We start from the raw sequence: 288358 nt of genomic DNA, 5'->3' as shown, positions 1-288358 counted from the left end.
AATATGTGTATATGAAAATATATGAAAATTTAAAAACCCTCAAAGGCAGATTCAATGGTCTTTTTCTACCCCCAGTTTTCTATGTTTCTCTTTAAATAGCTCACATATTTTGCTAGATTTCCAATCTTTCCTGAACATTACTGATATTCTGAATTTGAGGAACCCTGAAATATTAGTATTTAACCTTCAGCTGTGGGGCAAGTGTAATTTTGTAATTGAAATAATAATAACCCTCCTACCAAATTGGTTAGACAAGAATTCTTGCCTAGATTGTAGGAAAAATATTAGCTAAATAGCTGATTTTTGAAGCTACAGTATCAAACTCATGTAGTTTTAACAAGAAAATGAATTTCTACTGCTTACTAATTATATAAAAGTAAAAAGTAGAGATTGTAACTTTACTATGTAAAGTTGGAAGCCACTGCTTTTTTCCCCTTTCTCTTCTCCCCTTTCTCCTTCCCCATTTTCATATTGTCTTTATTTTAATTAGTATTTTAAGAAAAACTCCAATAAAATTTAATTTAAAAACTCCAAAAAAAATTGATTTCCTATTTCTGATACATTTTGTCATTTTAATGACTTTACAGAAACTCATTTTTTCTTTTCCCTCTTTCTTTTGTTCCTGTCAAGTAAAGGATAACTTTACGTCTCTGACCAAGATATTCTGATCAGTGCAGCTGCCTTCAAATCTGCAAGAAGGAATCTTAACATATAAAGAAATATATAAAGAAAAAGAAGGTCGGTCTGAAACCCATTTGGCTACAGGAGAAAGACATTTCTTCTACTGTAGATTATTGTTTTCCCTCTCTTTTTTTGCATACGTCCAAGCGTCTCCAACCTTTGGACACATTTACAATTCTGACAGCATATGATACATGCTGTCACAGAATGACATTACACGTTAACCATGCAAATAATTAAAAAAATCCATTTAACCAAAACCCAGTGAGTGTTATTGCCCCCCCCCCAGCCTCTCAGTATGCTAATCTACCATTTCAACTTTCTTTTTCCGTGACAAGAAGGGGGGCATTTCCAAGCAAAGCAATGGTCTGTATTATTGTTATTTTATAAATAATTCTTATGGAATCTATTTTCCAAAGGCATTCCTGGGAAAAAAACCCATGCTTGCGGCTGATGCTTTGCATTTCCATTTATTCATTTCTTTGTAAGACAACAATAATACAAGTAGAGACTAGCAGGTACCAAGGGAAGGTATGCTGGTCACATTGGTGCTCCAGCTGTCTCCTTGGTCCAGGGATTAGATACATACAAATGGGAACTTGCAAGGAATTGTAAAAAAATCATGTGCACACAATTCATGTGTTTGTTTATGTGTGTCACACACAGAGTTCCTATTAATAAATCTAGCATGTTTGTGATGTCACTAAGATTTTTTAAAACAAGCAAATGGTTCTAATAACATGGATCACCAGATAGAGGGGAAAAAAACCCCTTAGACCAATCTTCCTTGTCTGCAGTCCAGCTCTACCCTTCACTTGCTCTGTAGCAACAACGCTTGGGGGTATTTGGCTGTGTAAGTAGGATGATCTGCATGCAAAGAAGCCGAAGTCTTTCCTTAAGTCTTCATCAGAAGCAACAAAAATTTCAAAGAAAACAAGTAACTTTGCATAGTGTGCAGATGAAAACACTTAATTTTTTAAAACAAGGTCGTAATTAATTATAATTAATATTTTGCTCCTGATTTCTTTAATCTCTCCACATATCCACATGCTATTTCCTCAGTCTACTCCACTGTTGATTAGCTAGGCATCCACCTTACAACTGCAGAATGGCCCACTCTATCTTCCACATATCTGACTAAACTAAAACACAGCAACAACTCTGTCCTGTAATGATTTATTCAACAGACACAACTGGTTCAGCCTGTGTTAGTTGCAGTTTCAACCAGTTAGTGCTGACTTTCAACTCTGTTTTGGCTGCTGCCAGAGGTTCCTCTTAAGGGCATAATTCTGTCACCAAGGGTCATAGGGTATATCAATTTTCCTTCTCATCTCTGTAATTGGAAGGAAATTTCAGATTTAAAAAGAGAGAAACTGTACACCTCTGCTTGTTTTTCAAGTTCTCCCCTTCCTGAAATTGAGAAATCACCACCTGTATTGTGAGAAGGGCTGACATTATATAGTCTTCCAACTGCTTGGGAAAACTGCCAAGCCCTAACATTGAGTAGATTTTATTCTCTCACCACACTCGAAATGGAAAAGTGTTTTTTTATTGTTGTTGCCAACATCCACCTACATCCTAAGAAGAACAGCAAACACTGACTGCAGTTCCCTACTTTCTTCATTGGTCTGCAGCTCCTATATTCTAGAATGTTGGGGACAGAGCATGACACTGCTGTCTTTATGTGCAACCTGTGTCTTGACTGTGATAGTTTTATGAAGTGTGCAACTATTGTGTTTTTTTAGTTCTCCACTCATGCTTTACTTCTTTTGCATTAATTTTTGTCTTTTGATGGAGACAATCCATTTAGACATAAAGACTAAGCCAAAGGATAAAAGGTAAAGGTAAAGGTTCCCCCGCACATATCGTTTCCAACTCTAGGGGCCGGTGCTCATCTCCGTTTCAAAGCCGAAGAGCCAGCGCTTGTCTGAGGACGTCTCCGTGGTCATGTGGCTGGCATGACTAGACGCCAAAGGCGCTGTTACCTTCCCACCACAGTGGTCCCTATTTTTCTACTTGCATTTTTATGTGGTTTCGAACTGCTAGGTTGGCAGAAGCTGGGACGAGTAACAGGTGCTCACTCTGTTATGTGGCACTTGGGATTTGACCTGTGAAACTGCCGACCTTCTGATCGACAAGCTCAGCGTCCTAACCCACTGAGCCACCGCGTCCCAAAGGATACGTTTTGCCAAAAATGAACATTGTTGATGGAGAGTTTTGAGAATGTTGACCTTGCCTTCTCATCTGCTGATTCCCTAAATCAGTGTTTCTCTACCTTGGCAACTTTAAGATATGCTAGCTAGCTGGGGAATTCTGGGAGTTGTAGTCCACATGTATCTTAAAGTTGCTAAGATTGAGAAACACTGTTCTAAATGCTCCAGGGCAGATGCAGTGACACGATATCATTCTTGCTTCTTACAGCAGAGGCAGGAAAAAAATGCCAACAGTAAAGAATGCAGATTATATTATGCAAAATTGAAAAAAATATATAAATGTGCCTGATTTAGATAATAAAGAATTTAGCAATTCTTCATGCAGAGTATGGATATACTTAGAAAGAATGTGTTCTTGGTAAGTACAGACTCACATAAAGCAGGTTACAGTCAGTCTTGCTATTTGCAGATTCTGTATTTGTAAATTCACTTATTAGCTAACATTGGTCAGTACTTATGATTCTTTTACACTCAATCATGGATATGCAGAGTGGGAAAAATTTGAGTCACCCAATGTTCCCAGCTGAGGTTTTAGTATTTGCGGCAACTTTTAGAATGTAATTACTAAGTACTGAATGTATATATTAACTGAGTCATTGTATGATTTGTTTTACACATTGCAATAAGCCATAGTTTGTTGTTTTGGCTAGGTTTTTTTTTTAATTTTTTTTAATTCCATTTATATCCCGCCCTTCTCCGAAGACTCAGGGCGGCTTACAAGCTTAGCAGTAGCCTTCATTCTATGTATATGCCTGCTTATTAGGGCTTTCACACACACCCCAAGCGGCATTATTACAAAGTCAGCTTAATTGCCCCCAACAATCTGGGTCCTCATTTTACCTACCTCGGAAGGATGGAAGGCTGAGTCAACCTTGAGCCTGGTGGGATGCGAACCTGCACTAATTGCAGGCAGCTGGTGTTACTTAAGGAGGCATTAGCCCACTGCTCCACCAAGGTTTCTTCTATGAATTCAGTCAATTGCAATTTATTCAACAAATGAGATTTAACAAATTAGCAACAAGTGTGAACTCTGTCATAGAGCGGTATAGGCCAATTTACTTCAATATATTTAATATGTAATAATTAAATCTCACTTATTTCAGTATGCTTAATTATAATAATCTCTTTTGTTTAAGGCAGGGGTAGGCAACCTTGGCTCTTTTACGACTCGTGGACTTCAACTCCCAGAATTCCTGAGCCAGCATGGCTCAGCTTGGAAACTCTCCCTTTCTCCTCAGCGGCTGGCTCAGGAATTCTGGGAGTTGAAGTCCATGAGTCATAAAAGAGCCAAGGTTGCCTACCCCTGGTTTAAGGTCTTAATTTACTTACAGGTGCTGTCTCACTTGAGATCAGTGGTTACACAGTGCCATCTACTGGTAATCCTAGCAAAAGCAATGTTGTTCTGGTCAGAAAAAGTTGGAAGCAACTGAACGAGTGAACCTCAACAACAATGATAAGAAGCAGTTTGAGCAAAATTCCAGCATCACATCTTCACTGTTGTGGTCTGAGCTGAAAAAAAAAATGAAGGTTCATACTGAATTATTCCACTATTCACACGGAAGCAGTGAAAAAGGCAAATTCCATCCTATCATTAGAAAATACATTGAAAATTAAAATGCCAATATAGTAATGCCCTTATACAAAAGTACACTATAGTGTACAGTTTGGGATATAACAGAAAGTGCTCAACAATGTTGGCATAATCATGAAGGCAAACAGTTTTCTTAGAAAAAATAAGTAAAGTGTTTGGGATGCCTTAAACCAGAGTTTTCAGCCTCGTCAACTTTAAGATGTGTGGATGTCAGCTCCTAGAATTGGGAAGTGAAACCCACACATCTTACAGCTGCAGAGGTTAAAACTTTAGACTAACATGGGGACAAGGGGGACATGACCAAGGGGTGTATGACCTAGAGCCAGTAGATGGGATTTTCCCCCCCCCCCTTCTCTTAAAATTCTACGACAAGGGGCTATTCAGTGAAGCTGATTGGTAGGAGATTTAGAAAAGGCAAAATACAGACATAATTTGTGGAATTGATTATCACAACAGAGACCGAGGGACATGAATTTGGATAGTTTTAAAAGAGGGTTGGATAAAAGATAAATGTTTGGAGAACAGTCTGCCAAGAGCCATTCAGAGGGAATCTTCAATTCCCTCTAACATCAGAACATAACTCCAAATATAGAATAGAACATAGAACACAGAATAACAGAGTTGGAAGGGAACTTGGAGGTCTTCCAGTCCAACCCCCTGCTCAAGCAGGAAACCCTATACCATTTCAGACAAAAGGCTTTCCAATCTTTTCTTTAAAACCTCCAGTGAAGGAGCACCCATAACTTCTGGAGGAAAGTTGTTCCACTGATTAATTGTTCTCACTGTCAGGAAATTTCTTCTTAGTTCTAGATTGGTTGTCTCCTTGATCATACTATGCCAGCTGCAGGAACATAGTGTCAGGAAAAGAATAGGTCTACACTGTTTGCTTATGAGTGCTCAGAAACAAAAAGCGGGAAAAGAATGACCTTCCGTCTGAATCAGCAGGACTGTTTTTATATTCTTAATTATTCAACCAATGGAGTTTTTAAAATACAAATCAATCCAAACAAAGATGCATTTTACTTTTCAGTTGTTGTTGTTAGTTGCAAAGTCGTGTCTGACCCATTGTGACCCCATGGACAACATTCCTCTAGGCCTTCCTGTCCTCTACCATCTTCTGGAATCCATTTAGGCTCATGCCTACTGCTTCAGTGACTCCATCCAGCCACCTCATTCTCTGTCGTCCCCTTCTTCTATTGCCCTCAATCTTTCCCAGCATTAGGCTCTTCTCCAGTGAGTCCTAACTTATCATTAGGTGTCCAAAGTATTTGAGTTTCAACTTCAGGATCTGGCCTTCTAAAGAGCAGTCAGGGTTGATCTCCTCTAGGACTGACCAGTTTGATCACCTTGCAGTCCAAGGGACTCGCGGGAGTCTTCTCCAGCACCATAGTTCAAAGGCCTCAATTCTTTGGTGCTCAGCCTTTCTTATGGTCCAGGTTTCACAGCCATACATTGCAACTGGGAAGACCATAGCCTTGACTATACGCACTTTTGTTGGCAGGGTGATGTCTCTGCTTTTTAGTATGCTGTCTAGATTTGCCATGGCTTTCCTCCCGAGGAGCAAGCGTCTTTTAATTTCTTGGCTGCAGTTCCTGTCTGCGGTGATCTTGGAGTCCAGGAAAATAAAATCTGTCACTGCCTACATTTCTTCCCCATTTATTTGCCAGGAATTGAGAGGGCCGTATGCCATGATCTTGGTTTTCTTAATGTTGAGTTTCAAGCCCACTTTTACACTCTCCTTCTTCACCCGCATCAAGAGGTTCTTTAGTTCCTCTTCACTTTCTGCCATTAGAGTGGTATCATCTGCATATCTTAGGTTGTTGATATTTCTCCCGGTAATCTTAATTCCAACTTTAGATTCATCTATCCCTGCCTTTCTCATGATGTGCTCTGCATATAAGTTAAATAGGCAAGGCGACAGTACACAGCCTTGCCGGACTCCTTTCCCAATTTTGAACCAATCAGTGGTTCTGTGTCCAGTTCTCACTGTTGCTTCTTGGCCTGCATATAGGTTTCTCAAAAGACAAATAAGATGGTCTGGTACGCCCATCTCTTTAAGAACTTGCCACAGTTTGTTATGATCCACACAATCAAAGGCTTTAGCATTGTCAATGAAGCAGAAGTAGATGTTTTTCTGGAACTCCCTGGCTTTCTCCATGATCCAGCGTATGTTGGCAATTTGATCTTTAGTTCCTCTGCCTCTTCAAAATCCTCCCTGTACTTCTGGTAGTTCTCGATCCACATACTGTTGGAGTCTAGCTTGTAGGATTTTAAGCATAACTTTACTAGCATGTGAAATGAGTGCAATGGTGCAATAGTTTGAACATTCTTTGGCACCGCCTTTCTTTGGAATTGGAATGTAAACTGATCTTTTCCAATCCTGTGGCCACTGTTGAGTTTTCCTAATTTGCTGGCAAATTGAGTGTAGCACTTTTACTGCATCGTCTTTTAAGATTTTGAATAGCTCAGCTGGAATACTGTCACCTCCACTAGCTTTGTTGTTGCTCAGCTTTTCTAAGGCCCACTTCACTTCACATTCTAGGATGTCTGGCTCGAGGTCAGTGACCACCTCGTTGTGATTATCAGGGACGTTAAGCTCATTCTTGTATAGTAGTTCTGTGTAATTTTTCCACCTCTTCTTAATCTCTTCTGCCTCTCTTAGGTGCCTGCCATTTTGGTCCTTTATCATGCCCATTTTTGCATGAAATGTTCCCTTCATCTCTCCAATTTTCTTGAAGAGATCTCTGGTCCTCCCTATTCTATTGTTTTCTTCTATTTCTTTGCACTGTTCATTTAAGAAGGCATTCTTATCTCTTCTAGCTATTCTCTGGAATTCTGCATTCAGTTGGGTGTATCTTTCTTTTTCTCCCTTGCCTTTCGCTTCCCTCTTTTTCTCAGCTATTTGCAAAGCTTCCTCAGACAGCCATTTTGCTTTCTTGTATTTCTTTTTCTTTGGGATGGTTTTAGTTGCTACCTCTTGTACAATGTTGCAAACCTCCATCCATAATTCTTCAGGCACTCTGTCTATCAGATCTAATTCCTTAAATCATGAGTTTTTCAGGAGTTTTGTTTGTTCCTTTCCAGCCAACAGCAGCACACTGCTCCACTGGTTAATTGTCCTCACTATTAGGAAGTTTCTCCTTAATTCCAGGTTGCTTCTCTCTCTGGTCAGTTTCCAAACATTGTTTCTTGTCCTGCCCTATGGTGCTTTGGAGAATAGTTTGATCCCCTCTTCTTTGTGGTAGCCCCTCAAATACTGGAATACTGCTATCATATCACTCCTATTTCTTCTTTTCTTTAGACTAGCCAAACCCAAGTCCTGCAGCCGTTCTTCATAGGTTTTAGTCTCCAGGTCTTGGATCATCTTAGTTGCTCTTCTCTGAATTTTTTTCAAACTTTCAACATCTTTTTTGTGATATGGTAATCAAAACTGGCTGCAGTATTCTAGGTGTGGTCTTACTAGGGTTTTATAAAGCGGTACTAATACTTCATGTGATCTTGATTCTATATCTCTGTTTATACAACCCAGGATTGTATTAGCTTTTTTGGCTGCTGCTGCACACTGCTGGCTCATAATCAAATGATCGTCCACTGGGATGCCAAAGTCCCTCTCACAGTTGCTGTTTTTGAGCAAGGTCTTACCTAATCTGTACTTAAACCTTTGATTTTTCCTGCATAAATGTAAAACTTAGCTTTTTTCCACATTAAAACTCATTTTGTTGGATAGGGCCCATTGTTCAGGTTTGTCAAGTTCTTTTTGGATACTGAGTTTGTCTTCTGGGGTGTTGGCTATTCCTGCCAGTTTGGTGCCATCTGCAAATTTGATAAGATTCTATTCTATTCTATTCTATTCTATTCTATTCTATTCTATTCTATTCTATTCTATTCTATTCTATTCTATTCTATTCTATTCTATTCTATTCTATTCTATTCTATTCTGTTAGATCAAACTAGAACCTCTAATCTGTTTTTGTTTAATAATGTAACAAAGGTCATTATATAGGCTTTTTATCATATTCTAATTTATCTCATTCCCCCTCCAATTGCCCTACATATCATCTCTTTCTCTCTTCTCCCACCTCAGAACCCTATGAGTCTCTTTATTTCTTCTTGCCTTGCTTTCTCTTGGCAACGTCTGCTCTTTTCTCTCAACATGAAAACAGGATATTCTGCCTCCTCATGGAAGGCATGGTCCTTGCCATCGTGTCAAGCTAACCACTCAACTGATGCTGCTGGCTGTTTTCTTCATGATTAACTCTGAGCCTTGTTTGACAACCATGTGAAGGAAAAGCATTTAGAGAAGCTCCAGGAGCCCTGTACTCCTTAGTCTGTGCAAGCAGGATTGTGGCATTGCTCTCCTGTGTTAAACTTCTTGCAAGAGATAGTTGGAGATTTTAATCTGAGTATATGTACTCGAAGTAAACTGAACCTTCAGAAGACCAAATACATGCCATTTTCTAAGTCCATGTTGCTTTGAATAAAAATTAGGGAATGTGCTGGCTGTGTAAATTTGGTTTAGAATGCAACTCATTTCAGTTCAGATCAGTACTTAGGCTGCCCAACTTGATTTGGGGCCAAATCTGAAATTATACAGTAGCTGTTCATCCCACTCATTATCATGACAAATGTTTGTTAAGGTAATGAGGAAAACAAGGAAGACTTATAGGAAGACTAAACAAATTTGAAGGTCTACAGGTGACCTTGTTTGAAAGAAATCAATGAAGTGTTTATGAACATTTGCTTTTTAAAAATCCCGCTCCAAAGGTTTTTTCCCCATTTTGCAATAGAATTTGTATGAGTACTGTAAGAATTTGCTTGTACTGTGAGGATGAATTGTAAGATTCATTGCAAAAAGAATTTAATTGTAGAAAATCATCTTTAGAAATTGGTGATGACAAAAGTTGATGTGCTAATTTCCAGGGGAATGTTTTTGAACCCTGGAACTACCTAGACCTTCTCAGGTGGGTAAAATCAAGGAGGAAAAAACTATGTGGATTTTAGGAAGGTATCTTTCGTGCTAGTCTGGGTTAAATGCAGAATCCTGAAAATTGTAAGAGGAATTTCCCATCCTCATCTTTCTTCCCAGCTCTCTCACCAACTGGACAGAGTTGTTTCTCATCTGATTTGCCCTCTGCTTTCCCAGCCTCTTACGGCCTATTAAAATACATGGTTTAATGATTGGGTCAAAACTGAATGGGTTCTTCCACAGGAAATTTGTTGGTCTGAAAGCAAACATGGAAAAGCAGGTGTATCAGGCACAGGAAGAGAGAGACTAGGTTCCTTATTGGGTAGTAATTCTAAAGAAACAATACAAAATCTTTTCATAAGCTATTCATATGAACAGGAGAAGAGATTTTGGTATTTGGAAACATAATCAAATGAAGTTGCAGAAAACATGACCATATTGTCATGGTTCCGATAAATGAGACAGTTCAAACAAATTTCAAGCATTGTTTATCTAATAAATGTTAATAATGAAAGGAAGCATCGGCACTCATGGAGGGATGCCAGAATCTGAAATCTCCTCCCCGCCAAACCCTTCGTATCATGCACAATTCCCACCCCTATTCACACGTCATAATCACATTATCCAATTAGTTTTACATCTGAAGTTTCACTTCCCTTTCTTTGCGTGGGCTTTTCTTATCTTCTCCAAACATCCAGTTGACATTTCCCCCACTCCCTTCAGTGATTCAAAGTGAAGCAGTCAAAATAAAAGGCTGTCTCTTATATTGTCAGCGCAAAAACATGTCAATGTTTGCAGCATTGACACATATTTTACATATGGGTGTAATTCTTAAAACAGCTCAAGTTCACATATTCCCATAAATTTGATTGAGAGATTGCCCAGTAAAAATTACAGAATTTGATTCTTGAAAATAAACCAGTTGTGATGAGTTTCTCTCCCTCTTATATAAGTCTCTATGAATAAGCAAAGAATTTCTCAAAGCAGCTGACACTGAAAACCCTTCTAAAGCTTTCTGTTAAACACAAGTAACCAGACCTACGTGTATGAGATTCAAGCTCACTATTGTATTATACTTATTATACACAAATCTCCCTAGAGCATCAGCCTGGAAACAGATAGACAAGGTTCAATAGAGCTTAAGGTGGGGGTGGATGGGTGGGTGGGGGTGTCAGTTCTGGTCCTCTTGCAACTGTGCAAGGACTCAAGACTAATTCTGCGCTTGAGGCCTTCCTCTTGCTAGGTTGGGTGTTTCCCAACACGTTCTCAATGATAGAAATAAATCTTCTGGTCACTTAATTTCATTTCTCAAGTCAAGCTGAAACTAAGTTAATCAATTAAAAATAGCAAACAAGAGAAAATATTTTACTCAAACTTCCTTAATCCTCTACTCCCCCAAATAACTTACTCAGACCTAACCCACATATAAAAGAAGAAGGTCTGTAAACACAAATAGAGTTAATTAAAATGTTCTCCCAAGGCAATTGCATGTTCACAAGAATAAACATCATAGATGACATGTACCTACATATATCCACACCCCTCAAGTGTCACCCTAGAGTCAGCACATACACACTTCCACACCCAGGACAAGCTCCCTAAAAACAACCCTTCTGTACCCCATTTTCTCTGCAGCTTCCCCCATAGGCAACCTCTATGCTTTGGGGAATAAACAATTCTCCTTTTCTCACAGCTGTCTGGCTTTCATTTTTATTCTTATGCAACCCTGGCTTGAGTTGGATCCCCAAATTATTCTGACACGGCACACACCAGCATACTATACATTCAAAGTAACTCAAAAATTTTCAGAATCCTCTCATTCAAAGGCTTTAGCTGGTAAGCATATAGTTCTTAATGAAGATTTTCTGCTCAAATATTATCACACAGTTTCCCCCTGCCTTTGATACATTTTCTGTTTTGTGTGGAAGTCCAAAGCACTTCATCTGAATTATTTATAAAGCAAGCACCATAATGGAGACAATTTCTTTTCAGTCCCGCTGTAAACCTAGCTGCACGGCTGCCTTAAAGTGCTATACATAAAATTGGCTACCATGATTAGGGTTACCAGATGTCAGAATAGACAAAGAAGGACAGACAATTGGAAAGGAGGGCAAATGGGAAGAAAAGGAGGACATGGGTAACTGTTTCTTGACATCTGCAACAAAAATTATACCAAAAACCTGCAAAAAAGTAGTGATTTATCAAATATAGATATGCCCATCTCACTATCCAAGGGACTCTGAGTGGTTTACAGATATAAACCACAATACCATAAAATGAGGTATAACTAAAATAAAGTGAAGAATAAAATAAGTTAAAAAGGCAAGTTAAAGGGCAGAGGGAGTTCCCTCAAGCCATCAACCAATCCCAGGGTTACATGCTACTTTTCAATCTCCCTGCCACTTGGCAAAGCCAGTCTTTACACTCTTCCCGAAGGCTGAACCAAATGTGGGCACCAAACTCACCTCTTCGGGCAAAATATTCCATAGGGGCAACAGCAGAGAATGCTCTATTTCTAGACCCTGCCAGTCGAAATTCTTTAACCAACAGGGCCAATAGCATACCCTCCCTGCCTGGCTAGTGGGATGGGTCAGTGTAAATGGGACCTAGATGGTTCCTGAAGTAATCTGGTCCCATACCATGAAGGACTTTACAGGTGATAATCAAAATTTAGGCCCAAATGTATACAAAATTATCTTTTCCAACTTCAGAAAACTGGTTTTTCATTTGCAATATTTTTCAAAAAAACTTCATTTTCAAGACTATTGGCTAGCCATAATGTAGAACTGATGACAATTTGATTTTCAAATTTTACCACAGAGTACATTAATCATAGATTAGAAGGGCTGGATTGAAGCTGATTGCTTGGATCAGGAAATAAACCAAATAACATAAAACTAGGTTGCTGAGTCTTATCCGCAGAGGAGGAGAAGAAGGAAGTAGATAATTTACAAAATTCATATACATGAAAATTTGAATGACTACTATTATGAAAACAGTCATATTTTTTTTAAAAAAATCCCAAGATACAGAACTCAAAAAGCTGGACAATATTACTTTTATGCCTGCTGGATGGATAACATAAGCCAAAAAAGTACATATCTGCTTTTTTCTAAACTTCTAGTAACCTTTACCTAGATCAGTGAGCTCTCTTTTGCCATATGACATAGTCAGTGACTAAAATCAGCTTTACATTTTAATTCAGGATAAATGAAGGAAAAAAATTGATGGATTCCCTAAGCTCAGGGCTTTTCAACCTTTTCACCCGTTGTACCACTTTTAGGATATGGCAATATCCAAGTACCACCAGTCACCTAACAAGGTGTCAAAAACTTGATGACCCCCCCAAAGGAAAAAAGTGATGTACAGGTAGTCCTCGACTTACAACAGTTTACTTAGTGACTGTTTGAATACAATGGCACTGAAAAAAGTGCCCCCCAAGCCACACCCCAGCAAGACACCTGCCTGCCCACCTGGTGGTGCTCTTCCTCCTGTCCGAGGTTTTCATTGTTGTGAGCATTTCTGTTGAGGGTTGGCAGCGGGGGTTGGGGTTGGGGGTGTGTTTGGTTTTTATTCCCCTCCCTCTGCTGGCTGGTTGCAGCAGGTTTTGGTCACTTTATTTTATTTATTTTATTTATTTAATAATATTTATATACCGCCCTTCTCCCGAAGGACTCAGGGCGGTGAACAGGGCAAGAATAAAAATACAAGGTTACAAAAATTAAAAAAGGATTAAATATGTGCCCACTAAAAACAATCAATACAATATTAAAACCCCAATAAAACAACAATAAAAAACCCCACCAATCCCCCATCAGGCCAGGCCAGCTTGTTCGAATAAGAATGTTTTTAGATCGCGGCGAAAGGAGCGAAGGTCGGGTGCCATCCGGAGCTCAACCGGTAACTGATTCCATAGCTCCGGGGCGCCCACAGAGAAGGATCTCCCCCTGGGGGCCACCAATCGACATTCTCTGATCGGTGGCACCCTGAGGAGGCCCTCTCTGTGGGAGCGCACAGGGCGAAGGGAAGTTGATGCCGGCAGCAGGTGTTCCCTAAGGTACTCCGGACCCCTGCCATGTAGGGCCTTAAACACCATTACTAGTACATTACTAGTACTTCACATGACCCTGCCAGGTGCCAATGTACCACAGGTGGTACCCGTACCACTGGTTGAAAAGCCTTGCCTTAGCTTCATTTCAAGCATTGCCTGGAAGGAAAACAACCACTAATTGCTCTCATGAACAAAGGGTGGAGTGAAGTTGGGCAATTAGAAGTAAATGCTTGTTTAGTCATCTGTCAAATTGCCTGACTTATAGGCCTGCTGGCACAGAGGTGCGTTATGGCTATGTCCTGCCAATTGGATTACTTTTCTCTCTTTTTAAAATCTTTCTCTTTTATTAAAAAAAATTACAATACAGAACTCCAACTAATTAAAGAAAACAAACAAAAAAATACATTGAAAAAAAGATGCATAAAAAAGAAAAATCCACACATATAGACATATTATTCTAGTTGAATATTGATTAATACATTATTACAATATTCCCACCTCTTGCAAAACAGATCCAGAAAAAATTCAAACTACTAAACTATTTGGAAATTATTGACCTGTATCCATTTGCTATATTAATGACTGTCGGAAGACAGTTCCCCAGAGAAGGAAATATTAAAAGGGCAGAAAAAATATATTTCCTAAAAGATATTGAAGAATATCCCAGGTCTCCTTTCCCCAACCAATTCTGTAGATATGTAAATGTAAGCCATGAGGAAGGTTGGAGCTAGAATATTAAGAAGACAAAGACACCTAAAATCTACATACCCCAGCCCCAGGGAAGCAGGACATGACCTTTGGACATAATAGGATTAACCCCTATGGAGTGGGCGCAGTACTAAGCCACCTGGAGGAGGACAGGGAACAGGTGCCCATCGCGTACTACTCCCGAACATTGTCAGGGGTGGAAAGGAATTACGCCCAGATTGACAAAGAAGCCCTGGCGATAGTGGCTGGGGTAAAAAAATTCCATGACTACCTCTATGGCAGGGAGTTCACCATCTTCACGGATCATAAGCCTCTATTGGGGTTGTTTACAACAGACAGCCCCCCAAATTCTATCCCCAAGGATGCTCAGGTGGTCCATATTCCTTTCTGCATACACCTATAAACTGGTTCACAAACCAGGCAAGGAAATGGGCCATACAGATGGGTTAAGTAGGTTACCCCTAGCAAGCTCAGAACCCAATCCGGCACTGGCAGCCCAAATATTGGCCATCCAGGACCTACCTGAATGCCCCTTAAATGCAAAGGACATAGCAGCTGAAACAACATCCAACAGAATCCTGAGCAGGGTTCAGTCATGGGTAGTCACGGGGTGGCAAGAAAAGAGTCCAGGCCCAGAATTCCTGGCATACTTCACTAGGAGGTATGAATTGTCTGCCCACAAAGGATGCCTGTTGTGGGGTAGCAGGGTCATCATCCCAGAGACATTGAGGGACAGGGTCATACAGTTACTACACGAAGGGAACCCAGGCATAGTACGGATGAAGGCATTAGCTAGGAGTTACCTGTGGTGGCCTGGTCTAGACAAGGCAATAGAGGAACAGGTAAACAGTTGCTACGCCTGCCAAAGGTCCAGGTTGGAGATGCTCCACGCACCTGTCCACAAATGGGAGGCAACACACACTCCCTGGTCCACGGTCCACATTGATTACGCTGACCCCTTCCAAGGGCAGTTATTCTTAGTGGTGGTAGACAGCCACTCCAAATGGTTAGAGGTAGTGCCAGTCACTAGTATGACCACATCTAAAACTATCCAAGTGCTCAGGGGGCTCTTTGCCACACACAGCCTCCCTGACGTGTTGGTCTCGGATAACGGGCCTCAATTCACCTCTGCTGATTTCCAGGCATTCATGAAGGCCAACTCGATTAGGCATGTCACAGCCGTGCCCTTCCACCTGTCAACCAATGGACAAGCAGAGCGCATGGTGTGAATGACCAAGGACGTGTTGAGGTGCATCATCAGCGGTGATTGGCATCACAGGTTGGCACAATTCCTGTTAGTGCAACACACCATACCTTGCACAGCCACAGGGAAGAGCCCAGCGGAACTTCATTGGGGTAGGCGCCTCATCACCAAACTGAACAGGCTACACCCCGACCAAGTGGCTGCAGAGACTGAGCAACCCAAAGCCCCTAGGGAGCTACACACCAATGACTTGGTTTGGGCCGGGACATGCATGGATTCCAGGGGTGGTGGTTGACAGAACCGGGCCCTTATCCTACATTGTAGGGGTGGAGGGGGGCCGTCAGATCAGATGACACATTGACCAAATCAGGAAACGGGTTCCTGAAAGGTCACAGAATAACCAACCGGAGGACCACCCCCATCCCCCACCGTCCACAAGTCCTCGTGATCAACCATACCAACAAACTACAGGACCTGAGCCTGAGGAGAACCTCACAGACCCACTAGTGTTGCCAGAGAGCCCTGCATGGCCCAGGCAACAGCCGGCCCAGGGCCATCACGACAACCCGGCCACAGGGTCTGACTCTGGGGTGGGTCAACCTGAAACACCGAGCCAGTAGTCAACAACTGACTCTGCTGTCCAGGACAGGGGGGAACCCCTGAGACGGTCATCCTGGACTCATAGGCCTCCTGCCTATCTCGCTGATTATGTGCGGGCATGAGGGAAGCCATAGGGCATGGTATCACAGTGCGTCATAACAAGTCTGTTGTCACTGTATAGATTGTTTGTTCTTAAAAGGGGGAGGGGTGTTATGTATTGGGTTAAATGTGAACAATTGCAGCAGCTGCGCATCTTATATCACCAGGTGGCGCTGTTCTGAAACTGCTGTGGCAGGGATCAGCTTTCGGCGGGAAATCTGAGGTTTGAAATGATTGGTTGAATGCGTACCTGACCAGGTATATAAGGGGCACAGGTAACCCTGATTTCTCAGTACAGTTTCACCTACAAAAAGAGCTGCTTGCTGTACTCCTCTGCCTGGTGTCTTTCCTGCGTTCCTGAACCCACTACACAATAACGGCATCTTGTCTATTGCAAATCATCCTAAAAGTTAAGAGTAATTTGTCCTGGATCAAATATCCATGTTTTTTCTTAATATCTTATCAATTGTTGTCTAGGTATAATAAATTCAGTCTCCACAGTCAGTCTATCTTCCCAACAAAATCCAGATGAAAATTTTTCTGATGAAATCAGGCAAATCCACTACCCAATGTCCTCCAGTCCTCCCAGGAAAAAACAACTTGTCACTTTTCCCTTCAGGCAAACTTCTGCTATTGTAAAAGAATGCAGGCTTGGACTGCAGTGTGGCATATACCATCTCAGTTGTTTCTATGTTTGTGTAGTCCATATCTCTTTCCTACAGGCCTGCAGCTTTCAGATCACATACCTTTTGTGAATCTAATTTATCCAGACCTACATCCATCTGAATATTTTCCACAAGTATTATCATTTCATTGAACTTTTTTTTTAAAAAAAGCTTTCAACTAAAAATTGCATATTGCCATAAGGTCTTTTTCTGGATATCAGCCAATCTTGGTTGTCTGTAATCTGATACATTTAACTTACCCAGGAAAAACAGCCAAGAATGCTGAAGCAGAAAAAACCAGGAAAGATATTTTCTGGATAATTTGATCCAAGATTAAAAAACAAACAAACCTTCAAGTATTTTGCAAATTTAAAAAATACAAAGCCCCTGTGGACCAATATTGATGTAAATCAGATGAAAGCAGTTTCACCATCCAAAGACATGCTGTTTCCTTATGAGAAAAAGTTATTCAAAACAACAACATAAATCAAAGGGGGAAAAAGAACAGAGTCCAGAAAGGGGTTAAAATAAACCAGCATTCAGCCATCCAGTTAACCTTTGAAGATAAAAAACAAGTGAAATAAAAAATTCAAAAAGTGAAGCTAAAACCCAGGTGTTTAAGAAAATAAACTGCTAAAAAGGAAGATAGATGCCCGTGACTTTCTGACCATTCCCAAAGGAAACTTGAATCTTCAAGACTCCTCTTCCCAGATGGGTCAATGACAATCCAAAGGCCATCTTGGGATACTCCTAAGTGCTCTCACTCAAATCTAGGGAACAGCACTTTGGCAGCAAATAAATTTTTGAATTTACTTAACAGATCATTGGCAAGAGAGAAAAAGCCTCTTACCATTCAGCAGCCATCTTGGGGAGGACTCCCAATTGGACTACTACAAACCTGGGAAAGGGCAGCCACGGAGGCTCTTGACCGAGTTGTACCCTTGCGGCCCCTGACCCGGCGCAGATCCCAGTGGGCTCCATGGTTTTCTGCGGAGCTCCGGTAGATGAAGCGTCGGAGACGGGGCCTAGAGAGCTGTTGGAGATCCAGCCGATCCGAATCCGACCGATTGCGACTAAGAACCTACATTAGGTCTTATCTCGCTGCGATAAGGGTGGCGAGGTCTAATCACTTTGCTACCCTTATCGCGTCCGCAGATAATCGCCTGGCCGCCCTGTTTACGGTGACCCGCTCCCTCCTTAATCAGGAGGTGAGGGAGGAACCCTTGCAGGGTCGTGCCGAGGAGTTTAACCAACATCTGTTGGACAAAATCGCTCGGATTCGGACCGGTCTGGACTCTGACTGGGCAGAGTCTGACAATCAGGACACGGGTGGTCTTGTCGATATTACCTGGGAGGAGTTTGATTCTGTGACTCCGGAGGAAGTGGACAGGATTATGGAGCGGCTGAGCTCCACCACATGTTTATTGGACCCGTGCCCTTCCTGGCTGGTTTATGCGGCCCGGGAGGGGACTGTTGTGATTCAGGGTCAGCCTGTGGGTCCGGCAGCCGGGTCGGATGACTCGGATGACTCAGACGAGGGGGAGGAGGAGGGTGTTGAAGACGAACGTGCTGATGATGGCTTGGAGGCTTCGCAGAGCCCCCAGCCAGGGCCCTCTTCTCAGCTGCGCGAGCCCGACAGTGCGGATGATGATGACCCACAGCTGGCCCTGTTCAAGGACGCCCGACGCAGGAGGCAGTCAAGCAGGAACAAGCAGAGAAAGGCTGTGGGACTCCTCGGAAGGAGGCACAGGGAGGCCACGCCCTGAACTCTAATAAAGGGAGTGTTTGGGGAAGGGCTGGTTGCTGAAAGCAACCGCTCCATTTGAGGATCAAAGTTCCGGTATCTTGTTTCATGTTTTGTTGCTTGTTTGTATAATAAATCTTGGCAGACGTTTTCCAGCCTGAGACGCTCTCCAGCCTCTGCCGTTTGTACAGGGGTTGCCTTTCGGCAAGGCCGGTAGCAGGCTGGTACAGAACAGGGACACGAGGCTGGTTCCAGGCGGTTATATCTGCCTCTTTGAGTGAGGGTAGTTTCCCCGCTGTCTTGAAAGAGGCGGTGGTGAGACCTCTCCTCAAGAAGCCTGCCTTGGACCCAGCTGTGTTGAATAACTTTCATCCGGTCTCCAACCTTCGCTTTCTTGCGAAGGTTGTTGAGAATGTGGTGGCGCATCAGCTCCCTCTGGTCCTGGATGAAGCGGATTATCTAGACCCGTACCAATCGGGTTTCAGGCCCGGGTACAGCATGGAGACGGCATTGGTCGCTCTGGTGAATGATCTTTGGAGGGCTCGGGATAGGGGACACTCCTCTGTCCTAGTCCTATTAGACCTCTCAGCGGCGTTCGATACCATCGACCATGGTATCCTGCTGCGGCGTCTCAGGGGATTGGGAGTGGGAGGCACGGTTCTGCAGTGGTTCTCCTCCTATCTCCTGGGACGTTCGCAGTCGGTGTTGGCAGGGGGCAGAGGTCGACCTCGAGGTCTCTTGTTTGTGGAGTTCCTCAGGGGTCGGTCCTCTTGCCTCTCCTGTTCAACATCTACATGAAACCGCTGGGTGAGGTCATTCGTGGTTTTGGAGTTGGGTATCATCAGTATGCCGATGATACCCAGCTTTTTATTTCGACCCCAAACCACCCCAGTGATGCCCTCGACGTGATGTCCCATTGCCTGGAGGCGGTTCGGGTCGGGATGGGGAGGAACAGACTTCAACTCAACCCCGACAACACTGAGTGGCTGTGCATACCGGCATCCCGGGATATTCAGAACATCCCATCTCTTTCCATGGGGGGTGAACTATTACCCCCTGTAGATAGGACTCGCAACTTGGGAGTCCTTCTAGATTCACGGCTCACTCTGGAAGACCATATAGTAGCTGTGACTAGGGGGGCCTTCGCCCAGGTTCGCCTGGTGCGCCAGTTGCGGCCCTATCTAGACTGGGATGCTTTATGTACGGTCACTCACACGTTTGTGACCTCTCGTCTGGACTACTGCAATGCTCTCTACATGGGGCTGCCCTTGAGGACCACTCGAAGGCTCCAACTGGTACAGAATGCAGCCGCGAGAGTTGTGTTGGGAGTCTCCCGATACTCCCATGTTACACCTCTGCTCCGTGAGCTGCATTGGTTACCAGTTGTCTTCCGGGTGAGATTCAAGGTACTGGTAATGGTGTTTAAGGTCCTACATGGCATGGGTCCGGAGTACCTTAGGGAGCACCTGCTGCCGGCATCAACTTCCCTCCGCCCTGTGCGCTCCCACAGAGAGGGCCTCCTCAGGGTGCCACCGATCAGAGAATGTCGATTGGTGGCCCCCAGGGGGAGGTCCTTCTCTGTGGGTGCCCCGGAGCTATGGAATCGGCTGCCGGTTGAGCTCCGGATGGCACCCGACCTTCGCTCCTTCCGTCGCGATCTGAAGACATTCTTATTTGAACAAGCCGGCCTGGCCTGAAGGGGGATGGGTTGGGTTTTTATGTCACTTTTAATATCTGTATTTACTGTTTTTAGCTGGGCATATGTTTAATTTTCTTTTAACTTTTGTATTTTTGTATTTTTTATATATCTGCCCTGTTCACCGCCCTGAGTCCTTCGGGAGAAGGGTGGTATATAAATAATATTATTATTATTATTATTATTATTATTATTATTATTATTATTATTATTATTATTATTATTATTATTATTATTATTATTATTCTGGATGTAGTCTTCTTCTGAAAGAATATTAAATTATTATTATACACCCAATTAAGAGGTAGTAGAAGTAGAATAATGAGGTGGTGAGGTAGTAGAGAATGATTGATAATGACCGTGGATCATTGTGACTAGGGCTGTCATAAAAGGGCAATACAGAGCAATAAGTTTATTATTGTTCTGTCTCAGCCTATGTGAGTCCTTGTTATGCTCACAAGGAGAAACCCCTCTTCCAAGAAACAGGCAGAAACCGCAAGAAAAAAACAACCCCTTTTATTCTCACAGACCTGAGTCAGTGTCCAAGGCAAACAAACACAGAAACTCGATCCTCAACATGAATGGTTGCCTTTGGCAACCAGCACCTCCCTTTTATAATTCAGCCAAGGCGTGGCTTCCTAATGCCTTCTCCTTTGCCTTTGGAGCCACCCCATTGCATTCCTCTGTCCTACTCGCTTCTCTTTCCTGTGCATTCGTCCATCTGGGATTTGTCCCAACTGTTCTTCATCACTGTCCAACTTAGGCTCCCAGCACAGCTGTGTCTCAGCCTGAGCACGAGTAGAGGGGCCAGGCTCCTCGTCCAACTGTAAGACTTGGAGCTCCTCAGAGCTTTCCTCTGACTCTAATGTCACTCCAGGCCTCTCCTCCTCATCTACTTCCTGAGACTCAGCTGCCGGATCCACTGGCTGGTGAGGAATCACCACAATTATGGCCATGGGTCAAAACCAGAATAAGGCAACATAACCATTAGCAATTACAGTGTAGCTTATAATAGAATGGAGTTTGTTCACAATATAACAAAGCAAATCTTTTTAAATTTTGTTTTAATCTAGTTTTTAACTTTGTTGTTAACTATCATATGATTTTATTATTTTATTTGTATACTCCCCAAAGGCATGCAAGTGTGATGGGCGGTACAGAAACGTGATGGATAAATAAATAAATAAATTGTAATTGTAATTGTAATTGTAATTGTAATTGTAATTGCCAAGCTCTAATCTTTCTAGATTTTGTTGGAATTGTTTGTGGTTCTGAATAAGGAAAATAGTAGAAGTGGTCACCAAGTCAAAATAATGCTTATAATTAGTAATTCATATAACCAGTACTGGGAGCTTTCCTTGATATAGTTATTTTAGAATACAAAACTGGGGGACATGGTGTTAAGGAGTTCATAATGGCATGAGATATTCAGAAAAGACTATTTGTCTTCAGAAAATAGCAGAGTTCTTTAAAGAAGCAACTGCTAATAGTTGCCGTCATGAACTGGTTTTTTTGATGGAGCAACTGCTTATACTTCAATCTTAGTGATTCTGAAAGTAGACTTCCCTTATGCAGTAGAAAATTATAGTGTGGAAAATTAGCTCAGATCTTTTCTGATTTCTTGACAATCATGACTGAACCAGGCTTGAGTCTTACAGATTTATCTTCTGATAATGTGGATAGTTATTGCAGGCTGAAACCAAACAATCAGTTTATGATAGTTCTCAACAGCCTCATTGGTGATACCTCTCACAGTTGCTTTGTGAGTATCTTAGCTGGTATAGATACAATAAATTTGATAATCTTAACCTCAAGATGAGAAAATAATCTAAGGTAACTTCATCTCTTGCTGTTGAAAATGGAGAGATGGTAAAAGAGAGCTATCAAATGTTATTATATATAAAATATTTACAAAATGGTCACTGTCACTGGCAACTGTTTATTTTAAGAACATGAGATACTAGATTCTGCAGCACTATGTATAATCAGTGATGGATTAGGATCAGTCTAGTGAGTATATTTGGCTGCATAATCATTGCCGATGGATCTACAATATTACCAAATTCAATTTGAAAAGAGTAGGACCTTCTAATGTCTCTAATCCTGTCCTTAGATTGGCGCTATAGCAGTAGTGATATTGTTATCTGATTTGAGGTTAGCTAAAATTTGGCAAAAACCTATTAATCCCATTGAATTTCAGTGCAATGAAAACTCCAGCCAGTATGTAGTACTGTAGTGGAAAAATAATTAGGAAGCCTTCCAAGTGATGATATGCTTGTTATTTCATCTGATATTTCATCCATTGTGAACTAGACAGACTTCTTGCATTATTTAGCTTCACTCTGCATGGATTCCTCCTTTCATGACATTTCCTTTTATAGTGTTGGCACCTAGATTCAATTTCTTTGTAATGGGATGGAGCTAAAAAGGACAAATTTATTGAGCATCCAAGATCAAGGCTGGATTCAGAAGTGCTCCCAAACTAGAACAACTGTTTTGTTAACAGTTTTGCATTCTTCTTTCATGGTAAGGCAGCATCCAAGATCATTAGCTAAGGCCCATTTTAGGTATCATGTTGGTGCACATTTCTTATAAAGTAACAAATATGTGTGTAAAAGCAGAGTGTGGAAGAATGGGAAAGGATTCTGTTTCTTTGATTTTCCTCTCTGAGCTTTCTCCTGAACTTCCTCAATGAATTGTGACTTGGAAAACCTGGAAATTCAGCATCTGTTGTTTTTATTCACTAAATGAAAATCAATATATATTTTTCGTCAATGCATGATGCTAAAGGAAAAAATAGATCACATGTTTGTATTTCCATGTGAGGTTGGTGTGAACTCATGAGTGCTATTGAGAGTCATATTCAGCTGAGCTATTTTAGAAATTGCTACTATTATGTGAGGTTTTTGTCACGCAACAGACATGCATGGAAAGAAAGGCCAAAATAAAACCCTGGTAACTCAGAGGGATGTATTTGTCCAGTTGAACAGAAATCTTAAACTGTTCTCAGAAGACAAAATAGTTTTTATGCAAAAGAGCAACAGTTTCAGATCACTCTGCAGTGAGACAATTGTATGATGACCTTTAATCTATACTCTTGCATTTTTAGTAACAATTGTAGCTGCAGATGTGTGTATTTTGAAATCTACAAAACCAGCTCTACAATGAACAACCCGACTCCCCAGTCTCGGATGACAAAACAAGAGGGCAGAGCTGCATCCCCCCTCCACTCATGCCCTGCTATTTTCCTTTGCCCCATGGGAACTCGATTTTCTTGGCTTCTTATTCATTTTCTCTGCTTGCTAAAGCGGTGCTTACAAGTCAAAGGAGTATTGTAATTGATATGGATGTATATCCTGATGGAGGAAGTTCAGTGGCATCAGAGAAGCAGTGAGCAATACTTTTTTCCCTTGTGCAGAACCCTAATGTCCTGCTCAGTCCCTTTATGGCACAACACCACTTTCTGGATCCCAAGTCCACCTGGTCCGCCTCTCTCCCCTGTCTTGATTTACTCGTTTACTCATTCCTTTTCTATTCAAGTGCAATAGGGTCCCACAAATCTTGAATATTATCTGTTGCTGAATAAGCTGTAGTCTAAGATCTCTTTAAAATTTTTAATATCGATGTTAATTCAGCCTCCTGTTGTTTAGATAAAATCAGAAACTGCAAATCTTTATTCCATTCAGTGGTTAATATTGCTATCAGAAAAATCCATCAACAAGTATTTTTATAATACTATTTTTGATTTTTTTTGTAATCTCATAAGATTTGGTGATGAGTATTTTTTTTAATAAACTAGCATCCCGGAAGCTGAAAATGCTGCTGGTCCAGAAGGCAGTAAATGCTGTAGTTGTAACTGCTGCCAGTGGGTGACAAAAGTCAAATGATATTAATTTCTTAATATAGGCAACAAAACACTTCATTATCATTGAGTAATTGCTTTAGAGTAAAAAATCCCAACAATTCTCCAGATCATCCATCTAATAGCTTATTTTCAATTTTAAGATCCAGATTACTTCATCTTGTCAATTTATGAAATAATGTTAGAATTTTTTTTTTCAGGAATAGTGTACTACATGACAGGAATTATATTTACTCTGTTGTATTTAGATGAGGAAATGCTATGAGTGTAATCTTTGATTCCTGGAGAAAAAAAATGATTTATAAATCTAAAAAAATACTATAAATACAGTGTACTTTTTGTGTAACCAAGTCACATAAGAACCTGGTCACAGAGAACTGATCTGATCCAATATATTTGGCAGCTTAATCCAGCTTAATCACATCAAAATGAGAAATCTAATGGAAAGCGAGCTATATTTTTCAGTAGAATGGGTAGATCCTCCTCAGTGCAGTGCTTGTGGCAGGTATGGTAAACAAATTCCAAAATCTTGCTAAGAGCAAGGGTCTCCAACCTGTGGGCTGTGATCCACTGGTGCGCCATGAGGGGATTGCAATTGGGCTACAGAAATGGCTGGCAAGCATGAGCATGTGCACGTGCATCCTCACTTGCATGAACAATGCACAAACATTTGCGTGGGTGGCAGGTATGTGTGCACACCACTTGCACAAATGGAGCTGCGTGCATGTGCATGCACTTGTCTATTACTTTTAGAATGTCAGCATTTGTCAGCCACTGGTGCGGAACCATCCCCTCACATACACCGCTGGTCCACAAAGCCAGAAACTTTGGGGAGCTCTGGCTAAGAGAATTTCAGGGATTAGCCCAGGCCAAGAGCCCAGCCCTGACTTGAAGGTATTGTGTACACACACACACACACACACACAAACAAACAAAAGCAAGGTAAATCCAATGATTTCACATCTAGGATCAACAGCCAATACTTTCTATTTCAAAGTTAATTACAGAATGATTTGATTACATATGCCATCATCATATATCTGGATACAAGGAATAGACTAAAGACACAACAAGAATTGCTTAATGAAGGAAAGAATATGCCATGGTACTGTATCTGCAAATAATTGGAAAAATAAAAAGCAAATTTAAAGAAGAAAGAGGAGCCCTGAGAAAAATGGCAGAATTTGAAATAGTTCTACAGAATCAAGATCATTTATTAGGATGTATTTATAAATTGTTATCTAAATATGAAATAGAAAACAAAGAAATAAAAAAGTATGATAAAATGGATGCAATATTTCAAAGAACTAATTCTAGTAGATTAATGGGAAGACATAAAAAAAATCAACAGAAGTTATACCAAGCTACAATTTGATGGAAAATTGCTTCAAAATTTTCTACAAGTAATAGATGGTATATAACTCCATCCAATAAAAATAAACGTCAGAAATGCCACAACAAGGAAGAAATGTTTTAAGCATCTTTTTTTTAAAAAATGCGTTTCTTACAGTTCTCTTTCTTTCTAATGTCTATTAGACCAATTTTTTAAAATGTATTTTATAATAGCACAGTGGCTGTAGCTCTTGCTTTGTAAACAGGTGTTCTGGTTCAAAATCTGACGAAATAATATATCATTATTGTCTAAGCTTCCTAGTTTTCTCTGTAACTTTTAAAATTGAAACAGTGTGCATTTTACAATTTCCCAGTTACCTGAGGTTGAAAAGTAGAAGAGTTAGGAAAAAAAAGACTTAAAAAAATTCTACTGGATTTGAAATGAACAAACTTTTATTTGCAAGGCAAGAATTGCAATCATTGTACTACTATACCACTCAAAAGCATCTTCAAAACATATTTGAAATTATACTAAGAACTGACTCACTTGAAGAAATATTCTGTCTGCTGCATAGTAGCCTAAAAACTATTAAAGTTAGCCAGCAATAAATTGAAGCCATCTATTCCAGATGAACTGGGATTTATCTAATGCTAACTTTATTTAATTTAGAAACTAATTCTATTTTCTGCCATTATCTGACGTTCAGGTTTCTTTTAAGCGGGCAACTAAATTTCATTTTTGATGTGTGCCGTTGGGCCCACAGTAAAAAAATGACAACAAAGGTTATCCTATCTTATCTTATCTATAAGATTTTAAAACAATAGGTTCGTCTGATTTACCAAAAAGTATTTTAAAGAATCATCTACTTCCAATTAGGTAGAAATTCTTGTTAATTCTTTTAATTTTTGGCTGTTTTTGTTAACCTCTGATTGGTTTCGGTTAGTTTTTTAAGATGTTAAACTATCATATAAATATCTTTACATTTATTCCAATCTAATATGACATTAATTTTTAAAAATCTTTTATAAATTGTTTATAAATTTTTTAAATTTCAAAGTTCATTTGTGTATCATCTTTCCCTTTTCTTTTCTTTTCTTTTCTTTTCTTTTTTCTTTTCTTTTCTTTTCTTTTCTTTTCTCTTTTTGGTTTTCATTCTTTGTATAACCTTAAATATAAATAAAAATAAAGCAAATCTATTGATCATATGAAAAGCATGCCCTCCCAAAACAAACACCCCCCCCAAGAAAAACAAACAAGTAACCTCAAAATCAAATTGACAAAAACATGCAAGTTGACATAACATGGACTTTGTATTGAAAAAGTAAGAGCACTCTGGAAGTGGAGCAGAAAAATGCACCGTCAAGTAATTTTGAGGATGAGCAGGGTATTACAGAAATAGAGGAAACGCCTTTTGTTTCTGTTTTCCAGAAATGATCTACCTGCCTATTTTGGTGACAGAGCAACTGGTTAATGCAAATAAGTGTCTCAAAGTATATTGAAAATATAAATTTCTGAACTCCAATAAGCTCTTAGTCAACAAAAAATTGCAAACAGGATTTTGATTAAAGCAGAGAAGTCATTTTAAAAAGTTCAGTCAAACTCTGATAGAGCTTGCTAGGTAGAAGAGGCAACTTAATAAATTCTGAATCGTGGAGTTTCATTCACCTTCATAAAAAACACACAGAGTTATTGAATATTATACAAAGGTATGCCACAGATATGCAATAGAGATTAAGTAGAAACTCTGCACCTTTCAAAATATGAGTGGAGAGTCAGGAGAAATTGAATAAAACAACTGTGCATAACATTTTTGTAATGTATTGGGCCTTGTTTTACTGAGTATACCACATGGGGTTTGAATGCATGAAGGTTGTTTAATCAGGGAGCTGGCTAAAGGCTTCCAGCTCCTCAGACAACCCATCTCCAGTGCTGCCATTGGCTGCCTCTATGGCACAGGTCTGCAACCCGCGGCTCCGGAGCCACATGCGGCTCTTTCAGCCGTCTCTTGCGGCTCCCAGTCCTCTGCCATGTGCAGTTCAAAAAAAAAGTGGGACTAAAAAAGTTCAACCAATCAATTCAAATACGCTGATGATACCCAACTTTTTCTTTCCACCCCGAACCAACCCAGCGATGCCCTCGCCGTGATGTCCTGTTGCCTGGAGGCGGTCCAAGTCTGGATGGGGAGAAACAGGCTTCATCTCAATCCTGCTAAGACTGAGTGGCTGTGCATATCGGCACCTCGGGTTAACCAGATTATTCCACCTTTAACGATGGGGGGTGAGGTGTTACCCCCCGTTGATAGGGCTCGCAACTTGGGCGTCCTCCTTGACTCCCGGCTCAATTTTGAAGACCATATAGGAGCCGTGACCAGCGGGGCTTTTGCCCAGGTTCACCTGGTGTGCCAGTTGCGACCCTACCTGAACCGAGATGCCCTACGCACAGTCACTCATGTGCTCGTGACCTCCCGTTTAGACTACTGCAATGCTCTCTACATGGGGCTGCCCTTGAGGACCACTCGGAGGCTTCAGCTGGTGCAGAATGCGGCCGCGTGAGTTGTGATGGGGGTTTCCCGATACTCCCATGTAACACCTCTACTCCGCGAGCTGCATTGGCTTCCGGTTGCCCTCCAGGTGAGATTCAAGGTGCTGGTGATGACCTATAAAGCCCTAAATGGCTTGGGTCCGGGATATCTGAGGGAACACCTGCTGCCAGCATCAAGTTCCCTTCGTCCAGTGCGCTCCCACAGGGAGGGTCTTCTCAGGGTGCCGGCGGTAAATGATTGCCGGCGGATAACACCCAGGGGGAAGGCCTTCTCAGTGGGTGTGCCTACCCTCTGGAACCAGCTGCCCGTGGAGCTGAGGACCGCCCCCGACTTCCGTTCATTCCGCCGGGACCTGAAGACCTGGCTTTTCGAGCTCTCTGGCCCAGGCTGAGAATTTTAATTCTAATTTTAATTGGGGTTTTTTACTTTTTCAGGGACTGTTATAATCTTTTTAATTGTTTTTAATTTTTGTATTTCTTGTTTTAATTACCCTGTTAACCGCCCTGAGTCCTTCGGGAAAGGGCGGTATACAAATCCAATTAATTAATTAATTAATTAATTAAATATGCAGGGTAAGTGCATATCTTGCCTTGGCTCCACTCTTCAGTCAAACCCTGTTCTGTGCATGCACTCATGTACGCGCATGTGCACACATTTTTTGCGGCTCCCAGTTTTTCCTTTTGTGAGGGAACCAGTTCCGAGTGGCTCTTTCACTGTTTCAGGTTGCTGACCCCTGCTCTAGGGCGGCAATATGTTGCTTCAAACCTATTGGCCGCCACCTAGAGGCCAGGGTATAAATAGCTGCATTTGCAGCCCTGTTTCCCAGTTCAGTTCCTGCAAGCAAATAAAGAATGTTCCTGACTGAACTCATTAGCCTAGTCTTTTCATTCAAGCAATGAACCCAGTACACAACACTGGCAACGAGGGTGGAATCCTGGTCCTTCCACAGAGCTCAGAATCACTAGGGGTGAGGCTGGAATGCACCTGGTGGTAAAGCAATTCCCCCCCCCCACAGTCAGCCTAGCAAAGCCACGCTAGCAACCACGAGCCCTGTGGACTAGGCCCTGGGCCTATGGAGGAGCAGGATGAGAAGACGACAAGCCCAGCTGCGAAGTCTTCATCGAAATGGCGAAGGTTGGAAAGCTGGAAGAATTTGACCTGACTCACCCAGAAAGATGGTCTTCATATTTATCCAGGGTCGAGAACTATCTTCGCACCAATCAAGTTGCCGAAGATGGCCTGAAGGCTGCAACGCTCCTGTGGGTTTGCGGCCCAGCCACGTTCGACATTGCGGAGAACTTGTTTGCTCTGACACCTCTGGAGTCCGTAACGTTCACAGACTTGAAGAAACGGCTTGGCGACCATTTCCAGCCCAAGCTTTCGGTAATAGCTTGGCAACACGCATTCGAGCAGAGGGTGCAACAGCCAGGTGAAACAGCATCCGAATTCATCGCGGGGTTAAGGCAGGCTGCACACCTGTGCCAGTTCTCCAATGTAGAGGAGAGACTTTGGGTCCAGCTCGTCCGTGGCCTCTGAAATCAAGAGTTGCAACAAAAACTCTGCCAAAGAGGCTCTGTCATTTCCAGACGCGTTGAAGGAGATCATGGCGGATGAAGCTGCTGGCGGGGCCGTAAAAGCCATGCTGAAGACTCCAACAACAACTTAGAAGTCGACAAACTTCAACAGAACGGCGATCAGCAACGTCGCAGCAACAATCAACATGGGACAACTTACAAGGCAAGTCCCTTCCTTAGGTGCCCGGGGTGTGGCGGCCACCACCAACACATAGACTGTAGGTTCTGGACAGCCACGTGACGGGCCTGCGGGAAGACCGGCCACATTGTGTCCATCTGCAGAGGTCACCAGAAGTACTAACAATCGAACCGCCAGTTGGACATTCTGATCAGGAGAGGCAATTTAGCATTGGGTTTTGCTCCAGCCATAGAAGCATTTGCCGCACGGGAGCTCAACGCCCCATTAAGCTGAAATTTTGACTTCAGGTCGAGCTGCAAGGGGTCCCTTGCAAAATGGAATTAGACACATTATGCAGCTGTGTCCATTATATCATTTGAGACATTCAAGTTCGTCTGCAATTGCAGCAAGTGATGGGCCAAGCTTAGGCCATCCGACATCATACTGACCGACTTTCAGAATGCTAGAGTCGCAGTCAAGGGCAAGGCCACATTGGCCGTCAAATTCTAGGGGTTTTCTGGGCACCTGGACATTGTCATAGTAGGGGGTCAGCGAACAAGCCTGATTGGGCTCGATTGGTTTGATGCATTAAGCATCCAAGTCACTGGTATCAATGGGACACAAGTCACGAGTCTAGCGACAATATGCGAGGAGTTTGCAGATGTGTTTGACTCAAGCCTAGGGACTTACAAGGGCCCGCCGATAACATTTAAACCCGATCCTAGTGTAATGTCTGTCAGGATTAAGCCTTGTAGAGTGCCATTTGTTCTTAAACACAAGATAGATACTGAATTGGATAAGCTAGTCGAACAGAGGGTACTACAGCCCATAGATGGGGGTGAATGGGAAACCCCAATTGCCACACCACTAAAAGCCAATGGAGAGGTCAGGATTTGCACTGATTACAAGTGCACAATTAATCATGCACTTAAACAGCATGCGTACCCAGTGCCAGTAATAAGCCACATCCTGGCATCACTGCAAGGGGGTACAATTTTCACAAAGTTAGATTTGGCACAGGCCTACCAACAGCTTCCTGTGGACGAGGCCACAGCCGCAGCACAGACTATCATAACTCACAGGGAGCTTTTAAAGTAAAATGTCTGCAATTTGGGGTTAGTGTAGCCCCTGGCATTTTTCAAGGCATTATGGAGCATACACTCAAGGGCATTCCAGGGGTCTGCCCCTACTTCGACGATGTGCTGATTGCCAGTGAGTCCACTGAGGTGCTTGCAAAGAGGCTCAAAGCTGTCCTTCAACGGCTCCGTGAAGTGGGCCTTAAATTTAAGAAAAACAAGTGCAGTATAGGAGTTCCTTCAACTGAGTTCTTTGGTTTCCATATCGATGCCAATGGCATCCACCCTGCCAAGTCCAAGCTGAAAGCCATTCAGATGGCACCCAGCCCCAAAACAAAAGGAGAGCTTCAGGCATTCCCATGCCTCCTAAATTTTTACCATGTGTTCCTTCCTAACAAGGCCACAGTGGCAGAGCCGTTACACCGGTTCTTGGATAAAAACGCTGCTTGGAAATGGACCAAGGTACATGAAAGTAGTTTTAAGGCATTGAAATCCCTACTGTCCTCCAGTTCAGTGATCACCCACTTTAAAGAGTCTGTGCCAGTGTGCCTTGCATGTGACGTATCCCCATATGGGGTGGGGGCTGCTTTAAGCCATTTGGAGAGCGATGGGACTCAAGTCCCAATTGCTTATTACTCGAGGACATTGTCCTCTGCAGAGCGTAATTATGCACAAATTGATAAAGAGGCATTGGCCATCATAGCTGGGGTTGAAAAATTCCACGACTACTTGTATGGCAGGAACTTCATGGTTTTCACAGACCATAAACCGCTATTGGGGTTATTCACTACTGACAGACAGACACCCCACATCTTATCCCCTAGGATGTTAAGATGGTCCATCTTCTTATTGGCCTACAGCTTCAGGCTGATCCATAAACCCAGCAAAGACATGGGCCATGCAGATGGCCTCAGTCTATTACCATTGCCTCAGATCGAGCCAGCTCTGGCTCCAGCAGCTCGCATTTTGTCTATTCAGGATTTGCCTGAGTTTCCCCTCCACACAGGGGATGTAGCTGCAGAAACTGCTGCAGACAAGGTTTTAAGCAGACTGCTATCCTGGATTCACACAGGGTGGCTGGAAAACAGTCCTGGACCTGAGTTCCAGAGCTACTTCACACGTAGACACGAGCTTTCAGCTCAAAAGGGTTGTACTCTATGGGGGAGCAGGGTCATTGTCCCCACTTCATTGAGAGACAGGGTATTGCAATCACTTCATGAGGGACATCCGGGCATTGTCCGGATGAAGGCATTGGCATGAAGCAACTTATGGTGGCCTGGGTTAGATAAGGCCATAGAAACTCAAGTACACGGGTGTTACACGTGTCAGCAGTCCAGGCCTGAAATGCCACATGCTCCTGTCCATAGATGGGAGAAGACACACACTCCCTGGTCGAGGATTCATACCAACTTCGCTGGGCCCTTTCAGGGACAGCTATTTTTTATAGTGGTTGATAGCCACTCTAAATGGCTGGAAGTTATTCCAGTTGCGAATATGACTACTGCTAGGACCATCCAGGTGCTTAGGAAACTTTTTGTAATGCATGGGCTGCTGGACGTCGTGGTATCTGATAATGGGGCCCAGTTCACAACGGCAGAATTTCAAGCCTTCCTGAGGACTAACCTCATTAGGCACACTACATCGGCTCCATTTCACCCTTCCAGTAATGGGCAAGCCGAACGTATGGTGTGCACTACAAAGGAGTCACTGAAGTGCATAGTGACTGGGGATTGGCACCACAGACTGGCCGATTTTTTGCTCTGCCAACATACTACGTTGTTGTTTTTTTTTTTTAATTCCATTTATATCCCGCCCTTCTCCGAAGACTCAGGGCGGCTTACAAGCTTAGCAGTAGCCTTCATTCTATGTATATGCCTGCTTATTAGGGCATTGTGCACAGCAACTGGCAAGAGCCCAGCAGAGCTTCGCTGGGGTAGGTGACTAATCACAAAACTGGACAGGCTGCACACAGACCGGGTGGCAGCAGACGCCTCTCGCCCAAGGCCTGTGAGGGGGTTACAAGTGAGTGATGGGATCTGGGCCCGGAACTATGGGCATGGGAACTTGTGGGTGCCAGGCAAAATCGCTAAAATCTCAGGCCCTCTCTCATACAAAGTGACTTTAGATGGAGGGCGAATCATTTACCACCATGTTGATCAGCTGCGGAAGCGGTTCCCAGAATGGCCACAAAGCGAGGACCTCGTCCCAGGTCCAATTCAAGAATCTCAAACTGGCAACCAAGCCGAACAATTCACATGCTCTGAGCACCCTAGTAGTCAGAGAAACAGAGAGGTGGTCATAGAGAGGCAAAGCCTGGGAGTGCAACATGGGTCCCCTGATGGGGAAAGTCAGCCCGAACAATACAGCTGCTGTGCTAACTCTGCTCAAACAATGGACTCTGGGGCGGGCTGACCTGGAATGGCCAGCCAGAGGAATCTGAGTCAGCCAGACTCCCATGGACTCAATGATCCTGGTCTACCCAGCCCGGTAGGCAAGCTGGTAGACTGGGAGTTGCCATGATCCCCCAGGTGATCTACGAGGGTTCGTAAACTTCCAGCGTATTTACAGGATTTTGTCCTAAAATAATTGTGCTGTAATGTTGTGTATGTAACTGAAATTGCTGCCTGCTCAGGAAAGTCTCTATATTAGTGAATACAGTTGGAACAATGCTGTAATTGTGCATACTACTATTTTGTACTTTTGTAACCCTTGTAATTGCTGTACTTATTTCTTTTGTTGCTATAATGTGTGTACATTCTAGGGGTGAGGGGTGTAATGTATTGGGCCTTGTTTTACTGAGTATACCACATGGGGTTTGAATGCACGAAGGTTGTTTAAGCAGTGGCGTAGCGTGGGGGGTGCAGGGGGGGCCGGCCGCACCGGGCGCAACATCTGGGGGGGCGCGCTCGCACTGAGCTGCTCAGGGAGCCCCAAGGGCTGCACAGAGTCAGCTTGGCTCCGCTCTCGAGCTGCTCTTTCTTGCAAAGCGAAACGAGTCCGGCAGGTGAGATGGGCGGCCACATAAACTGAATAAAATAAATAGAAGCGCCCAACTCTCCGCCCAGGCTCAGGCCAACCGCAAGCGCCCCGCAGGCGCCCCGGCAGGCTTGGCCGAGCGAAGACGGACCCGCCGGCCGGCTGGCCTAGCTTCGTGCGCATGCGTGGCTTTATTTAGCGGGGCTCACGTGCGAGCTTGAATGCAGCGGCTCTTGCAGGTCGGAGCCCCACCCAGCCGCCCTCGAGAGGGACCCGGAAGCATCCCGCATGCGCGTGACTCTTCTTGGAAAGTCTACGCCGCTGTGGGGTGCGTCTTTTCGGCGGTGCCATGACGTAACCGGGTTAGGGGGCGCAAATTGCCCCAGGTGCTGACAACCCACACTACGCCACTGTGTTTAAGCAGGGAGCTGGCTAATGGCTCCCAGCTCCTCAGACAACCCATCTCCAGCGCTGCCATTGGCTGCCTCTAGGGTGGCAATAGGTTGCTTCAAACCTATTGGCTGCCACCTAGAGTTGTTGTTAGCTGCGAAGTCGTGTCCGACTCATCGCGACCCTATGGACAATGTTCCTCCAGGCCTTCCTGTCCTCTACCATCTTCTGGAGTCCATTTAAGCTCATGCCTACTGCTTCAGTGACTCCATCCAGCCACCTCATTCTCTGTCGTCCCCTTCTTCTATTGCCCTCAATCTTTCCCAGCATTAGGCTCTTCTCCAGTGAGTCCTTCCTTCTCATTAGGTGGCCAAAGTATTTGAGTTTTAGCTTCAGGATCTGGCTTTCTAAAGAGCAGTCAGGGTTGATCTCCTTTAGGACTGACCGGTTTGATCGCCTTGCAGTCCAAGGGACTCACAGGAGTCTTCTCCAGCACCATAGTTCAAAGGCCTCAATTCTTTGGCGCGCAGCCTTTTTTATGGTCCAGCTTTCACTGCCATACATTGCAACTGGGAAGACCATAGCCTTGACTATATGCACTTTTGTTGACAGGGTGATGTCTCTGCTTTTTAGTGTGCTGTCTAGATTTGCCATGGCTTTCCTCCCCAGGAGCAAGCACCTAGAGGCCAGGGTATAAACAGCTGCATTCACAGCCCTGTTTCCCAGTTCAGTTCCTGCAAGCAAATAAAGAATATTCCTGACTGAACCTACTAGCCTTGTCTCTTCATTCAAGCAACGAACCCAGTACAGAACAATTTTATTCCTACACACAAAGCCCATGTTTCCGATTAGTGATTAGAGAGTAAGTGAAAACAGAAAATTTGGTTAGATGTTGAATTTCCCTTCTCCAGAAGTTACATGAGGTATTTTCACACTGGGCTGGTGGTTTCCCTATTAAATTATCCACAGAGTTTCACTCTGATTTTGACTTAAAACATATAATATTTGGGCCTTTCCCCATTAGGGAGTTATGGTACTTTGTTCTTGAACCAGTAGAAAACTATTGTGGCATTTCTTGTCCTCAGTTGCCAATTGCTACCATCTCTCTTTTGCTTCTTTTTTGAGTCACTTCTACCCACCCTTCATCATGGTATCAAAGCTCGAGAGATTCTACACATCCAGAGGGTGCCCTTGAACAGAGTTGGAACAAGGGAGAAAATACTACAGGTAGTCCTTGACTTACAACAGTTCATTTAGTGACCATTCAAAGTTACAACGGCCTGAAAAAATGACTTATAACCATTTTTCACATTTATCACTTTGGCAGCATCCCCATGGGTTACATGATCAAAATTCAGATGATTGGCAACTGACTCATGTTTATGACAGTTGCAGTGTCCCAGGGTCATGTCATCACTTTTTGTGACAAACAAAGTCTGTGGGGAAACCAGATTCACTTAATAACAATGTTACTAACTTAACAACTGCAGAGGTTCACTTAACAACTGTGGCAAGAAAGGTTGTGAAATGGGATGCAATTCACTTAACACTGTTTTGCTTAGCAATGGAAATTTAGGGTTCAGTTGTGGTTGTAAGTCAAGGACTCCATGTACTTTAATGCTAGAGGAGTTAAAGTTTACATCAAAGCTGTCATCCTGTCATGTTTGCATCATGGCTAGCAGGAAGAAGAGATGCAGCTAAGGTTTATTGGAAGACTGTATTATTGAAAGTACCGTAATACTTTTCCTCTTGCTTCAGATGCTGAAGTTGCTTGGTCAAACATAATCAAATATCTAACAAAGAAAGAAGGAATTTCAGGGCTTATTTTTTGCATGTTTTTTTAAAGCAAGGTCAGAAATATTTCCAGCCAATATTTGCAAGTAAAGGAAATAATTAACCCTAAGGCCTGCACTAAAGAGGGCCAGTAATTATCACTGTTGTCTGGTCCTTGGTGCTTGGATTCTCATGACCAAATTAATTCCCTTTGTTTGTGCTCCTCTTGTCCTGACAATCATCTTCTATTTTAATATGTTAATTGGTGCAGAATGGAACCACTTGTCAATCATTCTTTACTTGAGTGGGATATCGGAAAAGCAGTTTTATTATCAGACTTGGCTATATGAAGATTTAGTTCTAATCCCAACTCTAGCATGACTGATCATGGCCCAGACACTTAGCAGGCTCAGATCCTGCTAATAGTGGGGCAAAGATGCCCCACTAACCCGTGTTACCAGTGGTGGGATTCAAATACGTGAACAACCGGTTTTCTGTGTGGATGCCGCTTCTGGAAGTCTATTCTGGGTCTGGGCAACAAAAAAATAGCTACCGAAGTGGTGCAAACTGGCTGAATCCCACCACTGCATGTTGCTCACCCTTGGGAATTTTAAGATATGTGGCCTTCAACTCCCAGAATTCCCCAGGCAGCATGCCACCCAATCAAAAATTAAAGCAGCATAGAAAGCCATATCAAAACTTTAAAACTAAACACATTAAAACATTTAAAACAACCTGGTGCCAAGTCAGACTTTTAATGTAGGATCATTTAATCTTATTGCAGCACTTGGGGGAAAAGCTAGGTGTCAGAACCCACCTCTTCCCACTTCTTAAGAAAGCAGCACTCTTGGAGACAGGGTTTTCCAAGCAGGATCTTTTACTAAGAAATAGGAGATAGCAGGCATAATAGACAGGATCTGAGGAATTCCCTTACGTCTCGATAATTTTAAATTTTGATGTGATTTCATCAGGTCAATAGCTTTCTCTAGGATCTAGTCTGAGTGTGGTGCATAACTCCTGTCCTCTTCGCTAACATGCAGGGATTTCTCCATCTCTTGCTTCCATTCGGGTTGGTGGCTACCTCATCTCAGGCTCACTTTTCTCGATATCTTTTCCCACTCGCTTTTCCTTCCAATGCCCATCAACCACCGTGTTTGTGGTCATGTCTCTCCACCACCTCTTCCCCGGAGGAATATGATGCTTCGGATCCTGATAGCCGGTGGCATCTTGGTCAGGGGGACGGCTCCCTTTCCATAGGGCTTTTCCCCTCCCCTACCTCATTGTTCTACATTGTATTTTTTGCAAAGTCCCCCAGTAAGGTTCTTCCTTCCAAGTTGACTATTAATGCAGATCCTGTCTAATGTCAGAACACACGTCTTTCCACTTCTTAAGAAAGCAGCACTCTTGGAGACAGGGTTTTCCAAGCAGGATCTTTTACTAAGAAATAGGAGATAACAGGCATAATAGACAGGATCTGAGGAATTCCCTTACATCTTGATAATTTTAAAGTGTCCCCAAGCAAACTCCACTCCACAGTTCATTCGGTCAGTTCCAGATCAGCCAATCTCCAGGTGATAAGTCCATCATGGGAAAGGAGAGATAACAGTCCATTTGCCACATGATCATTTTCACCGCTCCTCACACTTTCTTTGGAGAAACAAAGCAGATCCTGGAGGGTTGTATTTTTTCTCCCCACCCCCTTTTCTAGTTGTCTGGTAAGTTCAGAGGGAATGCCTAGCATAGAAAGCAATTGGTTATATTGTAATGGATAGCTGACAGGTAGAATAAACAAAAGGATACATTTATGGAGGAAGTGAAGACAATAAAGCCCACATGCCTGTCCCCTCTCCCCCTTGGGAATGGCAGAATCCAGGGGAAGATGAGATTTGGGTTTTGCACAGAGGAGGTAGTTAGAAATGAAATATAAATGGATTCTGACATCCTGCTCCCCTTAAAAATAGGAGAGATCCATTTGTAGAGGAATCAAAAATATAGATGTTAGCCTGGTTTGTTGGGATGTTCTGTATGAAACCTCTTTAGCAGCTTCGGTGCTCTGATGTGACATTTATGGACCTATTCATTTTCTGAGGAGGGAAGGTGTTTCCAAGCTACTAGGTATTGAATTGCTCCGTGATACTTTCTAGAATCTAGGATTTCTTTTACCTCGAAGTGTTGTTCTCCTTCAACCATGATTGGAGGTGGTGGTGGATTTTTTGGCCATAAGTGTGACTTCCCTTTTCAGCAAACTGAAATGAAAAATTGGGTGTATTTATCTAAGATTTTTGGGTAGTTCTAATTCTATTGGTACTGGGTTTATGATTCTTTTAATTGGAAAGGGTCCTATATATTTTGGTCCAAGATTTTTACAGGGCTGTAGGGATTTTAGGTATTTTGTAAATAAATATACCATTTCTCCTACACTGAATGGTGTGTGTTCGACTCTCTTTTTGTCTGCTTGTGCTTTGTATGCTTGCCTAGCTTTGTCTAAAGCTTTCCTAATGATTGGCCAGCTGTTTTGCAATTGTTCAACCCACTCTTTCAGTGATGGGATTTCCGGTTCGTTTGGGATTAGTTCTGGCATAGGGTTGAAACACTGACCAGTGGCTATTTGAAAAGGAGTGTAGCCTGTGCTGGAGTGGACCACATTATTATAAGCAACTTCTGTGAAAGGAAGTAGGTCCATCCAATTTGTTTGCTGGAAATTAATAAAGCATCTTAAGTATTGCTCAAGTACTGAGTTCAAGCATTCTGATTGACCGTTCCCCTGAGGATGATGACTAGATGACAGTCCCTGAGTGGTTCCTAAGAGGGATAAAAATTCCTTCCAAAATTTTGATGTAAATTGCACTCCCCTATCAGATATGATGCGTTGGGGTGCCCCATGCAGTCTGTAAATGTGCTGCACGAATAGCTTCGCTAAGGTTTTTGTGGTGGGAATCTGTTGGCAAGGGATAAAATGCGCTTGTTTGGAAAACAAATCAGTAACTCCCCAGATGACAGTGTTCCCATTGCTTTCTGGTAATTCTACTATAAAATCCATGGCTATTTCATTCCAGGGGGCTGAGGGGTTCACCATTGGTTGTAACAGTCCGTGCAATTTCCCTTGCAGCCTCTTAGCCATTGCACACATAGAGCAACTGGCCACGTAGCTTTCTATGTCCTTTTTCATGGATGGCCACCAAAATTGCCTTTTAATTAAATTTAAAGTTTTTACAAATCCAAAATGCCCTGCTGATTTTGTATCATGGTACAACTGCATGAAATTGATCCTCTGGGTGGCTGGTATAAATAACTTCTCCCCCACCCAGGGTAGTCCGTCTTTGATTGTACACACATGTCTATTTTTCTGGAACCATTCATCTGTTTCCAAAAACTTTTGGAATTCAATTCCAGTTTGGCTACCCAGCTGCGGCTTTATTTTAGCTTGAGCCCTGGTGGTTACTGGTGCTGCCAGTTGTTCTTCGGGCATAAGTGGTTTGGAGTCAGTGACTTGTGTGCTGTTACATTAGGGCATGCTAGACAGTGCATCTGCCAGGAAATTCTTTTCCCCCAGCAAGTGTTTAAGTGTGAAAGGGAATCGGTGAAAGTGCTGAGACCAGTGGGCTTGCTTAGGAGTTTTCTGGGTATTTTAGGAGTTTTCTGGATATTTTTAGTGCTTCCAAATTTTTGTGGTCTGTCCAGACCTGGAAGGGGATTTTATTTCCTTCAAGGAAATGACGCCACATAAGTAATGACCACCTGACGGCATAAGCCTCCTTTTTCCACACAGCCCAACATTGTTCTGTTTCAGTGAGTTTCCTGGACATATATGCACACGGTTGCAGTGCCTCCTCATCATTTTCCTGTAATAATACAGCTCCCACCGCCACATCGCTTGTGTCTGCCTGTATTGTTGTTGTTAGTTGCGAAGGTGTGTCCAACCCATCACAACCCTATGGACAACGTTCCTCCAGGCATCCTGTCCTCTACCATCTTCTGAAGTCCATTTAAGCTCATGCCTACTGCTTCAGTGACTCCATCCAGCCACCTCATTGTCTGTCGTCTCCTTCTTCTGTTGCCCTCAATCTTTCCCAGCATTAGGCTCTTCTCCAGTGAGTCCTTCCTTCTCATTAGGTGGCCAAAGTATTTGAGTTTTAGCTTCAGGATCTGGCCTTCTAAAGAGCAGTCAGGGTTGATCTCCTCTAGGACTGACCAGTTTGTTCGCCTTGCAGACCAAGGGACTCACAGGAGTCTTCTCCAGTACCATAGTTCAAAGGCCTCAATTCTTTGGCGCTCAGCCTTTTTTATGGTCCAGCTTTCACTGCCATACATTGCAATCACTGCCATACATTGCAACTGCCTGTATTGCGAAAGGTCTATCTGGGTCTGGGTGCCTCAGTACGGGTTTGGTAGAAAAAAGTCTCTTTAGCGTCTCAAATGCCACTTGGCATTCCATTGTCCACTTCAGGGGCTGGCTGGGTTTCACTCCCCCCTCCTCGTTTTTAACAAGTCCATGAGGGGCAGGGCTATTTGGGCGAACGAAGGGATGAATTGGCGGTAGAAGTTTGCGAAACCCAGGAAACTTTGTAATTGCTTCCTTGTGTGGTGTGGTGCCCATTCTAATACTGCCCTGACTTTTTGGGGGTCCATTTCGATGCCCTGCGGGGATATATGATACCCCAGGTAGTCTATTTTTTCCTGGTGGAATTTGCATTTTGATAATTTGGCATATAGGTGGGCAGCCGAGAGTTTTTTTAAAAACCACTCTGACTAGGTTAATATGCTCGTCTTTGGACTCAGTGAAGATAAGGATGTCATCTAAGTAAACCAGGACCCCCTTAAATAGGTGCTCTCTTAGCACTTCATTGATTAATTGCATAAAAACTGTGGGGGGCCCTTGCAGTCCAAACGGCAAAACTTTGAACTGGTAGCAACCCATTGGACAATTGAATGCAGTCTTCCATTTGTGCCCTTCCTTGATCCTAATGCAGTAGTATGATTCTCTTAGATCTAGTTTGGTAAAAATCCTTCCTTTCAATAGGTGGGATAACATGTCCTTCATGAGGGGTAGGGGATACAGATTACTTTCACTAATTTCATTCAGGACATGGTAGTCCATGCACAAATGCAAAGTGCTGTCCTTCTTCTCCCTAAATAGGACCAGGGCGACCACTTTGGATTTGGCAGGTTCAATAAATCCCCTTTCTAAGTTTTTATTTATGAATCTTTCCATCTCCTCCGTCTCTTTAGGGCTCATGGAGTACAGCCAGGGCTTCAAGAGTTTTGCCCGGGTTTGATTTCTATAGCACAGTCCGTGGGTCAGTGAGGAGGGAGCTCATCCGCCCATTCCTCACTGAAAACTTCAGCAAGGTCCCAGTATTCTTCCAGTATTTCTGGCAGGTATTTCTGGAATAACCCCTTCTATTCTTCCACTGATGCTTTCTCTGCTTCTAGGGTTGGTGGGGGCCTTTGGGGTTTTAAGTTCGCACGAATCCCCTCTGGGAAGTTGAGTTCTGTTGTCCTCCAATTTACCCAGGGGTTCCATTTCTTTAACCATTCCAGCCCTAAAATATTTGGGCATTCCATGTCTGGGGTCACTACAAATGTTATATCTTCCTCATGGGTCCCCAGGGACAGGTGAACTGGTAAGGTGGCTAGGATAGCTGGTACTCCCCATGCTATGGACTCATCTAACTGGCCAAAGGAGATTGGTTGCTTTAGTCTCCTCACCGGAATGCCCAATTTCCCCACTAGTGTCGAACTAATGAGGCAGCAGGTGCAGCCAGAGTCTATTAAGGCCTTCACTTTGACAGCTTCGGGCATGGAGGGAGCTAATATAGTCACTGTCTTGAGGATGGGTGGAATGGATCCACTTACCAGGGTTTTGCCATCCGAGCTGTCCTCTGAGGTGTCCACCACCCCTGCAGTGTAGGCCGGAGTTCCCTCCCATTCCTTGGCAGGGGTTGGGAACTCTACAGCTTCTGTCCCCCTCATGGCGGGCTCTTTTGGTTTGGCTGGGGACTTCCCTGATTTCCTGGCCGGTGATGGGTCTGACTTGCGCTGAGGGGCTTTTGAGCAGCATTCTATGGTGCGATGGCCCTCTCTCCCATATTTGAAACAGCCCACTGACTTCTTAGCCGTATAGCTGGTGGTTTTGCTGGCTCACACATCTGCTCAGGAGGCAGGCGGGCCCATGATTTTCCTCAGCAGTGCCTCTTCAGTAGGTCTATCTCTGCCTCTTCTGCCAGGACATACCAGTCACTGAGGAGGTGTGGATCCCCTCGAGGCAGACAAGCATCATACAGGTTGTAGTTTAGCCCATCTTTGAAATGGCTAAGGAGGATGTCTTCTGACCAGTTCAGCTTGTTGGCAATGGCCCAGAATTCTTGTGTATATTCAGCCAGTCTGCCCTACCTCACAGTTTTGATTCTCTCACGGGCCTTGTGATCAGCCAGGGGGTCCTCGAATCACCTTCTCAAAGAGGACATGAAATGGTTGAAGTCGTTGAGCTCTGGGGCGTTGGAGTCATGCAGGTTCACCACCCAGTCTGCAGCTGGTCCATCCAGGGTGGATTGCATGATACGGATGCAGGCTTTGTTGCTGGGGATGTCCCATCCATATTCTTCCATGTAACTGAGGACTTGAGTTAGGAAAAACCCCAAGCGTGGTGGCTCCCTCCTGAATTTCGCTTCCAGCGGTGGGAGATTCTGAATGGATTGGTGTCTTCACTGCTGGCGGTATTGCCTCCCATCCTGATCCCCATCTGCAGGTCGGTGGGGGGGGGACTGCTGAGGTGGTACTTACGGGTTCAGTGAATGTCCCTGGTGTTACAGGTTCTGGATCCCCCCACTGTCTCTCCAGCTGCAGCTCCAGGTGTTGGTGCAGCCGTGGGGCTCAGGTTTCTCCTCCCTTAGAGAGCCGAAGGTTTTTTTCATCAGGTCAATAGCTTTCTCTAGGAACTAGTCTGAGTGTGGTCCATAGGTTCAGAGGGAATGCCTAGCTTAGAAAGCAATTGATTATATTGTAATGGATAGCCAACAGGCAGAATAAACAAAAGAGTACATTTATGGAGGAAGTGAAGACAATAAAGCCCACATGCCTGTCCCCTCTCCCCCTTGGAAATGGCAGAATCCAGGGGAAGATGAGATTTGGGTTTTGCACAGAGGAGATAGTTAGAAATGAAATATAAATGGATTCTGTCATTATGTCTTCAAAGCTTTACGAAAGGCCAGGAGGGTAGAGGACTGCTTAACTTTGGAGTGGGGTGGGGCAGAGTGTTCTATAGGGCAGGGCTGCCATGGAAAAGGCACACTTGCTAACTCTCATCAGATGGCAATATTTAGAGGGAGGGACTAGGACTGTGCCTACTCTATCTGACCTGGTACTGTGGGTAGATGTCCTTAGGCAAGGCAGTCCTGCAGTTAACCTGATCCTGTGCCATAGAGCTGAGGTCCCCAACCTTTTGGGCACCAGGGAGCAGTTCTGTGGAGAAAGGTTTTTTTATGGAGTGGAGAGTGCGTGGTTTTGTGTGCTGCTTGCATTTCACGGATAGGACTTTGCTTGTTTGTGCAGACCGATTGCTAGCATGCAGCGCCCAGTACCAGTCCACGGACCAGGGATTGGGGACCCCTGCCATGGAGGGCTTTAAAGATGATGACCAGCACCTTGAATTGCAGAAAACTGGGAGCCAATGCAACTCACACAGCAAAAGTGTTACATGGGCAAACCTAAAGGGCCCCATTCCTGTGTCCACTGCTTCATTCTGGACCAGATGAAAGTTTCCAGGTAGTCTTCAAGGGCAGCCCCACCTACAGTACATTTGTCAGGCACAAGGAACCAGAACGACTCCGGAAACAGGCTAGAGTAGTTTCTTTAATATTGTTCTCCTATTTATAAGAATCTCTCCAGACTAACTGCATTCTATCGGGAACAGGCAGATAAAGGCTTCAGGAATCTAGTCAGAGATTCCACCATATCATTGCAGTAATCCAAATGGAACGAGAAGAATGACTATTGTATAAAGCATCTGCTTAGAATATGGTCTGTTTTGAGGCACCAGGGAGCAGAGATGAGAATACAGGAAAGGGGGAAATGATCTGGGGCTGGTTTATATTTCTGTGTTCCTGTTTTCAGTTGCTCCTTATGCCCTCATTTGCCATGAGATTTTGCTAAATAACAGTTCCTGTTCCCCCTTCTTTGGAAAAGAAACAGAAGGTGCTTATAGACTGAGATGAAAGGGGAAGCATACAGTAACCTGGGTATTATGGAAAGCTCTGCATTCCATTCTAGGTTGAACCATATCAACAATCAATAGGTAAAGGTAAAGGTTCCCCCGCACATGCGTGCTAGTAGTTTCCGACTCTAGGGGCCGGTGCTCATCTCCGTTTCAAAGCCGAAGAGCCAGCGCTTGTCCGAGGACGTCTCCGTGGTCATGTGGCCGGCATGACTAGACGCCAAAGGCGCACGGAACGCTGTTACCTTCCCACCGTAGTGGTCCCTATTTTTCTACTTGCATTTTTACGTGCTTTCGAACTGCTAGGTTGGCAGAAGCTGGGACGAGTAACAGGCACTCACTCTGTTACGCGGCACTCGGGATTCGACCCGCCAAACTGCCGACCTTCTGATCGACAAGCTCAGTGTCCTAACCCACTGAGCCACCGCGTCCCAACAATCAATACCTGCATCCAAAAGTCAGGTATAATTTTCTTTAATATTTTCAATCATACGGGGCATTATTTTTCCCAGGTACATTCAAGTGGCAATTCTTTTATTCTGGGGAAGTTGCACACAGAAACATAGGGTTCTGATTATGACTAGCAACGTGGTCCATGTCAGACATTTTTTTGCCCTGCAAAAATCCAAGAAAAACAACACTATTTATTTCACTGCTAAACCAAAATTATTTTTTTTGCAGTTCTGGACAAATGAAATGAAAAATGTATGGAAGTTCAGTAAAGTGGTTTTGTTCACACACTAACAATCATCAATGGACAATATTTCAATATTTTATGAATTCATTTTTATATGCCTCCTCAGATGATGCTAGGATAATTTACTAAAAATAATTGTAATAAAATTAGAGAATCTGAAATAATAAATACTTTGATGTAAAGTCAAAATAAAAAAGCAGGTACATCTAATTTAATAAGCCTGTTTTAAATGAAAATGGCCGTAGGCAAATCATAGGTTTTGATCTCCTACAGAAACAGACGCAATGGAAGTTTGTTCCTCAACTTGAGTTCCTTAATAGAAATGCCTTTTTTTCTTGAATCACATAATATTTTCGGTTGATGTAGATTTTAATTCTTCTTATAGTCAGGATTCAACTTAAGTGTATTGGTTCTCATCCACCAATTATTAAATTGTTAATACTTAGTTTAGCACTTACTCAGATGGCATGGAAAAATAACACTGAATGCTGTCAGAATCTTTCTGACACTTCATCCCAAACTTCCCAATTATCTAGCGACAAGATAAAGATCAAAGGTTCTTCCAACAGAGATGTTACAATGGTGAAGGACCTTTCCAAACAATTTTAATGCTTCTGGGCATACCCCCATCCATTGCATGAGACAGGTTGGAAAATCCAAAAATCAGAGGTGACTTGTTGGAAAATCCAAAATGCTCTACTTCTTCACTTGCCTTGATCAATCAGGATTCTTCCCCTGCACTTTTACTGAACACACATTTCTATTGGAGGCTTCCTCTTTTCTGGAGTACAGATTGAGTCACATCTTTTTCATTTGGGAACTAAATCTTCTGCTTTAGTTGGATTTACAGTACAATTTAGGCCCTTAAGGCCACATCTTCTTTAGGTAACCACTTTCATCTTTTAATGGGCTTGAGATCTTCAGTTCTTCAGAGGATAAATCAAACAAAGACTGAATGATAGTGTTACACATCTAATATGCAAAAAGTATCCCTATCATGTACAGAGATTTTTTCCCATCAAAATGACTTTTCCAACCAAAAGTCATAGAAAGTTTTTCAGCCACTAGACTCATTTTCAGAAATCAGACTTTCTTTTCCAAATTGGGCAAATGAGATTGAAGTTTTAAATCATCTGAGAGAGAAAATAAAATGAGAAATATAAGGTGTTTCTTCCTATCATACGAAAAGTTAAGTGTCATGTCCTGGATGTAAAAATATTTTTCACCACTGTGGAAGCAGCCTCTCAAATCAGGCCACACTTAATTACTTAGATGTCAAATATCCTTTCTGTCCTTCACCAAAAAAACAAACAAACAAACACCAAAACAAAAACCCACTTATACCTGGGAGACTTAAAACCTTACCTTCAGTGGTGCTGGAAGGGAAATAGGGCAACAGACATTTCTAACAGACATTATCTGCCCTTGCACAGGGAATGTAGGTGAATCTACATCACTCCTTCGGTTATACAATACCTGACACTGTACTATCTTGCCTTCTTGTTCATCACTTGGGCTGATCTATGCAAGAGAAAGTGCCCTTTTTCTTAATGGATGATTCCTGATAAATTTCTTTAAACATTGCAAAATTTTGTTCAGTTTTGATGGCTATAAGGAGACTCTGCTTTTAAATAGGATGTGATTGATCACTTTCGTTCCAGAAGATCATTAACCATGTACTGTACTTTACATTTTTAACATTATATTTTTATTGAATTCTGTATGGTATGAAATTTTGGCCTATGATAGTAAATATATATATATATATATATATATATATATATATATATATATATATATATATATATATATATATATATATATATATATATTTGTGTAAATTACTAACAAAGAATTAAAGGGAAACTGAGATGCATTTCTGACTCCTTAGTCGTCATCAGTCAGCTATACCCTTCTGAGATTCGAACCTGGGCTGATTGCATATTAGGCAGTGTTATATATATAATTGAAAAGTTTTACAGTACATTTTTGAATACAACCCCCCCTCCCCCTCCCCTCTCCCCAACCCTCCCCAACCCTCCCCTCCCCTCCCCCCTCCCCGACGTCTCAGAGCTAAATACAGGGTATAAAAATACAAACAAACATAATCTAAAATATGCAAACAACAATAAAATATTAAGTTCTATCGCACTTTAACTCTCAGTAAAATAACTACAAGCTACAATATAACTACATCATATATATCCGCTACTTATTCAAATGCTAAGTGAAACTTTTTAGTCCCATATTTATTCTGAATATAATCAATCCATCTCCTCCACTCCACAATGTATCTCTGTTGCGATTGGTCTTTCAAATACGCTGAGATCTTTGCCATTTCTGCCAAGTTAGAAACTTTTAAAGTCCATTCTTCTATAGTCGGCAGTTCTTCCTTCTTCCAATATTGCGCTATTAAAAGTCTCGCTGCCGTAATTAAATTCAACATCAACTTAGTGTCTGCAACGGTGGTATCTGTGGTAATACCCAATAAAAACAGTTGTGGAGAAAACTTTATCCTTTTCTTGAATATTTTTTGCATGTTCCACCAAATTTTAATCCAAAAAGCTTTAACCTTTTTACAAGTCCACCATATATGAAAATACGTTGCATCCTCACAACCACACCTCCAACATTTGGGCTGGCAGTTCGGATACATACTTGCTAATTTTTTAGGATCTAAATGCCACCTATAAAACATTTTATAAAAATTCTCTCTTAAATTTTGGGCCTGTGTAAATTTTATGTTTCTAACCCAGATCTTTTCCCAAGTATCCATTGTAATAACTTCTTGAAAATTCTGAGCCCACTTTATCATACAGTCTTTAACAAGTTCCATTTCTGAATCAATTTCTATCAATGCATTATATATCCTTGTTATATGTGCTTGACCTTGATCTCTAATTTGTTTTACCAAATTTTCATCAGTCATCGAAAAACCAACTTTCTGGTCCTCTTTCCATCTAGCCTGTAATTGCCCATACTGAAACCAGGTTTGTACAATCTTTTCTTCTTTTAAAATGTTGTATGGCTTTAATTGCCATTCATTCCTCTCAAAACTTAAAATTTCATTATATGTAGTCACATCATGTTTAAATCCCACATTTATATTTTCTATTGCGTGTTTAGGTATTGCCCAAATAGGTATCTTATAATTTAACTTATGTCTATACTTTTTCCAGACTCGCAACAGAGCATATCTTAAAATGTGTAACTTAAACACATTATCCACCTTCTTGTCATACAATAAATATGCATGCCATCCAAATAACAAATCATAACCCTCAAGATTTAATAATCTTGCTTGTGTTAAATTAAACCAGTCACTTATCGCTGACAAAGCAGCAGCCTCATAATATAATTTGAAATTAGTCATTTTAAGACCACCTCTTTCACGCCTATCTTGCATTATCTTAAATTTAACTTGTGGCTTTTTCCCTGCCCAGACAAGTTTATTAATACCTTTTTGCCATTCCTCCAAATTTAAATCCTTTTTAAGTATAGGTATCATTTGAAATAAAAACAAAAATTTTGGCAAAACATTCATTTTCACTGCTGCGATTCTCCCCAATAAAATATATTTTTTATTTTCCTAGATTTCTAGATTTTTTTTTACTTTCCTAGATTCATAGGACACAAAGAATCATAGGACTGGAAGGAACCAACTTGCTGCCAAAGGCAGGAGTCCTTATTCCATCCTGGACAAATGGTTGTCTGATCTTTTCTTGAAAACCTCCAGCAATGGAGCATCTGCAACCCCAGGAGGCAAGCTTTCCTAATTGTTTAATTATTTTCACTTTCAGGAAATTTCTCCTTAGTTCCAGGTTGGCCCTCCCTCTGATGAGCTTCTACCCATAACCCCCCCCTTCCCTATGACAGCCCTTCAGGAAATGGAAGACAGTTTTCATGTCACCTCCTAAGCCTTCTTTTCATTAGACTAAACATACCTAGCTTCCTTAGCTGTACAATTTAGCCTCCAGATCCTTTATCATCTTTGTTGCTTTTCTCTGAACTTGCTAGGGTCTCAACATGGCAACCAGAACTGACACAGTATTCCAAACAGGGCTTCACTAATGCAGTATAAAGCAGTATTATCACTTCCTGTGATCTTGATCCTGTCTCTCTTATTGATGCAGTCTAGGACTACTTTAGTTTTTTGGCACTTTCACCACACTGCTGACACATACTTAAATAGTGGTTCACCAGAACACCTAGATCTCTCTCACAATTACTACTATTGAGTCAGGTACCTCCTGTTCTATACCTATGCATTTGGATTTTTCCTACCTAAGTGCAGGACCTTTTCTCACCACTGAACTACTTTTTTTAAAAAAAAAATCCCATTTATATCCCGCCCTTCTCCGAAGACTCAGGGCGGCTTACAATCTAAAGCACAAATCAATGTGCTTAGCAATAGCCTTCATTCTATGTATATGCCTGCTTATTAGCCCCCCCCCCCCAGCGGCATTATTACAAAGTCAGCTTATTGCCCCCAACAATCTGGGTCCTCACTTCTTATTGGATAGGGCCCACTACTCAATCCAGCTAATTCATTTCATCTGAAGTGTTTGAAATAATAATAATAATAAATAATGGAAGGGACATTGGAGGTCATCTAGTCCAACCCCCTGCTCAGGCAGGAAACCCTATACATTTCAGACAAATGGCTGTCCAGTCTCTTCTTAAAAACTTTCAGTGTTGGAGCATTCACCACTTCTGGAGACAGGTTGTTCCACTGGTTAATTGTTCTAACTGTCAGGAAGTTTCCCCTTACATCTAGGTTGTTTCTCTCCTTGATTAATTTCCATCCATTGCTTCTTCTCCTGCCTTCAGGCACTTTGGAGAATAGCTTGACTCCCTCTTCTATGTGGCAGCCCCTGAGATATTGGAAGACTGTTATCATGTCCCTCCTCGTCCTTCTCTTCATTAAACTAGACATACCCAATTCCAGCAACCGTTCCTTATATGTTTTAACCTCCAGTCTCCTGATCTTCTTTGTTCCTCTTCTCTGCACTCTTTCTAGAGTCTCAACATCTTTTTTACATCGTGGTGACTAAAACTGGATGCAGTATTCCAAGTGTGGCCTTACCAAGGCATTGTAAAGTGGTATTAGTACTTCACATGATCTTGATTCTATCCCTCTGTTAATGCAGCCTAGCACTGCGTTGGCTTTTTTGGCAGCTGCAGCACACTGCTGGCTCAAATTTAAGTGATTGTCCACTAGGACTCCGAAATCCCTCTCACAGTTGCTACTATTGAGCAAGGTACCACCTATACTATACCTGTGCATTTGGTTTTTAAATGGTAATTTAAAGTTAAATTACCATTTCCATCTTCAAGCTTTTGTTCCCAGTGGGGATGTTAGTGTAAAGGCAATACATATTCAAATGAGGGTGAAGGTTCATTCTCCAAGCTTGTGGGTTGGTTTCCAAACATTTCATTACCAGGCTAGGTAACATCTTCAGCAGAGTTTAGGGGATGTCAGTGTCAGTGTTATCTTCTGTTTATAAGGGCTTCAGATGTAGGTGTGTCAAATGAGGGTCTTGTGACGGGTCTTGTGATGGGTTACGTGTGAGTCATCAGTGAGAATCTTATGATGGGTCTTGTGATGAGGAGGTTACATCAGGTCAGGGTCATTAAAAGGTGAACTGCTGGTGTGTGGGGATTGCATGGGTTGGTTGAGGCTTGGTGCTGTCTATGGCTGGCTGTTTGGTTAATTTGGATTCTGAGGGGTTTCACCTATAACCACCCTATGAATCCCTCAAAATCCAAATCAACTGGGACTGGGATGATATAGCACTGGATGCTTTTTTTTTTTTTAGAAAACACTGGACGTTTATATCGTTCTATTCTTCTACTGTTTGTCCCATATTCATTATCTACAATGTTAGAGTGTGGTCCAGGATGAGCAGAATTTGTTTTAAATTAATCAAATCAAATCAATTAATTAACATTAATCACTTACACTTATTTTGAAATTTTGCAGGTTTTGAACTATAGTCCTTTTATGTTGCAGGCCTATTTTGTAATAATTGTTCACAAAACAATTATTGTGATGCGTCTGCATATAGATGGGAGGTTGAACAACTGACCCTGTGGCACAGGCGGAACATGCTTAAAAGTATAGACATAAGAATGAATTTTAGGAAGAGCCCTCCTACTCTATCACCTCTCACTATATTTGACAGCACAGTATCAGCAGTAGAGTCCTTCAAGTTTTGGGGTTCTATAATCTCCCAGGATTTGAAATGGACACCTAACATCAAAAAGGTACAATAAAGAATGTTCTTCCTGTGTCAACTTAGGAAATTCAGACTACCCCAGGAGCTGTTGATATAGTTCTACAGAAGATTATTGAGTCTGTCATCTGTACTTCTATAACTGTCTGCTTTGGTACAGCAACCAAACAGGACAGGTACTGACTTCAACTGATAGTTAGGACTGAAAAAAAAATTGCAACCAGCCTCCCTTCCATAGATTACCTGTGTATTGTTCGGGTTAGAAGGAGGGCTGAGAAAATATCTACAGACTCCCTCACATCCTGGACATAAACTGTTTCAACTCCTCCCCTCAAGATGCTGCTATAGAGAACTGCATGCCAAGACAACTAGGCCCAGGAACATATTTTTCCTTCATGCCATCGCTCTGCTGAACACCTAATCCTCACAGTAAATATACTTAGATAAGTATTTACCCATGTTGTATGGCATTATTATTATTATTATTATTATTATTATTATTATTATTATTATTATTATCATCATCATCATTATCATTATCATTATCCTTCTCATCTTCTCTATTACCCTCTCTTATTGGTATCATTATTAAGATTATTATTACTCTGTTGCTTTGCATGTATACTGAGAGCTTCTGCACTAGAGACAAATTCCTTGTGTGTCTAATCACACTTAGCCAAATAAAGTATTGTTCTTCTTCTTAAAATATATACCGAGAAAGTACACATATTCCATTTAAAAACAAAACATCCAAATGTATTATGTTTCTGTTGAGGAAAACATCAGAAAAAGAGAGGTGAAAAGTTGAAAGAAGAAAGATAATATAGCAACTGATAATGGGCTGAGTGGAAACAAGGAAATTTTGTTAAGATGAAAGATATGGAGAGGTTTAATGAATGACGTTAGTGTAAACTACTTTTAACTATGTTTCCTTTCTTTTTGTTTCATCTTTTGCATTTGATTTATTATTTCTCACTCTTTTTCTGCACTTTCTATAATGTTGGTTAACCCAAACGGGAAGTGTCATGGGTATGATTGATATGATTTTAATAAATTGTTCACTGATGCATTTCTACATTTAAATCTGTCTTTAGAGCTATTGCTGTATGTTGTTTGCATGCTGTATGTTGCATTGCATGCTGCAGAGTCAGAGATGAAATTTGCATCCTCAAAAGTGTTATAGCTTTGGGTGATATACAAAGACAGATCATTCTAGCTACTCATTTTTCTGGAGATGGAAATGTTTAGTTCTTTAAAAAATAAAGGGCAGAGTGCTTGGATATTGAGAACTAAGGTTGAAAAAAGAAGGGAACATGATTATTTACTGCAGTCTGATTAAACTTTACCAAAAACTGAAAGGAAAAGAAGTAGGGGAAGCCTATTACTTCTATGGAAAATGTAAATCTAATAGTTTTTTGTTTAATCTCTTTCAGTACTACGCTAAAATCTCATTGTTTACTATTCTATATTTCTTGGTACAAGTTTTGTGATTATGTATAAGTCCAGCTTTTACTCAGAATCTCAGGCAATACATTAAATTATAGTTTTGTTCTTTAGAAATTATCATGTTCTGTAAGGTGATTTGGAATTTTATGCCAAGTATCTATTCTACTGCTTGGTAAACTAGAAAAAGGTGGCATAGATGGATTTGTAGCTGGCTGACAAATTGTACTCAGTGAGTAGTCCTCAATGGTACTACATCCACATGGAGAGAAGTAAGCAATGGGGTACCACAAGGCTCTGTCTTAGGCCTAGTACTCTTCAATATCTTCATTAATCACTTAGATGAGGGAATAGAAGGGGAACTCATCACATTTGCAGATGACATTAAACTGGCCAGAAGACAAGCTCAAGATCCAAAAGATCTTGACAAACTTGAACAATGGGCCCTATCTAACAAAATGAAATTTAATGTGGAGAAAAGCAATGTTTTAAACCTGGGCAGGAGAAACCAAAGGTACAAGTACAGATTAGGCAAAACCTGGCTCAAAAACAGTAACTGTGAGAGGGACTTTGGAGTCCTAGTGGATGATCACTTGACTATGAACCAGCAGTGTACAGCAGCAGCCAAAAAAGCTAATACAATCCTGGGTTGTATAAACAGAGGCATAGAATCAAGAACACATGAAGTATTAGTACCACTTTATAAAACCCTAGTGAGACCACACCTGGAATACTGCAACCAATTTTGGTCACCTACTACAAAAAAGATGTTAGTGTTGTGATTCAGTGTCAGCCTGTGCTCCCAGCAGCTGGGTCCGATGAATCTGAGGAGGAGGAGGAGGGGTTTGGAGAGTCTTTGGTGTCAGAGGGAGGCTCTGATGCACTGCAGGACTCTCAGCCTGGTCCCTCCAGTCATGTTCCTCATGAGGATCAGTTGTGTGAGTACAAGGTATCAGACTCAGAGGAGTCACAGCTGAATCTGTTCAGGGACGCTAAAAGCAGAAGGCAATCCAGTAGAGCAGAGCAGAGAAAATCAATGAGGCAACTCAGTGAGAGGAGAAGAAGGCAGTGAGAAGCCACGCCTTGGGATTGATAATAAAAGGGGAAGGTATGGGCGGGGCTGGTTGCTGAAGGCAACCGTTTGGAGACATTCTAAGAGAATCCCGGTCTGTTCTTGATACTTCTGTTTAACTCTTGTTTGTTGACTTTTGTTTGATATTTTGATTCATTTATTGAAGGAAATATTCTATTGCTTTTTTGTTTCAACTGTAAATAAATTTGGGTTGGGTTGTGAGAACTATCTTGAATGTTACTGAATATTTGCAATACCACAAAGGGGAGCAAACAGGTATAACAACAACAACAACAACAGCAACAAAGTTGGAAGGTGCCTTGGAGGTCATCTAGTCCAGCCCCCTGCTCAGGCACGAAACCCTATACTATTTCAGGCAAATGGCTGTCCAGTCTCTTCTTAAAGACTTCTTAAAGACTTTCTGGATGCAAAGAAAGCTTTTGATGATTTAAGATTTTGGAAGATACGGTCTTCAGAGAGAAATGTATTCAACAGATTCAAGTGATATATACATCACAGCAAGCAAATATTATTAATAATAGTCACTTAATCAAGCCTTGTGAAATTCAAAAAGGCATGAGACAAGGAGTCTCCTTTGTTGTATATATTAGTACAGTACTGAAAATTTTGAACAGAGATATTCAAACATGACAAGAAAATAAAGGGCATAAAAATTTAAAAGAAAGTTTATAAACCAAGAGATTTTGCTGATGACTTAGTTATATTTCTGCAAGACCCCAAAGCTGGTATGGGATATTTAGTGAAGAAGTTAAATGACTTTGGAGATTTAACGGGTTTTAAAATAAACAAAAAGAAAACAAAAATGTTTGTTAAGAACATGGCTGTTCAAGATTATGAAACCTTGACAGGAATGTTGGGTTTCAAGGTGGGAAATAAGGTTAAATCTTAGGGTTATACTGACAAATACAAATTGTAAATTGTTTCAAAACAATTTTGTACCTGTTTGAAATGATATAAAAATATTTCTTAAGACAGGGCTGACTTCAAGTATTATTTTGTTAGGCATACCCTCCTAATGGTTCCTCTCTGGGTGTCACCTCAGGAAGCCAAAAGAAATGATGGTGAGACCAAACTGGTGGACTTAGGAGTTAATAGTATTTTTAAACAAGGTGTGTCTAATCTCAAGTCCAAAGAAGAGTACAGAGTCAGAAGGATGTGTCTGTCACTGTTACTACCAAAGTTTATAAACTATTGCTGAAATTAAACTTGTAAAGTGAATAAGTGAAGCATTGTATGATTCAATGCACAAAAAACTAATATAGTGTTTGAACAATGGGAAAAATATGTAGATGGAGAGCTTAAAATTTACATGGAATTATAATTTAAAAGAATTTTTTTGTAAAATGTTGTATTGTTGGTCTTTAACACCTGATAAATTGTTAAAGATGTATAAAGGTATTTCTAACCCCGGTAAAATGATGTCCATCAGATGATAAAGAATCTGAAGCAAGAATGATTGAACAGTGTTCTAGGTCTAGGTCAGAGATAGGCAACCTTGGCTCTTTTATGACTTGTGGACTTCAACTCCCAGAATTCTGGGAGTTGAAGTCCATGAGTCATAAAAGAGCCATGGTTGCCTACCCCTGGTCTAGGTCAAGCCAGGCCCTGGCTGGGCCAACAACGAAGAAGGACCAGGCAGGCGTGTGAAAGGAGGCTCTTTCTTTTGTGGCAGACTTCTTTTGTACACCAGCCAGGATCTTTTGTCTGGAGCCATAAGGTGTATATAGAGAGTTACACATTATAATGAGACATTAGTTTGCTGAAGTGTGGTCCACAAATGGTAATGCCTGAAGAGAGGACCTCTGCCAATTATTTCTTTCTGATCAATTTTTACCACATGTGTACTATTTGATTTTGGGATTAGTATCACATATACCCCCCCCAAAAAAAATTAAGGAACGCGGTGGCTCAGTGGGTTAGGACGCTGAGCTTGTCGATCAGAAGATTGGCAGTTTGGCGGGTCGAATCCCGAGTGCCGCGTAGCAGAGTGAGCGCCTGTTACTTGTCCCAGCTTCTGCTAACCTAGCAGTTCGAAAGCATGTAAAAATGCAAGTAGAAAAATAGGGACCACTACGATGGGAAGGTAACAGCGTTCCATGCGCCTTTGGCGTCTAGTCATGCCGGCCACATGACCACAGAGATGTCCTCGGACAAGCACTGGCTCTTTGGCTTTGAAACGGAGATGAGCACCGGCCCCTAGAGTCGGAAACGACTAGCACGCATGTGCAGGGGAACCTTTACCTTTACCTTTATACAAAAATTGCTGATTTTCATTCATCCCATCTTCAAGCTCTCTGTGTCCTTTCTGAACATTTGAAAGAGCTCACGATTCATTGTTTCCATATGTTTTTAAAGTGGAAAGGGATGACAGTGATTTATATTAATACTGAAGGCTATTAGTTTTATTTCCCACCACTTTTTTTTAAATAAAGGCTAGTCCTGCACAACTTTATTCAGGAGCACTGCTATGCTCAGTACAAGTTATTCCTGCTTTGCAAGTGTAGAGAAGCTTTGAAAGAAAGGGTACGGACTTTCAAAGCAGAACACCTTTCCACACATGCTGCTTTTCCTCTTTCCCTCCTTTGCCTTTTTCCCCCCATTTATACTAAATATATGTCTGCATCAGTATAAAAACAGAAGTGAACTTAAATTGATCTTGATATGATGGATCATCCATGATATTCTGTCAACAAGAGAATGCTATTAAAGTCTTATCTGGACTTTATATTGGAGTTATCACAAACAAGATTTCTACACATATTTATTATTCTCAGCAAGATAGGTGCTACAAATCTCATTAAGGTCCCCTGATACTTCTGTTCAGACCCTTTGGAGATTAATGTAGCCCAATGGCCATTTGGAAATTTAGTGAATTTTTATAATCCTTTAGTAGAAGCCAACATATTTCAGTTATCGCTCTTTTTCAATTTAATATGTCCCAATTCCAGAACTTCATATGTCCTTGAATTATTTATTATTTCATATGTCCTTGTATATTATTTCTTTACTAAATTTACTCCAAATATGCCATATGAGTTTTATCAAGCAAATGTGTAATATCTCTGCAATATTAAATATACAATTAGGTCTCGGGATGACCAAAACAACAAGAAACAGATTAACTTTGGAAAGAGATTGTGCAGCTTTGTAGTCCCTCTTCAAAAGTTTTGTCTGGGATGGCACCAATGGCAGCAGAATCAGACAGGGCACATCAGTTCCAGCTGGGGCCAGGAGATTGGCATTGACAAGTCCTACTGAGATAGGCAGAGCTGTTCAAAGCACTCCAGATGGCTGGGTCTGTCTCAGTCTCTCTTTGTAGGTGTGAACTTCAACTCAGTGGAAGGGCTTTGATAAAATGACTTTTAGCTGATGATGTAGCACGTACTAATGCCTCTAGATACAAAAATCCTTTAGGTCTCATGTCAGTATGCCTTCATGCATATAGAAAACACTGCTTTTGTTTTTGACTATCTGAAACACCCTCCCCCATAATCAGTGCTTTTTTTGTAAAAGAAAAAGGTGCCGGAACTCACACATGTCATACAACCTGCCTTGCCTACCCTACAAGGTTCCATCCAAAAAAGGTGCCGGAACTCCGTTCTGAGCGTTCTATGACAAAAAAAGCCCTGCCCATAATAGTTGTGGGGAATATGAGGGAAACAGCAATATTTGTACTATGAAGAAATGGTACTGAAGATTAAATATGGCTTCCATGGGTTATTTCAGTGTTAGGGATGGAGTACTTCTTCAGCAAAATTAAAATGAAAGTTATGAAATTGATCTATAGAGTGCATGCAATGTCACAAAAGCAGTTCTTCCACAGCTGTTATATTCTTTTATTTATTATTAAATTTATATGCTGCCGACCTCCCTATCCAAAATGACTCTAAGCCTAGTCAGGACCTAGTCAGCAAAGGACTAAAGGCATAGCATGCTCAAAGATTGAATAAAGTGGTATATTAATCAATCTAATGTAATAATGTATTAATAATACATTTATTTAATTATTAATAATAATGTAATAAATCTAAGCTAACGGATAAATCTAAAACCTATTGATAACATATATATCCTGCTTTACTTTTGGAAACAATCCTGATATAGAGTTACTTAAATTAGTTACTTGAGCCTAGGGGTATAATAGATCCATTTCTCTAATGAATAAACCCCACTTACATTGCAGGAGATGATGGTAAAATATTCAGAAAAGTGGAGGGTTCATTTTGGGGGATACTTTTGATTTATAGAAAAAAATAAAATGTCTCTAGATAAAGCTTCACTATGCTGATGAAATAAAGATTTGATGGATTGATACAGACTCTTAAAATAAAAGATTTTTTTCCATGTTACTAGTTCATCTAGAGGAAATAACTCACGCTGTCAGATCAACCACAAAGTGTGAATGGGTACAGTTGCTGAATTGCAAAATTGGCTTTGAACATAATTTTGATGACAAGACAAGTTCAGCAGTTGTTAAAGGAATTAATCATGGATGGTGGTTGTCTATTTGGTTTTACATTACAGCACATTCTCCATCAAGAAGGAACAAAACGTGCCAAAAGGAAAGTTTGAGAAACAACTAGCAAAATGTCTGCGTGAAATGTGTACAGTTCAGAAGAGTCTTGCAGCACTTAGACCTTTCTGGATGTGTTTGGTTAGAGTACAATCCCTTTATCCCCAGTCAAGGTAAGGATGGAAGGCTGAGTCAACCTTGAGCCTGGTGGGATGCGAACCTGAACTAATTGCAGGCAGCTGGTGTTACTTAAGGAGGCATTAGCCCACTGCTCCACCAAGGCTCTTATTGATTGGGAGATATAATAGAATCATATCTGTTGGAAGGGAACTCAGAGGTCTTCTAGTCTGAACCCCTGCTCAAAGCAGGAGCCTTATATCATCTCAGTCAAATGGCTGTCCAGTCTATTTTTGAAAACCTCCAGTGATGGAGCACCTACAACCCCAGGAGGCAAGCTATACCATTGATTAATTGCTCTCACAAGTGCTCCTTACTTCTATGCTGGATCTCTCTTTGGTAAGCTGCCACTGATTACTTCTTATTCTGCCCTCTGGTGCCCTAGAAAATAAGTCAAATCTCTCTTCTCTGTGACAGCCCCTCAAGTACTGGAAGCAGCTATCGTGTCCTCCCCAATCCTTCTCTTCAATAGGCTAGAGATAGCCAGATCCCTCAACTATTTGTCATACAATTTAGCCTCCAGACCCTTTAACATCTTTGTTGTTCTTCTTTGCACACTTTCCATGATCACATCTTTTTGTATTGTGGTGACCACAACACTATTCCATGTGTGGTCTCACCAGCATGGTGTAAAGCAGTTCCATCACTTCTTGATGTCTTGATGCTATCCCTTTGTTGATGCAAGCTAGGATTGCATTGTCTTTTTTGGCAGATGCAGCATGCTGCTGGCTCATACTTAAGTGGTGGTCCACTAGGACATCTAGAACCCTCTCATACTTATTACTGTGGAGCCAGGTACTACCTAGTAGTCTATACCTATGTGACATTTTTTCCTGCCTAAATGCAGGACCTTACTTTTCTCACCACTGAACTGGATCATGTTGGATAGGGCCAAGTGCTCAAGTCTGTTGAGATCCTTGTCATAGTTCTGACAGATGAAACTCTTCAAAAGAACTTTGAGGCATTGTTTACATTAAAAAAATCTTTTATTCGAGAAACAAAGTATCAGCACTACATAGTTAAAGCCAAAAACTGAATTCCCCTCCCCTGGGCACAAAGTAGCAAAACACAATTCCCTCCTCCAATTAACAGTCATAAATCACATCCCCCAAATAGCTTGAAGCATGGGATTTCTCCCCAGCTCTCCAGGCCACCAAATCTTTATCAACTCTGGGCACAATAACCTTGATTCCCATGGCTGAGTTATTATTGTTATGACTAACTGGACTCTCATCCACATCCCCCCTCAACTAACTCTAAAAGTGAAAGAGAAAAGATGTCTACATTTCCATCTGTTGTCAAAGCAAGAACATCCGATGTTAGCAGCCTTGACAATCCTTTTGAATTTTGAATCTATCTTCCAAAGTATTAGCAATTCTCCCCCACCCACCCCCACCAGCTTGGTATCATCTGCAAATTGAATGAGTTCAGCTTCTATTCCCTCATCTAGATCATTTATAAAGATGTTGAAGAGCACTGGGCCCAAGATAGAAGCTTGAGGTACCCTACTATACACTTCCCTCCACATAGACGTAATTCTATTGAGGACTACCTGCTGAGTGTGGTTGGTCAGCCAACTGAGAATTCTTCTAATGATAGTACTGTTTACCCTACTATTGTTCTATCTTACCAAGAGGTAGGCTGTGGCCTGTTTTGTCAAGTGCCCTGCTGAAGTCTGAGTGTACTATATCTACAGCATTTCCCTTATCCACTAATTTAGTTACCTTATTAAAAAAGGTGATAAGGTTTGTCTGGCATAATCTGTTTTTGACAAACCCATGCTGGCTTCTGGTAATAATCTTTGTTTCTAGGTACTCACAAATTCTCCACTTAATTATCTTTTCCAGAATTTTACCAGGTATTGAGGTCAAGCTAATTGGCTTACAATTTTCTGGATCCTCCCCTCCCCTTTTGTATATTGGAACTACATTAGCTCATTTTCAGTCTTCTGGTATTTCCCCTGTACTACATGAGGTTTGAAAGTATCACATTCAGTGATTCTGAAATTATATCTGTCACTTCCTTCAAAATCCTGGGATGTAAACCATTTGTCCCAGGTGATTTGTATCATCCAGGGTGGATAGATATTTTCTTACTAATTCCTTGCGTATTTTGACTTGTATATATGTTCTGTCTCCCTTGGTGCTGGATTGATAGGTTGGGCTGTTTCTTCCTTTTGTGTAAAAACAGATGTAAAGAAGGAATTAAGCAGTTCTGCTTTCTCCTTGCTGCCTGTCACCTTATGGAAAGTATCATCAACCTGTCTGGAGAGTAATGACTTAGGGACAGCTACCTCTCATCCGATATCCAATGGTTGGAGCTAAAACGTCCATGGTGTAAAACCAAGTAAGTCCTGCATCATTTGCCTCATAGAATGAATTCTTATCCAGATTTTCTCAGAAATTGAGGCACAGATTTAATTTCTATCTTCCAATGGGATGCCCAGCAACAACAGGTTTCCCTTATCAGTTGCTTGCCCTGCTTCACCAGCTTTTAAGATTAATCATTTGGAGTAGGTTTTATGATATTGTTATGGCTCAGCAAGGCATGTTTTAAGAATAAACTTGCAAAACATCCCTTTGCAAACTTGGTTCAGTGTTGTCTTGGTGGAAATTTTGAAAATGATTAGCATAGTTAGGGCGCTCTGGGCATTTTCTCATTGCTGAATTTACACCATCTTTGAATCATAGCAAACTCCATCAGCACAAAATCTGCTGTCCCATTATCAGACTTTGGTTTCTTTACTGACACTACAGATATGATTTAACGTGTGGAACATATTTTAAGGAAGCTGAAGGATTCATCTGCCTCGGTTGCCCTCCTTCTTCTACACATTTCCACCAGAATGCTTTAACAGGAATGGGGCAAGATTTCTGCAGACCTCTGGCCATCTCATTCAATTCCTTCCTGTGCTTCTTTCCCCACATCTCATTCTTTCATAAGCTTAACAAAAAGTATTTATTTTATTTAGAAGATTTGTATGCTTTCTCATCTTACAACAACCTGGCTGGCTCACAATAGTAAAACTACAAAAAACATAAAAAGCACTGTGCCTCAATAATCCTTGTAGGGTGCCTCCAAACCCATGTGCAGGTTCCCATCACTCTATCCCAGTGCCTGGTAAAGCCAGGTTTCAATGACTTTCCAGAAGGCTAAGTGTGTGTGTGCGGGGGAACCTTTACCTTTTACCTATGTGTGTGTGTGTGTGGGGGGGAGTCTGCTGGAATGCCGGAGAGAAGATGGTGCATAAGTTAGGGACAGCCAGAGAAAAGGCAAAGTCTTCTGAGGTCCCACTAGATAGCAGTATTTGAAGGAAGGGATCTGGAGCTTGCTATCCATCTGATCTAGTGGGGTGGGCAGATAACTCTGAGAGACAGGAGGGTAGGCAGAGAACCTGATCTGGGGCCATAAAGTGTTTTAAAGATATAATCAAGATTCAAGACGTATATTGTAGGTCATCCCTGTCTTCCCACCAACAGAGACTTTCCCAACCAATTGCTCCCTAGATATTCTAGACTTCCACAGCCATAAACCCCTCTGGGGGTGCCAACTGGAGATTATGGAAACGGCGGTCTGACCCATCCGGGGAGCCCCTGCCTGGGGAAGGTCGGTCCAAGGAGTTCTGAGAGATCCGCGTTACAACCCCGAGTTCCATTTGAGAATTCCCGGAGGGCTTTCCTCCCTCCCACGCGATCTCCGATCTTTTCGAAACAGAGGCGAAAAGGAAGGGAAGTTGTGGAGAGCGCTGAGAATTGGGGTTTTCTCCCTCAAAACCTCACTCTTACGCGTTGCCGAGTTCAAAGCAAAAACGGAAATCATTGATGAAGCGACTCCCATTTGAAGGTGCGGTTAGTGAAAAAATTAAAGTTAGAATGGCTTTCAGTGGTCAAAGGAAAGCCAACTGCCGAAGAACTGCCATTGGCTCGGGAACAGAAAGGCGGAGGGGCGGGTCCATCATCCAAATCCCGACGTCGGAGGAAATCACCAGAAAACCCCGTGGGGCGGAGCCTGAACTAGCCCGGAGATCAAGAGCCGGGGTTTCTGCAGCCGAGCAGCAGTCTGATGGAGCGGGTCGACGGCACTCGGTGGTCTTGGCGCTCTGCCTCCGTTTGCGCGGTGTTCTTGGGGAACATCTGCTTCTTCATCGCCTCGCTCGCCGTCCTGGTCCTGAGTCTGACGAAGCAGCAGTCTCCGCCGCACCAGCCAACTACCGCCAGCCAGGTACTTAGGAGGGTGCAAATAACAGGGAGCCGTGCCGTAGTGAGGGCCGAGACAGCTCCAGCCCTCAGCTTGGAGGGTAGAGGGTAGTAGCTCTTAGCTGGCATCCCATAACCCCTCCCTGAGGTGAGTGAAGGAGCACTGTGGTCAACTTTATTCTGCAAGGGCTAAATCAGCTTTCCCCTTCTTTTTCAGGTATCCGCTGCTCATCTGGTCCTTAACCTGAATGGAAACAGTAAGTAGATGTCCTTGATACCTGGTTACTAGCTCTGAAGGCCCCCAAGTTTTATTGTTTCCCCAAATTGGTATTCTTCAGGGGCTCTAGCCCTGTGTCTGGTGGCATAGCGAGGGTTATAGTTCCACCTGCTTTGAGTCATGTATAGACTAGTACTGTAGGTGAATCCAATAAATAGATGAGTAAAATAATAAATAATGGGAGAATGCCTGGTTATGGGAAGGCTATTCCAAGTGGCCCTGGGTATTGATACCAGCTGCAATATTGTGGGAGCTGAGTGGAAATAAGTCTCAGACTTTGTTTTGCAGTTCAAGTCTCACCGGCTCAAGGTCACTAAAATGAGGACCCCGATTGTTGGATTATGCTAACTCTGTAAACTGCTTAGAGAGGGCTGTAAAGCACTGTGAAGCGGTATATAAGTCCAAGTGCTATTGCTAGTTACTTATATTTCTCCCCCCCCACCGCCCCGTTCCTCTTCTTGCACTTTCTATTCTTGTTCTTATTTCTATTGTCCTTAGTTTGTATTAGTTTTTTATCTTTATAATTTTAAACTTTAATAAACATTATTATAAAAAGAAGTAAAGATCACTTACCTCAGTTGGTGGCAGCATCCAACCATCTTGGCTGATCTCAGAAGTCAGTTTTGTTCAATATGGATAGATGCTTGAGGGAATCTTAGGCTGATAGTTGAAAAAGATTCCTAGAAGTGAGTACTACTTCCAGGAATTCAGTGGTCTTTTAAAGACCACTAAGAGAGCCAGTTTGGTCCTGTGATTAAGACACCAGAGTAGAAGCCTGGAGACTGTGAGTTTTGGTCCTACCTTGGCCATGGAAACTGGCTGGGTGACTTTGGATCAGTCACTGTCTCTCAGCCCAACTCACCTTACACAGTTGTTGTGGTGAAAATCAGAGAAGGAAGGTGTATTGTGTATGATCACTGCCTTGATTTATTTATTAAAATAACAAAGATGGAATATTAATAAATAAATTTTAAAAAGCTGTGATGTGCACATATACATGCTTATAGTCAGCATGGCTAGTTTGTTTTGTGTGCTATTTTCAGGTGTCTCAAAGCTTAAAATAAACTTTTTTGCTTCATGGAAGAGTCAGAAAAATAGTCATTTTTAGAAGAGTTAAGTTGAGTTGGTATAAAGGGACTTTGCATTAGTTTGTTGTTGTTTCTTATATAAAGTTCTTAGTTGTCTGTCATCCCAAAAACTGTGTGAAACTATGTGAACTATCTTCTTACTTTCAACACTGAAATAGCATCATATACTACCAGGCTATTCATTAGGAGCATAGATCTGGATGCTAAATTGTAAAGAATATGATCTTTTTCTTTATTTCTGGAGCTTTGTATGATTTGAGTTCTGTCAGACTCAAAAAATTCCAAGGTGACCACTTAGAGTTTATCAGTTTCAGAACATATTAGATAAAACCAAGCTTTTCCGGCAAGCCCTGAATTATATCTACAGTACAGCTAAATATTTTCAAGAGTGTTTCACCAACTCTTTCTTCTGTTTGTAAATGACTTTAACACCAGATCTCTTATATGGACTGACAAGATAGTATAAATGAAAAGTTGTGAGTTCTGGAAAATATTTTAAAATTATGATGATGTAAAAAAGCCTGTCAAATGGATATAATAACATAGAAGATCCTTGAAGGGCGAAGTCTTATTTTATATAAATCATCATTTGTATCTTAGAATTACGTGAAATATATTTATAACAAACCATGGCTTTGTGTGATGGGTTTGTTTTATTACAGTGTATTTATTGATGATAGATTGATTCATTCAATTTATATAACTTCTCTCACTTTCATGTGACTTTATAGACAACTATGTAATATACAATAGTACAGGTAGTCCTCAACCATTTGTTCAGTGACCATTTCATTTCAAGTTACAATGGTGCTGGATGAATGGTGGTTATGACCAGTCCTGGGAGTTCTAGCCAATTTAGCATGCCCTGGTCTGGGCACTTGGCGACTGGCTCCCATTTATGATGGGTTGCAGCACCCTATGGTCATGTAATCTTCCTTTCCACCCCCTCTGGCAGATGTTATCTCATAACCGTTGCACCATATTTTTCAAAAGTCCTGGAGCACTGCGGAAGTACCTGAGGATTGGAAAAGGGCTGATGTTCCCAAATTCAATAAAGGGAAAAAAAACGGACCCAGGGAACTACAGACCAATCAGTTTAACATCAATACCTGGGAGGATCCTAGAAAAGATAATTAAAAAACAGATCTGCAAACAAGTAGAAGCAAACAAAGTTATAACTAGTAGCCAGCATGGGTTTGTTAAAAACAGATCATGTCAAACCAATCTTATTTCATTCTTTGACAAAGTGACTAAACTAACAGGCCAGTGAAATACTGTGGATGTAGTATACTTAGACTTCAGTAAGGCATTTGATAAAGTAGGCCACAGCTTACTCCTTGGTAAGCTAGAAAAAGGTGGAATAGCCAACATCACCAACAGATGGATCAGTAGCTGGCTGGCAAACCGTATTCAATGAATAGTCCTCAATGGCACTACATCCACATGGAGAGAAGTAAGCAGCGGGGTACCACAAGGTTCTGTCTTAGGCCCAGTACTCTTCAATATCTTCATCAATGACATAGTTGAGGGAATTTGCAGACGACACTAATCTGACAGGAATAGCCAACACCTCAGTAGACAAACTCAAGATCCAAACAGATCTTGACAAACTTGAACAATGGGCCCTATCTAATAAAATGAGTTTCAATGTGGAGAGAAGCAAAGGTTTACATTTAGGTAGGAAAAATCAAAAGTGCAAGTACAGATTGGGCAAGACCTGGCTTAAAAACAGTAACTGTGAGAGGGACCTTAGAGTCCTAGTGGACGATCACTTAACTATGAACCAGCAATGTGCAGCAGTAGCCATAAAAGCTAATGCAATCCTAGGTTGTATAAACAGAGGCATAGAATCAAGATCATGTAAGATACTAGAACTGCTTTATAAAACCCTAGTAAGACCACACCTGGAATACTGCAATCAATTTTGGTCACAATATCACAAAAAAGTTGACAGTTTGGAAAAAATTCAGAGAAGAGCAACTAAGATGATCAAAGGCCTGGAGACTAAAACATACAAAGAACGGCTGCAGGACTTGGGTTTGGCTAGTGTCTAAAGAAAAGAAGAAATAGGGGAGACATGATAGCAGTATTCCAGTATTTGAGGGGCTGCCACAAAGAAAAGGGGGTCAAACTATTCTCCAAAGCACCAGAGGGCAGGACAACAAACAATGGTTGGAAACTGTCCAAAGAGAGAAGTAACCTGGAATTAAGAACAAACTTCCTGACAGTGAGGACAATTAATCAGAGGAATAGCTTGCCTCCAGAAATCGTGGGCGCTCCATCACTGGAAATTTTTAATAAGAGGCGCTAGACAGTCACTTGTCTGAGATGGTATAGGTTCTCCTGCTTGAGCAGGGGGCTGGACTAGAAGACCCCTTCCAGTTCTATTCTGTTCCATTCTCACCAACCCTGTTGTGTCCTCACACAACTTCACCATGCTGCCCTTGCTCACTCTCCCTGACTCTTGCAACACTTCCCTTGCATCCCTAATGCCTTGCTGCACCTACCTCACACCTTTGGGCACCCTCACGCATCCTCACTGCGTGCTTCCCTCCCATTCTTGAGCACTTTTGCCACACCTCCCTTCCACCTCCATGCATCTCTTCATACCCTCCTCCACTTGGCAGCAGCCACTCACCTGCCTGCTAGCCAGTTTGCAAACCACCTGAGACTTGCAATGCCTGATTTTCCACTGATTTGGTTGTGATTTGGCAGGACATTGCCACACCTAATGACCCTGGGATCTGTTAACATCAGTGATAGGAACTGCAAGGTTTGTCATTGCTAAATGATGTGATTATGCTTTATGATCACATTTCTGAATGACAGAAATGACAGTCACAATTGCAAATTGCAAATCAATGAATACCTGTATTCTCTAGCAGAGAACTTTGTTTCTTAAGGCCAAATGCAAGTAATGTGTTTACATTTTACATAAAAAAAGAACTTTACAGTACTTTGTAAGTAGGATCCATTTAAAGGTAGCTCTTAGATTGTAATGCAGGAATCTTTCTTCATATTGTACCTGTTAGATTGTAATGCATGAATTCATATTGTCAGAGCCACGCCAAGAATAACCAGAACAGAGGGTTGGACTAGGAGACCTTCAAGGTCTCTTCCAACTCTGTTCTTCTATTATATGCTGGAAAGTTAAACTGCAGTATTGGACACCAGTTGATGCTTCTATCTGATTCTTTCCTCTCTTTGCAGCTAGCCTTAATCGAGGGACATTAGACTGGTTTTACCATGATGTTGAAGGAGCATTCCTTGGACCATCATTTGAATATAGCTTGCGGAAGCTAAAGATTAAAGAGGATGGGCTGTACTGTATTTATGCCCAGATCAATGTTACGCGTCGTGGCTATTATACCGGTAATAACAAGATGATGAAGGCTGACTTCTATATTCATCATAACAATGAGTTCAATCCTGCTCTTCTGACTCTCACTTTGCATTTGTCTGATACTGTAAATGAATCCTATACAAACTCCACATCTCAGATTTACCGATTGTCAAGTAATGACGTACTCTATGGGACATTAAAGGGATCTACTGAGGAAGACTGGGCTCTCCAAAACTCTGGTAATTTCTTTGGTGTCTTTGAGATTAATAAAAAAGAGACTGTTCAAAAGAGACTGTAACAAATAGCAGAACTGGAGGAGCAGCTCAAGAAGGGTTATTTAAAAAAAGCTTCATGTAATGCTGAAGATGCAAGTAATGCTGTGGAAAGGTCCTGCATAGACTACTAAAGCAACCAGACATTCCATTGAAAGTGATTGTGTCTTATTTGGCATCCATGCAAAAGCAGACAGAGGCATTGGTGCACTGCCCTCCTTCTACCCTCATCTTTGGGTGGAATTTTTGAGGATTTTCTCTCTGGAAAAATTCTTCTGTTGTGATTCTCACAGTGCTTATACAAAAACTCTCTATCCCTAGAGAAGAAGCTTGCCCTGAGGATGCTAGGATAAAAAAGAAGAAAGGTGGAGCTACCAGGCCAACAGTTTCAACTAGCTGTTGAAATATTTGGGATGATGACCACGCTGCGCTGTGGCTCAATCTCAATGTTCTATTGAAGCTGGCTTTCAGTATTTTTCCTCAAAGAAGACAGATGTGTTACACAAAAGGCCCGAGGTTCGGCTTATGGTCACTCACTCACTCACTCACTCACTCACTCACAGCCCTGGAAAACAGCTGCACTCAAGTGACTTTCAACTAAACACTGAGGCACAACCTGTTCTTTAGAGACCCACTGAATTTAAAATAACAGCAAAACACAAAGCACCAGCCAAGACTCCAGGGCAGGGGAATAGGGGTGGCAGTTGTCATCCGGGAATCTTTGGTAGCCATCAGAGGCACTGCTCCACAAGTTGGCAGTTGTGAGACCCAGTTCTTGAAGATAGGCTCATGGGAGTAGTTGGGATTGTTACGACTGTACCAGCCTCCCTGCTGTATAGCAACTTCCTTGCATGAGCAGCTAACGGCCATCTCAGAGCTGGCTGTGGAGTTCTTCAAACTTACGGTTCTGGGGGACTTCCAAAGTGATCTGGGAGTTCCTGACTATCCATGATGGCCATGGGCCTCTCTCAGGTCATTCTTAACCTCACATGGGACAGTGGCCAGACTCCAGACACAGTTTTCTTGTCAGGGCAGTAGCAATGTGATCTGAGAGAGGAGGTACACACCCAGCAACTAATGGACCCAATTGGGTTTCAAAGGGAGCTGAGGAAAATGCCTGCTAATCTGCTACATGGCCCTGATAGCTGCTTTCCAGGGTGGAGTGAGTGATGCTGTGGACATTTTTTGTGATCCCTGGAGGCTGTAGGGTCCTGAATGGGGAACATCAGACTTCAGCTGAACTCTGGTAAGACAGAGTTGCTGTGGACGGGCCCCTCTGTATTCAGGAGTTTATCATCTTTGGTCTTGGATGGGGTTGCACTATCCCAGACAGACCTGGTAGTTAATCTGGGGGGTGGTCCTGGACTCACAGCTCCTGCTCTAAAAGCAGGTGGCAGTTGTGGCTAGGAGTACCTTTGCTCAACCTCGTATTGTACATCAGTTATGCCCTTTCCTAGATAGGGAGACTCTCCGTTCGGTCACTCATGCCCTGGTCATCTCCTGTTTGGACTACTGCAAGGTGCTGTATATGGGCTACCCTTGAAAAGTATCCAGAGCCTTCAACTGCTACAATATGCAGCTGCACAGGACATCTAGGGTGCTCAAAGAATTACATATAATTAACTTTTAGCACTGATTTTTAATTTATCCCTTGACTTTTAAAATTTTATATACTGTTTTTATGTTTTAATATTTTATTTGCACACTGTTCAAAGTTTGTACTCTGTGAGGGAGGGGGCGGTTTCAAACTTTAATAAATTTTGATAAGATTTTGAGAATTAAATCTTTCTGTTTCTTTCCTCCTCTTAGTTTGTACAGCTTTCCAAATTCTAAATATCCCTCCCAGAATACACCACTTTTATTTCCCCAATCCTTGCTTGTTTTGCTTTGTTGATTGACAAGATTGGCAGCTACTCTTGCCTTGTTAATTTTTAAATCTGGTAGCTGTTGATGGGTCTTGGGGAGGAGCTTCAGGCCCAGCCTCTTTTGTCTTGTTCATGTGGCATTTTTTCCCTTGGTTTCCTTAACAACTTGGTTCCTTCCTAACTACCTCCCTAAGGGATCTTTTAGACAAGATTCCTGGCATATGTCCACCCTATTACATTCCTCTTTAGTTATGGCAGTTATGGCAGTTTCATCTTTAGTTATGGTAGTTTCAGCATCGTTTCTCAGATGAAGAACTTCAGATGTTTAGAGTTGTTAAATGTATTGTTAGGGAACTGCACTAAAATCAAATGTGTGTATAACATTTCATTCCAACAACAATTCTCGAAGTCTTTGATGGCATATTTCACTGTAGTTGCAAATAATTTTTGATAACCCCTCTTTCTGCTCATTCCATTCTTCTTGTATCTTTTTAGCAATCTTGAGCACTTGGAGGGGGCCTCCCTGTTTCTGGAATTTAATTTAAAAATTTTGGTTTCCTGGATAGGGGACAAAAAAAAAGACCTCTAAAGTCTGTTGGTCCGATTTAGGATATATTTCTTAAATGCATAATTATAGAGATATAATAATATATTTGTTCAGTCTAATGTATAATTATAAAATACAATGTTGTATTAATGTGTGTAATATTTACTTTTTTAATAGCACTTTTCAATTAATGGCAGTTTTTTTACCTTATTTCCCCTTTTATTCAGCGAAAGATCTCTTTAGAAATATTTGTAAACAAAATATAGTATTTACTAGTCTTTTACACAAATTTTTGCTACATGTTCTTAAATATCATCAGGTGCCCAAAAGAAACAGAACAAATGTTGGTTTGATATAATAATTATTTACAAGAATAATTACCGAATATTTATTACATACAGAGAGAGCTGGATTTTAATACCAATAAGGTTGCTGGAACTGGGTATGTCTACTTTAATGAAGAGAAGGACAAGGGGTGACATGATGGCAGTGTTCCAGTATCTCAGGGGCTGCCACAAAGTAGAGGGAGTCAAGCTATTCTCCAAAGCACCTGAAGGCAGGACAAGAAGCAATGGATGGAAACTAGTCAAGGAGAGAAGCAACCTAGAACTAAGGAGAAATTTTCTGACAGAACAATTAATCAGTGGAACAACCTGCCTCCACAAGCTGTGAATGCTCCAACACTGGAAGTTTTTAAGAAGAGACTGGACAGCCATTTGTCTGAAATAGTATAGGGTTTCCTGCCTGAGCAGGGAGTTGGACTAGATGACCTCCAAGGTCCGTTCCAATATTATTATTATTATTATTATTATTATTATTATTATTATTATTATTATTATTATTATTATTGTTGTTGTTGTTGTTGTTGTTGTTGTCGTTGTTGTCGTTGTTGTTGTTGTTATAGTTCTGGGCATAATTCTATTAAGTAGAAAACAAAGACTTAATTCTGGGGTGGGTGGCACTGTACTATGCTAGTTCTCCTCCTCCTTATGGATCCAGTTTCAGTCACTATGGAGAGAGAGAGAGAGAGAGAGAGAGAGAGAGAGAGAGAGAGAGAGAGAGAGAGAGAGAGAGAGAGAGAGAGAGAGAGAGAGAGAGAGAGAGAGAGAGAGAGAGAGAGAGAGAGAGAGAGAGAGAGAGAGAGAGAGAGAGAGATATCTAGCCCATGACCCCTACTTTTGGGGCTGCTTTGGGGCTCTGTTCTCTCTCCCTTTCTATTTAACATATACATGAGGCTGCTGGTTGAGGTGATCTGTTGGTTTAGAGTGAGAAAATATCAGTATGCGGATCACAGCAGCTCTCTATCCCAGGCCCCTTGAGTAATGCCATGGATGCCCTACCCCAGTGTTTGGGGGCTGTTGGGAACTGGAAGGGTTGACACTGATTCCGACTCAACTCTTGTAAGGTGGAGTGGCTTTGGGCATTGCGGACACCCCCCCATAAGACAAGGATCTTCCATTTTTGGTTCTGGATGGGATGGCATTGCCCAAAGTAGACCCAGTATGCAATCTGGGGGTCCTCCTGGATTTGCAGCTCCTTCTTGAAGAGCAGGTGGCAAGCTGTGGCCAGGAGGGCCTTTGCACACCTTTGTCTTGTATGTCAGTTGTGCCCACATCTGGACCAAGAAGCCCTGCTTGCAGTAATTCATGCCCCTTTAATGTCCAGGTTAGGCTACTGTAACACATTCTGCATGGGGCTGCCCTTGAAGACTGCCCTTGAAGACCATTCAGAAACTTCAATTGGTGCAGAATGTAGCCATGCGGATGGTAACTGGTGCCAGATATATGGCACACATAACACCACTACTGCATGAACTGCACTGATTACCAATTGGTTTCTGAATGCAATTCAAGGTCCTGTTAGTCACCTTTAAAGCTCTACATAGCTTGGGACTAGAGTGCCTGAGGGATCACCTTTTTCCAGAGTTTCTATTCAACCAACTAGATCAAATAGGCTTAGCATGCTGCAGCTCCCATCAGCCAAAGAATGCCGGTTAATGGGGACTAGAAGATGAGCTTTTTCTGCAGCAGCCCCTGCTTTGTGGAACATCCTCCCTTCAGAGATCAGAATGGCTCCAATCCTGACCTGTCTATGCCTAGGGTGCTACATGCACCAAGGGCCTCTGCCTCCTGGCTTTATTGTCTTGGTTTGTATGTACTCAAATTAGACATTTTAATGTTTTTAGTCTTTTAATGATGATTATTGTTTATTGTTTTAAAGTGTTTTTGTTGTTGCTAGTTATCAAGTTGTGTCCATCATGACCTCATGGACAAGATTCCTCCAGGAGTTCCTGTCCTCTACCATCTTCTGGAGTCCATTTAAGCTCATGCCTACTGCTTCAATGACTCCACCCACCCACCTCATTCTCTGTCCTCCCCTTCTTCTCTTCCCCTCATCCTTTCCCTTTCTTCACTTTCTGCTATTAGAGTGGTATCATCTGCATATCTTAGGTTGTTGATATTTCTCCCATCAATCTTATTTCCAACTTTTGATTCATCTAGCCCTGCCTTTCTCATGATGTGCTCTGCATATAAGTTAAATAGGCAGGGCGTCAGTATACAGCCAGCCAGACCCCTTTCTCAATTTTGAACCAATCAGTGGTTCCGTGTCCAGTTCTCACTGTTGCTTCTTGACCCTCATATAGGTTTCTCAAGAGACAAATAAGATGGTCTGGTACTCACATCTCTTTAAGAACTTGCCACAATTTGTTGTGATCCACACAATCAAAGGCTTTAGCATAGTCAATGAAGCAGAAGTAGATGCTTTTTCTGGAACTCCTTAGCTTTCTCCATGATCCAGAGTATGTTGGCAATTTGATCTCTAGTTCCTCTGCCTCTTCGAAATCCTGCCTATACTTCTGGTAGTCTAGTTTGTAGGATTTTAAGCATAACTTTACTAGCATGTGAAATGAGAGCAATGGTGCAATAGTTTGAACATTCTTTAGCATTGCCTTTCTTTGGAATTGGAATGTAAACTGACCTTTTCCAATCCTGTGGCCACTGTTGAGTTTTCCAAATTTGCTGGCAAATTGAGTGTAGCACTTTTACTGCATCGTCTTTTAAGATTTTGAATAGCTCATCTGGAATACTGTCACCTCCACTAGCTTTGTTGTTGCTCAGCTTTCCTAAGGCCCATATCACTTCCATTCTAGGATGTCTGGCTCGAGGTCAGTGACCACCCAATCGTGGTTATCTGGGATATTAAGCTCATTCTTGTATAGTTCTTCTGTGTAGTTTTGCCACCTCTTCTTAAACTCTTCTGCCTCCGTTAGGTCCCTGCCATTTTGGTCCTTTATCATACCCATCTTTGCATTAAACATTTCCTTCATATCTCCAATTTTCTTGAAGAGATCTCTGGTCCTCCCTATTCCATTGTTTTTTTCTATTTCCTTCTATTGTTCATTTAAGAAGGCATTCTTATCTCTTCTAGCTATTTTCTGGAATTCTGCATTCAATTGGGTGTATCTTTCTCTTTCTCCCTCGCCTTTAGCTTCCCTTCTTTTCTCAGCTATTTGCAAAGCTTCCTCAGACAGCCATTTTGCTTTCTTGCATTTCTTTTTCTTTGGGATGGTTTTAGTTGCTACCTCTTGTACAATGTTGCAAACCTCCGTCCATAATTCTTCAGGCACTCTGTCTATCAGATCTAATTCCTTAAATCTATTTGTCACCTCTACTGTGTATTCGTCAGGGATATGATTTAATTCATACATGAGTGGCCTAGTGCTTTTCCCTATTTTCTTCAATTTAAGCCTAAATTTTGCAACGAGAAGCTCATGGTCTGAGCCACAGTCAGCTCCTGGTCTTGTTTTTACTGACTGTATAGAGCTTCTCCATCTTTGGCTGTAGAGCACATAGTCAATCTGATTTCTGTGTTGGCCGTCTGGTGATGTCCATGTGTCTCTTTGGTTGTTGGAACAGAGTGTTTGCTATGACCATCGTATTCTCTTGACAAAATTGTATCAGCCTGTGCCCTGCTTCATTTTGTACTCCAAGGCTAAACTTGGCTGTTATTCCGGTTATCTTTTGGCTTCTTACTTTAGCATTCCAATCCCACATGATGATAAGGACATCATTTTTGGTGTTAATTCTATAAGGTGCTGTAGGGCTTCATAGAATCGGTCAATTTCATCCTCTTTAGCAATGTTGGTTGAGGCATAGACTTGGACTACTGTGATATTGAATGGTTACCTTGGATTCAAACTGAGATCATTCTGTCATTTGGGGGGTTGTATCCCAGTATTGCTTTTCCTACTCTTTTATTGACTATGAAGACTACTCCATTTCTTCTGAGGGATTCTTGACCGCAGTAGTATACCTGATGGTCATCTGAATTAAATTCACCCATTCCTGTCCATTTTAGTTCGCTGAGTCCTAAGGTGTCGATGTTCAGTCTTGTCATCTCTTGTTTGACCACGTCCAGCTTGCCTTGATTCATGGATCTTACATTCCAGGTTTCTATGGAGAAAAAATCTTTACAGCATCGGACTTTCCTTTCACCACCAGATACATCCACAACTGAGCGTCCTTTTGGCTTTGGCCCAGTCGCTTCATTCTTTCTGGCACTACTAGTACTAGTCCTCTGCTCTTCCCCAGTAGCATATTGGACGCCTTCCAACCTGAGGGGCTCATCTTCCAGCGTCATATCGTTTTGCCTTTTGGTACTGTCCATAGGGTTTTCATGGCAAAGATACTGGAGTGGGTTGCCATTTCCTTCTCCAGTGGATCACGTTTTGTCAGAACTCTCTACTATGACCTTTTCGTCTTGGGTGGCCCTGCAGGACATAGCTCATAGCTTCATTGAATTATGCAAGCCCCTTTGCCACGAGAAGGCAGTAATCCATAAAGTGTTTTAAAGATTTTAATTGTAATATATCTTTCTGAATTGTGAGTCATACAGAGACATTGGGTGAGATGGGCCATAGAAAAATGCTACTTTACAACTGCAATAGCTACAGGCAATTTTTAACTGCCTCAGCTGTGAGCAGGGGTAGAGAGGAAGGCAATATCATAATGTCATGGTGTTAAAAATTGTTTAATGGGGCATGAAACCCTTGACTTTACTGTTACAAGTTGGTTCCCTCTCAATTTTTTGAAAAAGCGTTTTCAGATCACTCTATCAGTTGTTGATAGATTTCTGATACATGTTTGTCTGCTTTAATGATTTTTGCTTTGTTTCACTGTGTATCATATTAATAGATGTGAACAGTAAACACATGACTAGACTGCAAGTCCTTCAAAACATTGGTTCACTAAATAGTTTTTATTTAGCATAGGAATTAGACAAATATGCATATATTAACCATATTTATAACTTGAACATTGAATAAAGATTACTTTTTTAACAAAATGACCTTTTGTTTTAGTTTTCCAAGTATGTTTCTCAGTATTTTGGGGGAAGCTTTGGTATTATTTTCCAAACAAATCTAATATACAGTAAGCAAGATCTCAATAGATCTGCATTTTTATAGCCTTAACATTTTAAGAAATGGTTAAATATATTTAAAGTTTCAGAATGCAAATTTTTAGAAAAAATCCATTAATTTATGCATACACACCTGTACATAACATGATGTTGGGAACTGATGCTACTTTACTGTTGGTAAACCTGCTTGCTACAAGAAGCAAGTCCATTCATGTCCACTTTCCCTATTACATTCTGATACATTCATTGCTCATTAAAATGTGCAGTGCCTGGTGCTACTTTGGGAGAGATAATTCATTTGCCTCCTTCTTTTTAATTTCATGAAGACTTCAGCAAGAAACAGTCACATAATGAGTAGTGATGAACAGACTCTGATTAGGTAGAATAACACATCATGTCAGAGGTTGGACCTGTATCTTTTGATACTAAGTTAGAAGCAGGTGTTTAGAAAGTTTGGAGATGCAGTTTTAAGTCTCCTTCTGAATTCAGCACAGACCTACTGTAGAAAAATGGAAATGAAGTAGTATCAAGATCACACAGAGTATTACCATTCTATTGATGGGCATATATATCAGAAAGAGCTCCAGGGATTTTCAGGAAAGTACAGAAGTTCCCCAAATCAATAAGTACACACATTGATCACCAAAACAGAACCAGATGTTCTGGAAGTAAATGTCGGAATGAACCTTAGAAAACATTGCCAAAACAAAGCTTCAGTGGCTGAGAAAATCCTAGCAGAACTATTAAAACCTGAAAAGATGCAGTCAAAATGCTACATGTGGTTAGGAGTTATAGAAAACCACAGCAACAAAGAATTGGAAAAACTGTTTCTATTACAGTATCAAAAAGCACCAAATTATGCTAATTAAGGTAAAGCTCAAAATTTTGTATCCTGAGCAATAAAATATAGAATGAGGAGTGAGAGATACAAAATCTGGTATCATAACGAGGAGACTTGAGATCACGTTGCAGACACCTAATGGAGCATGGAAAAGAGAAATGAATTTCAAAAAAGAGTTCAGCAATATATGCTAACATATAATGAAAGCTTATTGGTAGTTTAAATTAGTAACATCATCAATATAAACAAAACTCATATGGTGCTAACCTCACCAGGTGATGCATTTACCTAATCGCATTAAGGTTGGCAATAATATCCACATCATCTCAGATAATGAGATCTCAAGATACAGGTAAGCATGTCTGGGAGAAAATGAGAATTTTGAAAGAGTACAGAGAAGAGCAACAAAGATGATTAGGGGACTGGAGTCTAAAACATATAAGGAACATATACTGGAATTGAGTATGTCTAGTTTAATGAAGAGACGGACGAGGGGTGACATGGTAGCAGTGTTCCAATATCTCATAATTGCCACAAAGAAGAAAGCCAAGCTATTCTCCAAAGCACCTGAAGGCAGGACAAGAAGCAACGGATGGAAAGTAACCAAAGAGAGAAGCAACCTAGAACTAAGGAGAAATTTCCTGAGAATTAAAACAATTAACCAGTGGAGCAACCTGCCTCCAGAAGCTGTGAATGCTCCAACACTGGAAGTTTTTAAGAAGAGACTGGACAGCCATTTGTCTGAAATGGTATGGGGTTTCCTGCCTGAGCAGGGGGTTGGACTAGATGACCTCCAAGGTCCCTTCCAACTTTATTATTGTTATTGTTATTATATTTCTTATAGACTGGATCCATGTGATACAGGATTTCTTTAGCCCATGAACATTGCTTGGAAACTGTCATAGCAAGGGAGTAACATGCTCTGCATCATCAGTCCATTTAATAGTGTAAATACAGAATTCTTGAAGCATACAGCAATAGTATATTCAGTGCATTATAGTAATCCATGTTGAATGTAGTTGAGGGATGTCTCATCATTCATTCCTGAAAGTATCAAAACAGTGTCCCTATGGTCATGTGAACAAAACCTGGGTGGATTCACCATTATGACCGACTGCAGGGACACTGCACTCCCCCCGCCCCTATCTCCCCACCCACCATCCTACCCTGCCTGGCTCCTGCAGGCCTTGGACCTGCTTTCCATTCCCACTCACTTACCTTCTCTACTGTAGATACTATAGTTCCATTGAGGATTACACATTGAGTGTGGTTGGTCTTTATCCCCATCTTCATAGCCTCCACTGCTCTTTTCTCTACAGTAGATTGCTCACCTGTGTTTCCAAAGACAATGAAAAAACAGAGCTAAGCATTGGAGTCCTCTGCATGCAGTCAGGAACATTGGTTATTGCTGCCAGCAACTACATTATATAGAGCCTAAGGTCAGACTTACAGTCAGTTTGGTGTAGTGGTTAAGGCACCAGGATAGACACCAGGAGACTGAGTTTAAAGCTAGCTGGGTGACTTTGGGCCAGACCTTCTCTCTCAGCTCTAGGAAGACAGCAAGGACAAGCCACTTCTGAATTCTTCCAAGAAACGTGAAGGGACCAGTGTAGTTGCGAGGAGTTATAAATGACTCAAAACCCCACACATGAAGATGATGTAAGAGAAATGGTTTCTCTATCCTGATTTAGTAGATTTATGATTAAGACCAGAATCTTGAAATATGGCCAAATAAACAATGATCTAAATTCCTTGGTGAATTAGTCATTTACAGTCCACAGCTATAATCTGGATCAGCTGAAATTTCCTGATGACCCAAATCCTAACCTTATAAAGCCATGTTACAAGTGTCGCTGTTGTGCTACAGGCAAGGCTTTTTAGCTGAATGTGATGATAGTCCCAGGCATTTCCACAACATTAATGGTTTCGATTATGATGTGTGCTTTTTTATGAAGAATGATTTTAAGAACCTCTTTAATTAATTTCCTTGGGATTGAGTTATGTAAGATAAAAAAAATATCAAATCTTATTTGGGCTGGCATGTGGTGGAAGGGTGGTTTTGTTTTTACCTTTGGTTTTTTGATTGATGTGAGTCACTGAATGAGCTGTGCAGCCATAAAAGTTCTATAAAAATAATATCTTTATTACAGTCACAGACCTGTATGGAAATTTAATGTTTTAAAGCAATAAATTATGGTACATATGGCTTTAAAAATATGCATTGGAAATCATCTCACTTTGGGAACAGTTCCAAAGTGAATGATTTCCCCGCCCCCCCCCATTTCTCTTACCAAATGCTTAGAGAAATGTTTCTCAGTGTCAACTGCTTAAAGATGTGTGTGGACCAACCCCTGGAATTCTCCATCCAGAATTATGGGAGTTGAAGTCTACAAATCTTCAAGCGGCCAAGGTTGAGAAACACTAGTTTAGAGCAATACTTTCCTACAACCAGTTCTTTGAGTGGATTCCTGGTTTCATTCATTAGAGCCTTGGTCGAGCAGTGGGCTAATGCCTCCTTAAGTAACCCCAGCTGCCTGCAATTAGTGCAGGTTCGCGTCCCACCAGGCTCAAGGTTGACTCAGCCTTCCATCCTTCCGAGGTGGGTAAAATGAGGACCCAGATTGTTGGGGGCAATTAAGCTGACTTTGTAATAATGCTGCTTGGGGTGTGTGTGAAAGCCCTAATAAGCAGGCATATACATAGAATGAAGGCTACTGCTAAGCTTGTAAGCCGCCCTGAGTCTTCGGAGAAGGGCGGGATATAAATGGAATTAAAATAAAAAAAATAAAATTATCCATAGCACTTCCCTCCCTTGCCCTCCCTTTTCTCTTTAGAGCTGGAAAGCCCTTGGGCATGGCCCTTGAGTACCTCATTCTGAAACTGCCATAGCAGGCAGGGGAGCAATTGGGCCAGGCTAGCTGTTTCTCTTCTTCACTCATAGTTCATACCACGAAAGAGTGAGAATGAAAAGAATTGGCAGTTGAGGTAGCTACTGGTGGAACAGCTGTCATGGGAAGACATTATATTAGGGAAGGAGGGGACCTGTTCAGAGAAAGTAAGTGGAATGATTCAGCCGATTGCCTTTGGTGGAAAGTGATGCTTCAGCTTGCATCATTGCCATCTTCCTGCACACAAACAATAGCAAGGGAAGTCAGTGCAAGCGAGTCAGAGCAAGAAACCACATCCCCATAGTGGAGATTTTTGTGAAAAGCAGCTTGGTTATCATTCAGCAGTTTTCATCATGCTTAAAAGCTGATGATTCTTTCCTCTACGTTGTACCCAGCAACAATGATGAGTTATTCTTGTGATTTAGGCCTTGGGGCTGGAACACAAACTCACCCACTCTGTTTCCTTCAAACACTATTTTCATCACCACATTCTTTTGACTATTTGGAAAGTCAAATCTGTTCTTTTTTCCTTGATAAGCCAACCTATGTAGACATCTTACCCTTAACCAAGGAGCAGACATGAACTAATACAATATTCTGATTCTGACTCCTGGTATTGAAGCAAGTTGCTGTACTGCCTCTCCACCCTGGGCTGATAAAGCAATGCTGTTAAGGTCCTTTCCCAGGGACTGGTGGCTATTGAAGGCCTGGATAAAGTGAACAGGCTTCAGCTCAGCCTGAAGGGCTGAGGGGGTATTATGGTCCCTTGATTCCAGAGATTTTCCATTCTTAACTCTGCATCTCCTCTCTTACACTAACTTGCTCCTAACTCACTCGCCTAAGGGCCTCTCTTGCTCTCCTTGCAGGAGGAAAGAAAACTAAAGGGAGTTCCTCTAGTAAAGAAAGTGGCCAGGAGGGAGGTGTGACAAAAGAACTAAAGAAGCATGGATCTACTTTTTTCCATTCTTTTTCTACATTAACAGCAATGTAGGTGTGTGTGTGTGTGTGTGTGTGTATGTTTAAATCTTTTTTTGTAAGCTGAGTGTTTTTTTAATTTCTATATTTTAAACTATATTGTTAATACTATACTATACTATACTATACTATACTATACTATACTATACTATACTATACTATACTATACTATACTATACTATACTATACTATACTATACTATACTATACTACCACACCTGGAATACTGCAGCCAATTTTGGTCACCATATCACAAAAAAGATGTTGAGACCTTGGAAAAAGTTCAGAGAAGAGCAACTAAAATGATCAAAGGCCTGGAGACTAAAACATATGAAGAACGGCTGCAGGACTTGGGTTTGGTTAGTCTAAAGAAAAGAAGAAACAGGGGAGACATGATAGCAGTGTTCCAGTATTGAGGGGCTGCCACAAAGAAGAGGGGGTCAAACTATTCTCCAAAGCACCAGAGGGCAGGAAAAGGAACCATGGTTGGAAACTGACCAGAGAGAGAAGCAACCTGGAATTAAGGAGAAACTTCCTGACAGGGAGGAAAATTAACTAGGGGAATAGCTTGCCTCCAGAAATCGTGGGTGCTCCATCACTGGAGATTTTTAAGAAGAGACTTGTCTGAAATGGTATAGATTCTCCTGCTCAAGCAGGGAGATGGACTAGAAGACCTCCAAGGTCCCTTCCAGCTCTATTCTGTTCTGTTCTGTTCTTAAATGCTATATTATAAACTGCCTTATAAACTGTTTTGAGATAGTACAAGGCTTTCTATGATATAATTGGTTAAAACAAACAAGCCTTCGCTTCATTGTATTTGAATATTATTTCAGTATCAGCCACAAGAGGGAACTCAGAGTTACTTTCTGTATTCCTTTTTACATTACCTGCAAACATATGGCTGTATTTTTTTTTTGGTGAGCATAGTGATTTTATTTTTCCCTTGATTTTTCTGCTTTTGTCTTTGTGAATTTATAAACAGTTTTTTGAGACCAATTTTTAACAGAAGGTTGCTGAATTAACTCTTTGCCACAAGAGAATAGAATAGAATTCTTTATTGGCCAAGAGACACAAGGAATTTGTCTCTGGTGCATAAGCTTTCAGTGTACATATAAGCAACAAGTGATAAAATGATGATCATAATGAGCATAAAAATGCATTCATAAATCATAAGATACAACACTTAGTGATAGTCATAGGATGCTAGATAAGCAAACAACTTAAATCATACTAGGATACTAAATTAAACAATATAAATCGTAAGATACAAGCAACTAAGTCATAAGAAGATAAGGACAGAGATAATAGAAAAGATGAGGAGAATAACAGTAATACAGCTCTACTAGGTAGTTTGACAATGTTGTGGGAATTAGTTGTTGCGGGGTGATGGCATGGGGGGGAAACTATTGTTTTGGTGTGCAATGCCCTATAGTGTTGTCTTGAGGGGAAAAGTTGAAATAGTTTGTGTCCAGGACGTGAGGGGTCTGTAGATATTTTCACAACCCTCTTTCTTGCTCATGCAGTATACACATCCTCAATGGAAGGCAGGCTGATAGCAATAGTTTTTTTTCTGCAGTTCTAACTACTGTATTTGTTGAAGTCTGCGTCTGTTGCAATGCCAAACAAGAAGGTTGTAGAGGTGCGAATGATGGACTCAATAATTCCTCTGTAGAAAGGAATTAGAAAGATTCTAATATTATTGAAATGATAATTAAAAATAGGCTCTGTTTGCCTTGCATTTACTGGGAGTATTTACACAAAGAATAACAAAGCCATGGAAAAAGAGACTAGCATTGTAGCTACAGTGTATGTGCCATGTTTGCATTTCAGGTCAAGGAGGATGGAAATTATGTTGTTGTTGTTAGTTGCGCAGTTGTATCGGACCCATCGCGACCCCATCGACAATGTTCCTCCAGGCCTTCCTGTCCTCTACCATCTTCTGGAGTCCATTTAAGCTCACGCCTACTGCTTCAGTGACTCCATTCAGCCACCTCATTCTCTGTCGTCCCCTTCTTCTCTTGCCCTCAACCTTTCCCAGCATTAGGCTCTTCTCCAGTGAATCCTTCCTTCTCATTAGGTGGCCAAAGTATTTGAGTTTCAGCTTCAGGATCTGGCCTTCTAAAGAGCAGTCTGGGCTGATCACCTCTAGGACTGACCGGTTTGATCGTCTTGCAGTCCAAGGGACGCGCAGGAGTCTTCTCCAGCACCATAGTTCAAAGGCCTCAATTCTTTGCCGCTCAACCTTTCTTATGGTCCAACTTTCACTGCCATACATTGCAACTGGGAAGACCATAGCCTTGACTATACGCACTTTTGTTGACAGGGTGATGTCTCTGCTTTTTAGTGTGCTGTCTAGATTTGCCATGGCTTTCCTCCCGAGGAGCAAGCGACTTTTAATTTCTTGGCTGCAGTCCCCATCTGCGGTGATCTTGGAGCCCAGGAAAATAAAATCTGTCACTGCCTCCATTTCTTCCCCATCTATTTGGCAGGAATTGAGAGGGCTGGATACCATGATTTTGGTTTTCTTAAAGTTGAGTTTCAAGCCTACTTTTGCAATCTCCTTCTTCACCCGCCTCAAGAGGTTCTTTAGTTCCTCTTCACTTTTTGCCATTAGAGTGGTATCATCTGCATATCTTAGGTTGTTGATATTTCTCCTGGCAATCTTAATTCCAACTTTTGATTCATCTAGCCCTGACTTTCTCATGATGTGCTCTGCATATAAGTTAAATAGGCAGGGTGACAGTATACAGCCTTACTGGACTCCTTTCCAAATTTTGAACCAATCAGTGGTTCCATGTCCAGTTCTCACTGTTGCTTCTTGACCCGCATATAGGTTTCTCAAGAGACAAATAAGATGGTCTGGTACTCCCATCTCTTTAAGAACTTGCCACAATTTGTTGTGATCCACACAATCAAAGTCTTTAGCATAGTCAATGAAGCAGAAGTAGATGTTTTTCTGGAACTCCCTAGCTTTCTCCATGATCCAGCATATGTTGGCAATTTGATCTCTAGTTCCTCTGCCTCTTTGAAATCCTGCCAGTACTTCTGGTAGTTCTCGATCCACATACTGCTGGAGTCTAGCTTGTAGGATTTTAACTTTGCTAGCATGTGAAATGAGTGCAATGGTGCGATAGTTTGAACAATCTTTGGCATTGCCTTTCTTTGGAATTGGAATGTAAACTGATCTTTTCCAATCCTGTGACCACTGTTGAGTTTTCCAAATTTGCTGCCAAATTGTAGCACTTTTACTGCATCATCTTTTAAGATTTTGAATAGCTCATCTGGAATACTGTCACCTCCACCAGCTTTGTTGTTGCTCAGCTTTCCTAAGGCCCACTTCACTTCACATTCTAGGATGTCTGGCTCGAGGTCAGTGACCACCTCATTGTGGTTATCAGGGATGTTAAGCTTGTTCTTGTATAGTTCTTCTGTGTAATTTTGCCACCTCTTCTTAATCTCTTCTGCCTCTGTTAGGTCCCTGCCATTTTGGTCCTTTATCATGCCCATTTTTGCATGAAATGTTCCCTTCATCTCTCCAATTTTCTTGAAGAGATCTCTGGTCCTACCTATTCTATTGTTTTCTTCTATTTCTTTGCACTGTTCATTTAAGAAGGCATTCTTATCTCTTCTAGCTATACTCTGAAATTCTGCATTCAGTTGGGTGTATCTTTCTTTTTCTCCCTTGCTTTTCGCTTCCCTCTTTTTCTCAGCTATTTGCAAAGCTTCCTCAGACAGCCATTTTGCTTTCTTGCATTTCTTTTTCTTTGGGATGGTTTTAGTTGCTACCTCTTGTACAATGTTGCAAACCTCCATCCATAATTCTTCAGGCACTCTGTCTATTGGATCTAATTCCTTAAATCTATTTGTCACATCTACTGTATATTCATCAGGGATATGATTTAGTTCATATCCAAGTGGCCTAGTGATTTTCCCTACTTTCTTCAATTTAAGCATAAATTTTACAATGAGAAGCTAATGATCTGAGCCACAGTCAGCTCCTGGTCTTGTTATTACTGACTGTATAGAGCTTCTCCATCTTTGGCTGTAGAGCACATAGTCAATCTGATTTCTGTGTTGACCATCTGGTGATGTCTATGTGTAGAACCGTCTCTTGGGTTGTTGAAAAAGAGTGTTTGCTATGACCATTGTATTCTCTTGACACAATTCTGTCAGCCTGTGCTCTGCTTCATTTTGTACTCCAAGGCCAAACTTGTCTGTTATTCCAATTATCTTTTGGCTTCCTACTTTAACATTCCAATCCCCCATGATGAAAAGGACATCATTTTTAAATGTTAGTTCTATAATGTGCTGTAGGGCTTCACAGAACTGGTCAATTTCATCCTTTTCAGCACTGGTGGTTGGGACATAGATTTGGACTACTGTGATATTGAATGATTTGCCTTGGATTCGAACTGAGATAATTCTGTCATTTTGGGGGTTGTACCCCAATATTGCTTTTCCTACTCTTTTATTGACTATGAAGACTACTCCATTTTTTCTGAGGGATCCTTGCCCGCAGCAGTATTCCTGTACCAAATGTAAATTGATTGGATTGCTGGAAGAGAAAGTGGGGGTCTTGAGGCACAACTCGCTACTCTGAGACTCATCCATGAAAATAAAGAAGTCCTAATAAGGGCAGTAGTCTGCATCCAAAATGAACACAGCAAGAAAGAACTATCAAGAAAGAGGAAGAGACTATTATGGAAGACCAATGGCAGAATATGACTCAGAGGACAAAGAAACCACCAGAGAAGACTGTCCCTTCTGCTGGAGCTGAATAATTAATTTCATATCACCCTGGAAGAAGGAATATGCAGACCTCCTGAGAAGGGTCTTCATCAGGTGTTCCAGTGAAAGGAAGAAAAGTAGCCCAGATTTCCCCAAAGAAAAAAAGGTGTTTGTGTTGATGATTGATGATTAAAACTGGAAGATTTAGAAGGCCATTCTTTAGGACCAAACCCAAAGCATAAACCTCTACAAACAAATCAGACAATGAGTAATTGAGTAGTGAGAAGGAAGGGACACTCATGTATAAACAGGCAGTGCAGGAAGCAAATGCAGAGTCAAGGGCTCAGATGCTTGTATAATGGTCAAAGGTTGGACAACAAAAGGTAGAACATGAAGTCTTAGTACAGGAAGGCAGGCATGATATTGTTGCTATTACTGACACATGGTAGGATGAAACCTATGATTGGAACATACTTGTTATGTACTGGGCTCATTAGAAATACCACGTGGGTTGCTGGAGCAGCTAACAGCTCTCCAGTAACCCAGACTACAAGTCTCCAGTGCTGCTATTGGCTATCCCTAGGCAGCAATGGTTGCTTCAAACCTATTGGCTGCTGCCTAGGGGCTAGACTATATATTGCGGCTAGTTGTAGCCATTTCCCCAGTTCAGATTCAGCACAAAATAAACCATGAGTTTTCCTGTACTCATTTACCTCGTCTTCATTCCTGCGCCAAAGAACCTGCTACACAACACTGGTGACGAAGGTGGGATCCTGCTTCCCTGAAAAAGAGGGGGAAGGCAGTGCATGCCAGTGAATCAGCTTCAGAATTCATCACGGGCCTGAGGCAGGCCGCTCACCTATGCAAATTCTCAAACTTAGAAGAGAGACTACAAGACTGGCTTGTCTGCGGCCTACGAAACCGAATGCTTCAACAGAGACTCTTTGCCAGACCAAACTTAATGTTTTCAGAAGCACAAGACAAAGTAATGGCCGACGAAGCCACCGGGAGCACAGTTCAAACAGTACAGCCCACCAAAATGACAAAGCATGAAGAAACGGTCCACAATGAGGACACCAAATGCACCAAGGAATCTTCCGAGGAAGAAGAGCCTGAAATCAACAGGCTCCAAAAGCAACCCAATGTGAAACACTGCAACAGCCAGCAGCAAGAGAACACTTACAAGGCAGTTCTCTTTCCTAGATGTAAAGGGTGCGGCGGCAACCATTTTCGCGCCGATTGCAGATTCTGATCAACCACGTGTAGAGCTTGCGGAAGGACAGGCCACATCGCAGCGGTTTGCAGAGCCTGCCAGAGAGACCGGCCACCCAAACACCAGTCAGAAGAACCAACTAGGAGAGGTACTGGGGCCCAGGGTCCAGTTAGTGTGGGGTTTTTCACAAGCTGTAGAAGCGTGTGCTGCACCGGGGCCTGATGCCCCCTCAAACCTAAACTCAGGCTCTTGGTAGAGTTACAAGGAGTTCCATGTAAGATGGAATTGGACTCTGGCTCTGCAGTCTCAATTATTTCTCAAGACACTTTTAACTTTGTGTGTAGGCACAGTAACAATTGGGCCAAACTAAGGCCCTCAGACATAATCCTAACTGACTTTCAAAATGCTCAAGTTAAAGTTAAGGGAGAAGCCACTTTGATGGTAAATTCAAAAGGTTTTATGAGCACCTGGATGTCATAGTAGTAGGGGGACAGAGAACGAGTCTCATTGGACTTGATTGGTTTGATGCCTTAGGTATTCAGATTACTGGTATCAAACAGACACAAACTGTAGACCTTGCGTCAGTATGCGAGGACTATGCAGATGTTTTTGATTCAGCCCTAGGAACATACACAGGCCCACCTATCTCATTTAAGCTAGATCCCAACTTAGATCCAATCAGGGTTAACCTCGTAGGGTCCCTTTGCCTTAAAACATAAAATTGATTAAGAAATTGATAAGCTTGTAGAACAGGGCGTTTTACAGCCTGTTGATGGTGGGGAGTGGGAAACTCCTCTAGTCACTCCACTTAAAGCCAACGGGGAGATTCGCTTTTGTGCAGACTACAAATGCACATTAAATAAAGCCTTAAATCAACATGCATACCCGGTCCCGGTAGTCAGCCATATTCTAGCCTCTTTGCAAGGGGGAACCATTTTTGCTAAACTTGATTTAGTGCAGGCATATCAGCAACTGCCGGTAGACAAGGCCACAGCCGGGGCTCAAACAATAGTAACTCATAGAGGGGCGTTCAAAGTCAAACGTTTGCAGTTTCGAGTCAGCGTTGCACCGGGTATTTTCCAAGGGATTATGGAACGCACACTTAAAGGTATACAGGGTGTCTGTCCTTATTTTGATGATGTTCTCATTGCCGGGGAATCCCCAGAAGTATTGGCCAACAGGCTCAGGGCTGTGTTACATAGGCTCCGTGATGCGGGCCTCAAGTTAAAGAAAAACAAATGTAGTATTGGGGTTTCATCCATGGAATTCTTGGGGTTCCATATCGATGCTAGTGGGATTCACCCCACTGAGTCAAACGTTAAGGCCATCAAAATGGCTTCTAGGCCAAAATCAAAAGCAGAGCTGCAGGCATTTTTGGGCCTCCTGAATTTTTATCACACATTTCTACCTCATAAGGCTGCAATAGCTGAGCCCCTCCACAGGTTACTTGATAAAAAACCCCTTGGAAATGGACTGACTTACATGAAAAAAGTTTCCAGGATCTTAAGGCCCTTCTTTCAGAAAAGGCCACTGTAACTCATTACATTGAGTCTAAACCTGTATGTCTTGCATGTGATGCATCTCCCTATGGGGTGGGGGCAGTCTTAAGCCACATAGAAAAGAATGGGAAACAAGTTCCTATTGCATTCTATTCTAGAACCTTATCTGCTTCTGATATTGCTGCTGAGACTGCCACAGATAAAATTCTGAGCAGAGTACTGTCATGGGTATACATGGGCTGGCTGGAAAAAAGTCCAGGCCCTGATTTCTAAAGTTATTTTGTCAGAAGACATGAATTGTCTGCACATAAGGGCTGCATATTATGGGGCAAAAGAGTCATTATCCCCACATCATTGAGGGACAGAGTCTTATGTTCCTTACATGAAGGCCATCCAGGCATTGTATGGATGAAAGCCTTAGCTAGAAGCTACCTTTGGTGGCCTGGCCTGGATAAGGCTGTGGAGGATCAAGTCCATGGTTGCTATACCTGCCAGAGGTCTAGGCCTGAAATGCCTCAGGCCCCAGTTCATAGGTGGGAGGAAACACATACCCCCTGATCCAGGGTTCATATAGACTACGCTGGCCCTTTTCAAGGACAGCTTTTTATGGTAGTAGTGGATAGCCACTCACATCCAGGTGCTGAGAAATCTCTTTGCAACACATGGGTTGCCTGATGTTTTGGTTTCTGATAATGGGGCTCAATTCACTGCTGCTGAGTTTCAGGCTTTTCTCAGAGCTAATCTCATCAGACATGCTACGTCTGCACCATTTCACTCCTCTTCGAATGGACAAGCCGAACGCATGGTGAGGACAACAAAGGAGGCGCTCAAGCGCATCATCACAGGTGGCTGGCATCATAGCTGGCAGATTTCTTGCTCTGTCAACACTCTACACCCTGCACAGCTACAGGCAAAAGTCCTGCTGAGCTTTGTTGGGGAAGGCACTTAATTACTAAACTGGACAGATTGCATCCAGACAGAGTGGCATCCGAAGCCTCTAAACCAAAACCCCCAAGGGGACTGCAAACAGGTGATTGGGTTTGGGCCAGGAACTATGGGCCTGGAAACTTGTGGGTTCCTGGTCAGGTGATCAAAGAATCCGGACCCCTATCTTATAAATTGGGGTTGGAGGGAGGGCAACTGGTCAGAAGACACATTGACCAACTTAGGAAAAGGTTTCCAGAACAGTCACTAAGTGAGTATTATGACACATGTCCCTCCCAATGTCCTCAAGCTGGCGCCCAAGCCAGCTCACACCAGAACCACCAGGGTTTTCCTTTCTCAGTGGAACTTGATTCAGAGGAGGAACATGGCAGCTCAGAAGTGCAACATGGGACCCCTGACCAGGCAAACCAGCCAAATCTCAGCAACCGCTATGCCTACTCTACTAAACAGTTGGACTCTGGGGTGGGCCAACCTGGAGAGGCCAGCCAGAGCAATTCAACCCCCCTGGACAACGGAGCACAAGGGGACATGGGTCTACCCAGCCCACCGGGTAAGCTGGTAGACCACAAAGTGACTGGAACTCCAAGGCGTTCCTCCAGACAACACAAACCCCCAGCATATCTTACAGACTATGTTGTAAAATAAAGTGATGTGTAATGTTGTGACATTGTACCACTACCTACAGAAATTGGGGGTAAATTGTAACTGCTGGCAAGCATGTTCATTGAGATGTTGTTTTATCTCTTTGTAGTTATACTGCATTGACAAGCTATTTTTTCCATTCTTTAATCTCTTTGTAGTCCATTCTACAAGGCACGTCTGTAAAGGTCGCGTAATGTCATTCTAACTACCTTGGCTTAACAAAGCATTACATTTATTATTGTTTATTATTATTTTAGTATTTTGGTTATTGGGAGTGATTGATAAGCCTTGACTATTGTCAAGGGTATTATAGCCTGATCTTAGGAGGGAGGGGTGTTATGTACTGGGTTTTTGGAATAGCACCACGTGCGTTGCTGGAGAACTAACAGTTCTCCAGCAACCCAGACAGGACGTCTCCGGTCCTGCAATTGGTCAACTTTGGGTAGCAAACATGGGTTCAATCCGATTGGTTGCTACCAGAGGGTCTGGCTACATATTGTGGCAGGGTGACTCCAAATCCTCAGTACAGTTTCAGCTTAAATAAAGAATGAGTTCCTCTGTACTCAACTGTGTGTCTTCATTCCTGCTCATCAGAGCCCATGACATAATAGTAACCATCTGGAATATATCAAAGAATTGATGTATAAAAAGATAACTTAAGGATAATAAATAATTTTAAAAGCAGTGTCCTGGAAAATTATATATTTAAGTTGTTAAGTTTAAGTAACTATATATTTAAGTTGATGCAATTGTAGGTGTAGAAGGGTCTTTTTGGCTGTTTGTTTTTTTACAGAGATCTCTGAACAGCATATATATGGTTAATTGCAAGTAGCACCATCCTGATTTGTTGAGAAGCAGAAATAAAAATAGCCATTCTTTTGCAAGACATTATTCAGGTCACTAGAGTAATATGTTGCATAGATGTCTCTGTTCTGAGATATATATTTCTGTCACATTTGGCATACAAGGGCTTTTTAAATTACAAGAGATTTGAGTAGTTGAGCACAAATAAAAAACACATGTAAGGATAGCCTCCTTTTATCTCTAGCAGTGATCTATGGGAAAGATGGTGGGATAGAGATAATGACACATTGATGGGTGTACAACACTTGCACTGGATCATATCAAGCAGATCAAAAATGCACAACTTTCATTGGCTTGTCAGCCAATTAGTTTCAAAATCCTGTTGTTGTTGTTGTTGTTATTTTATTTGTTAAAGAGATCAACTCCCAAAAGACTGTGTATGGTTTGGGAGATACAGGAATGTTAGCCCTTCCAATTTGTCCAGACAAGAAGTACAAGCAGGAGTAGAGAATCTTGCCAGTTTGAAAAGTATTCCTTCCCTCCTTTCTTTTTACTGTCTGGAAAGTCCCTTCAGAAATACCATGGGTCTTCTGCTTCTGTGGGCTGAAAACTGCATGATGTTTGTTTAGACTGCAGCTCTTCAGTCTGTCTCCCAAAGTCCTGCTTACAAAATGGTTCTTTAAGTCACCATTGATGTTATAGAACAGGGATGTCAAACTGTCAGCCCATGGGCCGGATGCATCATAGTGAAACTGCGCCCACCCCATTGCCGGGAATGGCCAAAAACTCACAATATGTCATGACACGTCACGTGACATTGTGAGTTTGACACCTTGCTACAGAACATTCTATATAGAACACTTACATCATAGAACATTGTTTTCATAATTTTATTAAAGTTTGCAAATACAAACTAAGTATAAAAAGAAGTGAAACGAAGTAGAAAAAATAAAACAGAAAAGTAAAAGAAAATATATAAAAGATGGCTCCCTTTCCTTCCAGATAAATATAAAAAAATTGAATAACTTAAAACTTTCTTTGCACTTCAATTTTTTAAAAAAGTATCTTCCCGTATCTCATCCTTTATCAGTTGGCAAATTGCAAAGAAGTATCATTCAATCCTAATCAGCAAAAAATTATTAAGAGCTATCAGAAATATTAACATAAACAGTTATGTTAATATAGTTTTGGAATGAACTTTTTAAACTGTTGATTTTGTTACCATGATTATTAGGATTCTGGGTTGTTGTTATTCATTTATGTATTTTAGGACTGATTATTGAAAACTGCTCCCCCTACCTGTCTTGGGAGCATTTATGTAATAAACAAACATGTTTTCATTAGAGTGTAAATGGTATCAGTTAGGGTTCTTAACAGCATCTAGTTCCAGCTCTACCACTGAAGAAGTTCCTCAAATGTGCTGTGGTCAACCCTCCCACCAGCAGGGGGAGCTCTAGGGGATGCCTTGCCTCCCTTTCTGGCCATCTAGTATCCCATCTCTAATTGTGACTTTTCCACAGCTTTTCCTTACATCGTTGAGAACAACCACATCCAAGTTCATGAATACTAAGAACTGTTTACTATGCTATTGAATGAATCGTAATCAAGCAACTCTCTGCCCTGCCCTGCCCACCCTGTCCAATTCTCTCCAAAGAGGTTCCCTTTGACTGTCTCTGCCAACAACTCCTGTAGCTGGTCATTTGCTGCAGTGTTCAACCCGCCCAGGCCCTACAACTTTCTCTTTGGCGGTCACATCTCAAATTGCTTTACATCTCCCCCTCCCCCCTTTTTTCTTTTCAATGTTCTCTTTTAATAAACAATACAGGTCAAGGGTTCATATACTGAAAACAAATCTCAATAACAGATATACAGTCCTAGGAACCGGTCAATAAGAAGCAAAACAGGAACTATTTTCTTTTTAATTGCAACTACATAGGGAGACTGCAATATGTAAAATTAAGTAGCATGAAAGACAGTCACGGGATTTTACAATGCATGTTGCAACTATAATTCATGAACCTGGTCAACAATATCATACTTATTTCAACCCCCCTTTTTAAAATTCATTTTTACTTTTATTACTATTACATTCAAATTGAACTCCTAGTACCACGCATTGCATTGTCAATAGACTGACTGACTAATTTATTGGTTATTTATCATGAGTGGTAGCCTTGGTACCCTATTTGAATGTATGCTTTCCAATAATTCAGAGAGAACCCAACAAAATAGTTAATTCCAAAATAAATATCCATTGCACTCAGTTCCATAAATTTCTATTTGATATAAAGAGGACTTACTCCATTGATATTTTTTCTCTCTCTAAAACTTGGGAACTTGTTAGAGTTTGGCTGTGCTGTGTTCTTGATAAGCAAATTACGTAAAAATATTATGTACAATTTCTGAATAATTGTTTCTGCAGAAATAAATCACAAATTTCTAACACACATTAAGTTTTCAGACAACCCATACATGTGTACATAAATGTACTTTCATTCCTGCTCATACAAGATACTTGAAAGGACAAAAGACCACCTGCTGCCATTGTCAACCTCCCATCGCCCGGTTCGCTCCCACAGAGTCAGCCTCCTCAGAGTTCCGTCGGTTAAGCAATGCCGACTGGCGATCCCTAGGGGGAGAGCCTTCTCTGTGGGTGCGCCGACCCTTTGGAATGAGTTGCCTCCGGAGCTGTGGATGGCCCCCGACCTTCGGTCCTTTCACCGTGACCTGAAGAAATGGATGTTTCAACAATCGGGCCTGGACTGACTATGGTTTTAAATTTGGTTTTATGGGGTTAAATTACTATGTATTGAACATATCTACTGTTTAATTCTTTTTTAAATTTTGTATTTTCATGTTCTTTTTAAGTTTTTATTGTTGTGAGCCGCCCTGAGTCCTTAGGGAGAAGGGCGGCATATAAATTGTTTTTCACTATTGTTCAATCTGTATACCTACCTTACTCTGTACACCGCCCTGAGTCCCTCGGGAGAAGGGCGGTTTATAAAAATAAATAAATAAATAAATAAATAAATAAATAAATAAATAAATAAATAAATAAATAAATAAATAAATAAATATAATAAATCAAATCAACTCAATCAGTCTCACTGAATTGATTCACTGCTTGTCACGGATCTGGCATTTTGCACACAGTCCTGTGTTTCTCTTTTTAGCCTCTCGCTCACAAATTGTCTTTGTGGGAGATAGTAGAGGCAGGAGTGAGGGAGGCATCCCAAATAATATTAAATGTTCTCCCCCCCCTTCTCCCATCTCCCCTTTCTTTTTTCCATTTTACTTCACCAAAAGTTCAAGTATTTTAGGTTTTTGCCCCCTCCCGAACTAGCATCCTTTTTCCATTTATTTTCCTGTCTTTGAGGGGAAAGTTCTTTTCTCTAACGTAAACATAGTAAAAAGTACTGAAATCTTTATTACAAGTTGGAGAATGTAAAAGATGATGGGAGGGAAAGACCCAAATCTGTTATTAATGAGCTATTTTCCAAGATCTGATTTTCTACAATTGTCCTGAACTAACAGTTCCCATCTTTTCTAGACTCTGGAAGACAAAATTATAAAGAGACGAAGTCATTCATTTAATGATCTTATATAACCTCCACCCGCCCAGCCTACCTGTCTACCCATGATTCTCTGAAAATAAGCCCGGGTCTTATATTAGTTTTTGCTCCAAAAGACACATTAGAGCTTATTTTCTGGTTAGGTCTTATTTTCAGGGAAATACAGTACTAAATGCATCTGTCTGCTGATGATCTTAACTGGGGCTTATTTTGGGGGTGGGACTTATATTATAAGCATCCTGAAAAATCATGCTAGCTTCTTTTCTGGTTAGGTCATATTTTTTGGGAAACAGGGTATTTGCCATAATATTTACTGTATGTTGATGTAGACAGTGCAACAAAACTAATTTCAAAAATGCTGCAGCTCAAGGGAGGCTTGGAAGTAGAATCTGAACTAGAGACACCTGTCAGTTCCAAAATCCAGTGGCTCCAAGACCTCCTTGTGGCCACTTGCTGAAGCTTGAATTTCTTGCAACCTACCGTGTTTTCCCCAAAATAAGAGCCAATCTTTTTTTTTTGGCCTCCAAAAGAGGCATTAGGTCTTATTTTGGGGGGATGTCTTTTTTTTCTAGGCAACAGTTGGAGCCCTGTGGCATAATAAGTGGGACTCATGGGGCAGGTCCCTCTCTCCCCCCCCATTGCCTCACATCGTGTCTTAGCAAATAAGTAGGGCTTATTTTGGGGGTAGGGCTTATATGAGTCCCACTCCCAAAAATCAAGGTAGGGCTTATTTTTGGGGTAGGTCTTATTTTCAGGGAAACACAGTACATACAGTATCACTACTGCATTCATACAATCTAACCAAAGCAAACTTGGGGTAAATTTCTTCTTGCATGTGGTTTTGCACCAGAAGCGTGGGAAATGGCCCCTTGTCAGTGAACAAGAGTGCTGATTTACCACCAGCTTATCAAATACTTAGGATTCGAGGACTTGAGAGCAAAAGAAACAATAGCTAATTGTCAGTACACACACCAATCAACCAACAGGAAGGCACCACATAAATATGAATCATAGAATAACCCAAAGCACATATTTTGCAACATTATCCTGGAACATGTATTTGCCTTCATTTGTGATATTTTTTTCTTGCTCTGAGGAAAATGTGCCAAAATTCCTTGAAAACCAATCAAGTAGTATATGAATTTAATTCTGGCTAGATTTTCCAGAAGGAGATAGAAAGGAGAACCTAGTCTCTACAATCTAGCCTGTGTAAAGGACCAGATGCTTTGAATAGAAGCTGGACTGGATCAAGCCAAAACATTACATCATGTACCATCCTCTTTCTCATAGTGGCCAGCTGAGGGTTTTCAGGAAGTTTATGAGAAGAACTATATTGTAGTTCCTTTTGGTTTCACTTCATCATAAGTAAGAAAATACAGTATTGGTTTGTCATGATACTCTCCACAGATGTGCCTAATTTCCTTTGACAGGACCTGAGACAGTAGGTATCACAATTCCATTAGCAATCATGCTGTACTGTATATAAAAACATAAAATTCTTCAGTCGTGAATTTATTGTCTCTCAGAAAGGAAGAAAAACCTTTACTCTGTCTACTCTTTTCCAACTTGACAGAATTTTATGAAGTAATATCTTCCCTCACAATCTCAATTTTCTGTAATGTTTTAATCATAGAAGACATCTCTAACACTGTTATAATTTTGCTTGCCCCTTCTTGTATATATTCCAGCTTTACAATATTCTTTTGAGGCAGGTCGGCATCATGAGGCAGTCATGCCTATAAACATCATAGGCCTCATTCCTAATTTCTCCCACTAAACATTTGTAGAAAGAATTTTGTTTTCAGTTCCTTTTCTAAAAAAAAACATAGCTTAGACTTCTGCCTTCTTCACAGTTACCATTTAGCAGTTTGATTTATGATTTTAATATTTGATTGTTTAACCATGGGATGGTGAATAACTTAGTTGTGCTTGGGCAACACAGTAAGGCATCAATCCTTGTATCAGCTAGATTTATATATTCTGGTAAGCTAGAACAAAGTGAATCATTATAGTTTAGTGTGAGGGATAAAGAGTTGTGTTGACTTTCCCACTTGAGTCCAATAGTGCAGCTGAGAATTTAGAAACAATTTACCCCCTTATATCAGTTTACACTTACTACATTGAACTTAATTTGCAGTATTATTCCTATCCAGGTAGTCTACAGAGATTTCTTTTAGTACTCACTGTACTTTAGTTTTTACCATTCAGAATAATTTGCTGCCAATGGCAAATTGGTGCATTCATTGCTGACTCCCAACTAAAGGCATTGGATCTCTCCCAATTGAGGCCATTTTATGTTCTTGGGTTATTTTTCAAATATACTTTGCAAAAAATAAAACAAAGGTTAACGCAGGTGTCCCCAAACCCTACTGGGCCACAGCCTGTTTGGAACTGGGCCAAACAAGTGGTAGGCAAGTGTATGCGCATAGCTCCCTTTGCGCAAACGGTGGCCACTTGCACTCATGTGCAAATTTCCTCTCATGCGAGTGGTGGCTGCTTGCATTTATGCATGAAGCTTCCTTCATGCAAGCAGGGAATTATCCCCTCTCCCCCTCCCGACAAGCCATAAAGATTGGGGACCGCTGGGTTAATGTTTGCATATAGAAATGTTAAAATAGCATAACATTTATATTTAGCCAAACAAGAAAAAGATGTAACAGCCTTGATACTTAACTCATGATCAAAACAATTAAAAAAACATGAAAGGATGTACAGTATCTAGAATAGCGGCTCCCATCCTTTTGGGCACAAGAGACTAGTTCTGTGGAGAAAGCTCTTTCGTCAGACCAGAAAGGGCATGGTTTTGTGTGCTGCCTACATCCTGCAGATGGGGCTTCACTTGTTTGCGCAGCCTGGTTTCTGGCTTGCCGTGGCTTGGTGTTGTTCCATGGCCCAGGGGTTGGGGACCTCTGCTCTAGAATCTTATCCCTCTGTCTTTTTGTTTTTTTTAAAAAAAACCTTATTGTATTAACATCCCATACTTATGGGCAATCCATTACTGCAGATCGAATATAGAGGAGGCATAACAGTGGGGGTGGAGGCATTCCCCTCCGTGAAGAAAACACTGTTCTTCTTGTGTTAAATATTAATTCTTTTGAAAGTCAGATCTTCTAATTTACTCCTACTTTAAGTAAAACTCAATTAATAAATCCATTAATAATCAGAACATAATACAAGAAGACAACAATAATCAAGAGGGAACTCTTCATAATCATGCCTTTGGCCAAGACTCCCTGAAAAGCCATGTTTTCATGGTATTCCTAAAAACTAGCTAGAGGACCATCTGATTTGGAGGGCACACTGGTCCAAAGGAAGAGATTCCAACTAGAAAGTTTCATCCTTTTGGTTCCTTAAGATGACAGTCTTGGAGAGAAGGGACCTAAAGAATGGCCATTTCTCCAGATCTGATTAGAAGGGCAGAAACCACTGAGAGACGGTGGTCCTGAAGATACTCAGTGATTTTGTAGCTTCATCTTTCTTTACAGAACCTTTACAGAACTGTGTGAATTATTTGCAGGAATATTCTGATGACCAAAAGAAGAGGGGAAATCCCATGATCGAAAGTGGCTTAAGTGTGGCTGTGGAACTTCCCAGTTGTTATGTGTGACAAATGCTTTTTTATATAGTGATTCCCGTGACAAAAGAGGAAGGTGGTTTGGGGCATTATGCCTTAGTATTTTTTCTTTTCCTAGGCCTAGTGGGTGTGAAGAGACTCGCTGAAAGTCACTGGCCTTCCCACATCCTCTTGCTTGTTTCTGCGGTAATTAAATATGTCATGTCTGCATAGATAACCAGAAAAGCAAAAATTAAATTTTAATAAATGTAGAAACTTTGGACCATTATTTTATTTGTAGAGACAAATAAAATATCAATCAAAATTGTGACAATAAGTACAAATACAGATAAAGTCAGAATTGAGAAGATAGTAGCAGACAATAAATGCTATCTCTTGAAAGAAGCTAAAGAAACAGTAGCATGGGAAGTCAGCCTCCTCCCTCCACCCGCAAGAAGGAAATATTAAAAAGGGCAGAATATTATATTTCCTAAAACAATCTTAAAAAGGCAGAAAAGCATGCCCAATTTTTTCTTAATAGCCCCAAGTGTCCCTCCCTCATGCAGACACCAGCTCTGTAGAAATGCAAATATCATAATCCTTTCAGAAAGACTAGCACCTGGATGCTTAGAGCTGATAGGATTAGAAAGGCAAAGATCCCTAGAATCAACAATCCCTCACACACACAAAAAATCCAACACAGGACATAGTCATCAGCCACACCCCCAGGGAAGCAGGATATGATCTTTGGGACATAATGGGATTAAGCCACCACCATCAGAATACCAGAAAGACATACTCAGACTCAGGTCAAAGTTCATGGCACAGGAACAACTCCAAAGAAGAGCTCAAGAAGGTATAAAAACCCACCACTCCCTACTACATGTGGTCAGCTTTCCCAGAGCCATGCTTCTGTCTGGCTCTGCTCTTCAATAAACTCCAACCTTCTTTCTAAAGCAGCCTCCATTTTGCTTATTCCAAGCCTGGACTGGACTCTGTTGAAGATTTTTCTTTTGACAGTTGCAATCTTATACTAGCTAGTTGCTGCAAGAAGATCACACAGACTGACTACAAACAATGCATGACAAATAGCAACAATGATGCATTGGAAGATCTGAAAGAAATACCATTTGTCAGCAAGCAAGAACTAGTGGGACTACAAAATAGACAAAATAATAGAAAATGAAGACAATAAGGTGCTCTGGGACTTTAGAATTCAAATAGATAAGCATCTGTCACACTGCACCCCGGAGTTAACAATTGTTAACTCTAACTCTAACTATCCAGAAAACTCTGGATAGTGAACATTGCAAAACTTGGAGACAGCAGAGTAGAAAAGATAGAGCTGGAGAAAATCATAAAACTTAAAGGCCAGCAAATAGAAGTAGAATATGGTAATAATAAGCAAATATAATCCAACAGTAATAGGCATGTTGGATGCAATCCCAAAACATCTACAACGCCATTTGAACACCATCAACACAAAAAAATCCCCACCAGTCAATTGTGAAAGGTAGCTTTTCTTGGAAAAGCTTGCATCCTGCAACAATACTTTTAATATCATTAAACAGCAACATTTGTCTATCCCAAGTCTTTGGGAAGGACTAGATAGGTGGACAAAAATTCCAAATCCAGTCTAAAATTTGGGCTGACTGTGCATTTGACCATAATGATAATATACCACCCGATTCCCAGCAACTCTGGATCATTTACAATTGTTAAAAACATAGAAAAATACAAAAACACAGCCACAGCACAAAACAAAAGAACAACAATGGCAAAGGAAACAAATCTAGAGAGGGCAAAAAGGAAGAAAGAGGCATCAGTCATTCTTGTCAAAGGCCTGAGTGAAGAGTTTCAAAACACTAACAGGTTGGGGGACTATCATGATCTTGGGGGAAACCTCACTTCAATGGGCAGGCACCATCCTGGTAGGTGACATTTTTTTAATCAGTGGAACCCACAGTATGCCTGTCAGGACTCACTTCAATTAATCACCCAAGAAAGCAGAACTCTTGAAACAGGCATTGTCTCAAAAGGAAACTTTTATTAGGCACTAGTGATATGTAAGGCGAGATTTGGAGAAAAGCCCGCATGAATGATATAATTAAAACAAGCAATGTGCCCCCTCCCACTAAAGTCATAACATCCGTTTGAACTCCAGCCAATCCACTGGTGGCTTGATGGCCGGCTGACTGGTACAGTAGGTGTGCATCTCAAGGTCTTCTCCAGCTTTTGTTTCTTTGCAACTATCTCCTAGATAAGGAGACACATTCCATCTCAGAAGGAGGAGGCCAGACAAAGAAAGAGGAAAGCGAAAGTTTCCAACACAATCCCCCCATGCACCCCCTCCCCCAACAGAATGGCAGGCCCCAAAAGAATAGAAGGCAAAAGGGAATAGGCAATGGGTTTTGGGGTCTGACATCCGCCCCCCCCTTAAAAATGAGAAATGCACCTGAAAGACAAAAGAGGGATGGGAACAACAGCAAACAAATCATTTAAGTTTATCAAGATACAGTATAAGGAATGAAAATGTTGCAGCAACCTAGGGGCTCTAACGTGTTTCTTGTACACCCATTCATACTAGGAGGCAGGGAAGTTTTCCCACAAAACTAGATACTGAGTCACCCCATGAGGGGTTCTAGAGTCCAAAATGTCTTTAATTTCAAAATGTTGTTCACCCTCAACCATAATAGGTGTAGGTAATGGTGGAGCAGGGGGCCTGAGTATGGAGGTGACCTCTGGTTTTAGCAAGCTGCAATGGAACACCAGGTGAATTTTCTGTAGATTCTTTGGCAGGTCTAATTCGACTGTTATTGGGTTAATGATGTGTGTAACTGGGAAAGTCCAACATATTTAGGTCCTAGCTTTTGGAAGGGTTGTAATGATTTAGTGGAAAGAAATACACACTCACCAACTTTGAAATGTTTCTGTTCCATCCTCTTTTTATCCACTTGGAGTTTGTATGTGTCTCTGGCCTCATTGAGTGTTTTATGGCCAGGTATTTTGCAATTGCTTAATCCAGTCTTGGAGTGATGAGATTTCAGGTTTTTTAGTTGGGAGTTCTGGAATGGCCACAATTGTTTGGCCATTGGCAACTTGGAAAGTAGTGAACCCAGTACCGGAATGTACTGCATTGTTGTAGGCAACCTCAGCAAAAGGGAGTAAATCCGACTAGTCATCCTGTTGATAATTAATAAAGGACCTAAGATATTGTTCTAGAACAAGTTCAGACATTCCATCCCACCATTTTTCTGGAGATGATGGGAAGATGATAACCCTTGACTAGAACCCAAAAGATCTAGAAAAGCTCTCCAGAATGTTGAAGTGAATTGGACTCCTCAATATGAAAGAATCTGATGTGGGACACCATGGAAACAGTAGATGTGCTGCACAAAAAGCTTGGCTTTGGGGATTTGGGGGCAGGGTATAAAATGCACTTGTCTAGAAAACAGGTCAGTAACTACCCAGATGACCGTATTCCCAGCACTTTCAGGCAGTTAAAATCCATGGAAAACTCTCTCCATGGTGCTGACAGGCTTGCTACCGCTTGTAGTAACCCTGGGGATTTCCCTTGGCGTTGTTTTGCTGCTACACATATGGGACAACTGGCTACATAGCTTGCAATGTCCTTTTTAATGCGGGCCACAAAAATTGCCTTTTAATTAGATGCAAGGTTTTCACAAATCCAAAATGCCCAGCAGTCTTTGAATCATGACCAGCTGTCATCACTTTAAGTCTCAAGCTAGCTGGGACATATATTTTCTCCCCAACCCATGCTAATCCATCTTTGAGCACACATAGATTGTTATGATTATGAAACCATTCATCAGTATTTAAAGCCTGTTTGAATTACAGCAGTAAAGTTTTATTTTATGGTTCTTTTGCTCTAGCTTGAAACCTGGTAGTGACCGGGGCAGCTAGTTGATGAGGCTGCAGGAATGGTTTAGCTATCTCAGGCTTCTTACTGTTGTACTGAGGCAATCTTGATAGGGCATCAGCTAAAAAGTTCTTTCCCCCTGGCAGGTAATGGGTTGTGAAATTAAATCTCTTAAAATGCTGCTACCACCTTGCTTGTTTGGGGGAAAATTTCCTGGGTGTTTTCATAGCCTCTAAGTTTTTATGATCAGTCCATACCTGGAATGGTATTTTATGTCCCTCAAGAAAATGTCTCCAAGTAAGCCAAGCCCATCTTACTTTTTCCCATGCTGCCCATTTCTGCTCAATGTCTGACAGTTTCTTAGAGGTGTATGCACAAGGTTGTAACCTCCCTTCTTTATTCCTTTGTTAGAGAACAAAGGAATAAAGTTCTTATTCTTTAGTTATGGGGAGGGCTTCCTCATCTGCAAATTCAAGTTGCCCCTCCCTCCAATTAACCACAGGATTCCATTTCTTTAGCCACGCTAGCCCCAGGACTAATGGCCACACCATTCCAGGAGCCACAATAAAAGCCAAAGTCTCTATTTGGTTCCCTAGGTCTATGCATAAGAGTCTGGTGGCAAAACCCCTCCTGCAACAGATCCACCCAGCTGGCAAAATGTAATGGGAGTCTTTAATCTCCTGAGGGGTATTCCTATCTTCACCATCAGTTCTGGGCTCACCATGCATCAGGTACACCCTGAGTCCAAAAGGACAGCTAGTTTTACTGTCTTTCCAGTGCCAGGAATGGACAGTTCTAGGGGCACTGTTATGGGGTCAATTTTCCACTCACCAGCAGGTCATCCTCGTCGTCGTCCTCTGTCTGTCCAGCATCAGCAGCTTGTAGGGCCAGGGCTCGACCTACTGGACTGCTGTCCCAAGTAAGCTACCCGGTTTCTGCGGACTTCATGGCAATTTCTCTGTCTTGGTGGGAGGGCTTCCCAGCTGGCAGGCAATCCCCTCTCTTAGCAGGCATCTTGCTTTGGCAATCAGTGGCATGATGTCCCTCCTTTCCATACTTAAAGAGGCTGTGCTACGAAGCAGGGGGAGCTGCTCTCTCAGAGACTCCTGGCTTCTCTGGCTGCGGCTTGAAACTTAGCCTCACTGGGCGGTGTATGTGTTTGCGTTGGTTGATTTCCACCTCCTCAGCTAGCAGGCACCAATTGTAAAGTCACCCCAAGGCTCCCAAAGCCACACAAGCATTATACAGCTCCTCATTAAGCCTGTCCTGGAAACAGCTCACCAGGATCTCCTCTGGCCAACGAAGGCGGATGGCCAGTTCTCTGAATTTTTCAGTGTATTCAGTGATGGGTCTTCTCTCTTGCTTCACGGTCTTTATGTGCTCCCAGGCTTTCTAGTCTGCCAGCCAGTCCTCAAAACGCCTGCAGAGTGCAGCCATAAAACAGTTGAAGTTTCTCAGCTCGGGGGCATTGCAGTTGTAAAGAGTCACCATCCAATTGGCTGCTGCATCTTCCAACCACCAATGCAACCACACATACCTTCTCCACATCTGTGGGTAGGGTTTTCCCATAGATCTGCATGTAGGTGAACACCTGCACCAGGAAATATCCCAGCCTTTTGGGGTCTCCATTGAACTTTGCCCCGATTGGGATCGGCTTCACTTCTGCTGGCTGGGAGCAGGGCTCTGGCTCTGGCTCTGGTGGCTTGTGACGTGCGCCCTCGGGGTTGTGCTGCATCCTGGGCTCCGGCAGCTGCTGCTCCCTCCTCACATTCCTCCTCCTCTGACTCTTCTTTGGATTCGTGGCCCCCTTTCATTAGCATTTTAAAATCATCGAGGGTTTTCTTCACATACTCCATTATAGCTTCCATAGGTCCCAGTTTGGGTTCTTCTCTCTGTGTGTCTTTGTCTTGGGGGGCAGACTCTGGATTCTTCTTCTTTGCTTTTTTCTTACCTCCCCCCCCCCCCCGGGTTAAGGTGACTTTTGGGGCTTTCTCTTCCCAGCCTTCCTTTTTCCCAATTCCGAGTGACCATCTGTCTCAATCTTCTTCACCAGATGGTCCAACCACTTCCAGGTCCCTGGAGAGGCTTCTACTGGCTTCAAGGTTGAGGAGGTCTTCAGCCCATTGCGCTGACTGGAACTCCTCCATCAAGAATTCAGTTGCAACTCCCCAGGTAGAGCAGTTTACTTCTCTGGATTGAGTACTATGCAGATCTCGCCTTCTGTCAGGACCCACTTCAACTAATCACCCAAAAAAAGCAGAACTCTTGAAACAGGCATTTTTCTCAAAAGGAAACTTTTATTAGGGGTTAGTGATAGCAGGGAATGTAAGGCAAGAACTGAAGAAAAGATCTGAAGAAAAGCCCGCATAAATGATATAATTAAAGCAAGCAATATTCCCCCTCCCACCAAAGTCATAGCGTCTGTTTGAACTCCAGCCAATCCACAGGTGGCTCGATGGGTGGCTGACTGGTACAGTAGGCACGCATCTCAAGGTCTTCTCCAGCTTACGTTTCCTTGCAACTGTCTCCTAGATAAGGAGACACATTCCATACTCAAAGGGAGGAGGTCAGACAAAGAAAGAGGAAAGCAAAAATTACCAACATATTCCCCCATGAACCCCCTCCTCCAACAGAATGGTAGGCCCCAAAAGAATGGAAGGCAAAAGGGAATAGGTGAGGGGTTTGGAGGTCTGACAATGTCGATCATACCACATTGAAACACCTGGGCAGTTACTGTGTGAGACAAGAAGGTCTTCAACCAACCAGGATCTATGCCATGTAGGTCTTTATAGGTAATGATTGACACCTTGAATTGCACCTGGAAGCAAACTGGCAACCATTGCATCTTGCAAAGCAGAGATGTTACATGGGCATACTGAGGTAGGCTCATCACTGCCCACACCACTGCATTTTGGATCAGTTGAAGTTTCCAGGTTGTCTTCAAGGGCACCTCCATGTAGTGCATTGCATTGGCCAAGCTGTAAGGAGATCAAGGCATGAATGACTATCTAAACTGCCTCCTAATATAGGAAAGGGCAACAGCTGGTGCACAGATAAATCTGGGTAAAAGTCATTCTGGCCATAGTTGCCATTTGCTCATCTGTGAGTCCAGGAAGATGCCCAAATTATATTCCACCTTTGAATGGACTGGTACAACCCCATCCAAAGTCAAAGTTCCAGTATTTCCAGATCTTGTCAATCTAAATACTCACAATCTCCTAATGGTAGGATTGCATTTCAGGGCTTTTTTTGTCATAGAACGCCAAGAACGGAGTTCTAGCACCTTTTTTGGATGGAACCTTGTAGGTTAGGCAAGGTGGGTGTATGACATGTGTGAGTTCCGGCACTTTTTTTTTTTTTACAAAAAAAGCACTGGAAATGGTCCCCCCCCCGCCAATCTAAACTTACACAGCCTCCAGGTACTGGGAAATAACCTGGCCAGCCTCACTTGGCTAGCCCAGATGTCAGCTTTGCAAGGTAGTCCATCCCAAAGGCATGCCCAGTTAAGCTAATTTTACAAGTAAGCACATGTGCTGCTCCTCCTTGACCTTAGCATTATGGCTGCTGCAGACCCTGAAATCTGACTGATAAATAGTAAGGATAAATTCTAGTTATCTTAAGCAGTTTGGGAGAAGCAGGATATGGAATTTTATACTATGCATAAATTACTCTTCTATCCTAGTTTAGATGCACAACTTCTCCAATAGAAACTCAATAATAATAATAATAATAATAATAATAATAATAATAATAATAATAATAATAATAATAATAATAATAATAATAATAATAAAAAAGTTGGAAGGGACCTTGGAGGTCATCTAGTCCAACCGCCTGCTCAGGCAGGAAACCCTATACCATTTCAGACAAATGGCTGTCCAGTCTCTCCTTAAAAACTTCCAATGTTGGAGCATTCACCACTTCTGGAGGCAGGTTGTTCCACTGGTTAGTTGTTCTAACTGTCAGGAAGTTTCTCCTTAGTTCTAGGTTGCTTCTCTCCTTGACTAGTTTCCATCCATTGCTTCTTGTCCTGCTTTCAGGTGCTTTGGAGAATAGCTTGACTCCCTCTTCTTTGTGGCAGCCCCTGAGATATTGGAACACTGCTATCATGTCACCCCTTGTCCTTCTCTTCATTAAACTACACATATCCAGTTCCAGCAGCCGTTCCCTATATGTTTTAGCCTCCAGTCCCCAAATCATAATGGATATGATTTGATTAAATGTATAGTGCGTACTGGTGTTTGTTTCAAATACATATTAGATTTGTGCTGGTGCCATACACAGAAGAAGAGATACGTATCTTGGGGGAAAATGAACTTCCTAATGGTGATGGTACTTTTCTTGATTGAATTTGTGATAGAAGAAAAGTTAGAATAAAAGACTTGCATTATTTGATATAACGATTGGTACTTTCCTAGCCCTAAGTTCTCAGAAACGGAGCCTTTTAAAGAGAAGGGAAGGGAGTTTTAAGAACTCCCCACTACAAGAAATTTACTGACAAAACTGGATGTAGGTCATGGTTTGCACAAAATTCTATGCACCGAGCCATCAGCGGCAGTGGTGGCAGCCACAAACCATTTGAGCTTTGGGGATATCTGAGTAACAACTGGTTTGAGGGCCTTCCCTGCTTCTGGGTTATTTCCACCCATCCTCATGTTGGCCCCAAATTGCACCAGCATGATATTTGTGGCTCTAATTGCCTTCCCTGCACTGCCTCTGTTGTGTAGTGGGTCTGATGCAAGGAAGAGACGCCAGCCGGTGTGTGAGTTCAGCTCTTTATTAGATGGGGGGTAGCGAACTGGGGGATGAGGGTTACCTGGCCTCCTTAAATACCTAGCCAGGTAAGCGGACAGCCAATGGGGTTGGCCCTAGGTTTCCCGCCGAAACTGGGTTTCCCGCCAAAACCGTTCAGGCCAACACCCCCTGGTGGCTGTTGCTATGCAGGTGCCTGCATACATAACAGCCTCTATGTCCCTCTATTCCACATCACTGCATAACTTCTGAGGATGTAAAAAGAGATGGTGGGGGATTTGGAGACACCCCCCCTCAATCAAATTAACAAAATTTGTTAATGTAGCCTTACAATAGAATAGCTCATCTATTATTGTTTCCTGTCTGGTCTACTTGGAAGGCTGATATCAATTTTGCAGATCTGATAGTACAAATCTCTCACCCTCTCTTTTACAGCTTGAGAAGTTGGGATGGGTGGGTGGGAGGGTTCCCTTCTGAGGTTCTTTCTCCATCCATTATGTAGTTGCAGGCTATGCCTTCTCTCCCTATGATCAGACCTTATCTGATCATTCCCTAGGCAGCATCTTCCTCTCCCCTTCCCTAGTCTCCCAGAGTCATTCCCACATATCCTTACAGGCAGGGGGTACAATCTAAAATGTCCAATAAAACTATTCACACACACACACACACACACCATCTCCTAATTACTGACCTGTCATAAATAAGTGAAACACAACAGCTTTTAAAGCCTCAGTAGATGGTGTCCCATTTAAGGATGGAAATAGAAGTTTTAACCCTGAAACAGATAATACCTGTTTCACTTTGAGATTTTTGTATTGTGGTTAAGTGCAAATGGGGAAAAGCTCTAAGCTAAAGAGAGAGTGATTTTCATATACTTGAAAGCACCCTGTGTATTTTCAGTAATTTTTCAGGTCTCACACATCTTCGTGAACATTCAGTGTAAGGAATACAGGATGCTGCTGGTGGAGGAACCCCTGGGTTCAACCTGAAGTCTCAGGTTAAAGTCCTGGAATTTAATGTGCCTCTCACAAGGGCCAGTATTCAGTAAATGAAGCTCATCGTGGGTGGCTTTCTACCACACTGCTGCTAAAACTGAGTGCATGGTTTTGGTTCAGGTTACAAAAATGTTGCAGTTTTCCATCTACCGCCCTTCTCTTCAACACACTCCAGCCAGCCAAGCATTGCAGGCCACAGGAAATCCTTTCTGTAATGCTGTCGAGCCCCCTGTGATGCGGTTTGACTAAAGGAAGCAAGTGTGAGGCACAGCAGAAACCATGTGAATCTTTAATGTAACATTGCAAACATCTCTTGCCCACACTTTCCTATTTATCTCCAAATGAACCTAATTATTATTTGTTCTTCATCCATAGTTATCCAGAAACCTTTGTCCCCTATACATAGTAAGCAGAGTTATATTATTCTGAGTTTTACTGTAATTCCTTAGATTGAAAAAGTAGCATCTTCCACCGAGGCAGACAGCCTGTGATCTCCAGGGGAGCTGCTGCACCAGGAGATACAATTCATGGTAAAGGATACTAGATGGTGTTTTTCATTACATCTGGAAGCCCACAGCCGGCTCACTGTGGCTAAGACAGTGAAGTGTAACGTATAGCCACACAAGTGACATTCGGATTCAGAAGCTGCACTAGTAAGTAGCTGGTTCCAGGTTTGGTAGACAACTCTAAAGCCCTGTAAGGCTCAGGGACTGGATAGCAATGGAATCATCTTTGTCCAATGGTTTCAATCTGTCAGATAAGGTCTAGCAGGGTTAGTGTGCTCTGGATGCCATCTGTGAAATGCTACCATCTCATGGGATGCCTCATTCCATTGTTCTTCTTTTCTTGAAGGAAGGACTTATACATATCATTGGACAATACAATAGAGATTAAACAGCCACTGAAAAGTCAAGGAATCTAGTTGTCAGAGAGTTTTTCAGAGATGTGAAAATGGTTCTGAGAATTGTCAAATAATTTATGAAATAAGAGAAAACAAGGCCTAACTGGCTTATGCCATCTCAGCATCTTTTGTCATCCCAACTTTTTCATTCAAACTTTGCTCAGCACCGCATGGCCACACCATTTAGATAGCTTTTGCAAAAGCATATTTGTTTATTTCAGAGATATAAAACCAGTCTTTCAATTCCAAAACAAAAAAAAATGAGGCTACTCAGGGCTTTTTTTGTCATAGAACTCTCAGAACAGAGTTCCAGCACCTTTTTTGGATGGAACCTTGTAGGGTATGACATGTGTGAGTTTCGGCACCTTTTTCTTTTACAAAAAAGCACTGTTATTATACAAATGAAAAGCCTATAGTATCAAATCATAGAAATATCTCAATAAAACATAAAAGAATAGGAAGTAACCGAATAACAGTCAATCAACTATAGCAGCAGGATGCCAAGCTTAACTCTCCCAAAAAGCCTGGAAAAAGAAGAGGCTTTGACCAATCTCTCAAGAGTGAAAGCTAGGGAGCTAACTAAATTTTCCAGGGCTTGGTTCTGCAAGTGAGATTATCCCAGAATGTCTGCAGAGAAGGTTAAAAAAAAAGAACATGCTGCAACTGCATGATCAAGATCTTACCCCATTTTTACATACAACACAGATAAAAAAGGACTTCAGTTGGCTGTTCATTTTTTGGATCTTTCCTCTGCTACCTCTCAGACATTTCTGCCAGCTAACCTGTGTCCTGCAAGGCCAAGAGGCAATAAGGAAAGCCTCCATCTAAACTGATGAAAGCTTTAAAGGTAATAAGAGTACAAGAACTGTGTTGGGAAATAATCTGGAAACCAGTGTAACTTAAACTAGATGTAATATCATCCCTGGCTGCCATATTTTATCATAGCTCCAGTTTTCAAGTCCTATTTCAGAGCAGTCCCACAAACAATATATTTGAGTAAAGACACATTAATCTTTGAAATTTTATTTTATCACATACATACAGTAGCTGCTTCATTAAAATTGCTTAGTGCCCTTCTTTGGGACCCTGGTTTATGACAATGTATAATGATCCCATTCAATACAGGATTTGGAATTAATCCATTTCCTTCTTATTTAATAAAGGACTGAATGTTTTCTCTAAGCACTAGAGCAGAGGTTATTTTGGTTAGAGAAGTTTTACTTTTAATCATATCTTCAGTATTAAGGTGGTCATCCACACATATTTCAAAAAGTATCATACTTCCTCTGTTTTCAATAATATTTCTATGGTTCTCTTTTGTTTATATAGTCCTCTTTTCCTTAAGGGATATCATGTAACCAAATCTAACTGGTCAAACGGTTTGGCAAGAGTTGCCCTGTTTAGTACATAATTCCTGACTGGGTAGCATGAGCCAGTGACTAATCCAGGAAATGCTGCCCTCTTTGGGCATTACAGTAGTGACACGATCACATGGTCCAATACTATTCTATGGATATTCCTATGTTAATGCAGCAACTGTGCAGAAGGAAAAGCAGCTAGGCACTCATAGAAGAGAATGGTTAATATAACCCCTTCCAAGATCCTTTGGTAGGAGATGAGGGAGAAGCATCAGAGAATAAATAAGGCCTAAAGGCTCAAAGTGGCAATGTCTATCCAAGTACTAAATGGCTTCCTGAGCTCTGAAGCCAATAACAAAGGAATGACTATTTATTCCTGACTACAGGACCCATGTCATAGTCAGAAAGCTGCCTAGTCATTCAAGCTTAGCTTACATTTGACATTTCACTGCAATGATAAGCAACAGTTGCCAGCACAGGAAGCTCCTTGGCTCACCAATGCTGTGTCAGTGTAACTATAAAATGGCATTCTGGAATGTGCTGGTTAGACCATTCAAGATGAAGTGACTCATGAGTCCACAGTCTTGATGTAGGGCCTCTCTCTACTGAGAGTTGAAGTGCTGCCCATCCATCCAAGCTCCCCCAGGCAGAACTTGTCTCTGCCCAGAGTCCATCTGTGTCCTGCCTCTATTACTTTTGTTTCCACTCAGGGGTAGTTCCCTGACTTCAGTCCAAGGGTGACAAAACCCAACAGAGTTTACACATCTCAAGGCTACCCTCAGGAAGGGTCAAGATAAGAGAGGAAAATATCATTCCAAGGTTTTTCTCAGTGCTGGGCTGCTGGGAACAAGACAAAGACAACCTAATGGGGACAAGGTAGAACCCTAGAGACTGCCAGGGCAGGTTTATACTGTGAGTAGGTGCAAGTGGGGAAAGGCTCCTGTACATACAGCAGCTTTTCAGAGACCATGAGGTGATACATTGTCTTCTCATTTTCTTTGTCCACCATGACTCCTTATAAAACTGCCTTTGCAGGATTTTACAGCTTTTCAAATAATAATGTATAAAAAGCAGAGTTAGCTGCCCCTTCTCCCAAAAGAAGTGCGCCTGTCACCTAAAACAGGCATACATTTGGGATGCCAGTCAAAGAAATGTCAGCTAGCTCTATGTCCTCCCTCCCACCCCCAAATATTTTCTCATCCTTTTTTATTTTGGTCATGGCTATCCAATAGTTTATCAAACAACGTTTTCTCCTGAAAAAGTGGGCAGGCCCCTTGCCCTCCCTTCAGTGTATTTGAAAAATGGCTGAAGCAACATTGAGAGGTGACTCCACTGCAGTGCAAGGAAGAGGCCCTTCTCATTGCTCAACTAAAATCAAGTCTAAGCTCAACCTTCAAGCCTTTAGATCATGAAGGTGCCGAAATGTGATATTGAGTCATCCCTGTAGAACAACAGCTCCCCGTTTGTTACTTTGATGAACACTTCTTCCTCCTCTTCTAGATACACCACCCCAGCAAGGAAGCTATTGCCCTGCCACTGTTCACTGTCCTTAGAGTTGCAATAGGTAATGTAGTTGGTCAGCAGTAATAATTCCTCGGGATACTGAGATGTCCTCTTGTAAATGCTGTGGATGAACAGGGAATCTCCCCGGTGTTTGGTTAGACAGCTTGAATATGCCAAGGTGAGCTTTGAATAGACATAGTAGTAGCCAGACTTGTTGGAAATCAGTGAACCAGCTTTGTAGTCCATGTCATGTAGAAAAGCAAACCCGTTCTGATGTTCCCACTGCAGGACTCCATCTATAATTGCAGTGTCGGGGGGTTCTGGAAAACACAACCAGCCTTGTTTCATAGATGGGCAGAGAGGTAAGCAAACAATTTGCATAGAACCTTCACTAATAGATCAGCAATGAAAACTAATTTTAAAAATCTGGCTTCAAAACACACACATACACATATACATACATGGAGGGGACTGTGAACATTGGAGAATCATTGCCTCAATTTAAGCTGAAACTTCATTTTGGGAAGAGAAAGGGCAGTGAGCTCTGAGCTTTACCTCCCTTAGCCCCAACAGCCAGGTTTATTTCAACGTAATATCCTCATATACAGATGCTGCTTTGCTGTAGGTATGAGACATCCACCCTCAGATATGATGCTCACTGGGTGAGCAGTGAGCATCATAGTAGATAATTGCTAGTAGATAATTGCTCTCTCTTTCTTGGTGTACCTTCCATCACAGGGATAAATTGAAGGAGAGAGTACCACCTTACTCTCCTGGAAGGAAAGTGGTACAGAAATCTAACAGAGGAATAAATGACAACCAGAATGGCTGAGTTAGCTTCACATGTGTCTAAAGCAGTGTTCCTCACCCTCAGCAATTTTAAGATGTGTGGACTTTAACTCCCAAAATCTGCCAGCCAGGTATGAAAAATTCTGTCTTATTCACATGCAGCAAGCTAGTCCTACTTCAGCTTCCATGCATTTAAAAGATGAATAGAAATATGGCTTTATGAGAAGATTTCCTACCTAGTGTCAGATGAGCAGTTGGCCTTTTGAGAGGAAGCTTGGGTGGAGCTGTTAAAAGGAATAAGATGAAACTGATTGTTATCAAAACAGGTACTAGCTTGAGAAGGCTCTGTACTAGCTCTATACAAGCTAATGAAGGCATATCACAAACATTGCAAATGATAGAATGTAATTATATATTGAAAAATAAAATACATTAAGTGTATGCATTGAAAGATTCAAAACTATCAATAGCATAAAACTCCCTTTCATGACCCCATAGTCCCTATTTGGGTAGAGGCCAGGCGACTGGATGGAGCTGAGTGTTTACTGGTTGGATGCCCTTCCTAGTGCCTATGCAGAGTTTGCAGCAGATATTTCTTCTGCGCACCCTAGGAGAGAAACATCTGCAGCTACCTAGGATTGAACTTTCAACCTTGCAAGTGGGAGGTGACTGTCTTCACCACTAGGATCACGTGTTTTGTACAGGGAAATGTTCTGTAATTTGGGAGCAAGAGATGAAGTTCTCTCCATGTATTTGCTAACTAGACTTTGAAGAGTAGGAGCATCTTTCTGAAGTAGGACCTGGTGCCAAGACAGATGCAGAATGGAATATGTAGTCATTCAGATAATCAGATCCTGCTGATTAGGACTTTGTAAATCAATGTCAGGGCCTTAAATTGTGCATGGAAAAGGATGGAAGTCTAGGCACATTCCTCCCAGAATTGATGGGAATTAAAGAAGAGCATCATGTTGCTCTTTCCTATTCAGTTGGGCCAACCAAGGTAACTGTCAACTAATGTTTGAGAAAACTGCATGACCTGACAAGACAAATTGTGTTTATTGATGCTTCACTTGCTCATTCAGCCTTTACTGGCCTGGTTGTGTTCAGAAGTTTTGAGATTACAACTCCCAGAATTCCAATAGTTATGCTCATTGGGAATTTTGAATGTCATATTTCATTGTGTGTGTGTGTGTGGGGGGGAACCTGGTGGGAAAAACAGTTCTCAAAAAATAATTCTTATGGTTTATTTGGTAATACTCTTTCCACTGCTGTTTCTATCAAGATGTATACTGTATATCTTTTTATAGACCCTCCATACTCCTACAGTGTTTCACCCACAGCGTTATTCCATGCTTATAATGGGTTACTATGAATTGTTCCACTAATGTATTATACATTATTCCCTTAAAGTGTGGAAAAATTGACACAGTATGTAACCAGAAGTGTAACTGAGAGGATGGGTAATGGTAATGTAATCAGTTTAAAGACTTGATTTGATTTTTTTTACGCACCCAAGGAAATATAAAGTCTATGGAGATTTTGAATTATCCAGGTCATGATTGTCTCAAAGATGCTTTTTCCAAAAGGCAACTAGACTTACTTGGTTTTATTTTTCCTTTTGAAAGCTTTTTCAGTTCTGATAATAATGAATTGAAGAAGCTTCTTGGATGAGAAGCAAAATGTTTTCTGTATGAATAGTTGCCTGTCTGTTCTGGTGACAGAGCAACTGGGCAGTGCTTAGAAATCCAGATCATTTCCACTTTCCTTCAGCTCAAAGAAATGCTTTGGAATAAAGAGATGAAATGCGGGCATTTTTACTGTATTACAGGAGCAATACCCACCACAATCAATGAATTCTTTAAAAATTAAGAAATGGTGATTTTTAAAAATAGTATTCCTGAATGTCTTTTTTTATTGAAAAGTTTTTCAATACATTTTATCTTTAACAAAACAACCCCTCCCCACCCACCCACCCCCTTCCCAACCCAACCCAACCCTCCCCCCCTCCCCTTCCCCCCTCCCCGACTTCCCAGAGCTAAATACAAGGTATAAAAGTAGAAACAATCATAAGCTACCATATGCTAACAACAATGAACTATTAGGTCTATCGCACTTTAGCTCTTATAAAATGACTACAAGCAATATAAATATCACATCAATACTTATTCAAATGCTAAATGAAACTTTTTAGTCCCATATTTATTCTGGACTGAATGTCTTTTTTTAAAAGGTTGGATGGAGGATCTTTGGCTACTGATACATCTAATACAGAGATGGTAAACCTATGACATGTATGTCAAAGATGACATGGCACAACACATCTGCGTTCACAACATTCAACAACAACTACACTATTCTCCAAAGCATGCCCCATTTTCATGCACTGTTTGGAGGCCGTGAAGAATGATTTTGGTAGTTTTCAGAGGCTGCAGGAGAACATTCTGTGAAGTTTTTTAAGAATAAAAACGTCAGGTGACCCAGAGCAGAGCAGCCTCAGGTAGGCTGCAGAAGATCACCTAACGGTAAGCAGCACGCACCAAATCCCAGGGAACACTGGACTGTGAGAGCAATCATGCCATTCTCCAAGGCTCACATGACTTGAGGAAGGGTACTAGGTGACCTTTTTGAATGGCAGTGGTGGCACTAGGGGTGAAACTGAGGCCCAGGGCCTCTACTTCAGGCTCAGCCTCAGTGCTGCTACCTAGTGTTGTTGTTCAGAGTGGCCTAGGTGGAAGGGAGATAGAGAATTGTTTCTCTTTTGTTTGGGGGAGTGGTTGACACGCCAAGAGGGTCAAATTAGGTTTTTCCCCCTAAATTTTTGACATGCTGAATCCAAATGGTTTGCCATCACCCACCTAGCACTTACTAGGTTCTATTGCAAAATGAATCTGAGAAATGCTAATCTGTTAAGCCTTAACAGTGAAGAGAACTATATATGTGTGTTTCTTTGGTACTGTCAAAGCACACTGATTGATGATTGAATTGCTTTCCTCTTTCTTGTATTTCATTGCAAATTAATACTATTCACTATTGTCTATGGAAATTCTCAGTCATCCAGGTCATGGTTATCTCAAAAGTGATTTTTTTTCCAAAAGGCAACTGGACTTTGTTTTCTCCTTGAAGACATTTCACTTCTCATCCAAGAAGCGAAACATCCAGTTGCTTTTTGGAAAAAAGCACTTTTGGGACTACTTACTATTGGAACAAAAAGGAAAAACAGTAAGGAGATGACAGCAGTAACTGTGAATGTGCATATACACATTTACATACTCTTTTGTGGGGCAGAATGGGCTAAAAGAGCACCATTTAGGAGGCATTCATCAATAAATTTCCAGCCCTGCAAAGAGGGAAGGAGTAGCATGTAAATTGACTGAATCTGCAGCATAGAAATTGTCACTTAGCATTGGATGGACTGGTTGCGTGCCATCAAGTGGTGTTGAATTTTAATGACCACAGATGGACTTGCTCCATGACCCTCTCTCCCTAACCTGGTCCTTTGCTTTATGGAACTGTCATATGGGAATGGAACTTTCTGTAGTACTATATTAAACTATCTGTGAAATCTGTTTTAATTCTACTTCCTGCTAATTGCTGAAAAATAATGACACTGAGGCACTTAGAGGAATCATATGGAAACAATTCTAGGTGAAGACTGAAACAAAAGAGAAGAGAAATTTACCTTGTATAATTTTTTCAGCAGTCGCATTGGCTGTTCCCTAAAAAAAAACAACCCAGTAGACAATTGTTAATAAACCAAATGAAAAAGCACTAGAAATTCACTACCCAACAGCTCTCCTTTTGCTACACATACATGCTTCCTCTCCACAAAACATTCTTATTTATTTAACACATTTCTTTGGAATATTAATTTCCACCAAAAGAAAGAAAATCAGAGTTCAAAAATCTGGATTCCACATGTTGCTCCCCTCTATTTCTCCAACAGGAACATAAGTAACATTTGAAAAAAAAACAATCAACACAATAACAGACAGCTGGGACAACCATAACAGAGGTTAGATTAAGGTGAATTCACCATCTGTGCACTTATCCACAAAGTTTGGTTTTGCATTAACTGTTTATATGCACAGAGTTTGTGCATGGGATGGAGTTGGTCAAGATATCCTCACAGGTTTCTTTAACATTCAGTCATTCCTCACTTTGAAGAGTTGAATTTTCACTGAGGGTATCATGTGTTGAAACTTCTTAAGAAAGGATGGATAGTGCCTGGAAACATTCTGCAAATGCCTCAGCAAGGCAAATTGGCGAGGGTATAAATATGGGTGAAAGTAGCTTATATTTCTTAGAACTGCTTATCCCTGCCCCCAAATCTAATTGCATTTGCAAGAGCAGAAAGTCAGTCTGAACGGAAGCCAGCAAAAACAGAGGAAGAGAGCTCTCCTTTTTGCATGAAAACCTATGCTACTATGGTTCTATTAGAAATGTGATAAGAACAGAAACCTCCTAATGCTGTATATCCTGGTCTCATGCTTAGCCTACATATGCATGGAAATAAATCTTAAATCACAGAAAGTTATGAATAATAATGATAAATAATAATGGTCATCATTAGTTTAGGTACGCATTTATGTTATGTTATTATTATTTTGGCTTTTATTGTATTGTATCAGGACAACCAGGGGTTAGCTGTAAAAAAAGAAAGTCGTGTGTCTCATTGGAAATTACATATAATCCTGTCTATAGAATAATGACAAATTAAATTGTGGGAGATGTAAAAAATGACAAATTTGTAAAACAAATCTAATATAGAATTCAATTCAACACGGAAACCATTCCTAGGTTATGTGGCTTGCAACATGTCTGAAGTTTGAATCTGTCAACAGAAGGTTTTAACCCCAAGCAGAATAGAAGTAAAGCATTTCCCCATATTTTTGCATTTTTATCAGTAATTAATAATCCAGAAGTGAGCAAAATATAAGAGAGAATTCTAGGATAAGAAGCCAACTGCATAGCAGAGCTACAGTGGCTAGAATCACACATCAGGCTAAGTCACAATTAGTCTTGATTTCTGAATGTCAACCCTCAGTGGGTTTGGTTCACACATTTAGTTTAGCTATTAACAATGATTTAGAAAGCATGCAGTGGCTAAATTATAGAACATGCTACCAAAATCCGGCAAGCTATTGATATGGCATAGATGAATATATGAAGCCCAGCTTCTGTTATTTTCTCCTTAAGAAAAAAAGGGAAAATATATAAGGGTTCAAAACAGAAGATATTCTCTGCTGGCTTATCTGTAAAATTCCCTGAAAGAGGCAAGGTAATTGTTTAATTGCCCTTTGTATTTCCATCTCATACAAGGTACATTAAAAGAGACTAGAAATGGCAGTGCCATACACTAAATGTTGGCCTCATGCTTAGATCAGATTAATTGAATAGCTCTTAAAAGCTCCATTGTTTTAAATGACCTTTGAAATCTAAATCCTGCTGTTCAATTGACTTGCTGGAAGTGCCTTTCTCTCTCTGTGTCTCCCACCAATTTTTGCATTTTGAAAGCTACTTTGTTCATTGTCAGTACCACCCTCTGAATTTATCATATCTAAGAAATTATTATTCTCTTTTCTCCAACAGACCACAGATATCCCTGCACACATACAAGAGCACACACTTAATGTGTAGAGCCAACCACACTAACAAATGATAACATAGCTGTCCTGGTTTCAACTGAAGAGAAGCCAAACCCTATTACAACAAGGACACATGGTCCAGCATATTCATTGAGTAGGTTCCTCCTCCAACTCCCTGGCCTCTCCTTCCTGCCCCATTAGAACCTCATTCTCACCACACTTGATCACTCTCTATGACCTGTGCCATTGCTGTATCCAGTTCCTTGCGAAAGGAAATCAGGAGATAGGTTTGGATGGTTAAGCCACTCAGCATCAGCAGCACCAAGAATCCCAAGAACAGCTGACCAGCTTGCCATTTCTTCCGACTCCTCCATCTGGGTGGCACAAAGGGAACATCCCTTAGTGTTGGATCCACAACAAAAACAGAGGGGTACCCTGTGGCTGCTTCCATCATGTATTCTTCAGGAAAAGTGTGGAAGGAACTGCAGAACCCAGAGGCGTGCTGCTTATCTACAGACTGACTCTTGTACATGAGAGAGAGAGAGAGAGAGAGAGAGAGAGAAAGCATGCAACGCCCACAACCCCTGGGGAGGAAACCACAAGGTTACTCAACTGTCCTTTATACATGCACTGGCCATGTTTGACTTGGTGGGCTGGGACTTCCTCGAGGGAAGCTACTTCTCTTGTCTTTTCCTGGGTGGGTACATCAGGTTTTTTTGTTTGAACACTGACATTTTGCACTTTCCACCTGTTGCCATGAAGGGAAAGATGTGTGTAACTAGGAGAAGGGCTGTCCTTCCTCTGTTCAGGATTGCTGTCTCTCCCAACTCATGACCAGTGAAAATTGAACCCAAAGTCCATGAAAAGAGAAGCCCTTGGACTGCAGGTAGGTGAAAAGAAGTGTTGGGGTGAGCATCTCACTATGTAAGAAAAGTGTGGTCAGCTAGACAATAGATAACCCTCTCCTTTTAAAATCCATAAACCAATAGATTGTTGTTTAAAAAATAAATTTCTGATTGAGGTGAATGCTTTGGTGAGAACTCTGAATGAAAATAACAGCAAACGAAAGCACCAGAAGCAAGCTTTGCTTCTTGAAAATGTCTCTCCTTATAATGCTGTATTCATGCAGATGGGTAGGAAATATTTAAATCCAACACATAGAAAATTTATTTTTTATTTTTTTATTTTAATTCCATTTATATTCCGCCCTTCTCCGAAGACTCAGGGCGGCTTACAAGCTTAGCAGTAGCCTTCATTCTATGTATATGCCTGCTTATTAGGGCTTTCACACACCCCCAAGCGGCATTATTACAAAGTCAGCTTAATTGCCCCCAACAACAATTTAGCAGAAAGGACAAGCCTCTGTCCTTGCCAGCCTTTCATCTTTGGCACTCTTCCGAATTATTGGAAATACAACCCCCAGAATTCCCTAGCAAAATGGCTTACACTGTGGGCAGGAATCAACAATATGTCACTTCCCTTCCTTCTTTGTATGTAACTTCTATATATGAGTGACATCTGCAAAGGAATCCATCAGACTATTGCATTCCAGGAAGTGCTGGGTGGTCATATACACTTCCTCTTTTCAGCTAAAACTAAACGGATTCCTCTGACGGAATCATGTCCCTTATTCCCTTTGAATAGGTCAACTTCTATTGGTATGACTGGAAGTTTCACATGACTGTGATCCTCTTTCTCTGATGATCTGTCCCTGGGGACACAGTTGAAGAGTCCCACCTACTGAATAATATCTGCTGACAGCAGTAGTTGGATTCAAATACGTGAACAACAGGTTCTCTGTGTGGATGCCGCTTCCAGAAGTCCATTCTGGGCCTGGGCAACAAAAAATTAGCTACTGGTTCTGCTGAACTGGTGTGAATTGGCTGAATCCCACCACTGGCTGATAGTGTTAAATGTAATCATAAGCAAATCCAAGCATAGTCTGTGTTTGTGGGCTTGACAACACAGAACAATACATCTGGGTTCCACTTTCCTCCTTTCTTCAGTCGGCTTTCCCTCTGACCTTCCTCCGATGAAAAATCATTTTCCACCAATTGCTCTCAGAGGCAAATATTGTTGGTTTGTGTCATGGAAATAGGAAGGCTACAGATCTTATAGATCCTCCTGACGCAATGGCAAATGCTGGATTTTCCAATATTATATCAGTCTTAGTTTCAGTAACCTAGGGAAGAGAAATGGACTTGGGGAAAGCTTTCCCCAAGTCAGTGTTGTCCAGAGGCCTTGGGTTTATGAACCTAAATTTTGACTACATATTTAAATGAGTCTGGGTTGTCGAAGGCTGCTCAGTGAAGGACTTCCAAATGAGATGCATATTGAAAGCAAGGCAGCTTGTATGTCAAATTCATGTTGGGATTGGTCCTGAATAGCTTTGGTCTGCTACCTCATGAGTGCTTGGGGTACAGAGAGGGAGGCAACTGATTGAGGAGATGGCCTAGCTTGGTGCTGAACAAAAGAGGATGTTCACGCAATGATTTGAAATAATCACTCTTCAGAGTCTACTGCTGGACAATTTTGTTTTCTCCATCACCTCCTTGAACCGAACTTTTAAATAGCTTTTCTTGATGGAAATATTAATTTTATTTTGTCTTTCAGAGCTTCTAGCAAGCCAGATGTTTATGCTAAACTGCTGTGCCCTGGCGTAAATTGCAATGTCCCCATTGCCTCCTGTTTCGTCAAATCTTCTGTTGTATCAAATGTCTCCATAAATGAATACATGTTAGGATGATGAAAATATAGCTCTTACCCTCCCCTCCCCCCTGCACACTGATTAATCCATTCCCCAAGACCTGCATTTTATTTTTATGCAGCCCATCCAGTGGTGGGATTCAGCCACTTCACACCAGTTCGGCAGAACTGGTAGCTAATTTTTTGTGGCCCAGGCCCAGGATGGACTTCTGGAAGCAGCATCCACACAGAGAACTGGTTGTTTACATATTTGAATCTCACCACTGAGCCCATCATTGCTTTTCCAGCCCTTTCCACCTCAATATCTGATTATTCTCATAGGCTTTATTTGTATATTATTGACAATGAAATGACCAAGCACCGATAGAAGATGATTTCTCCCACAAAGGATTTTTGTTGGAAGAGGATGGGTGGGGGAGCACGGGCTATTTTTTTCCCCTATCTAGAACATTGTAAATGTTTTAAATATAGCACTTCCTCACATAGTTCTTTTGGTTAATCATCTGTGGTTCTCAGCAAACTATTCAGGCTTGGGCAGTTAAAATCTGATTCATACTTGTAATCATATGTGGGGACTGGAACAATGCGGACATAGCTGGTGGGTGTGGGGAGAAGCAGTCTTGTGTATATTCCAGACCACGTGATCAGAATATTATGCTATATTTAAGGGTAGTGTGGAGGAGGGACACACAGACCACTTTAAGAAAATATCTGCAGGGAAACTTCTATCTAGTTACACCCAGTGGTGGGATTCAGCAGGTTCGCACCAGTTTGGCAGAACCAGTAGCTAATTTTTTGTTGCCCAGGCCCAGAATGGACTTCCGGAAGCAGCATCCACACAAAAAAACGGTTGTTCATAAATTTGAATCCCACCACTGGTTACACCATAAGAACCTAATCTTTCAACGCTTCTGGCACAGAAGAACAGAAATTTGACTGGCCAGCACTTGCCACTTACTTGATCTGTATTAGATAATATTCTGCAGAATTACAGTTTAAGCCAATTGTATTAATCCTACTAAACAAGATCTTTTCTCTGTTCCAAAGTGATGTTCCTGTCTCGTGCATAAGTGTCACAATATTTAGAATAGTAATGTTATTAAAAATTGTAATTACATAAGTAAAAAGTAATACAATTTAAAAAATATAAAACAGAAGGAAAGAGGCAGAAAAGAAAAATAGAAAAGAAAAAAGTAAGAATATAGTAAAGAAAAAGAAAAGAGATAAATAAAGAACTGACTTCCAATCTGCATTGCAACAAGTATAAACAATTTTAGTAACTTAACACCTCCTCTTAAAATACTACAATTGAGCACTTCTTCCACATTCCCTCTCTTATTTATAAACAAAAGCATTGCCATTTCAATCCTGGTATTAGCAAAAGTCTATTAAGGATTACAAAAATAACAACATATCTATGCTAAAGTTGATCCAAAGAAACAATTTTATATTTTCTTCTTTTTACTTCTAACTATTTTAACCTTTAATAATTTTGTAGAATGTAGAAGTTATATTTGTCCCTTCTTTAAAGACTCTTCAAAACATTAACAAGCCTCTATTATAAATCCAATATAGGAAAATTATCCAAGTCATTCTCTTGGTTCATTGTTTGTATGTCTCTTTTAATTATTAAAATATCAGACAGTTTCTTTTGAATGTCCAGTGTAACATCTTTTTCCAGATCATTGTAGCCAATCATTTGCAAATCCACTTTCAATTCAGTCTTGATCTTGTCAGATGAAACTTGTTTCTCTTCCATAACATCTTTTAGACAAATCTCTCCATAGGATCAGATGGTCTCTGTTGATACTATTAATAATAATTTTCAAATCCACTTTTTCAAAAGCATCCTTCAGTATGTCCAATATTAGAATATTTTGCTCCATTCTGTAATTGTAAATTGAGTTTATGTGTTCTTCTTTAATTATAAACTTTAGTTCCCTCAAGTTCCCTCTAATGTCTAATTTTTAAAATTGTATCTTACTATGTTTTAAAAAAAGATTTAAAACAAAAGCATTATCCCATGGGAAGGATTCTTTATAATTAATTCCAAAATCTTATTTTAAATTTATCTGGACCTTTAGTGCATTTGTAGGTTTCTAAAATCAAACTTTTAATCACTCTTTTGCTCTTTTTATTTTTTTAAAAAAACTTGTAGTCAAAACTTTCTTTTGCTATGGATTAAAGAGAAACTCACTTGGTGCTATCAAACCTGTCAATCAAAGATTTATAATAACTGAAAAACAGCTAACAAGCAATTTGCAAGAGTAATTAAAAAAGCAAGTATGTGAATATAGTGTCCTTTAAAGGTGCCTGCCAGCGTCTGAGCTGGATGGCATTTTGCATCATTTCTCCCACAGCTCTAAAACTACTGGCAACTACTGACTTGCAGTCTCCTTGTGAGGAACAGCTGTCTGGAGCATTTGCCAGGGATCTCAAGTCATCTCCTTGTCTGAATAAGTTTTAAGAGCTGGTCCACTTGCCAGGTCTTTGTTCTTTGCAGCAACCATTGGTTCCAATTTTTTTGCAAAGCCATCTTTCATCTGATATTTCCTCCTCCAGTTTCCACTGGACTATTTTTCTTAACTTTGCATTAGACCTTTAGCTGAAACTGCATTAAACTTCATACTCTTAATGCAGTTTCAGTTAATGGTCCAATTCAAACCTGCGCTGGCATTGATGACAAGCCATCATGACATCACATACATCATAACATCATTGTGCAGATGACCATTTGAGCAAAGATGTCATGATGCATATGATTTCTCTTGCCTCCCTGCAAGTGCCCTGAAAATTTGTAATGGCTAGTTACAATGGCCTTTGTAACTCAGCCTTGCCTCTAATTCAGTCCAGTTCATGGGATACCATTGATGCAAAAGGCAGTTTCTTCTGACTTTGCCTTCTTCAAAGTCAAGGGAAGGTTATTTCATTCCAGCCTTGATATGTAACAGCAAACATGAGTTCATGTTTATTATATCTCTGCCATGTTCACATATTGCACCAAGCCATAAACCATGACACATAAACTAGTGGCTGGTTTTGCATAGCACACTAAACCCAAATTTACCACATTTTGAGGCTGTGTGACTGTGAACTCAGCCTCATTCTATCTTTCTTGGAAATGAGATGAAAAAAAGGCAGTTCCTGTGTGTCTCTCGAACAAGGTTTGGAATAACAAGAACAATTACTTGCTGTGCTTTAATTTTGCATACAGGGAAATATAAATAGAAAAATGTTTCATTGAAATGTTTGAATTTCAATAAAATAGATAAAACTAAACAGCTCAAAGGAGGGAACAAAATGAAGTTACATTAAGGATTTGTACCAATTAAAATAACAAGGCCTATTTTTGGCCTTCTTATTTGGAATTGCATTATAGGAACTTTAAGGAAAAAAAGACTAGTCTTTAGTTATAAAACTCCTTAGATGAAGCAAATCCTTTTCAATCAGGATTGAGGCCAGGCTATTTACTGAGACAGCATTGGTTGCATTTGTGGATGACCTCTAGAGGACTTGGGATACCGTGTCATCCTGGCCTTTATCTCTCAGTGGCTTTCAATACCATCAACTATGGTATCTTCCTGGATCATCTCCAAGGATTGGGAATGCGGGGAGGGACACTATTTTCCAGTGCTCCTCCTTTTTCCATGGCAAGCACCAGTTGGTTTGTGGGGAAGGAGAGGTCCAGCCACTGGCCCCTGTAATGTGGTTTGGCTCAGGGCTCTTTCTACTCCTATTTAATGTTTACATGCAGCTGGTGGGAGAGGTCATTGCTGACATGGATTTCATTATCATCAGTATGCTGATGATACCCAATTATACATCTCTACCCCATGCTTGGCAAGTGATGCTATTCAGGTGCTGGATCATGCCCAGAGGCTATTAGGGCCTTGATGGGGAGAAACCAGCTATGATACAACCCTAGCAGGAGTGGTTGATGGTTTAGGTCCCTAGGGGTCAGGAGAGTTAACCTCTCTGATTCTGGATGGGGTAACACTTATAACAGATCTGGTGGGCAGTTTGGGGGTCCTCTGGACTCATGGCTCCTGTTGAAAGAGCAGGTTGAAACTAAAGATAGGGGACCATTAAACAAATCAATCTTATGCACCCATTCCTGACTAAGGGCCCAGATAAAATTGGAATAGTTAAGCCTTTACAATAAAATTTTGGAATTCATTATAAAGAACAAAGAGTTTATTTTGGAAAATGGATTCTGTTTTGTTTTTTATAAGACAAAACAAGGATAAGTAATTTCACGATTTCAAAAACTGGACACTAGAGGGACTAACAATTTCATCCAGAGGAAAAATTTACAAGCCTGTCAAATGTTGCATTATACATTATAACAATAAAAATACTGAAGGAGATTTTTGAAGAATGGTATCAGAAAATAGTAGCCACAATATCAACAGTGTCAGTAATGATGCCTGCTTCTATGGATAGACTATGTCCAAAAGATGTTATTGAAGAAATGACAGATGTAGAACAAATTTTAGCTGGCAAGATAGAAATGTGGATTTACAACTGAGAGTATGATTTAGAAAAGGATGTTTCACCGGCTCTACAAAAAAAAACTGGCTAGGTTTTCAAATTTTAAAAGGGAAATACAAGTGACAAACCAAGAAAATGACCTGATTAATTTTTTCCTATTGGATTTACAAAAGAGGCTTTTTAAATCCTTGAAGAACTTTGTGAAATAGGACAAAGGCAATGAAGAGAAATCAAATCCTACAATATTGAAATGAGTTGAAGACTACTAGCCTGCTAGAAGTAAAAGAAAAGCATTTAAAGTTGGTTCATTTGATCAAGGTTAAAGCAAGATACGATGGTACTTTTGGCAATATTTTATGGACTTTTCTGCTGAAAAGGAGTTTTATGGATTTGTTTATAGATAAGACACAAGATATGGGAAGAAGCAATAAATGTTTGTAACCTTAGAAGGAGTGAAGCATCATTGTTTATGCTTGTAATGAAGTTTGGAAGTAATTTCTTTATACATTTCTTTTTCTTTATTATATACTGCTCAAAAAAATAAAGGGAACACTTAAACAACACACTGTACTGTATTTAATAGGAGGATGTCTTATTTTCTGTTCCCTTTATTTTTTGAGCAGTATATTTTTTCTTTTCTCTTTTTCTTGTTTCTATTCCATTTTCATTCTTGGAATTTAATCTGTATTAGAATTTACTATTTAAAATAAAAATTCTTAATAAAAGCATATATCATGTACTGAGGAATGAAGTTGATCAACAAGGTCCTTGGACTGTTGGGTGATTATGTCCTGCTGAGCTAGCATTGTTTCTATCCTTTTCTTAGGAAATTCTCTAAGTATCAGTTCTACTGTTCAATGAAATGTTTTGTCTAACAGTATTAGCCGGCAGAAATTTCTGGTAAATGGCAATGCCAATAGCTACAGTATATGCATTGCCAAATAATTTTTTGCTACGAAATCCATGCCAGATTTATCACAAGGCATTTTTGATCCAATATCCTCCTCAGATACTAAGATCATCTCTCTTCCAGTGCAACTGGTTCTTCACCCTTCTTATGTGAGATGGGAGTGCCTAGAAACACTAAGATTCAACTTACTCAATGACACATTTTGTCTGTTCCAATATAAGTTGTTTAGAATCATAACAGGCATCTTCTCAGTACTTTTTCATAATCACTTCTTAGTTTTCAGCTTCATTTTTATCTTTTCTCTTATCCTTTTTAAGATACTTATATCTGTTAGCCTTTCCCAACTTAGAACTGAAACTGTCATCTATGGGACCAAAATAAAGTCTATGAGATAAAATTTTGATTTTATATATCATTAGGTCTCATTCACCACTCTCTCTTCCTGTGTGTGCCTTAAAAATAAGCAATAGTTATCTGGTAGTTGTGGAAATTACAGTCCCGGTATGTTTGAAGGGGAAACATACTGGGCAAAAGCATACTGGTAAAAATTAAGGCAAAGCAATTGATCTTTCAGAAGTTCCATTTATTTTAAAAACCATTTTGTGCAGGAAAAGATTTTCCCACTTAATGTCTATTTTTTGTATGCTCCAGCCACAGGAAAATGCAGGCATATGCATCTTCCCCACCCACTGGCATTTCTGATGTTAATACTGTCAATGAAAAAGAAAGATAGGCAAGAAAATGGTAAGTGAGCACCTGTCCAGCCTAGACGAGTTCAAATCACCAGGACCAGATGGATTACACCCCAAGGTTCTCAAGGAACTGGCAGATGTGATCTCAGAACCACAGAACTATATTTTTCAAAGATCCTGGAGCACTGGGGAACTACCAGAGGGCTGGAAAAGAGCTGATGTAGTTCCCATCTTAAAAAGGGGGGAATTCTGGAAAAGATAATCAAACAACAAATCAGCAAGCACCTAGAGGCAAACAAAGTCATTACTAAAAGCCAACATGGGTTTGTCAAAAACAGATCATGCCAGACAAATCTTATTGCATTCTTTGACCAAGTGACAAAATTAGTGGATCAGAGGAATGCTGTGGATATAATTTACTTGGACTTCAGTAAGGCATTTGATAGAGTAGATCACAACGTTCTATTTGATAAGATAGAAAAATGTGAGTTAGACAGCATCACCACCAGATGGATTCGTAGCTGGCTGACCGGCCGTACTCAGCATGTGGTCCTCAATGGAACTGCATCTACATGGAGGGAAGTGTGTAGTGGGGTGCCCCAGGGCTCTGTTCTGGGCCCAGTGCTCTTCAACATCTTCATCAATGATTTGGATGAGGGGATAAATGGAGAACTCATCAAATTTGCAGATGACACCAAGCTGGCAGGAATATCTAACACTCCAGAAGATACAGGAGGATCTGGACAGACTTGAACACTGGGCGCTATCTAACAAAATGAAATTCAATGGTGAAAAAAGTAAGGTTCTACATTTAGGCAAGAAAAACCAAATGTACAGGTATAGTATAGGGGGTACCTTGCTCCATAGTAGTAACTGTGAGAGGGATCTCAGAGTCCTACTGGACAATCACTTAAATATGAGCCAGCAGTGTGCTGCAGCTGCGAAAAAAGCCAACACAGTGCTAGGCTGCATTAACAGAGGAATAGAATCAAGATCGCGTGAAGTATTAATACCACTTTACAATGTCTTGGTAAGGCCACACTTGGAATACTGCATCCAGTTTTGGTCACCACGATGTAAAAAAGATGTTGAGACTCTAGAAAGAGTGCAGAGAAGAACAACAAAGATGATTAGAGGCAGTGCTTTTTTTGTAAAAGAAAAAGGTGCCGGAACTCACACATGTCATACAACCCGCCTTGCCTACCCTACAAGGTTCCATCCAAAAAAGGTGCCGGAACTCCGTTCTGAGCGTTCTATGAGGAAAAAAAGCCCTGATTAGAGGACTGGAGACTAAAACATATAAGGAATGGCTGCTGGAATTGGGTATGTCTAGTTTAATGAAGAGAAGGATGAGGGGGGACATGATAGCAGTATTCCATTATCTCAGAGGCTTCCACAAAGAAGAGGGAGTCAAGCTATTCTCCAAAGCACCTGAAAGCAGGACAAGAAGCAATGGATGGAAACTAATCAAGGAGAGAAGCAACCTAGAACTAAGGAGAAACTTCCTGACAGTTAGAACAATTAACCAATGGAACAGCCTGCCTCCACAAGCTGTGAATGCTCCAACACTGAAAGTTTTTAAGAAGAGACTGGACAGCCAAAATGGTATAGGGTTTCCTGCCTGAGCAGGCAGTCAGACTAGATGACCTCCAAGGTCCTTTCCAATTTTATTATTATTATTGTTATTAAAGTACATCTTCTTTGAGTTTTATAGTTTTACATATCAGTAAAAATCATCTGGCCCTGAACAGTTCTTAAAAGTAGGTAAATACAACCTTAAATGAACAACAATAAATACAAAATACAGAATACACAAGAGAGTTGGAAGGGACCCTAGAGGTCTCCCGGTCCAACTCCTTGCTCAAACAGGAGGTCCTATACCAGTGATGGCAAACCTTTTAGAGACCGAGTGCCCAAACTGTAACCCAAAACCCACTTATGTATCGTCAATCAGGCAAGGAGAATAAGAGATGCATCAGGCTTGTGGTAGCTAAGACAATATTAAATCCAGGAAGACTTTAAGAAATATTAGGTTAAAATGAGAACATCCTTATGTTACTTTGGAAGATTAAACCATCCAAGCAGTATTTTGATCTTCTTCAGGTAAATGAGTATTCACCATAATATTCCCCAAAACACCTAAAACAACAGGTGCACATTCCTAAACATAGTGATAATCTACCAACTCTTTTTCATTTATATGTTTGACTGCATACAGAGGAACAGCTAGACACAACCCTTTCTATTGAACTGTCCGTACTATAAAACAATGGTGAAAATAATTCAGAACAAAGTGAAATGAAAGGATTGGACTAGTAGATCTGGACTGCAAAAAGTTGGGCAACCAGAAGACAGTAGCAAAGAGATACAGACAACTTTCATTCTTTGCTGAGGGAAAGATCTCACATGCGCAGATCCTTGCAGACCAGATCTGGAGGCTCTGGAAAACTTGAGGTTGTGGTAGAAAAGACACCTCCAGGCAAGCACAGTTCCTCAGTATACAACAAAGGATACCGACTGTGTGACTTGAAGCATCTGGGCCAAAGCTTCAGATATTCCCAGAGAGACTTTGCTGGGGAGATGCTGCTACCCATACATGAAGGAATATAAAAATCCCTGTTAAAAGTTATTCCAAAGTCTTCCCCACAAGGTCATATGTAACCTACAGAAGTCTTCTGTGCCATCCAATAAATCTGAGGAAGAATGGCTATTTTGATATTAACAGATTCAGATTTGCTTCCTTTTCTATGGTACTGTAGATATATTGTTATGTGTTCTGTGAATTTGATAGCAGAACAACAAAATCTATATATTTTTTAAAAAAATAAAAATATTAGTGAAATACATACTCATTTTTCTTGTGCCACAGGTCACTGCCGAGACCCCAGATCAGATAATCATTGTTCACCTTCAGATTCAGAGCCTCCTGGCATTTCCTTTGAGTGATATACTGGCAGGGCTTTGCTTGTGGATTTCGGTCAGTGCCTGCAGAAATTAGATAAAATCTGAATAAATATTTCAATAGGGAAATGTTCTTGCTGTACATTGGCAAATAATGTTATGTAACCAGAGAAGAGGGAATAGCTGTATTTAGTGAGTGCATTGGTTCTTTCTTCAACTGCTACTGAACCATATTTATCACCCTGGGGGAAACAAAGCATCTTCTCAGCTCTACCTTCTTCCTCAGAAAAGCCAATTATATGCCACACAGATACCACAGCATCTGACACTGAAAAGACAGTTCCCTATCACAGTACTGGAGCACCATCTTCTCAGCTCAGTGCCTGCAGAAATTAGATAAAATCTGAATACATATTTCAATAGGGGTATGGTGCTACATTGGTTCAATACACATATTGCATGCATTACATAACTAATGGCAAGCAAGTGGAGAAGAGGAAGTAGCTGTATTTAGTGGGTGAATTGGGTCTTTCTTCAACTGCTATTGATCTATATTTATTGTCCAGAGGTAAATAAACCATCTTCTCAGTTCTACCTTTTTCCTCAGAAAGGCCAATTATGTGCAACACAGATACTGCAGCACCTGACACTGAAAAATGTATCTCAGTACTGGAGCTGTGGATGATCCAGAGAAGATTCTTATGAACAAAACTGAAAGGGGAGGACATTTTTGCAGAGGGAAAAGGTGCCATTGGCAACTCCCCTACAACAGATCCTTCCCCCACTCATTTGGAGGATCTCCTGACTCACTGGAGCATATTGATTAGGATACAAAAAATTGGTAGATTGATAAAAATGTCCCTCCCCCTTTTTCTGATGGTACTTGTCCCTAGTTCCTCATTCCCTCAGACAAAATACTGAATATTTATTTAAAACAGAAACATTCTCTTTCGAAAAACTCTGTTGTGAATTTGAATAACAGTGATAATGATATGGAATAAGGTACTTGCTTAAAACATAGAAAAAAGAGTGAAGAGATCAGTTTAAAGCCATCCTCCTCTTAAAAGCAAAAAATGACATTTGTTCATTTTTAAAGTTGTACACTATCCCATAGTCCTTTTGATAATTCATAAAGGTATAAATATGGGAAGTTTGAAGGAATTACTGAAATACATTTGTGAGAATGATGAATCCCCAAGTGTTACAAAACATTTTGGAAATACAAGTAATAGCAATAGAATTTAGACTTATATACCGCTTCATAGTGCTTTACAACCCTCACTAAGCAGTTTAGAGAGTTATCCTATTTTCCCCAACAATCTGGGTCCTTATTTTACTGACTTTGGAAGGATGGAAGCCTGAGTCAGCTTTGGGCTGGTTAGGATCAAACTGCTGGCAGTTGGCAGAATTAGCCTGCAATACTGCATTCTAAGCACTGTGCCACCACGGCTTCACTTACAACCACAACTGAAACCAGAATTTCCACTGCTAAACAAGACAGTTCTTAAGTGAGTTGTGCCCAATTGTATGACCTTTTTTGCCATGTTTGTTAAGTGAATCATGCAGTTGTTAAGTGAATCTGGCTTCTCCCATTGACTTTGCTTGTTGGAAGGTGGCTGGAAAGGTCACAAATGGAGATCTTATGATCTCAGGACACTGTAACTATCATAACTATGTGGCAATTGCCAAGTGCCCAAATGATGATCATGTGACCATGGGGATGCTGCAAAGTTTGTTAATGTGAGGACCATTTATAAGTCATTTTTTCAAGGTCATTGTAACTTTGAATGGTCGCTAAATGAAGGTCTGTAAGTTGAGGACTACCTATATTCAATTATGCACTTTTTTAAGACAATTTCTATCTGATTGCCATCAGCAAATACTTCACTCTTCTCTAGAAATTTGAGCATCTATACAATAAAATATGTCCCAATAGCACTTGAAACGCTGGGTTTTTTTAATGGCTGCCCTCTTTTTCATTTTGAGAGAATCATGACACTATTTCACAAGGAAAATTCTAGCAGACACTGAAGTGCCGATCATACAGATGAAAATTTAGTAGGTAAGTAAAGTTCTCCCATATATCTGGGTGATCCCCACCCAGTTGGCCTTCTAGAAAGCCTTCAAGAGCTGGTTCCAAGCCCTTAGGTTAGAGTGACTGGGGCTCCTGTCAGATACCGTACATTTGGGGGTGTGGATGATATCAACTGGATTCAGCCTCTGTTCCTGCTCTTTATTCTTTTTTCCTATTCCATTAATAATTTCACTATATTGCATTTTCAGTTTTGTTTGATCTTATTGTACATTGCCCAGAGTCACTTTAGATTGGGGGGGCGGGCAATTAAAATGAATACATTAAATCAAATTAAATAAACTAATCTTCAAATGTGGTTCAAATAAACTTTCAGATTTAAAGAAAATGTTTCCATTATCTAATATTTGCCTTGCTTTAGGGAAAAATTCTTACCTCTTTTAATAACTTCTAAAACATCCATGAGATAGATATCATTACCATCTTTTTCTTCTATGCAAAGCAACTTGGCTTTGTAGACTTTTAAGAACAAAGACAGAAATAATACTTGTTAAGACAGCTGATTATTTTTCGTCATGAGTGGTATAATCAGTGAGGCACAGGTGCTGCTAGTTGTCTATAGACATTCTCTTTTTTTTAAAAAAATGCTTTATTAATTTTGTATAGTTACAAATCTTTAGTGCTTAGTAGACATTCTCAATCATCCAGGTCATGGTTATCCCAAACATGCTGTTCCAAAAGGCAACTGGATTTTCTTTCTTACCAAGAAAGTCCAGCTGCTTTTCAGAAAAACAGCTTTGGGACAAGTACTCTTAACATTTCCACCTAGACTATGGGCACTTCCAGGCTGGATCTTTATGGCAGTCTAGAATCTCTCAGGTAAGGCCACTGAGTATCTCATTGTGGGGTACATGGAAGCAAATTGTGTATTTTCTCTTGAGGTGCTGTGTTTTTGTGAGTGTGATAGTGTTATCAGTCATGTGAGGTAGTCCAGACAGGAAGCAGGGCCAGATGGACTAAAATTACTTCATTGTAAGCTTGCATTAACAGAATCTTCCAAGACTGGCAGTACATTACTTCCCTGTCCCTTTTACAGCTCAAGAAACTAGGGAGGGTCTTTTGGGAGACGTTTGCCACACCTGAATTCCTTTTGCAGGCTAAGCTGCCCCCTGTCCAGTCATCTCCCAAGGTCATTCCCAGGTACCATTACAGGTTTGTTGGAATGACCTTGGGAGGCAAGAGGAGGACCTGTAGCCTACCTAGGCAACGGGCTGATGAGAGGCAGCTTAGTCTGTGGGGGTGGGAAAAGCACAGGAAGTCTTTCAGAGGGGACCCTCCCTAGTTTTCCGGAGACTAGAAAGAGAGGATGGGAGAAATACTTCCAGTCTTCAGAAATCCGCTTAATGTAACCTTATGCTAAAGATTCTGCTGATGCACCCGGCAGCTCTTCTTTTCTGGACTACCTCGAAGGGCTAAGAATATGCTTCCAGGCAGTCCTGTTCCCCATTTGTGAAAACTTTCACCTCACTCCACTTCACAGGACTGTAGTGTTTAGCCCCTGGGTTTTGAGGATGGGGCCATGTAGACAATTGCAGTTTGGCTGCATGCTGCTTTTTGAAGGATTGAAATTGAAGTGGAAGTGAGGAGCATGGAAATGTTTTCCGAATCTCAGTGCTTTAGCTTTGCTTACTCCGTGATCCAGATCCATTTCCAGGAGCCATGAACTATTATGCTTCACCAGTGGGTCAATAACACACCAACACACCATGTAAACTAACACACCATGTAAACTAAAAAAATATCACCTAATTAATAAGTTTCTACAATATAAATACCATAATCCACATTTGGCCCACAGGCTTTTTGAATTCGCAAATGAAGATCAATCTTTTTCTGCTGGTTGAGCAAATAACAGGTTTCTTCAGGAGGAGAAAAGAGAAGACAGCATGTTGGATTGATTGTTGAGGATACATATTCCTATTTAAAAGACATTGATACGGAAAGCAGTTGCCAGTACAGAAGCAGATAACATCTCATTTTTAGATTACATTTGATAATCAGAAACAAAGTACAATTCAAAGAGTTTGAGGGATCCCTCGACATAGTGGTAGTCAAGGGCCACCACACAAGCCTCATCGGGTTAGACTGGTTTGATGCCCTGGGCATCCATGTGACTGGTATTAAAAAGAATTCAAGCAGTGGACCTGATGACTGTTTGCCAGGAATATACTGATGTTTTCAGCCCTAGTCTAGGCAAGTACAAGGGAGCTCCAATTGTCCTCCACCTTGATCCAACCATAACCCCAATCAGGATCAAGCCTTGCAGAGTGCCTTTTACCCTTAAGCCTAAGATTGATGCAGAGTTAGAAGTTGGTGCAGCAAGGTGTGCTGCAACCAGTAGATAGCAGTTTGTGGGAAACTCCCATAGTCACACCACTTAAACCCAACGGTGTGGTGCGCATCTGCATGGATTATAAGTGTGCTATAAACAAAGCACTTTAGTAACATGCATATCCGGAACCTGTAGTCAGCCATATCTTGGCATCACTACAGGGAGGTTGCGTATTTGCCAAATTGGACTTGGCACAAGCCTACCAGCAATTGCCCGTGGATGATGACACGGCAGAAGCTCAAACAATAGGGGGATATTCAGGTTTCATCACCTGCAGTTTGGAGTCAGTGTGGCCCCAGGTCTTTTCCAGAGCGTGATGGAGCGCACGCTCAAAAATATTCCAGGTGTTTGCCCTTATTTTGATGATGTCCTCATAGCCGGGGAATCATAAATATTGGCTGAACAGCTCAAAGCCGTCCTTCAGCATTTCCACGAAGTGGGGCTGAAGTTCAAGAGGGACAAATGCCAAATTGGTGTGATCTCTACAGAGTTCCTTGGTTTTCTCATTGATGCCACAGGCATACACCCCACTGACTCTAAGCTCAAAGCTATTCAGCAGGCTCCCAGACCAATGTCAAAAGGGGAGTTACAGGCATTTTTAGGGTTACTCAATTTCTACCATGCATTCCTCCCACATAAGGCGGCATTGGCAGAGCCTTTACACAGGCTCTTGGATAAGAGGGCACCATGGCAGTGGACGAGAGTCCACGAGGAAAGTTTCAAAGCAGTCAAATCACTGCTGTTGTCAAACTCCATGTTAACACATTTTAATGAGAAACTGCCTGTCAGTATTGCTTGCGATGCTTCCCCATATGGGATAGGAGCCGTATTGAGCCATCTAATGGCCGACGGGAGGCAAGCTCCCATAGCTTATTATTCAAGGACACTGTCACCGGCTGAAAGGAATTATGCCCAAATTGATAAAGAGGCATTGGCCATCATGGCTGGCATCAAAAAAATTCATCATTTCCTTTATGGTCACTCATTCACAGTCTTTATGGACCACAAGCCACTTCTTGGTCTGTTCACTACGGACAAACAAACCGCTCAGATCCTCTCTCCATGGATGCTGAGGTGGTCAATCTTTATGGCAGCCTATAGTTACAGGCTAGTCCATAAGCCGGGTAAGGAAATGGGCCATGCTGACGCACTCAGCAGGCTGCCTCTGCCTCACTCAGAACCAGATCCTGCACCTGCTGCACACATCCTGGCAATCCAGGTCTTGCTAGAGTCTCCCCTTCACACAGGGGATGTGGCTACTGAAACAGCCACTGATAAAACACTCAGTTGAGTTTTGAACTGAGGGGGGTGGCTAGAAGCCAGTCTGGGGACAGAATTTCACAGCTTCATCAGAAGGAAGGATGAGCTGTCAGCTTACAAGGGCTGCATTCTTTTGGGAAGTCGGGTCATAGCTCCACACTCTATAAGGACTAGAGTCTTAGAATCTCTGCATGAGGGACATCCTAGGATGAAGGCTACCTGTGGCGAGTCATGAGAAGCTACCTTTGGTGGCCAGGGTTGGATAAGGGTGTTGAGGTCCAAGTAAAAGGATGCCATGTTTGCCAGCAATCCAGACCTGAAAAGCCTCAAGCCCCAGTACATTGCTGGGAAACCACGCAAACCCCATGGTCAACGATTCACATAGACAAGGTGCTGAAGATGTCTCTGCAGAGGAAGACCAAGGTTCATTCGGCAGCTGGTGTGTGTGTGTGTGTGTGTGTGTGTGTGCACCTCTTTTTTTTTTTAAAAAAAAGCACTGTAAATAAGTAACTGCTGTGTTTGTTTAAGCTCTTAAATTGCCTGTCTACGGTTTTCCAAGCTTGTGTTTTGGGCAGGAAACTTGCTTTAATTTCATTGGCTGCTGCCTGTTGGTGGTCCATATAAATAGATGTCAGAACAGTTTTTCGAGCCGCTTCTGTGTTAACTCAATAAACATTCTGTTACTTTCACCTTCGCCTCGTCAATGCCTCAATGATCCCAGTACACAACACATATTATATGGATACATTTTGTTTTTCTCTATTTCTTGGTATTATTTGCTTTGATCATACTGTTAGATTTAAAAAGGGGAATAGATTCCATACTATCTCTTCCTCAAATTGTCCATTTTGGTGCTCAGAGACAACATTTACCTTATTTATCCCAACTTACCTTCTGCACATCGGCAAATGTTACCATGACATATCTTATTGAGAAGGCCTGTTCCTTTATCTGGATGGTAGAACTTGGTACGTTGTTCATCTGAGGGAAGAATTAAAAGATATGACTATACATCACATCAAGAAATCTATGATGACTATATATTTAATTATAAGGTAGTCCTCAATTTAAAACCATTTGTTACAACCTGACTCACTCCACAGGGTTGTTGTAGTAGGAATATTAGGAGGAGGAAGAGCTGTTCAATATGTCTGCCATTACCTAGATTGTAGTAGCTGTACACCTTGACTGATCCTGGCTGAATAAAGCCAACTTCAAAATGCTTGAGAATCTTAAAATGCAGACATTCATTCTCAGAGTGGGAGACCTGGGATGGAGAAAGAAGATAATTTGTGGGTGCCAGTTTACCCACGGGATATTTTTCCCCCTGAAGTTCTATCTGAATAACCTCAAGGAAACTGCTTGTTCCAAGTTCCTCAGGTTTGACCAGTGACTGAAGGACTAAATTCTGGAAATCTGTCCAGGTTTCTCAGAATAAGGGGTAAGCAATGGAATAGGTGAGAGGAGCAGCAGGTTGAAATGGTGCCTCAGAAAATACTGGTCAAAAGTTAGAGAATTGACACACTAGTTCAGAGAAGAGCAACTAAAATGATCAAAGGCCTGGAGACTAAAACGTATGAAGAATGGTTGCAGGACTTGGGTTCGGCTAGTCTAAAGAAAAGAAGACATTAAGGATTTGTGACTATAAAAAAATAATAAAATATGGTTTAAAAAAGAAAAGAAGAAACAGGGGTGACATGATAGCAGTATTCCAGTATTTGAGGGGCTGCCACAAAGAAGAGGGCGTCAAACTATTCTCCAAAGCACCAGAGGGCAGGACAAGAAACAATGGTTGGACACTGACCAAAGAGAGAAGCAACCTGGAATTGAGGAGAAATTTCCTAACAGTGAGGACAATTAACCAGTGGAACAGCTTGCCTTCAGAGGTTGTGGGCACTCCCATCACTGGAGATTTTTAAGAAGAGGCTAGAGACAATCACTTGTCTGAAATGGTATAGGTTCTCCTGCTTGAACAGGGGATTGGACTAGAAGACCTCCAAGGTTCTATTCTATTCTATTCTATTCTATTCTATTCTATTCTATTCTATTCTGTTCTGTTCTGTTCTGTTCTGTTCTGTTCTATTCTATTCTATTCTATTCTATTCTATTCTATTCTATTCTATTCTATTCTATTCTATTCTATTCTATTCTATTCTATTCTATTCTATTCTATTCTATTCTATTCACATTTATTTATTTATTTATATTTCATGTTTCTTTTTTACTATCCAAAAAGCATTAGGTGACCTAGACCTAGACCACAATAATAATTCCACAGTTCTGGTAGTCAACTTCTAGCATGCTTGTTCTCCTTGGCCTCTACCTGACATTTGGAAATGAAGAGATTTGCTTCATTTTGAACTGCCCCATTTGCTCACAGAGGGAGAATCCAGTTTCGCCAAGGTCTCCCTTTGAATAAGTTTATTAGCGGCAGCACCTTGGGTTTCTTGGCTCCATCTGAGTGGAGGGAAGCAGAGGCACAGCAGCAGGATTGCTCTCAATAAGGCTGGCGCACACAAGCAAGCAGCACAACCCAGTCTTATTATTTGAGAACAGTCTTGCTGCTGCGCCTCCACTTCCTTCCACTCAGACAGAGCTGAGAAACCCAATCTCCTGCCTCTGCTTGAGTGAGGAGGACAAGGAGGAAGAGAAGAGCAGTGAGGATTTGTGCCAGCCGGCCAGCCAGGCAAGAACTAGGTCGGGCGGGGTGGGTGGGTGGGTGGGTGGGTGGGGAGGGGCATCAGGGCCGCTCAGGTGGTTGCCGTGAGCTGCTCAGCTGGGCCATGGATGGTATTGGTTCCTGCACCTGGCCATCCAGAGCTAGCTGAGGGAATAAAGAGAGAGTGAGTAGCTTATTGGAGCCTGCCATCTAGAGCCAGTGAATGAAGAGATAGAGATAGAGTAAGAAGGTGGGGTCTTTGTGTTTTCTGCTTTGTTGCAGGCAAGCCAGACAAAGAGGTGGGATAGAGAGTGAGCGTAGCTTGCTGAAGTTTTTATTGTTCTTTTGCTTCGCTGCGGGCAGGCCAGAAGAAGAGAGGGAGAGAGGGTAGGTTTCTTCTCCTTTGTTGGAGCAAGCTGGGCAGAGGGAGAGCCAAGAAAGAGTTTGACCAGGGAAGTAGAGGGGTTTTTGTAGGATCAGCTGGAGGAGGCAAAAAGGGGATAAGGAAGGGAGGGGGGTTATGTATAGTGAGGACAGAGGGAGACAAGGAGAGTGGATAAAGGAGGGCCCCTGTGAGCTCTAGAGAGGGACTGATTACCATTGTCTTAGCAAGTTGCTGTTACCAGAGACTGACTACCATCACTCTAGGCAAGTCGCTGTTACCAGAGACCGACTAGCATTGTCTTAGGCAAGCTGCTGTCACCAGAGACTGACTACCATTGGCTTAGGCAAGTTGCTGTCACCAGACACTGGCTACCATCGTCATAGGCAAGTTGCTACTATCAGAGACTGGCTAACATCATCCTAAACAGGTTGCTTTTACTAGGGACTGACTACTATTTTTGTACGCCAGCTGCTGTTACCAAGACCTGACCACCATCATCTCCTGTAAGTCTCACTGCCTGAGGTCTACTATCATCATCCCATGTGAGTTACCGTTGAAAGAGATTGACCATCACTGCCCCGTGTGCGTGGCTGCCAACTGTGACTGAACATCACCGTGCTATGTGCTCTGTCAGGCAGAGGTGCCCTTGGGTCAGCAGCCAGCCGAAGAGGAGGTCAGGAGGGCCCGGACTTTAGTGCTACATATACAGTATTATTACATCTTTTAAAAAAAAACGTCTCAGAGGAGGGTACCTGTAGACCAGGGCTTTTCAACCTTTTCCCTCATTGTACCACTTTTAGGATATGGCAACATACAAGTACCACCAGTCATCTAGCAAGGTGTCAAAAACTTGATGACACCCCACCCCCCGCAAAAAAGAAAAAAAAGTGATAAAGTACAGGTAATGGAAAAGGTGAGACAGTTTGCTTAGTGACTGTTCGAAGATACAATTGCACTGAAAAAAGTGCCCCCCAAGCCACAGCCAAGCAAGACACCTGCCTGCCCGCCCAGCGGCGCTCTTCCTCCTGTCCAAGGTTTTCATTGTTATGAGCATTTCTGTTAAGGATTGGCAGCAGGGGTGGGGGGTGTTTGGTTTTTATTCCCCCCATCTGCTGGGTAGTTGCAGCAGGTTTTGGTCACTTCACATGACCCTGGGACACTGTGACCATCATAAATATGAATCAGTTGCCAAGCATCTGAATGTAAATCACAAGACCCTGGAGATGCTGCAACATTCCAGCTGATTGGCGCTTCTTCTGGGCTCAGAAGTGCCAGGATCAGTGCTGAGCTCCACCTGGAGCCTGGCGCTGATCCTGGCACTTCCGCTGAGCTCTGACAGCCCTGCATCTCCAGCCACCTCTCACTCAGGCTTGTGTGGTGCTGCCACCAGTTCAGCTCATTCCCCTCCCCTGCTACCACTTTTCTAGGATGATCGCGTACCACCTGCCAGGTGCCAATGTACCACAGGTGGTACCTGTACCACTGGTTGAAAAGCCCTGCTGTAGACAGTCAGTATTCTGACCCTCCTTGATTAATACTTGGTTTTTGCTCTAAAATCAATATTTCTCATTTTTTTATACATTAGCAATAGCACTTAGACTTATATACCACTTCATAGTGCTTTACAGCCCTCTCTAAGCAGTTTACAGAATCAGCATATTGGCCCTCAACAATCTGGGTCCTCATTTTACTGACCTTGGAAGGCTGAGACAACCTGGAGCCCATGAAAATCAAACTACTGGAAGTCAACAGAATTAGCCTACAATGCTGCATTTTAACCACTGTGCCACTACTGCTCATTATATATAACTTTGAAGAACATTAAAGTGGGGATAGCTGCAAATTATATTAAATGTTTTTTGTGACCCATATGTCAATTTGTTATGCAATTTGTAATTGATGGAAAGCTATATGCATTGGACAATTATATATGGGCATGCCTTTGCAATTTGCAGGAAATGAAAAGGCACTTTGGTGGAAACTCAGCAAAATGCAGAGAGCTACCTATTCAAATTACTGGGATAAAATTACAAGGAAGTAAATTTCTATCCTGCATCGTGTTGAGTTGTGCCACTTAATTCTCTCCTCCAACCTCACCAGTCCCAGTTAATATTCACCCACCTACTCATTCATCCATCACTAAAACAGTACTTTATAATTTTCTCAGAAAATTTCAATTATTAGATGGATCAGAAGAAGAAAAATAGTAATCCTGAAACATCATTGCTTATTAATAATCAACAGGATACCAAATAATAAATCAATTATTTATTTTATGTATAAACAAGAAAAATAGCAGAGCAAGATGACAGAAAACTAAAAAATCAAGAGGCAAAGTAACATATATGTATTGGCTCAAAAATCTGTCTTCTGAGAATTTCCTTCCTATCATTGATTCTTCTGTACTTTAAGTAGGGCAGCCAAAAATAGTCAGTGTGTTAGAAAACTGAGCAAAATCTTCACACAAATTCTGGAATTCTTCATCCTGACATTCATCTTCATTTGGCCATCTCTCAATCCAGGTGTTCTTTGTAATGATGTAGGAAATTCTAGAAAGAGGAAAGAGAATAGCTTAAAACTTAGCCCTGTAAAGGAAATTAGTTCAATTGTCTTCTGTTGGAGCAATGTGCTGGGCTGAATCCATTTATACATTTTAATCATTTCATCCTTTTAAATATGGCATTTTAATTTCAATTTTGATTTTGGGATGAGAGAAGAAATTTTTCTTTTTTCTTAAAACCCAAATCCTGAAACGAGTGAATTCTGGAAATTTCAAATGGTTGCCGCCATAAAACATTGCTAAAACAGTGGAAAAATACACCCTTGTGAGTTGTAAGATTTGGCAGTAATACAGATGTGACAAACAAATGAATGAATTCAATGATAAATTAGTTTTGTCTCATAGATTGTTTCTCCCCAGTCTAAGACTTTACGCATTTCAGTTGAGATGTAGAACAGAAAATTGGATATGAATTCTACAGATGTATACTATCAACAGAACATGGTAAGTATATTTGTGGAATTCAAATGGAATGAAAACCCCCTCCAATGGGCCACAGCTGGAATTTCTCAAATTCAGCCAGGCAACGAGAATAGAATGCATCAGGCTTGTGGTAGCTACATTCAGGAAGACTTTAAGAAGTGTTAGATAAAAATGAGAAAATTCTTATGTTCCTTTGGACAGTTAAAACACCGAAATAGTATTTTGATATTTTTGAGGTAAATGAGTATCAATCCTAATGCTTCCAAAAATACCTAAAACAACAGATGTATGTTCGTAAACATACAGCAGACATGTCAAACACAAGGCCCGGGGGCCAGATCCGGCCCGTGTAGTGGTTTCATGTGGCCTGCGAAGCCATCCTGGAAACAGTGAGGGAATGGCCCCCACTGCCTTGGCTCCGGCCCAGGCCATCAGGAGCCAATGTACAATTTTGTGGTGGTCATCTATGCTGAAATACAGCCACACCCACCCAGTAGGCCACACCCACCCTGGCCCCACCCACCCAGCCCCTCAAGGGTAACCACAATGCTGATGCGGCCCTCAATGAAATTGAGTTTGACACCCCTGACATACAGTGATAATCTACTCACTCTCTTTCATGCATATGTTGAGTGTTTAGAGAGGAACAACTAGATGCAACCCTTCCCCTATTGAGCTGTCTGTACTATAAAAACAATGGTGGAAATAATTCAGCACAAAGTGAATGGGATGGATGGGCCTAATAGGTCTGGGTTGCAAAAATTTGACAGTCCCAAAGAGATACAGACAACTTTCATTCTTTGCTGAGTGAAAGATCTCACATGTGCAGATCCTTGCAGGCCAGATCTGGAGGCACTGGGAAACTTGAGGTTTGTAATAGAAAAGACCCCTCCAGGCAATCACAGCTCTTCAGCAGGACATAGAGCATACCGACTCTGTGGCTTGAAGCATCTGGGCAAAAGCTTTAGATATTCCCAGAGAGATGCTGCTTGAGGAGAGACCCCTCCATGTGGATACCCCCTTTGTTGCAGGGAAGGGACATGTGTTCTGTTGAGATTGAGAACTATGCTGGAGGTATACCACCAGAAAGTATGCCAGAAGGGTCACCCAGGTCAGACAGGTCTCAACTGAGGAGTCAGACTAAGAGGATCCATAAACACAGAATCATGATGAGATAACAGAAAAAGAATCCCATGCCGATCATCGCCCAGGTTAACAATAACCATGGCAATTGCTGTCCCTGGGCAGCTATCAAAAAATGAGTTACAGGTTGGGAGAAAGACCTGGCAACCTACTCTGCAAAAAACTCAAAATTCTATAGAAAGGGTCTATGTAAAATTCTATGGAAAGTGTCTCAAACACGTCAGATAGGGTGCCCAATGATAGGATAACAGGAATCCCAGTTGCTGAGGTAGCCTATGGCAGAAACAAATGTCTGTGTTGTACCAATATACAGATAGCCACATGGAATGTTGGAGGAATGAGTCAGGGTAAATTAGATATTGTCAAATGTGAGATGATCAAGTTGGAAATTTATTTCCTTGGTGTCAGTGAACCACACTGGTTGAACAATAGCTTTTTTCCAGTCTGAGGACTTCACTGTCTATTATTCAGAACATGATACTAGGAAAACAAATGGAGCGGCATTTACTATAAGTAACAAACCTGCTAGAGCAATGGAAAGCTTCTCAACAGTCAGTGACCAAATTATGATCACCAGAATTCATGCCAAGTCCCTCAACATCACAGTTGTCCAAGTCTATGCCCCAATGACTACTGCAACAGAACTGGAAATAGAGGGCTGGGTTGGACAGTAATGATGAACATGAGCTGAATATGGAAAAACAAGGGCATCACCCTGGCAACCAAATGTAGGTTAGTCCCCTCTATTGTGTTCCCTGAAGCTACTTATGGTTGTGAAAGCTGGGCCTTAAAAAAGCAACACAGGTTGAAAACCTCTTGTTTGAGCTGTGGTGCAGCACATATGACTAACAAGCAAGTACTGGAGCGCATAATACCAGAGATGTCACTAGAAGACAAAATCTGCGTATCACTTACTTTGGCCACGTCATGTGGGGGAATTCACTAGAGAAAGCAATTATGTTTGGGAGAATTAGTGGTAAAAGGAAACCAGGTCATCAAAGAACACGATGGCTAAACACTATCAAAGCTGACACTAGCCAGAACACAGAAAAAGTCAAATAAATAGTGCAAGATCGGAAGATGTGGAGAGACCTGTACTATAGCTAAATGTCTATAGAGATTCTCAGTCATCCAGGTCATTGTTGTCCCAAAAGTGCTTTTTCAAAAGGCAACAAAATCCCTTTGCCTTGTGAAAAACCTCCTTTGGGACCTGAACCATAAAATTGCCAAAAGCTGATTCGACTAAACGGATAGCATCATCATCATCATCATCATCATCGTCATCATCATCATCTTAATAGATTCAGATTATGGTTGCTTTCAAAGATGTAACACAATACTCTAGGGTACTGTAGATATATTGTTAGGTGTTCTGTGAATTTGATAGCAGAACAACAAAATCTATATATTTTTTTAAAAAATAAAAATATTAGTGAAATACATACTCATTTTTCTTGTGCCACAGGTCACTGCTGAGACCCCAGATCAGATAATCATTGTTCACCTTCAGATTCAGAGCCTCCTGGCATTTCCTTTGACTGACGTACTGGCGGGGCTTTGCTTGTGGATTTCGGTCAGTGCCTGCAGAAATTAGATAAAATCTGAATAAATATTTCAATAGGGAAATGTTCTTGCTGTACATTGGCAAATAACGTTATGTAACCAGAGAAGAGGGAATAGCTGTATTTAGTGAGTGCATTGGTTCTTTCTTCAACTGCTACTGAACCATATTTATCACCCTGGGGGAAGGAAACCACCTTCTCTACCTTTTTCCTCAGAATAGTCAATTATAAGCAACACAAGATACTGTAGCACCTGATACTGAAAAAAACACTGATAACTCACCCCAACCCACTGATAATTCGCACCTTCCAATGATCCTGACCTGAAGTAACATCCCCATCACAAGACCCATCAGAAGCGTCTCTCTGAAGACTCATCACATGACCCTCACTTGACACATCCACACTTGAAGTCCTTATAAATAGAACACTAGCACTAACACAGAAAATCACCTAAACTCCGCTGAAGATGTTACCTAGCCTGGTAATGAAACATTTAGAAACCAACCCACAAGCTTGGAGAATGAACCTTCACCCTCATCCTACACCTGAGGTACAGATATTGGCCACTATTGCAAAACCAGTTCCCTATCTCAGTACTGGAGCACTTTTCAGGCTAACCTCATCTGTCTGTGGATCATCCAGAGAAGATTCCTGTCAACAGAAGTGAAAGGGAGGCCTTTTTTGCAGAGTGAAGTGAGGCCATTGGCAACCCCCACTACAACAGATCCTTCCCACACTCGTTGGAGGATCTTCTAACTCACTGGAGCAGATTGATCAGGATACAGAAAACTGATAGAATGATAAAAATGGCTCCTCCCTCTTTTTCTGGTGTAACTCATCCCTAGTTCCTCATCCTCACAGACAAAACCCTGAATCCTTATTTAAAACAGAAACATTTTGTTTAGAAAAACTCTTTTGTGAGTTTCAATAACTGTGATAATGATGAGGAATAAGATGTTTCCTCTCTTTAAAACACAGAAAAAAGAGTGAAGAGATCAATTTAAAGTCATCCCCTCTTACAAGCAAAAGAATACACCAGACCTTCATCCATTTGTGCATCCTTACTGTAACTAGAAGCATGAAAAGGGAAATTTTGCTTTAAGAAACATTGATTTGTTAAGTTGTATGCTATCCCATAGTCCTTTTGATAATTCATAAAGGTATGAATAAGGGAGGTTTGAAGGAATTACTGAAGCACATGTGTAGATAGGTGAAGTCAGAAATAGTATAGGTTCTCCTGCTTGAGCAGGGGGATGGACTAGAAGACCTCCAAGGTCCCTTCCAGCTCTATTCTATTTTATTCTAAGTTCCCCTGATATCTCGGTAACTCCCACCATGTTGGCCTTCTAGAAAGCTTCAAGAGCTGGCTCCAAGCCTTGTGAGTTAGGTTGATTGGGCTCATTTCAGATACATTTGGGGTTATGGATGATAACAGCTGGATTCAGCATCTGTTTTTGCTCTTTATTCTTTTTTCCTATTCCAATAGTAATTTTGCTATATTGCATTTATTATTTTGTTTGATTTTATTGTACATTGTCAATAAGTAAGAGGGGCTGGCACTTGAATAAATCAAATCAAATAGACTACTGTGAACTTTAAAATGGGGTTCAAATGAGCTTTCAGACTTTCAACTTTCACTATCTAATATTTGCTTTGCTTTAGGGAATAATTCTTACCTCTTTTAACAACTTCTAAAACCTCCATGAGATAGATATCATTACCATCTTTTTCTTCCATGCGAAGCAACTTGGCTTTGTAGACTTTTAAGAACAAAGACAGAAATAATACTTGTTAAGACAGCTGATTATTTTTCATCATGAGTGGTATAATCATGAGGCACAGATGCTCCTAGTTGTCTATAGACATTCTCTTTTTTAAAAAAAAAATGCTTTATTAATTTTTTATAGTGCTTAGTAGACATTCTCAATCATCCAGGTCATGGTTATCCCAAACATGCTGTTCCAAAAGGCAACTGGATTTTCTTTCTTACCAAGAAAGTCCAGCTGCTTTTCAGAAAAACAGCTTTGGGACAGGTACTCTTAACATTTCCACCTAGACTATGGGCACTTCCAGGCTGGATCTTTATGGCAGTCTAGAATCCCTCAGGTAAGGCCACTGAGTATCTCATTGTGGGGTACATGGAAGCAAATTGTGTATTTTCTCTTGAGGTGCTGTGTTTTTGTGAGTGTGATAGTGTTATCAGTCATGTGAGGTAGTCCAGACAGGAAGCAGGGCCAGATGGACTAAAATTACTTCATTGTAAGCTTGCATTAACAGAATCTTCCAAGACTGGCAGTACATTACTTCCCTGTCCCTTTTACAGCCCAAGAAACTAGGGAGGGTCTTTTGGGAGACGTTTGCCACACCTGAATTCCTTTTGCAGGCTAAGCTGCCCCCTATCCAGTCATTTCCCAAGGTCATTCCCAGGTACCATTACAGGTTTGTTGGAATGACCTTGGGAGGCAAGAGGAGGACCTGCAGCCTATCTAGGGGACGGGCTGATGAGAGGCAGCTCAGTCTGTGGGGGTGGGAAAAGCACAGGAAGTCTTTCAGAGGGGACCCTCCCTAGTTTTCCGGAGACTAGAAAGAGAGGATGGGAGAAATCTTCAGGAATCCGCTTCATGTAACCTTATGCTAAAGATTCTGCTGATGCACCCGGCAGCTCTTCTTCTCTGGACTACCTCGAAGGGCTAACAGTAAGCTTCCAAGCAGTCCTGTCCCCCATTCGTGAAAACTTTCACCTCACTCCATTTCACAGTACTGTAGTGTTTAGCCCCTGGGTTTTGAGGATGGGGCCATGCAGACAATTGCAGTTTGGCTGCATGCTGCTTTTTGAAGGATTGAAATTGAAGTGGAAGTGAGGAGCATGGAAATGTTTTCCGAATCTCAGTGCTTTAGCTTTGCTTACTCCTTGATCCAGATCCATTTCCAGGAGCCATGAACTATTATGCTACACCAGAGGTTCAATAAAAACACCAACAAGGAGCACCATGTAAACTAGAAAAATATCACTGCAGGATGAGCATACAGTATGTATTCCAGGGGTAAAAAAAATCCATCTGATTATGAATAAGTTCAAAATGGCTGCTCCAAATTATGACTTCTTGATAATTAAAAGTAGACCATTAATAATGAAAGACACCACCACCTTATTAATAAGATTCTACAATATAAATACCATAATCCACATTTGGCCCACAGGCTTGTTGAATTCGTAATCGCAGATTAACATCCTTCTGCTTGCTGAGCAAGGAACAAGTTTCTTCAGAAGGAGAAAAGAGAAGACAACATGTTTGATTGATTGTTGAGGATACATGTTCCCATTTAAAAGACATTGCTAGGGCAAAAAGGAGCCAGCACAGAGCAGATAACATCTCATTTTTAGAAGATATGTGTTTGATAAGAAACAAGTAATGCTAATTAAATTGCGAGACCTTACTATCTAGAGTACGGGTGTCAAATTCACCATGTCATGTGATGTGTCATGACGTATCGTGACTTTTTTCACATTGACAGAGCTGGGGTGGGCCCGGCCTCTGCATGATGCAACCGGCCCACAGGCTGGCAGTTTGACACCCCTTCTAGAACTAATCTACATAATTACTTGATAATGTGGTATTTGAGGGTGAAATGTGGTATTTCAAATGCTTGCACTGTCTTATGTTCTCTGAAGAGAAAATCACATAAGATTTGTACTGTATTTAAGGAGCAAAGAAAACACCGCATTTTTCAAAAGCAACTCTAACACCAGGTTTATTATGCTCTGAAATAATAATTCAGTAATAACAGAATAATAGAGTTGGAAGGGACCTTGGAGGTCTTTTAATCCAATTCCCTGTTGAGGCAGGAAACCTTATGCCATTTCAGACAAATGATTGTCTAATCTCTTCTTAAAAACCTTCAGTATTGGAGCAACCACTTTCTGGAGGCAAGTCATTCCACTGATTAATTGTTCTAACTGTCAGGAAATTTCTACTTAGTTCTAGGTTGCTTCTCTCTTTGGTTAGTTTCCATCCATTGCTTGTTGTCCTGCCTTCAGAGAAGAGGCTGACCCCTCATCTTCATGACAGTCCCTTAGATATCGGAACACTGCTATCATGTCACCCCAGTCCTTCTTTTCACTAGACTAGACAAACTCAATTCCTGCAACTATTCTTCATATATTTTAGCCTCCAGCCTCCTAAGCATCTTTGTTGATCTTCTCTGCACTCTTTACAGAGTCTCTACATCTTTTTTATATTATGGTGACCAAAATTGGATGTAGTATTCCAAGTGTGGTCTTACAAAGCATTATAAAGTGGTACTAATACTTCACATGATCTTGATTCCATCCCTATGTTAATGCAGCCTAGGATTGCATTGGCTTTTTTGGAAGCTGCAGCACACTGCTGGCTCATATTTAAGTGATTGTCCAGTAGGACTCCAAAATCTCTCTCACAGTTATTAGTATTGAACCAAGTATCACCTATACTATACCTGTGCACTTGGTTTTTCTTATCTAAATGTAGAACCTTGAATTTCATTTTGTTAGATAAGGCAAATCTCAACAAATCTCAAGTCTGTTGAGATTCATCTGGATTTTTGACTCTATCTTCCAGGGTAGTTGGCTATTCCTACCAGCTTGGTGTATCCCAACTTACCTTCTGCACATCGGCAAATGTTACCATGACATATCTTATTGAGAAGGCCTGTTCCTTTATCTGGATGGTAGAACTTGGTGCATTGTTCATCTAAAGGAAGAATTAAAAATTATATCCATATATCACATCAAGAAATTTATGATGATTGGACTTCCGGTGGCAACGCCGCGCCAAATGGCGGCTTTTCTCTGGCCGCCCATCCTGAGGTTTTGTTAGGTCCGCAGAGACTGTGACAATCAGTTGTCCCATGGCTCATAAACTTCCCCCTCGGGAGAAGAAGGGGAGGTGAGCTTTCCTCGGGTAGAGGTAGAGCTCCCTGGAACCTTCCAGAAATATCTGGGGGTCGGAGGGTGAGAGCTCCCACGGAGCCCGAGGCTTTCTCCGAGTCCAGGACGCCTTTGCTCTGAATTGCAGGGGCGAAGCTAGATGCTGCATCCACATCTGCAGATTATAGTGATTTGGGATTGACTTTAAGGCAGACAGAGCTGACCAGGAATAAAATAAAAAAATAAAAAAGTTGATAAGGCTTTTAAATCTCATATTTTAAGAAGTGCTTTATTGCGTGTCTGGAAAAAGTATTATTATAAGTTAAATTATAAAATACCAATTTGGGGGATTCCTGGACACACGATAGAGAGTGTATCCATGGGTGTAAATTTGGATATGATTTCTTATAAGGATTTACTTAGATTGGTAGGGAGTGATTGGCAATTAAAGTCGTTAGCTGAGTTAAAACAAGAAAATATTGTACAGTCTTGGTTTCAGTATGTTCCATTGCAAGCCAGGTGAAAGGTAGATCAAAAGGTTGGTATTACTCTAATAGATGAAAATTTGGTAAAACAGTTCAAAGATCCAAATCGAGCACATATAAAGAGAATTTATAACGCTTTAATAGAATTGGACTCGGAAACGGAATTAGTTAAAGATTGTATGGTAAAGTGGGCCCAAAATATTCAAGAATCGATCCCATTGGATATATGGGAGGTAATGTGGGTTAGAAATGTAAAATTTACTCAGGCCCAACAATTAAGAGAAAATTTTTATAAAATGTTTTATAGATGGCATTTGGGCCCTAAAAAGTTGTCTTGCATGTATCCTAATTTACAGTATAAATGCTGGAGATGTGGTAGCTTGGCTGCTACTTATTTTCATATTTGGTGGACTTGTAGCAACATTCAAGATTTTTAAGAGAAAGATAAAGTTCACTCCACAATTATTTTTATTGGGTTATTACAGATTGTGATACTAAAGAAATTAATTTAATGTTGAATTTGATAACAGCTGCAAGGTTATTGGTAGGGCAATATTGGAAGAAGGATTGCTTGCCTTCCATAGAAGAATGGACGCTTAAAGTGTCAAACTTAGCAGAAATGGCTAAGATTTCTGCTTATTTGAAGGATCATTCACAAGAAAGGTACATTTCGGTTTGGAGAAGATGGATAGATTATATCCAGAATAAATATGGGACTAAAAAGTTCCATTTAGCTTATGAGTAAATTTTAGATTGTTATAGTTTATTTCCTTTTTATTATTATTATTGGTTTTAATTATATGATATTGTTATTATATTTAGTATTAGTATTGTTTAATAATTTGGATATCTTAGTTTACTTCCACTTTCCAAACTGTACTGTATTGTTGCAGGCAAATATGCTAATTTCAAAGTGGCAATCACATGATTGAGGGATTCTACAATGGTGGTAAATGCAAGTTATTTTTAGCACTGCTATGCCTTTAAACGGTTGCAGCGTCCCATGGCCGTTGGTAAATGAGGATGATGGAGGCCTTATAAATGAGATTACAGGCCAATAATGTCGTATTTTCACTGAAGCTAACAAGACCTAGCAAGAGTGGGATCAAAATGGGGGCAAATTGACCTCCCAGGTAAATTAGGTATCCCTATGACACAGCAGGCGATCTTAGGATTGCACCTATATGCAAAATCAGTGCAAATGCTTTGCACAGCAGAATGTCTTGGGTGTGCATATCCTTTCCTGAAATTAAAGCACAATCCGTTGATCTGTGCTGCCCACAAAACCGAATTAGAACTGGGCATGTGTGTCTGTTGATTTTGGTTTTTCAATTTTGCAAATATTTCAGCTCTGATTAGTTGGATTAGAGATTTTTTAAACCGTTATTTTACATTCTTTTAACATTTTATAAATGTATATGTTATTTGGGGGTATGTTTTTCCAAACAAAGGCCTTTTTGCAATTTTGCCTGCTATATACAGGTAATTTTCTCTAAAGTATTTTCATAATTTTGCACATTTTGTGGTTAAAGAGCTGCAATGAAAATGGTATTCAGAAATAAAAATCATAATGAATTTTCAAAATATTAATTAGAATGGGAAAACTCTTCCTCAGCCATGATAAGCACAGCTTCCTTAGTCTCTTAAAAATAATTAAAACATGATTTTATTTTTTGCCATTCACATTTCACTTTGTGCCTCCTTTTGCATACTTTCTTTAATGATTGTATTCTACCATTGCTTTGATATTAGGGTAACTCTTGCTCTATGGGGAGCTGTCCCATGGCAAGTTGGCCTTGGCGAGTTAGCAGTGGTGAGTTGTCCTAGACCCCACCAGCTTTGTTCTCTGCCCCTCAGGAGGCAAGCAAAAGAAGCTCAGACTGGAAGGCTGCCAAAACATCAGACAGAGCTCTGTGTCAATATCTTTCAATGTTCTCAAATGATTCATTTTTCACTTCAGCCTTTATAAAATGGTTATAAAGAGATTTTTGGAAAGTCAAAAATAGTTTAGTTTACAAACTATCAATTGTTGTTAGGATTTTTTCTAATTTTGCCAAGCTCCAGTATGTTGAATTCCTTGGGAAAAGCCAGTGTGGTCTAATGATTAAGGCACAGGCTAGAAAGGGGGAGACTGTGAGTGAAGTCCCGCCTTAGCCATGAAAGCCAGCTGGGTGAACTTGGGCAAATCATTCTCTCTCAACCTGACTCACTCCACAGGGTTGCTGTTGTGTGGGGAAATTAGGAGGAGGAAGGGGTGTTCAATACATCTGCCATTACCTAGATTGTAGTAGCTGTACACCTTGACTGATCCTGGTTGAATGAAGCCAACTTCAAAATGCTTGAGAATCTTAAAATGCAGACATTCATTCTCAGAGTGGGAGACCTGGGATGGAGAAAGAAGATAATTTGTGGGTGCCAGTTTACCCATGGAGATGTTTTTTTTTTCTAAAGCTCTTCTGAATAACCTCAAGGAAACTGCTTGTTCCAAGTTCCTGAGGTTTGACCAGTGACTGAAGGACTAAATTCTGCAAGTCTGTCCAGGTTTCCCAGAATAAGGGGTAAGCAATGGAAAAGGTGAGAGGACCAGCAGGTTCAAATGGTGCCTCAGAAAATACTGGTCAAAAGTTAGAGAATTAACACACTATTCTGGTTGGAATCCCGGACTTCTTTCTTTGAGGAAGGCTCTATGTCTATCATAAAATTCCATTGCTTTAAAGACAGAGTCCAATCTGTATCTTTCTATCTTAGTAATTAATTGGGATACAAAAAGAATTAACACACTATTCTGTCGTATCTTCTTTTTAGATTTATTTATTTATTTATTTATATTTCATGCTTTTTTTTTACTATCCAAACAGGATTAAGTGACCTAGGCCAGCAATCACTGGACCTCCCTCCAAAGGAACAGGTGCTAAAGACTAACTAATTTCACATAATGTGAAGATCCCCTCCAGCCGTGATTGCATGAAGGGTAAAATACTGTTTTGGCATGGGTTCAAGGAAGGATCCCTTCAGCCTATCTTAACCAGAAACTGTGAACAAGATGCAGGAACAATATACAGGTATAGCAGAAAATAATGACTGGCCAAGGTCTGCTTGTACTGAGGTTAAGTGCAAGTGGAGAAAGGCCCAGGATCTCTAATTATCAATGCAAGATGTTTTTATCGGAATGGTTGCTAGAATTACATAGAGATCACAATAATAATTCCACAGCTCTGGTAGTCAGTTCTAGCATGCTTGTTCTCCTTGGCTGTTACCTGGTTTCTTCAGGTGCTGCAGGCCTCTCAAGGTCAGAACTCGATGTTTTGGACATTTGCTTGGATGCCATCATTATTTGGGCACCATTATCCCCTTGCAGCATTAGATCAGGGATGTCGCTCTCTCGTTATCAATTACTCCTTCCTGTTTCAACCTGCACCCCCTTCCATGTCTTTAATGGTGAGCCAGGCTATTCATTAATCATATTTATCTCTTTCTGAAAAAATATTAGAGCTGTGTTCACAAATCGCTGAACCAACATATATCACGGTGGGCTTGAGATTTCAAAACGAATGGAGTGAACTGGCTCACCCCATGCTTCCCCCTGTCCAAAATACCCATCTGCCATTTGTAAGTCAGGCCACCTGACAGAGGGCAAGATATGTTATTCCAAGCATCTCTTTAAGCCTGCCCCACTCTGCCCCACATTAGGGGGAGTGATTGAGGTTGTTCTCCCAATGACAGATGATGCTTGGTGGAAGGGAAAACAAAGTTGAAGGAATCTACCAAGGACAATGCCATTCACCACCCTCATTCTTATGGCAGAATATAGATTGGTAGCATAATTTAGACTAGCATATGTTTACTGGCTCAAGGGCTGGTGGCACACATTACTGCAATCATGGAAAACAGACAGGAGGCAGAATTACACTTATCCATTTATGGATAAATGTACCAGCGATGCAGTCTTTAAATATAATGTATCCCATAATGCAAGAGATTATTATATCTCTTTCTTACTAGATGTATGATCTGTTGCAATTAACAATGGATTATGTAGGTTTATTTTGCTGAATATACACCCTATCTTTTTCTGGATAGCACACTCCAGGGTTTGCCTAGTAAACCAAGTAACAAACCATGCCAGTACTCAAAGAAATTGATTTACCTTGTCTAAGTAAATGATAACAGCTCCTTTCTGAGCCATATTATTATCAATTTCAAACTTGGAGATGTATCTGTCGACTCCATTAGAGAGCTAAACAAGGAAAGGAAAGATGACATTGACTTCAGGAGTTGCAGATGATTCAAATACATGGAATTGCAGATGACTGAAGTCATTTGTACTGGCTCCATGTTACATTTAGACCAAAGTATTTTCAAGGTTCACAGGATATACAAAGATTCATTTTTTCCACCTTAAGCACAAATTCCAGAAGTAGTTTCCAAGTAGAAACAAATGTAAATGTACTTTTTTCTTTAATCAAAGCAATCAATTTGGCCATCTCTGCTAACTTCATCAACTTTTGCAACCATTTATCCATTGTGGGGATTAAATTGTCCTTCCATTTTTGTACGTAAAGTAATCTTGCTGCCATCAACATATATAACATCAAAAAAAAAACCATATATAACATCCAATTCCAATTTTTTTCTAAGTCTTTTTCCATTAGACCCAGAATAAAAGTTTCCGGTTTTATCTTTATATTTACTTTGAGAATCTTTTGAATTAAGATGTGAATCCTACTGCAATATTTCTTTGTCTGATCACATTTCCACCACAAATGATAAAACGTTCCTTCTTTACATTTACATTTCCAATTTCATTTCAAATATCTTTATACAACTTATCTGGTATTAAATACCAACAATAAATCATCTTATGAAATTTTTCTTTTACATTATAATTTAGAGTAAATTTTATACCATTTGTCCACATATTCTCCCATTGTTCCAGCATTACTTTATATCCAAAGTTTCCTGCCCACTGAATCATACAACATCTGAGTAATTTTCAAGCAAATTAAAATAACTTTGACTAGATTTGCAAAATTTTGCAGAATCAAGTCTTCATTACAAGTATAGGCCAGGGGTCGGCAACCTGAAAAAGCAAAAGAGTCACTTGGAACCAGTTCCATCACACATCAAAAAGTGGGAGCCGTGCGCGTGCGTCCACGCACGCACATGCGCACAAACAAAACATTTTGCGCATGCGCAAAATGTTTTGTTTTTTGGGCGTGCGCAGACACACGTGCACAGTTCCACTTTTTTTATGTGGACGCACCTGCGCGGCGGCGGCGACGGGTCTCCCTGGTGACGGGCACTGGGTTGCGGCGCCGCCTTCAGCCCGGGCGCCGCTGGAGCCACCCCCGGGATCTCCAAACTGCCGCCCGTTCGGAGAGGTGCGCACGCAGCTCTCCAAACCTTTGGACAGGTGCGCACGCACCTCTGCCCAAACGGGCGGCGGCGGTACCCATTTGGAGACCTGCTGCCGCCGGTTTGGAAAGCTGCCGCGGCCCGTTTGCAGAGCTACCGCCTTGAAGGCAGCAGCTCTGCAAACGGGCCACAGCAGCTTTCCAAATGGGCGGTGCCACTGCCCGTTCAGAGAGGTGCGCACACACCTCCACCCGTTTGGACAGGTGTGTATGCACCTCTCCAAATGGGCGGCACCACTCTCCGTTTGGAGAGGTGCGCGCGCATCACTGCCCGTTCGGAGAGGTGCGCGCGCACCGTCAACTGGGAGCCGCAGGAGATGGCTTAAAGAGCCGCATGCGGCTCTGGAGCCACGGGTTGCCGACCTGTGGTATAGGCATATGATTACCTATAATACATTCTCTAATTCAGCATCTTCAGTGAACTGTAGAAACGGCCATTTCAAGCCTCATGCAAAGCTTGCCTACCCTTGTAAGGTCTTCAGCATCAGGGAGGAAACCAGTCAGCATAGAAACATCAATTATTGTCATTGTAGAATCAACTTCTCCCAGAAACCTAAAATAAAGAATGGAGGAAAAATGACCAAAGGTGGATTTCCTAGTTCACAAATAGGTTTCCTGTTCATTGCTATGAGGGCAGTTCTGTGTTTTTCAAAATGATTGATCTTGAAGGGGAGAAATCCAGTTATTGGCAGAGCTTATAGGCTGGAACATGAACCATCACAATGTATTTGCTCCTAACTCCCATAATAATTTTCATGGATGTTTTTCTAAGGTTTATTAATCTGGGTGAAAACTGAGTCAGAAGCTGTGAACATAAAATTAAATGTATTTTTGTCCTTTAAATGGAAAAACCAAGCTGAAGACCTACCATTAATCTCGCTCTATAATTCTCTTGAATCTGGCTCAACATCTGATAAATTCATGAAAAAGTTTGTAAAATTTGCCCATCAACATCTTGGCCATTGCCTTCTCTCCTGGGTTATTTTTTTCTCAATTTTTGAGTCTAGCCTACAGTTCTAGAGTCCCCTGGAGGTTGCCCACTCATGTAGTGGCCCTCCTGCTGTAGCATATTGCAATTTCTACATCCCTAAATCAATCTGAAGGAACTGCAATGATTTAAAGCCTGTTCTTTGTTTCATCCACCAAGAACAAAATGTTACAAATTAAGAAGATGCACAAAAAACAGATCAATATACAGGCAGACATAGAGTTAAAAGTTGGGAGAAGTATAACTATTTTCTTGAAAAGTAACACGAGTGCTTCTCCAAATTATTGCTCTAAATATCTTGTTACAATCCAGTTTTCTTTAATATTCAACATTCTTACCTAGTGCAGATTTTGAGCTTGAGGGCTCCCTTGGCTCCCTTTGCCTGTTTTAAGTCTAAAAATTGCAAGAGAAAGTGGGGGGGGGGGAATCAGACTCTGTACAAATAAATTCTTGGCAGTTTTTTTTAAAGGTGAAAAGTTTGATTGTCCAACTGGCCATAACATCTCTTTGGAAAACCAAGGATTAAAGCAATCATTTTACCCACTATTTTTATTCTTGCTTGATTCCTTCTTGAAAGAAATCACATGCATAAGGAATTTTTAAATAAAGAATCATAAGCCCAATTTCAATAACTGAAGAATTGTTTCTGTTTATTCTAAAGTGTGTGAGCTAGGAACTTTCAAGCTGAGCATAAAATGCAACTTATTCTTCATTTTGCAACAATGAAATTTAGATTTTTTTTCTTGTCCAACTGGCTATAACATCTCTTTGGAAAACCAAGAATTAACCTAATCACTTTTACCCTCTATTTCTATAACTGGTATTTTAAAGAATTCTTGAAAGAGGTCTATGAATAGGCAAAGTTTAACTAAAGAATAATAAATTAAATTCAGACCCAGTTTCAATCACTGAAGAACTGGTTGCGTAGATTCTAAAATGTATGAGCTAGGAACTTTCAAGATGGGTGTAAAATGCCTCTAATCATCATTTTGCAAGAACTAGATTTATGTTTTTTATATCTACAGTATGTGCTGTTCTATGTGTATGTTTGTGCATGTGTTTGTCTCTCTGTGTGTATTTGTTTCTACTATTGTGTATCCTAGAAGCAGAAACAGAGAAAACAGAAGGAAGAAAAAGATTAGTGGTCCATCAATTCTAAAATCCTGGAGCAATTTAGCTTCTTCATTTTTATGACTTTCTCTATTTTATGGTCTCACTAGTTCTTGTTTGCAGGCAAATGATATTTCCTGCAGATCTTCCAGTGCACTATTGTTGCTACTTTGTTATGACATTGCTTTGCAGTCAATCTGGGCAATTTTCTTGCAGCAGCCAATCAGGTGGTCTACTGTTTCATCAGCTTCTTTGCAGAGATGGCATTTGCTATCTGTTGCTGTCTTCTCAATTCTGACTGTGTTTGCATTTGTTCTTAAGGCTTGGTCTTGTGCAGCCAGAATTAGCTCCTTGGTCTCTTCCTTCAACTTTCCTGCTCTTAGCCATTATCATTTATATCCATTTATATCCCATTCATAAAATCCTATATGTATGTTCTAAAAATCTTACAACCCCACTGGATTCTGACATTTTTCCAAGGAGGAGAAGAGAAGATGTTAATAGGCGCAAGGATGTTTATTCAGACTGCCAGGAGGCTGTCTTCAAAGACCAGGGGGAAAACCTTTGAACTAAAACAACAAAGGAAGGGGGGGGGGAAGAGATCTGGTTTGTATCTCCGGTTTAAATGTCTAAAGGAAGGGAGTAATTGTGTAAAGACATGAGAGTTCCCTCTTTCCCATGGAAGGATTTGACACCTGAATTTTAATTGATCCGGGACAAACCAGATGGCTTAAAGGGAGGGGGTTCGACCGGGGACTCTTTAAAAAGTACCAAACTGTAACACAGTTTCAGATCCTGTCTAGTATTTCCATCTCCAAACATGTTTTAGTAAAAGCTCATTTTGGACAATTTCTGGTTCAAGAGTTCTTTCTTTCCTAAGATGTGGATTGGGGTGGGTCCTGACACTTTCCCTGCTGTTTTTTTTAATGTACTAGCCATGTAATGCTTTGTCTTCCCATGCCTCCTTTCTTTTTTTCATTTGATTTTTCTTGTAGGCCAGTTTGGTCTCTCCAGTACTCATTATGTCTTCCTAATATGCTATCTTCAGTGCATCTTCTTCACTGTCTTTCAGATACTCTTCCAATGCCCTTTTTTCTTGTTCAACCATCTGATGTACTTGCAACATTTCATACCCACCCATTTTCCTTGGTAGTTATAGTCTATCAACATCATTGTGTGAATGAAGGACATGATTCATTGTTATTATTCTTCTGGTCTTCCTATCCAGGGCCCTTAGTTCTGTCTGAATCAAGTCCACTATTCCAACATCTATCAAATGACTGCCCAGGTATGGATCACTTTGATGGTATTTCCTTCACTGAGTTTGGATTTTAAGATCTTCTTCAATCTCTTGATGTATTCATTTCTAGCCTTTTTCTTGATTTCATTGTACTTGATATTGTGAGCTTGAAGGATACGCAGGTATTTATATTCATCCAGACTCTTGATATTATTTCCATAGGGCATTTTGATTCTGTCAGTTTCCACTATTTTTCCCTGTTTCATGGTAAGCATGGCACATTTGTCCAGACAAAACTCCATTGCAATATCTTGGCTGAATATACAGACAGAGTTGAGCAGCAATTCTATTTCAGATAGCATGTTTCCATACAGCTTCAAACCATCCATGTAAAGGAAGTGGGATAGCTTGGCAGATGTTTTTGATGGCTGAAAGACATGGCCTGAGTATTGTTGACAGAGGAAGCAGTGCAATGACAAACAGTAGTGGTGATAGTGAGTCTCCTTAGAACAGGGATGTCAAACTGCCGACTCACGGGCTGGATGCATCATAGTGAAACTGTGCCCACCCCATTGCTGGCAATGGCAAAAAAAAATCACAATACATTGGAACACGTCATGTGATGTTGCAGGTTTGACACCCCTGCCTTAGAAGATTCCTCTCAATGTTAACCAAGCTGCATCCTTGTTGTTATTTCTTTGGGTTATCCCACATCTAAGCCTAGAACTGTACTGTTTCTTCCTTGTCGGGTGCTGACTGATTTACTGCAGTCTCTCCACTGATGGTCTGGTAGAAATGTTTCTTATTAGATTGAAATTGGAGGTTCTGCCTATAATTTGCAATTTGTTCTTTGTATCTGCTAATCTTCTTGCCTACAACTATTATTTGCTGCTTTATTATTTCCAGTGCTAACTTGATCTTCCTTGTTTCTAAGTGTTATTTCTTGATTAGATGTTCTTTGGTTTTCTTCAGCTTCTTTTCTTTCATTTATTATAGCTTGCATCTGCTCTCAGCTTGCTGATCTTATTTTTCCAGTTTGACTTTATATTTTGGTGGCACACTGTTTGCCTTTTTTTCTTCTTTGTTTATTTTGTGTCCCAGGTATTCAGTTATAACTGCAGCTATACAGCTATTCAGACTATACATTAGTTTGTTTCTTGCATTGAGCTGGTGCTTGTATTTGATATTGCAGTATTGGCATCTTTTAATGTTATGCTAGCTGTTTCTTTGAAACAAGTTTCAACATAGGCAACCTTGTTCTAATGTTTTTATGCTGTTCTAGTTGATGCTCAGTTATTCTTTGTTTCAATTCTTCTATTATAGTTATGAGACTTTGTTCCTTCTGAGGCAGAGGAAAAGGCATCTGGCTTCCAAATAACTCTGCTGGATTCCTCTACTGCCAACTCGCCCTGATTTGCCTCTACAAGCTATGTTATTGGACCCATGACACTATGATTTCGTTGTCCTTTGTATACCTTTGCAGTTCTTCCAATTCTGCTTCTGTGAATACTTTATTTTATATTATAAATCAGTGTTGATCTGCTAGCCTCTCTTCTGTTATTTCTGATTCCAGATGTTGTTCTTTCCAAAAACTGGTGCATCCATTTCAAATATCCTTTTCTTGTTGGACTTGATCTATAATTAACATATCATCATTTTTTTTGTTTCAATCACTAGATATTTGTGACAGGTAAGCATCTTTCTTTCCAGTAGTTGTGCAGGTGCTGATCCTGGTTGCTCAGCCAATAGTCCTGAGTTATTTTATTATTATTATTATTATTATTATTATTATTATTATTATTATTATTATTATTATTATTATTATTATTATTATTATTATTATTATTATTATCTTATCGCACAGACAACCAGAAGCTGAGACCAGCACATTTTTTTTAACTGGTGAAACATTGGGCTAATCTGAACATTCAGAACATCCTCCAACATCTAGTGTGGCTGTAGTTAACCTGGGCGACAACCAAGCCAGTATGGATTTCTGTAATTTACATCTCACCATATTTGTTATGGGAGAGAGATTCTTTGTCTGACTCCTTTGATGAGACCTGTCCACTATGGTTGAACCTCTGGCATAGTTCTCATCTTCCTCAAAGCACGCAAGTCCCACAACCACATCAAGGTAGCACCTCAATGGGTGTTGTTGTTATAGTTTGTCACACAGTCAACCAGATGTTCAGACTAAATTTGGCATTGTCTACCTATCAAGTTCTTTCCAAATTCTTGGGATAGGAGATGTGGATGTTTGATGATGTTACAGAAATAGGATGGAAGCTGAGCAAAACCACCTTTTGCATATTGACTGATGGTGAACTTGTCAATGCCAATAGTGTTCATGTGGAGCAGCATTGCCCAAGGAGCCTATTACTATTGGTACTATCTATGCTATTATTATTTAATTCTATTTTTAAAATTTTGTTGGATGATGGATATTTGTTTATCTCAACTATGTTTAAAACAGTTACTGGTGACTGACCTACTACCTGTGCTAGACGTTAGTTCCAAGCTTCCATTACTCTTTCTGTGTAGTAATACTTTCTAACATTACTTTTGAACTTCCCTCCTGTCAGTTTGAGGTTATGCCCATGTGTTCTTGTTTTTTGCTTAATATTGAACATACTGCCTTCTAGAGCCTTATTCACAACCTTAATATATTAAATATTTTAATCATGTCCCCCCACATCCCTTCTGTTCTCCAGTTGAACATATTCATTTCCTCCAATCTCTCCTGATATGTTTTTTTCCTTCACACTTTGCACCATTTTTCTTGCCCATATCTGGACTCACTCAATCTTATTAACATCTTTTTCTATGTTTTATCTCCAAAACTGGACACAGTATTCTAAATGGGGTGTGACCAAAGCCCTATAGAGCAGCATTAGAACCTCCATCTTCTGCTTGTGATTCCTCTAGTGATGTATCTCAGAATTTTGTTTGACTTCATAGCTGCCTGACCACACCATTTACTCATTTTGAAGCCATCTGCAATGAGTAGACCTAAATCCTTTTCTTCTGTTGTTCTATCTAACAGTGAACCCTTGATATTGTACCCTGCCAAAGAATTCTTTTTCCCCAAGTGCATGATCTTATGTTTAGAAACATTGAACTGCAGTCTTCACACTTTGGACCAATTTTCCAACAATGCCAAATCATTTTCCACATTATGAATACCCCCAGGAACATCAACTTTATTACCTTTGTGTTATCAGCAAAAAAAACCCTCCACTCAGACTTTACTTAGCAATCCTTCTGTTATATCACTTAGAACAGTGGTCCCCAACCTTTAGGGCACCAGGGATTGGTTCCATGGAGAAAGGTTTTTCCACGGACCGGAGGGGGGCATGGTTTTTCATGCTGCCTGCATCCTGATAGGTGGACAATGCCAAATCCAGTCTGAACATCTGGCTGACTGTGTGACAAACCACAACCACAACAACAACAACACCCACTGAGGTGCTACCTTGACATGGTTATGGGACTTGTGTGCTCTGAGGAAGATGAGAACTATGCCATTGGTTCAATCATGGGGTTTCGTTTGTTTATGCGGCCCAGTTGCTGGCATGCCATGGACCAGTGGCGGTTCACGGACTGGGGGTTGGGGACCCCTGACATAGAAACACATTGAACAGAACAGGATGCAGAATGTGACTTGTCTCTGTTCACATTGTGCTCCATTAACAAACACACACTGGGATCTATCCCACACTGAACTTCCAGATAGGCCAAAATCCAGATAGGCTATGTCCACAGCATCATCTTCAGCCAAAACATTTGTGACATAGTTTAAAAAAATCAATCAGATTAGTCTGACATAATTTTCCTTCAGTAAAGCCATGCTACTTTGGGTCCATCAAGTTGTGCACTTTTAAATATTCATTCTTTTTTTTCAGCAGTGATTCCATTAATTTCACTACTCCAAGTGTTAAGCTCACTGCCCTACAGTTTCTAACTTTTTCCCCTTCTTGTGGATGGGTATAATATTAGCTGCTCACCAGTCCTGGGAACCAGTCCTCTTAGAAGAGACTGGTTAAACATTTGCTGTGAACCAGAGTAGGTTTCTCTTTCTTTTGCTTTTACTAATGTACCTCACACAGAAACTACAGGTAGTCCTTGACTTACAAAAGTTCATTTAGTGACCATTCAAAGTTAAAACAGCACAGAAAAAGTGACTTATGACGGTTTTTCACAGTTGTGACCTTTCCAGCATCCCCATTATCAGGTGATCAAAATTCAGATACTTGGCAACTGATTCATATTTATGACCATTGTTGTGTCCCAATATCATGTGCTCACCTTTTGCTACCTTCTGACCAGCAAAGTCAATGGGGAAGCCAGATTCACTTAATAACTGGATTAGTAACTTATCAACTGCAGTGATTCACTTAACAACTTGGGCAAGAAAGGTCGTAAAATGGGAAAAATCACTTAACAAATGTCTCACTTAACAACATAAATTTTGGGCTCAATTGTGGTCGTAAGTCAAGGACTACCTGTAGTTACCTCCAAGATGGCAGATTTTATCAGCATCCACTGAACCTTCATTCCTGTCACTTTATGCCAACTTTTGAAATTAGGTTTTAGACATGCTCCATTTTGTTAAAATTTGTCCAGTTAAAGTCTAAAACTTTTAGTTTTACTGTATATTATACCATTTTTAGTTTTAATGTCAAACCAAAGGCATTGGTGATCACTGGAACCTAAGTTTCCCCCCAATTCAGCTTCTGGTACCCTATCTCCATTTGTCAAAACTAAGTCTGGAATGGGTCTAGGACAGACATGTCAAACTCACAACATCACGTGACGTCGTGTGACGTATCAGAGCTTTTTCTCCATTGCCGGCAATGGAGTGGGTGCAGTTTCCTGATGACGCATCCAGCCCGCGGATTGGTAGTTTGACACCTCTGATCTAGGACAATTCACACCAGGCACAATTTTGCACCCATTTCTTCATGGCCCCACCACCACAACTGACCCACCACCAGTATTTTGGCTTGGTGGGCACTTCGCTGGCATTCTTCCCTGGCAATGGCCTTCCAGCACGCCTACCCCGCCCCCCATCTCCTGTGAAATTCACTGCGGGATGCCTGTCCCTTGGCGTTTCACTGCGGTGGACACTTAAACATGTTTCCCTTTGATGCAGCAAGGGGGAGGGAAGCGGGACAGCTCCCTCCCATCTAGCCTGACCCACTGGGGCTCCTAGGCCCTTCGTGGGACAAGGAGAGGAGGGCCTACCCTGTCCTTGACTGAGTCAGGCCACAGGAGGAGGCACTGCATGCCTGGCACAGCCTCCCCAGCAGCAGCCCAGTCAGTGATCCTCTCCCTCAAAAGGTAGAATTCATATTTTTTGCTAGACATCTGCCAATAGGATTGTTCCCTTTGCCTCTGAAGAAATACAATGGAAGATAGCATGCTTGTTGCCTGCCACTTCAATGCCTGTTCCAATCTACATATTTCAACACCAAAACCTGTCCTTCAGTGTTTTCAACACCTTCTTGTTCAGGGCAAAAGGAAATGAATTATTTTGTTGACTGCTAGAACTGGATCTCAACTAAGTATGAGAGACTTTCTTGTGAACAAATAGCAGAGTAAGTTTGTTCCATGTTGAGATCCTGACATGGTGAACACAAAAACTTTAATTGCCCCCCCCCCCAAATTTCATTACAATCTACTATTTCTAGGAAGTCAAACTTACTCAATTGGATGTTTTCAACAGAAACCTCAAGATGGAATTTGTTGCAAACAATTTCATCCTCCTGTAATTGTGCGTTATAGACCGTCAAAATGGTCATTGTTGCTTTTCCATCACCTGATGCTGACACAGTGAAGTCTTCATTGAGCTTGGTCTGAAAAGCAATCAGGGTTAGCATGACCTTCAACTGCAGTTCCTTGGCTACTTTGATTTTACAAATCCAAGATGGCAGCCACAGAGAAAGCATGGTTACATCGAGGGGAAGAGAAGTTGCTATTAAACTAAGCTATCTTAAACTAAGACAAAACAGTAGGAGGAGAGGGAAAGAGGGAAAGATAAGTCAGAAAAATAAAAAAGACTGGAGAAGAGAAAAGAAGAAAGATTTGCAGAACAGAGAAGAGAATCAGCTGTGGAGCGGAGAGAAAGCAGACTGAATGCAGCGCAACAACTGGCAGAGAGGAGAAACAGGAGAGCAGATGAGATAGTGGAGCAGAGCCAACCAGGGAGAGAAGAGGAGAGCTCACTGTGAACCATCCAGGCAGCCCTGTTTGCAGGAAGCAGAAAACAGGTACAATGGACCAGCAAACGTGGATGTGGAACTATTGGTGGAGGTGGTGGAACACTGCAGCACAGTAGACCAAGTGCTACGACAGCAGCAGACCAAGGCCCACAGATGGCAGCAGCCCAGGTGCTATGGACAGCAGTAGACCAGGGTCTATTAGACCAGCTCAGCACAGAAAAACTAGCTGAACATAGAAGAGACCTCAGAGGAGCAATGGCTGGACGCAACTGGGGGCAACTAGAAAGACCAGTTGAGCACAGGAAGGCAGTCAAAAAAGCAAGGCAGAAAGGATAGAGATAAATAAGGAGCAAATTAATAAAAGGAAGGATAGGGATGAATTTTTAGGAGAGAGCACAAAGCTAAAAGCAAATCCCTTGTTGAGGAGAAAGTAGCCCTTCCCTTCGTTAAATAGCCCTATCCTAACATTAACTTTTAACTTCAATATAAATTGCAACTTTTTTCCTTTAAAACCAAAGGACATACTGCCACATACTTTTATCTATACATAAATAACAAGGCAAAAAAACAAGCACAAACAGGCAGGAAAATGTATAGAAAAACATAGGCACAATTACCTAGAACAGAGAGGCTAGAAACAAGGCTTAAAGCAAAGCACATCCACCAACCAAAAAGAGAGATTTTCAAATAACAAACTCATGGAATAGGTGAATGATACTATTGTGGTATGCAATACATGTTTCATGTATGTGCTTATGCCCAAAGAACACCCAAACTATACATGTATTAGAGGTAAACTATGTAAACTATTGGAGGAAAAAGTAAAGGACTTAGAGGCAATTCTAGCCAAACCCCAACATACAAAAGAAAGCTCTACCCAAACCGAACCAAATAATGAACAAATAACTCCCAGAGCATTTGATCCTACTGATAAACACTTGGAGGAAGACAAATGGAGGTATGTCACACATAGAAGGAAACAAAATAATCAAACAAAGAAGCAGCATACACTAACAAATCCCTTCTGCCCTATCCAACCCAACCAAAAGCAGTCCCATTAAGACTGAGCAATTGATTTCTCCCCTTTGATGTAAACATGCAGACCCACAACCTTCTCCACAACGATACAGACACCTACCAAAGAAACAATTTCAAATATCCCTAAAAAAGTCACATCAACAAACGCACTTGAGACAAACAGAAAAACACCCCAGACTGCACCCCCCCCCCCAAGGAAGGCGAGTGTTGGTAATAGGGGATTCTATCCTCAAAGGAATAGAATCAGCCAGTGCTTTTTTCCTAAGAAAAAGGTGCCGGAACTTTCATCTTGGTGGGTGCAGGAGGCGGGGTGGGGGCGCTGCTGTGGTCACGGGTGTGAGGGGTGTTGGTGGCGGGCTCCCCCCTGGGGGCCGGAGCCAGCGTGGCTGGTGCTGTGGGAGCAGCAGGGCCCACTTTATATGGCGGGGCTGCGTGGGGTGGGCAGCGGAGACGGTGCGGGCCAGGCGATGCAGGGCAGCCACTTAGGCATGCAGGGCAAGGCGACAGTGGTACAGGTCAAGCACCAGGTAGGCCACCAGCCTGGCTGACACGGGTGAGCACAAGGAAGGAGTGCACATGGACTCCACACAACCCACCTCCCACTCCTTGTCCTCTCTTACTTACCTAGTTGAGATGGTGTAGTAGAGCAGCAGGGAGGGATGCAAAGTTCCTGCCTACTTGCTTTCGCTGCAGACAACTAGCCAGTGCAACGTTTGCCAGCAAGGTCTTTTGGCGCGCACAGCAGCAATTCCTATTGGCTTTCGAAAGCCAATAGGCTTTTGAAAGCCAATAGAGGGAATAGCATAGCTTGTGCAAAAGTTTTTTTTGTGTGTGTGCAAAAAAAGGTGCCGGAACGCCATTCTGAGCGTTCTATGAGGGAAAAAAGCTCTGCTTTTATGTTTTAATCTTATGATTTTAAAATATATATTTTTTTCTATTGTAAATTGCTGCAAACCTTGCCATGTGGATTGCATACAAATATTATATTATTGGTAAATAATGGTAGAACATATGTTAAATATACATCAAATGATAATATGCTTCCCTACAAAGTCAATTCTTGCTCAATGACAGACCAAGGAGTTAACTCGGAAAGACAAGAGGAAAATCTAGAAGAGATCTGTGCAACTTGTAGAAGGGAAAGGCCCACACTGATAAATTAAAAATCTTTGTGTTCTGCAAAGGAATGCTGGTGAGCTAATCACTGATTTGGTGACTAGAGGAACATCTACAGTGTTGGAGCTTGTGGTCATGGTAAGCCATGGAGGCACTAGGCAACATGACTTTCAGGGCAGTGGTGGTGATTTTATTACTTTAAAAAAAGTCTGTGCTCTGTCCAAGGGTGCTTGGTAGGCTGCATGTACAGGCCAGTTCTAGAATTTATTTTGGAGCATTCAACTATCTAGAGCAGGCATGTCAAACTCATTTTGTTTGAGGCAACTTCTTATAAAAGAATTGCCATTAATTTGTTTTAATAAAATAATTTAAATCAAATTTTCACTTGATTTCAAATTAAATGAATTATATTGGTTGACAATGAGATTTTTTTAGTACAATTGCCAAATGCAATAAACTGGTTTTAGGTATATGTTACTGGAAGGAAAAAGCAATCCCTGGTGCGTTACTGATCCCAGAGAAGCATTTGCATGTATGCAGGTATCCTTAGGGTGCCATAGTTATGGATGAGAAATATTGGTTGCAAAGTTGGCATTTCTGGATGTAATACAAATATTTTGGACTTATTTTTGTTTCTTTGCATGTTTGATATTTTTAAAAAGGCATATGCTACTGACTACGCTTATGCACATATGTAACATCTTATGCTAGGATACATGATCACTGCTTGTCCAAAATTTTAATATACAGATAATACCACCAGAAATTATTTTAGCCTTTTTAATAAATGTTGTTATTGATGTTAAGCTCACCAGTGAAAACATCATATATTGTTATGTTTATACTAGGTTAACTATGTAAAGACTGAAGTGCAACATAACTAGATTCTAAATGATCTATTTTTCAAAACACACAACAGTCCAAACAGTAAAAGTAAAGTCCAAATTAAGCATATTTCATTCTTAAGAATTGTTTAATTTAAAGTGGTTTAGTTGTAATAGATGGTTATAGATTCAAAATAGTTTTCAAGAGTATTTACAAAAGATACTATTTTTTTCTAGAATCAGCTAAATTACATTGAGAAAAATGTTTCTCATTTCTTTCCTGTTACCTTTAATTTCATTGCAGAGATGTTAACATAAGAAATAGATTATTTTGTTATCTAATTTTACCTTCCAAAAGACAGAAGCAGATGAAAAATGTGAGGTTCTTTCCTGTTGGCTTTTTCGAATTAGCTGTTTTAGATTCTAAAAGTTTAGTTCCTAAAGAAGTAATCCTGTAAATAATGTTAATGTCCTCCTCTAGAGCAAGGTAGGCAACCTTGGCTCTTTTATGACTCAAGGCCTTCAACTCCCAGAATTCCTGAGCCAGCATGGCTCAGCTTGGAAACCTCTACCTTTCCCCTCAGCATGGCTGGCTCAGGATTTCTGGGAGTTGAAATCCACGAGTCATAAAAAAGAGCCAAGATTGCCTAGCCCTGCAATAGGCTTAGGAAAGCCAATAAGGGAGCTTTTTCCCCCCCAAAAAAAGGTGCCGGAACGCCGTTCTGAGCGTTCTATGAGAAAAAAAGCCCTGGAATCAGCCATCTGCAGACTGGACATATAATCCAGGGAGGTATGTTGTCTCCCTGGAGCAAAAATCAAAGATGTGGCTGAGAACCTATCCAAAATAATTAGGCCTACAGATTATTACCCTTTCCTCCTTCTCCACATTGGGACAAATGACACCACAAAGAACCTGAGTTCAATAGTGAAAGATTATAAACAACTTGCTAGACAATAAAGTTAAGAAGCTAGGAGCACAAGTAGTGTTCTCATCAGTACTCCCAATGAAAGATCAACACTTATTGAGGGAAAAAGAATTCTAGAAATAAACCATTGGCTAAAGCAGGGCTTTTCAACCAGTGGTACGTGTACCACCTGTGGTACATTGGCATCTGGCAGGTGGTACGCGACCATCCTAGAAAAGTGGTAGCGGGGGAGGGAAATGAGCTGAACTGGTGGCAGCACCACAGAAGCCTGAGCGAGAGATGGCTGGAGCTGCAGGGCTGTCAGGGCTCAGCGAAAGCGCCAGGATCAGCGCTTCTTCAGGGCTGTCAGGGCTCAGTGAAAGTGCCAGGATCAGTGCCAGGCTCCAGCTGGAGCTCAGCACTGATCCTGGTGCTTCTGCTGAGCCCAGAAGAAGCACCGATCAGCTGGAATGTTGCAGCATCTCCAGGGTCTTGTGATTTACATTCAGATGCTTGGCAACTGATTCATATTTATGACAGTCACAGTGTCCCAGGGTCATGTGAAATGACCAAAACCTGCTGCAACCACCCAGCACATGGAGGGGGAAATAAAAACCAAATACCTCCTACCCCAACCCCACTGCCAATCCTCAACAGAAATGTTCACAACAATGAAAACCTCAGACAGGAGGAAGAGCGCCATTGGGCGGGCAGGCAGGTGTCTTGCTCGGCTGTGGCTTGGGGGGCACTTTTTTCAGTGCCATTGTAACTTCAAATAGTTACTAAGCGAACTGTTGTAAGTCGAGGACTACCTGTACTTCATCACTTTTTTCCTTTTTATTTTTTTTGGTCATCAAATTTTTGACACCTTGCTAGGTGACTGGTGGTACTCAGATGTTGCCATATCCTAAAAATGGTACAATGGGTGAAAAGGTTGAAAAGCCCTGGGCTAAAGGGTTGGTGTCACCAAGAAAACTTTGGTTTCCTGGATCATGGACTGCATTTCCTACGTGAAGGACTCTTGGCAAGGGATGGGCTGCATCTCATGAAAACAGGATAAAATGTACTCGGGAAAAGACTGGCCCAAATCATCAGGAGGGCTTTAAACTAAAATTGAGGGTGAAGGGTGACCAATCTTTAGAATCTCTAGAACCCCAAACCAATCATAAATCCCAAGAAAGCAAATCAAACAATGAGGTAGGCAATGATGAGAAAAAAGAAAAACTCAAACAACAATCAGGAGATGCAGAGAAACATACCCATAGACAGGCATAAATGCCTTAAATGCTTATATACAAATGCTCAAGCTTGAGAAACAAACAGGGCAAACTAGAAGCAATAGTACATGAGGGTGAGTATGATATAGTTGGCATTACAGCGGTGGGGGAGTTGCACTATATGTAAGAAAACACTACATATCTACAGAAATGCACATGATCAAAGATAAAATCTCTCCAGAATGTATATGGGTCAATATATTGTATATATAAAAAAGTGACATTGCCATAGGTGTATATTACAGGCCACTCAATCAATCAGAAGAAATAGATGAATTCTTTGCCAACCAGTTAACAAATGTATGTAGAAAGCATACCACAGTAGTAATGGGAGACTTCAACTATCCAGATATCAACTGGGAGACAAATTCTGCAGTGAGTGGGAGATCAGATTCCTAACCAACCTAGCCTACAACTTTATCATCCAAAAGGTGGAGGAAGGAACTAGATGTAAGGCTATACTGGACTTAATTCTTACTAATAGAGAAGAAGTGATAGAGGGAGTTGAAGTTGTTGGAACCTTGAGTTGAAGTGACTACGTCATACTGGAATTTAATATAATGCAAATACTAGCAATAGTAAACAATCTAACCAGTGTCTTAAACTTCAAAAAAGCCAATTTTAACAAACTGAGAGAACCTAGGAAGGATTCCATGGATGAAAATCCTAAAGGGGAAAACAACCCAAGAAGCATGGGGAACTCTGAAAAATGTGATCATAAAAGCCCAGACCAGCACAATACCACTGAAAAAGAAAATCAAGAAATTCATGAAGAAACCAGTATGGCTGCACAAAGATCTCTCTGACAAACTGAAAGACAAAAAGGACAAATACAAAAAATGGAAAGAGGGGCACATATCTAAGGCCAATTATCAGCAGACAGCCAGAACATGCGAAGATGAAGTCAGGAAAGCAAAGGCTCAGAACAAACAAAGACTTGCAACAGATATCAAGGACAATAAAAAAGTTTCTTCCAACATATTAACAACAAGAAACAAGTTAAGGAAACTGTAGATCCACTAAAGAGAGAGGATGGAAAGGAAATAACAGGCAACATGGAGAAAGCAGAGCTGCTTAACTCATTCTTTGCATCAATCTTCACACAAAAAGAAACTACAGTCCAACATACCAAAAAACCCACAGCAAAAGACAAACTAGAAACAAAAATTAGAATAAGCAGGAAAATGGTAAGAGAACCCTGGTGTATATCAATCACTGGAACCTGACAGACTGCATCCCAGAGTTCTGAATGAGCTGGTAGATGTTATCTCACTGCACCATATCTTTCAAAAATCCTGGAGCACCAGGGCAATACCTGAGGATTGGAAAAGGGCTGATGTGGTTCCCATCTTTAAGAAAGGGGGAAAAATGGGTACAGGAAACTACAGACCCATCAGTTTAACATCAATACCTGGGAAGATCCTAGAAAAGATAATAAAAAACAGATCTGTGAACAACTAGAAGCAAACAAAGTTATATCTTGTAGCCAGCACAGGTTTGTTCAAAACAGATCATGCCAAACCAATCTTATTTCATTCTTTGATAAAGTGACTAAAATAGTAGATCAGCGAAATGCTGTGGACGTAGTATATTTAGATTTCAGTAAGGCATTCGACAAAGTAGACCACAACATACTCCTTGGTAAGCTAGAAAAAGGTAGAATATACAACATCACCACCAGATGGATCTGTAGCTGGCTGGCAAACCATACTGAATGAGTAGTCCTCAATGGCATTACATCCACATGGAGAGAAGTAAGCAGTGGGGTACCACAAGGTTCTGTCTTAGGCCCAGTATTCTTCAATATCTTCATAAATGACTTAGATGAGGGAACTGAAAGGGAACTCATCAAATTTGCAGATGACACTAATCTGGCAGGAATAGCAAACACCTCAGAAGACAAACTCAGGATCCAAACAGATCTTGACAAACTTGAACAATGGGCCCTATCCAACAAAATGAGTTTCAGTGTGGAGAAAAGCAAAGTTTTACATTTAGACAGGAAAAATCAAAGGTACAAGTACAGATTAGGTGAAACCTGGCTTAAAAACAGTAACTGTGAGAGGGACCTTGGAGTTCTAGTGGACAATCACTTGACTATGAGTCAGTAGTGTGCAGTAGCAGCCAGAAAAGTTAATACAATCCTTGGTTGTAGAAACAGAGACATAGAATCAAAATCATGTAAAATATTAATACCACTTTATAAAACCCTAGTAAGACCATACCTGGAATACTGTAGTTTGGTCACCATATTACAAAAAAGATATTGAGAATTTGGAAAAAATTCGAGAAGAGCTACTAAGATGATCAAAGTCCTGAAGACTAAAACACATGAAGAATGGACTTCTGATTTGCTGCATGGCCACCATGGATGCTGGAAGACAAGCTCCATCTTCCCCATCCAGTTTTGCATCGCTGGGAAAGTCGCCCTGTAGAGGCAACCCGCAACAAGGGGCCCTTGCTGGATCGTGGGAGAGTGGTAGCTCTCCCACTAGAGCCAGCGAAATCCTCCAAAGTGGTGGGCGAAAGACCAGCCATAGAAATATGGCTCATCACTAGGCTGCAGACAGCCGAAGTCACACCTACCATCAGGCAACTTTAAAGCAGCGTGGAAGAGACTGGGGAGATCTACCTATCTTAAATCCTAACTATTTTCTGTACCTGCATAAGGTGCTAAAGTATTTTTTCCCCTGTGGAGAGGGAAGGGAGATCTTAGTCCTCCCTCTAGAAACAGCAGTGACCGATTACCCAGGGGAGTTTAAAACATTGAAAAAATAATGGATCCTATGGAAGAAGATCAGGAACAAATTCTTGTTATGTTGAAAGCAATTCTTCAAAATCCCCTTACAGCTGGTGAAGAAATAAGAAGGTACAGAAAAAAACAAGAAGGCAGCCCGGATATGGAAACTCAAACTATGACTATAATTAAAGAATCATCTATATAGAATACAACAGAAAAAGTGGAACAATTAAATACTATGACAGAAGATTTAACTACTCAACAAATACAGACCATGGAAAATCCAGAAAAAAAATTGATAACATTGAAAAAGGAAAAGACTTCTTATACAAATCAGAAGGAACCTGAGGATCAAAAAGAAAAACAGATGGAAGAGAAGACAAACAGTTCAGGACAATTACGTCAAGATGTAAAAATAAAGAGACAACCTGCTGGATCTGCTTAGTCCTCTCAAAAAAACGGCGACTGGATGGTTTCTGCAACGTCAAATAATAGACATAACAATAGAAGGAGATTTGCTTGATGACCCAGAAACATGGACATGGAAGATGATTTGGCAAAGAAAGAAAGCTAGAATAAGACTGAAAAAGAATGGGGTTTTGACCTACTTATGAGAATTAAAATAGAATATACTTAAATAGATAAGATGTGTATTTTGAATATAAGATATTGTTATGAATTGAGATAAAGAAAATTTTGGTCATGTAAAATTTAGAACTATAATTACTAACAGTTAAATCTGAATATTGATTTGTAAGTAAAGGTCAGGTAAAGATGATTAAGATATATATAAGCTAAAATCTTATTGATGAATGTAATAAATAGGTCTCTATGTAGCAGTAAGAAAAAGAAAAAAATTATTAGTTTAACTATTAGATAGTAGAAATAAAGAGGAAGAGAGAGGAAGTATTAAACATTGAAGTAAAAGAAATTTTGGTTATTAAATTTAAGATATTTGAAAATTATATATAGATAGGATGTGCATCCTATGTCAAGGCTGCTAACATCAAATGTTATTGCTTGACAAGAGATGAAGAAGTAGCTATTTCATATGTTAAACTTGTGTATTGCTTTAAGACTTGTGTATTGCTTTAGTTTAAAGTTGGGAGGAGGGATGAGTAGGAATGCACCTTCAAGGCCATCTCTAACCAAATAAGATAAGGCCTCGGCAAATCTTCTAACGGAAGGGAAACTGATTATTTAAATTAATTGGAGAATATGATTAATGACAAAATTAGAAAGGTGGAGAATTGTGTTTTAATACATTGTGCAAGGGGCGGAGATTTCAGATTCCAGCTTCCTTCGAGCAAGCATTTGCCGGTGTATTAGGGTAATAAAGGACTTTTAAGGTAAACAATGCCTCAGAGTCACTTGAAAAGCCCATACGTCGGAAACTTGACATCAAGCTGGAATCTACCTACTTTTTAAATTAATTAGGGAGTTCCGACCTCCCGTCACTGGCTCTAAGTTTGGGAGGCAGTCTGGCAAAGAGTTGGAGAAGATCCCACAATGGAGGAAAAAAAATTGTCTGAAGCCAGCTCCCTGGCACCAGCATTAAGGTAAACAATGCCTCAGAGTCACTTGAAAAGCCCATACGTTGGAAACTTGACGTCAAGCTGGAATCAACACTACTTTTCAAACTAATTAGGGAGTCCCGACTGTCGGGCCCGGCACGCCCGACATTCAGGGAGGCCGCGGAGCGACCCACCGGGCCCCGAGACCAGCCGCCGGTGCCCGCCGCCTCCCAGAGAACCGGGAAAACGCGCAGCCGCCGTAGCAACCCAGCAGCCGCCCACCCGACGCCTGGGGAAGCCGCGGAATCCCTTACCGGCCCCCGGGACTAGCCACCGATGCCCGTCGCCTCCTGGAGAGCCGGGAAAGCGCGCAGCCGCCGTAGCAACCCAGCAGCCGCCCGCCCGACGCCTGGGGAAGCCGCGAAAGAGCGCAACCGCCGACGAGCTCTGCAACCACCCGCCCATCAGCTGGAGGGGCCGCGGAGTGACTCGCCGGACCTCAGGAACAGCCGCCGGCGCCCACAGCAAGCCGGGGAAGAGAGCAGCCGCCGACGCGGCCAAGCAGCCTCCGGGGCCGTCCGTAAGGCCGGGGTGCGGCCGTACGGTGGCGCAGCCGGCGGATGCCCAGCACCCGAGCAGCAGCTTGAGAAGGTGTGCCAGGGTGGACCTGGGGGCAGCAGGACCGACCGGCGGAACGGGAAGGGACTCAGAACAAGCACTGGCACTGCAATCCCCTGGGAACCCGATCTCCTCGCCTGCCAGGGGACTGCATGACAGGCACCAGCGGCGGATGGTCCGAGCGGCACAACTCACGGCGGTCTGGGGACCTGAGGGGGGAGGCGAGGGTGTATCAGGCTCTGGGGAAAGGGAGGGCAGCTTGAGCTGGGGGGTGGCTTGCCGGCTGCAATGGTGGTGGGATGGGGACAGGGAAGAAGTTCACAAGGCAATTATCCCCGGTCCACAAACTGCGGCCCAACTCACACCTCGCAGGACCCCTAATCTTGATGACCCAGGGGTAAAGAAAATAAAGCGAGAACTCCTCACTGATCAATGGTTTAAAGACAATCAGACATCCCTAACATGTAGGGATGGTCTGGCTTACAAGGGGAGAAAATTGTACTTGCCTGAAGCTCTTCCTCTTAATGCCCTCAAACACAGCCATGATGTCAAACAGGCTGGACATTTTGGATATCTAAAAACTCTACATCTCACTCACTGGCAATTTTGGTGGCCGGGACTAAAACGAGACGTAGAAAACTATGTCAAGAGCTGTACTGTATATGCCACCATGAAAAGAATCCCAGGAAAGACACCTGGGTTACTGCAACTGGTGGCCGAACCTTCTCAACCATGGGAAGAAATAGCTATGGACTTTATAGTAGACCTACCCGACAGTAGAGGAAATACTGTCATTTGGATTGTGATAGACCTATTTTCAAAATAGGCTTGCTTTATCGCCTGCAAAGGACTTCCATTGGCTCAACGCCTGACTAAGTTGTTCCTAAAACATATCTATCAACTACATGGTGCCCCTAAGCGAATAATTTCAGACAGAGGGGTGCAGTTCACAGCGAAATTTTGGAGAAACTTTCTTAAATTAATTGGATCATCTCAAGGCCTATCAACTGCTTTTCACCCGGCTAATAACAGAGCCACAGAATCTGCCCACAAAATGGTGGAACGATACCTTAGATGCTATGTCTCTTACCAACAAACAAACTGGACCAACCTCCTCCCTTTTGCAGAGGTGGCTTACAATAATTCAGTACACAGCAGCACTGTGTAGCCACAGGGAAATAATTCAACCCCATACCAGAATACCCTCAGTTACCCTCCGCTTCCCAGACTCTTGATCATTGGGTGAGGGATTGGGAAGAAGTTTGGAAAAATAATAGGTGGCCTTAAAAAAGACTTTTGAGACCTACAAAAATCAAGCTGACAAAAAGAGAGCTCCCCAAAGAACATTCCAAGTTGGGGAAAAGGTCTATTTGTCAACCAAATACTTACGCCTTAAACTACCCAATAAGAAATTGGGACCAAAATTCTTGAGGCCTTTCCACATTGTGAAAATCATCAACCCAGTCACAGTAAAATTGAAACTACACAGACTTTGGGGGAAAATTCACCCGGTGTTCCATTGTAGCTTGCTGAAACCTTTTCGAACCTCCACTTTAAGATCTCCCCCTAAGAAAGCGCCTGGACCCCTCATGGTAGCAGGTCAGACCCATTATGAAGTGAAACATATTCTTGATTCTAGAATCTTTAAGGGAAAATTGCAATACCTAGTACAATGGAAGGGATACCCATTGTCTGAAGCCATTTGGGTAAAATCTACTGATGTGAAAGCTGACAGACTTATCAAAAGGTTTTATGAGAAACACCCCAAAAAACCAAAAACCAGTTCTTAACTTGTGTTTTGTTTACATTACAGGATCTGTCCTTTTTCTAAGGGGGGCCGGATGTCAAGGCTGCTAACATCGAATGTTATTGCTTGACAAGAGATGAAGAAGTAGCTATTTCATATGTTAAACTTTTGTATTGCTTTAAGACTTGTGTATTGCTTTAGTTTAAAGTTGGGAGGAGGGATGAGTAGGAATGCACCTTCAAGGCCATCTCTCTAACCAAAGAAGATAAGACCTCGGTGGGTCTTCTAATGGAAGGGAAACTGATTCTTTAAATTAATTGGAGAATATGATTAATGACAAAATTAGAAAGGTGGAGAATTGTGTTTTAATATATTGTGCAAGGGGCGGAGATTTCAGATTCCAGCTTCCTTCGAGCAAGCATTTACCGGTGTATTAGGGTAATAAAGGACTTTTAAGGTAAACAATGCCTCGGAGTCACTTGAAAAGCCCATACGTCGGAAACTTGACATCCTAAACATTAGACCTTGTGAGGAATTGTAATAAAGGAATTGGGGTCATGCAAAATTTGGAAATGATAAATATTAAATGTTAAATTTAAATATTAATGAGAAATTAAAATTGAGAAAAATTTATTAGGTCACTGATTGTCTAAAAGATTGAATGTTAAAACAATTAAGATATATATAAACTAAAAACTATTGATAAATGTCAGAAAGTTATTTTTTATTTGATTGATAGAAGAATTGTATTAATTTAAATATGAGACAGTATATATTAAGGGGGGAAGAGAGGGGATACTTACTGTAATAGTTTGAGATTTGTACTAATGATATTGGCATGTAATTGAATTATTGTAACTCAGCCACCACATTGCTTTTCAAATATTAGATGTAATATTAGAAAAATCAATAAAAGTCATGTACTAAGATGTTGCAAAGTGCTCCAGAAGATCCCCAGAGCCATTAAAACCTCTTTCATATCAAAGATGAAATAGTTCTTGAAAATACTGACTCAATTTTGGAATATTGTTTGGAGCACAGCCTTTTGCAGCTTTGTGTGAGGAAAGGGAAGTCATTTAAAACTACACTGTTTGTTGACAAAGAAGCCAGTAGCCTTAAGCCAGTCTCCCAGATCTGGTTCTTAAACATGGGCTAATCTTCAACCATCACAATTCCAGCAGGGAGAACTGATTAAGGTTTTCTTTGTTGTTTCACTAAATTCACTGATTTCACTAAATTCTGTATAGTTTTATCCAGTTCTTGAAAAAAGCTGTCTTCGAACTTTAAACTCCAAAATAATTATTTCCAATGAAAGGGATAATAAATACACCTGCTAAAAAACTGTACCTCTGTTGTCTGGGCTCGGAGAGCATTTTCAGCATCAATTCTGTAGTTTATAGGTCCTTCTCGTTCCGGCAGCTTAATAACAATATCTAAATTTAAGTCCTTATGAGTAGGCATCTCAATCTCATATTCAGCAAGAGCCTGAAAGCCCACGACTGTTGCCTGAAATGGGAGAAGGGAAAAATAAGATTGTTTGTCTTGGAGTATCTCACAAAGGAACTGAAAATTCACTGATGTATTGTACCAGAGAAATAAATGTTTAACATATAGAACAGAACATGGTTTGGGGGCTTGCTACAATAAATGCCCAAACTATCTTTCTAATTTTTACAGTTGTCTGTTAGATCATCTTATCATAAATGAGAAGATGGGCTGCAAATTGAATGAGTAAATATACAGAGTTGACTTATGTACAGATAGATACATCTTAAAGAATCTTTTATCTGTAGAACTAAAAGATCTAGGACAATGGGAAGTCTATAGATGACATTTCCCTTAGTTCCCTTAATTTCAGCATGGATGTAGGTAGGACATAAACCCTAGATAATCTTTGGGTAAAATTTTCTTTCAAAAGCTATTCTTTGTCCTGCACATTAAAAGATTCATGTGCTTGTCTGCTAACCAAGTAGAGATAAACAATTCTCTGTCTACCATGTTTTATACTGATCTTTTCTCAGCGCAAAGCATTTTCTCCTATGGATATTTTGTGCCAAAAAAAACACCTTACAGATGACTGAAGTTGAAACCTGTAGTTTCTTTCAGTCTATCAGAATTAGTCAAATCCTATAGCAGCTATTCAACGCATTGTTCTAACAGCTGAGTTGTCAAGGTTGACTTGCAAGGAGCTTCTTTCCACTCACAACTTGACAAAGAAGCTATGGGAGGGGGAAGGGGTATGATTAGAAGGTGTGGGGAGCTGAGAGGGGAAAAAGGAATTTACGTGAGTCGTTTTCAGCCTGAGAAAATCTCACAACTCCAAGGTCAGACGCAGAGGACTTTCAAAAGATGCAGACTATTTTCACAAAATAAAATGCTTAACCTGGATTGGTGGATAGTGGACACTGGGTGTCCCAAGGAAGGAAAAGGAGCGTTTACTATGCTGCACTTCACACCAAAACCTTAGAACTGCTTTGCTTTTTCTGTACCTATATGGATCTCTCAGTAAAGTTATACGCTTGGTAAAATGAAAAATGTCCCAGGAGTTTCTTTTGCTGTACATGCCAACGAGACGGTGGAAAGAGTACAGTCAGAAAAGCACTCCTTCTTTTTTTGGTGGTGGTGGTGTGGAGGACTTTCTCTGTAAAGCTTCCATTCACCGTTTCTTGTCTTTTCCTTAGGCACTACGGAGAATAAATCCACATCCTCTTCCTCATGACAGCACTTCAAATATTAGAAGATTGCTATCATGTCTTGACTTTGCCTTCTCTTCTTTAGGCAAAACATATAACAATTCAGACCATTGCTTTGTTTTAAACAGCCTGAAGTAGAATAGAGTTCAGAAGATTATAATCTGTTTATTCTGAAAATACACATAATCTGACAATAAAGCAAAGGCTCACTTGGGTTTGTCCATATGTTCCCCCATAATATTTCTGATCTGTCAGCCATCTGACTATAGGACCAGTCTGATCAAATTTCTTCATTTTCAGCAGGGCCAACAAGGCATAAGAAGTGCCTTCAATGTTGTGGGTGCGAGCATTATATTCTTCCCAGCGATTCCTTCCTAAAAAAACAGCACAGAAACAGAATTTAGCCAAACAGATAAAAATATTGAAGGTGACTTTTGGTTGGAGTGAAAAGATTGGGAAATTTAACAATTGATTAAGTTGCCTATTTTTCACGAAAGCAGATGCTAGGTATGAGTTGTTGGGTGAGGTTACTCAATGACATGGAGTTGCTGATGATACCCAGTTATGGTCAGCTCTACTAGGTAGGAGAGTCAACTTGACAGAAAGGCAAAGATTAGTTATACCTCTCTCTCTCTCTCTCTCCCCTGCATCTATATAATCAGCCTGTCTTCCTCTCCTTTCTTTCACTTCAATTCTTTAAATCCTCCATCCATTTACCTAGGGCAGTGATGGTGAACCTTTTAGAGACCGAGTGCCCAAACTGCAACCCAAAAGCCACTTATGTATCGTCAGGTGCTCGGTGGGCGTGACCCATTGGGTGGGTGTGGCCACCTCAATGTTGCTCATGGGGAGGGATGCCTGTGATGGCCAGGCAGGGTTGGGGGGAGATCCAGGGGGTCTCTGGAGTGTGGGACGGTGGGCAGGAGGCTCATCCTGTGAGGCAAAGTAAGGCAGGGGGGCAGGGCAGGGGTGCCATTGCTGCAGGGCAAGGACAGGTGAGGCAAGGGCCAGGACGGCTGCTGCCTGACACCATTGCCCCCCCTGCACACAGTGCGTGCACGGGGGCCAACTGTGCCCATCAGCAGCCACAGCCTGCCGGCCCCTCGGTGTGATGTGGCTGTTTGCCGCCTCGCATGTCACACCTAATGCAGCTGCCATGAGACTGCGGAACAAGCCGAGCGGAGGTAAGGAACCACTCTGCAGCCCTAGATCCAGGCGGCAGAAGCATTTTCTAGGCCTCTGGAGCCCAGATCGGGCTGCTGGTGTGCTGTAAAATCACCCTGAAGCCATGGCTGCAAGCTTCAAGGCTTGGAAAAGGCTTCTGCCTCCCAGATCTAGAGCTGCAGAGAGATTTTGTGACACCCCTCCATGGCCAATCTGGGTGGCAGAGCCTTTTCCAAGCCTCCAGAGCTTGGATCAGGCCACTGAGGTGCCACAAAATTGCCCCATGGCCATGGATGCGAGCTTCGGAAGCCTAGATCCAGGTGGCAGTTGGGGCCTTTTTAAGGCAGTGGCAGTGGCAGCGTGATCCGCGTGGTGGATGGGTGGGAACGGCGGCAGCGGCAATGCGGTCTGTGCAGTGGGTGGGGGGAATGGCAGCGGCAGCATGATGTGCACAGCGGGTTGGGAGGTGGAAGCACGATCCACATGGTGGTGGGAATAGTGGCAGCAGTGCAATCTGTGTGGCGGGTGGGGGGGAAAGGCAGCGGCAGCATGATCCACACGGTGGGTGGGGGAGAAAGGCAGCGGCGGCAGGGCAATCTGCACTGTGGGTGGGGGATTCGCCCAGCTCTTGCAGCTGCTCCCTGACTCTCAGTGCAGAAAGAAAGAAAGCAAGAGTGCAGGCGCACGTGGAGAGGCAGTGGGAACAAGCTGGGCCTGCTTCCCTCCGGGGTGATGGCACATATGCCCACAGGGATGGCTCTGTGTGCCACAGGGATGGCTACACATACCATAGGTTCGCCACCATGGACCTTGGGGGTCAAACTATTTTTCTTAGAGCCCCTCAATTGTATTTGCCTTTACTCTTTCCCCTTTCCCCTTTCCTGTTTTAGCCTATGTATTTTCGGGCCTTGCCATACTACTGGGGGAGGGTGCCTGCAGGGGAATTATTATTTGCTTTGTTCTACTCTGGGAGAGATGCACTCCCTCTAGGCAAGAGGAATGTGACCTGAAAACATCTGCCTTATCTCCAGACAATGGAGCCTGGGACCATTGGGAAACAAAACTGTTAGAGTTCTTGAGAAGCCCACTAAATCTCCAGCTTCTCATAACACAGTGGATTGGCTGGATTTCAACTGGATGTTTGTACCTCAGGGGGAGGAGTTATGAATTGCCTTTTTGATTTAATCCTTTACGCACTAAATCTCAGACCTTGCTTTGCTCTCTTGCCATTACTAATGCTCAAAAAAGTTCCTTTTGAGACAATGCCTGTTTCAAGAGTTATGCTTTCTTGGGAGATCTAGTTGAGGCAGGTCCTTACATAAAGCAAGGTCTGAAGTAGTGCCCAACCCAGAGAGGCATCTGCCCTACTGGGCATGCTTCTGCATGGCAGAAAAATGGGAGACATCAGAACCAAAGACTGCAGTGAAGCAGCCATTCAGATTTATCCTGAAGAAGGCACCTCTTCCTGGGTCGAGGAAGCTGCTCCCCTAGAACAGGGCTTTTCAACCTTTTCACCCATTGTACCACTTTTAGGATAAGGCAATATCCGAGTACCACCAGTCACCTAGCAAAGCGTCAAAAACTTGACCAAAAAAAGGAAAAAAATTATAAAGTACAGGTAGTCCTCGACTTACAACAATTCGCCTAGTGACTGTTCAAAGTTACAACGGCACTGAAAAAAGTGACATGACTATTTTTCACACTTGTGACTGTTGCGGCATCCCCAGGGTCATGTGATTTACATTCGGATGCTTGGCAACTGATTCATACTTATGATGGTCACAGTGTCCCAAGGTCATGTGATCACCTTTTGCAACTTTTTGACAAGCGAAGTCAATGGCCGGGGGGGGGGGGCATGACCAGCTCATCACTCAGGTTGCGGGATGCCTGTGGGGGGTGCAGGCGGGGATGTGGGGGGGGGGGTTACATGGCTCTCTGGTGGAGGGAGGTGGAACTGGTGTGGGCGCCTTCCTTCCCTCCCTCTCTCCCTCCCATTGTCCCTTTCTTCCTCCCCTCCCTCCCATTGTCCCTTCCTTCCGTCTTTCCTTCCTTTCTTCCTTCCTCCCCTCCCTCTTTGTCCCTTCCTTCCCTCCCTCCCTTCCATTGTCCCTTCCTTCCTTCCCTCCCTCCCTCTTTGTCCCTTCCTTCCTTCCTTCCTTCCTTCCTTCCTTCCACAGGCAGGTTCAGCATGTTGCCAGTTCACCTCACCTGGCCACTCCGCAGGTTGAGGAGAATCCACCATTGCCTGCCAAAACCAGGCTGGGCAGCATAGCGCAGGTAACATGGACTCTCATGCGCTTGCAGCGTCCCCTCCCCCAGAGTCCACAGGTGTGTGAAAAGGGCTGTAGCTGCGTGCACAGATCCTGGGCTCCTGCCCAGCTCACTTGCTTGTACTTCGCCGGAAAACATGCTGTTTGCTAATTTAGCAGAAGCGCCAGGATCAGCGCCAGGCTACAGTTGATCCGTGCTTCTGGGCAGCTCCGCAGAAGTGCAAGTAAGCTGTAGCTGCTCTCCTGGGCTCCTGCCCAGCTCACTCACTTACTAACTCAACCTTCACCTGAAACACATCCTTGCTAAACACGCCACTTGCTAACTCAACCTTTGTCTGAAAACAAGTACTTGATAAACATGCCTCTCGCTTGCTTGCCCTTCCCCCAAAAACACACCGCTCGCTCACTCACCCTTCCTCCGAAAACAGGCCGCTCGCTCGCTATTCCTCCAAAAACAGGACGCTCGCTCTGTCTCTCCTCACTGCTTTGGTAAGAAAAGTGTCTTCTCTTCTCGGTCTGCCCCTTTTATACCTTCTCTTCTTTCCTCCCTCCTCCTCCTTTTCTCTTCTGGGTGCACCGGAAGCTCTAATTATCATGTCACTGCCATGTGCGCAGATCCTGGGGATTCTGCCAAGCTTTGCAGCTCCAGCTGATCTCATCCAGGTCTGTGTGGCTCCACTTTAATTGGTTCCCTCCCCCACTACAATTAGCTAGGGCTCGCGTACGACCAGCCAGGTACTAAATACCACTGGTGATATGTGCACCATGGTTTGAAAAGCCCTGCTTTAGAAGAAGCCTTCAGACCAAGATGGTTGTTCAGGGTTGGGAGAAAATACGATTGGGAGGAAAGGTCCCAGAAAGTGACCCTCACCTGAGGAGGGGAAAAAAAAGAACTCACAAGAAAAAGACAGGACTGCCATTCAATGGGGAAGATCTAGACCTGTAAACAAACCTGATGGAGGTGATCCTGAAGCAAGCCATGCATTACATGGTGGAGGCATTCAAGGATCTAAAAGCCAAGTCCTTGAGCTACCCAGAGAAGGGGGAAGAATTAACTGAGGAGACCAGGAGCGGAGAGGGAGAAGTAGCTATAGCGGAGATGGCAGCAGGGGCTGTGGAGCCCACAGAGACTGTGGAGACAGCTCCAGCGGTGCAATACCAAGCAACGCCCCGAAGACCTCGAATCCCACAACTGTCCAGAGAGAGGACTCCCCCCAAAGAACTGAAGCTGGTTCTGTTGGGAGTCAAATTCGATGGGGATCCCCTGCAGCTAGGCTTCTTTTTTGGCTCATGTCCTCACCTACATGCAAGTGTATGGGAAGTCTCTGCCCAACGATGCCAAAATCCAGGTCATCACCCTAGCTCTGGAAGGAACTGCTGCCCGGTGGATGGTCATCCTGTACAACTGCAATGCTCCTAAACTTCGGAACTTTAACCATTTCATGACCGCACTAAGACACTATTTTGAAGATCACCTGGCAGACTGAAAAGCCAAGAATCAGATCAAAACCATAAAGCTGAATACAGAGAGGAGTTTTGAGATTTGACTTGTTGCCTGAACTGGCCCAAAGACATCCTGATAAGCTATTTCCAGGACGGGCTGAATGATGACTTGTACAAGACCTGTGTGGCACATGGGGCACCTGCTCATCTCTACAAATGGTGTCTCCTGGCTGAGGAACTGGAAAATGACCAGAAGTGTAACCTGCACTGTCCGGTGAAACCGGGGAGATGAAGCCAGCCTGAGAGAAAGGGAGAATCCGGCAGAGCCTCCACCACCCAACCACATTCCACCACCTGCTTCAAGTGTAGCAAGGAAGGGCATGACACTGCAGAGTGCCGTAGCAAAACCCCAGGGGGAAGTCAAGCAGCAAATCCACCCAGCACTCAAAAGATACTGCCCTGAAGTCCTTGGAGGTCATGAAGCTCCCCTGAGCTCCAAAGGCAGGGATAGAGCTCCGACCCCACTGGACGATGAGTTGGGAACATCAGAGAGCAATTATGATAATCCATTGGTAAGTGAGCCGATTGACCCCATAACCATGCCCATAGAACTGACAGTCCTGGGCATGGGCAGGGAAATGGCCCTAACCGCTCTGCTGAACTGGGCTGCATGCAGTGCTTAATAAGCCCCAATTTCGTTGGGAAGTTGGGGCTTCCCCTAAGGAAACTTAAGGACCCCATTGCTTTTTGTCAGCTTGATGGGTCCATAGCCAGTTTTGTAACTGAGCCCCTGGGACTAGCCATGGGAAGCCTTTAGCATTCATCATGCCTCCTGGCATGGAATGGCCTCTGGTACCAGAATTATCTTGGTTAAAAAAATGGAACCCCATAATAATTGATTGGAAAGAGGTCCAGCTAAAGTTCTCCAGGAGGAGATAAGATGGGTCCGAAGCAGGAATTTGCCTCCATGCTGAGTGAGCAAGAGTTCAGAGCATCCCAAAAGAGTACTGGGACCTAGCTGAGGTTTTCAGTGAGAAGAGGTTGGATAAGCTTCCTCCTCACTGACTCTGCTATTGATCATCCTTGGGGCTAAGTTGCCAAAACTGAAGCTGTATTCAATGACCCCTAGAGAATTAGATGAGCTCCACAGGTTCATCAACAAGAACTTAGCCCAGGGTTTCAGCCAGCCTGCCTGCCTTTCCTATTCAGGGAAAAGAAGGATGGGTCTCTTCAACTCTGCATGGGTTATATATATTTGAATGTGGTATCAGTTAAAATGTGTATCCCTTGCCTCTCATGAGGGATATGTTAGCCCACCTGATGAAAGGGAGAACTTTTTATAAGCTAGACCTGAGAGAAGTCTATTATTGTATCAGGATTAAGGAGATGAATGGAAGACTGCTTTCAATCATTCAAGGTTTTGGTAATGGTTTTCAAGGCCCTACATGGCATGGGTCCGGAGTACCTCGGGGATCACCTGCTGCCGGTGTCAACTTCCCTCCGTCCTGTGCGTTCCCACAGAGAGGGCCTCCTCAGGGTGCCACCGGTCAGAGAATGTCGGCTGGTGGCCCCCAGGGGGAGGGCCTTCTCTGTGGGCACCCCGGCTTTATGGAATCAGCTGCCGGTTGAGCTCCAGATGGCACCTGACCTTCGCTCCTTCCGACGCGGTCTGAAGACCTATCTATTTGAACAAGCCGGCCTGGCCTGATGGGGGATGTGTTGGGGTTTTTATTGTGGATTTTTATATTACTATCTATTGTTTTAGCTCGGGCTCCTATTTAATTCTTTTTTAATTTTTGTACTGTGTATTTTTATATGTGCCCTGTTCACCGCCCTGAGTCCTTCAGGAGAAGGGCGGTATACAAATATAATAAAATAAAATAAATAAAATAAATTGCCCTTTGGGATGCTTCCAGTTCAGGGTGCTGTCTTTTGGGCTACAGGGAGCCCCTGCTGTGTTCATGCAACTGATCAATAAAGTCCACCATGAGCACCTGTATAATGGGGTTTTAGCATATTTGGATGACATGCTGATTACACTGAGACTAAGGCAGAACGTGAGAAATTGGTCAGAGCAGTCTTGAAAAAGCTCCGAGCTACTAAACTGTATGCTAAGCTTTCAAAATATGAATTCTATAAGGACACAATTGACTATTTTGGCTATCGCATTTCTCATGAGGGGGTAGAGATAGACCGAGAGAAGGTGCGGGCTGTCATGGAATGGACTCCTCCCTGCACCAGAAAGCAACTGCATAGCTTTCTGGGGTTTGCCAACTTTTACAGGCAGAACCAATGCTGAAACACCCAGACCCAGAAAAGCTGTTTGTGATTCAGACAGATGCTAGCAATGTGGCAGTGGGGGCAGTGTTATTGCAGAAAAATCAGCAGGGCCACTTACAGCCCTGTGCTTACACATCCAAAAAGTTGTAGGAGACTGAACAATGGTGGGCTACTTGGGAAAAGGAAGCATATGCAGTGAAATGGGCCCTTTTGACATGGAGGCATTTCTTAGAAGGAAGCATAATTCCTTTCCAGGTTTGGACTGATGATAAAAATCAGGAAGCTTTGAAAACCCCCAGGAGATTGTCTCCTAAAAAAGTATGCATGTTGGTTCTGCTCTTCATTAAACCTTCATTCCTAAGCAGTCAGCCTCCATTTTATTTCCTGTCTCTTACTCCTGGCTTGGAGCTGGACCTGGTTTTTCTTTCAACACCTGGTTTCTTCTATCTAAAACAAACCCATGTATGTACCTGTTGATGCTGCCATGAGTACCCTGTCGTCATTCAGACGGCCTGCAGCAGCCAAAGCATAGGCGGTGAGGGCTGTAGTGTAAGGCCTTTGCAGTTTCTCATACTTTCTGAGTAAATAATCTGCAGCCTTGTTGATACTGTTGTCTAGACTCTGGAAGTGAGGGGAGAGAGAAGAGATCCATTAGGAATGTTTTAGGCATCTCTATGAAACATCATTTCCCTGAGGTATGATTGGCCCCCACCCTGTTGCTTTTCCCTAAAAACATGTTTTTTGCATTGGGCTTGGGGACCACATATGGAGATGGAGCTGATCAAGTGGTTGATTTGATGGTGTTACTGCCATGGGTAGGGGGTGATAGGAGCGGAAAACTTGTGGATTTTTTTATGTGGTAGATTTTTAAATCTTGTAAGCTGGCCAGAGTCAATTACTTGTGAATTGGACAGTCATATAAATTTGTCTAATAAATAATAAATAAACTTCCTTCTTGCAAGTTTTACATATTAAAAATGCAAATTTAGCCATCATATGTGTTATTTTAAGATTTTTATGCAAGAAGAGATGTTGAGGATAAATTCATTAAGAAAGTCTTAAAATTTTTATAAAAGCTGAAGAATTTCTATAAAAGCTGCAATATTGTATAATCCACTTGCAGAAAACATTTCTGCATAGATCTTTTAAAATATTCCTTTAAATTTGAGGAGCACTGGTGATAAAAATTACACTGCAGCAGTGAAAAGTCTCTTTGATATTTAAAGGTCATTAACTGATCTAAATACCTTGCTGGCTTGAAAGTATATGTGTAAATTCCTAATAGTATCCTTATTGAATTGATTATTTATCTTGGTTTCATTTGATTTAAAATTAATAAAGTATAAACTACAGCAATGCTGGTTAGACTACTTGGAGATCCTGAAGGCTCATAATATTGGGGCCAAGAAGTTGCAAAAATGGAATACTGTGATTAAAAAAAACCCTATCACAACATCCATACATACATTGATATATTCTTTGCAGATGGTTCTGGATTCCAACAACGCAACCAGAACGAAAGCTGTTAAAGATTCTTCTGGTTCAGCACCCTGAAGTCCTCCCTAGAAGAAAATGGTGCACGGGTGTGGGGGGAGGGGGAGAGACAATAAGACAAAGGTAATGCTAAGAAATAAATACTTCTCTGCAGTTATTCACAAGGGATACAAGAGAGGAGCAGCAAAAAGTTAAGGGTGTTTTTGTATCTCTTGGCTGCCATCTAGTGACTATCCACGTTTGCCCATTCAAGATGCAGTGTTGTTGAAGAGCTGAGATTTGAGGTAATCATTCAACTTTGTGTAACCATGTTGTAGCTATAAACTACCTAACAACATTACATGAGGAGAGAAAGCAAGAACAAGGGATAGCAAGCTCTAGGAAATGAATATTCAGTCAGAAAGTTAATAGAAGAAATGAGTCCTTCTAATGAAACTTTTAATTATTTACTATTTACACTATTTTAAAAAGACAAATAATGATTTGTAGATATCAGGATTCCAGCCTCTTGTAATAGAGGACTGGGGGGGCAGGCAAAGAGATCAAGGACCAGACTGAAGGGATGATCCCCACAGGAAAAGAATAGAATTGGAGCTACACAGAGCACTCATTTCAGGCCAACTATCCAGTCCATATCAATATGCTCAATATTGCCTGTGTACAGCATCCTGAAGTAGGGTATTATGAAGAACAATGTTGTCTCAACTACAGAGAGATTGTATTACAGAGGGAGGCATGAAGTTAAGTGCTTCGGAAAAATGTTGAGTGGACCATCTCCTACCAGGGAATGGAGGCTGTGTAGATTCGCCCCTAAATTTCTTCATCTGCTATTGTTTCTGTGTTGGTTTCTTCTCTACTATAGGTTTTCTTGTCTTTGAAGCAGATTTCATCTTCAAATTCCTCCACGAGAACTATTCTCTCATCAAGCCAAATCTTACCAAGGCTACCCTTGGTAAGGGTAGAGCCATGGTGGTGCAGGGGTTAGAATGCAGTACTGCAGGCTACTTCTGCTGTCTGTTCGAGCCTCACCCACTCAAGGTTGCCTCATCCTTCCAACCTTCTGAGGTTGGCAAAATAAGGACCCAGATTGTTGGGGGCAATAGGATGACTCTGTAAATCTTAGAGAGGGCTATAAAGCCCTGTAAAGCAGTATATAAGTCTATAAGTTCTCTTGCTCTTGATATCCTCATGCCCTATCTGAATTCTTCTACAGCTCTTGGCTAGCCAATGTCATTAGAATAGAAACTAGCAATGAACTATTTTGTACAGTACAAACTTTTCTCTAATACCTGGGCTTGGTTTTTTTCAGTTAAGAACTCAAAAATCCCTGGATTTATTGGAAAGAAAGCAAGGAAAGAAGGAAGGAAGGAAAGAAACCATACCTGCATTGTTCCAGAAAGTACAGGGGCTTTTTCTTTGAATACTCCATCTGGTTGTTGTCTGTTCAAAATCAGCCACCTCACACCTCCACAAATGATGTCATGGCTAATGACTGGTACAATTTTGGCAGCCAAGGCAAAGACTTTTACAACATATGCTGTTAGCCTGTAAAGAATGTAACACATTAACCAACCATTTCAATGACAATCTTAATACAAGTAGTTGCTCGCTTGATTTTTTAAGCCAAATATGACTAGGTTGCTGCTAGCTAGGAGGGAGAGGGGAAGAATGGCTTGTCACCACAATACCACATTATGGCACAAAAACAATAGAAGTAGTTCGTGCCTCTAGACCAATATTGTTGTTATGATGGGAAACAATCAAAATTAAAATCAGTCACCCTCATCTCTTCTTCAACCTAGGAAGGAACTAAAGCTCAACTAACCAAGCCAAAGCTGTACCAAGAGAAATAGTGCATCTGAGTCAGTTTATATTGTTGTTATAACATTGTTATATCACAACAGTACATATGAACTGCATCTTTTGAAGAAATGCAGGGTAAGAGTTAAAAGAATGAGAATTCCTTAATTTGGTTCTTGTGACTATCAAAGATGAACTCTTAGCATTTGCTCTATATTGGTTAATAATAGTCAGCGGAAGTGAGTACTTTCAGAGGGTAGCTCCCCACTGAAATGGCATAACTATCTATTCAGAGAGCAATTGGTTTCTGCTTTTAAAACCCTTTAGAGAAATATATTCTACCTTTTAAATATTTCAAAAAATATTTTGAAATATATTTTTGGGGGGTGGTGGTGGTGTGTGACTTCCCACAATGGGTAAGCCATTATCAGAAAAGAGTATTTTCTCTGAAAGTATTTTGACTGAAGCACCGCATGGGAAGGAGCTGCTAGAAAGAAGAGAATGGTAGGTAGATAGAAAGCAATTAACAAAGCAAAAAAACCCAAAATGCAAAGACAAAGAGTCAGATGCTCCAGCAGAAGTTGGAAAATGAAAATATATGAACATTTATAAAGAAAGTTAGAGGAAAGCCCTTCCATGATCTCAGAGTAATGGCTACAGTTGTGTCCATACCAAGAACTAGAATCACGTTTTGGAAATGCTGCATAGGAATGGTCGGCTTTCTTGTAGACCAACTGCTGGTTGTAACCTGAAAAGGGACAAGGTAGAAAGAGCTGTGAAATTAAGCTCCAGCCATACAAAAGCAAGTTCATGGATTACTGCCTTGTCGTGGCGAAAGGGCTTGCATAACTCAACGAAGCTATGAGCTATGCCATGCAGGGCCACCCAAGACGGTCAGGACATGGCACAGAGTTCTGACAAAACGTGATCCACTGGAGAAGGAAATGTCAACCCACTCCAGTATCTTTGCCATGAAAACCCCATGGACAATACCAAAAGGAAAAAAGATATGACGCTGGAAGATGAGCCCCTCAGGTCGGAAGGCGTCCAATATGCTACTGGGGAAGAGCAGAGGGCTAGTACTAGTAGCGCCAGAAAGAATGAAGCGACTGGGCCAAAGCCGAAAGGATGCTCAGCTGTGGATGTATCTGGTGGTGAAAGGAAAGTCCAATGCTGTAAAGATTTTTTCTCCATAGAAACCTGGAATGTAAGATCCATGAATCAAGGCAAGCTGGACGTGGTCAAACAAGAGATGACAAGACTGAACATCGACATCTTAGGAATCAGCGAACTAAAATGGACAGGAATGGGTGAATTTAATTCAGATGACCATCAGGTATACTACTGCGGGCAAGAATCCCTCAGACAAAATGGAGTAGCCTTCATAGTCAATAAAAGAGTAGGAAAAACAATACTGGGATACAATCCCCAAAATGACAGAATCCAAGGAAAACCATTCAATATCACAGTAGTCCAAGTCTATGCCCCAACCACTGGTGCTGAAGAGGATGAAATTGACTGGTTCTATGAAGCCCTACAGCACCTTATAGAACTAACTCCAAAAAATGATGTCCTTATCATTATGGGGGATTGGTATGCTAAAGTAGGAAGCCAAAAGATAACCAGAATAACAGGCAAGTTTGGCCTTGGAGTACAAAATGAAGCAGGGCACAGGCTGATAGAATTTTGTCAAGAGAATATGATGGTCATAGCAAACACTCTTTTCCAACAACCCAAGAGACGGCTCTACACATGGACATCACCAGACGGTCAACACAGAAATCAGATTGACTATATGCTCTGCAGCCAAAGATGGAGAAGCTCTATACAGTCAGTAAAAACAAGACCAGGAGCTGACTGTGGCTCAGACCATGAGCTTCTCATTGCAAAGTTTAGGCTTAAACTGAAGAAAGTAGGGAAAAGCACTAGGCCACTCAGGTATGAACTAAATCATATTCCTGGTGAATATACAGTAGAGGTGACAAATAGATTTAAGGAATTAGATCTGATAGAGTGCCTGAAGAACTATGGATGGAGGTTCACAACATTGTACAAGAAGTAGCAACTAAAACCACCCCAAAGAAAAAGAAATGCAAGAAAGCAAAATGGCTGTCTGAGGAAGGTTTGCAAATAACTGAGGACAGGAGGGATACGCCCAATTGAATGAAGAATTCCAGAGAATAGTTAGAAGAGATAAGAATGCCTTCTTAAATGAACAGTGCAAAGAAATAGAAGAAAACAATAGAATAAGGAGGACCCGAGATCTCTTCAAGAAAATTAGAGAGATGAAGGGAACTTTTCATGCAAAAATGGGCATGATAAAGGACCAAAATGGCAGGGACCTAACAGAGGCAGAAGAGATTAAGAAGAGGTGGCAAAATTACACAGAACTATACAAGAACAAGCTTAACGTCCCAGATAACCATGATCAGGTGGTCACTGACCTTGAGCCAGACATCCTAGAATGTGAAGTGAAATGGGCCTTAGGAATGCTGAGCAACAACAAAGCTAGTGGAGGTGACAGTATTCCAGCTGAGCTATTCAAAATCTTAAAAGACGATACAGTAAAAGTGCTACACTCAGTTTGCCAGCAAATTTTGAAAACTCAACAGTGGCCACAGGATCAGAAAAGATCAGTTTACATTCCAATTCCAAAGAAAGACAGTGCCAAAGAATATTCAAACTATTGCACTATTGCACTCATTTCACATGCTAGTAAAGTTATACTTAAAATCCTACAAGCTAGACTCCAGCAGTATGTGGATTGAGAACTACCAGAAGTACAGGCAGGATTTTGAAGAGGCAGAGGAACTAGAGATCAAATTGCCAACATACGCTGGATCATGGAGAAAGCTAGGGAGTTCCAGAAAAACATCTACTTCTGCTTCATTGACTATGCTAAAGCATTTGATTGTGTGGATCACAACAAACTGTGGCAAGTTCTTAAAGAGATGGGAGTACCAGACCATCTTATTTGTCTCTTGAGAAACCTATATGTGGGTCAAGAAGCAACAGTGAGAACTGGACACAGAACCACCAATTGGTTCAAAATTGGGAAAGGAGTCCAGTAAGGCTGTATACTGTCACCCTGCCTATTTCACTTATATGCAGAGCACATCATGAGAAAGGCAGGGCTAGATGAATCAAAACTTGGAATTAAAGTTGCTGGGAGAAATATCAACAACCTAAGATATGCAGATGATACCACTCTAATGGCAGAAAGTGAAGAAGAACTAAAGAGCCTCTTGTTGTGTGTGAAGGGGAGTGCAAAACTTGGGTTGAAACTAAACATTAAGAAAACCAAGATCATGGCATCTTGCCCTCTTAATTCCTGGCAAATAGATGGGGAAGAAATGGAGGTAATGACAGATTTTATTTTCCTGGGCTCCAAGATCACCGCAGATGGGGACTGCAGCCAAGAAATTGAAAGATGCTTGCTCCTGGGGAGGAAAGCCATGGCAAATCTAGACAGCACACTAAAAAGCAGAGACATCACCCTGCCAACAAAAGTGTGTATAGTCAAGGCTATGGTCTTCCCAGTTGCAATGTATGGCTGTGAAAGTTGGACCATAAGAAAGGTTGAGCACCAAAGAATTGAAGCCTTTGAACCATGGTGCTGGATAAGACTCCTGCGAGTCCCTTGGACTGCAAGGCAATCAAACCGGTCAGTCCTAGAGGAGATCATCCCTGACTACTCTTTAGAAAGCCAGTTCCTGAAGTTGAAACTCAAATACTTTGGCCACCTAATGAGAAGGAAGGACTCACTGGAGAAGAGCCTAATGCTGGGAAAGGTTGAGGGCAAGAGAAGAAGGGGATGACAGAGAATGAGGTGGCTGGATGGAGTCACTGAATCAGTAGGCATGAGCCTAAATGGGCTCCAGAAGATGGTAGAGGACAGGAAGGCCTAGAGGAACGTTGTCCATGGGGTCGCGATGGGTCAGGCATGACTTCGCAACTTACAACAAAAATACAAAAGCACACTTGCATCCAGAGCAGTTTTGCATTCCGTTTTTTTGCTGTGAGTCTCATTGGAGCTGCATTTCCTTAGCACAATTCTTTTGATTTGTGTTCTGGTCTCAGTGTAAAACTACTCCATTCTGTTGGCGATTTTGAAAGCTAGCAACCTTAACAACAACAGTAAAAGGAACTGAAGAATAAAATGTACACTGCTGTCCTGTATGCCTAAAAACAGGCATTTGATATCAGAACAATACTTCCAAACTCACCATAAAATATATGAAAATGTCTTTCCTTTTAATAGAATATTGTGATAATTCAATGAGCCGATATGCAAATATTTCTCAGCAATAACCCATCCCACACTCCCAGGCCAATGATGTAATATCATTAACTAAGCTAGCTGAAACCTACGTTGTGAAGGAAAAAAACCAAAAACAAAAAAGAATCCCGCAATATATTTATATTTATAGGGACGCGGTGGCTCAGTGAGTTAGGACGCTGAGCTTGTCGATCGGAAGGTCGGCAGTTTGGCGGGTCGAATCCCGAGTGCCGCGTAACAGAGTGAGCGCCTGTTACTCGTCCCAGCTTCTGCCCACCTAGCAGTTCGAAAGCAGGTAAAAATGCAAGTAGAAAAATAGGGACCACTACGGTGGGAAGGTAACAGCGTTCCGTGCGCCTTTGGCGTCTAGTCATGCTGGCCACATGACCACGGAGACGTCCTCGGACAAGCGCTGGCTCTTCGGCTTTGAAACGGAGATGAGCACCGGCCCCTAGAGTCGGAAACGACTAGCATGCATGTGCGGGGGAACCTTTACCTTTACCTTTACCTTTAATATATTTAAGAACACTTGGCTTCTTGACTTCTGTGGGTCTTATATTTGTTCATTTTAGGGATGAATTAATCTGACATTTCGATCCCCTGTGGAAAGACATGTCTGGAGACAACTTGCCTTACCTGTTATGATCTGATCGATAGCTTCAGTCCTGCGATCCACACCAAGAGTCTCCCATTGCCCTGTTGTGTCCAGATAATAGGTGGCAATAACTGGTGCGGTCATGTGGATCATATTTTGCTCCCCACAGCCAGCAGGAGTAATAATGAGATGATTGAGTTTACTTCCATCAATTGAGTTTTCAATCATCTGAGCCACAAGGTCACCTGAGTGTGAAAAAATTGCCAAGCATGTTAGAAGCTGAGTACTTTGTGATCTTGCTTTAAGCTTCAATACCTTTATGGCAAATGATTAATCTAATCTTGCTTCCAACTCCACTACCATTCCTTTAGAGCATGGGTCGGCAACCTGCAGTTCCAGAGCCGCATGTGGCTCATAACCTCCTCCACCATTTGCAGAGAGAGAGAGACAGAGAGAGGCACTTGGTGCTTCCCTTCTCTCTCTCTCTCCATGTGGACTTGCCCCCTCACGGGGCTCCTGATTGGCCCTGTGCCTGGGTGCCCCGCCCCCTGGGAGAAGCACAGCCAGGAATTCCCTTCCCCGGGCTGGCCCCGTCTGAGGCGCATCTGGCCAGCCTGCGATCCCCAGCCAGTGAGCTTATTTAAAGCCAGCCCAATCAGCTTGTCAGAGAAGAATGTGAGGTGAGCAGAAGATTATGGGGGTGGGGGAGAGAGAAAGAGAGAGAGGGGGGAGGGAGGGAGAAGGGAAGTGCAAGTGCCTCTCTCTGTCTCTGTCTCTGTCTCTGTCTCTGTCTCTGTCTCTGTCTCTGTCTCTCTCTCTCTCTCTCTCTCTCTCTCTCTCTCTCTCTCTCTCTGATTTCTGAGCATGATCACAAGCTCGCTGCCTGCCCAGGCTCTCAGCCCCCCTTCTGGGACACCATCCACAGAAGTTCCCATCCTGGCTACCCAAAAAGACCGAAGTAGCGGCTTCAGTGGGTCAGCGGGCAGGGCGCCAGCAGGAGACAAGTCAGGTGGGCGTTGCATCAACTCGGCTCTTGCCAACAGCTAGTTTGGAAAGAGAATTTGGGGAGGGAGAGATGCTGTTTTCCTCCTGGGAAGGCAGAAGGGGGGAAACAGGCAAAAGAGGGGAGTTTTCCCAACCAACCAGCCAGCTGCCCCCCTCTTCCTGATTTTATACCACATTAAAAAAAAACCAAGCCTGGTACTATGCAAGGTTTGTGCCTTAACACTCTCGCAGCCCCCTAGCTTGCCCCCTCACAATTGCACCAAAGCTTCACAACAGCACTCAGAGTAATGGGGAAGGGAGGACGTTCCTGGGCTCAGGGAGGGAGGGAGGGAAGGAGGAGAGAGCTTAATAGGGGCACGGGGGGCGCTCAGCCACCCTTCCGGCTGCTGTGCCCAGATGCTGGGGCTGCTACCCTCTTTGTGGCGGCAGCGGTGGCAGCAGCAGCATCACCTTCCATGCTGGTCCCATCGCAAGCTAGGCACACCCCCGCACGCTCACGGGAAGGACGGGAAAAAGGGATGGGCTGTACTGATGTCGAGGTGGGGGGAGGGGTTGGTGGAAGAATAAGGGATACATGGGGGTGGGGTGGGTGGGAGAAAGAGTCAGAATCCAAGATGCTCAAATCTGGGTGGGCTCCCAGCAAACGCGTGCCAAAGAAGTGATGGGAGAAGGAAGAGAGGAAGAGAAACAGCCATTTCTTCTTCTGGCGCAAACTCTGTGCTCAAGCTGGAATGGGGGGGGGATGAAGAGGAGGAGGCAGAGGAGGAGGAGGAAGAGCAGCAATTGAAAAAATGCCAGCCAATCTCTTTGGGAGAGGGGGCGCAGGATGGAGAGGACAGCTTACCTTGGAGAGGGAGGGGGGAGCCCTCCTCGTCCGCCTTTCATTCTCTCTCTCTCTCTCTCTCTCTCTCTCTCTCTCTCTCCTCTCTGCCCTATTCCTCTCACTCCTTTTTTAAAAAATCTTTTTTCTTTCTTTTCTTTTCTTTTAAAGCAAAAGTGACCGGGATTATGAAATCAAATCAGAGGGAGAAGGCAAGAGTTTGCTTCCTTTTTAGGGATCACGCTGCAGGGGTCGTGGGGAATGGGAGTGGCGGGGGAAGACTGGGGTAAACCAGGATGGTTAGAGCTGCCCCTGCACTGGCTGGCTTTGCTCCTGGGGCTCAGCCACTGACTTGATTAAGGAGGGTTTGTTGCCAGAGCCTGCTGGGTTTGTACCCCCGGACTGAACTATAAATCACGTTTTGTAACCTGCTGGACTCCCCCATGTTCTGAGCCACAAACAAGCAAGGTATAATAATTGGGCTCAGCACCGCTCTCTGGTTCAGCCCACAAGACTCATTTTAACCATGGTTTGACAGCTAAGCAAGACACAGCCAAGTTCACTTGTGGCTCTAACCTAGAAGAAGAAGAATGGGGGGGACAAGGAGGAGGAGGAAGAGGAGGAGGAGGAAGAGCGGCGATTGACAAACTGCCAGCCAATCTCTTTGGGAGAGGGGGCACAGGATGGAGAGGAGGGCAGCTTGCCTTGGGGAGGCAGGGGGGAGCCCTCCTTGTCTGCCTTTCCTTCTCTCTCTCTCTCTCTCTCTCTCTCTCTCTCTCTCTCTCTCTCTCTCTCTCTCTCTCTCTCTCTCTCTCCTCACTTGGCCAGCCAGCCAGCTTGTTCTCCAACAAGCTGACATACCACAGACAGTCTTATGCAGTTTGCTTTCCTCCACGGAGATGTAGCGAGGGCAGGAGAGAAGCACCGGTGGGAAGAGAGAGAGAGAGAAGGGAAGCACAAGTGCCTCTCTCTGTCTCTCTGTGTCTCTCTCTCTCTCACACACACACACAACACACAAACACACTTAGTGGGTAAGAGGACTGGCAGACCAAGGGAAGAAAGAGAGAGGGAGGGAGAAAGGAAAGGAGGGAGAGAGAGAGAGAGAGAGAGAAAGGAAGAGAGAGAGAAGAGAAGTGCAAGTGCCTTTCTCTGTCTCTCTCTCACTCACTCACTCACACACACACACACACACACACACACACACACTGAGTGGGGGAAGAGGACTGGCAGACCAAGGGCAGAAAGAGAGGGAGAGAGAGAGAGAGAGAGAGAGAGAGAGAGAGAGAGAGAGAGAGAGAGAGAGAGAGAGAGAAGGGAAGCACAAGTGCCTTTCTGTCTCTCTCTCACACACACACATAAACACACACACACATAACACAAACACACTGAGTGGGGGAAGAGGACTGCCAGACCAAGGGCAGAAAGAGAGAGGGAGGGTGAAAGCAAGGGAGGGAGAGAGAGGGAGAGAGAGAGGGAGGGAGGGAGAGAGAAAATATGGATATATGTGGTTGTCCTTACTGGACTTTTAGTAAAGAATGTTTAATGAAATATTTTGATGGTTTTTTTTTAATTAAGAGATGAGGTATGGGGATAATTATGCTGTATTTAAAGATGGTAGATAAGCTACTAAAATTGTTTTTACCTGTTGGGATGAAGGAGAAAGGGTTTTTTCCCCTCTTTCTCCTGTCCTTTTCTCCTCCCCCCCCTGCAATTTTTTTCTGTTTGTAGTTTTATAGTTTGCACTGGCTTTTTATTTCATAAATACGAGGAGGACTCAAATAGACATTTGAGTATTTTATTTGAAAGTAACCTTCGACCCAGCATCTTTTTTTTTGTAGTTCAAAATGCTTTTGTTGCATGCAGAAATAAAAATTTGTTTTCTTTGTAGCAGTTCATTGATTTCATAAATGCAGCACACTATAGTTTTTTTATACATAGCATAAAGGTAAAAAACAATATATGCAGTGTTATCTTCATTTTAGATGTCAAAAGGGTTTTGCGGCTCCCAGTGTTTTGTTTTTGGTGGGAAACAGGTACAAGTGGCTCTTTGAGTGTTTCGGGTTGCCTACCCCTGCTTTAGAGCGTTGAGCCTGAGGTAATTAGGTTCCAGGACCAAACTATTGCAGGTGCTCCATGAGAAAAACCACCAATTATTTAAATGATTAGGGTTGGACCTGCATGGATCTGGGGGAGGGTTGCATTCCAGAGGGCAGACACTGCAACGAAGAAGGAACGTTTCCTAATTCTCTGGAGATTACACTGTTTAAACCAGGGCTTTGCAACCTTTTCACACATTGTACCACTTTTAGGATATGGCACTATCCGAGTACCACCAGTCATCTAGCAAGGTGTCAAAAACTTGATGACCAAAAAAAAAAAGGAAAAAAGTACAGGTAGTCCTCGACTTACAACAGTTCACTTAGTGACTATTCAAAGTTACAACAGCACTGAAAAAGTGACTTATGACCATTTTTCACATTTATGACTATTTCCGCATTCTCAGGGTCATGTGATTTACATTTGGATGTTTGGCAACTGATTCATATTTATGATCGTCGCAGTCTCAAAGTCATGTGATCTCCTTTTGCAACCTTTTGACAAGCAAAGTCAGTGGGGAAACCAGATTCAGTTAACAACCTTTTATATCAGGGGTGTCAAACTCAATTTCATTGAGGGCCGCATTACCATTATGGTTACCCTGGAGGGGGGGTCCTTCCTTCCTTTTTCCCTGCCTGCCTGCCTGCCTCCTTCTCGTTCCCATCTCCTTCCTTCCTTCCTTCCTTCCTTCCTTCCTTCCTTCCTTCCTTCCTTCCTTCCTTCCTTCCTTCCTTCCCTGATTCTGGTGTTTCAGCTGAGCCCTAACAGCTGATCGGTGCTTCTACAGGGCTGTCAGGGCTCAGCAGAAGCACGAGGACCAGCGCCGGGATCCAGCTGATCAGCGCTTCTGCAGGGCTCAGCAGAAGCATCAAGATCAGCACCGGGCTCCAACTGATCGGCGATTCTGGGCAGCTCAGCAGAAGTGCCAGTATCAACACCAGGTTCCAGCTGATCCTGGCACTTCTGCTGAGCTCTGTAGAAGTGCTGATCAGCTGGAGCCTGGCACTGATCCTGGCACTTCTGTTGAGCCCTGACTGCCCTGCAGCTCCAGCCATCTCTCGCTCATGCTTGTGCGGTGCTGCCGCTGCTTCAGCTCATTCCCTTCCCCTCCTACCACTTCTCTAGGACAGTGGCGTGCCACCTGCCAGGTGCCAATGTACCACCAGTGGTACACATACCACTAGTTGAAAAGCCCTGGTTTAAACAACAGGATCTGGAACACACCCACTTGGTCTGATCTCACCAAATGGGCAGAAGTAATAAGGTTCAATGTTGGAAGTGGGATAGATCCATTGTCCCTGTGAATACAATAAAGACCTCTCTGACCTACTGTTCCATCTATTCATGAATGGAAGGGGAGGGAGATATTGTCCTATCCAGGAGTCCATCTCCAGTGCCAGATGTAGGAGCCTGGATTTCAAATAACTAATTTCAAATTACCTTGGACGATAATCTTGGTTTCAGTTTCTGTCTCAGGTACCTTGTCATCTAATTTATTGGCTTTGACCAATTGCTCCTGTGTTCCACCTGAAAAATGAAAAAAGAAAATGAGGAAAATTCCAGGAAAAGAAAAATACTAGTTACTTCCACATTAAGTGCCTCTTTGGCATTGTTTCTAATAATCAATTGTAAATGGCATTCAACACAATTAACCTAATAGGCACTTAACAGGAAGGAACATAACAGCCTGTGAGTACATACGTTTTGCAAAGTAAAATAACTTTTTTTTGCAACTCATGGTAAAAAGATCCTCTCTTTTTATTGGAAACAATGAAGCATGTGGATGAAAGGACTGTGCCATTCCCAGTATATCTTATATAAGGTACTTAATATAGGGTAAAATTGGAAGACTTCCGGGTGGCAAGGCTCCGTTGACGGCAGCCATTTTGGCTGTCAGCCCCGCTGTCTCCGTAGAGCCGCCAAAAACAGGGACGATCAGCTGTTTGGCAGCTCGGAAGCCTGCTCCTCGGGAGAAGAGGAGGGGGTGAGCGCCCAGGCAGTGGTAGAGCTCCCCCGGACCACCAGAGTTGAAACTCTGGTGGTTGAAGGGTTGAGCCCTCCCGCAGCCTGAGTTTGCTGCAACCATCCCTGCCAGCGAGAGTGAACTTTGGATTACTTGGATGCAGGCAGAGCTGTGCAGGAGAATGCTGTCAGAGCAAGTATTTGAACTTTAACTCGATAAACTTTTTGGAGACTTTTAAAAGTGAAAGTGTGTAATAGAATTAAGTGGGTGAAAATGGCTGCCAAGTCAACTAAAGTTCCTAGAAGCGCGGGGGCTTTTCCAGTTCAGCAATCTTCATTACAGGCTTTAATGCCCCGCCCTCCGGCACCCGCACCTGCACCAGCTTTGACAATAAAATATTTGCAGGATGTTTTGCAAGAGGCTTTGAAAAAGCAATCTCAGCAATTAGCTGAGCTTATCGAGGAGAAGAATACAGGAAAATATTAGAGAAAATGGAATTTGGGGAAATTTTTTTACAACCTATTAGGGCAATATATCAGAAGCAAACAGCTCATATAATAGTAAATAACAGTTTGACCGAATCATGCAATATTGAAAAGGGTACAAGACAGGGGTGTCTGCTGTCACCTTTATTGTTTGTTTTAACATTGGAAATATTACTGATTAAAATACGAGATTCAAAAAAAATTAGGGGAGTTCAAATAAGAGATCAGGATTACAGATTGAGGGTGTTTGCGGACGACCTGGTTATTACAGTAACTCAGCCGGATTATTCAGTTGTAGAATTGATGGAGATAATAATGTTATATGGGAAAGTTTCTGGATTTAAGATAAACACACAAAAAACTAAAATATTGTCTAAGAATATGACTGTACCACAAAAGGCTGTTTTAGAAGAGCTAACGGGATTTGAAATAGTTAAAAAGATTAAATATTTGGGGATATATCTTTCAGCCTCAAATGTGAAGTTATATAAAAATAATTATGAAATGTTATGGGGAAAAATACAAAAAGAATTAGATGGTTGGAAAAAATTACAATTGTCTTTATTAGGAAGAATTGCAGCAGTGAAGATGAATGTTTTGCCAAAATTTTGTTTTTGTTTCAAATGATACCTATACTTAAAAAGGATTTAAATCTGGAGGAATGGCAAAAAGGAATTAATAAATTTGTTTGGGCAGGGAAAAAGCCACGAGTTAAATTTAAGATAATGCAAGATACGCGTGAAAGAGGTGGTCTTAAAATGCCTAATTTTAAATTATATTATGAGGCTGCTGCTTTGTCATCGATAAGTGATTGGTTTAATTTAACACAAGGGAGATTATTAAATCTTGAGGGTCATGATTTGTTATTTGGTTGGCATGCATATTTATTGTATGATAAGAAGGTGGATAATGTGTTTAAGATACATATTTTAAGGTATGCTCTGTTGCGAGTTTGGAAAAAGTATAGACATAAGTTAAATTATAAGATACCAATTTGGGCAATACCTAAACATGCAATAGAAAATATAAATGTGGGATTCAAACAGGATGAGACTATATATAAGGAAATTTTAAGTCTAGAAAGGAATGTATGGCAATTAAAGCCATATAATATTTTAAAAGAAGAAAAGATTGTACAAACTTGGTTTCAGTATGGGCAATTACAGGCAAGATGGAAAGAGGACCATAAAGCTGGCCTTTCGATGACTGATGAAAATTTGGTAAAACAAATTAGAGATCAAGGCCAAGCACATATTAAAAGGATATATAATGCATTGATAGAAATTGACTCAGAAACGGAACTTGTTAAAGATTGTATGATAAAGTGGGCCCAGAATTTTCAAGAAGTCATTACAATGGATATTTGGGAAAAGATCTAGGTTAGAAATGTAAAATTTACACAGGCCCAAAACTTAAGAGAGAATTTTTATAAAATGCTTTATAGGTGGCACTTAGACCCTAAAAAATTAGCAAGAATGTATCCGAACTGCCAGCCCAAATGTTGGAGGTGTGGTTGTGAAGATGCAACATATTTTCATATATGGTGGACTTGTAAAAAGGTTAAAGTTTTTTGGATTAAAATTTGGTGAAATATGCAAAAGATATTTAAGAAAAGGATAAAGTTTTCCCCGCAATTGTTTTTATTGGGTATTATTACAGATACTACTGTAATAGACATTAAATTGATGTTGAATTTTAATTACGGCGGCAAGACTTTTAGTTGCACAATACTGGAAGAAGGAGGAATTGCCGACTATAGAAGAGTGGACTTTGAAAGTTTCCAATTTGGCGGAAATGGCAAAGATTTCGGCATATTTGAAAGATCAATCGCAACAGAGATATATTGTGGAATGGAGAAGATGGATTGAATATATTCAGAATAAATATGGGACTAAAAAGTTTCATTTAGCATTTGAATAAGTAGTGGATTTTTATGATGTATGATTAGTTATTTGTTACTTTATTAATATTATGACTATGGAGAGTTAAAGTCCGATAGAACTTAATATGTTATTTTTGTTATTAGCATATTTTAGTTTATGTTTGTATTATTATACCCTGTATTCAGCTCTGGGAAGTCGGGGAGGGGGGAGGGGAGGGGAGGGGAGGGTTGGGGAGAGGGGAGGGGGAGGAGGAGTTTTTTGTATTTAAAAATGTATTGTAAAACTTTTCAATAAATATAGGGTAAAATTGGAATTAATGAGTAAGAATGAATGTTGCTCACCGACTCCTTTTGCACGTGGGTCCAGTTCAATAACAGTCACAATATTTTTCTGTATCCCTTCAGGCTGTTACAGAAAAAAATGGACACCAGAAAAATCTCTTTTGAGACCCTCATTGCAAATAAAAATATCATGCATGACAGCAGCAAGTACTTCAAAATGGCAATTACAAAATACAAAGAATCTCCTGTAGCATCTCTTAGAAAAGTAGTAAAATATCCAGCAATAGAACTGGTGCTTGGATTCACAATAGGAAAAGACTTAGGTCACCCTCATATCTTCTTAATAGCCAGATCAGCCTGGCCCTCTATTAAAGATTAATTTCTATTTATCCTGGAAGCCTGAGTTTCCTTATCTCAGATTGGGGGGCAGGGGACAAGAATGTCTATGGTCAGTCAAGATGTTCTTACTTATTCTTACTGTACTGCCTCCCCAATAACAGTTTCTTCCCCCCCAATAACAGTTGCTGCATGTTGTGTGTGTACATTATAAGATGCTCTTCCTATGTCAGCTCAGAAAGCTCAGATTGCCCAAGGATCTGATGATAAAGTTCTTTTTTTAAAAAAAAGTGTTTTATTAATTTTTAAGAATTACAATCTTTAGAGTTTAGTAAACAACATGTTGTCTGGGTCCACATATTTAATATTAATTTAATTCAATATAAATCTATTCAGTACTGCACAATCCAGTATTTTTCCCCTGATCCTCCTTTCTTCCCCATATTTTTTTCCATTTTCCCCTCATTACACAGTTACAATTCTTGGTACTACTGATGTATACAAAATGAGATATAAACATCTTCATCATATTTTATTAATATTATACAAATAACTATAATATCAATTCATAAATCAATATCCTGTTTTTGTGCTCTTGTTCAAGTTTGATTTCCCATCAATATTTGAAGTATCTTTGTCAGTTATGATTTTCTCAATATTAATTACATTTATATAGCTAAAAAATTTTATTCATACCAATCCTCCTCTTATTTTCATATTTCCCATATCAAAAGAAAAAGAAAAAATGCTATTTTAATTCTCAATCATATCTTTCATTATAAAAGTCTAATTATATCTAAGGGTCATCCATTCTTTTAATCATATTTAAACAAGTATTTAAACATATAATGGCCCCTCTAATAGGTCAAATCTTCTATTTTTTAAATCTAACTCTCACTTTCTTTCTTTGCCAAGTAGCTTTCCAAGGCAAGGCAATTAAATCACCCAGGAATTTTCTTTCTACTTTTATGCAAGTTGCTTGGCATGAGGAAGACAATTTAGGTAGGTTATTTGTTTGGGGGGAGGGAATCCCACCCATTTATGTTCCTTAAGCAACTCCCACTTTCCTTTTCCCTTAATTTCTCTTCTCATTTTTTGTTTCCAAAGTTGTAACTTTTCCCCTGACAGCTCTATGTTCCATTTTTTAAAAATCATCTTCTTTGTCATCAGGTGTAATTTGCAGACTCAAGGGGTAAAAGATCTTTTGCATTTTCATTGTTATGGGTAAGTCTTGCAGTATTTTATTTGTATATGGTAGTTTATATTTCCCTTCTTTTATCTCTTCCATCTTTAGGGCCATTTCCTCTGCTTCATCTTCTGATATCTGGATTATTTGTTCATACTTTGTAGTCATTGTCTGGGAACTTTCTAATTGTAGATTTAGCTTGGAGATTTGCTCATTTATATTATCTAAATTATTTTGGTCTTATTATGTTTTCTTTTTATATCCTCTTTGTATGCAACAATTGTTTGGTGAATTAGTTGTAGCGTAGAGTATATTTTCTTCTGAAAGGTGTTTGTTTTTTCTTGAAGCATCATTCCTGGAGATCTCTAATATCACCAGTCTCAGTAAGAGTAGAACAAAATTTCCTCTAGTTTTCTGGTCTTTATATGTAGTCTTTATAATCCAATAGGTTACAGAATACAGGGCCAGTCCCAAAAGCAATATTTTATAGTGATCCTTTGTCTCAGGCATCCAAAAATTGTCAGTCAGGCAAGGTTATAATCCACAATGTTCAAAATATTTAAAGTGTTCAACCTCCCTGAAAACAGCTCAAAAGTATCTCCCAGCCAGATGTAATCAAAGGTCAAATTTTTCTTTCTCTCCCACTATCTTTTTAGATTAAAAGTCCAAGCTCAGTAGGTGTTTATAGTCCAAAAAGGTCAGAGTGATAAATATGACAAAATATTTTCCTTTATTGCCAGCTGTTCTCCCTTAAGCCAGGAGTCACCAAGCAGCCAGGAAGCTAGTTATATTTCTGTACTCAAATACACCATTAGATGTCATTCAAAATCCATTTTCCACTGTTAAGACAAAGGATTGCTTTCTTATATTTCTTCTCAATGTTTCTTTTTTTGTTGTTGTTTTTCAAAGAGAAAATCTTAACAATTATCTCAGTTCTCAAATTTATCAAAACTGTAGCTTTATGTTACTTCCACTTTAATATTGTGTATTTCTGTCCCCCACAGTTTGAAGGTCTTTTCTCAGATCGAACAGAAAGACCGCCATCTCTCTGTGATCAACGAGACACCCCTCCTTCTTCCTTGCCTTTTCGGGACAACTTTAGGCCCTTTTTAGGGCCCCAGAAGGGCAAAATCAGGCAGCATCTCTCTTCCAGCATCTGTCTTACCACGATGCAAAACCGGAAGTCCAAGGCTCTATTACAGTGATGGCGAACCTTTTAGAGACCGAGTGCCCAAACTGCAACCCAAAACCCACTTATGTATCATCAGGTGCCAGGTGGGCGTGGCCCATTGGCTGGGTGTGGCCCATTGGGTGGTCGTGGCTGCAGTGATAACAGAAGACTGGGTGGGACTAAAAAGTTCCATCAGTCAATTCCAACTTTGCGAGATCTTTTTTTCCCCGCAAGAAGTTGAAATTGATTGATTGATTGATTGAACCTTTTTTTTTGCACATGGTGGCGGAGGCCTAAAGCAAAAAGGTTTTATAAAACCCAGCTGAAGGCCTAGGACTGGGGCGACTGCGCACGTGCCCACAGAGAGGGCTCTGCATGCCACCTGTGGCACGCGTGCCACAGGTTCGCCACCACGGCTCTATTATCTCCAAGAACTTGAAATGGATACTTATTAGAACCATCATTAAAAAGGCACAACAAAGATTGTTCTTCCTATGTCAACTCAGAAAGCTCAGATTGCCCAAGGATCTGCTGATACAGTTCTACAGAGGAATTACTGAGTCTGTCATTTGTATCTCAATAACTGTCTGGTTCAGCACAGCAACCAAACAGGACAGGTACAGATTTCAAAGGGTAGCTTAGAACTGCAGAAAACACAACCACAAACAGCCTACATTCAGTTGAGGATCTGTATACAGCACGAAGCAGAAATAGAGCTGAGAAAATATCTACAGACACCCCCCCCTCACTTCCTGGACATAGTCTATTTCAACTTCTCCCCTCAGGATGCCGTTTTAGAGCATTGCATGCCAAACAACTAGACACAAAGATAGATTCCCCCCCCCCATGTCATCACTCTACTGAACATTTAATTTACACAGCACTGTTTCATCTTTCATCTTCCTCATGTCATCTTTCTACGATCTTTTCCTTTTCCTGGTTTCTTATGATTTATCAATTGTTGTTTGTAACCTATGATTAATTATTGTAACTATGATTTATGACCTATTACCTATTATTTGCTGTTTATATGTACATTGTGAGCTTACACCAGAGACAAATTCCTTGTGTGTCCAATCACACTTGGCAAATAAAGAATTCTATTTTTCTTTTTCTTCTTCTTAAAAAGCATTGCCGGTCTTTAAAATGTTGCAAGGCCCAGGTGAGTTCTGTTGCAGAACAGTAACTCTGTCTTCTGGAAACAGTTTAACAATGAGTGAGCCCTGGTATGGGTTTAACCCCAGCTTCAGTAACTTCCAGATAAGTTAGCCTTGTCTGTGGTGATTGTGAATTCTGGGATCTGTTTTGGGATCTATTGTTCCAGAACATCTACAGACTAGTAAACTGGGGAAAGCTATGTTAGACAGACCATGTCTTAACAAATTTTTAATCCCAAGGGCCTCTTGTACTGGTTAAGACATTTTTTAAGGCTTTGATAAAGCTCACACGTGTGTGCCCAGAAAAATCTAAGTAACAGGGAGGACCATCCAAAAAGATTTTTTCTTCGAAGTCATTGAAATTTATGGGAGTTCTGCTAGGAGAATGTAACCAGGAATATTTGTTGAGTTCTAAACACAGAAGAGTTTATCATTGCTATCTATACACAAGAATCTGTCTAACGGTCAAAACTAAATTAATGCTAGACAAGAGGCAATAATTAATTCTCACTACCATGTTTCCCCAAAAGTAAGGCCTACCTTGAAAATAAGCCCTACCTTGATTTTGGGGGGGGGTGGGCCTAATATAAGCCCTACCCCCAAACTAAGCCCTAGTTTTAGGGCAAGGCACACACTTAAAAATCAAGTTAGGGTGGGGGTGGGAGGGGGTGAAGCTGCCCCACACACCCTTGCCTAACCCTAACCCTCCAGAAGTTGTGGGTTCTCCACCCCTGGAGTTTTTAAAGAAGAGATTGGGTAACCATTTGTCTGGAATGTTATAGGGTCTCCTACTTGATTAAAGGGTTGGACTAGATGTCCTCCAAGATCCCTTTCAACTATGTTATTCTGAATTCTATGAAAGAGGAGCTGAACTTGAGTCTCTTGTGGAAACAAAATGACTCTAAACTGATGACACATTTAACTCAGTCTTAGAGCTCAGCTTGCTCATCTGCTACAGCTTTTGCTTTTCTACTATTTTCTTTTAAATGTATTTTACTACTATTAAATATTAATTAATAATTAATATTAAATATTAACATTATTACTTACTATATTTATAGGAATTACAATCCTATGGCAACCCATTCATCAATCTATGCTTATGTGTAACTTTATATACTATTTGCATCCTGGATCTTAAATAATGCTGTTATTTTAATATTCCTGGGGTCAAACATTCATGCTATTGTTTTATTAGATAGCGTTTACTGATTGGACATTTTAATTCTTTAACTTTTTTTTAGGTTGTTGGACTTTGGTCACAACAAAGAATGTATTCATGTGTGTGTTTTTATAATCTAAATAGGGAGCCCTGTTATCCATCCATTTATTCAGTCTATTACCATTATCCTCAGTTACCTAACAATATTCATATATACTCTTCCAAAAATCTACTTTGGATGATTTGCCAAGTCTGTTGAGGCTGCTTGTGATGATCCAAATGGCCAAAGGTTTTGCAGATTCCATCCATGGAGTTACCTGTTCTCTAATCACAGTCAACTTGAGTTTAGCACATCTGCCAAACTTCCTTGGATAAAGAAATGCAAGAATGTTTTCCTGTCGTCAAAGAACAGATTACAAGTACCAGAAAGTAGCAGTTCACTGCTTGCTATACTAATGGCAGCTAGCCTTGTATCACATTTTTATTATCCTGTCTTCAGTAGGAATTATTTTTGAAGGGGATCATCTGCATTCACTTCCTTGTTGTTGTTGTTACCTGCAAAGTCATGTCCGATCCATCGGGACCCTATGGACAATGTTCCTCCAGGCCTTCCTGTCCTCTACCATCTTCTGGAGCCCATTTAGGCTCACGCCTACTGCTTCAGTGACTCCATCTAGCCACCTCATTCTCTGTCGTCCCCTTCTTCTATTGCCCTCAACCTTTCCCAGCATTAGGCTCTTCTCCAGTGAGTCCTTCCTTCTCATTAGGTGGCCAAAGTATTTGAGTTTCAACTTCAGGATCTGGCCTTCTAAAGAGCAGTCAGGGTTGATCTCCTCTAGGACTGACCGGTTTGATTGCCTTGCAGTCCAAGGGACTTGCAGGAGTCTTCTCCAGCACCACAGTTAAAAGGCCTCAATTCTTTGGCGTTCAGCCTTTTTTATGGTCCAACTTTCACTGCCATACATTGCAACTGGGAAGACCATAGCCTTGACTATACGCACTTTTGTTGACAGGGTGATGTCTCTGCTTTTTAGTGTGCTGTCTAGATTTGCCATTGCTTTCTTCCCAAGGAGCAAGTGTCTTTTAATTTCTTGGCTACAGTCCCCATCTGCAGTGATCTTGGAGCCCAGAAAAATAAAATCTGTCACTACCTCCATTTCTTCCCCATCTATTTGCCAGGAATTGAGAGGGCCAGATGCCATGATCTTGGTTTTCTTAATGTTAAGTTTCAACCCAAGTTTTGCACTCTCCTTCTTCACCCGCAACAAGAGGCTCTTTAGTTCTTCTTCACTTTCTGCCATTAGAGTGGTATCATCTGCATATCTTAGGTTGTTGATATTTCTTCCGGCAATCTTAATTCCAACTTTTGATTCATTTAGCCCTGCCTTTCTCATGATGTGCTCTGCATATAAGTTAAATAGGCAGGGCGACAGTATACAACCTTGCCGTACTGCTTTCCCAATTTTGAACCAATCAGTGGTTCCGTGTCCAGTTCTCACTGTTGCTTCTTGGCCCACATATAGGTTTCTCAAAATTTATTATTAAAAGTCAAACTGAAAAGCACCCAGCCTGCACATTTTTATTAACTTTGTTCTCATTAGCTGATATTATCCATAAGGCCACAGCTTGGATTATTGTGCAGAGATGCATTTGAATGCCTTCTAGTGCTTCTATTGAAATGGCTGGTATGTTATTTCTCTTTTCAGAATTCAATAGTGTTATTAAGCAAGTATTTTATGGGCTAAGAGAAAGTTGTCATCCCATTGCAATCCAGAGATAAAAAGAAAATCACATGCCTACCCCGACAATGTCACAATGCTCTGCCCCAAGCCCAGGAGGGCAGACAAGTTAAGGGAACTCCTAGATTATCTGGCTAGTCACCCAGCATCCTTTTTTTTTCTTTTTGGCAATATTGCTGTTGTTATGGACAATCTTAGCCCCTTGGCTAAATCTCATATCCATCCACCTGCCCACCCACCAAATCACACTACTGAAGTGTAAAGGGTAATTGTTTCATGTGACAGGGATTTTTTTTTATTGCAGCTGGGGAAAGGATTGGGGGGGGGGGAGAAAGATTGAACCAAAAGAAGACCGTTGCCCGGCTGCAACACTGAGCATCTTTACTTAAATTTTAAAAATTATTTTAAAATATTTAAAGAACTCCCCAAGTAGTGAAGCAGCTCCCATTCTGTCATTTTCAGACCAATAAATTTTGCTATGGGAAGATTCTAGAAGTTTTCAAAGGACAATCAGAACAACAGGACAGTCCAAGATCGATAACAAATTAGACCATTTTAGCCACCATGATAGATATGCCATTTTGTGTAAAGTTTTGAGACCAAAATGCCTTTCTGTTGAAATGGGAGAAGATAAATTAATACAATTATGGTAAATGGTCTTTATCTGCAGCAACCTTTGGTTACAGCCTTTCTTCTCCAAAAGCCATGAGGTAACCCCACTTGTTACTTACTACAACTTTCAGTTTCTTCTTCACACCATCAGATGCCAACTGTCCCCAGACACTTGCTCTGACCTCAACATCATGCAATCCTTGCTGTAATGGGACTATGACAAATGATACTGCCCTGGAGGACAAGGCTTTAATCGTGAACTGCTCTCGGTATCGTTGTGTTTCTGTGGAAACACTGCAGAAGGCTGGGTTGTGTAACAGTTCCACTCGCACCTAGTGAGGATGAGAAAAGCAGATGAGCCATGAGGCTGCTTTGGCCGTGAGAATCATTTAAAATCCAGCTCTCCCATAGATGACACAAACACATTCCCCACTGAGTCTATTCCTGCATCAACAAGTCATTCTAATACATGGAAGGACATGTAGAAGAGGGGCACACATAGAGCACAAATACACATAATCATATCATGCAGTTTGTCCTTCCTTTCCCTTCTTCATGGACTGTTATAAAGTAGGACTGTGTGAATAACACAAATGGAGCAGAGATGATGGTCTAAACCAGTGTTCCTTAAACTGTGATCCGAGGAGCCATGGAGGAGTCCTCTAAGACCCACACGGGGACCCACAAAATCAAAGTTATTCGCCAGGTAGTAAAGACATCTGCAAACATCTGCAAATGTTATTTTTCTCATGATTATTTTTATTTGTTACAAATATAGGGTTTTGATGATTTTTTTTGTTAATATGTGATGAGTTTAATGTTGTTTCTTTGTGATTTAATAAATAAATATTCTACAAATGCATCCATTTTAATTTTTAATATGGTAAAGATTGATAAATATAGCCCTTACAAATAAAAGCTCTTTGGGGGGCTTTTCAAAAGGGGGAAGGGGTCCTGAAAGCAAAATGTTTAAACAACTCTGATCCAAACAGCCTTTGCAAACAACCATTGCCTCCATCACTGGCACTTTTTAATTGGTCTGAAAATGCTGTGGCTTAGAGTTGGAAATACATAAACTCTGGCTGTCAAAGAATTGATAGCAACACAAATCATGCACATTTCCTAATTACTAATCCCCCCCACTCTTGTCACAGCCCCAAAACTTACATCAATAGCATCGTCATTGTAGTTGTACAGAACAGCCCGGATCTCCACCTGCTCATTCTTCACTACTGAATACGGCAGTCGAAGATCAATGAAGAAATCCTTCATGACTGTTATTTCATAAGGTTCAGCCACACAGATCCCTGCAAGGAAGGCCAAAGGCAAAGCCCCCACCCCCCAAAAAAGGTTAATTCTACTTTAATTCTTAGGTTCTTTTCACACCTGCCAACTTTCCATTGTTCCTAATTCTTTACCTTTGGTGGGTGTAATGCTCACAGCCAGCACCTCCCAGGTTGTGATGGAATCCCTCAGATAAAAAGACAATGTCTTGCTTGAAATCCTAGGGAGAAAATGAAATGGAATTCTGGTCATTGACCATAATAAAGAACAGACTGGCTGACAAGTTGCTGCCTTAGAAATGAGCAAAACCTTTCTCTTCTAAAGGAGGTGAAAAATAAACTCCAAATTTCACTCAGGTCCTTTTCTGATCCTTTCCTCTTGGTAGAGTCACCATCCCTGTTCCTGTCTAAATGTTGCAATCATTAGATTTTCCTTTCAACTGAAAAGTGAGCTAATATAAACAATAGCAATACCCTTTGCTGTTGGGAGGTTCAGTCAGTTCCTCTGTTAGCCACAACCAACTCTCAGGAAAATCAGACCTTGAGATGATGTTATCTTCTCCAAAGAATTGATCTTCAAAATCACCTGGAAAATAGATAGCAAGGTGGTATAAGGTATTGTTTCTTTAACAATACTTTATTAAACAACCCACAATTAACTAGATTCATGTATTGCAGTAAACAATAAATTGTCTGTTTTTGTTGTTAGTTGTAAAGTCATGTCTGACCCATTGCAACCCCATGGACAACATTCCCCCAGGCCTTCCTGTCCTCTACCATCTTCTGGAGTCCAAAACCCAAAATACGAAATCAAATCCAAAATGTTATGTAAAACCCAGGCAATTAATGAATGATGTTTTTACTTTGGAGTTTCTTCAAAAAGTGAAAACACAAACTAGCTGGTGTAAGAAAAAAGAAACTATTAGCAATATTTTAATTTAATATTAAGGTTAATGGAGTGGATACAGTCAGTATTATTTGAGGTCCTAAGTTTGATATGAAAGCATCTTCATGGAGGACTCAGTTTACATTACATAGTTCAGTGATGGCGAACCTTTTAGAGACTGAGTGCCCAAACTGCAACCCAAAAACCACTTACCAGTATGTATTTTCGGGTGCCGGGTAGGCGTGGCCAATTGGGTGGGTGTGGCCAATTGGGTGGGCATGGCCCATTGGGTGGGCATGGCTGCATTGGTAACAGCAGACTGGGTGGGACTAAAAGTTCAATCAATTCCAACTTTGCAAGATCTTTTTTTCCCTGCAAGTAGTTGAAATTGATTGATTGATTGAACCTTTTTTTTTTGCACATGGCGGTGGAGGCCTAAAACAAAAAGGTTTTATAAAACCCAGCTGAAGGCCTAGGACTGGGGCGACAGTACCCACAGAGAGGGCTCTGCATGCCACCTGTGGCACGCATGCCATAGGTTCGCCACCATGGAATAGTTTATTGATCAGTCATTTCCACTGTGTCAACACAATGAACTCATCAATCTACATTCTACAAGGTGGGTTTACTAGCATCAATTCAATTCAGACTCTGCATGTTCTGACCTATTTGGGAAAATGCTTGTTCATGGGAATGTTGGCTGACGAGGATAATTCTATTTCATCCTTTGAGTAGATTAGTTATTGTCAAAGTAGCAAAATTGTAGGCATCTCTGTATTTTGGTTAATCCAAGTATGCTTTCCCTCTCTTGCTATTCTTATAAATGTACTGAACATGCAAATTGGCATAATGCTGCAACATTTCTTTGTTGAAAGCTCAGACTGTTCAGAATGGGGCACTCTGTAGGGCAACTGGTACTGTTTCTCTCACAGTATTAGATATAGTAGCAAGGACATGATAGGAATTAATAATAGTTTCTGTAGCCACCTATTTCTCCCATTCTTATTTTACACTCTCTATTAGATTAACATGTGTACATAAAATGAAATTAAGAAATAATATATTTTCAGTCAGACATAGAAAACAGGCAGCGTTTCAATCACATTACTATGGCTGCCATCTTGACCATTTTTTACCTTAATCTTTTTTCAAGCACTTTTCAAACTTAATTAAATCAAGTTTAATTTCTTTGTCCATCCATCCAACTGGAATAAAATTGAAGCAGACTACCACCAAAGAAAGATATGCACAGCCACTACTTTCACTCAACAAGCCATCCAAATCATTTTCCACTGACAGCTTTCTTCAACCACTGAGACCTCCCCCAAAGCTGCTGGTGCTTTAGCTGAACCTAAAGGTCAGCAATGTTTTTTTTAAAAAGTGGTGGGTTGCTATGAGAGGAAGCAGCAGATTCCTGATTCCGCTCAATTAAAAACAGTGATTTAATGAGAGAATGTCTCTGCACTAGATAGACCTAACCTAGATGGGGACTGAGAGAGCCCAGGGACTGGGAGGCTGGATGTGATGTGATTCCCTCGAGTGAGGCCTCACTCCACCCAACCTCTAATGTTCCTCCTGCATTTAGATGGCTGCATTTTGCACTAAAGCTGAGCTATAAATTACTGACAATGACATCTAAATACATACTAATAACAATATATTCCAAATGGTTTCCAAGCTTTGGTGATGCTGTTATGCGCTATGTTTTCTAGGTATTGTGGATTGAATGTTCCTTTCTTTCAATAAACCCAGAACCAGCGACTTACTTCTTGCCAGAAACAACTCGTTCTCCCGTTTGTTTTCATCGTGGATCCCTTTGATGTAGTGACAGCATTCAAGGAAGGCAGTCTTACAAGCATCTCCCTCCTGGATGTATTTTTCACGCTTTTCGCAAGTGTACCCCATGGGGTTCTCATGCATGCCGTCTTCACAGCATTTACGCAGGGCTTGGTCCTGAAACTGTGCCGCTAAAATATGCAAAATTTGTGAAACATTAGACAATTGTATTTCTCATAGTCATATCCATAAAGAAACAAGAGACAATATTCAAATAAACTATTCAAATGAGTTGTTTATCTTCTCCCAGACAGCTGCTAGAAACAGTTGAGCATCCTTTGATTTTTCACTGCTGTAGTTAGTAGGCATTGTCATGTTTATAAGATTGCTTTATGACTTATTACTGCATCTGCGGTTTTGCCAGAATATTCAAACTGTTATGATCTGTGTTTGAAAATCAGTCAAACGTTGCAGTGTATCTCTAACCCCCAAATGGAGCGTTCTAGGTGCCATATGCTAACGGGAGGCTTGAGTAGGCCATCATCAGCTCCTGAAGAAAATGTGCGCTTTAAATCTCATAAAGACCCTTTTCTTTAGTTTTCCCTCTTCTTTCCACCAAGGCACCCTGAAACCCTGATCCTGCCACCAATGCATTTGTAGCTGAGAGGCATGGCCAGCTTCTTACAGTGCTGGTTGTTCTGCACTGACCCTGGGCAACGTCTTCCAGGCTCAGGGCTCCCCTTGGCCTTTGAATGGCAGGCAGGGAGTGGGGGTGGAGGCGCATGCTTCTATAAACTACCAGGTAACCAAGGTGAAACCCAATTCATTTCATTTGGTTTGCATTTCAATGTAATTAAAATTAAAAACACAATTATTTTAAAGATATGTCTTCAACAAAATTCCCCTCCTCGTATAACAGGTAAAAATAATTATAGGAAAAGAACTTTTGGAGGTTTTTAGTGTTTAACCCCCAAGGCTTCTGTGGACTGAATGCTGTCTGAAGGCTTGCAGTTCAACACCTGCATGCATAAAATTTCTTCTGGCACTAAATTCTGGCCACTAAATTCACAGGTGGTTCACTGATCCTCTAGGTACAGCCAAATGTTTGTTTTGTCAATTTTTAATATAATGCAAATAATTAATTCCATCACCAGAGCAGGGGATGCAGAATTTTCAGTACATTTTTTCTTTATTTTAAATGTGGCCCTTTTAGTTGCATGTATTAATCCATGATCTCTGTTGTAAGCTTACTATACGATTAAACACATTTATTCTTTGTTTTCTCCTGAAACAAAGGACACCCTACTTCAGTTATGAGGACACCATACTTCAGTTTTGGGTGTTCTGCTGTTGTTTTTTGTGGTCCTGAAGATTCATAAGTTGCAAAAAAGGCTTTGGGGCATGGATGTCTTTAGGGAGGGAATGACTGCAGCCCCATACAAATAAAAGGGGCAGAGCATTCATTGTCCATTTGGAACTGCCATGTTGGTACACAGGCATCCCTACAGATGTTCCTGCTTTGGGGGCTGCTTGTAGTTCACTGGCCATTGCTCACTTCCTCCTCACCAAGAACAATTCTTGATCAGTGCTGCCATCCAAGAACCCTCAAAAAGCAACGCTTAAAACTTTTCTGTGTAAAACGTAGCTTTTTAGCTGGAACCAGTTATATTCTACATTAAAATAGTGGTCCGTTTAAGTACCCCCCACCCACCCACTGCACTCAGAATTCAAGCACTCAAAGTTATTGATAAGGTAAGAATGATCCTATTTAATAGAGATTGTTAACTTTCTACCATTTTGCTTGAGAAAGAAGAGAAAGAGGGGTAGTCTTCCTCCGTTCCTTTATCCATTTCCAAATTGATTCAATAAATGCAAATGGACTGCAGTTTTATTCTGTTACCAGAAATTTCATTATGGGTCACATACCTTTGCTTGCCTTGCTGTCAAGCAGCACAACAGAGCGGCGACGCCTCCGATTTGCAGGCTGAGGACACTTTGCATCTGAACCAGGCAGGGGAGAGGAGGTAGGAACAATTATTCTTTAAAGTAAGAAGATAACGTTCAGCGCTAATTCCTGTGGCGATTAGCTTTACAAATGGGCTTACAGTAAGGGAGTCAGGGAGTTCTGCTGCCTTCTGTGGGACTTCCTCCCATTTAAAACAGGCTGGAAATGCAATCTGAAGCCTTAATTACAGATTATTGTGTTATTTGGATCTATCATCTATATCTAATAGACCCAAAGCAGCTCACGGAAAGTTCACTTTAGTGCTGGGAAGCTGCAGTAAGGTGGAAGGCATAGCTCAGCTCTTCATTGGGCCTGAGCTGAAAGGCTCACAGTGGAAGAAGTCAAAGAGCATCTCCAGCTGTTTCATGTTTTACTGGACTCTTTTTTGCCCCTTGAAACACCACAAATGATGGGAAAAAGCAGGAAAATAGCAGCGGAAGATGAGAGTGGACCCCTCTTAAAACTGTAGGAATAAAGTAGGATGCCTGCACTATAACTCTCTCTTCTAGAACCACCGTTAGAAACAGCGATCTGGAATTTGTCCTACTATTTGAGTAATCACTTGGTGGAAGACGCTGGAACCGTTGCATGCAGTTCAAGAACCCAAAGGCCAATATTCTGCGCTTGAGATGCTGAAACATACTTTTCAGGTGCGAGGAAAAAAGAATCCTTACAGGAGTGGGACATTTTAGCAAAAGAGAAACATAAAAGGAACGTGTGCTAATTGGCATGTGAAAAAGACAACCTTGAAGTGCCTGGTTCTCAGTAAGCCTGACCAAGGTTTCTATGGCAACCAAACTGATCTGTTTCTTTTATTAAGACAATCATTCTTTCTTGAATGTAGAAATAATATGGGGTTTTTAAATTATGAATATTTATGCATACATCATCTATTACTTCTGCATATGTATGACTCTTACCATTTTCTCTTCCTTTCTGAAATGTATAAATAGGAGTGAATCCTTTTGTCTGCTGGAGTTCCTCCTACTCTTTTCTGGAGAAAGTTCCTCCAGTGCACACTGATAACAATACATTTTGCTTGCTTGCTTATTTGTTTGTTTGTTTAATTTCTAAACTGCCCATCTCAACCAAGTAACTTGATTACCGGTATTTGCTTTGGCCCTTGTGTTTTGATTCCCACATGATGCCAAATGCTCTTCTCTTGGCTTCTAAAAGAAAACCTCTGCCATCTCCCAGATGTTAGCATCCATCCCCAAAATACCTGATCTCTGTTTGGTCTTGAGACTAGTGCTGGTTATCAGGGCCAGTCCAGCATCTTCAAACACACCCAGATTATTCTGGCCGCTGCCAGCTGTACAGCCAAAGTCACTCTTCTCTATTGTGTCCCATATCTAGTGCACATCATAGAAAAAAATGTTCCTCTTCAGTATTGTAATTTGGAAAAGTCTTGAAAGGTGAATTCTTGTAAGTCAAGGAATTTCTGGCCTTACCTTAGTTTGGCTAATCTTGTATTTATCATTGAGAACATATACTGCTTTGTCCACAGCCACAAGACCAACCCGAGCACCTGGATCCCCTTCCAATTTGATTTTCATGGCAGCTCCTGGCTTTTGTATCCGATCATCTCTGGAAGATGCTCCTTTCACAATCAACTATTTAAACAAAACAAAGAATAGTTCAGTACTTTAACAGACATAAAAATTGCCAGTTCAAGGAAAAATAGTTGGCTTTCTCTGTCCAAACTGAAAGAAATATTTTGGGGAAAATACTATTAAAATGCTTTAAAATAAGTTTATGCACTTCTGATGCAGCTCTAATAAGGGGGTTTGCATCATTGCTAAGAGAGGCACTGGGAAGACTGACTTACCGTTCCCATGCAGGTATCCTTCACATCCACCCAGACAGAGTCTGCCACAATTTCACTGTTCCCCATTTGGTAGTAAGCCACAAACCGGAAGGAAGGGATGAGGTCTGGAGTGATACTCAGAGTCATGGTCACCAGATTCTGCCCAGGTCCCCTGGGTTGCCTGCCAGCCTTGAAAATCTTCCCTTTGGTCAAGATCTGAGGGTGAACAAATACTGATTAATGGAAAGGTTAGAAATGATAGGTTAAGCCAGTGGCTTCAAGGCTACAATAAGAATTAAAAGCAACTCCTGGATTTTTTCCAGGTCTGTAATACTTACGAGGTATGTGAAATATTGGATCCGGTTCACCGAATTTGGATTGCCCCTCACATTGAAACTGACAGGTAAGTTATCTCCAGGCTTAATCTCTGTAGATGTAATGGCTATATGAAGATAGTTTCCAGATCCTCCCTGAGTTTGGTAGGCTGTGGCTGTCATGGACTTTGTTGCCTGGCGTTCTCTTGGGAGTTTTCTATGGTTGGTTTTAACCTAAGCAGGGTAAATATGGAGCATTAACCTAATCAGGAAGCAACTACAACTCCTTTTAAGGCTGGCACTTAATGACATCCACATGAAGGCTCTTGAAAGAATTAGTTGATTAGTTGACTATTACATTATCTAGTGATCCTTGTAAAAAAAAAAAAGATGAAGGAAAGCTGTCATCGTATTACACTCAACCTGACAGCAATAGTCCCAAATATACAGATATCAACCTAGTTACAATGATCTCCCTTACACTAACAGGCATACATAATATATTCATGTCCGTTCCTAGCCAAGATAACTCTCCAGTCACACAATGTGCATAGAGGCTTCACAGCAAATACTTTCTTGCTTTGTCTTTCATACCTGTGTGTGCTCTCCTGCAAAAGTGCATAAAAACAGAATTTGCATCCCAGCAAAGAGATGGACATTTCATCACTCATTCCCTCTTGAGTTACAGCAGAGTTCTGCTGGCATCCAAGATGCCCTTGTATGGAATTCCACTTAGGGCTCCCAGGAAAAAACGTTAATATTTAAAATTTATGAAATATATGCATATGTCTGCTGGGTTAGGGTTAGTTCTGTCACAAGTGTATGTTCTGTCTCTGCTCTCAGAGTCTGACTCTACATGTGCAAAGCGGGTGATCTTATGTTACTGACACTGTATCTCCTTTGCTTTCTTTGTAACTGGCAATTGACAACCCTCTCTTCATGTGGCTCCATTAGATGGAGCACAATTTGTACACAGGATGTGATGGTCCTACATTCCAACATAGATGTCAGGCCCAAAACCAAAACAACACTTCTTCCAAATTGAATTTTTTATTGCTTTCAAACTTATAGACAAAATCTTGCCAGACTGAGGAGTCTACAATCTGTATCTACAATATACTCTGAGAACTATTAGGGAGATGTTGTCTTCACCCTCTTTCTCTCACACAAAGCATCCAGACTGAGTTGCCTCTTACTCCTCTGGAATGCACCCCTCCCTCCTGGGAATCCACCTCCTTATGACGTCCCCTCTCATCAGTGCACTGAGTGGAACTTAACAGAATGTCAGAATGACTTACAGTGATGAATAGGCTTTGATTGTTCAGGGGTGTGTTCAGGATGAGCTTAGCAGTCCCATCGCTCAAAGTGGTTCCCTCAGAATGAATGGACTCTGATACCACGGGTACATTCGCAGCTGGTGAGCCATCGGGGTTGGTAACATACACCTAAAACAATCCAGAAGGGGTGATTCAGCATGGAACATGGCAGCTTCCTCCAAATCTAAATCAATTTGTTTGCTTGTTTATTTATTATTTATTTAAAAGATTTATATGGCTGCCCAACTCACTCACAGAGACTTCAGACAGATCATAAATTGATTTACTAAAGCTTTTTGTCACTAAATTCCTGTAAATTCTATGCACATACATTACAGCAAATCATCCAGTGTTCCAATACCAACCAACCAATCAATCCTCTACAACAAACATGTCAAACACAAGGCCTGGGGGGCAGATCTGGCCCGCAAAGTGGTTTCATGTGGCCCTCGAAGCCATCCTGGAAAGAGTGAGGGAATGGCGCCCGCTGTCTTGGCCCTGGCCCTGGCCGGCAGGGAGCCAATGTACAATTTCGTGGTGGTCATCTATGCTAAAACACATTCAGTCTTAGCTCCACAAGGCTGTCTGGAAACAGCAAGGGACCAGCCCCTGGTGTGTCGACCCTGCCCCCTGGGCGCACGCTGGGGAGGTATCACCCTTTGTGAGGAATGAAGAGATGCACCATCACCTGGAAGTGGCCAGCACATGACCCTGCCTCCTTCGGGCAGGCTAGGGGCTGGGCAGCATTGCACTTCTCTTCAGATTCATGCCACCCGGCTCAGCCTCTCAGCACTGTGAGGAGAGCGTCTTGCTGCCTGCCAAAAGCAGGCAGGCTGGGGGCTGGGCGGCATTGCACTTTGCACCTCCTGGCTCAGCCTCTCAGTGCTGGGTGAAGACCGCCCCACTGCCTGCCGAAACCAAGCAGGCTGGAGGCTGGGCAGCATTGCGCAGGTAACATCGACTCTCATGCTGCTCATGGCATCCCCTCCCCCAGAGCCCACCAAGCCAGATATGTGAAGTAGGCAAGGGCCATGTGCTGGCCACTTCCAGGCGATGGTGCATTTCTTCATTCCTCACAAAGTGACACCACCCCAGCTGCGTTTCTTGCCTGTTTTTCTTCCTCCCTCATCTCAAATATTTTCCCACCACTCTGTTCTGGAAGGAAGGAAGGAAGGAAGGAAGGAAGGAAGGAAGGAAGGAAGGAAGGAAGGAAGGAAGGAAGGAAGGAAGGAAGGAAGGAAGGAAGGGAAGGTTTGAGGGAAGTCCTGCCTTAGTCTTGCCCTGTTGCCCTTTCACCATCCCCTTGCCCCCTCTTCCTGGCCTATCCTGTTGGTCTGCCATCCTATTGCTAAGGAAGCTTTGGATACAAAGCCAGGTCTCCTCCCATGGAGAGGGAGTGGGCCTCCCTCTGACTTTGCCCTCGTACCCGTTATGAACAACTTGGCTAAGGAGAGCAAGCGCAACAGCAGCAGCCTTGAGGAGGAGGTAAGTGCAGCTGGGCGCTCCTTTGGGGAAGTGGGGCTGGGCTTAATGCCACGGGTGCTTGAGGGCTGGGCATTTGACCTCTGCTACCCAGGGCTCCAGGCACCCTGTGCCACTGTCCAGCCCCCCCCCCCCGCATGGCCTGAGAGGAACAGTGAGGTTCCTCCAGTGGACCGTGCCTTGGCACTTGCCCCAGTCCGCCTTCTTCTGCCAGAGACCCTCAGATCTGTCTCACTCCTGCCCAGACTCCTATAGGCACCCTAGATGTTAACGAAGTAGAGCTGGCCATGCCCACCCAGGAGGCCACATGCAGTTCAGCCACACCCACCCAGGAGGCCATGCCTACCCTGGTCACACCCACTGACCCCCCAAGGGCAACCACAATGCTGATGTGGCCCTCAGTGAAATTGAGTTTGACACCCCTGCTCCACAATGACAGCGTCAACCCCGAGGTAAGCTTGAAGCCTCCACACCCATCTTGAACAGCCACATCTGGACAGCTCTTCAGAAGCCCAATAATGTGGAGGAAGGTATTGCTAATGTGGTTCTTTGACAGAGTATAAGACCCCAATTTCTATTACCGTCAGTTCATATGGCATTCCTGGCTTGAAGTATTTGGGGGTTTTTGTGAGGTAGATCTGATAGGGAGATGTCACAATTTGAATGCCATTTTGCTCAGTCACTACCATATCACTGCCTGCAAAACAAAATGGAGTGCACCTTTTTACATATTTAATTTTATTAGCTTATAGTATAAAATACAAACATACAAAAGCAAGTAGTAGATGTTGTGTACTGGGTTCATTGTGCAGGAAAGAAGACAAGGCGAGTGAGTTCAGCAAAGATCATGGTTTATTGCTTGCAGGATCTGAACTAGAGAACAGGGCTGCAGATGCAGCAATTTATACCCTGGCCCCTAGGCAGCAGCCAATAGGTTTGAAGCAACCTATTGCCACCCTAGGGGCAACCAATAGCAGCGCTGGAGATGGGTTGTCTGAGGAGCTGGGAGCCGTTAGCTAGCTTCCCTGCTCAACAGCCTCCCAGCAATACCACGTGGTGTTAACAAAACAAGCCCAATACATTACAGTAGGAAACAAAGGGGAAGGGAAAAAGAGATGTGGAGCGGGGAGAAAAAAAGGAGTTTACTTCCTCTGTTGCAATAAAATAAGGCATTAGTATCAAACTTCAACTTTTTACTTTTTTATAATAGTATAAACTAGCCATTTCTATAACAACAAATCAATCTAATCACTAAAACCCAAAATCAAAAGTATCATTTTTTCCCACCTCAAGCACAAAATCCAAAAGTGATTTCCATGTAGAAACAAAAATACTTATATTCTTTTCTTTGATCAGAACAGCCAATTTAGCCATCTCTGCTAACTTCATGAACTTTTGCAGCCATTTATCCATGGTAGGAATCAAAACATTCTTCCATTTTTGTGCGTAAAGTAGTCTTGCTGCCATTAACATATACAAAATCAGAGTTCCAAATTTTTCCCAAGTCTTTTTCCATTAGACACAGAAGGAAAGTTTCTGATTTTATCTTTATATTCACTTTGAGAATCTTCTGTATTAAGATGAGAATCATACTCCAATATTTCTTTGCTTTATCACATGTCTACCATAAGTGATAAAAAGTCCCTTCTTTACATTTACATTTCCAACATTCTTTTGAGATGACTTTAATCATTCTTAATAACTTATCTGGTGTTAAATACCAATAATACTTCCAGTTTGTGATCGCAGCACTGGCGGACATTTGGGGAGATTGCTCCCTCCACCATTTAGTTTTCTCCCACGGGGGACCCCGAAGTCGCCTTGTAGGGGCGACGAGCATGAAGAGGACCCCCGAGTGATTGTGGAAGGGCGGCAGCCCTCCAGTTTGATCCAGGGCAGCTCTTTGAACTGACGGGGAAAAGATCAGCCATTTATGGCCCATCATCAAGCCGCTGATAGCCAAGGCCAAACTTACTACCAAGCACCTTGAAAGCAACATGGAAAATTGGGTGAGATTTTACCTTCTCTCTACCCCAAGTACCTTTCCTGTTAAAAGCATTTTGAAAATCTATCCCCTTCTGAGGAGAGAAGGAAGGGAACTCCATTACCCCACCATCTAAAATGGTGGCTCCTGCTTACTCAGGGGAAATAAAGCTTTGAAAAGATTAACTTACCACAATTGGATATCTGTCTTCTGTTTGGAATTTGGGGACCCAAAAAGTTCCTATTCTCACTGGAATCTGCTATTTTGCTTTATTTGCAAAAAGAACTTAAACTGCATAAGAATCTAGCCCAGGATCAGAAAAAGACTCTAAATGCTATCAGGGACATCTTGTGGCAAAGCTCGGTACAGCAGTTTTATTAACTCTGACAAAGAGACTTGTTCACTGCCCAGATCTGACCTTGGTATTATCTATGAGAGACTTAATTTTGAGACAGCAGCTGGGTAATGCAATTGGTAGGAATGGTGGAGGTGAACACTTACTGACTGTCATTTAATAAATAGCCTTCACTAGAAAGAACATCTTTAACTATGTCATAAATGGAGGAGGATTAACAAAAGATCTCGGATATGCTAAAACGTATGTTGTTGTTAGGGACGTGGTGGCTCAGTGGGTTAGGACGCTGAGCTTGTCGATCGGAAGGTCGGCACTTTGGCGGGTCGAATCCCGAGTGCCGCGTAACAGAGTGAGCGCCTGTTACTCGTCCCAGCTTCTGCCAACCTAGCAGTTCGAAAGCACGTAAAAATGCAAGTAGAAAAATAGGGACCACTACGGTGGGAAGGTAACAGCGCTCCGTGCGCCTTTGGCGTCTAGTCATGACCACGGAGACGTCCTCGGACAAGCGCTGGCTCTTCGGCTTTGAAACGGAGATGAGCACCGGCCCCTAGAGTCAGAAACGACTAGCACCCATGTGCGGGGGAACCTTTACCTTTTACCTTATGTTGTTGTTAGCTGCACAGTCGAGTCCGACCCATCGTGACCCCATGGACAACGTTCCTCCAGGCCTTCCTACCATCTTCTGGAGTCCATTTAAGCTCACGCCTACTGCTTCAGTGATTCCATCCAGCCACCTCATTCTCTGTCGTCCCCTTCTTCTCTTGCCCTCAGCCTTTCCCAGCATTAGGCTCTTCTCCAGTGAGTCCTTCCTTCTCATTTGGTGTCCAAAGTATTTGAGTTTCAACTTCAGGATCTGGCCTTCTAAAGAGCAGTCAGGGTTGATCTCCTCTAGGACTGACGGGTTTGGTCACCTTGCAGTCCAAGGGACTTGCAGGAGTCTTCTCCAGCACCACAGTTCAAAGGCCTCAATTCTTTGGTGCTCAGCCTTTCTTATGGTCCAACTTTCACTGCCATACATTGCAACTGGGAAGACCATAGCCTTGACTATACGCACTTTTGTTGACAGGGTGATGTCTCTGCCTTTTAGTGTGCTGTCTAGATTTGCCATTGCTTTCCTCCCCAGGAGCAAGTGTCTTTTAATTTCTTGGCTACAGTCCCCATCTGCGGTGAACTTGGAGTCACTACCTCCATTTCTTTCCCATCTATTTGCCAGGAATTGAGGGGGCCAGATGCCATGATCTTGGTTTTCTTAATGTTTAGTTTCAACCCAACTTTTCCACTCTCCTTCTTCACCCACAACAAGAGGCTCTTTAGTTCTTCTTCACTTTTTGCCATTAGAGTGGTATCATCTGCATATCTTAGGCTAAAATGTATATTTGACATCATCTTGGCAAACAAGATTGACTAGCCCAGAGAATATAATCAAGGTGGTGAGGTATTAGGGTGGGAAGTAGAAAATGTTTATGGAATAGAATAAGAATATAGTTAAGTAACTAATATGTGTATTTTACTACCACATAGTAAAGTTAACAAAATCAAACCCATAACTCTTTTTATCTAGTTTAAATCTTTCTTTCAATTGTAAGTATGTAAACAAATGGCAGACATGACCTTCTTTACGAAGTTGCCTCTTTGGGTGCTCCCGCCCCAATAAGCTTTTTTTTAGAAAAGAAATGGTGGTGAAGCCGGACTGGTGAATTTACGGTGAAATAATATCTTTTAATTTCAGTGACCCTACCCTCAAGTCTAAGGAAGAGTTAGAATCAGAAGGAATGCAACTTAAAATAAAAAATCGAATTCAGAAGTACAGGAGAAAATCCTGTAAAGATTTTGAAGCACCAATAATTTCAAACCTAATAAAAAACCAGTACATTTCAGTTTGCAAGTTTTCTCTCTACATCTTCTCTCTTGCTATCAATTTTTCTAGAAAACACTGTTGCTTCATATTTTGTGCTGATTGTAAGTTGTATTATCCTGCCATGTAAATGGTCTTAAGAAGTTAGAGAAAGTAATGTGGCAAATGATAATTTATAAATAGAAAATTTGCATATTAAAACTTTGGAAGATGTGGAGGATTCATTAATATATTGTTTTATTTTGTGGCTTTGCAAATAGACATACTGTTTCCCTTAAAATACTTCAAAAACAAAGCCTGGATTTAAATCTATACAAGAGTATAGATTTCAAACTGCCTGGAGAAAATTGACAAAAAAATTGAAATTTGAAATTGAAATTTGCAAAAGTAATGTGAAATATTAGCACCATATTTTTCCCCAAATATGCCCCTGATAGGAGTTCAATATTTTCCAAAGATTTTAAAACACTTCACATGCAAATTTATATAGGACTGATTTATAAATGGAGAAACATTTTCTGATTTAGAGAAAAGGCAGAGATCTAATACTTCAAGACTAAATATGTACAGACACTATCATTTGTTAAAGATGAAAAAATAAAGAAAACAGCTTTATGCCCCCTGACTGACTTTGAAACAATAATTTCTGAACTAAAGGAAAATACTACAGAATCATGTCAAAAATTTGTATGATATTATTCCAGAATTCCAGAATGCAGTAAAACTTCTACAGGAAAAAGAGCTTGGAAACAATACTGAGAACATGAAATGGAAAGCTTTAGGGAGGAAGTAACCTTTACCTTACTCTGGAAGGAATATAAAAATTATTCATATCATACTCCAATTTTTAGCAAAAATTTGAAGACAATATCTAATAATTGGTAACTGATAAATTGGGTAGCATTGTCCAAAAAGGCAACATTTTGAAAAAAATTTATGAAAATCAACAAGATCTGTTATACCACCTGCCATAGCAATTAAGTGTTTTATTGGTGTTTCAAGAAGACAATGAAAATGTTAGAAACAAAGACAAGATCTTGCTGATGCAGCAAGAATACCTATAGCCCAGGAATGGAAGGGTATTAATGTTCCAAAATTAGGCTTCACACACCAAATGATTAGAAACAGTTTTAGTGGAAAAAATTAATAGATACAATACATAGAGGACAACATTTTGGATAGAACATCTCTTTTAATCTAATAATATTGTAGATTTTGTGGGATAAAGGTGAATAATCATTATGAAGAAGAGAATTTAAAAACTTGAGTCATAAATCAGTGATGTATTCTGGTGATGGTTTCTTTTTTTTAGTTACTTGCGGTCCCTGATACTTAAAATCACAATCTGCTAATCTTTGAAAGTGTCATATGTCTCTGCTCAAGGAAACAATTTACCCTTTTCTTCTCCCTGCTCACCTGACTCTGTTATCACCGTTACAGAGACATACAGAGTATGTCCAATAAGGTCGTTGAGACTTTGAAATCGGCGACGTAGTGTATGTCTTTCTAGTGTTGCTTTCCCTTCTCCATCCATAATCTGAAAATAAACAAAAAACAAGTGAAAATAATACAATATAATTCTTTATTGCCACGTGCGATCAGACACACAAGTAATTTATTGCATAAGCTCACAGTTTACATATAAACAGCAAGTAATACATCATACATCATAAATCATAGTTACAATCATTAATCATAAGTTGCAAAAACAATAGATGAATCTTAAGAAACCAGTAGGAAAAGATAATACAGTATAATAGGAGAAGATAAGAAAAGACAAGAAATGAAACAGTGCTGTGCAAATTAAATGTTCAGTAGGGTGATGACACGGGGTGTGTGTCTTTGTGTCTAGTTATTTGGCATGCAATGCTCTATAGCAGGGGTAGGCAACCTCAGCTCTTTTATGACTCAGGGACTTCAACTGTTTATTGGACCCGTGCCCTTCCTGGCTGGTTTATGCAGCCCAGGAGGGGACACGAGGCTGGTTCCAGGCAGTTATATCTGCTTCTCTGAGTGAGGGTAGTTTTCCCGCCGCCTTGAAAGAGGCGGTGGTGAGACCTCTCCTCAAGAAGCCTGTCTTGGACCCGGCCGTTTTGAATAACTTTCGTCCGGTCTCCAACCTTCGCTTTCTTGCGAAGGTTGTTGAGAGTGTGGTGGCGCATCAGCTCCCTCTGGTCCTGGATGAAGCGGATTATCTAGACCCGTACCAATCGGGCTTCAGACCCGGGTACAGCACGGAGACGGCATTGGTCGCGCTGGTGAATGATCTCTGGAGGGCTCGGGACAGAGGATACTCCTCTGTTCTAGTCCTATTAGACCTCTCAGAGGCTTTCAATACCATCGACCATGGTATCTTGCTGCGGCGTCTCAGGGGATTGGGAGTGGGAGGCACGGTTTTTCAGTGGTTCTCCTCCTATCTCCTGGGACGCTCGCAGTCGGTGTTGGCAGGAGGGCAGAGGTCGACCGCGAGGCCTCTCGCTTGCGGAGTCCCTCAGGGGTCGGTCCTCTCGCCCCTTCTGTTCAACATCTACATGAAACCGCTGGGTGAGATCATTCGTGGTTTTGGAGTTGGGTATCATCAGTATGCTGATGATACCCAACTTTTCATTTCGACCCCAAACCACCCCAGTGATGCCCTCGACGTGATGTCCCGGTGCCTGGAGGCGGTCCGGGTCTGGATGGGGAGGAACAGGCTTCGTCTCAACCCTGACAAGACGGAGTGGCTGTGCGTACCGGCATCTCGGGATATTCAGGATATCCCACCCCTCATTATGGGGGGTGAGTCTTTACCTCCTGTAGATACGGCTCGCAACTTGGGAGTCCTCCTAGACTCACAACTCTCCTTAGAAGATCATATTGTAGCTGTGACTAGGGGGGCGTTCGCCCAGGTTCGCCTGGTGCGCCAGTTGCGGCCCTATCTAGACCGGGATGCCTTGCGCGCGGTCACTCATGCGCTCGTGACCTCTCGTCTTGATTACTGCAACGCTCTCTACATGGGGCTACCCTTGAAGACCACTCGGAGGCTCCAACTGGTACAGAATGCAGCCGCGAGAGTTGTATTGGGAGTCTCCCGATACTCCCGTGTTACACCTCTGCTCCGCGAGCTGCATTGGTTACCAGTTGTCTTCCGGGTGAGGTTCAAGGTGTTGGTAATGACCTACAAAGCCCTCCATGGCATGGGTCCAGAATACCTTGGGGAGCACCTGCAGCCGGCGTCAACTTCCCTCCGCCCAGTACACTCCCACAGAGAGGGCCTCCTCAGGGTGCCACCGGTCAAAGAATGCCGACTGGTGGCCCCCAGGGGGAGAGCGTTCTCTGTGGGTGCACCGGATTTATGGAACCATCTTCCGGTTGAGCTCCGGATGGCGCCCGATCTCCGCTCCTTCCGGCGCGACCTTAAAACCTATCTTTTTAAACAAGCTGGCCTGGCCTGATGGGACGGGGTGGGATTTTTATTAACGACCTCAATTTTAAATTTGTATTATCTCTGGGCATTGTTTAATTATGTTTTAATAATCTAACTTTAACTTTTGTATCTAATTTTTTATGTATTGCCCTGTTCACCGCCCTGAGTCTCTTGAGAGAAGGGCGGTATATAAATTAAATTAATAAATTAATAAATAAATAAACTGCTGACTCAGGAATTCTGGGTGTTGAAGTCCATGAGTCATAAAAGAGCCGAGGTTGCCTACCCCTGCTCTATAGCAATGTCCTGAGGGGAGAAGTTGAAATAGATTGTGTCCAGGATGTGATGGGTTCTGAAGACATTTTCTCAGCCCTTTTTCTGGGGGGGAATCTATCTTTGTGTCTAGTTGTTTGGCATGCAATGCTCTAAAACGGCATCCTGAGGGGAGAAGTTGAAATAGACTATGTCCAGGAAGTGAGGGGGGGGTGTCTGTAGATATTTTCTCAGCTCTATTTCTGCTTCGTGCTGTATACAGATCCTCAACTGAATGTAGGCTGGTTGTGGTTGTGTTTTCTGCAGTTCTAAACTACCTTTTGAAGTCTGTACCTGTCCTGTTTGGTTGCTGTGCTGAACCAGACAGTTACTGAGATACAAATGACAGACTTAATAATTCCTCTGTAGAACTGTATCAGCAGATCCTTGGGCAATCTGAGCTTTCTGAGTTGACATAGGAAGAACATTCTTTGTTGTGCCTTTTTAATGATGGTTCTAATAAGCATCCATTTCAAGTCCTTGGAGATAATAGAACCTTGGACGTCCAGTTTTGTGTCACAGCAAGACAGACACAGCCTGATTTTGCCCTGCTGGGGGCCCTAAAAAGGGCCTAAAGTCACCCCAAAGAGGCAAGGAAGAAGGAGGGGTGTCTCTAGTATTGACACTGTGTGGTCTAATATTGTAAGTGGTAGAATAGGAGAGCTTCTTCTAAAATCTACTATCTTCTCTACTACCTATCTAAAATCTACTATCATCAGTGGAACAGCTTGCCTCCAGAAATTGTGGGCACTGCAGATTTTTAAGAAGAGACTAGACATTCATTTGTCTGAAATGGTATAGGTTCTCCTGCTTAAGCAGGGGGCTGGACTAGAAGACCTCCAAGGTCCCTTCCAATTCTATTCTATTCTATTCTATTCTATTCAATTCTATTCTATTCTATTCTATTCTATTCTATTCTATTCTATTCTATTCTATTCTATTCTATTCTATTCTATTCAATTCTATTCTATTCTATTCTATTCTATTCTATTCTATTCTATTCTATTCTATTCTATTCTATTCTATACAGTTTTAACAGTGTTCAGCTCCATATTGTTCTAGCTCACAGGTCGGCAACCTGCGGCTCCGGAGCCGCATGTGGCTCTTTGAGCCGTCTCTTGCGGCTCCCAGCTGCCCGGTGCGCGCGCACCTCTTCCAACGGGCAGTGGTGCGCGCGCACCTCTCCAAATGGAGAGTGGCACCGCCCGTTTGGAGAGGTGCACGCGCACCTCCCCGAATGGGCGGAGGTGCGCGCGCACCTCCCCAAACCTTTGGAGAGGTGCACGCGTACCTCCGCGCGAATGGGCAGCGGTGCCGCTCTTTGAGGAAGCTGCCACGGCCCGTCTGCGAAGCTGCCGCTTTCGGCAGCTTCGCAGACGGGCCGCGGCAGCTTCCTCAAAGAGCGGCGCCCCTGCCCATTCCGAGAGGTGCGCGCGCACCTCTCCGAACGACCGGAGGTGCGCGCGTACCTCCGCGCGAATGGGCAGCGGTGCCGCTCTTTCAGGAAGCTGCCGCGGCCCATCTGTGAAGCTGCCGAAAGCGGCAGCTTAGCAGACAGGCCGCGGCAGCTTCCTCAAAGAGCGGCGCCCCTGCCCATTCCGAGAGGTGCGCGCGCATCTCTCCGAACGACCGGAGGTGCGCACGTACCTCCGGGCGAATGGGCAGCGGTGCCGCTCTTTCAGGAAGCTGCTGCGGCCCGTCTGTGAAGCTGCCGAAAGCGGCAGCTTAGCAGACAGGCCGCGGCAGCTTCCTCAAAGAGCGGCGCCCCTGCCCATTCCGAGAGGTGCGCGCGCATCTCTCCGAACGACCGGAGGTGCGCGCGTACCTCCGCGCGAATGGGCAGCGGTGCCGCTCTTTCAGGAAGCTGCCGCGGCCCGTCTGTGAAGCTGCCGAAAGCGGCAGCTTAGCAGACAGGCCGCGGCAGCTTCCTCAAAGAGCGGCGCCCCTGCCCATTCCGAGAGGTGCGCGCGCATCTCTCCGAACGACCGGAGGTGCGCGCGTACCTCCGCGCGAATGGGCAGCGGTGCCGCTCTTTCAGGAAGCTGCCGCGGCCCGTCTGTGAAGCTGCCGAAAGCGGCAGCTTAGCAGACGGGCCGTGGCAGCTTCCTCAAAGAGCGGCGCCCCTGCCCATTCCGAGAGGTGCGCGCGCACCTCTCCGAACGACCGGAGTTGCGCGCGCACCTCCCCAAACCTTTGGGGAGGTGCGCGCGTACCTCCGCGCGAACGGGCAGCGGTGCCGCTCTTTGAGGAAGCTGCCGCTTTCGGCAGCTTCCTCAAAGAGCGGCGCCGCTGCCCCTTCGCACGGAGGTACGCGCGCACCTCCCCAAAGGTTTGGGGAGGTGCGCGCGCAACTCCGGTCGTTCGGAGAGGTGCGCGCGCACCTCTCGGAATGGGCAGGGGCGCTTCTCTTTTTGAGGAAGCTGCCACGGCCCGTCTGCGAAGCTGCCGAAAGCGGCAGCTTCGCAGACAGGCCGCGGCAGCTTCCTCAAAGAGCGGCACCGCTGCCCATTCGCGCGGAGGTACGTGCGCACCTCCGGTCATTCGGAGAGGTGCGCGCGCACCTCTCGGAATGGGCAGGGGCGCCGCTCTTTGAGGAAGCTGCCACGGCCCGTCTGCAAAGCTGCCGAAAGCGGCAGCTTTGCAGACAGGCTGTCGCCATCGGGCAACCGGGAACCGGTTCCATCTCATTTTTAAAAAAATGGCAGCCGCGTGCGTCCGCGCATGCGCAAAAAACCTTTTTGCGCATGCGCGTGCATGGACACACGCACGCGGCTCCCTCTTTTTTTAATTTGTGATGGAACCGGTTCCCAGTGGCTCTTTTTCTTTTTTAGGTTGCCGACCCCTGTTCTAGCTGCATCACAGGGCCAGTTGATCTACCTCTTGTCTATATGCAGACTCATCATTGTCTCAAATGAGACCAATGACCATTGTATCATCTGCAAACACTTTAACAGAGGGATGCTTTGAGATTCAATCATTGATATATAGAGAGAAGGGTAATGGAGAGAGCACACAATCCTGGGAGACTCCTGTGCTAATTGAATGGATATTTGATGTGATTTTCCCTAGCTTCACCTGCTGCTTCCTATTTGTTAGAAAACCTATAATCCATCTCCAAGTATGGTCAGGCACAGCTAGTTGAGTCAGTTTAGAGAGGAGGATTTCAGGAATGATGGTGTTCAATTCCAAGTTGAAGTTTATGAAAAGGACCCCTCCATAGGTCTTTGGGGATTCAAGATATTGTAAGGTATAGTGCAGTGCCATATTGACAGCATCATCTACCAAGCTATTTGCCTGGTAGGCAAATCGCAAGGGGCCTATCAGCAGATCCATTACAGCTTTCAGGTGGGCCAGCACTAACCTTTTGAATGTTTCCATAACTACAGATGTCAAAGCTACTGGTCTGTAGTCATTCAGCTCCTTGATGAAGGTTTCTTGGGCAATGGGATGATAGTAGAGCATTTGAAGCAAGAAGGGACATAACACATCTCCAGGGATTGATTAAAGATGCGGGGGAAGATGGGGGCCAGTTGATCAGCACAGACTTTCAAGCAAGAGGGAGTTGCCCTGTCTGGCTCTGGTGCTTTTCCACCTTTTTATGTGATCACCGGTGGTGGGGAGCCCAAAGGGATGAAGTCAGGTGTAGGAGACTTAGCTGTTGTTGGTGTATGAGATGGAGAGGGTAGCAATAGTTGACATTGATCTCCTATCACACCTACAGTAGAACACATTAAGGTTGTCTGCCAGTTGCTGATTCTCTTCCACAAGAGAGGGCGGTCTGCTGTAGCCAGTGATATTTTTCTGGCTTTTCCACACATTTGCTGGTTCATTTGTGGATAGCTGATTCCTCAGCTTTTCTGAATAGCTTCTCTCTGCTGCCCTGATCTCCCTTGTTAATACCTTCCTGGCCTGATTGTACAGCATTCTATCTGGTTTTCTGTAGGCTTGCTCTTCGGCACAGTGTAGATGTTTGAGCTTAGCTGTGAACCAAAGTTTATTATTATTGTAGATGTGTAAGGTTTTGGTTGGCAATATAAGTCATCACAAAAGCTAACATAAGGAAGGAAATCAAGTGATCTGCCACAATGTAGAGTAAGAAAAGGACCTTGATGGAGACATGCAAGCTCTGTGGACAAAACACCAAAGGGGTATAATATGTTTTAAATCTAGAATATCCCAATAACATTCAGAAGAGACTGAAGCAGAAACTCCCTTATTCACTAAATTATTGGAAGAAAAGAAATTATAGTACAACCAGATTTATAAGATTCTGTTACTATAGACAATCTCAGTAAAGGTAGTTTTAATGGAGTTGATATTGTGATTTCTTCTATCTAGTAGATCTGACACTCCATAGGCACACTCCTATAAGCAAACACCCCTGTTACATTTTACCGGAATTCTTGTGAGCGAGTCTGGAATATTCTTTTTATCACCATCTATTTTCACTCCAAAGAGGACAAAGGCCACACCTTCCACATTCTTTCCATACAAGTACCTGTAATGACATAATGAAAGTAAAGGCCCAATTATACATGTTTGCTTTTCCTGCTGATCTTCTTTGATACAAGAGGGTTACATCACTGGGGGTGTCCCAAAGGTGCTTTTTTCTTCAAAAGGCAGATGGACTGGTGTTTTGGTTTTTTTTGAGGAATAAGAAAGCATTTCACTTCTCATCTAAGAAGCTCACAATAAAATACAATACAACAAAAATGCAAAGAAATACAATCCTTCCACCCACCCAACCCAATCCTATCAGAACGTATCCTTCCATCCCCCCACCATCAGAACTGATGAAGCTTCTTGGATGAGAATCAAAATGTTTTCTTCTTCTTCCTTAAGGAAAAAACAGTCCAGTTGCCTTTTAAGACAACTATGATTGAGATTCTACACAGACATCAGTGAGGGCATTGGCCTATTTCTCACAGTTCCTTATTTCCTCTCAGCTCTACTGATTCAGGCATCTTTCTCCAAATCTTTGTCATTTCTTATGCTAAAGGTGGGCAGGAGACAACAGAATTTGAGGGGGGGTGGAAGGTTGATAAGATCAGTTCCTCTACCCATCTGCCCATTGTGCTTCCTGATTTCTAAATGTATGCCTCACCTTTCTCTTCATTCCAACACTCAAGGCGGCTTGCAAAAATAAAAAGTGCAGAGTAGAAAACACCACCACAATTAGTCTTAATACAATAAAATCAATCATTAAAATAATTAAGAGTTTGATGAAAGGAACATATTTGCAACTTCCTAAATAATAGGAAAGTGGGATTGGGGGACATTTTTTTCAGATTATAATTTCAGATTATAATGGGTTTCATTACTCTCTCCTTGATCACCTCTATGACTGGATTACCAATTTACCCTTTACACTAAAAAGACACAGCATGAAAGCTATAAGAGATAGTTGAGTTTGATATCATAAGCAATCAGACTAATAAACCTAAGTAAAGTCTAAGGTCTATTTTTCAATATTATAAATATTGTATTTCTTAAACAAATTTCAAATAAATGTACTCAGATCAGAACTAGTCACCAAATCATATTTTTTCTGAATATTATCATCCAAAGAAAATCCACTTTCAAGCAGATGTTACTCACTGCCGAAATAATTTTCTTTAGCTACTCATAGTTGTAACTATGCACACCTTGCAGTGATAGACACGTGGAAATCTTCATTGCCATCAATGTAAAGAAACTTCTCTGACGGTTGCAGACGGACTTCAAAGCTTGGCAACACTACAGAAAAAGAAACAAATAAAAGGGTAGAAGTCTAGCACTGACAGGTTTTCTTCAATATATTTTACTTATTATTTATTTATGTCACATCTTTATTTTTATAAATAACTCATGTCAAGCATATCTAATACTCCTTCCTCTTTTTTATTTATTTATTTATTTGTATTTTTATAAATAACTCAAGGTGGTGAACGTATCTGACACACTTTCCTCCTCTTATTTTCCCCACCACAACAATCCTGTGAGGGGGATTGGGCTGAGAGAGAATGACTGGCCAAGGTAACCCAGCTGGCTTTCATGGCTAAGGTGGGATTGGAGCTCACAGTCTCCAGGGTAGTAGACTGCTACCTTAACCACTAGACCAGATTGGCTCTCATAACTTCCCACTTCTACAAATGATAGAACCAGTTTGGTTGTTTAGAAACAAAATGGAAGGGGAAGAAACCCAGGATCAAGAAGTGGATTTGTTGAACAGAAATGATCCGTCTTCTTACCGTATTCCCTGACATCAAAATATGCAGTATAGCTCTCTTCTGGGGAATGCTCAAATTTGGCCACAGCCTTCCATGTCCCAAAACTACATAAGGAAAATGAAAAGATTTTTCATTCTTTTGACTTTATAATCAATTTATGACAATAATGAACAAGGGATATGAGGCTTCTTCCTGGCATTAATAGGTTTATTTGTCCTATGGACAATAAGCAGGGCTTTTTTTTATAGAACGCTCAGAACGGCGTTTCGGCACCTTTTTTTGCAAAAAAAAAAAAGCTTTTGCACAAGCTGTGCTACTCCCTCTATTGGCTTTCGAAACCCAATAAGAATTGCTGCTGAGCACGCCAAAAGACCCGGCTGGCAAACATTGCACAGACAAGTTGTCTGCAGTGAAGGCAGGAACTTTGCACCCCTCCCTGCTGCCCAACTACACCATCTCAGCTAGGTAAGTAAGATATTATTTACAAATAGGATGGCAATAAACAATTTAGGCTGCATTTACATCAGGGCTTTTCAACCTTTTCAGAAATTGTACCATTTTTAGAACTTGACAATATTCAAGTACCACCAGTGCTTAACAAGCTGTCAAAAACTTGATAACTAAAAAAAAAGGAGGTGAGGGTATTTTGGGTTTCATTGGTTAGATTCATTTATTGTTATAGAAATGGCTAGTTTATAATATTATAGAAAAGTAAAAAGTTGAGCTTCAATGTTAATGCTTCCTTCTACTCCTGCAACAGAGGAAGTCAGAAGTCAGTGCCTTTTCTTTTTCCCTTCTCCCCCTCACTTTTCCATTTTTCTCTCACCCTTTGCTCGCAAAAGCCACCCCCACTCACTCACACTTTGCTCACAAAAGCCTCCAGTTACTCTCACTCACTCCTCCGTCCCTTTCAAAGGCACCTCATTCAGTCTCTCCCTCACTCACTCCTTCTCTTTCAAAGGCCTCTTGCTCGCTCACTCACTCACTGCCCCATCGCTTCTAAATGCTTCCAAATGCCATTTGCTCATTCACTCACTCACTTACTGCCCCGTCGCTTCCAAACGCCATTTGCTCATTCACACTCTCACTTCTGCCCCGTCACTTCTAAATGCTTCCAAACGCTTCCAAATGCCATTTGCTCATTCACTCACTCACTTACTGCCCCATCGCTTCCAAATGCTTCCAAACACCACTTGCTCGCTTGCTCACTTACTGCATTTGAAAGCAACAGGGCGTAAGTGAACAAGTGTTGGGGCTGGTGCTGGAGGCCATCAGCTGTTTGATGCCAGAGACGCCGGGTGGCCTGCGGCCTTGGTGTCTTCAGCTGTTGTCAGGGCCGGTGCTGGAGGCCGTCAACTATTCAGCACTGGAGACCGCTGCCACAAGGAACACAGCTCTGGGTCAAGGTTCAGAGCAGCTCCGGGTGGGGACTCAGCAACTGCGAGGAGGTGAATCCCCATGGCGACTGTGGGGAGGGGAACCTCTGCAGTCTGTGGCTCCGAGTTGCAGGGGCAGGGGTGCAAAGGACGGGTGAAAATGCCGTAGTAAGAGGGGGTTCTTACAGACACTGGCATCGCTCCCAGTGACAGCACCTCTAAGTTCCAGCACCTTTTTTTTTTAGAAAAAAAGCACTGAGAATAAGTATAAAGAACGAAGAAAATGCCTGATTCAGAAATCTTTGGATTCAAATATGTGGAAGTTGAAATGTGACTCATACTTCTGCAATGAATTTCCTCTTGCTCACTGAGCTTAAACTGAGATGGTGAGATTGTATCTATTATTTGTCCACTCAATTTCACAGAATTGCCATACAAATAACATTATAGACCCATGTATGTTGCTCCAGGCTCTCCCAAAAATAAGAGGAAATAGAAATGTGATGGACAAATGCAAAATATCAAACCTGAATCTTTTTCTTACCATAGTAATAGATCAGGGAAGCAAGTTAAAAGGCAACGTAGTATACAGCCTTCTTCTCTAACTACTCTTTAATAGCTAAATAGGGTTTTTTTCCCATCAGAGTTTCAGCTCAATTACAAAAAAGGTTGCCTTATGACAATATTCATGTTAAATTACCTGACAAGCTCTGGTAAATTGTAAGGCCGGATCAAGTTTGGGTTGACTGGATTAGAACTGACAACAATGCCTTGTGGAGTCTGGGCCCAAGGAAATAAAATAAAGGTGTGTTGAAAAAACATAAAGTGTTGCACATTATTTTCTTTGCATTCTATAGGATTGAAACCCAGCTGGAATACTAGATTTTGTATGTGATGACACAATATAGAAAGCAAATGCAACCCAGCAGGTGGGGCACTAGGTTATAAGATGCAAGGCTATTATTTGAATTTTCTCCTAGATATAATGTCAACTAATAGCCCAGAACAGATAATTCAGCCTAATCTGCCTTGAAAATAGAACATTTGCCACCCAAAGCCCTTGTAGATTAAAAAAAACATGGTACAGATGAAAACAACAGCTAGCTCCTTTCCCCACATGCACATACACAAACACATGCATTCAACCTCAGAATTATTTTCCAGTTTTATAATGAAACATTTCAAATCTTTGATACAGTCTAATGTTTAGCACAAAGCTTAAAATTAAACATTTAAGAAAAATGCATATATAAAATGTTGGCCAAGCAAAGCTTCGTAGAGTGGTTGGATCTACTTGCTATGAATAACAGAATAACAGAGTTGGAAGGGACCTTGGAGGTCTTCTAGTCTTAGTCCAACCCACTGAGCAGGCAGGAAACTCTATACCATTTTAGAAAAATGGTTATCCAATCTCTTTTTAAAAACCTCCTGTGTTGGAGCATCCACATATTCTGGAAGCAAGTTGTTCCACCTGAAGGCAGGACAAGAAGCAACGGATGGAAACTAGTCAAGGAGAGAAGCAACCTAGAAACTTCCTGACAGTTAGAACAATTAACCAGTGGAACAACCTGCCTCCAGAAGCGTTGAATGAATGTGGTGAATGTTCTGTCAGGAAATTTCTCCTTAGTTCTACATTGGTTCTCTCCTTGATTAGTTTCGATCCATTGCTACTTGTCCTGCCTCAGGTGCTTTGTAGAATAGGTTAATCCCCTCTTCTTTGTGGTAGCCTCTTAGATATCACGTCTTCCCAAATTTAATGTCTTCATTAAACTAGACATACCCAATTCCTGCAACTGTTCTTCATATGTTTTAGCTTCCAGCCCCCTAATAATCTTTGTTGATCTTCTTTGCACTCTTTCTATAGTCTCAACATCTTTTTTGATTACATGGGATACTTCAGTAAAGTACCAACAATCACTCCTTGTTCAGAAGACTATATTAACCATACAGGATTGCAGACATCATTCCCACCTGAAACTCCACAATCACAGCTTTGTCCATCCTTTGCATGTTGTGATCCATAGAAAAGACACGATAGCGCACTAAGAAAAAAAGAGACTAACTGTAATTTGTAATAAAATTCAGAAGATTTTGGCTTGCATCATACAAAACAAGTTTGCATAAATTGTCTGCTATTCTGTGGCTGCCTGTCAGGCTCACTGTAAACCCTAAAAAACAGATGTGGGGCAGTTTCTAGAGAAACAGCCTATTAGTCTATTTGGCGAAAACAGCAGCATCCTCAGGCACTTTAAGGTCAATGGTGTCATGGTTCTGACAGACAGAGACAAATAAAGCAGGGGGCTTCTGGGTGGCAAGGCTCCATCGATGGTGGTTGTTTCGACCATCAGCCCCGTTGTTTTCTGTTGAATCACGAAACAGTGACAATCAGCTGTTTTGTGGTTCGGGAACCTCCCCCCTTGGGAGAAGAGGGGAGGGTGAGTATTCAGGTAGAGGTAGAGCTCCCCTAGACCTCCAGAATTATTATTCTGGGGGTTGAAGGGTGAGAGCTCCCTTGGAGCCTGAATCAACTCCGGACTCGGGGACTCCTCTGTTCTAAGGCTTTGGAACAGAGCAGGATGCTGCAACCATCCCTGCAATCAATATTGTACCTTGGATTACTTGGATGCAGGCAGAGCTGTGCAGGAGAATATTGAAATAGCAAGTATATGATCTTTAACTCCGATGTATTTTAAAAGAAAGGAAGGAAGATGGCGCGGGAGTGAATTGCCAGAGAGAACGGTGAAGATCAAAAGGACAAGGGAAATAAAACAAAATAAAAGATTGAGTGGAAAGAAGAAATTGGGTTATAAAGTGACTTTGTGCAAAATATTTGAAATTGGCTTAAAAGTGACTTGAAAGATTTGGATATTTGACTGCGAAGTAATAAAGTTGCAATTTGGGTGGAAAAGTGAAAGTGAGAAACGAAAGTTAATTGGGTGTTAACATGGCTAGCGGGCGCATCACCAACTCAGCAATAATCTGTACTACAGACTTTGATGCCACCCCCCCCACAGTACCTACACCTGCATTGACATTAAAAGATCTACAAGATACTTTACAAGATGCTTTAAAAAGTCAATCTGAGCAAATATCTAAGCAAATAGCAGAGCTTATTGATGAGAAAAATAAGGAAATACGAGAGGACATTTTATTGGCATTTCAGGGGCTGGCAGCTTGTATTGAGCATTTGGATGAATGTGTGGAAGAAGTAAATCAAAATAATTTGAGATTGGAAGCTAAAATGCTTGAAACTGAGAATAAAATGGATAAGTTTGACGACGACGTGATACAATACAGAGACATGGAGTTTGCCCTGAGGATAAGAGGTTTGAAAGAGGATTCAAAGGAAAATTTGAAGGAGATTTTAGCAGAAGCTTTGGAACCGATTTTGGGGTGTCAAGCTGAAGATATTATGGTGGATATAGATAAAATATTTCGTGTTAACTCCTGGATTGCCAGGCAAAGAAAATTACCAAGAGATGTGGTAGTTTATTTCACAAAGAGATCAATTAGAAATGTGATTGTTCAAGCTTTCTACAATAACAGATTTCAAGTGGCTGATCAAGAGGTTTTGATTTTGAAAGAAATTCCTCCAAGAATTTTAAGGAAAAGGAAAGAGTTTGCTTTTTTGGCAGATGAATTAAAGAAAAGACATCTCCAGTTTAGATGGGAGATACCAGCTGGATTGGTGGTGAACTATGTAGGTACAAAATATCATCTTAATACAGTTTTGAAGGCATGAGATTTTTATTGCAATGTACTGAAAGCAGGTTCTCCGCCATCCCCGGAATTTAAAAGAAGGAAGAAAGAAGGAGCGAGATAGGCACAAATGGAAAATATACAGGGAGATGCAGAAATCATTTCATTGATTGCAAAAGAAGCTCAGAAAACTTTGGAAACTGCACAGCCCCAGGGATTGTTAGAAGAATCTAAGACTCAAAGAGTGACACGGGCTGCAGCTAGACGAAAGCAACAAGAACAAGAACAACAGAAATCTATAACTAAAACTCAAGAATCTACTTATAGTGAAGCAGTGGGAGGTGCGCGACCAAAGAGGCAGGTGCTTGTGGATCTGCAAGATGTGCTCCAAAAGCTTCATGTCACAAAAGATGGCGACAAAGTTTCTAACCTGGAATGTTAATGGTTTAAACTCACCGCATTAGAGAAAGAAAATATTTCAGTATTTGAAACAATTTTAAAATGATGTTACATGTTTGCAAGAGATGCATATCGGTGTATCTGATCAAAAATATTTGACAAATTCTAGATTGGGTACTCAGTTTATTGCATCTGCTTCAGAAAAGAAGAATGGAGTAGTTATCTATGTGAAGGATTTATCAGCTAACCTAATTGAAGCAGATAAACAAGGAAGATATATTATAATTGAACTTTTAATAAAAAGGCAGAAAATACTTTTAATTGGACTATATGCACCTAATCTACAGCAAGGAGAATTTTATAAATTTTTACATAATAAAATAATTCAATAGGATTATAAATCGTGTATTTTGATGGGAGACTGGAATGGAGTGCTGGATACGCAGAAAGATAAAAAAGGACCTTTTAAAAGTACTCCAAATCATGCTAGATTGCCTAAATCTTTTTTGATAGGAAAGATGATTTGGAATTGAGAGATGTTTGGAGAGAACGAAACGTGGATGAAAAGGATTTTACCTTTTTTTCTGATAGACATCAATCTTTTTCCAGGATTGATTTTGTATTGACTACTAATGATTTTTTCCAGGGTTAAGAAGATTAAGATATGTCCAAGAATTTTATCAGACCATAGCCCAATATGGATGGAATTGGACAAGGGCAAGGGAGATAAGAGATCTTGGAGGTTAAATGAAAATTTGTTTAGATATGAAGAAAATGTGGAAGAATGTAAAAAAATATATGAAAGAATTTTTTTATAACAAATATGCATAAGGGTACTTCCATTGAAATGGTTTGGGATGCAAGTAAAGCTTATATGAGAGGAGTGTTAATATATTTGAATAATAAATATAGACGTAGATTGGAATTTAAGCGTAAAGAGTTAGAGGAGGAAATAAAGATGAAAGAGAAGGCTTTTATTTTGAACCCATCTAATAAGAGGGTGAAAGAAGCAATTAATCTGCTAAGAGGGCAGTTTAATATGTTGATGGCAGACCAAGTGGCAACTAATTTACAGTATGCTAAACATAATACTTTTTGTAATGCTAATAAACAAGGTAGGTGGTTAGCTTATCTGTTAAGGAAAAAACAAAAGTCACGTAATATAGATAAGATAGAATATTAGGGTAAAGAGGTGTTTCAGCAAAATTTTATTAAAAAGGCTTTTGTTGAATTTTATTCCAAATTATATGTTAGGGATGTAACTCAAGGTTTAGATATAGATAGTTATTTACAAGGTATGAATATCCCTGTACTTACACAAGAGCAAAGGGAAGGAATGAATCAATTGATAACTGTTGAAGAAATTGTTTTAGCAATTAAACAATTAAAAGTGGGTAAGGCACCTGGAACAGATGGTTTGACAGCCATTTATTATAAAAATTTACAAACAGAAATGGTGGAACCTCCAAAAGAATTATTTAGAACAATTCAGTCTGGAGGAGAAGTGCCTCCTTCGTGGAAAACAGCTTTTATAACATTAATTCCAAAGGAAGATCAAGATCTTACTCAAACTAAAAATTACAGACCAATATCGCTTTTGAATACTGATTATAAGATATTTGCTAAAATTTTAGCAAATAGATTAATGAGGGTTATGCAGCAAATGATTCATAGTGATCAAACAGGATTTATAAGTGGTAGACAAATGAAAAATAATGTGAGACATATTGTAAATTTATTAGAATTTTTGGAAAGAAATAATCAAGTCCCCGCAGCGCTGATCTTTTTGGATGCTGAAAAGGCCTTTGATCAATTGAATTGGCAATTTTTATTTAAAGTATTGGAGAAGATGGAGTTTGGGGATAGGTTTTTACAACCTATTAGGGCAATATATCAGAAACAAACAGCCCAAATAATAATTAATGGTAGTTTAACAGAAGCTTGTAAAATTTAAAAGGGTAAAATAACTAAAACTAAAATACTGTCTAAAAATATGACTATAGAACAAAAGGAAGTCTTAGAAAAATTAACAGGATTTGAAGTTGATAAAAAGATTAAATATTTAGGGGTATATATTTCAGTTTCAAACGTGAAATTATATAAAAATAATTATGAATTGTTATGGTTGAAAGTACAAAAAGAGTTAGATAGTTGGAGAAAATTACAATTGTGTTTATTGGGAAGAATTGCAGCAGTGAAAATGAATGTCTTACCAAATTTTTTATTCTTGTTTCAAATGATACCTATACTTAAAAAAGATTCAAATTTGGAGGAATGGCAGAAAGGTATTAATAAATTTATTTGGGCAGGGAAAAGACCGAGAGTAAAACTTAAGATAATGCAAGATATACGTGAAAGAGGTGGTCTTAAAATGCCCAATTTTAAATTATATTATGAGGCTGCGGTTTTATCATCAATTAGTGATTGGTTTAATTTAACACAAGGATGTGATTTATTATATGGTTGGCATGCATATTTGTTGTATGATAAGAAGGTGGATAATATCTTTAAGACTCATATATTAAGATATGCTCTGTTGCGAGTTTGGGGAAAATATCGATATAAGTTAAATTATAAAATACCAATTTGGGCAATACCTAAACATGCAATAAAAAATATAAGTGTGGGATTTAAACATGATGTGACTACATATAAAGAAATTCTTAGAATGGAAAGGAATGTATGGCAATTAAAGTCGTTTAATATTTTAAAAGAAGAAAAAATAGTTCAGACCTGGTTTTAATCTGGGCAGTTACAAGCTAGATGGAAAGAAGAACAGAAAATTGGTATTTTGACAACTGATGAAAATTTGGTAAAACAAATTAGAGATCAAAAGGCTGTTTTAGAAGAGCTAACGGGATTTGAAATTGTTAAAAGGGTTAAATATTTGGGGATATATTTGTCACCCTCAAATGTAAAGCTATATAAAAATAATTATGAAAAGTTATGGGGAAAAGTTCAAAAAGAATTGGATAGCTGGAAAAAACTACAATTATCTTTATTGGGAAGAATTGCAGCAGTGAAAATGAATGTTTTGCCGAAATTTGTATTTTTATTTCAAATGATACCTATTCTTAAAAAGGATTCAAACTTGGAGGAATGGCAAAAGGGTATTAATAAATTTGTCTGGGCAGGGAAAAGGCCATGAGTTAAATTTAAGATTATGCAGGATACGCGTGAGAGAGGTGGTCTTAAAATGCCTAATCTTAAACTATACTATGAAGCTGCTGCTTTGTCAGCGATAAGTGATTGGATTAATTTAACACAAGTGAGATTATTAAATCTTGAAGGCCATGATTTGTTATTTGGTTGGCATGCATATTTATTGTATGATAAGAAGGTGGATAATGTGTTCAAGGTACATATTCTAAGACATGCTCTGTTGCGAGTTTGGAAAAAGTATAGACATAAGTTAAATTATAAGATACCTATATGGGCAATACTGAAACACGCAATAGAAAATATAAGTGTTGGGTTTAAACATGATGTGATTACATATAGGGAAATTTTAAGTTTGGAAAGGAATGTATGGCATTTGAAGCCGTATAATATCTTAAGAGAAGAAAAGATTGTACAAACTTGGTTTCAGTATGGGCAATTACAGGCCAGGTGGAAAGAAGACCAGAAAATTGGTTTTTCAATGACTGATGAAAATCTGGTAAAGCAAATTAGAGATCAAGGTCAAGCACATATTAAAAGGATATATCTTGCATTGATAGAAATTGATTCAGAGACAGAACTTGTTAAAGACTGTATGATAAAGTGGGCTCAGAATTTTCAAGAAGTCATTATAATGGATACTTGGGAAAAGATTTGGATGAGAAATGTAAAATTTACGCAAGCTCAAAACTTAAGAGAGAACTTTTATAAAATGTTTTATAGGTGGCATTTAGATCCTAAAAAATTAGTAAGCATGTATCCGAACTGCCAGCCTAAATGTTGGAGGTGTGGTGGTGAAGATGCAACGTATTTTCATATATGGTGGACCTGTAAAAAAGTTAAAGCTTTTTGGATTAAAATCTGGTGGAACATGCAAAAGATATTTAAGAAAAGGATAAAGTTTTGTCCGCAATTGTTTTTACTGGGTATTATTACTGATACTACTGTTGTGGACACTAAGTTGGTGTTGAATTTAATTACGGCAGCAAGACTTTTAGTAGGGCAATATTGGAAGAAGGAAGAACTGCCGACTATAGAAGAATGGACTTTAAAAGTCTCCAACCTGGCGGAAATGGCAAAGATCTCAGCGTACTTGAAAGACCATTCGCAACAGAGATATATTGTGGAGTGGAAAAAATGGATTGATTATATCCAGAATAAATATGGGACTAAAAAGTTTCATTTAGCATTTGAAGAAGTATTGATGTGATATTTATATTGCTTGTAGTTATTTTATAAGAGTTAAAGTGCGATAGATTTAATAGTTTATTGTTGTTTGCATAAGGTAGATTATGATTGTTTGTATTTTTATACCCTGTATTTAGCTCTGGGAAGTCGGGGAGGGGGGAGGGGGAAGGGAGGGAGGTGTTGGGGAGGGTTGGGGAGAGGGGAGGGGGTTGGGAGGGGTTTTGTTTTGTTAAAAAATGTATTGTAAAACTTTTCAATTAAAAAAAAAGAGATCAAAGTCAAGCACATATAAGAAGGATATATAATGCATTGATAAAAAGAGATTCAGAAACGGAACTTGTTAAAGATTGTATGATAAAATGTCAATAACAATGGATATTTGGGGAAAAATTTGGGTCAGAAATGTAAAATTCACAAAGGCACAAAATTTAAGAGAGAATTTTTATAAAATGTTTTATAGATGGCATTTAGATCCTAAAAAATTAGCATGTATGTATCCAAATTACCAGCCTAAATGTTGGAGGTGTGGTTGTGATGATGCAACGTATTATCATATATGGTGGACTTGCAAAAAATTTAAAGCTTTTTGGATTAAAATTTGGTGGAAAATGCAGAAAATATTTAAGAAAAAGATAAGGTTTTCTCCACAGTTATTTCTGTTGGGTATTATTACAGATTGTACTGTTATAGAAACCAAATTGATGTTGAATTTAATAACGGCAGTAAGACTTTTGGTATCTCAATATTGGAAGAAGGAGGACCTGCCTACGATAGAAGAGTGGACTTTAAAAGTTTCAAAACTGGCAGAAATGGCAAAAAATTCAGCATATTTGAAAGAACAATCGCAACAGAGATATATTTTGGAATGGAGAAGATGGATCATTATATTCAGAATAAATATGGGACTAAAAAGTTTCATTTAGCATATGAATGAGCATTAGTGTTATAAGATGTATTAGTATTTAGTTATTATTATTTAGTTATTTAGTTATGTATAAGGGGAGTTAAAGTGTGACAGAATTTAAAGTGTTATTTTTTAGTTAGTTAGCATATTTTGGATTAAGTTTGTAAAAGTTAATACTGTATTCAGCTCTGGGAAGTCAGGGGGGAGGGGGAGGGAGGGGAAATGGGGGGGAGGGAGTTTATGTTTTTAAAATGTATTTTAAAACTTTTCAATAAAAAAGAGACAAATAAAGCAGAACTCCAAGGCTTGCATATGGCCATGCTCATTTTTAAAGTTGACAAATGGGTTTATTGCAGCACTACCTTTTTTTAAAGCTTTTAAAAGGCCTTTGTTTTTAAGATAACAAATTTTCGTCTTCTTTTAAAGAAGCATAATAAGAATTGGGTTTTTTTTAAAGATCACTCATATAACCCTCAAAGCTCCCCCCCCCCTCGCTTTATAGCTTACATTATTTATAGCTTGAATGGAATTCTCCATTCTCTTCCTGATTTGTGATTGCATTTCACTGGGTCGTCTATAAATGTGTTTTTAAAATCTTTTCTGAACATTTAATGCTTGTTATTGAGGTCTCCAAAACATATTTCTCAATATCCCCAATGGCAACACTCACAAGAGATATGTTCTTCCATTCCCCCACTCTCTGGAGATACCTCAAATCAATGACAAATCCCAGGAATGGTTTTGTTTATAGTACTATTCATCACATGACCACAGTGGGATCCCAGGAGAGCGAAGCAATAGACAGAAAAGGTGATTACCTGGAGAGCCTGGTGTATAGATGCCTTTATCTGTCTGGATGAACACAAAGCCACTCTGGTAAGAAACGAGAACCACCTTTTCCAGTCTCACCCCAGGAGCAGTTACTTGCACAACCACATACTGATTTTTCCTGGGGTCCTTATCCAGTTCTTCTGCAGGAATCTGGATGAGAAGATCAGTACAGCAGAGACTTCAAACTTAATCATTATTAAGGGCCACCTGAGGCCTCATTCCTTAGCCCTAGGTAACTAAAACATTGATCCAAAAAGTTTGACTACTGAGTCAAAAATTAAAACAAAGAGGATCACAGAATGCCAAACATAGACATATTATATCTTAAAAACTTGCTGCTTGCTTCTCCTAAGGACATTTCTGATCTTTCCTGGTGCAGAAAGCACCAGGATCCCCGAGATCTCATCTTGCCACTCTGCTGTTACAAGCCACATTTGTCCACTGTAGTACACCTTGTTTTTTCTGGCCTTTTCCCTCTTAATTTACACACCAAGAAAACTCATCACCCAATTCCAAGCTCAAAACAAGAGGGAGGGAGAAGGAGGGAACTCTCACCCTATGTCAGAACCCATTTCCTTGTTGGGTGGGTTGGTTCATCCCTTTCGGGTTCCTTTCTGTGGGTTCTGTCTTTCTCCTGAGGGGGAGCGGGAGGCTCCATGGGATGCATTATTTCTCCTTTCACTTTGCTATAATGTATCCTCTCTGCTATTTCTATCTCCTTGCTCTTTGAACTGTTTCCCCTTGATGTCAACCTGGGGCGAGAAAGGAATGTGCCTCCAGCCATCTGGCTTATCTCTTACTGCAGAAGAGAAAGGTGTGAAGACCCAACAACATCTTCACAGGCATGGGAACGGACTCCGTTATCAGCTCCATTCCCACAGTGGACTCAACACCTGGGGATTGGCTCGTTTGAACTGACCAGATGAACTATTGGGGTGGGGTTTGCTTGGGACTTTATTGATCTGAGTGGGAAAACCTCAGATCCTACCTTCTATGCCTCTTATCAGCTTCTCCTAATAAAAGTTCCTTTTGGAGTGAAACTGTTCCAAGAGTTCTGCTTTCTTGGGTTGAGGTTTTGGCCCTGACACCTCACATCAACTTTCCTGGTTTCACCATCCCACTTCCTGAAGAATCATGAATCCAAACACATTGAAACTTTTTTCATTGGGCAAGTATTAGATCACCCAAATACACACACACACACACACACACACATTTACCAAGATGAACAAATCTGTCCATAACTCCAGCCTAGAAGGTATGGAAGTCAGGAGAAGGTTAATTTACATATGCTTGATTGGACTTGTGAATTCTCAAAACATAACCTGTTCATAAGTAGAATGGTCTCTTATTTCAGTGTATATATATAGTTGTAAAATAGAATAGTAATAGTCAGTGCTTTTTTTCTAAAAAAAAAAAAGGTGCTGGAACTCTCCTCTTAGCGGGCGCAGGAGGCGGGGGGGTGGCGCTGCTGTGGTCACAGGTGCGAGGGGTGTTGGTGGTGGGTTCCCCCCCGGGGCCGGAGCCGGTACGGCTGGTGCTGTGGGAGCTGCAGGACCTGTTCTATATGGCAGGGCTGCGTGGGGTGGGCAGTGGAGGTGGTGCAGGCCAGGCAATGCAGGGCGGCCACTAAGGTGCGCAGGGCAAGGCGACGGTGGTGCAGGTCCAGCACCAGCTAGGCCACCAGCCTGGCTGACACGGGTGAGCACAAGGAAGGAGTGCACATGGACTCCGCAGAACCCACCTCCCACTCCTTGTCCACTCTTACTTACCTAGTTGAGATGGTGTAGTTGGGCAGCAGGGAGGGATGCAAAGTTCCTGCCTACTCGCTTTCGCTGCAGACAACTAGCCAGTGCAACATTTGCCAGCCAGGTCTTTTGGTGCGCTCAGCAGCAATTCCTATTGGCTTTCGAAAGCCACTAGAGGGAGCAAAAGCTTTTTTTGTGTGTGCAAAAAAAGGTGTCGGAACGCCATTCTGAGCGTTCTATGAGGAAAAAAGCCCTGCTTTTATGTTTTAATCTTATGATTTTAAAAATATATTTTTTTCTATTGTAAGTTGCCCCAAACTTCGCCATGTGGATTGCATACAAATATTATATAATTGGTAAATAAAGGTAGAACATATGTTAAATATACATCAAATGATAATATGCTTCCCTACAAAGTCAATTCTTGCTCAATGACAGACCAAGGAAAGGGAAGAGGAAAATCTAGAAGAGATCTGTGCAACTTGTAGAAGGGAAAGGCCCACACTGAAAAATTAAAAATCTTAGTGGTCTGCAAAAGAATGCTGGTGGGCTAATCAATGATTTGGTGACTAGAGGAGCATCTACAGTGTTGGAGCTCATGGTCATGGTAAGCCATGGAGGCACTAGGCAACATGACTTTCAGCGCAGTGGTGGTGATTTTATTACTTTAAAAAAAAAGTCTGTGCTCTGTCCAAGGGTGCTTGGTAGGCTGCATGTACAGGCCTGGTCTAGAATTTATTTTGGAGCATTCAACTATCTAGAGCAGGCATGTCAAACTCATTTTGTTTGAGGCAACATCTCATAAAAGAATTGCCATTAATTTGTTTTAATAAAATAATTTGAATCAATTTTTCACTTGATTTGAAATTAAATGAATTATATTGGTTGACAATGAGACTTATTTTTTTAGTACAATTGCCAAATGCAATAAAATGGATTTAGGTATATGTTACCGGAAGGAAAAAGCAATCCCTGCTGCGTTACTGATCCCAGAGAAGCATTTGCATGTATGCAGGTATCCTTAGGGTGCCATAGTTATGGATGAGAAATATTGGTTGCAAAGTTGGCATTTCTGGATGTAATACAGATATTTTGGACTTATTTTTGTTTCTTTGCATGTTTGATATTTTTAAAAAGGCATATGCTACTGACTACGCTTATGCACATATGTAACATCTTTTGCTAGGATACATTATCACTGCTTATCCAAAATTTTAATATACAGATAATACCACCAGAAATTATTTTAGCCTTTTTAATAAATGTTGTTACTGATGTTATGCTCACCAGGGAAAACATCATATATTGTTATGTATATACTAGGTTAACTATGTAAAGACTGAAGTGCAATATAACTAGATTCTAAATAATCTATTTTTCAAAACACACAACAGTCCAAACAATAAAAGTAAAGTCCAAATTAAGAATATTTCATTCTTAAGAATTGTTTAGATTCAAAATAGTTTTCAAGAGTGTACAAAAGATACTATTTTTTTCTAGAATCAACTAACTAGACATATTACATTGAGAAAAATGTTTCTCATTTCTTTCCTGTTACCTTTGTTTTCATTGCAGAGATGTTAACATAAGAAATAGATTATTTTGTTATCTAATTTTACCTTCCAAAAGACAGAACCAGATGAAAAATGTGAGGTTCTTTCCTGTTGGCTTTTTTGAATTAGCTGTTTTAGATTCTAAAAGTTTAGTTCCTAAAGAAGTAATCCTGTAAATAATTTTAATGTCCTCCTCTAGTGCAGGCTCTTTTATGACTGAAGGACTTCAACTCCCAGAATTCCTGAGCCAGCATGGCTCAGCTTGGAAACCTCTCCCTTTCCCCTCAGCATGGCTGGCTCAGGATTTCTGGGAGCTGAAGTCCACGAGTCATAAAAAAGAGCCAAGATTGCCTAGCCCTGCAATAGGCTTAGGAAAGCCAATAAGGGAGCTGTTTTTGTTTTGTTTTTTTGCAATAAAAAGGTGCCGGAACGCCATTCTGTGCATTCTATGAGGAAAAAAAAGCCCTGGTAATAGTAATAGTAATAATAAAATATCTAAGGTTTACAGGAAAACAATTACTGGGCAACCTCTGCCTTCTAGCCCTACAACTCCATTAAAACCAGCTGGCACAAGCTGCAGTTTAATGCCTGCAGAGGGCACCAAATTGGCAGAGCCTTGCAGGGCTTATTTAGTGAGAGTTTGTCTAGAATTTTAATTTTAATTTATTTCATTAAAAATTATTACATCTTAAACAAAAAGCAATCAAAATAAGAACAAGGTAAACGTACTCGTTCAAGAAAAAATGAAAATATAAACTAATGTTATTTAACTAGTGTCAATTAAATCAAAACAGATTTATTTAAATATAGTCATTAACCAGCAAGATAAAAACATAGCAGCAATTACCAAATCATGTACAGGAAAAGCAGTGTACCAGTCATATAAAACTAAAAGTTAAGACAATGGGGAAAAAGGGGGGAATTGAGCAAGATGTAATAAAACAAGATGAAATAGAAATGGAATAAACAAGAAAAGAACCAGAAAAATTTGTAATTTCATCACTGCAAGATTAGGACATTTAATGTGCCTTCTCATGGAAATCGCTGCATATAGAAATTTAGCAGAACTTTTCTCAGTTGACAGCAGCTGTTTGACATTGCTTGGACTCAAGTACATAGCAGAGTTGCAGTTAGTGAAACCTGGGATGGGATTTGGTCAGGGAATAACATTTCAACACTGAAGCCCTCTGGAAAACCCAGGACTGTTGGAAACAAATTGGTCACAGACATATATTATTCAGTATTCTTCTTTTTCCCCCCTTACATTATGTTGAGAGTGAACATAGTTCTATCAGACTAACCCAATTTCTCCTTTCTGAGTAAGGGAGAACAGAGGTTGCCCAAAAGCCTTTGGAGTTTCCTGAAATGTCTATATACTAGATCTGAAAATTCAGCTCTTTTGCCCACTGATACCCTATTTTTACTAACCATTAATTTGCTATACTTTGTTATCTGTCAGATTTTATCTTGTGGTTAATTTTTGGTTTTGATATTGATTTTGATCTAAATATTTATTATATTTTACTTGTTTGCTGTGAAATGCTGCTGAGAATCTTTCAGCAATTGTGGCAGTAAGGACTGTAAAATAAATACATATATATGATCAATATCTGACAATCTAGTCATGTTTGACTAAGTTGCATAGGACTTCCCCTCAAGCCAGGCTGGACAGGATTTTAGCTTGCAGGGTTTATTTTTATTCATTTATTTATTTATTTGTAGGGGTACAACAGACTGTACTGCAATCATCACCATACACCCACCGTTATAGCTGGAGTGACAAGCATGCGTCCTTCTCCTGGATTCATATCTACTCTGGTTTGGTACAAGATTTGCTGCTTTCGTGGAAAATCACGAACAAAGATGTCAAGCTGTTTTGGAGCATTGTCTCCATGGGCCTCCACCAAAATTGTCTCTTCTGTGTTGGTTCGCAGAACACCAGGGGTGATGAGGGTGTAGCTGCAGAAGAGGAAAAGAACATCTCCTGAGTTAGTCTGCTTAGCAAAAGCGAGTCATTTGATGAGGCATCTCCATAATCTCTTTTTTTAGAAAAGTGAAGAAATAAATGGTTAAACATCACTGTTGAATTACCCTTTTGTGACCCAGAAAGCTTTCAAATACATTTGAAAAATGAGTAAATTTATTGCATTTTTAAATTGCTGTTTTTTAATTATAAACTGGGACTGACCATTACTGTGTGGTATTCTGATGTGATCAACGTCTATCACAGCTGACATCAAAACCAAATGCCTTATAAATAAAAAAACAGCCATATGGATCATGATGTAGCTAGGGCATAATGGAGTGTACACAACATAATGAACAATGCAGTGTCCCCTTGCAGCTAAAAGAAGGACAACATTTTTTAGGAAAGAACAGTGTTTGATCTCAGATTTGAATAGGAAAAATAGAATTGTGCCTTCATCCAAGGTTAGGCAGTTCCCAGCCTGCCTGCAGTCCTGCAGTAACCCCCATCTGCAGACCTCAGCATCTGAAATTACATTGCTGAAATTTGGCTGCAAAATGGCTAGATTCTGACAAAATGAGATCAAGCTGTTTTTTGGGAATTAGGGATGCCCATCTTTAACCCCCAACCCTTGCCTAAAATAAGATGGAAATTTACAATGTTTTGGGCGCTGGTTTATGTTTTTCTGCACCTGGGCTGCTGCACATAGAGAGGTTGCTTGGGTTTGCAGTTTCCTCTTCTACAGAGAGTCTTAAATCAGGTTCACCAATATTAAATTTATATCCTGCCTTTGTTTTGTACAACTCAAGTCAGCAGCTTATAAAAGGTTCCTGCCTCCTATTTTCCCCACAAAATTCACTCTGTGAGTGGGTTGGACTGAGAAAGGGACTGGCCCAGTGGTGGGATTCAGCTGGTTTGCACCATTTCAGCAGAACTGGGAGCTAATTTTTTGTTGCACAGGCCCAGAACGGACTTCCAGAAGGGGCATCCACACAGAGAACTGATTGTTCACATATTTGAATCCCACCACTGGACTGGCCCAAAGTCACTCAGCTGCGCTAGAACTCATAGTCTCCTGATTTCCAGGCCAGCACTTTAATCACCACACCAAACTGGCTATACTGGTGTTAAAGCAGTACCTACCTACTTGATCCAGCATTTTCCAAAGGCAGCATTTGGTTCTAAAAAATTGGTTTAGTTTGTCAGCCCCAAGTAAGGGCCATGAGGAGAATGGTATTGTGTTGCCATTTTGTAATAATGGAATGTCAGTGGTTGAAAGCCTTTACAGAACTTGCAGGGAAAGAAATGGGAGGTTTTGTTGCTAACACCACAGGCATATTTATTATTGTAATATTTATTTATTACAAAAGCAAAAGCAAAGCAATGGAGAAAAGAAAAATATTTTTAGATAGCAGATTAATGAACACATTATCTTATGTGAATGGGAGATTAAGGCTGTGTAAATTAAATCAATCTCATGTTATATATTTTTAACAAATGCCTTATTAACATATCTTGACATCTTGAATCACATTTTACTGGCTCTCACTCTGTTTGCCTTTAAACAGAGCAATTTGAAAGCCTTTGGAAGTTTTCTCCTTGTAATCTGATAAGTGTGCAGTTTCACATAAACTGTCTGCAATGTAAATTAATTGGCTTTTCAGAGCTACCTGATTACTACTACAAACTATGCCGAATATGGAGACTGGAGTAATCAATAGTTCTTGCAGGAATGTATCCCCACACAGACATAATAAATGCTAATAATGATTACACTTGCACTATTATATCAGAGTGTACAGATCAAATTATTGTCAGAATTGGCTGTTGCCCATGTGTAGAAAAGTCAAGTGATGGCAAAATATTGGGCAGAGATGCAATAGAGGCAGGATAGGAATCTGCAATGGCACAGCCAATTTAAAGCTGGGGTCCATTTCTGAGAAAGAAATATTGTTCCTATGTGCCATGAAGTGGCATTAGAAACTCATGCATGACTCCCGCTATCAAAATTCTCCAGTGCTTGGGGTGGTTAATGTAAACAGTATTAGAAATTGCATTTACTTATGTATTTCTTTATCAATCCTTTCAAATCCATGCAAATTATTCCCGTCTAATGAGGGGTCCCCCATTCCAGAACCCCTAAAAGAAAGGACTGTTTTCCCTTTCCTCCTGAATGATAGGCATTTGAGTTGAGTTGAGTTGAGTTGAATTGAATACTTTATTTGGCTAAGAGCGATTAGACACACAAGGAATGTATCTCCATACTGAAGCACTCAGTTTACTTGCAAGGCAACAGAGAAAATAATAATAATAATTTGGGGATAAAGCTGCTCCAAAGTGAATAAGCTGCTACTGAGAAGGCCATGTTAAGGGGACTTTCTGGTGAAAGGTGGGCACCTAGAGCACCCCTTCCTTCCCCACACAAGAACTGACCACTGAAAACCACTTTCAAGAATAATTGTTGGGTGTTGGTGAAGCTGGCATCTCACTCAAAAATGTGCTGAGTCAATTTGACAAATGTGTCATAGATTCACCACCACTGTAGAGCTCAAAGGTTTTATATAAAAATTTATATGAAATATACTCCCATGTATTTATATTTCAACCACCTCACCTAAAGGTATATGCTAAAACAGTCAATAGTTGTATTAAATAGCCAGGTCAAGTGATGGATTCTTGACAAAGAAATACATTACCATCTCCTTCATGGCTGAGGGCATCGTCCATCCCTCAAGGATGAATGTGCCACATCCCATGTCCAGCTACCCTTTCCTCTCTAGCGGTAGGGCCCAAATCTATTTTACAGAAGACTGAACTCATTCCACAGACGACAATGTCTATTTCAGTGCCACAGGCCTGGACACTTAAAGGCATTCAGGGTGTTATGTATGCAGGCACCTGCATAGCAACAGCCACCAGGGGGCGTTGGCCTGAACGGTTTTGGCGGGAAACCTAGTTTCGGCAGGAAACCTAGGGCCAACCCCATTGGCTGTTCGCCTACCTGGCTAGGTATTTAAGGAGGCCAGGTAACCCTCATCCCTCAGTACGCTACCCCTTCCAATAAAGAGCTGAACACGTACTCCAGCTGGCGTCTCTTCCTTGCGTCGGACCCACTACACAACAGTGGCGACGAAGGTGGGATTGCTGCGAACAAGGAGCTGAAGTCACTTGGGGAGCACACCGCACGCTGAAGGAAGGAGGAATCTTCCCTTCCTCCCAATGCGACCACCAGCCAACCGGACCACACCGGTCACCGCATCCGCGACTCAAGACCTGAAACCAACACCGCGATGGCAAGGGCCGGACAACCCCGCGAATTCGACACCCGCCACCCCGAGACATGGGCCCGGTACCTGGCTCACGCCGAACTATACATGCGCTTCAACCAGATCTCGGAGGACGGCGCAAAGGCGGCAGCCCTGCTCTGCATCGGGGGACCAGCACTCCTGGAGATCGCCGCTAACCTGTTCGCCCCAGAGGCCATCAATACCGACGTGTACCGGGACCTCGTTGCCAAGCTCAACGCCAACTTCCGGCCCCAGCACTCCAAAGTGGCCGCGAGGTCACAGTTCGTAAAAAGGGACCAGCGCCCCGACGAGTCCGGTGCCGAATTCCTCGCCGCCCTACGAGAAGCCGCCGTCGCCTGCAAGTTTTCAAACTTGGAGGATCGGCTACGGGACCGGTTGATTTGCAGCCTACGAGACAGGCGGCTGCAAGAGTGCCTGTTTGAAAGAGAGGAGGTTTCACTCCAGGAAGCCGAAGACGCCATCCTGACCCACGAAGTGGCCTGCGGGGCCGTCCAAGCAGTCCAGGAAACCCGGACCGGCAGCCAGGCAGTCAGCATCCACCGGCAGGTCGCCACAGCCGAGGACGAGCAGAGCATCGACCTCCTCCAGCGGAAGTCGACCCCCGACCAGCGAGTCAGATGCCCAGGCAAGCCCAGGCCTCCTAGCAACGCCACCAACCCTCAGAAGTGCGCAGGGTGTGGTGGGAACCACGTGCGCAGCCTCTGTAAGTTCCGGTCGGCCACGTGTCGGGCCTGCAAGAAACAGGCCACATAGCCGCGGTCTGTTGTAGCTGCCGCCCCCGAGAAGAGATCCACGAGCTACCAACGGAGGAATCACCGTTCGAAGGTACTGGGGCCCCGACCAAAACGCGAATTGGCTATGTTGAGAGCCGGCTGGCCATTAACCACATGGGTAGCCGCCAGCTGCTCAAACCCAAAATTAGGTTAACAATCCGCTTGAAAGGCGTTCCTTGCAGCATGGAGCTTGACTCTGGATCCACGGTCTCCATCATTTCGGAGGGGACCCTTAACTATATTAATAGCCGGAGCAAGCAGCGGATTAAATTACGGCCTACAAATTTAGCCCTGACCGACTTCCAGAATTTGCCGGTCAAGGTAAGGGGGGAGGCTACCGTTTCGGTGGGGTTTAAGGGTCGCGAAGAGCACCTGGAGGTTGTCATGGTAGAGGGCCGGAGAGCCAGCCTGGTCGGTTTGGACTGGTTTGAGGCCCTGGGAATCACAGTCTCCGGGATCCACCGGATCCAGGGAAACTCCATCGAGGCCATCTGCAAGAAGTTTGCAGACGTCTTCGACGGGACACTGGGCAGGTACACAGGGTCCCCCATCTCGTTCAAGCTTAACTCGAACGTTCCCCCTGTTAGGGTCCGGCCGCGGCGAGTCCCTTTCGCGCTCAAACACAAAATCGAGTGCGAGCTGGAGCTGGTGGCCCAGGGAATCTTAGAGCCCGTAGATGGGGGGAATGGGAAACCCCAATCATCACCCCGCTCAAATCCAACGGGGAGATAAGGATCTGTGCCTACTACAAGTGCTCAGTGAACCGCGCCCTAAACCCGCACGCTTACCCGGTCCCCACGGTCAGCCACGTTCTCGCTTCCCTCCAAGGCAGCGCCATTTTTGCAAGGCTCGATCTTGCGCAGGCGTACCAGCAACTCACGGTTACCAGGGCAACAGCAGACATTCAAACTATAGTAACACACAGGGGAGCATTCCGGGTGAACAGGCTGCAGTTTGGGATCAGCGTAGCTCCTGGCATTTTCCAGGAGTCTGCCCCTATTTTGATGACATCCTGATTGCAGGAGCATCAGCAGACGAGCTGGCAGGTAGGCTGAGGGAGGTACTGTCCAGGCTGCGCACAGCTGGCCTCAAGCTAAAGAGGGAGAAATGCAGCATAGGTGTTCCCTCCACAGAATTCTTGGGATTCAGGGTAGATGCCAAGGGAATCCACCCCACAGAGTCCAAGGTGAGGGCAATCAAACTGGCACCCACACCCAAGAACAAGGCGGAGCTACAGGCATTCCTGGGCCTGCTTAACTTCTATCACGCATTCCTTCCACACAAGGCAGCCATTGCAAAGCCACTTCACAGGCTACTGGACAAGCAGGCAGCATGGGTCTGGACTTCCGCCCACGACCAAAGCTTCAGGGCTTTAAAAGTACTACTGTTGGATAAGTCCACAGTAACCCATTTCATCGAGACAAAGCCCATATGCATCGCATGCGATGCATCCCCTTATGGTGTGGGCACAGTACTTAGTCACCTCGAGCCTAATGGGGCACAAATTCCCATAGCCTACTATTCCAGGACGCTATCTGGAGCAGAAAGAAACTACGCCCAAATTGACAGGAAAGCCCTGGCGATCGTGGCAGGAATTTAAAAATTCCACGATTATCTGTATGGCAGGGAGTTCACTGTCTACACGGACCACAAACCACTCCTGGGCCTGTTCACAACGGACAGGCAGACGCCCCAAATTCTGTCCCCCAGAATGCTCCGGTGGTCCATCTTCCTTGCAGCCTACAATTGCAAGCTGGTGCACAAGCCAGGGAAGGAGATGGGCCACGCAGACGGCCTAAGTAGGCTACCCATTGACACCACTGAACCAGACCCGGCACCAGCAACACAGATCCTAGCTCTGCAGGAACTACCAGAATGCCCAGTCCATGCCAAGGACATTGTCAGCAACACAGCCACCGATAACATCATGAGCAGGGTACACGCATGGGTTTGCACAGGGTGGCAGGACAAGTCCCCGGGGCCTGAGTTCCAGGCCTATTTCACCAGGTGCAACGAGCTCTCCACGCACAGGGGTTGCCTCCTCTGGGGAAGCAGGGTCATTATTCCCACCGCAGTCCGGGGCAAGGTATTGGACTCCTTACATGAGGGACACCCGGGGGTGGTTAGGATGAAGGCACTGGCCAGAAGCTACCTCTGGTGGCCAGGCCAGAAATGCCACACGCACCAGTACACAGGTGGGAGGCCACACACACACCCTGGTCCCGCATCCACATTGACTATGCAGGGCCATTTCAGGGCCACCTGTTCTTAGTAGTAGTGGACAGCCACTCCAAGTGGCTGGAGGTAGTCCCTGTGCCCAACATGACCTCGGGTAGGACAATCCAGGTGCTCAGAGCTCTCTTTGCCACACACGGCCTCCCCAACGTAATTGTGTCTGATAACAGGCCTCAGTTTACCGCTAATGATTTCCAGGCGTTCTTGAAGGCGAATTGGATTAGGCACGCCACCTCCGCACCCTTCCATCCATCGACCAACGGGCAAGCTGAACGGATGGTAAGGATGACCAAAGACGCACTCTGGCGCATCATTAGCAGGGACTGGCATCACAGACTGGCGAAATTCCTACTCGCCCAACACACTACACCATGCGTTGCTACCGGAAAGAGCCCAGCAGAACTTCGATGGGGACGGCGTCTCATCACCAAGCTGGACCGTTTACACCCGGACCGAGTAGCAGCTGAGATGGATAGGCCACCACCACCACCACCACCATCATCATCATCATCATCATCATCACCAGCACACAGGGTTCTCAACGTGGGGAACCTGGTCTGGGCAAGGAACTACGGGGCAGGGCATCCATGGGTTCCGGGGACAGTGGTTGAGAAAACTGGACCCCTCTCTTACATCGTGGGGGTGGAGGGGGACAGACACATAAGGCGTCACATTGACCAGCTCAGAGGAAGGGTCCCTGAGTGCACCACACACGCCCAACAGAACAGCCACACCCCAGGGGAGGCCAGCCCAACCGGAAACAACCCAGAACCGGAACCAGAGGAGGAGGGCCTCCTGCAACCAGCTCTGCTCAACCCAGCACAGAGGCTCCACGAACCGGCTGTCCAAGTACAGGGCCAAGCCACACCCAGACGGTCCACCCGGCCCCACAGGACACCTGCCTATTTAGCGGACTATGTGTGCAAGTGACCACCCCACAGTTGCCTTGTATTAACACACGTTGTATATAGTTAATATTGTTTATAGTTGTATGTGGTTCTTCTCTAAGGGGGGAGGGGTGTTATGTATGCAGGCACCTGCATAGCAACAGCCACCAGGGGGCGTTGGCCTGAATGGTTTTGGCGGGAAACCTAGTTTCGGCGGGAAACCTAGGGCCAACCCCATTGGCTGTTCGCCTACCTGGCTAGGTATTTAAGGAAGCCAGGTAACCCTCATCCCTCAGTATGCTACCCCCTTCCAATAAAGAACTGAACACGTACTCCGGCTGGCGTCTCTTCCTTGCGTCGGACCCACTACACAACACAGGGTGTTTGCCCTTATTTTGATGATGTACTTATTGCTGGGGAATCCACAGAAGTGTTAGCCAGCAGGCTCAGGGCTGTTTTACAAAGGCTTCGAGAAGCAGGCCTCAAATTAAATAAGAGTAAATGTAGTATTGGGGTCCCTTCAACAGAATTTCTAGGATTTCGAATTGATGCTAACTGTATTCACCCTGCTGATTCCAAAGTGAAGGCCATTCAATTGGCTCCTAGCCCTAAATCCAAAGGAGAGCTACAGGCATTCTTGGGCCTCCTCAATTTCTACCATGCTTTCCTGCCTAACAAAGCTGCATTTGCAGAGCCTCTTCACAGGTTCTTAGATAAAAAAGCTCCATGGGAATGGACGGGCACTCATGAGAAAAGTTTCCAGGACTTAAAAGCACTGTTGTCACAGCCAAATCCACTATAACTCATTTTAAGGAGTCTAAACCAGTCTGTTTAGCATGTGATGCATCTCCTTATGGGGTGCGGGCAGTCTTGAGTCATTTAGAAAAGAATGGAACACAAGTCCCCATTGCATTTTATTCAAGGACACTGTCCTCTGCTGAGCATAACTATGCTCAAATTGACAAAGAGGCCCTAGCCATTGTAGCTGGAATAAAAAAATTCCATGACTATTTATATGGCAGAGACTTCACGGTCTTTACAGACCACAAACCACTGTTGGGACTTTTCACAACAGACAAACAAACCCCCCACATACTTTCACCAAGAATGTTGAGATGGTCTATTTTCTTATCTGCATACACATTTAAATTTATTCACAAACCTGGTAAAGAAATGGGCCATGCTGATGGCCTCAGCAGACTTCCACTGCCACTAACAGAACCAGACCTGGCCCCTGTGGCCAGAATTCTGTCCATTCAGGACCTTCCAGAATTTCCCCACCATGCTGGAGACATAGATGCAGAAACAGCTACAGATAGAACACTGAGTAGAGTGCTCTCATGGGTACACACGGGGTGGTTGGATAAAAGCCCAGGCTTTGAGTTTCAGAGTTACTTTGTCAAGAAGACATGAACTATCAGCCCACAAGGGGTGCATCCTTTGGGGAAACAGTGTCATAATCCCCTCGTCACTAAGAGAGAGGGTCTTACAGTCATTACATGAGGGCCATCCAGGCACTGTTAGAATGAAAGCCTTAGCAAGAAGCTACCTATGGTGGCCTGGCCTTGACAAGGACATTGAAGCACAGGTACATGGTTGTTATACATGCCAGCAATCTAGGCCTGAGATGCCACATGCCCCAGTTCACAGGTGGGAGGAAACGCACACTCCCTGGTCTAGAATTCACATAGACTACGCTGGGCCCTTTCAGGGACAGCTCTTCCACATAGTGGTGGACAGTCACTCCAAATGGCTGGAAGTAATTCCAGTTGCAAACATGACTACTGCTAGGGCCATCCAGGTGCTGAGAAAACTCTTTGCAACACATGGGTTGCCAGATGTCTTAGTTTCAGACAATGGGGCTCAATTCACTGCTGCTGAATTTCAGGCCTTCCTAAGAGCAAATCTTATCAGACATGCAACGTCTGCCCCTTTTCACCCATCTTCTAATGGTCAAGCTAAACATATGGTGAGGACCACGAAGGAATCGCTTAAATGCATTGTAACAGGTGACTGGCATCACAGACTGACAGATTTTTTACTGTCAGCATTCTGCGCCCTGCACTGCTACAGGCAAAAGTCCTGCAGAACTTCATTGGGGGAGGCGACTGATTACTAAACTGGACAGGTTGCATCCTGATAGAGTGGCAGCAGAAGCCTCTCAACCAAAACCCCCGAGGGGGCTACAGGTGGGCGATTGGGTTTGGGCCAGGAACTATGGACATGGAAATTTGTGGGTCCCTGGTAAAGTTACCAAATCACCTGGTCCCCTTTCTTACGAAGTGGGGCTGGAGGGAGGGCGAGTTGTCAGACGCCACATTGATCAACTCAGGAAACAGTTTCCAGAACGGCCACTAAGCGAGGACTGCATTGTAAGTCCCTCCCAAAGTCCCCAAACTTACAGCCAAGCTAGCCCACACATGGACTCTCAAGACTATTCATTCATTAGCAATGAGGAACTGGGTGTAGAGGTGGGGAGTCCAGAGGTGCAACATGGATCCCCTGACGGAGCAAGCCAACCAGACTTCAACTACCGTTGTGCCAACTCTGCTGATCAGTATGACTCTGGGGTGGGCCAACCTGGAGAGGCCAGCCAGAGAGCTTTTAATTCCTTTGACTCAAGTGCATCAAAAGACAGTGGTTTACCTGACCCAATGGGTAAGCTGATAGACCACAAGGTGACTGGAGACATTTCACAAGGGCACGCAAGCCTCCTTATCTAGCTGACTGTGTTGTAAAATAAAGAAACTGTAATGTTGTCTATACTGTAACTTGTCACTGTACTTAAACAGTAGTAGAGCTATGATGTTAACTGTCTTGTGTACTATAATGGAACTCTATTCATTCTGGCTATCTGATGCTATAATGTTAACTGTATTGTTTCACAAATAGTTGCTATGATGTTAAGTCTTGTAACTTGTTTGTTTACTAATTATTGCTATGATGTTGTCTGATCTAAGAGGAGAGGGGTGTTATGTATTGGGCTCAAGTGTAACACCACGTGGAGCAGCTAAGAGCTCTCCAGCAACCCAGACTCCAGGTCTCCAGTGCTGCTATTGGCTGCCCCTAGGCGGCAATGGGTTACTTTAAATCTATTGGCTGCCGCCTAGGGGCCAGGCTATAAATTGCTGCAAGCTGCAGCCCAATTTTCAGTTCAGATCCTGCAAGCAATAAAACACGAGCTTTGTTAAACTCACTTGCCTCGTCTTCTTTCCTGCGCGAAGAACTCACTACACAACACCTTTTAACTGCCAGTTGGTGTTCATGGATGCATTCTGCCAGTCTTCTGCCTGTTTGTCCTACACAGTGGTTTTTGCAGTTCTTCCATTGTATGTTGTAGATGACTCCTGTTTTTTCTTCTGGGGTTGCTGGGTCTTTGGGTTTACTTAGGATGTTTTGAAGGGCTTTAGTTGGCTTATGTGTTATGCTGATTCCACGTGGTTGTAGTATATTTGTGGTTTCTGAGATATTTTTTGATGTATGGCAATTTCTTTAATTTCACAACATATAGACAGATTTAACTATAGTTTCAATTGGGAAAATGTGACAATCCTAGACCAGATCCAAAAATGCAAGGGAATTTCTAGAAGCCTGGCACTCTGACAAATCAGCCATCAATAGACACATAGACATTAACAATATCTATAGACTACGCAAAAGAGACAATCAACCAGCCCCAAAGAGAAAAAGACTCCAGCACCCCTCCACCAGTAATCAGCACTCAGATCAGCATAGATTAGCTCCAAGGTCAACTTCAGACCAACAATCAAGTAAGCAATACCCTAAACAAGAAACTGCCACAGAGCCATTAGTAAACAGCCCAACCAAACAATCTCTAAAACCACCCCCACCCACACAGATAGGCAAGACACCAGAATATAAACAGACAGCAAACAGTACTCCTTACTAGCACTGATGATGTTACCTACTCAGGGTAATGAAATGTCTGCAAGAAAACAAGCAAGCTCAGAGAGGACCAAGGCCTATTCTATTCTATTCTATTCTATTCTATTCTATTCTATTCTATTCTATTCTATTCTATTCTATTCTATTCTATTCTATTCTATTCTATTCTATTCTATTTTTCTGATGCAATGTTCATGTTATGTACTGGGTTTTGGTGATACACAACATGGGTTGCAGCTACGGCTCTCCAGCAACCCAGACTAACTGTCTCCTGTCCTGCAATTGGCTAGCCCCAGGCGGCAAGAGTGAGTTCAAACCTATTGGCTGCCACCTAGGGGCTAGACTATATATTGCGGCTGGTTGCAGCCCATGCTTCAGTACAGTTCTATGAAGAATAAAAGTATGAGTTATCCTGTACTCAGCCTCGTGTTGTCATTCCTGCACCAAGAGCCCACTACTTAACAGTTCATATTACCCTTTTTTGCACAGATGTCACTTTTGTTATTATAATTCTCATTATTGTTAAATGAACAAACCAATAAAACCCTTCTGAGTTTCTGCTTGTTGAAACCTTAACAAGGAATTAATTATCCATTAATGGTCATATTCTGAAGGGAAAAGTAGGAGGCCTTGTCTAAAATCACAAACCTTACTGTTTACAATACCACTGGAACATCCCACATACAACAAATGCTGCACTTCCAATTGCCTTCCTAAAGTGAAAAGGAAGTGGTCCCTATGGTAAAGGGCTTAAACACTGCCTTCTGGACCAGAATTACACATTTACTTTTCTTTCCTGCAATAAGAAATGTATACTGACAAACCACCTTCTCTGCCTCCTCCTCCCCCTGTCTTGTTTTTGCAGTAGCTGATTCTCCATACTAGACCAGAGAAATATAGTCAGTCTCATTGCTGCTATCACTTGTACTTCATTTAGTTACACAAAGTGTATGCCTGCTACAAAGTCATACCTGGTTTTCCAGTATAGGTACACACAGCAAAATAAATATCTTCTCAAAATAAGCAGGCAGGTCAGTCTCTATGTCACTGAAGTCTTAAGTCATGATGGCTAAAGATTACTTGAAGACATCAGAAACAAAGAACGTAGGATGACTGTTGTCTAGATATCCAACTTGACTGTTTTCCGGAAGTTATTGACCCTTCAAAAATAGTATGCTTAGTAATAGTAATAATTTAGATGCACACACACACATGCCCCCGTGATAACTGAGAACAAGAGGTGTTTATATTTGTCCAGAGAATCTTCACTTCAAGGACAATTCCTCAGCTTAAGAACTTCAGGGTCTGTCAGTTCCCCTTACTGATGATTGTAATACTTTTATTTCTGGCATGGGATATATTGGACTTTCTGAAAAAGCTCAAAATGGCTTGGGGCCACCTGCAAGGAAATTCATTACTCCGTAAAGGGCCACAGCCTTGGACATGATGGTTCTGCTTAGCACACACTGTCATGGAAGAGAAAGCCTTTCCCAGCACTGCTTTACTCTCCCTGCTGAAATATCTGTGATACTTACAGACCCCCGAGGGAAGACGCTGGAAAACCAATCAATAGAGCAGCCACCAGAGAGAGAGCCAACCCCTCCATGGTAGTCCAGAGGGGCAAGAGAAGTGCTGACAACTCCAGTATTTATCCAGAGAGCCTGTTTGAATCCAAGCCCCTTTGCAATTGCTGAATGTTTAATCAGTACACAAGACAGAGGAGGAGCTTGAATAACTAGGAAATTTCAGAGGAAATTAATGAAAAATCATGTGGGATTATATGTCTTTTTCTATGGGTTCAATGCAATGGCTCAGTAGCAGTTTTTGTGCAATACATTTTTAATATTCTTCATTTACATCTGCAAATATTCCTTTATCTGATGATCTGGAACTCAAAAACTCACTTTGCCCCTCTCCCTTATACACACATTGGGAAGGGATTTTAAAGTAGCCCAATTCTGGGTTACAGCGACTCACCCCAAAGTCTGTTCCTAAATATATCACAGTAATTTTATTAGGGCATTACTGTTGCTTCCACAGGTTTTTGGCATAGGAAATTACACTTATTTGGAAGTCACCTACTTGGGAAGCTGGTGATATGTGACTCTGATGATGATTTTTGATGTGATTCTTGTTCTGTCCCAGCCTACATGAGTCCATGTTATGCTCACAAGGAGAAACCCCTCTTCCAAGAAACAGGCAGGAAACGCAAGGAAAATAACCACCCCTTTTATTCTCACAGACCTGAGTCAATGTCCAAGGCAAACAAACACGGTCCACAGAAACTCAATCCTCAACACGAATGGTTGTGTTTGGCAACCATCACCTCTCACACCTTTCCTTTTATAATTCAGCCAAGGCATGGCTTCCTAATGACTTCTCCTTTGACTTTGGAGCTGCCCCATTGCATTCCTCTGTCCTACTCATTTCTCTTGCCTGCGCTTTTGTGTATCCTGGATTTGTCCCAACTGTTCTTCATCGCTGTCCAACTCACTCCCAGTACAGCTGTGTCTCAGCCTGAGTGCAAGTAGAGGGGCCAGGCTCCTCGTCTGATTGTAAGACTTGGAGCTCCTCAGAGTCTTCCTCTGACTCTAATGTCACTCTAGGCCCCTCCTCCTCATCTGATTCCTCAGAATCAGCTGCCAGATCTACTGACTAGGAAGGAATCACAGCACTATCCTGCACCACAGGACCCTTCCCCCGGGTCTGCCGGGCTGGATGCGGTCATGAAGGGAACTGTTTGTGGAATGCTGTCACCAGGGCAGGAGCATGGACAGTGGTCGCATCCTCCCAGGTGAACTCCTCCAGTCCATAGCCCTTCCACTCAATCAAATACTGAAAGCGGCTTTTCAGGCAACAGGAGTCTCAAATACTGGCAACCTCATACTCTGGAGTGCTGTCTCCATCATGTTGTTCCAGTGGGGGATGTTCTGATCATTGGAGTGGACACGCCAGTTGTTCTGGGACCAACAGAGACCAGTGAAAGACTGGATGTACCCGTAACAACCGTGGCAAAGTTAACTGATAAGCAACCGGGTTGATGATGGCTTCGATAGAGAACGGTCCTAGGTACCAGTGGTCTAGTTTCTTGGCAGGCTGGTTTGATGGCAGGTTCCTGGTTGACAGCCACACCCAATCTCCCACCATTAATGTAGGCATATCTCACCTCAAGCAATTGGCAATCTTCTTGTAATGTGCCTTGGCCTTATCTAATTGTTGCCACACCAATTGATAGCCCATAACTCAGTCAGATAGTTGTTAGCTGCAGGAACTGGAGAGTCAAGCCGTGAGAGGGGAAAAAGCCAGGGATGATACCCCACGTTGGCTGGGAATGGTGTCATATGCATGGAGGTGTGCTGTGAGTTGTTAAACGTGAACTCAGCTACTGCAAGATAGTCCGCCCAATTGTCCTGTTGCTGATTCACATAACAGCGCAGATATTGTTCTAGGATTCTAATTACTTTCTCAGTCCCACCATCAGTTTGTGGATGATGCGCTGACAATAGGCAGATTTTTACATCTAGGGCCTTCATGGATGAACATGCGAATGGTGGCGCGGGCTGATGGCAAGCCACAGCAAGGAATGAAATGTGCCATCTTGGTCAGCATGTCCACAACCACAAATACTGTTGTGAAACCAGAAGACGGGGACAAGTCTATCAAGAAATGTATGGACACTGCTCCCCAGGGTCTTTTGAGCATCAGCAAGGGCTGAAATAGACCTGGTGGGGCCCCCATTGCTGACTTGGCCTGCCTACACTGTATACAAGATGTGACGTATGCCTGGACATCGTGTCATACTCAAGGCCACCAGAATGTACAGGAGACCAAGTTCAGTGTCTTGAACAGGCCAAAATGCCTCACCGCCGGATTATCATAACATCGGCTGAGAATGAGCCCTCTGAGTGGCCCTCCTGGAACATAGAACCAATCACAATATTTCAGGAGTCTATCCATGATGGTCCATGGGGAGTCTGTCCCTAACTCCTCCCTTCATTGAGCCACCCACGCATCATGCTGTTGTGCCTCCTAAATCTGAGCCCATACATCTATTGGCTCCCAAACTGCAGAGAAAGACTCTACAGGGAAAACTGTCCTGGGCACTTCTGTATGGGAATATTCTGGCTTCCTTGACAGAGCATCCACTCTTTGGTTGTGACTGCTTAGTATGTAGGTAACATGTAAATTGAACCTAGCGAACAAGCGAGACCACCAAATCTGTCATTGGTTCAATTTCCGGGTAGTCTGCAAGCTTTCCAGATTCTTGTGGTCTGTCCAGACTTCAATTTGATGGTGAGCCCCTTCCAAATGATGCCTCCAGGCCTCAAATGCCACTTTGATGGCCAGTAGTTTCTTCTCCCAGTTGGTGTACTTGCACCTGGCCAGATTCAGTTTCCGCGAGTAGTACGCGCAAGGGAAGAGGGCACTGCCAGGTGCATTAGCCTGGAGTAACACCACTCCAATGGCTGTTGTGGGTCAGGATGTTTCAAGATGGGTTCCTTCATGAAGGCTTCCTTTAAAGCCTGGAAAGCCTGTTGCTCTGGGGTATCCCAATGAAACTGGGTCTTTTTCTGCAGGAGCCGAGTGAGGGGGGCAGTCATGGAAGATGAAGGTTCTATAGTAGTTGACAAACCCAAGGAGTCACTGGACATCTTTAACACAATGTGGGGGTTGCCAACTATGCAGAAACTCAACCTTGCTTGGCTTCATGGCAATGCACTCAGGAGAAATGTGATGACCTAGGAAATCAATGGTCATTTGATAGAATTGGCACTTCTCCAGTTTGGCATACAAATGATGATCTCGGAGCCTTTACAGCAGACATGTCAAACACAAGGCCTGGGGGCCGGATCCGGCCCGCAAAGTGGTTTCATGTGGCCCGCGAAGCCATCCTGGAAACAGTGAGGGAATGGCCCCCACTGCCTTGGCCCTGGCCCTGAGACCCTCCTTCTGCCAGAGACCCTCAGATCTGTCCCACTCCTGCCCAGGCCCCCCCATAGGCATCCTTGATGCGAATGATGTAGAGCTGGCCACACCCACCCAGTAGGCCATACGCACTCTAGCCATGCCCACCCAGTAGGCCACACCCACCCTGGCCATACCCACCCGGCCCCCTGAGGGCAACCGCAATGCTGATGTGGCCCTCAATGAAATTGAGTTTGACACCCCTGCTTTACAGGACCTGACCTGGTGGTGCATCTCCTGTGAAGGGGAGTAGATCAGAATCCAAATAGATCACAACAAACTGATCTAACAGATCCCAGAATATGTCGTTCATGAAGTGTTGAAAAACTGCAAGGGAGTTGGTCAGGCCAAACAGCATCACTGTATACGCAAAGTGCCCATACTGGGTGCCAAATGCTGTCTTCCACTCATCACTCGACTGATGAGGCTCCTCTCAAGTCCAATTTCATGAATATTTTTGCCTCCCAGAGCCATTCCAGAAGTTCAGGGATGAGGGGTAGCAGGTATTGATTATGTACCATAATGGCATTTAATTTTCGATAGTCACAGCAAAGCCTCAATTCTCCAGACTTCTTTTTTACAAAGAACACTGGTGCAGACACTGGCAAAGATGAGGGCTGAATAAAACTCCAAGCCAAATTTTTGTCCAGAAAGTCCCACAACGTGGCCAACTTGTGGTCTGAAATGAAATACAAATGCTCCACTGGGAGAGGCGCATCAAGAACTAAGTTGATGGGGCAGTCATATGGCCTGTGTGGGGGGAATTGATCCGCCTCAGTCTTGCTGAACACATCAGCATAAGTCGCCAGTTTGGAGGGCAGGGAGACCCTTGGGGGACTCATCACCTGGCTAGCACAAACTTGGCGGGTGTGGTCCACACACTGTAAACTTGGAAAGGTGACCAAATTCTGGGACCAATAAATATGTGGGTCATGCGTCCAGAGCCAAGCCAATCCCAAGATCACAGGGAAATGCAGGTCAGAGGTTATGTAAAACTGAATACCCTCCTCATGTGAGCTGATGGCCATACCCAACGGTTGCATGGCAGCCTTAATTGGCCCAGACAGGAGCACATGGCCATCAATAGTCTCTACTAACAGAGGCGGTTCCACTGGGCATTGGGGAACAGCCTATTTGGCCACAAATGCTGCATTCATAAAGTTTGTGGTGGCCCCAGAGTCAACCAAAGCATGTACCGGAATCCCCTGTGGCTTCCCGGGGAGGATCAAGTGTGCCACCAGTATCAAATGCCATGGAGGTCCGAGTGCAGCTCACATTGCTCAGTGTTGGGAGAAGCCCAACCTAAAACGTGTTTTAGGTCGGGCTCGGGGCATTTCCCGACAGATGAGGTTGCTTTTGCAGGGCAGGCTCGGTAGCTGATGCCCCTCATCACTTCTTGGGGCAGAAGGCGGCCAAATGCCCAGGGTCCCCACAGTAGAAACACAAACCCCCCAAACTTTGTCTATTCATTTCTGCCACCGATAGGTGAAATCTGGCAGCACCTAACTCCATAGGCTCCTCCCACAGAACCAGACTCTCATGCACAACTGGAGCCACCTGGGTCTCTAGGAAGGCACGATGACTCCTACGCTGCTGCAGCCAAGCGTCAAGCCGCAAATAGAGATGGATTAATCCATTAAGGTCTGGGGCAACATCGATACAAGCCAGCTCATCCAGCAGCTCCTCGACAAGCCATCCTGTAAAGCATCCATGAGTGCAGCTTCATTCCAGGATGAATCCTGGCTAAGCAGCCAGGTTCCTCATCCGACTGTAAGTCTTGGAGCTCCTCAGAGCCTTCCTATGATTCTAATGTCACTCCAGGCCCCTCCTCCTCATCTAATTCCTCAGACTCAGATGCCGGATCCACTTGCTGGTGAGGAATCACAACAATTCTAATCATATGTTCGGATATGTTAGAAATTATTTTTGTTTAGATATAAGTAGCCTAGACTCGTGTCTCATGAAGCAGAAATGCTAAGTGAAAAAAATTAATGAATGGATAAATAAATAAAGCAAGCAATAAAGGAATCTACTTCACTACACAGTACAGTACCTTTTAACCTCTTTTATGGCTAGCAATACCTTGGATGCGTGCTCTTCTGGCAGGGCACCCTATTAACAGGAATGATGATGATGATGATAATGTTATCCAATTTGTTGTGTCTGACTCTTGGTGATTCTACAGGCCAGGTCTTTCCACATCTTCCAATACTTGTACTACATCTTTTGAGTTGTTCTATGCTCTAGCTCAGCCATGTCAAACACAAGGCCTGCGGGCCAAATCCAGCCCACCTTATGGTTACATCTGGTCCACAGAGCTGCCCTGAAAACAGCGAAGGACTGGCCCACAGCACCTTTGGCCCAGGCCAACCAGTTACTGGTCTACAACCTGGTAATGGCTCTCCAGGCCAGAATATGCTCAGCCCAGGAACCACACGCAGGAAGCGGAGAGAGTGCACAGCTGCTGATCATCTTGCCCCATTCTGAGTGCTTCCCTTTCACTCAGGATGCCAGCGTTCACAGTCTCCTGTGCACACACCCAGGGGTGAGGCAGAGGCAATGGGGCAGCCCATCGCCAGTTCCAAGGCTGTCCCAAAGGTCAGATCAAGCAAGTTGCCTCTCCTTCCTTTCTTCCTCTTTCCCTCCCTCCTCCCTCCCTCCCTCCCTCCTTCTCATTCCCATCTTCCTCCTTCACTTCTCATTCCCATCTCTTTCCTTCCTCCATGCTCAGGAAGGAACAATGAGAGGGGGAGAGATTGCCAGCGATGCTGGTGGCCATGTTGCCATCAGCCATGGGCCATGGCTATTCCAGTGAAAGGGAAACGGTCCTGGTGAAAGGGAAGTCATGGCTGTGAGGCTAGATAAGCGAATGGGGAAGCCGATCTCTGTGTGCTCGCCACCTTCTGTGCGCACCCACCCCACCCCGCTTCCCTGAGGTCCACCACAACCCTGATGCAGCCCTCAATGAAATTGAGTTTGATACCTCTGCTCTAGCTGGTGTCAGCTTTGATGGTGTCCAGATACCATGTTCTTTGGCAACCTGGTTTCTTTTCACTGCTAACTCTTCTGAACATAATTACTTTCTCCATTAAATTCCTCCACACAAATGGCCAAAATAAGTGAGACGCAGATTTGTGGTTTTGCCTTCCAATGACATGCCTGGTGATATGTGCTCCAGTACTTGCTTGTTGGTTGCCTTTGCTGTCCAAGGAATATGCAGAAGCCTTCTCCAGCGCCAGAGTTCAAATGAGTTGATGTTCTACCCATCTTGCTTTTTTAAGGTCCAAGCATGGGTAGCTTACAGGGAAAACAATAGAGTGGACTAACCTACATTTCATTGCCAGGCTAACATCCTTGCTTTTCCATATTTGGTTCATGTTCATCATTTCTATGCAACTCAGTGCAATCCAATGTTTTATTTGTGGGCTGCATTCCCAGCTTTGAGCAATCTGCAATCCTAGGAAAGTGAAGTTTTCCACACATTCTTTCTCTTCACCATTAATTACTATTTTGAGGTTTCCATTCCTTGTAGTGGTTATGAGCTTATCTTTTTGATGTTCAGGAAGAGACCAAATTCTCATTTTCTTCTTTTTTTAATCAGATGTTACACACCTTCTTTGGTTTCTGAGAAGAGAGTTGTATTGTCAGCATATCAAAAATTGTTGATGTTTCTTTCTCCAATCTTTACCCCAATTTTTTATTCTTCAAGATTTGGCTGTCTCATCATCATCATTTCAGCACACAGGTTGAATAGGAAAGGGGAGAGAATGCAATCTTGTTACACTTGTTTCTCTATTTTAAGCCAATTGGTTTCTCCATATGGTGGATTCCTGATTTGTATAGAGTGATTGCACCAACTTGACCAGATGTGCTAGTACCCCTAGATCATGTAGGGCTCTCCATAGCTTTGCAGGATCAACACAATTGACAGATTTTTTGTACTCAATAAAACACATGTAAATGATCTTTTGATATTCCCAATTTTCTCGTGATCCAAAGCAGATTTGCAATATGGTCATGGGTACCACAACCCATGGATTGCACTTATTGCCAGACAAAATGTATAGAAAAGACAGCTAAGAAGCATTTTATTATATTTTCTTTATTTACAACTGCACATCAGTAAAGAGTTAATCAGGAAATATAATTCATCAGGTGGTTTCCAGTAAGAGCTTTTCTTGGCAGGATATTGGGACAGCAGTGGAGTCTGGACATTCTCCAAGGACAATCAATTGCACCATATCTACCTGTTTACTCTGGCTTACTGCAAAGTATGTTTAGGTGTGGAAAGTGTTCTGTGATATCTATAAGTGTTTGTAACTGCAAAGGCAGACAAAGAAGTAGAAAATGGGAGGTACTGGGCTCCAAAGTGATATCATCATCATCATAATTGGAAGGGATGTTGAATTAGTTTCCATCCATTGCTTCTTGTCTTGTCTTCTGGTGCTTTGGAAAATAGGCTGACCCCCTCTTCTTTGTGGCAGCCCCTCAAATATTGGAATAGCACTATCACGTCACCCCTTGTCCTTCTTTTCACTCATACTCAATTCCTGAACTGTTCTTTATGTGGTTTAGTTATCATTCTTCACATGTCTTAACCTCCAGCCCAGTGTGGTCTTACTAAGGCCTTATAAAGTGATACTAACACTTCATGTGATTTTTATTCTATCCCTCTTTTAATGCAGCCTAGGATTGCATTGGCATTTTTAGCTGCTGTTGCACACTGTTGGCTCATATGAGGGCAATTCGGAAATAAACCTCCATTTGGTTATCAATGACAGACACTCGCAAATTGTACACATTAGAAAACTACATTATGTTACTTTTTGACATAATCGCCATTCAAATTAAGGCACTTGTCATAACGTCTTACAAGGTTTGAAATTCCTTAGTAGTAGCGTGTTTCCCTGAAAGTAAGACCTACCCTGAAAAAAGCCCTAGCTTGATTTTGGGAGGTGGGCCTAATAGAAGCCCTACCCCCAAAATAAGCCCTAGTTTGGGGGCAAGGCACAAACCTAAAAATCAAGCTAGAGCGGGGGTGGGGGAGTGGAGCTGCCCCACACACCCCACACCCATTTACCTTGCAGCCAGGCCTCTCCTCGCTGGCCCACTTCTGTAGTGTTTTCTGCAGCCAGGCCTGCATTTCTCAGTCACAGGCCTTTCTTGAAGGACTGTGCAGCCAAGAACTGAGCTACGGATTGAATCCATAGATTGGTCCTCAGCTGCATAGGCCTTCTGGAAAGGCCTGACTGCAAAATGCAGGCCGGAATGCAGCTGCAGAATGCAGCTGCTCCTTTGGCCCAAGAAGTGGACCTTCTGGGTGGAGCTGTCAGTGCCAGAGGTAAGACATCCCCTGAAAATAAAACCTAGTGCCTCTTTTGAGGCCAAAAAATTAATAAGACCTGGTCTTACTTTTGTGGAAACACGGTAGTCTCTTGGCGCCAAATCTGGGCTATCTGGGGAGGGGGGGTGATCAAAAACATCCCACCGGTACTGCTTCAAAAGTTCTTGGTGAACCAACATCACACTGGAGGTGGTGCCATAGAACAGGGCTTTTCAACCTTTTCACCCATTGTACCACTTTTAGGATAAGGCAATATCTGAGCATCACCAATCGTCCAGCAAGGTGTCAAAAACTTGACCAAAAAAAAAAGAAAGGAAAAAAGTGATGAAGTACAGGTAGTCCTCGACTTGCAACAATTTGCTTAGTGACTGTTTGAAGTTACAACGGCACAGAAAAAGTGCAGCTTCACAGACGTGTTCTGAACCAGCCCTCTTCTCGCAACCCCTATTCAAAAAGAAGAGACTGGAAAGCGTCCAAGGCTAAAAGGCTTCTGCCAAGATTTAATTACGCAGTTAACAAAAACACTAGAGCTTGTCTTCTCAAGCGGAAAAGTTGCTTTCAGCAACCAGCCCCTCCCCAAACACTCCTTTTATAGAGAGCTCAGGGCGTGGTCTCCCTGTGCCTCCTCCCGAGGAGTCCTGCAGCCTTTCTTTGTTTGTTCCTGCTTGACTGCCTCCTGCGTCGGGCGTCCTTGAACAGGGCCAGCTGTGGGTCATCTTCCTCCGCACTCTCGGGCTCACGCAGCTGAGAAGAGGTCCCCGGCTGAGGACTCTGCAAAGCCTCCAAACCATCATCAGCCGGTTCGTTTCCCTCCTCCAAACCATCATCAGCCGGTTCGTTTCCCTCCTCCCCCTCAGAGTCATCCGATACATCAGAGCCGGCTGTCGGACCCACAGGCTGGCCCTGAGTCACAACAAGACGGCAGCTTCACAGACGGGCCGCGGCGGGCTTCCTGAAAGAGCGGCACCGCTGCCCATTCGCGCGGAGGTACGCGCGCACCTCCGGTCGTTCGGAGAGGTGCGCGCGCACCTCTCGGAATGGGCAGGGGCGCCGCTCTTTGAGGAAGCTGCCGCGGCCCGTCTGCTAAGCTGCCACTTTCGGCAGCTTCACAGACGGGCTGCGGCAGCTTCCTCAAAGAGCGGCACCGCTGCCCATTCGCGCGGAGGTACGCGCGCACCTCTCCAAAGGTTTGGGGAGGTGCGCGCGCAACTCCGGTCGTTCGGAGAGGTGCGCGCGCACCTCTCGGAATGGGCAGGGGCGCCGCTCTTTGAGGAAGCTGCCGCGGCCCGTCTGCTAAGCTGCCGCTTTCGGCAGCTTCACAGACGGGCCGCGGCAGCTTCCTCAAAGAGCGGCACCGCTGCCCATTCGCGCGGAGGTACGCGCGCACCTCTCCAAAGGTTTGGGGAGGTGCGCGCGCACCTCCGCCCATTCGGGGAGGTGCGCGTGCACCTCTCCAAACGGGCGGTGCCACTCTCCATTTGGAGAGGTGCGCGCGCACCACTGCCCGTTGGAAGAGGTGCGCGCGCACCGGGCGGCTGGGAGCCGCAAGAGACGGCTCAAAGAGCCGCATGCGGCTCCGGAGCCGCAGGTTGCCGACCTGTGCACTAGGCTGTCAGGAGTAGCCAATACCCCAGAAGATAGGCTCAAGATCCAGATGATTCTTGACAGACTTGAACACTGGGCCCTACCTAATAAAATGAAATTCAGTATAGAGACAAGTTCTCAGAGCTCCTCAAATGTATTTGTCTTTAATCCTTCCCTTTTTCCCTTTCCTGCTTTTGCCTATGTATTTTCAGGGCTTGCCATACTGTTGGGAGAGGTATTTGCATGGGGATTATTATTTGCTTTGCTCTGCTCTGTACGAGATGCCCTCCCTTTGGGCGAGAGGAATATGACCTGAAAACATCTGCCTTATCTGTTGGGAAATGAAACCAAGAGAGACCTTGAGAAGCGTGCTAAATATCCAGTTTCTCATAACATGGTGGCACCTGTGGATTGGCTGGATTTCAACTGGATGGTTGGACACTGGGGGGAGGAGTTGTGAATTGCCTTTATGCACCAAATCTCAGACTTTGCTTTGCTCTCTGGCTATCACTAACTCTCAATAAAAGTTTCCTTTTGAGACAATGCCTGTTTTAAGAGTTCTGCTTTCTTGGGAGATGTAGTTGAGGCAGGTCCTTATACAAGTAATATTTTCCACTTAGGCAAGAAAAACCAAATAGATACAGATACAGATACAGATACAGATACAGATACAGATACAGATACAGATACAGATACAGATTAGATTATGTAGTGTATCCCCCACAAGAATGACAGCTGTCATAGGCCGCTCCACGTGGCCGCACTGACAGCTGTCAAAGAAAAGCCGCACATGCTTTGGTGGAGCAGTGGGCTAATGCCTCCTTAAGTAACACCAGCTGCCTGCAATTAGTGCAGGTTCGAGTCCCACCAGGCTCAAGGTTGACTCAGCCTTCCATCCTTCCGAGGTAGGTAAAATGAGGACCCAGATTGTTGGGGGCAATTAAGCTGACTTTGTAATAATGCCGCTTGGGAGGGGTGTGAAAGCCCTAATAAGCAGGCATATACATAGAATGAAGGCTACTGCTAAGTTTGTAAGCCGCCCTGAGTCTTCGGAGAAGGGCGGGATATAAATGGAATTAAAATAAATAAATAAATAAATAAAATAAATAACCGCGAGCTGTCAAAGGCCACTCCACGTGGCCGCACTGACAGCTGTCAAAAAGCCGCGCATGCGCAGTAACAGCCGCAAGCTGTCAAAACAGCAGCAGGCGCGAGCTGTCAAAACGGCGGCAGCCGCGAGCTGTCAAAACGGCGGCAGCCGCGAGCTGTCAAAGTCGCGCACGTGCAGATACCTCAGCCAACTGACAGCCGCTAGCTGTCAAAACGCCGGCTAGGTTTACCCGGGTTCCCAGCTGAAGCAGCAGCCAGCTGACAGGATTCCCCAGCTCAGCGGCGCATGCGCTATCACTGGGGAAATGTCAAAAGCTGCCAGCTGATTATTGGGCACGGCCCCTCGGCGGGAAAACACCCATCCCTGATTTGTTAACCTGTTTGACAGTTGCCTATATAAAGGCTCGTTGTACAGTTTTGCCCCGTCCGGGGTGAGTCAATAAATGTTTGAGCTGAAGCCATCGTCTCCCTCTTCATTGCCCGAGATAAACGAGATTAAACCTGGCTTAATAGTAGTAACTGTGAGGGATCTTGGAGTCCTAGTCGACCATCACTTAAATATGAGCCAGCAGTGCGCTGCAGCTGCCAAAAAAGTCAATGCAATCCTAGGTTGTATTAACAGAGGGATTGAATCAAGATTACATGAAGTATTAGTACCACTTTATAAAGCCTTAGTAAGACCACACTTAGAATGCCACATCCAGTTTTCATCACCATAAAAAAGATGTAGAGAGTCTGGAAAGAGTGCAGAGAATAGCAACAAAAATTATTAGGGGCCTGGAGGCTAAAACATATGAACGACTACAGGCATTGGGTATGTCTACTCTAGTGAAGAGAAGGACTAAGGATGACATGATGGCAATGTTCCAATATTTGAGGGGCTGCCTTAAAGAAAAGGGGGTCAACCTATTTTTCCAAAGTACAAGAAACAAGGCAAGACAAGAAACAATGGATGGACACAAATCAAGGAGAGAAGCAACCTAGAACTAAGGAGAAATTTCCTGAAAGTGAGTACAATTAACCAGTGGAACTGCTTGCCCAGAAATTGTGGGTGCTCCATCACTGGAAGCTTTTAAGAAGAGACTGGACAACCACTTGTCTGGAAAGGTATAGGAGGTTGGATTAGAAGACTCCAAGATCCCTTTCAACTCTGTTATTCTATGACTGCGGTTGGATTTATTGATTGATACTTTGTAACATTCTTGAACTGCAAGAATGCTTTGCTTCCCAGTTGATAGGATAGGAGTGTGTTTGTCTTAACAGGATGTCTGTAGTTTATCTTTTGATAAAATAAAGAACTCTTTAGTGTTGATTGATATTTGGTTTGTCTCTTCATGGACTCTAAAGTAACCTCATGAAGTTTTCCTATTAACTTCTAAATTCTCCACCCACAGGTTTCCTGAAGTTCATTAAAATCAGGGGCGTCAAACTCACCGCATCACATGATGTGTCATGACATATTGTGTTTTTTTTCCCCTTGCTGGAGCTGGGGTGTGTGCGGCTTCCACGTGATGCATCCGGCCTGCAGGCCAGCAGTTTGACACCCCTGATTTAAATGATCATGCTACGAATATTATTGGTTAGCAAGGACTGATACATAGTAATTGAGCATGCTCTCTAAGACTTTTTATGACCCAAATTATACTAGCCAATGAGAGAAAACATTCCAAACCCAATATGTTTGAACTGTATATAAATCAATTTCTCCCCTATCTAAGGGTCTTTTCTCCTTGTGCCGGTGGGAGATTTAATCTAATGCATAAATAAAAGATGCTTTCCAGCTTGGATGCTATTTTGGCCAGGCGTACACCCAGTTAAAGAACCAACAGAAACCTTCCCTTTTCATATTGTATCTGACAATATAAGAGGTAGAGTGGAGTTTACATCTTGATATCACAATGCATGTGATCCCCTTGTGGATACCTTTGCCAACAGATATCATCCCCTAACTCAGGCAGCCTCTGAAGCCCTGCTTCTCTTTTAGTCAGAGGGTGTTTCAGGAGGATGCAGATTTTTTCCCCAGGAGGGCCTCTTTCCAATGGAAGGAATGGATTCTCCATGCTTCTTTCCCAGACATATGCTTGTTCCTGGAAACAGGGGGAGTGTTTCTATGGGTTTAGTGGAGTTTTCCCCAAGACTGGACCACACCAAAGCAAGGCAGACAAATGGCCTTTGCAGTGCCACTTCTGCCCTGAAGACACTTGGTGCAACATACTTATTTTATTAAAGATGAAACTTCTTGCTCCAATGAACACAAGGCAGCACACAAAGTTTTCCCTCTTATTTATTTCCACAATGAGTTGGAATGGGCTGAAGGTCAGTGATGGATGAGAAAACTTCATCCAATGAGATTCACAGATATGTGTAGATTTTTGTTTTCCTTTTGAAAAATCTCAATACACCTAGTCCTCTTGGAGAGAATCACCCATTTAGACTCTTTCATTGGCATTCCCACCCCCCAAACAGGCTACATCTGGAGTCTGTATGAAGAGAGAGTTGAGGCTTGGCTTTGTTTACCCAGCTTGCAACAGACTGCATCACCACCAGCAGCACCTTTCCTCTCCATTCCAGGAACCAGCCAGGATTTGGGAGCATTTACCTCCCCTTTGTGACCTTCACTGAGATTGGGAAAGAGTGAGCTCAAAGTGGACACAGAGCAGAGGATCACTTTACTGGCATGCTGATAGACATTATTCAGAGGCAGAGAACTTTGATCATTTTGCTCTTTGCTTTGGAGACATGACAGTGGGCAACAGCCTTCCCTCTGAGAATTTACAGTAAACACTCAAAAGGAACACGTGGCTCTGAACGTAAGAGGGAAAACTGATTCTATTTTCAAAGTGTGATCAGCTTTCAAGATTAATGGCATTTCCTTTTGCTTTAATATCCCCTTGTTGCTATTGTGGTGCTGATATGCAAACAATTAATTAATCTTGTGCAAGATTGCCTATGACATGCATCCTCTGGTTCCCTAGAAGATCTACATGAAGCAAATCCAGAGGAAATCGCCTGCATAGTTGAATTGCCCATCCAGTTATGAGGCCACTGCCATACCACATGGAAGTTTTAAATATAATTACGTGGATTGAGTGTATATGTTATCTCTTTTGTCATATTCTCATCATAGGCTAAATAAATAAATAAATGCTTTGATATTTAACAGTTTTATGCAAATTAATTGACAGCCAGCCAGTTTCTTTTATTGACCTTTACTGATTGCCAGAGTAGTTATTTGCATAGCTGGTACACGTATTGCTCCCCAGATGTGGAACTGATGACTGTTATATGTGGGCCTTTCTATCTGCCTAGAGAAATTACTGTGGTAATTATTACAGCTGTTTATGTTCCACCTGATGCCAATGTCAACATGGCACTTTCCAAGCTGTATGACGTCATCACCAGGCAGCAGCAAACTCACCCAGAGGGCGCTCTTGTCGTGGCTGGGGACTTCAATCAAGCTTGTCTGAAGACAGTTCTCCCCAAGTTTGTACAATATGTGCAAATTTCCACCAGAGGGAAGAACACTTAGACCACGTGTATTCCAATCTGAAACAGGCATACAGAGCTTTCCCTCTCCCCCACCTGGGTACATCTGACCATCTTTCACTCCTGTTGTGCCCAAAGTATGTCCCTCTCAGGAAAAGAACTCAGGCAGTCACGAAAAGGGTCAAAACCTGGCCAGTGGGTGCTCTCAGTCAGTTGCAGGACTGCTTTGAAACCACTGACTGGAGTGTATTCGAAGAACAATATCTAAATGCATATACAGATGCCGTACTCTCTTATATTAGAACATGCACTGATAGTGTAACAACAGATAAGTGCATTAGAGTTTACGGGAACTGTAAACCCTGGATGACTGCAGAGATATGAACACTCCTGAGAGCCCGGGATTCTGCCTTTAAGGCAAGGGACAGGAACACATACAGAGAGGCCAGGGCAAATCTCCGAAGAGGCATTAGGATGGCGAAACAACAATATAAACACAAGGTGGAGAACCACTCAGCAGAAAACGATCCAAGGCAAGTATGGCAGGGACTGCAGAACTTAACCAACTACAAGGGCAGTACGAGGAGCATGGTTAACACCGACGCCTCGTTGGCTGAGGAGCTGAATATCTTCTTCGCGCGCTATGAGGTAAAAAGACCAGACCCCGTAGCCTCTGCTGGCCGGCCTTCTGATTCTCAGCCACTCACCCTGTGTGAACACCAAGTGAGAGCTGTATTGAAGGCTGTGAATCCCAGCAAAGCCGCAGGCCCAGATGGGGTGCTGGGGATAGTGGTTAGGAATTGTGCTGATCAATTAGCAGGGGTCCTGACAAGGATTTTTAACATCTCCTTGCAAATGGCATGTGTACCATCATGCTTGAAAGCAGCTACCATTGTTCCAAGAAAACCGCAGCCGAGTGCCTGAACGATTACAGACCTATTGCATTAACGTCTATAGTCATGAAATGCTTCGAAAGATTGGTTCTCCAACATCTTCAGGACATGCCTCCCACTGGATTTTGATAAACATCAATTTGCCTATAGGGGAAATAGGTCGACAGACGATGCCATAGCTACTGCTTTACACTCTGTAGCAAGTCATCTTGAGAAACCTGGAAGTTATGTCAGGATGCTTTTTGTTGACTATAGCTCGGCTTTTAACACCATTTTGCCAAGCATTCTCATCGAGAAGCTGACTGACTTGAAATTCTCCCCCGTCATCTGCGATTGGATTCAAGACTTTCTCAGGGACCGGTTACAAACAGTGAGGGTCGGTTCTCTTTGTCCACCCCCCTGAAGCTTTGCACTGGCTCGCCACAGGGCTGTGTGCTTAGCCCCTACCTGTACTCTTTATACACATATGACTGTGTATCATCTGACCCATCCACTGCGATAATTAAGTTCGCAGATGATACAACTGTGGTGGGTCTCATTACAGGTGGGGATGAGACAGCATACAGGGCAGAGGTACAAAAACTATCCATATGGTGTAGTAACAACAACTTGTACCTGAATATCGGCAAGACGAAAGAGATGGTGCTAGACTTCTGGAGGAAAAAGGAGGAACCTGCCCCACTTTACATCGGGGAGGACAGTGTGGAGAGAGTTTCCTCCTTTAAATTTCTGGGAGTCTACCTCTGTGAAGATCTGACCTGGAAAGTTAATACAACCCAGGTGGCTAGAAAGGCCCAACAGAGGCTTCACTTTCTCAGGGTCTTGCGGAAGAACAGGGTAGAACAATGGCTAATGACCCTCTTTTACCGGGCTACTATAGAGAGCGTCCTCTCATATGGTATTGTGGGTTGGTATGCTGGTCTGACAGCCGCGGATAGGAAAGTATTACAGAGGGTGGTGAGTACAGCACAAGACATTGTGGGCTGTCCCCTGACACCACTGGGTGACATCGACAGGGCTCGATGCCTTGGAAGACTGAGGAAAATTCTCAGGGATGACTCACACCCTGGACAGTATCTCTTTACTCTCCTACCATCCGGTAGAAGATATAGGAATATAGCCAGCCGCACCAACAGGCTGAAAAACAGCTTCTATCCGTGGGCTGTTAGGCTTTAAAATGAGAAATAACTTTTGTGAACTTTTGTGAATTTTATGCAGAATTGACCTGGGAGGCCGGTGTGTGGTGTAGTTGGTTCACATGGTATAGTAAGATGGAGGGTTTGTTGTCACTGTGTGTTGGGGGGTGGGAGCACAAAGGGAGGCTCAGCTAATCTCAATGTACACATAGTTGTACTTTGACAATAAAGGTTCATTTCACCATGGTGTTGTATCAATGGAATAACGTTTCAGGTTGCTATGGGACTCCAAAGCCAAGAAGACTTTAAACTATGAACCTGTCAAATGATAAGAAAGAAAACTCTGCAGAAATTCTAGAGAAATCTCTATGGATGACCTGAAAAAAACTGGGAAGCTGCTGCTCAGGTTTCTAATGTTCAATCTGAGCAATAAAATCCATTCTCATAGTTCTCAAGGCTAAAAAGTTCATGTAACAAAAGTCCATGTTTTGTCATTTTATCCTGGCAATATGCTGCACTTTATTTAAGTTTGCCCTGACATTTAAACCTTAATGCCCAGCTCAAGATTTTGGATGCTTGGTAACTGGTTGGTGTTTATGACAGTTACAGTATCCCAGGGTCATGCCATCAACTTTTGTGATCTTCTGACAAGCAAAGTCAATGGGGAATCCAGATTCACTTAACAATCATGTTACTAACTTAACAACTTCAGTGATTCACTTAACAACTGTGGTTAGAAAGGTCATAAAATGAGGCAAAAATCACTTAACAACTGTTGTCAGAATCCATTTATATTTTATTTCTAACTCCCTCTTTGTGCAAACCCAAATATCACCCCCACCCCTTACTGGATTCTGCCATTCCCAAGGAGGACAGAGAAGACAGGGGAGTTTATTGCCCTCTTCTCTTTCCCTTAGATGTAACTTTTTGTTTATTCAGCCTGCCTGTTGGCCATCGCAAAAAGACCGATGAAAGGAACCCCCTCTCTCTGATCCACGAGCAACTAAGAAAGGGGGTGGGGGGAATTCTGGCTTGTATCTCCGGATGGTATGTGAAGGGAAAGAAGTAATTGTGTTGCAAATGGACTGATGGTTCTCCCTTTCCCACGAGGGGTTTGACACCTGAGACTTGACTGATCCGGGACTGACCAAATGAACTGAGGGGTGGGGTTTTTACACGAGGACACTTTAAAAATATCAATCTGTGAGAAAAAATTTCAGATCCTGTCTATTATACCCTCTGTCATCTATGTCTTAGTAAAAGTTCCTGCTTGGACAATCTTGTCTCCAAAAGTTTTTCTTTCCTAAGATGTGGATTGGAGTGGGTTCTGACAACTGTCTCACTTCACAGCAGAAATTTTTGGCTCAATTGTAGTCATAAGTCAAGGTCAGAATTTTGGTTGAAGAAATAATGCATACTAGCTGACCAGGTATTTTATATTAGTTATAGACCAGAGGTCCCCAGTCTTTTGGGCACCAGGGACCGGTTCCATGGAGAGAGGTTTTTCTGCAGACAGGAGGGGGCATGGTTTCATGTACTGCCTGCATCCCGCAGATGGGGCTTTGCTTGTTTGTGCAGACCGGTTTCTGGCATGCCGCAGCCCGCTGCTGGTCCACGGACTGGGGGTTGGGCGACCCCTGTTATAGACAATCAATCCTGAGCAGAAAGAATTGTTTTTTTCACCCTCTGGCATTTTGGAATATATCTCATCCTGCTAACACTATGAAGATACACCCATTTAAAGAATGTGCTGTGAACCTTAGACCAGAGCTTGTCAACCTTTTCACCCATTGTACCACTTTTAGGATATGGCAATATCCGAGTACCACCAGTCACCTAGCAAGGTGTCAAAAACTTGACCACCACCCCCCAAAAAGGAAAAAAAGTGATAAAGTACAGGTAGTCCTTGACTTACAACAGTTCACTTAGTGACTGTTCAATGTTACAACAGCACTGAAAAAAGTGACTTATGACCATTTTTGACACTTATGACCATTTCAGCATCCCCAGGATCACATGATTTACATTCGGATTTATTTATTTATTTATTTAATTGAATTTCTATACCGCCCTTCTCCCCTTCATGGATTACTGCCTTGTCGTGGCGAAGGGGCTTGCGTAATTCAATGAAGCTATGAGCTATGCCGTGCAGGGCCACCCAAGACGGACAGGTCATAGCCGAGAGTTCTGACAAAACGTGATCCACTGGAGAAGGAAATGGCAACCCACTCCAGTATCTTTGCCATGAAAACCCTATGGACAGTACCAAAAGGCAAAACGATATGATGATGGAAGATGAGCCCCTCAGGTCGGAAGGCGTCCAATATGCTACTGGGGAAGAGCAGAGGGCTAGTACTAGTAGCGCCAGAAAGAATGAAGCGACTGGGCCGAAAGGACGCTCAGCTGTGGATGTGTCTGGTGGTGAAAGGAAAGTCCGATGCTGTAAAGATTTTTTTCTCCATAGGAACCTGGAATGTAAGATCCATGAATCAAGGAAAGCTGGACGTGGTCAAACAAGAGATGACAAGACTGAACATCGACATCTTAGGTATCAGCGAACTAAAATGGACAGGAATGGGTGAATTTAATTCAGATGACCATCAGGTATACTACTGTGGACAAGAATCCCTCAGAAGAAATGGAGTAGCCTTCATAGTCAATAAAAGAGTAGGAAAAGCAATACTGGGATACAATCCCCAAAATAACAGAATGATCTCAGTTCGAATCCAAGGCAAACCATTCAATATCACAGTAGTCCAAGTCTATGCCCCAACCACCAGTGCTGAAGAGGATGAAATTGACCGGTTCTATGAAGCCCTACAGCACCTTATAGAACTAACACCAAAAAATGATGTCCTTATCATCATGGGGGATTGGAATGCTAAAGTAGGAAGCCAAAAGATAACTGGAATAACAGGCAAGTTTGGCCTTGGAGTACAAAATGAAGCAGGGCACAGGCTGATAGAATTTTGTCAAGAGAATACGATGGTCATAGCAAACACTCTTTTCCAACAACCCAAGAGACAGCTCTACACATGGACATCACCAGACGGTCAACACAGAAATCAGATTGACTATATGCTCTGCAGCCAAAGATGGAGAAGCTCTATACAGTCAGTAAAAACAAGACCAGGAGCTGACTGTGGCTCAGACCATGAGCTTCTCCTTGCAAAGTTTAGGCTTAAACTGAAGAAAGTAGGGAAAAGCACTAGGCCACTCAGATATGAATTAAATCATATCCCTGTTGAATATACAGTAGAGGTGACAAATAGATTTAAGGAATTAGATCTGATAGACAGAGTGCCTGAAGAACTATGGACAGAGGTTCGCGACATTGTACAACAGGTAGCAACCAAAACCATCCCAAAGAAAAAGAAATGCAAGAAAGCAAAATGGCTGTCTGAGGAAGCTTTGCAAATAGCTGAGGAAAGGAGGGAAGCGAAAGGCAAGGGAGAAAAACATAGATATGCCCAATTGAATGCAGAATTCCAGAGAATAGCTAGAAGAGATAAGAATGCCTTCTTAAATGAACAGTGCAAAGAAATAGAAGAAAACAATAGAATAGAGAGGACCAGAGATCTTTTCAAGAAAATTGGAGAGATGAAGGGAACGTTTAATGCAAAAATGGGCATGATAAAGGACCAAAATGGCAGGGAACTAACAGAGGCAGAAGAGATTAAGAAGAGGTGGAAAAATTACACAGAAGAACTAAACAAGAATGAGCTTAACGTCCCAGATAATCACAATGAGGTGGTCACTGACCTCGAGCCAGACATCCTAGAATGTGAAGTGAAGTGGGCCTTAGAAAAGCTGAGCAACAACAAAGCTAGTGGAGGTGACAGTATTCCAGCTGAGCTATTCAAAATCTTAAAAGACAGTGCAGTAAAAGTGCTACACTCAATTTGCCAGCAAATTTGGAAAACTCAACAGTGGCCACAGGATTGGAAAAGATCAGTTTACATTCCAATTCCAAAAAAGGCAGTGCCAAAGAATGTTCAAACTATCGCACCATTGCACTCATTTCTCATGCTAGTAAAGTCATGCTTAAAATCCTACAAGCTAGACTTCAGCAGTATGTGGATCGAGAACTACCAGAAGTACAGGCAGGATTTCGAAGAGGCAGAGGAACTAGAGATCAAATTGCCAACATACGCTGGATCATGGAGAAAGCTAGGGAGTTCCAGAAAAACATCTACTTCTGCTTCATTGACTATGCTAAAGCCTTTGATTGTGTGGATCATAACAAACTGTGGCAAGTTCTTAAAGAGATGGGAGTACCAGACCATCTTATTTGTCTCTTAAGAAACCTATATGCGGGTCAAGAAGCAACAGTGAGAACTGGACACGGAACCACTGATTGGTTCAAAATTGGGAAAGGAGTCCGGCAAGGCTGTATACTGTCGCCCTCCCTATTTAACTTATATGCAGAGCACATCATGAGAAAGGCAGGGCTAGATGAATCAAAAGTTGGAATTAAGATTGCCGGAAGAAACATCAACAACCTAAGATATGCAGATGATACCATTCTAATGGCAGAAAGTGAAGAAGAACTAAAGAGCCTCTTGTTGCGGGTGAAGAAGGAGAGTGCAAAACTTGGGTTGAAACTTAACATTAAGAAAACCAAGATCATGGCATCTGGCCCTCTCAATTCCTGGCAAATAGATGGGGAAGAAATGGAGGTAGTGACAGATTTTATTTTCCTGGGCTCCAAGATCACTGCAGATGGGGACTGTAGCCAAGAAATTAAAAGACGCTTGCTCCTGGGGAGGAAAGCCATGGCAAATCTAGACAGCACACTAAAAAGCAGAGACATCACCCTGTCAACAAAAGTGCGTATAGTCAAGGCTATGGTCTTCCCAGTTGCAATGTATGGCAGTGAAAGTTGGACCATAAGAAAGGCTGAGCGCCAAAGAATTGAGGCCTTTGAACTCTGGTGCTGGAGAAGACTCCTGCGAGTCCCTTGGACTGCAAGGCGATCAAACAGGTCAGTCCTAGAGGAGATCAATCCTGACTGCTCTTTAGAAGGCCAGATCCTGAAGCTAAAACTCAAATACTTTGGCCACCTAATGAGAAGGAAGGACTCACTGGAGAAGAGCCTAATGCTGGGAAAGATCGAGGGCAATAGAAGAAGGGGACGACAGAGAATGAGGTGGCTGGATGGAGTCACTGAAGCAGTAGGCGTGAGCTTAAATGGACTCCAGATGATGGTAGAGGACAGGAAGGCCTGGAGGAATGTTGTCCATAGGGTCGCGATGGGTCGGACACGACTTCGCAGCTAACAACAACAACCGCCCTTCTCCCGAAGGACTCAGGGTGGTGTACAGGGCAATAAAAGCATTACATACAAAAGTTAAAAGTAAGATTAAATTAATTAAGCCCTAACAATAAACAATTAAAAATACCCCAAACCCTTAAACCAGGCCGGCCTGTTCAAATAAATAGGTTTTCAGATCACGGCGGAAAGAGCGAAGGTCGGGAGCCATCCGGAGCTCAACCGGTAATTGATTCCAAAGGGCTGGTGTGCCCACAGAGAATGCTCTCCCCCGGGGGCCGCAAGCTGACACTCTCTGACCGACGGCACCCTGAGGAGGCCCTCTCTGTGGGAGCACACAGCATGAAGGGAAGATGACGCCGGCAGCAGGTGCTCCTGTAAGTAATCTGGTCCCATGCCATTTAGGGCTTTATAGGTAATCACCAGCACCTTGAATCTCACCCGGAGGGCAACTGGAAGCCAATGCAGCTCACGGAGAAGAGGTGTTACATGGGAGTATCGGGAGACCCCCATCACAACTCGCGCAGCCGCATTCTGCACCAGCTGAAGCCTCCGAGTGGTTCTCAAGGGCAGCCCCATGTACAGAGCATTACGGGAGGTCACGAGCGCATGAGTGACTGTACGCAGGGCATCCCGGTCCAGATAGGGTCGCAACTGGCGCACCAGGCGAACCTGGGCAAAAGCCCCCCTGGTCACAGCTCCTACATGGTCTTCCAAACTGAGCTGTGAGTTCAGGAGGACACCCAAGTTGCGAGCCCTATCTACGGGGGGTTACACCTCACCCCCCATGGTTAAAGATGGAATGGACTGAATTTCCCGAGATGCCGGAATGTACAACCACTCGGTCTTGTTGGGATTGAGGCGAAGCCTGTTCCTCCCCATCCAGACCCGAACCACCTCTAGGCAACGGGACATCACATCGAGGGCATCACTGGGGTGGTTTGGGGTAGAGATGAAAAGCTGGGTATCATCAGCGTACTGATGATACCCCACTCCAAAACCACGAATGACCTCACCCAGCGGCTTCATATAGATGTTGAACAGGAGAGGCGAGAGGACCGACCCGAGGAACTCCACAAACAAGAGGCCTCGAGGCCAACCTCTGCCCTCCTGTCAGCACCGACTGCGAACGTCCCAGGAGGTAGGAGGAGAACCACTGAAGAACAGTGCCCCCCACTCCCAACCCCCTGAGACGCCGCAGTAAGATACCATGGTTGATGGTATCGAAAGCCGCTGAGAGGTCTAATAGGACTAGGACAGAGGAACAACCCCTGTCCCGAGCCCGCCAGAGATCATTCACCAGCGCGACCAATGCCGTCTCTGTGCTGTACCCGGGCCTAAAGCTTGACTGGTACGGGTCCAGATAATCCGCTTCCTCCAGGAACAGAGGGAGCTGATGCGCCACCACGCTCTCAACAACCTTCGCAAGAAAGCGAAGGTTGGAGACCGGACGATAGTTATTCAAAATAGCCGGGTCCAGGGCAGGCTTCTTGAGGAGAGGCCTCACCACCGCCTCCTTCAAGGCGGCAGGAAAGCTATCCTCACTCAAAGAAGCAGTTATCACTGCCTGGAGCCAGCCTCGTGTCCCCTCCTGAACCGCATAGACCAGCCAGGAGGGGCACGGGTCCAATAAACACGTGGTGGAGCTCAGCTTCCCCATGATCCTGTCCACATCTTCTGGAGTCACAGGGTCGAACTCTTCCCAGATAACATCACCAAGACCGCTTGTGTCACCTCCATCAGACTCTGCCCAGTCGGAGTCCAGACCGGCCCGAATCCGAGTGATTTTGTCCGCCAGATGTTGGCTAAACTGCTCGGCACGACCCTGCAAGGGCTCCTCCCTTGGTACCTGATTCATATTTATGACAGTCACAGTGTCCCAGGGTCATGTGATCCCCTTTTGCAATCTTCTGACAAGCAAATTCAATGGTGAAACCAGATTCACTTAACAACCTTTTATATCAGGGGTATCAAACTCAATTTCATTGAGGGCCGCATTAGCATTGTGATTACCATTGGGGGGGTGTCCTTCCTTTTCCCCTCCCTCCTTCTCATTCCCATCTCTTTCCTTCCTTCCTTCCTTCCTTCCTTCCTTCCTTCCTTCCTTCCTTCCTTCCTTCCTTCCTTCCTTCCTTCCTTCCTTCCTTTCTTCTGCAGGGCTGTCATGGCTCAGCAGAAGTGCTAGGATCAGCGCCAGGAAGAAAGATAATTAAATCCACCCACCAAATCATCTTTTCACAGCCTTGGGGCTATGAAAAATGTGGCTCTTTGGAAACTCAGCCTCTACGAAAACTTCTGTTTTGTTTTGTTTTTACATGTCAGGCAGGCACTGTTAAGGCTCTCTGGCAGTTTCATTCTTCTATGCATCTGGCCAGTATTTAAGAATACAGCCCCAAACCTCTTATATAAACACAATGCATCATGTCAGTTGTAGGACAAATAACATGAGCAAGCATTTTATTTCCTCCCTGGATACAATTCCTGCAGCTGCAGAAAAAGCAGCAAAAATAGAAAAAAGAGAGAATGTGCATTTCATTAATGGAGAACAAAGGAACAGTGAGTGACTCAGACTTAAGGGGAAAAATAGGCTAAAAAAATGTTTAAAAAGACACATCACAACAACATATTTTCTGCTGTGAAAAGAAATTTCTCAGGATCATTCCTCCAGCTGGGAGTAAGCCTTTACAGGGACAAATAAAAAAAAATTGACACTCAGCGAAGCAAGCTGCCAGAAGTGGATTTTATTAAAGAAGACAGACAGAGAGGTGATTCAGCAATGACTTATGGACTAGCTAGTAAAAA

At 42.2% G+C, this 288358-nt stretch overlaps 2 protein-coding genes across 3 annotated transcripts; both read right to left on the bottom strand.

Annotated features, from left to right (window-relative positions):
• Positions 1–109624: 109624 nt before the first annotated feature.
• On the bottom strand, positions 109625–117118 carry TNFSF14 (TNF superfamily member 14; the record flags this gene model as incomplete). 2 transcript variants are annotated; one of them, XM_081321952.1, is made up of 4 exons in its annotated part: positions 109625–110610; positions 111316–111363; positions 114759–114795; positions 116903–117118. In XM_081321952.1, the coding sequence occupies 4 exons, from the start codon at positions 117116–117118 to the stop codon at positions 110189–110191; spliced, it is 723 nt and encodes a 240-aa protein (XP_081178078.1). In that variant the 3' UTR covers positions 109625–110188. The 2 variants fall into 2 exon arrangements, 1 of the variants encoding a protein (XP_081178078.1); XR_014025691.1 differs by lacking the exons at positions 109625–110610; positions 111316–111363; positions 116903–117118 and adding an exon at positions 112711–112861 and having other exon boundaries at positions 114759–115002.
• A 22349-nt stretch (positions 117119–139467) lies between these two features.
• Positions 139468–263405, bottom strand: LOC308661933 (venom factor-like). The gene is made up of 40 exons (XM_081317204.1): positions 263302–263405; positions 250455–250650; positions 245378–245540; positions 237182–237252; positions 235911–235990; positions 233856–233938; positions 233271–233361; positions 232021–232123; positions 225324–225444; positions 220295–220410; positions 218214–218360; positions 216940–217149; positions 216623–216817; positions 216246–216407; positions 216017–216146; positions 214716–214790; positions 212780–212980; positions 210602–210713; positions 210263–210348; positions 210012–210151; positions 208964–209176; positions 201542–201605; positions 198310–198396; positions 192989–193192; positions 188746–188821; positions 187656–187818; positions 186246–186341; positions 185250–185400; positions 177833–177996; positions 176277–176435; positions 162634–162784; positions 154915–154969; positions 154054–154141; positions 152322–152411; positions 150452–150557; positions 147424–147513; positions 145962–146045; positions 144460–144543; positions 142664–142799; positions 139468–139641 (listed from the first exon to the last, which is right to left on the bottom strand). Exons 1-40 carry the CDS (start codon positions 263370–263372, stop codon positions 139500–139502), a joined length of 4956 nt encoding a protein of 1651 aa, XP_081173330.1. The 5' UTR covers positions 263373–263405; the 3' UTR covers positions 139468–139499.
• Positions 263406–288358: the final 24953 nt, after the last annotated feature.

The sequence above is a fragment of the Vipera berus genome (genome assembly GCF_964194415.1).
Source record: "Vipera berus genome assembly, chromosome: 2".
In the NCBI taxonomy this organism is placed as follows: Eukaryota; Metazoa; Chordata; class Lepidosauria; order Squamata; family Viperidae; genus Vipera; species Vipera berus.
This window is presented reverse-complemented; position numbering and strand designations above follow the sequence as displayed.

What these genes read in the sequence shown, in the direction of transcription:
- LOC308661933 (XM_081317204.1), bottom strand. Translation starts at nt 263,372, where the DNA reads ATGGAGGGGTTGGCTCTCTCTCTGGTGGCTGCTCTATTGATTGGTTTT. An exon ending in TACTTTCTGGAACAATGCAG is followed by an intron (nt 186,342 to 187,655) that starts GTATGGTTTCTT and finishes ATTTTCTTCTAG; the next exon opens with GGAGGACTTCAGGGTGCTGA. An exon ending in TGTTGAAAACATCCAATTGA is followed by an intron (nt 154,970 to 162,633) that starts GTAAGTTTGACT and finishes TGCAATTTTTAG; the next exon opens with ACTTAAAACAGGCAAAGGGA.